Source organism: Pelophylax lessonae, assembly GCF_965119305.1.
Source record: "Pelophylax lessonae genome assembly, chromosome: 9".
Classification (NCBI taxonomy): domain Eukaryota; kingdom Metazoa; phylum Chordata; class Amphibia; order Anura; family Ranidae; genus Pelophylax; species Pelophylax lessonae.
The window spans coordinates 79,955,417-80,163,466 of record NC_138776.1 but is presented as its reverse complement, the minus strand read 5'-3'; the positions used below and the strand labels follow the sequence as shown (position 1 = coordinate 80,163,466).

The window sequence follows — 208,050 nt, the reverse complement described above, 5'->3', positions numbered from 1 at the left end:
TCTATAAAAATAACAAACGTGTTATACTTACCTCCTCTGTGCAGTTGGTTTTGCACAGGGCAGCCCCGATCCTCCTCTTCTCGGGTCCCTCGTTGCTTTTCCTGGCCTCTCCCTCCTGTCCAGTGCAAGCAGCTTGCTATGAGGGCTCCTGAGCCGAGCTGCAGCTCTATTTCAAGCAGGAGTTGAAATGCACAATAAAATAATACATTGAAATATATACTGTATACCCACAACTGCCAATCAGGAATATGTGAATGGGAGGCATCAAACAATCCAGGGATCCTAATATGAAGGACCTGATGGGAAACTGTGTACTACAAATTCCAGTTAATAAGAAATATTGTAATAGGAGTATGTAGAACATAATAAGACTTCCTAAGAAATTGTTGTTAAACAGAGTCACTTTAATTCTATGAAAATGTTTTACAAACTATGACATAAAAAGCCATCCCCAAAAAATCAGTATTCTGGCTGTGATGCTTTGAACTCTGGTAATAACAATTATCTGGCTGTAGGCAGGGGTTACTTAGTTGCCCTTTAAAATAAGGTTTCCCCTTTAAATTATTTCTGAAAAGGGTTCGATTTAACTTAATCCTTAATCTTATATAAGTTTGGTATGGAGATTAGTGGAGGGTTGATGCAGCTGGCCAGGGAAGAGAAGAACCAAGGGAGAGAGAGAGATGAAGTAAAACCAGCTATTAAAGAGGAAGTCAATTCTTAACTTTTTTTTTCTTTTTTTTTTCCCGGCAAAGTAAATGTGTAATGTGCTAGTATGCATCGCATACTAGCACATTATGTGACACTTACCTGCAACAAAGCCCGCGTTGTCCCCGCTGCCTGCCGCATCCATGTTCACCCGTCTTCCTTCAGGGTCTGTGGACTCCGCCTGTATTACTGGCCGAAGCCGCGTGACGTCACTCAGGAGCCACCAGTCATGGCACAGGGCTCTGAAGAAACAGCACGGGCGGCCGTTTCTTCAGAGCGCATGCACCAATGACATCATCGGCTGCATGCAATGTAAATATCTCCTAAACGGTGCAAGTTTAGGAGATATTTACAGCACCTATAGGTAAGCCTTAATTTAGGCTTACCTATAGGTAAAAATCATTAAAGTGGTTGTAGAGATTTTCTTTCCTGCACCCCCAGGTTATAATAGGCACTAGATATAAGCACTTGTAGAATCAGACAGGCTGGGTTCACCCAAGTTGATTGATCTATCAACTTGGGTACATTTAGCCTGCCCATACATGGTTAGAATCTTGTCCGGTCCTTGCAGAACCTGCAGAGGTTTGAACCGTCTATGGCTGGCTTAAGGACCAAGCTCTTTAATTGCTCACTCCGGGGGTGGACATCTCTACTACTGGACACAGAAGACACACCCTCATAAAGGAAAGAAATGCTCATGGCTGATTTGCAAAAAAAATACTATTTAACTGTTTTGTGTGCTACTTCAATAGTAGTGGGGTGGATTGGGGGGTAGTGTGGTGTACAGAGGTTAGTGGTTCTCAGTGAGGGATGAATATCGGTCTCATTCTGGGTGTTGTGTGGCTCTCCCTCTGCTGAGACCCCCTGTCCCCTCCATGTCTGGGCTTCTCCCAGATATTCATGTTTAGTTGCACTTGTTGCCATGACACACACATACACACAGTTGTCAGGGAGATCAGGGGTCCTTTAGCTGCTGACAGTCTGTCCAGAGAGGCGCCTGCTGTTTTTGGGCACTAACTTCCATTGAATGTAAACTCTTGGGGCACTATTCCTTCCACTGACACACTTACACCAATCTGCCCCCACTCCTTACACAGCAGGGCAGGAGCTGGGGAATGAAGCAAGTCTTTTCTTAAAGCTGGGGGGTGCCGCAAGCACATGTCATTGTTTCTCATAGCATTCAATCCACGATTATCTTCTGTCCTGTGTGCTATTCCAACCAAAAACTAAAAAATCACAAATATCAAATGGCCTCCACACATATAGGTGGTCACTGGCAATTAATTTTTTTTCCAAAATATTTATTAGCTTTTTTTTTTCCATAAACATTTTATTGAAGAAATAAGTAGGTTTTACAGGAATCGGTACAAATAACAGGCACCAAGAAAAAGTAAAACATAACAAAAAGAAAGACACATGAGCAAGGAAAATTAGCATATATGTCAACAATCATAGCTATGCTCCAATACAAGTATGAGGAGATCCAGTCAATGCAAAGAGGTTGTAACAATGGTCGAGTAACACTTATACAGATTAAAGAAAGGGCCGACAACCTGAGCAGTAAAAAAGAACCTAGAGGCAAACTCATCTCACATCTTGCCCCGACTTCCTGCCTGTATGGAGAGTGGACCAGATAATTTTCCCTGTAAAACGACCATGAAGCAGCAGGAGGAGGGGCACCTCTCCCACCGCCCATAAGGGTGATCCCACGGTGAATCCGCTGCTGGGACTACCCTTATGTGAAAGAGGATCGCCCGCAGTTTAAAAAAACTACTGAGGTTATGGCAGTTATCTGCTGCCATAACCCCCGTATTTAACATCAAAGTACCGACGTATAACTGTGGCGGGTGGTCTGGAAGTGGTTAACTTGTAAACAACAAAATGTCAGAAATAGACTTGATCCTTAAGTGGTTAAAAAAAGGTCAGTTATTCTTGGCTGAGTGCTAGGAGATTTAAAAAAATGGCAGTTATTTTTTTTGGCTAAGTGCCAGAAGATTTAAAAAAAATGGCAGTTATTTTTTTTGGCTGAGTGCCAGAAGATTTAAAAAAAATGGCAGTTATTTTTTTGGCTGAGTGCCAGAAGTGCCCCTATATAAGGGAGCTCTCGGCAGGATTCTGCCAGTCTCAGAGTGCTCACAACACAGTGCAGACGTGTTTTTTTGCTCTGACGATATTTTGCTTGAATTTTCATTCTTGCAGTTTCATTTGATTCAATTGTATTTTTCAATTTCATTCTCACACGCTTAAAGCGTACTTCAGAATGAATTTCTTTCAGTGTAAAAAATCTTTTTATCACATTAACACCAAAGATAAACAGACCACTGGAAGACCACAGATGAAAGGAGGTATTATTGAACAGCCTGCAAATACCCCAACCAAGAAGCCCACAAAAATGAAGAGGGCTCAAGCTTTTCTGCGCGGATGCTTTAGAGCAGCCGCTGGATGCTTTGGTGTCCGCTGTAAAGTCTATGGCTCACACCACAAGACACAAGACTGGACTGGTGAGTATTGTGGATATTGATAGATTCTCTACTTTTCTCTATAGATGAAGGGTGACTTTCCCATATGTATAGGGATGGCCATGGACAGGGCACAGTGACTGGCATTCATGATCCTGGATAGACATGCATTGGAACATGAGTAAATCACATGGATGGGATGAAGACAAACCTGATCCACATTAGAATTGCTGGGTTGTGTTTTGTAAAAACCAATCTGCAGATTTTTTTTTTTTTTTTTAACCACTTCAGTTCCCGGAAGGTTTTAACCCCTTAATGACCAGGCCATTTTTTGTGATTCGGCACTGTGTTACTTTAACAACCCAAATACAATTGATGCCTTTTTTTCCCACAAATAGAGCTTTCTTTTGGTGGTATTTTATCACCTCTGCGGTTTTTAGATTTTCCGCTCTAAACAAAAAAATAAAACAAATATAAATAAATAAGTGTATAAATACAATATTAAATGGCAATAAGAGTAAGTAATCAACAAGATAAATATAAATTGAATAGACTTAAATAGATCAATAAATAAATAAATCAATAAATATTATGAAAAAGTAATAGATGGTGCTAGGTGAATCCAAAATAGCAATAATAGAAAATAGTGCGGGAAATTATTAAGCAACTCAGGTAAATGTGCAAATATGCAGGAGAGTATTATACAAGGTGCGACATAAAGTGATATTGGTATTTAATATAAAAATATATAATAAGTATAAGTCCGTGAAAGGGATTGTGCAAAAAAGTGGATGTGCGGGAAACTTTTATATAAAGTGCAGCAATAAGTGGTAATCGATCAGTTCATATAATAAGATAAGTCCATAAATTGGTGAATGTGCCCAGTGGGATAGGTGAACAATATCTTAGGGTGACCCCCAAGGTGGGTGACTGGTGAGCTGCAGGATGACTTCTGATGAAAAACCTACTCACCAGATGTACCCACCCCACACAGGGGTATAGAGCGGGTACTGTGGATATGCCTCGCTGGTCCTTGCTCTGTGTGGTGGTTCCCTTCCTGGGGGGGATATGATGTGGGGTCCGCGGGGTTCACAGATATCCTAACTTGGGGTCCGATAGTAGGGTCCTGTTCCAATGTATCCAATGTTCCGCGGGGGGATCAAGTATGGCCACTCACGGGTATGTAGATGGGAGGGTCATAGGAAGTGAAAAAACTCGATAGTGTGATATCGTAAAGGATATTTTATTCAGCAGTAAAAAACAAATGGGTACTCACAATCAATAGTAAGGTAAACATCGTGGTAATGGCGTCCCGGAACGCAATGCGTTCCAACTGGAAACCGGAACCGGAAATGACGTGACTGCGCTGTCACGTCATTTCCGGTTCCGGTTTCCAGTTGGAACGCATTGCGTTCCATGACGCCATTACCACGCTTACCTGAGTTGCTTAATAATTTCCCGCACTATTTTCTATTATTGCTATTTTGGATTCACCTAGCACCATCTATTACTTTTTCATAATATTTATTGATTTATTTATTTATTGATCTATTTAAGTCTATTCAATTTATATTTATCTTGTTGATTACTTACTCTTATTGCCATTTAATATTGTATTTATACACTTATTTATTTATCCTTGTACTACGCCATCTTGTGGACATTTGCCATATTTTTATACATTTTTACATCTATTTCATCTGAAGCTACATGTTTATATATTTATTCTTTTATCTTATTTATATTACTTAGCACCTATTTGCACTTTATAGAATAAGCAGCACCATCACTCCTATTCTCTCATATATTTATATAGTCTTTTGGCTATAGTACAAGTGAGGCTGCAGCTTATCAGTGCACATCCATTCATCCTTAGATTCCTTAGCGCGGATTTTATTATCTATTTAAAAAAATAAAACACACACCATATTTACCTTCTGCTATAAAACATTCCCAATAATTTTTTTTTTTTTAATCAGTTTAGGCCAATTTGTATTCTGCTACATATTTTTGGTAAAAAAAATTCCAAAAAGCGTATTTTAATTGGTTTGCGCAAAAGTTATAGCGTTTACAAACTACGGGATAGATTTTTGGACTTTTTATTTTTTTATTTGTTTTTATTAGTAATGGCGGTAATCAGAAATTTTTAGTGGGACTGCGACATTGTGGCGGGCAGATCGGACACCTAACCCACATTTTTTACAGTTTTTGGGGACCAGTGACATTAACCACTTAAGCCCCCGGAGGATTTGGCTGCTAAAAGACCAGGGGGTATTTTGCGATTCGGCACTGCGTGACTTTAACGGACAATTGCGCGGTCATGCGACGCTGTACCCGAACAAATTTGACGTCCTTTCTTTCCCACAAATAGAGCTTTCTTTTGGTGGTATTTGATCACCTGTGCGATTTTTTGATCATGCGCTATAAACAAAAAAAGAGCGTCAATTTTGCAAAAATAACAATATTTTTCAAATTTTTTTTATGAAATTCCCCCCAAAAAAAATGTAAAAATCAAATTTTTTTAACATTTTTTGCCAATTTGTTTTATGCTACATATGTTTGGTAGAAAAAATTGCAAAAAGCATATTTTGATTGGTTTGTGCAAAAGTTATCGCATTTACTAACAAAGGGAAAGATTTTTGTCATTTTTGTTGGTTTTTTTTTTTAACGCATAATGGCGGCGGTCTGCGATTTTTTTTGCGGTACTGTGACATTGCGGCGGACAGATCGGACCCTTAACTGACATTTTTGACACTTTTGGGGTTACCAGTGACATTTCTACAGTAATCAGTGCTATATATATGCACTGTTACTGTAAAATTACACTGGCAGTGAAGGGGTTAACTTTTTTTGAGAGGGAGGGGCTATGTGTGTCCCTAGGGGCGTGATTCTAACTGTGATTGGCTGTGGCTTCAGATGTATGAACAGTGATCAACGGTTCTACATAGTAGAACCGTATGATCATAATTCATACACTGGGGAGAATGTATGTAGTACATATTTCTATCGCACACCTTCCTGGTTTGTAGGCTCTTATGTGTTGGGTGCTGAAGCGATCACCAGTTGGCAACTGGATTAGATACAGGTAAAAACATATTCGCCAGCACTCCAAGGCTCTTGCAAAAGCAGTCCAAAATTTATTGAAGTTACGATCACATCAAAAATGGTGCAACGTTTCGGAGCCGCACAGGACCCATTCGTCAGGCATGTGATACAGTGCAGGTTGTGAACAGGGAATATATAGAGACATACCACCAGTACTGGTGAAGGGGTCCTGTGCGGCTCCGAAACGTTGCACCATTTTTGATGTGATCGTAACTTCAATAAATTTTGGACTGCTTTTGCAAGAGCCTTGGTGTGATTAAATTAAAATTAAAATTAAGAAAGAAAAATTAGATTTTTTAAATTTTATGTTATATAGCATTAAGTGAAAAAAAAAAAAAATATATATATATATATATATATATATATTTTTTCAGAATTGTCGCTCTTTTGTTTGTTTATAGAGCAAAAAATAAAAATCCCAGAGGTGATCAAATACCACAAAAAGAAAGCTCTATTTGTGGGAAAAAAAAGGACATCAGTGTTATTTGAGTACAGTGTCGCACGACCGCGCTATTGTCTGTTAAAGTAACGCAGTGCTGAATCACAAAAAATGGCCTGGTCATTAAGGGGGTAAATCTTCCGGTCCAGAAGTGGTTAAGCAAATATTAAATCTTTTAAAACACAACCCAGCAGTCTGATAGATCCCTTTTTATTTGGACAGGTTGAGAACCGTTAGCAGCTCTGCAGTTCATTTCTAACAATGAAAGCCTCTTCCACAGATCATTGTCAGTGAGGGGGTGGGAGTATCAGTTAGCCACTAATTTGACTGCTCAAAGACCAGGCCCTATTGTGCGATTCGGCACTGCACGACTTTAACGGACAATTGCGTGGTCGTGCGACACTGTACCCAAATGAAATTGACATCTTTTTTTTTTCCCACAAACAGAGCTTTTTTTTTGGTGGCATTTGATCACTTGTGCGATTTTTATTTTTTGCTTTATAAACAAAAAAATAGCGACAATTTTGAAAAAATAACAATATTTTTCACATTTTTGTATATGAAATTATCAAAAAAAATGTAAAAATCTAAATTTTTTAACATTTTAGGCTAATTTGTTTTCTGCTACATATTTTTGGTAAAAAAAATCGCATTAAGCGTATTTTGATTGCTTTGCGCAAAAGTTATTGCGTTTACTAACTACGGGAAAGATTTATGTCATTTTTATTGTTTTTTTTTTTAACTAGTAATGGTGGCGATCTGCAAATTTTTTTTGCGGGACTGCGACATTGCGGCGGACAGATCGGACCCCTGACTGACATTTTTGACATTTTTGGGGGTACCAGTGTCATTACTACAGTAAACAGTGCTATAACTATGCACTGTTACTTTTAAAAATGACACTGGCAGGGAAGGGGTTAACTTTTTTGGTGATCAAGGGGTTAAGTGTGTCCCTAGGGGCGTGATTCTAACTGTTAGGGGGCGTGGATAATGAAGTAACCACAGAGACATGTAATCCTATATAGCAGGATCGCAAAGCCTCTGTGCCTGCTTCAGTGAGAATGACAGACAGCTGTGTTTACATCAGCCGTCTGTCTTTCTCCCTCTCCTGTGGGAGATCGCGAGTGGCCGGCGGCCATCGGAGCCAAAGGTCACATGCGCTGGCTAGGCAGGGAAGGAGCGGGGGCTGGAGTACGCCTCCAGTGGAACGCGCTCGCCCCCTACAGGCTCTTTGGCAAGCGATGTAGTACTACGTCACTTTGCCTGTAAGCGGCTGCGTGCCGCAGTAAATGTACAGGAGGCGGTCGGCAAGTGGTTAGGTGGCCAAGTAACTGGAATCTTATTGGTGGAGATTTGTATCCTCCATGATTTCTATATCCTCACCAATGATAGTCTGTGTGCAATATGGCGCTGAGAATTACACCCAATTCCTGACGTTGGGTGCCATTGGAACCCCGGGTATCATCGATCAGATATAGGGAGCCAAGTCTCATCCCTCCGCTCCCCCCCACCTCTCTGCAAGCTGACTTTATTTTTGAACAAGCTTTGCATGCCCCTTACTACAGGCTGGGCTGATGACCTCAGTGCCAACCAAAAACATGGCGGTGCCAACCAACCGCCAGAAACCAGGAACATGAAAATAAAAGAAGTCCCACATATAATACAATGTTTAAGAATAATTAAAGAGGTAATGAACCCAACCCAAAAATGTAATATATTGCAGCTTGCCAATCTTGCCAATCTTTAGATAGAATGGCTGTTTTAGGCTTTTTCCTTCTGTTTTCACCTGTTGATCTGGCCATGTCAGGACAAGTCAGATCTGTGGAGGAAAGCATACTGAGTTCCCAGCATAGCTAGAGAACTGACCAGGGTGTGCTCTTCTGCTCAGTGTGGTCAGTTTTAAAAGGAAAGCAAGGGGACTAGCAAAAACACCAGGGATTTTACATAAAGGTAGCAATACAAAGAGAACAGTACACCTTCCCATACAAGTACATGGTACAGCAGGTACATATCAGGAACCTGAAATGTTGGGGTAACAAACACTTTAACTTTTGTACTTTGATGTCCACAGTGCTTGTGTGTTATTTATACAGTAAATATATGTGTGTTCAGTTATTTGTATGAAACCTAAAGAATCTTTTAAAGCTTGAATCTCAAATAATATTCCTTTAGCCACACAAAAGCTATTGCCAACGTTTTAACTTCTGTGCTACTATCTATAACACATTTTTGCCATCTCTTGCATTATAATATTCTAATACACAAAAAAAACTTAATTTTTCTATACTTTTGTTCTGTGTTGTAGGTGACTCTGGCAATTCAAGATAAGGACAAAATTACACTCAAGTCACTAAATGAACAAAAATGTATAAAAATTCTCACTATTTTCATAAATAAGCCTTATGGCAACCATGAACCATGTGACAGAAAACCATGTGGCAAGCACTGCCTTTAGTATTTGGGAACTATGACGCTGCCTTTCACTGTAACGACGCTGTTAAAGCTCTTTAATTGCTCACTCCAGGGGTGGACATCTCTACTACTGGACACAGAAGACACACCCTCATAAAGGAAGGAAATGCTCATAGCTGATTTGCAAAAAAAATACAATTTAACTGTTTTGTGTGCTACTTCAATAGTAGTGGGATGGATTGGGGGGGGGGGGGGGTAGTGTGGTGTACAGAGGTTAGTGGTTCTCAGTGAGGGATGAATATCGGTCTCATTCTGGGTGTTGTGTGGCTCTCCCTCTGCTGAGACCCCCTGTCAACTCCATGTCTGGGCTTCTCCCAGATATTCATGTTTAGTTGCACTTGTTGCCATGACACACACATACACACAGTTGTCAGGGAGATCAGGGGTCCTTTAGCTGCTGACAGTCTATCCAGAGAGGCGCCTGCTGTTTTTGGGCACTAACTTCCATTGAATGTAAACTCTTGAGGCACTATTCCTTCCACTGACACACTTACACCAATCTGCCCCCACTCCTTACACAGCAGGGCAGGAGCTGGGGGATGGAGCAAGTCTTTTCTTAAAGCTGGGGGGTGCCGCAAGCACATGTCATTGTTTCTCATAGCAACCAAGGCTTGTTTCGGTGGAGAAGTTTAAGCCACACTCCACATTCAATCCATGATTATCTTCTGTCCTGTGTGCTATTCCAACCAAAAACTAAAAAATCACAAATATCAAATGGCCTCCACACATATAGGTGGTCACTGGCAGTGAATTTTTTTTCCAAAATGTTTATTAGCTTTTTTTTTCCATAAACATTTTATTGAAGAAATAAGTAGGTTTTACAGGAATCGGTACAAATAACAGGCAGCATGAAAAAGTAAAACATAACAAAAAGAAAGACATGACATGAGCAAGGAAAATTAGCATATATGTCAACAATCATAGCTATGCTCCAATACAAGTATGAGGAGATCCAGTCAATGCAAAGAGGTTGTAACAATGGTCGAGTAACACTTATACAGATTAAAGAAAGGGCCGACAACCTGAGCAGTAAAAAAGAACCTAGAGGCAAACTCATCTCACATCTTGCCCTGACTTCCTGCCTGTATGGAGAGTGGACCAGATAATTTTCCCTGTAAAACGACCATGAAGCAGCAGGAGGAGGGGCACCTCTCCCACCGCCCATAAGGGTGATCCCACGGTGAATCCGCTGCTGGGACTACCCTTATGTGAAAGAGGATCGCCCGCAGTTTAAAAAAAACTACTGAGGTTATGGCAGTTATCTGCTGCCATAGCCCCCGTATTTAACATCAAAGTACCGACGTATAACTGTGGCGGGTGGTCTGGAAGTGGTTAACTTGTAAACAACAAAATGTCAGAAATAGACTTGATCCTTAAGTGGTTAAAAAAAAGGTCAGTTATTCTTGGCTGAGTGCTAGGAGATTTAAAAAAAAATGGCAGTTATTTTTTTTGGCTGAGTGCCAGAAGATTTAAAAAAAATGGCAGTTATTTTTTTTGGCTGAGTGCCAGAAGATTTAAAAAAAATGGCAGTTATTTTTTTGGCTGAGTGCCAGAAGTGCCCCTATATAAGGGAGCTCTCGGCAGGATTCTGCCAGTCTCAGAGTGCTCACAACACAGTGCAGACGTGTTTTTTTGCTCTGACGATATTTTGCTTGAATTTTCATTCTTGCAGTTTCATTTGATTCAATTGTATTTTTCAATTTCATTCTCACACGCTTAAAGCGTACTTCAGAATGAATTTCTTTCAGTGTAAAAAATCTTTTTATCACATTAACACCAAAGATAAACAGACCACTGGAAGACCACAGATGAAAGGAGGTATTATTGAACAGCCTGCAAATACCCCAACCAAGAAGCCCACAAAAATGAAGAGGGCTCAAGCTTTTCTGCGCGGATGCTTTAGAGCAGCCGCTGGATGCTTTGGTGTCCGCTGTAAAGTCTATGGCTCACACCACAAGACAGAAGACTGGACTGGTGAGTATTGTGGATATTGATAGATTCTCTACTTTTCTCTATAGATGAAGGGTGACTTTCCCATATGTATAGGGATGGCCATGGACAGGGCACAGTGACTGGCATTCATGATCCTGGATAGACATGCATTGGAACATGAGTAAATCACATGGATGGGATGAAGACAAACCTGATCCACATTAGAATTGCTGGGTTGTGTTTTGTAAAAACCAATCTGCAGATTTTTTTTTTTTTTTTTTTTTTTTAACCACTTCAGTTCCGGAAGGTTTTAACCCCTTAATGACCAGGCCATTTTTTGTGATTCGGCACTGTGTTACTTTAACAACCCAAATACAATTGATGCCTTTTTTTCCCACAAATAGAGCCTTCTTTTGGTGGTATTTTATCACCTCTGCGGTTTTTAGATTTTCCTCTATAAACAAAAAAATAAAACAAATATAAATAAATAAGTGTATAAATACAATATTAAATGGCAATAAGAGTAAGTAATCAACAAGATAAATATAAATTGAATAGACTTAAATAGATCAATAAATAAATAAATCAATAAATATTATGAAAAAGTAATAGATGGTGCTAGGTGAATCCAAAATAGCAATAATAGAAAATAGTGCGGGAAATTATTAAGCAACTCAGGTAAATGTGCAAATATGCAGGAGAGTATTATACAAGGTGCGACATAAAGTGATATTGGTATTTAATATAAAAATATATAATAAGTATAAGTCCGTGAAAGGGATTGTGCAAAAAAGTGGATGTGCGGGAAACTTTTATATAAAGTGCAGCAATAAGTGGTAATCGATCAGTTCATATAATAAGATAAGTCCATAAATTGGTGAATGTGCCCAGTGGGATAGGTGAACAATATCTTAGGGTGACCCCCAAGGTGGGTGACTGGTGAGCTGCAGGATGACTTCTGATGAAAAACCTACTCACCAGATGTACCCACCCCACACAGGGGTATAGAGCGGGTACTGTGGATATGCCTCGCTGGTCCTTGCTCTGTGTGGTGGTTCCCTTCCTGGGGGGGATATGATGTGGGGTCTGCGGGGTTCACAGATATCCTAACTTGGGGTCCGATAGTAGGGTCCTGTTCCAATGTATCCAATGTTCCGTGGGGGGATCAAGTATGGCCACTCACGGGTATGTAGATGGGAGGGTCATAGGAAGTGAAAAAACTCGATAGTGTGATATCGTAAAGGATATTTTATTCAGCAGTAAAAAACAAATGGGTACTCACAATCAATAGTAAGGTAAACATCGTGGTAATGGCGTCCCGGAACGCAATGCGTTCCAACTGGAAACCGGAACCGGAAATGACGTGACGGCGCTGTCACGTCATTTCCGGTTCTGGTTTCCAGTTGGAACGCATTGCGTTCCAGGACGCCATTACCACGCTTACCTGAGTTGCTTAATAATTTCCCGCACTATTTTCTATTATTGCTATTTTGGATTCACCTAGCACCATCTATTACTTTAATAATATTTATTGATTTATTTATTTATTGATCTATTTAAGTCTATTCAATTTATATTTATCTTGTTGATTACTTACTCTTATTGCCATTTAATATTGTATTTATACACTTATTTATTTATCCTTGCACTACGCCATCTTGTGGACATTTGCCATATTTTTATACATTTTTACATCTATTTCATCTGAAGCTACATGTTTATATATTTATTCTTTTATCTTATTTATATTACTTAGCACCTATTTGCACTTTATAGAATAAGCAGCACCATCACTCCTATTCTCTCATATATTTATATAGTCTTTTGGCTATAGTACAAGTGAGGCTGCAGCTTATCAGTGCACATCCATTCATCCTTAGATTCCTTAGCGCGGATTTAATTATCTATTTAAAAAAATAAAACACACACCATATTTACCTTCTGCTATAAAACATTCCCAATAATTTTTTTTTTTTTAATCAGTTTAGGCCAATTTGTATTCTGCTACATATTTTTGGTAAAAAAAATTCCAAAAAGCGTATTTTAATTGGTTTGCGCAAAAGTTATAGCGTTTACAAACTACGGGATAGATTTTTGGACTTTTTATTTTTTTATTTGTTTTTATTAGTAATGGCGGTAATCAGAAATTTTTAGTGGGACTGCGACATTGTGGCGGGCAGATCGGACACCTAACCCACATTTTTTACAGTTTTTGGGGACCAGTGACATTAACCACTTAAGCCCCCGGAGGATTTGGCTGCTAAAAGACCAGGGGGTATTTTGCGATTCGGCACTGCGTGACTTTAACGGACAATTGCGCGGTCATGGGACGCTGTACCCAAACGAATTTGACGTCCTTTTTTTCCCACAAATAGAGCTTTCTTTTGGTGGTATTTGATCACCTGTGCGATTTTTTGATCATGCACTATAAACAAAAAAAGAGCGTCAATTTTGCAAAAATAACAATATTTTTCAAATTTTTTTTATGAAATTCCCCAAAAAAAAAAATGTAAAAATCAAAATTTTTTAACATTTTTTGCCAATTTGTTTTATGCTACATATATTTGGTAGAAAAAATTGCAAAAAGCGTATTTTGATTGGTTTGTGCAAACGTTATCGCATTTACTAACAAAGGGAAAGATTTTTGTAATTTTTGTTGTTTTTTTTTTAACCCATAATGGCGGCGATCTGCGATTTTTTTTGCGGTACTGTGACATTGCGGCGGACAGATCGGACCCTTAACTGACATTTTTGACACTTTTGGGGTTACCAGTGACATTTCTACAGTAATCAGTGCTATATATATATGCACTGTTACTGTAAAATTACACTGGCAGTGAAGGGGTTAACTTTTTTGAGAGGGAGGGGCTATGTGTGTCCCTAGGGGCGTGATTCTAACTGTGATTGGCTGTGGCTTCAGATGTATGAACAGTGATCAACGGTTCTACATAGTAGAACCGTATGATCATAATTCATACACTGGGGAGAATGTATGTAGTACATATTCCTATCGCACACCTTCCTGGTTTGTAGGCTCTTATGTGTTGGGTGCTGAAGCGATCACCAGTTGGCAACTGGATTAGATACAGGTAAATACATATTCGCCAGCACACCAAGGCTCTTGCAAAAGCAGTCCAAAATTTATTGAAGTTACGATCACATCAAAAACGGTGCAAGGTTTCGGAGCCGCACAGGACCCATTCGTCAGGCATGTGATACAGTGCAGGTTGTGAACAGGGAATATATAGAGACATACCACCAGTACTGGTGGTATGTCTCTATATATTCCCTGTTCACAACCTGCACTGTATCACATGCCTGACAAAGGGGTCCTGTGCGGCTCCAAAACGTTGCACCATTTTTGATGTGATCGTAACTTCAATAAATTTTGGACTGCTTTTGCAAGAGCCTTGGTGTGCTGGCGAATATGTATTCACACTGGAGAGAATGACAGGCGGCTTGTTTACATTAGCCGCCTGACTTTCTCCCTCTCCCCCGACGATCGCCGAGTGACCGGCGGACATCGGGTCCGCCGGTCACACGCGCGGGGGGGGTCCGTGACCACTCGGGAGTGGGAACGCGCCTCCGGGGGCGTGCGCTCGCTCCCTAGACCCTCAGAGGCTAGCGACGTAGACCTACGTCACTCTGCCTGTGAGGGGCTGACCACCGCAGTAAATAGTCGTGCGGCGGTCGGCAAGTGGTTAATACAGTAATCAGTGCTAAATAATATGCACTGTTACTGTATAAAAGACACTGGCAGGGAAGGGGTTAATACTGAGGGTGATCAAGAGGTTAATTGTTTGCCTACTTGTGTTTGCTAACTGTGGGGGGGGGGTGGGGAGCTCTGTGACAGGCACACAGAGATCAGGGTTTCAGCTTAGCTGAGACACGCGATCTCTATCTGCCTGTCTGACAGAAGAGCTGCCTGCTTTGTTTACATAGGCAGACGGCACTCCTGTCAGTGTCTCTGAAGATAGCAGGAGGCTGGCGGCCATCAAGCCTGCTCCTCCCATGGTCTGACTCCTGCTGTGTCTGATTGCACGCCCCTGGGTTAACCCTTTCCCTGCCAGTGTCATAATTACAGTAACAGTGCATATTTGTAGTACTGATTACTGTAGTAATGTCACTGGTCCCCCCAAAAGTGTCAAAAATGTCAGTTAGGGGTCCGACCTGTCCGGCGCAATGTCGCAGTCCCACTAAAAATCGCTGATCACCGCCTTTACTAGTAAAAATAAAAATAAAATAAATTACATAAATCTTTACCCTAGTTTGTAGACACGATAACTTTTGCGCAAACCAATCAAAAAACGTTTATTGGTATTTTTTAACGGAAATATGTAGCAGAATACAAATTGGCCTAAAATTATGAAAAAATTAGATTTTTTAAATTTTATGTTATATAGCATTAAGTGAAAAAAAAAAAAAAAATATATATATATATATATATATATATATATATATATTTTTTTTTTTTCAGAATTGTCGCTCTTTTGTTTGTTTATAGAGCAAAAAATAAAAATCCCAGAGGTGATCAAATACCACAAAAAGAAAGCTCTATTTGTGGGAAAAAAAAGGACATCAGTGTTATTTGAGTACAGTGTCGCACGACCGCGCTATTGTCTGTTAAAGTAACGCAGTGCTGAATCACAAAAAATGGCCTGGTCATTAAGGGGGTAAATCTTCCGGTCCAGAAGTGGTTAAGCAAATATTAAATCTTTTAAAACACAACCCAGCAGTCTGATAGATCCCTTTTTATTTGGACAGGTTGAGAACCGTTAGCAGCTCTGCAGTTCATTTCTAACAATGAAAGCCTCTTCCACAGATCATTGTCAGTGAGGGGGTGGGAGTATCAGTTAGCCACTAATTTGACTGCTCAAAGACCAGGCCCTATTGTGCGATTCGGCACTGCACGACTTTAACGGACAATTGCGTGGTCGTGCGACACTGTACCCAAATGAAATTGACATCTTTTTTTTTTCCCACAAACGGAGCTTTTTTTTTGGTGGCATTTGATCACTTGTGCGATTTTTATTTTTTGCTTTATAAACAAAAAAATAGCGACAATTTTGAAAAAATAACAATATTTTTCACATTTTTGTATATGAAATTATCAAAAAAAATGTAAAAATCTAAATTTTTTAACATTTTAGGCTAATTTGTTTTCTGCTACATATTTTTGGTAAAAAAAATCGCATTAAGCGTATTTTGATTGGTTTGCGCAAAAGTTATTGCGTTTACTAACTACGGGAAAGATTTATGTCATTTTTATTGTTTTTTTTTTTAACTAGTAATGGTGGCGATCTGCAAATTTTTTTTGCGGGACTGCGACATTGCGGCGGACAGATCGGACCCCTGACTGACATTTTTGACATTTTTGGGGGTACCAGTGTCATTACTACAGTAAACAGTGCTATAACTATGCACTGTTACTTTTAAAAATGACACTGGCAGGGAAGGGGTTAACTTTTTTGGTGATCAAGGGGTTAAGTGTGTCCCTAGGGGCGTGATTCTAACTGTTAGGGGGCGTGGATAATGAAGTAACCACAGAGACATGTAATCCTATATAGCAGGATCGCAAAGCCTCTGTGCCTGCTTCAGTGAGAATGACAGACAGCTGTGTTTACATCAGCCGTCTGTCTTTCTCCCTCTCCTGTGGGAGATCGCGAGTGGCCGGCGGCCATCGGAGCCAAAGGTCACATGCGCTGGCTAGGCAGGGAAGGAGCGGGGGCTGGAGTACGCCTCCAGTGGAACGCGCTCGCCCCCTACAGGCTCTTTGGCAAGCGATGTAGTACTATGTCACTTTGCCTGTAAGCGGCTGCGTGCCGCAGTAAATGTACAGGAGGCGGTCGGCAAGTGGTTTGGTGGCCAAGTAACTGGAATCTTATTGGTGGAGATTTGTATCCTCCATGATTTCTATATCCTCACCAATGATAGTCTGTGTGCAATATGGCGCTGAGAATTACACCCAATTCCTGACGTTGGGTGCCATTGGAACCCCCCGGGTATCATCGATCAGATATAGGGAGCCAAGTCTCATCCCTCCGCTCCCCCCCCACCTCTCTGCAAGCTGACTTTATTTTTGAACAAGCTTTGCATGCCCCTTACTACAGGCTGGGCTGATGACCTCAGTGCCAACCAAAAACATGGCGGTGCCAACCAACCGCCAGAAACCAGGAACATGAAAATAAAAGAAGTCCCACATATAATACAATGTTTAAGAATAATTAAAGAGGTAATGAACCCAACCCAAAAATGTAATATATTGCAGCTTGCCAATCTTGCCAATCTTTAGATAGAATGGCTGTTTTAGGCTTTTTCCTTCTGTTTTCACCTGTTGATCTGGCCAGTAACACACCTCCTGTGCTAGAGTGACCCCTCTCTGGATGAAGGAGCACAGGGGGAACAGCAGGTAGCAGCATTGTCAGTCTGGGGGGGAGAGGAGTGTTAGATACGTCAACAAATTTAAGCCAGACTCCAGATCATACTGCAGTTACACAAACAGTTACAGTCCCACTGTATACATAGTATTCAACCCCATACAGAGCATTCCACCCATGCACAGCATCTCACCCCATACACAGCATCTCACCTGCAACTACAGAGGAGGCATTGGGTATGAATGCGCACTGACAGTGCTCACAGTCAGTGCACATTGAAAACATTGGGGGGATATACATCTGCCACAATGTTGATCTGTGGCAGAACCTCTGGGGATTTCTTGCAGAACCCCGATTGAGAAACCCTGCTTTAACAGATACATTTGAAGTGACAGACTTTCTGGCAGGATCACCAGGTGAAAATAAAAGAAAGAAAGCCAAAACAAGAAAACTAATGTAGCCATCACATCAAAGAATTAGCAAGCTGCAATAAATAAGTGTTTACTATTGGGTTAAATAACGTTTTAACCCCTTCAGTCCTGGAAGGATTTGCCCCCTTAATGACCAGGCCCTATTTTGCGATTCGGCACTGCGTTACTTTAACGGACAATTGCGCGGTCGTGCGACGCTATACCCAAACAAAATTCATGTCCTTTTTTTCCCACAAATATAGCTTTCTTTTGGTGGTATTTGATCACCTGTGCGATTTTTTTTTTTACACTATAAAAAAAAAATATCGACGATGGTGAAAAAAAAACAAGATTTTTCACATTCTGCTATAGGACACTCCCAAAAAAAAAAAAATGTTTTTTTTTTTAACATTTTAGGTCAATTTGTTTTCTGCTACATATTTTTGGTAAAAAAATCGCAATAAGCGTATTTTGATTGGTTTGCGCAAAAGTTATCACGTCTACTAACTACTGGAAAGATTTATGTCATTTTTATTGTTTTTTTTTTTTACTAGTAATGGCAACGATCTGCGATTTTAAGCGGGACAGCGACATTGCGGCGGACAGATCGGACCCCTAACTGACATTTTTTGACACTTTTGGGGGTACCAGTGACATTACTACAGTAATCAGTGCTAAAAATATGCACTGATACTGTAATAATGACATTGGCAGTGAAGGGGTTAACCCTGGGGGTGATCAAAAGGGTTAATGAATGCCTTTAGGCTTACTAACTGTGTGTGGGGTGGGGGGGGGGGGGTTCTGTGACAGACACAGACAGATCGCAGTTTCAGCTTAGCTGAAACTTCAGATCTGTCCATGACTGTCTAACAGAAGATCCGCCTGCTTTGTTTACATAAGCAGGCGGATCTTCTCTCCGTTTACCAGACGATCGGGGGAGGAAGGCATCAATCGCCACCTCTCCTCCCGCGGCCATGCTCCCGCTGTGTCTAAACACAGCAGGAGCGCGCCTCCGGCTGCACGTGAGCGCCGCCGAAAACCCCTTCCTCTCCAGTCACGTAGTACTACGTGACTGGACCAAGGGGAGCCGCACTGCCGCAGTAATATTACTGCGGGCAGTCAGCAAGTGGTTAATATATATTATTAACCACTTCAGCCCCGGAAGGTTTTACCCCCTTAATGACCAGGCCATTTTTTTGCGATTCGGCACTGCGTTACTTTAACGGAAAATTGCGCGGTCGTGCGACAATGTACCCAAATACAATTGATGTCCTTTTTTCCCCACAAATAGAGCTTTCTTTTGGTGGTATTTGATCACCTCTGCTGTTTTTCGATTTTGCGCTATAAACAAAAAAAGAGCGGCAATTAAAAAAAAAAACACCATATTTTTTACTTTCTGCTATAAAACATTCCCAATAAATTTTTTTTTAAATTACATTTTTTTTTATCAGTTTAGGCCAATTTGCTACATATTTTTGGTAAAAAAAAAATCCCAAAAAGCGTATTTTAAAATTTTTTTAGCGTTTACAAACTACGGGATAGATTTTTGGACTTTTTTATTTATTTATTTTAATTAGTAATTGCGGCGATCTGCGATTTTTAGCGGGACTGCAACATTGCAGCGGACAGATCGGACCCCTAACTGACATTTTTGACACTTTTTGGGGACCAGTGACACTAATACAGTAATCAGTGCTAAATAATATGCACTGTTACTGTATAAATGACACTGGCAGGGAAGGGGTTAATACTGGGGGTGATAAAAGGGGTTAAATGTATGCCTAATATGCTTACTGATTGTGTGTGTGGGGGGGTTCTGTGACAGGCACAGACAGATCGCAGTTTCAGCTTAGCTGAAACTGCTGATCTCTCCCAGCCTGTCTGACAAAGCAGGCGGGCCTTCTCTCGGTTTCTCGGACGATCACTGGAGGGCAGCGGCAATCGCCGCCGCTCCTCCCCCGGCCCGCCTCCCGCTGTGTCTAAACAAAGCGTGAGCACGGCTCCGGCGGCACGTGCGTACCGCCGAAACCACATGCACTCCAGTCACATAGTACCACGTGACTGGACACAGCTGAGCCGCCCTGCCGCAGTAATATTACGGTGAGCGGTCGGCAAGTGGTTAAAAGAAACTATGAATATCTCTAAACCAATGATAGGAAAACCCTAAATAAATATTACTGCTATATTAGTCTCTTGTTTTCTCTCCCTGCCAAAACAAATATATCAGTGGAGTGTCAGGCTGGTGTAAGACTCTCCGTAGTGGGTGGCCTGTCCCCTGTCTGATCTTAGGGATACCATATGACACACTTTCTGAGCAATACTGTCAGTTAAGAAAGCCTTTCCTTTTCTTTTAAAATACATTTGTCATTTTTCTTAGCTGGTCTGATGATTTTACCACCCCTTGCCACAATGCACAGCCAGGCAGGTGACACAGCTGCTTCCTGTTGCAGCTTTGCAACTTCCTTTGGTTTTGCCCACCCATTTAACTATGAATCATTACACCACTGAAAATACTTGTTTCTGGCTTCTTGGCTCACTCACCTGTAGAAAGTACCACAGCCAGTGGGTTTGGATAAGTGCCAGACAACCAGCTTTTTTTATAAGAAGGCCACATAGGATTTATTTATTGTCACTGGAGTTTTACAGGTTCTCTCTATAATTTGATGTTCTACAACTGTATCAAATGTAAGTGAAGGTGCTAAATCTGATTCTTTTTTTATTGCAGATGTACATGATTTTTACCGCAGATGTAGCTCACACGGCAGGCCTGCCTCAGTGAGTGAGACCGAACGGGAAATCCACATCGAGACTCCACCAAGATGTGAAGTTCATATTGAGACAACACCAAAATGTGAAGTTCACATTGAGACAACACTAAAAAGTGATATTCCTACTGAGACTTCACCAACATGTGATGTTCACATTGAGTCTTTACCAAAATGTGACGTTCACATTGAGTCATTACCCACAGGTGACGTTCACACTGAAACTTCACAAACTTGTGACATTCACACTGAAACGCCACCATGTGATATTCAAACTGAGAATTCACCAAAAAGTGATGTTCACATTGAGACTTTACCAAAAGGTGAAGACCACATTGAAATGTCACCAAAGAGTGACTGTCGATCCCCCAGCACTAAGGAGATCATCCCAATGACATTGGATGGCTTCAGATTTCATCATCTTCTTGGACAGGGGAGTTATGGAAAGGTAAATATTCAGATCTTTTCTCTGATGTAAAATGTTTAGAGGATTAGAACCCCTGTATGGCCTTATCGCTATCCAGGGCTACAATAGAGAGATTTCTCCTCACTTCCGGTCTTGCTGACAATGGTTTCACCAGGCAAGATATGATGGAAAATCTGCAACAAGGACACAGACAGAAATCCCCTCCACCTACTCTACTAAAGAAAAGTATTTTTTTTTTCTTTCTGGGTGTCTGTTCCAGAGTTGTACATACACTTTAAACCCCAAATATCTTTACATCTTTTTTTATTTACATCCAATCCAGGTGCATTAACACAAAAAGGTGATCATAGTCAATTAATTTTTTAGCAGCTAATGCCAAAGTAGAAAAGCCTGGAGCCCTTGCTCTCTGTTGGGAAGCAGTGGTCTCTCTACAGTGATTCGACACACGCCTTGATGAGTTAGAGCAAGAGCTTTCCGATTAGCAAAGCTCATGTTCTATGCTGATTGGAGAGCACTGGGTTTTGATTCAGAAAGGGACGAGTCAAACCTCTGTAAAAAGACCACTGCTTTAGGGGGGCAGGAAACTGGCTTTTCAGTTCAGGTTGTTACTGCTTTTTAACCTCCCTGGTGGTCTGATTATGTCAGGATTTCTGTGCTAAAAGCAGTACATTGTTTTGCATAGAAAAAAGAAAAAAAAATTGACCAGGTGGGACTTTAGTTGAAGTGGACGCAATAGTCACTTGGGTAAGTAAATATTTTATTGGATATAATCAATATGCATTAAATACATAACCAATATTCCATACAGGCATCATAGCATTACATATAAAGCATGATGGCAAGATAACGATACCAGCAGGGCATACAAATGTCATAAATATTGTGTTTTCAACTCAACGCTTTTCGTGAGTCGGATGCCCCCTCATCAGTAGTAATGATGCATGGGCCTGTCTATAAAGTAAATATATATACAAGATATCAGTGTTGAAATAATTAATTATACATTGTTCTGACCAATAAATGTGGAAACTCAATAAAGTATGTAACCCATGTGGGGAGATCCACACTTACAAATAAATAGGTCAGACTGACGGGTGTTACGCTGCCATGAGGTGGAGGCACTTAAGTCTCACCCGGGAGCTAAAGGGGCCAGAATGTGCTGCAGCCAAACAGGAGCCAGGCGAGAACAAGTGTGAAAAAAGTGTGATCATATCTTGGTTTCCATATAGCCGGCTAAAATAAAATGTATGTATGTATATTAAAATATTATTGTATATACTGTATCACTGTAGTGATAACAGAAGAAAGTATAAATATATATATATGTATAGCAGCCCCAGTGTTTGGAGACCATTGAGAGAGGGGCGGTGCCAAAAGTTGTACATATATATGTGCATATATGTGGATGTGAATAGAAGGAATAGTGAGGGAAGTGAAAAGTTCCCTGAATGCTGAAAAAGCAAAAGAAGTGAAAATGCGAAAAGAAGCAATATATGAAAGGGAAGGGTCTCCTTCTCCTGCTGTCCCCTCCCACTCTTGGGTGGGGCCACCTATATATCGGCGCCATGTCCCCACTGATCACGTCCCCCCGTGCACACAGCGTTTACTAGTGGCAGCACTGAATACACGCTAGATGGATGTGCCCACCGGTGTCGGTGCTGGCCATCCACACGGCGGTTGCACACCTTTGGCAAGCATGCACCAGTTTACCATCCTACATGGTGTTAGGGACCAGTTTTTTGTGGTATCCAGATGGGCCCTCAGGTGAGAAAGAACTTTGGAAGCACTACAGGTGTCCTCCAACTTTCTATGGCACATGGCAGAGTAACCCCCGTCAGTCTGGCTTATTTATATGTAAGTGTGGATCTCCCCACATGGGTTATATACTTTATTGAGTTTCCACATTTATTGGTCAGCACAATGTATAATTAATTATTTCAACACTGATATCTTGTGTATATATATTTACTATATGGACAGGCTCGTGCATCATCATTATTCCTGATGAGTGGGCATCTGACTCACGAAATGCGTTGATTTCAAAACACAATATTTATGACATTTATATGCAATGCTGGTATTGTTGTCTTGCCATCGTGCTTTATATGTAATGTTATGATGCCTGTATGGAATTTTGGTTATGTATTTAATGCATGTTGATTATATCCAATAAAATATTTACTTACCCAAGTGACTATTGCTTCCACCTCAACTAAAGTCCCACCTGGGCAAATTTTTTTCTTTTTTTTATTCATTAGGGATGGAGGTGAGCGCAATGACAATGCCAGACCATTTTTATCAATATTGTTTTGCATAGAAATCTGTTGTATTATATTTTAAAACTCACCTTCCCCTTGCGATCCTCCGTCGTCCTCCCCCGCCGTCCTTCTGCTATCCTCCTGCTGTGTGCTTGGCAGATGCCGACACCTGCTTTCTGGTTCCCTTCCCTGCGAGCGTTGAAACGCAGGGGGGTGGAACCGACGGCAAATTCAAAAGTGTAAATACACTAAATGACATGATACCAAGCTGTGATCACACTGTATCATGCCATTTCACCACAGGATTGCACCTGGTGACTTTTCCAGTGCCCTGCCTGTGCTTTTCCAGTTCTTTGTGCCTGGAAAATAGAGAACAACCATGGTGTCCAAAAAGCGTTCTTTGTTCGCAAAAGTGCTTAGACGAACTGGAAAACAGCAACAGCAAAACTGAGGTACTTGAAGAACTGAGCGATAGTGATTCGTGGGAAAATTCGTCATCAGGTACGGAAATTGACAACAGCGATGAATCTGATGTCTCTTTCTGGCACATAGCTCAGTTGGAAATTCTGAAGAATAATTTGATATACTTCCCAAATTCCACAAGCTATGTGCCAGAAAGACACATCAGAATAGACGCTGTCATCACTTTCCATACCTGATGATGAATTTTCCCACAAATCGCTATTGCTCAGTTCTTCAAGTAACTCAGTTTCGCGGTCGCTGTTTTCCAGTTCGTGTAAAAGGGCCTTTACGCAAAAAAAAACTCTTTTTAGACGCCATGGTCGTTCAAAATTTCCCAGGCACAAAGCACTGGAAAAGCACAGGCAGCGCACTGGAAAAGTCACCAGGTGCAATCCTGTGGTGAAATGGCATGATACAGTGTAATCCGTTAGGATCACAGCTTGGTATCATGTCATTTGGTGTATTTACACTTTTGAATTTGCCGCCGGTTCCACCCCCCTGCATCGCAATGCTCGCAGGGAGTGAACCGGAAGGCAAGTGCCAGCAATCGGCCGTGCACAGAGCGTGGAGAGACTGTGAGGAGGATGGGGAGGACGGCGGGGATGACAGCGGGGGATCGCAAGGAAGGTAAGTAAAGTTCCAGGGGGAATCCCGAGTGTGGCTCAGGGTTGGGGCTTTTGGGGCTTTACTGGAAGTTAACCCCGAGCCACACTCGGGAATACCGCCAGGGAGCTTAATTAAAACAATCTGTAAGACTTATAATGTATTTAAATGAAAATGTATGTGTTTGAAATGTATTTACCTGATTTCAACTCAACGTACAATTGTACATTTAACGTTATATAACAAAGAAAGATTCAGGGTGGTAAACTTAGTTTCAAGAACAACAGCTTCTTCATCAAGGAAGGAGTTATTGAGCTTCTTGGTGGAATCTTTTTGACTCATTTTTAATGCACTAGGATAAGCGAGACTCCAGCCAGCAGTCAGACAAGGTCCCGGAATTTAAGTTGTTTCACCAATGTAGACCCTGTGATGACTAAAATGTCATTAGAGGTGCAATGACAATTTGGTATGTGGCGCTACCTGCTCAAGGGGAATATAAAATTGAAAATGATAAAGTGCACTTTGTGTATATATGTGTACCTAAGTCATATGGTTTTTCCAATCCTGAAGGTACATCCCTAGTGCATATATTGTATACCATCCAATTAGTGATCATGTATAATAAAAGATAAACATTTAAAGTGCACCGTGCTAAGTAAAAAACATTCTGGATGATTGATAATACCCTCCTGAAAAGTGCTAGGTGCTTGGTGCAAGTGCAGCTGTGCAATTAATAAAAGATTTATTTGTGCTCTGGAACTGTGCTGTTTAATACAATATTGTTATATTAATACACAAATTAAATAAAATAAATAAATACTCGTGCTCACTGTGATTTGAGGAATGCTATCTCACATCTATTTACTTCGTAACTATCCACCAGTACTGGGTGATACCCCCTTTATGCGGGGGTGTAGTGATTTGATTAGTGAGTGCTGTGGTGCTGACCAGTTAAAAACACATATAGGATGTGCTTGGTGTAAGGCTGTGGAGTATGCCAATTAGCCCGTAGTAACAAGCCAGGTGCCCGTGCTAAGGTGCTATTACCTGTGGCCCCCCACTAGGTATTGCACTCACCCCACAAATGTCCCCTTGCGACAGGGGTGCTAACTGTGTGTGCAAGGTTTTGGGTATGCTTGCTTCTACGGGGTCCTGGATGTCCGGACTATGGAGTTTACAGCATCACATGTCACTTCCGGTTAAGGGGACTCGGACCGTGGAACGCGGAAGCATCCCGGCGTCCCCTAACTGATTGGTGAACTACTAACTGTGAGTTTATCTGCACTCGTTTTGCAATATACACTATGGGGCAATGTCTGCTTGTATCTTGAGTCTGCCAGACCCAGTGGATTTTCGGAAGGGGACTCGCAGCGGCAGCAGCCACAGATAGTCCGGACATCCAGGACCCCATAGAAGCAAGCATACCCAAAACCTTGTATACACAGTTAGCACCCCTGTCGCAAGGGGACGTCTGTGGGGTGAGTTCAATACCTAGTGGGGGGCCACAGGTAATAGCACCTCAGCATGGGCACCTGGCTTGTTACTACGGACTAATTGGCATACTCCACAGCCTTATACCAAGCACATCCTATATGTGTTTTTAACTGGTCAGCACCACAGCACTCACTAATCAAATCACTACACCCCCGCATAAAGGGAGTATCACTCAGTACTGGTGCATAGTTACGAAGTAAATAGATGTGATATTCCTCAAATCACAGTGAGCACGAGTATTTATTTATTTTATTTAATTTGTGTATAAATATAACAATATTGTATTAAACAGCACAGTTCCAGAGCACAAAGAAATCTTTTATTATTTGCACAGCTGCACCAAGCACCTAGCACTTTTCAGGAGGGTATTATCAATCACCTTGAATATTTTTTAATTAGCATGGTGCACTTTAAATGTTTATCTTTTATTATATGTGATCACTAATTGGATGGTATACAATATATGCACTAGGGATGTACCTTCAGGATTGGAAAAACCATTTGATTTAGGTACACATATATACACATAGTGCACTTTATCATTTTCAATTTTATATTCCCCTTGAGCAGGTAGCGCCACATTCCAACTTCTCATTGCACCTATTTCCCATACCCCAAGTCTCTAGGGGTAGGTTGGTGGCAGCTTACACCTGACTCCTATACCTAGGCTCCCCATAGCGCTGCGCTGGTCATATCTGGTTAATAAAATGTCATTATGGTGATTCTACCATTGGTGTGGACCCATAAATAAAGTATTACTATTTATTATTAAATGTCATCTAAAAAATTTTCTCCCTCTATTCCCTCCAGGTGGTTTTGGCATCACACTCCTCTACCGATGAACCGCTGGCTATCAAAATCATGACCAAGAACAACAAAAACTACAAAGATGCCCTCAAGGAGAGCCAAATACTGAGGGAAGTTCGTAGCAGCCCATTCTGTACTCATGCATTTGGTACCTTCCAGACAGAAGTAAGTGACTCTACCATCTACTTAGTTTGTGGGAGAGGTTGGTGTTAAACAGCTATCCTCCCTGAGTACTGCTGTAAGTGACACCTACTTTTGTCACAACCTGCCCAAAGCTGAATAGGAGTTAACAGAGCAAATCGTTTCTATAACCTGTATCTTTCTTTCCTCTGCACAGGATCTAGTATTCTTCGCCATGGAATACCTGAGTGGTGGAGACCTGGTGGACTTCCTAAACGAAAGAGCGCCGGTAGATATTGCGACTACAAGGTAAGGCAGTGGTACCTTGATACTAGGGATGGGGGTAGAATATAGTACTGTACATAGATCAAATAGACATTTAGGCTTTTTCTAGATACAAGATAGGGAAGACAATAGGGTACCATGATAATAGGGATGGAGGTAGAACATAGTACTGTACAGAGATCACGTCAATGTGTAAGCTTGTCCTAGATATGAGATTGCGGCAGGAAGGTCTGACTTTCATTACATCTGTCCTAACAAATCTCTACCTATACGTACAGTCAGTGTGTCCATATATATATATATATATATATATATATATATATATATATATATATATATATATATATATATATATATATACTGTTATATTCCAATCCAACCATTATAGGCCAGTTCATCATCCAATGGAAGCCCTCAACCTTCCATCTGATTGGGCAGTCTCTTACCTATCTCCTCTCAAATGTACAAGCATTTATATCATATGGGGGCTCTAGCAAAAAAATCCATTTGATTTATATGTAACAGGTCCTTGTACAAAGATCAATTTAGTTTGTAGATGTAAAACCTTTTGTTGTGGTTCTGGATGGAGAGGGGAAGCTTTAGGAGAGATTGCACAATCACATTCAATCATATTGGGACACCTTTATGATCACAAAAAATAATTTGTGAGAATTTGCAAAGCGTATTTGCTACAAATGAATCATCGACTTCACATATCCATATAAAACACTTTAATGTATTGTGCTAAATTCTGCTGTTACTGATAATATTTTCTTTCAACATGATTTAGTTATTGCAAGCAAACATGACTATTCCTGATAATTAGAGTGATGGGATCAATGATTTGTTATTTTCTGGCTTAGATACTGTACAAACTGCTTTATAACAATTTTTTCTATCTCTCCATCAGATTCCACACTGCCCAGATCCTTTGCGGCCTGCAGTTCCTTCATGGCCGGGGGATTGTACACCGGGATCTCAAACCAGACAACCTTCTTTTGGATAGCATTGGAAATTTGAAAATTGCTGACTTTGGCATATCAGCAATGGGGGTGCATGCATCCCGAACCCTGACGTCCTATGCTGGCACTCCAGAATACATTGCACCAGAAGTGAGTATTGGATCATTTTGGTTTTTCGGTCTTTGTAAAAAAAAAAAAATTAGTATTAACCATTCTACTCTTTTTGTTATTTCTACAGATCTATTTGGAAAAGCCATATGGATTTGCTGCTGATTATTTCTCCCTGGGAATTATAGTCTATTTAATGGCAATTGGAGATCATCCATTCATCATCTCAAACAGTGACTCAGACTCTGACTCAGGCACTGTTTCAGACGTCGATCCAGGCACTGTTTCAGACACTGTTTCAGATGCTGTTTCAGACACTGTTTCAGACACTGTTTCAGACAGTGATTCAGACAGTGATTCAGACACTGACTCAGATACTGATTCAGATACCGAATCATACACAGACAAGATGCTCACAGACTCAATCTGCAACCATTGTCCAAGTTTCCCTGAGGATTTCGATACAGATCTCAAGGACCTCATAGGGGAAAAAGTAAGTAAACCCCACTTGTAGCAAAAAAGAAAATGTTTATTTTAATAATAAAAGTATACTAAAAGTAGAATTGTATAGTTATTACCTTTGTACCATTGATAACATAATTTTTTTGTATATTTTTACAGCTCCTATGCAAATGCCCAGATGCAAGAGAGATTCATGCTAAAAATCTGCAAAGCCATCCATTTTTCAACAGCATAGACTGGAAGAAATTGGTGGCTGGGGAAATAAGCCCGCCATTTGATATGAATGTAAGTATTTGAGCCACACATAGGTCCTTGGCAGTACATTGTTCTGCATTCTATATTCTCCCAGCACCTGAGTGTGTATAACCATTTCACATAGAAAGGCCAGCATTGTACATATTCTTTAGTAATAATATTTCTTCTCTTCACAGTTATCACCAAAGGACCTGATTACAGAGATGACAATAGCGGAAATCATAGATCCTGCTGAAGAAGAACTGAATTCTGAATTATCAGAAGAGGACCAAGAGCTTTACTGTGGGTTCTCTTTTACCAGCAGTAAATGGGGCAAAATACAAAGGCCATAGGTGCAATCTGCTCCCCATGCTAAAATTGCAGGACCGTAGGTATTTTTTTCTGCAATATGGAAGGCATGCCACCAGCCTGACACCAAGGACATCCTGGGGGTTTTGTTCCCCATACTCCCATTATCTACACCCCTAGTGTGTTGGAATAGCTATAGGGAGAGGTTAGAGGCTGGCACTTTTTTAGGCGTGTGTTGGGCCAGCTATAAGGGGAAGTTGGAGGACAGAAAAAAAAATTCTAAGAACACCTTTTTTTGTGCAGTGTGTAGTGATAGGGTAGTCAGTGTGCAGTGTGTACTGATAGGGTAATCAGTGTGCAGTGTGTAGTGATAGGGTAGTCAGTGTGCAGTGTGTAGTGATAGGGTAGTCAGTTTGCAGTGGGTAGTGATAAAGTAGTCAGTGTGCAGTGTGTAGTGATAGGGTAGTCAGTGTGCAGTGTGTAGTGTGTAGTGATAGGGTATTCAGTGTGCAGCGTGTAGTGATATAGTAGTCAGTGTGCAGTGTGTAGTCATAGGGTAGTTAGTGTGCAGTGTGTAGTCATAGGGTAGTCAGTGTGCAGTGTGTAGTGATCGGGTAGTCAGTGTGCAGTGAGTAGTGATACAGTAGTCAGTGTGCAGTGTGTAGTGATAGGGTAGTCAGTGTGCAGTGGGTAGTGATAAAGTAGTCAGTGTGCAGTGTGTAATGATAGGGTAGTCAGTGTGTAATATGTAGTGATAGGGTAGTCAGTGTACAGCGTGTAGTGATATAGTAGTCAGTGTGCAGTGTATAGTCATAGGGTAGTCAGTGTGCAGTGTGTAGTGATAGGGTAGTCAGTGTGCAGTGAGTAGTGATAGAGTAGTCAGTGTGCAGTGTGTAGTGATAGGGTAGCCAGTGTGCAGTGTGTAGTGATCGGGTAGTTAGTGTGCAGTGAGTAGTGATAGAGTAGTCAGTGTGTAGTGATAGGGTAGTCAGTGTGCAATGTGTAGTTATAGGGTAGTCAGTGTGCAGTGGGTAGTGATAAAGTAGTCAGTGTGCAGTGTGTAATGATAGGGTAGTCAGTGTTCAGTGTGTAGTGATAGGGTAGTCAGTGTGCAGCGTGTAGTGATATAGTAGTCAGTGTGCAGTGTATAGTCATAGGGTAGTCAGTGTTCAGTGAGTAGTGATAGAGTAGTCAGTGTGCAGTGTGTAGTGATAGGGTAGCCAGTGTGCAGTGTGAAGTGATAGGGTAGTCAGTGTGCAGTGGGTAGTGATGAAGTAGTAAGTGTGCAGTGTGTAGTGATAGGGTAGACAGTTTGCAGTGTATAGTGATAGGGTAGTCAGTGTGTAGTGATAGAGTAGTCAGTGTGTAGTGATAGGGTAGTCAGTGTGCAGTGATAGGGTAGTCAATGTGCAGTATTTTTTTTTGGGGGGGGGGGGTTGTTTTAGCTAAAAATGGAGGTTGGAAATTGGATCTTTTTTCAGATGTGTGTTAGATTAGCTAAAAGGGGAGGTTGTAGGATGTTTTTTCCTTTTTTTAGGCGTGTGTTGGACTGGCTGTGAGGGGAGGTTGGAGGCCAGTATTTTTTGTTTTTCAGACTTGTGTTGAATCAGCTAAATGGGGAGGTTGGAGGAAGGGAATTTTTTTTTAGGAGTGTGTTGGACCAGCTATAGTGGGTGAATAGATGATGGTAGTTGTGCTGCCACGCAGCTTTAACTGTCTAGCAGTTGTTATTACATGTTATGTTATGCTATGATATTGGTATCTTCCTAGCACCCCTGCTGTTTCTGGCTAGATGGTTTCTCCCATCTCCATTTTCCTGCTGTAACTGCCATTTTGTTTAGTTGTTATGAGGAGACTGCAGAGTGTGGAAGCTGTGTAACTTCATTGTAAATTTATCTATGGAAAAGCCTCTATGTTTATGTCTTTGCTAACTTGAAGCATAAAGAAGCATTGGAGAACACCTCTGGAGTCTTTATTCATTGAGTAAACTATCTGTTAAAGCCATCATTCAACCTGCTGCACACACTTACAGACTGGAGGTCTACAAGAGGGTCACAGGTACAATCGATGCTGAGACAGAACAGTAAATTTACAGGAGTACACAGCTTCAAAAAGTAAATTTACAGGAGTACACAGCTTCAGAGAGTAAATTTACAGGAGTACACAGCTTCAGAGAGTAAATTTACAGGAGTACACAGCTTCAGAGAGTAAATTTACAGGAATACACAGCTTCAGACAGTAAATTTACATGAAGAATTCATCACAGGTATCTCTGCAGCTTAAGAAAAGTAAATTTCCAAGACTCTGCAGCTTCAGAACAGTAAGTACCACACTTGTCTGTGAGTCACCAGAAGCATTACTCTGCATATGAAACCAGCCACCTACTGAATGCTTCATTACTGTTACAGCCTTCTGAGGTGATCCAGTTTGAACTAGTTCCAGCAATAGCTAGCTATTGTATCAAATACCCAGCACCTCAGCCAGCCTGCTTAATAACAGAAGTCACTACTTACAGAGCTGAGCTCTGGCAGATTTCTAACAAGACACCAGAAATACAGTACTTATTATGTCTGACAGAGATCTCACAGAATTACCTGCATTTAGTCAAGATAAAGCAGACTTCTTACTTCATTCTGCTCGTCCTGTCAGAGCCCCTCACCCATCCTTGAAGGCAAGGGAGGTTTATGAAGCAAGTAAGGAAGAAACATCTAGTAACCTGACTGCATTATGGGAAAAGACTTTAAGTTGTATAACAGCCACTAATGAAACTAGCAACAATTCTGAGCAATTGAACACTGCTCTCTCAAGGGTTAAGAAGGCATTTGAGAATTATAAAAGACTTTCTGAGAAGTACTATTCTCTATTGTCACATTCCAACATAGAGGAAGCTGCATTGGAATTAAAGGACTTTACTTCTACTGACCAGCAGAGGCATAGCACATATCTTGAAGCAAAGGCACAGATAGAAGGGAGATTGGCACAGATACATGAGACTATATCCTGTAACTCTGCTTCTTCCAGACACTCAGGAAAATCTTCTAGGTCTGCCCGCTCATATCATAAATCTTCTTCTAAGTCATTGCGGTCCTGCTCTATAAGGTCAATACTGAGCGACCAAATACTCAAAGCTCGCCAAAAGGTTGCAGTAGCCCAGGTTCAAGCCGCCTGCTCTAAAAAAGAAGCAGCCTTCAAAGCAGAAGTTAAACGCATTCAAGCAGAAACAGAGGCTCAGCTAGAAATTCTTCAGAAGAACAGAGAAAAGGAAGTAGCTTTAGCAGAGTTATCTGTCTTGGAACAAGCCCTATTGGAAGAAAAAGGAGCAGCTTGTACCAGCTTGCCTGCTTGTCAAGACCCTGTTGAAAGGACCCTACAGTTTGTCCTAACTCAGAACCACGACAATACAGTCCCACCTACAGTTGGATATTCTTCTCATAATCATCCAGCAAGTGGATCAGAAGGCAATGTGTCGCCAAAGCAAGCTGGTCAACTAGACACACCTACTAACAGAGACCCTCCACAACTACCGCACGTCACAAAATCAAGTGAATCAACCTACGCAGCTCATGTGCCACCACAACCCTATGTGCATAGAGATTACAAGGGCACAGCAGCAGACTACAGAATGAACTCTATACCCCCTTTGATACAGCTCTCTTTGACTTCAAATGCTCAGAGACCTTCAGTCGACAGACCCTTACCTAAATTAAACCCATCTGCAACACCTTTCTCTCTACCTACCAGCCAACATCAGATACCAACCATGGTCCAAGACGGCGCACCATCAGTAGACCCTGTGGCTATAAAAACTGAAAGCACTGACATTGCAGAGTTCAGCAAGTATATGATTCGACGAGAGTTGATTACAACTGGACTGTCTGGATTTGATGACCGCCCAGAGAACTACAGGAGTTGGAGATCTACATTTAAGGCGGTAACCAAGAACTTGGACATTGATCCTCAAGCAGAACTTGACTTACTAATAAAGTGGTTGGGGCATCAATCTTCAGAACAAGTAAAGAGACTTAAATCTGTCTACATTTATAACTTTAAAGCAGGCCTTGATGCTGCCTGGGAACGTCTAGAACAAGACTATGGGAGCCCCGAAGTCATTGAATCTGCCTTATTCCAGAGACTAAACGACTTTGCTAAAATCTCTGTTAAGGACAATCATAAGCTTAGAGAGTTAGGTGACCTCCTTCATGAACTTGAAATTGCTAAGTTAGATCCTAGTTTACCAGGTCTTAGCTATTTAGACACTGCTCAGGGCGTAAATCCTATTGTAGCAAAGTTGCCTAGTCATCTTCAGGGAAAGTGGACTAGTGTAGGATCAAAGTATAAGTATGAGCATTGTGTTTCCTTCCCTCCCTTTTCTTATTTTTCAGAGTTCGTGCGGAAGGTTGCAAGATCCAAGAATGACCCAAGCTTCTTCTATCCAGATACAACCACCATTCCTTTAAGTACTTCAAGGGGTATTGCCACCAACAGTAAATTCAAGGATTTAAGGCATCCTATTGCCGTGAGGAAGACTGCAATAGCATCCAACGTCTTAGCTACAGACATTAAAGCTAGCAATCTTAATCAACAGTGTCCTATTCATAATGCGCCACACTCTCTCTCCAAATGTCGTGCATTTAAGGACAAGCCTATTGAAGAACGCAAGTCATTTCTCAAAGAGCATAATATCTGTTTTAAGTGTTGTGCATCCTCCGATCATTTAGCAAGAGACTGTAAGATCGCCATCAGATGTTCTCTCTGCAACAGTGCCAAACATGTGGACGCTCTTCATTCAGACCTGTTCAAAAGGAAACCTTCACCCGGCAGCAACCCCAAGACTACATCAGATGATGGCGGGGAGAGAACTGAGCAATATGCCGACCCCGTAACCACAAGGTGTACAGAGGTATGTGGAGAAGGGCTTCATAGCAAGTCTTGTAGCAAGATATGTCTTGTAAGAGTTTTTCCTGAAGGATGTCCACAAAAATCCATAAAAATGTACGCCATACTCGATGATCAGAGCAATCGCTCATTGGTCAGTACAGAATTCTTTGACCTATTCAACATTCAAGGAGAGGCCTGGTCCTATACCTTGCAGACATGTGCAGGAAAGGTCAATACTTCTGGAAGAAGAGCCCATGGCTTCATAGTCGCATCAGAATATGAGGACACAGAGTTTTCTCTTCCAACGCTAATCGAATGTGATCAGCTACCGAACAACAGAGAAGAAATCCCCACACCAGAGGTTGCACGTCATCACCCTCATTTGAGCCACATTTCTAACTACATTCCACCACTTAACAAGGATGTTAAGATTTTGATTCTACTAGGGAGAGACATTCCTAGAGTTCATAAAATAAGAGAGTTATGTAACGGTCCAGATGATGCTCCTCAGGCCCAGAAACTCGATCTTGGATGGGTGATAATAGGAGAAGTCTGCTTAGACCAATCTCACAAGCTCTTGGATGTAGCTTCCTACAAAACGAATGTTACCTGTCAATTGATGAAATGTCCATCGCACTGTTATGTGAAGGAAAGACTTGATTTTAAAAACGAAGTTCCATATCAAGCACTCCAAAGCATTAACTGCAAGCTCACTTCTCAAAAGGACTTTGGTGATTCAGTGTACCAGACTACTTGTGATGACAACAAGATTGCCCCTTCAGTCGAAGACAAGGAGTTCATCAAGGTTTTGGATGAAGAGTTCTTCAAGGACAATTCCAACAGACCCAAGTTTTTAATGGACCAGTCTTCTACAAACTCAGAAGAAGACATCGATTTCCACCTGAAGGATCCAGATACTGATCCGGAAATCCGGCCTGAAGTTGTAGCATTGAGTTCCAACATCTGCTCAAGAAGAAATTTGGAGGATGAAGCTGACTCCACAGATATGGGGGATGGAGCTGATGAATGGATGCAGGCCAAGACTCTGGTTAAGCCTCCGGACCAGCTGGAACTCAGCGAGGCTGAACTTAAGGAGAAATTCGCTCGTATCCTGACTACAAACAACCCTCATGCCCCCCAGAACATTGTGAGGTACAGTTTTAAGGAACGGGCCTACAAACCCATTAGCATCGTGGACCAGCTGGCCGTACACTTCTCCCTGGAAGGAAACATGCCACGCGAAGACTCTTATGAAGCGCGGCGACAGATGGCGAAGTTGGGAGTCATTGAAGAGACTCAGACCAACGACTCCACAGAGCCGGGAGACAAAGATACAGATGGGAAGTCTGACGCTCAGGCTAGTGAAGAATGGACAGAAGGTGAGGAAATACCATCCAGGAACAAGAAGGAGAGAAAACTGACCAACCAGTTCAATTATAGCGAGAGAGCATCCCAGAGCATTAACAAACCCCTGCGGGAGCGAGCTTCTCAGACAGAGCCACCTCCAAGGGCCACCTTCTCCGCCACTGCAAACCAGTGGAAATTCAACCCACCACACGCTTCACACATGGGCGGAGCATGGGAACGTATGATTGGGATGGCAAGGCGCATACTGGATTCTATGTTGCTTGATGTGAGTTCTTCACGTCTTACCCATGAAGTACTTACTACATTCCTTGCTGAGGAATAATCAACTAAAGATCGCTGACAGCTGTATCCACAGACCCAGAATGTCCAACTGTTTTAACTCCAGCTGCATTATTGAGCCGGAAAATTGGACAGATCCCAGCGCCAAAGAGCATCTTTGATGAAAAGGACATATATAAACGTCAATGGAGATATGCTCAATACCTTGCAGATTGTTTCTGGGACAGATGGAGGAGGGAATACCTCACACTTCTTCAAGGACGTAAAAAGTGGCAAACCCAGAAGCCTAACTTAAAGGAAGGGGACCTGGTTCTTCTAAAAGAAAAGCAAACCAATCGGATCCAGTGGCCAGTTGGAGTTATTACAAAGGCCATTGCTAGTGATGATGGAAAGGTCCGAAGTGTGGAAGTCAGGATTGTAAAGGACAGGAGCCCAAAAACCTTCCTGAGACCAGTCACTGAGACAGTCCTAATTATGCCTGCTTCCAAAAATTCTGATTCAGTGTTATGTGAAGGAGTCACTTAGATCTCTAGCATAGTTAGCTTAGAGGAGAGGGCTACATAGCATTCTACTGTATGCAATGTTAATTGTATGTTTATGGAAAATAATTGTGTAGTGGTATCTCACGATACCAGGCGGGGAGTGTGCTGCCACGCAGCTTTAACTGTCTAGCAGTTGTTATTACATGTTATGTTATGCTATGATATTGGTATCTTCCTAGCACCCCTGCTGTTTCTGGCTAGATGGTTTCTCCCATCTCCATTTTCCTGCTGTAACTGCCATTTTGTTTAGTTGTTATGAGGAGACTGCAGAGTGTGGAAGCTGTGTAACTTCATTGTAAATTTATCTATGGAAAAGCCTCTATGTTTATGTCTTTGCTAACTTGAAGCATAAAGAAGCATTGGAGAACACCTCTGGAGTCTTTATTCATTGAGTAAACTATCTGTTGAAGCCATCATTCAACCTGCTGCACACACTTACAGACTGGAGGTCTACAAGAGGGTCACAGGTACAATCGATGCTGAGACAGAACAGTAGTATTTTTTGCGTGTTTGGACTGGCTATAGGGAAAGGTTGGAGGCCAGTATTTTTTTTTTCAGGTGTGTGTTGGATCAGCTAAAAGGGGAGGTTGGAGGCTGGTATTTCTTTTTTAGGCGTGTGTTGGACTGGCTGTGAGGGGAGGTTGGAGGCCAGTATTTTCTGTTTATCAGATGTGTGTTGAATCAGCTAAAAGGGGAGGTTGAAGGATGGGAATTTTTTTTATAGGAGTGTGTTGGACCCGCTATAGGGGTGACTGGATGCTGGTAGTATTTTTGGTTGGAGGCCAGTATTTTTTTTCCAGGTGTGTGTTGGATCAGCTAAACAGGGAGGTTGGAGGATGGTCATTTTTTCCAGGAGTGTGCTGCACCAGCTATAGGAGGAGGTTGAAGGCTGATACCTTTTCAGATATCTATTGGACCAGCTTTAGGAGTTTTTTTTATTTTTCAGGTATGTGTTGGATCAGCTAAAAGAAGAAGTTGTAGGATAGTAATTTTATTTCAGGAATGTGTTGGACCAGCTACAGGGGGAGCTTTGAGGCTGGTACTTTTTTCAAGCATGTGTCTGACTAAGTATAGGAGGAGGTATAGGGCTGGTAGTTTTTTTATGTGATTTTGGACTAGCTAAAGGGAAGGTTGGAGGCCAGTATTTATTTTTTATTTTTTCAGGCGTGTGTTGGACTAGCTTCAGGAGGAGGTTGGAGGCTGGTAATTTTTCTTCCCCACAGTTAAGAGAAGCGGGATTTAGCCTTCATTTTATGGATAGTGTAGGACCCACTGATAATAGTGGTGGGCTTAAGCACGATATGGCCATATGGTGTGACCAAATCCCCATTTTTGCTCATTAAGATCAGGTTTCAGTGGGGGGCGTGGCCGGGATGTGAGACTGAGCGGACGTGCGGCGCTGGAGCTCCGATCCTGATCTCATCCTTTTGCCTCATTGAGCTACCTGTTTATCCTCGGCACCCCCTTTCACCACCCTGGGTCCCCCCAAGAAGAAGAGCGGTAAGCAGCGGGCACCTCCGCTATCGCCTGGGCGGCTTAGATCCTCGGCTACGCCTGCTTCTTCTCCCTGTCCCCCGGGACGCTTGGCGGCCATCTTGGTCACGAGGCCTTCTCCCTCTAACATGTCGGCCAGTACTCAGACGGAGGCAGGCCCAAGCCAGCAACGGGATCCCTCTCCATCGGATATCCTGGAGGCGATACAGGCCTGCAAGGATACCCTTACGGTCAAAATAGACTACCTGGCCACGGATATTAGCCTGATCAGGCACGACCTGGACAAATTCCGCTTGCGGGTGTCTGAAGCGGAGGACCGCATCTCCCGCCTGGAGGACAACACCAGGGAGGACTCCAGGGACCTCCATGCACTGCAAATACAGGTTAAGGCTCTCCAGGACAGGGCGATTGACACCGAAAACCGCCTGCGAAGAAACAACATCCGTATCTTGGGGCTGCCGGAGCGTGCGGAGGGCCCCAGGCCTGCGGAATTTGCTGAGACCTTTCTGCCGCAGCTGCTGGACCTCCCCGCTATGCCACCGACCTTTGTGGTGGAGAGGGCCCACAGGGTCCCCGCGGTTCCTCCGATGCCCGGAGCACCCCCCAGGCCTTTCCTGCTACGTCTTCTCAACTACCGGGACCGAGACCGTCTCTTGGCAGCAGCACGAACCAAGAAGGAACTCCGCTATGAGGACGCCCGCATTATGCTGTTCCCGGATTATTCCCCTGAGGTGCGACAGAAACGCCGCCAGTTCACTGACATCCGCAAGCGTCTCCGCGATCTGGGTCTCAAGTACAGTCTCCTCTACCCCAGCAGACTCCGAGTGATCGACGGGGATCGCACCAGATTTTTTGATACTCCTGACCTGGCGGCCTCCTGGCTGGACGTTCGCTGATCTGGATCCCCCCCGCACCTGAGCTGCGCAAGTATACCCCCTTTCTACTATTGACCCCCCCCCCTACTTCATATGACTTTTCTGATATGGATTGCCCCCCTTTTGGTCATGCTCCCTACCATCCTGCCATTATTCTCCCCCCCCCCTTCTTATTTTTCTCTCCTGGACCCCTCCTGGACCCCCCTCCTCCCTGTATGTGCCATATGAACTGCCGCTGCTCATCTCTGTCTGTTCACTGTAGCTCACTGTATGGAGCTAAACCAGCTGCCGAGATGCACACTGCAATATAAAACCCCCCGCTGGTCTATTGGTTTTACTGTGGTGGGATTTTCCCCCCTTTTTTTTTTTTTTGCCTTTGTTGGACATTTCTTCTATGCTGCCCACCCCGGCTCCCCCCTTTTTGGTGGAGCGGGTGTGACCCCCCTACTGCTGAGGCTGATGCTTTTAGCCTAACAGCGGTTCTGGACTCTGTGTTGTTGTTTTTGGGTACAAGCTTTCCCTGGCTCCCCCCGGGGGGACTAGTTGGTCCGCCCTGTTTTTTCGGGGGGAATGCTGGGGCTTAGCAGGATAGGCACTCCGTGCCTGGGTGTTTTTGTTCTGTTTATATGTGTAACTGTGTTCCCTGTTCTGCAGTTGTGTTTACGGTGCTTGGGTTCGCCTGCTCTTGCTGCTCCTCAGATGCTGATAATGGTTCCCACGGGGTCCTCTCCCATTTCCTTCCAGTACAGTTGTCATGACCTCACGTGACCTGCAAACCTTCTCCGTCCTCTCCTGGAATGTTCGGGGCCTAAATTCAAAATTTAAACGTGCTCTCATGTTTCAATACTTAAATTCCCACAAACCGTCGATTGTAATTTTACAGGAAACGCATCTGATGGGCAGCAAACTGTTGTCCCTCAAGAAACCTTGGGTGCACAAGTCGTTCCATGCTTCCTACTCCAGTTACGCAAGGGGGGTCTCGATTTTGATTCGAAAGTCCCTTCCCTGTGAGGTGGAAGCGATCCATACGGACCCTCTGGGCCGTTTTGTTGTGCTAGTTCTCACTATGTGGCACCGTAGGTATGTGATAGTGGGCCTGTATGTACCCCCGCCCTTTAAGCCTGATGTGTTGTATTCTATCTTGGACAGGGTTTCCCCGTACTGCCCTGCCAGGTTGCTTTGGATGGGGGATTTCAACGCCATTCTCTCCCCGTCCCTGGACAGGCCGTCCGCCCATAAATCGGAGGATCTATTACGGTGGTCGGAGGCCGCAGGGTTGACGGAGGTCTGGCGTTGGAAACACCACGATCAGAGGGGTTACTCCTGCTTTTCGGCTTCTTACAAGACTTCCTCCAGAATTGACCTGGCTTTCGCCAATACGGCGGTGCTATCTGATGTGGTGTCGGCACGGTATTTGCCGGCGGGGCTGTCTGACCACTGCCCCTTGGAGCTTACCTTGCGTTCTACTGTGGCCCGGTGCGGCTCTATGTGGCGCTTGGGCTCTCAATGGGTGGACCACCCAGACGTCTCCTCTCAGATCCCACCGCTTCTGCAGGAGTATTGGAAGAATAACGCGGAGACGTCCACGCCCGGAGTGGTTTGGGACGCCTTCAAGGCTTACACCAGGGGCCACTATATGTCTACCATTAAGGCGGTCAAGGTCCAGCATTCAACTACGCTGACCCGCCTGGAGGAGGAGGTGGAGGGCGCCAATGCCCCGTACGGCCTGGACCCTTCGACCGCCAACTTCGAGACGTTGCAGGCGAAGAAAAGGGACTTGCATCTACATATGTCGGAGATTACGAGGTTGGCGATGTACCACTCCCGACAGTCCTTTTTCGAACAGGGGGACAGGAATGGCAGGTTTCTGGCGTTGATTTTTTCAACATGACTCACCCCAGACGGTGGTTCCGGAGCTCACCTCTCCCACGGGGGAGGCCCTTACCTCTCCCGAGGACATACTGGAAGCCTTTAGATCTTACTATAGCACACTCTACACCACCACCCTTCCCCCAGACTTTAGCCCGACTGATTTACATTCCCTCCTGGACCCAGTGGCCCTAGGCTGGCTCTCGGATCGAAAGAGAGATTGGCTGGTGCGCCCAGTCACGACTGACGAGGTTTTGGCCATAATTTCGTCCGTACCAGGTGGCAAGGCCCCGGGCCCGGACGGTCTGCCCATAGAATTTTATAAGACACACTCGGGACTTCTGGCCCCGCTGCTGGCCGTGACCTTTACCAGGTGCCTCGAGGAGGGGGCTTTGCCCCCCTCAATGGCGGAAGCACATATCATCCTCATTTACAAGCCCCCTAAGGACCCCAAGCTTTGCGCCTCTTACAGGCCTATCGCACTACTCAATAATGACCTGAAAATTCTGACCAAGTTGCTAGCTACTAGACTACAGCCCTTACTTCCCTCGATAGTGGATCAAGACCAAACAGGCTTTATGGCTCATAGGTCCACGGATGTTAACCTTCGCAGACTGTATACCAACCTACAAGCACAACATCTTAACGTAGGGACTAGAGTAGTGGCCTCACTTGACATAGAAAAGGCATTCGACTCGGTGGAGTGGCCTTTCCTGTGGGAGACTCTCCGGAGAATGGGGTTCCCCCTAATCTTCATCCGTTGGTTGCAAACCATTTACAGTGCACCGGTGGCGGCTATTCGCTTGGGTGGACAGTTGTCCTCTAGGTTCAACCTATCTAGGGGCACGCGACAGGGCTGCCCCCTCTCTCCGGCCTTGTTTGCCATTGCCATGGAGCCGGTGGCGGAAGCCCTCCGCATTTCCCCACAGATCAGGGGCCTGCGGATTGCCGGGTTGGAGGAGAGGGTAGCCCTGTATGCAGACGACCTCCTACTGTTCTTGAATGATGCTGACTCTTCCCTCTGGGGGGCGCTGCACGTTCTGGACACCTTCTCCAGAGTGACCGGGTTGAGGGTCAACTGGTCTAAGTCGCAACTGTTGGCGATTGTCCAGGGGGCCAGGCACTCGGCACCGCCGGATGTTCAGTTGCAATGGGTGGAGGACATGGTGTACCTGGGAGTACGGGTGTCTCGTGATGTTGACGCCTTTATTTCACTTAATCTGGACCTGGTGGTCAACGCAGTTAGGGCAAGATTGAAGGCATGGGAGAACCTACCCCTTTCCCTTTTAGGTCGCATTAATCGAGTGAAGATGAAGGTACTGCCTAAATTTACGTACCTCTTTCGCCACTCCCCGCAGTGGATACCCAAGTCCTTTTTCACTGCACTAAATAGACTCTTTTCTTCTTTCTTGTGGGGGTCGCGCCCGCCTAGGTACAAATTTTCCACACTTATGCGCCCCCTTTCCCAGGGGGGATTGGCATTTCCGGATTGCCACAAATACTTCCTAGCATCTCAACTGGTCACGGCCGTTTGGTGGCTAAATCCTGATCTATACAACTCGGCGGTTGCGGTGGAGGCGGCGGTGCTTGGATCTGTGGAGGCACTCACTCACTTGCTGTTTAGGGGCCCCAAGACCCCGCACGGGATCACTGCCTCCATGTCCGTGGTGCTGCGAGCCTGGAAACTCGGGCTGCGGCTCGAGGGTTATCCGGGCACGGCGGTCTCCCCCAACGCGCCTTTGTGGCACAATCCTGATCTGCCGCATCTCTATTCCCTTCCTGACCCGGTGGTGTGGACTAAATTCAACATCAAGAAACTCTCGGATGTGTCGCATGATCTCTCCTTCCCTCTATTGTCCCATTTTGTCAATACGTTTAATGTCCCGCCATCCCTAGTGTTCAGATACCTGCAGTTCTCTCATGCCTTCAAGGCCCAGTTCCCGCCCGGTGAGGCTCAGCTGGTGCAATCGGACCTGGAGCGGGTTCTGCGACATGACTGCTCGGAGCGAGCGGTGTCGGCTCTGTATGCCCACCTTCTCCGAGTCCACTCTCCGGAGCTCTCTGGCCTCCATGATCGCTGGGCCCGGGATGTCCCGGACTTGGACTCGGAGGATTGGATTAATGTGTGGGAGGTCCCCTTTAAGATGCTGGTCTCTCTCAGGGACAGACTCATCCAATTTAAGATAGTCCATAGAGCCTATCTCACCCCGTATCGTCTCCACAAGATGCATGCATCTCACTCCCCGGAGTGCTGGCGGTGTGGCCAGTCTCCGGGAGATTTCTTCCACATATTCTGGACCTGCCCCCATCTCTCTGACTTTTGGTCCGGGGTGCTTCAATTGATTGAAAAAGTTTCTCAGGTTAAACTTGATCCCAGCCCCAGAGTCTGCATTCTGGGTTTGCTTGATGACCTAGTGCCCCGGGTGGCTGATCGGACGCTGCTGGGTCTTTTGCTTTATTATGCTAGGAAATCTATTGTTTTGCACTGGCGGCGACGATCGCCACCCACGGTACTGCAATGGAAGATACTGGTGAACTCGGTACTTCCTCTTTACAAGGACACGTATACACATAGGGGCTGCCCGAAGAAGCATGACAGGGTGTGGAGGAAGTGGCTTGCCGATCCCTCTACGGCTGCGAGCGGCTGATGCGGGCCTCGTCCCGTCGCCCTAGGGCGGCCGGGGATGCCCGCGTCGGTCTTATTTGAGATATTACCCTCTTGTGCCTATGCCACATGTCTTGTCACGAGATAGCCCCCTGAGCAGCAGTCGGGTTTCATGGGAGGGATGTGTTTGCCTTTTATGATGTCTTTGCTGCTACGGTTTTTCCATTTGGACCCCTGCGTGGGTACCGTGCCTTAATGCCTGTACTGCCTAGTAGTTCGGGTCAGTGTGGACCCTGGCACCGTAGTTTGTTTTTTGTTGTTTTGTTTTATTTTCTCTGTTGAAAACTCAATAAAAAGATTTAAAAAAAAAAAAAAGATCAGGTTTCAGTAGCCTTGTAAGATTTGTAAGTTACTCCTTTTGTATGTATGCGCTATCCTCTGTGGTTTTTTTTATAGATATATACTGTATTTATGTGTACTGTAGTATCCAAATACTCCCAATAACAACAGAAAAGGTTATAATAAGGATCCTTTCACACGGGCTTTCAGATAGGTCCACCTGTCCGTGTTTCATTCGGACCTGATTGGACACTCCATGCACCTCAATGGAGCAGCAGATGTCAGTGGTGACATGTCCACTGAAACCCGCTGCTATCCGATCCAATACTGTCCGTGAAATCCAGACCGATGGAAACCCTATTTTCCATCCCTCTGCAGGATCAGATCAGAAAGGATCGGATGAAAACAGACAGGCGGTCTGTTTTCATCCGATCTCCCATAGAGGAGAGCGGGGCACTGACAGGTGAGCAGAGATGGACCTGTCATCCACCTGCTCAGCAGGGATCGGCGGATCGATCCCCGCTGAGCAAAACGGAGTCCACCGGGTGGAAAGCCTGCGTGACAGGACCCTTTAGCACAGAGTGAACGTGCATTTTCTATCTAATCAGTAGCAGCATGTGTTCTTACATTGTCATCTCTGGAGGAGTCCTGGTGGAAAAACCACACAGCTTTCTCCTCTGCATCCAGGTGGGAGAAAATGAGGAGACAATTATGGTAGACAGAGGCCAGCTGTATGCTGTCAGTACATTTTATTTGTTGTTTTTAAATAATGAAGGCCTCTTGGTCCCCTTTATTGAAAAAGAGCCTTGGCTGATGGATGCATGGCCAGAAGCTGGGAGTAAGCAGTATGTAAGTGGTCAAAAGAGGATTGGATAGAGTCACGGGGGTGGAGTTGGACCTGATCTCTGTAAAAGTATCTCCCCCAGGGAATTCAGGGCATTTTTGAAGAAAGTGTGGTTGGAATGAGCTGCTCACCCTCCCACACCTCTTCTGGGATGGTCTGTCACAACTTTAGCAGCGTTTTTTGTCCTTGCCAGCATTTAAAGTTCCTTTAATGGACTATCTCCTTGATTGGAAATTGGAAGTAGGCTGTCTGTCCAGCACTTATGGTAAGGACAGCCTCCCTTTTGGAATTGAACTAGTTAATGTAAAAGAGCACTCACAGTTCAACTGTGAGTGGCACTGGTTTAAAGTGTTTATACATGTTCTGGTGTTGGAAATTAAATAGAGCTGTGGCCTGGCCCTTAATAACTTAGGGCTCTTTCACATGGGCGGTCCGATCAGATCCGCCTGTCAGTTTTTTAGGCGGATCTGATCGGATCCTCCATGCAGCTCTATGGGGCAGCGGGTGTCAGCGGAGACACCTCCGCTGACACCCGCTGCCATCCGCATCCGATCCTGTGCTGAAATCTGGACGGATGGAAACCCTATTTTTCCATCCGTTCAGTTATCGGAGCGGAGCGGATCTGATGAGAGCGGACAAGCGGTCCGCTCTCATCCGATCCCCCATAGAGGGCAGCGGGTGCTGAGACACCTCCCTCTCCGCTCTGCAAGTGGAGACGGAGCTGTCATCCGCCGGCTCAGCGGGGATCGCAGATCGATCCCCGCTGAGCAACACGGATCCGCCTACGGAGGCGGACCGCGTGAAAGAGCCCTTAATGGTTGTAAGTGTGTTTTTTCTATACGGGGGTGAGCAAGGGGTTGTTCATTATGTTAATGTTGGTTTTACCTAGGTCTATGCGCCTCAGCAGTCAAGGAAGATAAGAACTAAATATTTATTATGAGTGAGTGTAATCTAGAGTTTTAACTTCCTTGCAATTGTGTGAAAAGCAGAAGATTTAGGGTATTGTCATTCCATTGTGGTAAAATAGTCCTAAAGAAACCAAACTAGCTGGTGTGCAGATCAAAAGAAAGTTTCTCTCGCTGACTGTTGATTGTAGTGCTACCAAGATGACAAGTCTTAAGCCAACAGGGTTCTGCAGCTCTCAAATACTCCACTGGGTGGCAGGAACATTATTATACAAAAACAAAAAAAGAGAGCACACATCTGCCCTAGTGTAATTCAGCTTTAACCACTTCTGGACTGGAAGGATTTACCCCCTTAATGACTAGGCCATTTTTTGCAATTTGGCACTGTGTGATTTTAACTGACAATCCTAAGTCATGCTATGCTGTACCCAAACAAAATTTACATCCTTTTTTTCCCCACAAATAGAGCTTTCTTTGGTGGTATTTGATAGCCTTTGCGTTTTTTTTTTTTGCGATATAAATGAAAAGAGAAAGAAAATTTTGAAATAAAATGGCATTTTCTGCTTTTTCTTATAAAAAAAATATCTAATAAACTAAATTTTTGTCATACATTTAGGCCAAAATGCATTTAGCTGCATGTCTTTGATAAATCTCAGTAAGTGTATATTTAATTATGCGCAAAAGTTATAGTGACTACAAACTCTGGTGTATATACTGGAATTTACGTAGCTTATACTTTCTGACTGCCCATCTCATGTCCTGAAGTGCTAAAATGGCAGGGCAGTACAACCCCCCCCCCCCTCCGCCCCAAATTACCCCTTTTTGGAAAGTAGACACCCTAAGGAATTTTCTGCAAGACATGTTGAACACATTGAATATTTAATATTTTAAGTCACAGGTGTTTGAAAAATTAAAAAAAAAATGTACACAAAGTTGTCACTTAAATGATATATTGCTCACACATGCCATGGGTATATGTGGAATTGCACCTCAAAATACATTCTGTTGCTTCTCCTGAGTACAGGGATACTACATGTGTGAGACTTTTTGGCAGTCTAGCAGCGTACAGGACCCTGAAAACCAATCACTGCCTTCATGCTTTCTAAGGGCGTAAATTGTTGATTTCACTCCTTACTACCTATCACAGTTTCGGGGACCATGAAATGCCAAGATAGCACAACCCCCCCAAATGGTCCCTTTTCGGGGGGGCGTGTCCGACTTCCGGGATGTGAGGAGCGTTTTTAGGCAGCTCCGCCGCCACTGAATCATCCGCCACATAATCCTGCACCATCCGCAGCTCTACTCACCTCGATTTGCCTCATCCATACTCCGGGAAGCCTCCTGAACTACACGGACATGGTAAAGTACGGTAGGGATGTCCCGCTGTCCCCGGCAGGCCGCGGCTCGGGTTCCCCTGAGCAGGCCCAAGATGGCGGCCGCCCTCAGTCCCCAGCCATGGAGGCCTCGAATAGTCCGCTCCTGCCGTGGCCGGATGATGGGGGGGATTGGCCGGCACTGCAGCCTTCAACTAGCCTTACAGGGGGGGGCTGGAAACAAACCGGGCGGATGGTGGAGCCTACCTTGTTCCAGATCATGGACGCCATTAAAGGGTGCCAGGCCTCTCTAACATCCCACATAGATGCCCTGCGAATGGATTTTTCCCTCCTTAAGGAAGATGTTAGTCTCGGCGGCAGAGCAGTGAATCAGTTCTGTGGAGGATGATGTCTTCCCTCTCCCTGCAACCATCCGGGACATACAGGCTGAACAGAGGGCGCAGGCTGCAAAGCTGGGCGATATGGAAGATCGCCTGCTCCGCAACAATCTCCGCTTTTTGGGGTTCCATGAGGGTGCTGAGGGGGGACAGGCAGGGGACTCCCTTATTGACTGGATGCGCAGGTCCCTGGGCCCGGATACTTGCGAGCAAGCTAGGCCCAGGCCTTTGCTTGCTCGCATTCTACACTTTAAAGACAGAGACGCAGCCCTGCGGAGGGCCAGGGAGCTACCTGACCTCAGCTTCAATAACAATATTATTACCATATTCCCTGACTTCTCTGCCTCTACGCAAAAACAGAGGGCTGCCTTCTTGAGTGTTAAAAAAAGGCTTAGGGACCGCCATCTCCCTTATAGCATGCTCTATCCTGCAAAACTTAGAGTGGTGCATAAAGGTAAAGTGCATTTCTTTCTGGATCCTGCTGATGCTGATCAATGGCTGGACTCGCTGGGCACAGCTTGATTTCCTGATGTCTAATGTGATGCTCCTGCACTGACCTGTCTTGTCTTATTATGGGATGGACTGCTGTTATGTCCTCTCCTCATTATGAGGGTTCCACCCTCCACAATTCTTTTTGCTACCCAGTTTATTTTTTGGTTGTTTCTGTTATCCTTTTCAGCGTTGAACCTGGAGGTCTTCTATACCTGAGGCTCATGTACTCCTGCAGCTCGGATGCTATATATCTGTGGAAAATGTTGTGACCCCGGAGGTCCACATGAACGATGCAACTTTGTGTACTTTCCCTACGGTTCTACACCTGGTTTGGTTTGGGGCATAGGTTCACAGCAGTTGGAGTTGCGAACAGGGTGGGGGGTTTGGGGCTTTTTTTTTGGGGACTGTTATCTGACCTATATATTTTCATGCCTTTTTTTTCTTGTTTTTTTATTTTTCTGAGTCCAGTGTTGCCTCTACTTCACGTGCTTGCCCTGGTGTCCGCTAGGGGCGCTACCTTCCCTGGCGGGGGCTGTCGTCGTCTCTTCTGTTATGATGGCTGAGGAAGCATTGACGCTCCTGTCTTGGAATGTCAGGGAGTTAAGAGGGCTCTTTTGTTCAACTATATCCAGAAGTACAAGCCGCATATTATTTTCTTACAGGAGACTCACCTGACTGGCTCCAGGACTATGGCTCTTAAACGGGCCTTTGTTGCGCATACTTTTCATGCCACATTTTCTAGCCATGCTAGGGGTGTCTCCATTTTGGTTGCACGCTCTTTAGGATGTACGGTTAAACAAGTGATTACTGATATATATGGTCGCTATGTAATCTTGCTCCTTCTCATTGATAATGTGGTATATACCTTTGTGTCTTTATATATCCCTCCCCCGTTCACCTTGGCTCTCTGGGATGCTATAATGTCCCAGCTTCTCCAGGTGGCGGAGGGACCGGTGTTGATTGCCGGGGACTTTAATTCTGTATTATCCCCTTGTACAGATAGATGCCCAGGTGAAGATGGGCCTTCTTCCTCGTTGGCGGCCTCCCTTGCCAGGCATACCCTGGTGGACTGCTGGCGATGGAAGAATCCGAATAGTAGGAAATATTCATGCTATTCTGCTACCCACAGAACTCTGTCTAGACTTGATATGCGTTTGGCGTCTCTGGATTTGTTTCCCAAAATGTTGGCTGTCTCATATTTGCCCAGGGCTATTTCGGACCATTCTCCCATGCTGATAAGGTTTGGCCTTTCCACAGCGAGGGGACTTAAAACCTGGCGGCTCAGCCCATTGTGACTGACTGAAGAAATCTTTTCAATGCCACGGTTAAGGAGATTGCCCAGGTTAATCCGGAGACGGCTTCTGGGGCTATTGTCTGGGACGCCTTTAAAGCCTCCATGAGAGGTACGGTTGCAGGGGTTAATCACCAGTTAAGGGAGGACAGGGCATGGCGGGTGGAGTCTTTACAGTCGGAGGCGACTGCGGCAGAGCTGGAGTATGTTAGAATCCCTTCCTCCAACTGTTCTTTGTGGCGAGACAGCGCCTGACAATTGGACTTGGTACTCTTGGAAAAAACACAGAAAAAATTGCTTTATCAAAAACAACGTCTATTTGAATATGGGGACAAAAATAGTAAAATTTTAGCTTTTCTTTCTCATTCTGAACACCCAGTTACGGCCATTTCGGCAGTTTATGAGGAGACCTCTCAATTATGCACCACTAGGGAGGATATCAAGGCAGCGTTTGTCTCCTTCTTTACAACCCTATACACCTCTCAGGTTTCCTATACCACTGCTGAGCTGGATGGCTATTTGCAACGCATACCGTTAGCTGTGCTGGAGGATGAGGATAGGTTGGCCTTGAAGGCACCTGTCTCTGTTGCAGAGATAGAGGCTGCTGTGGCTTCTTTTGCCGCCAATAAGACGGCTGGATGGCTTTCCGATCGAGTGTTATCTCGCTTATTCGGAACTCCTCACCCCGCGCCTGTTGGCCATGTACAAAGAGGCTTTTGATAGTGGGGAGCTCCCATCTTCTCTTCGGGAGGCCCTCATAGTTCTAATCCCCAAGCCGGGCAAGGACCCCAAACACTGTGAATCTTATCGTCCTATTTCTCTGATAAATGTGGACGTTAAGATTTTGGCTAAGGTCTTATCCCGTAGAGTGAATACCGACATATCTAAACTTATCCACCTGGATCAAACCGGCTTTATTCCCGAACGCTCTACGGCCATAAACCTGCATAGACTCTTCACAAGCCTTCAGAGGCTCCGGACGCCAGGGTGGTGGTGTCCTTGGATACTCATAAGGCATTCAATTCGGTGGAGTGGCCTTACCTGTTTGCGGTTCTCGCGAGGCTGTGTTTTGAACCTAAGTTTCTTGGATGAGTTAGACTACTATATAACGCCCCGGTGGCTAGGATTTGGGTTAATAACATTGTCACTGAACAGTTCTCTGTGAGTCGTGGTACCAGACAGGGGTGCCCCTTGTCGCCCCTGCTGTTTGCCATGGCCATAGAGCCCTTGGCGGCCCTACTTAGGGGGGATGAGCAGATACAGGGCTGTAGGATAGGGGATCTAGTTGAAAAAATGTCACTATATGCTGATGACATGCTTCTTTACCTGGCAGATTCTGATGAATCATTGACGGTGGCACTGAGGGTGATTGAAGACTTTGGGCGATACTCTGGGTTTAGGGTCAACTGGACTAAGTCGTGATCTTTCCTTTTGATCCTACCTTGGTGTCCAAGATGGTTATTGCTCACCCGCTTCAGGTGGTTTCCAAATTTAAATATCTGGGGGTGACGGTTCAACAACCGGTCCGGTCTTATGTTGATAATAATATTACTCCGCTGATTCAGAGACTTAAGTTGACACTGTCCACCTGGATCAAGTTGCCTTTGAACTTGATGGGGAGAATCAATATTTTTAAAATGATTTACCTACCTCGTTTTCTGTATCTCTTCTGGCAGGCCCCGGTGTATCTCCCCAAGTCTCTTTTTAAAGCTATCGAGTCTCTCCTCACGTCCTATATTTGGGGGGGGGGGGGAGCCGGCGAGGATCTCCCTTCAGACTTTGCAGCTCCCTGCTACTGCTGGGGGGCTGGCGGTCCCTGACCTCCAGGCATATTATCTAGCAGCCCAATTGACCCATGTGCATGCATGGTTCTTCCCTAACCTCCCGAACGTAGCGGTTACTACTGTAGCAGCAGTCATGGGCTCCTATGAAGCCCTCCTAAACTCTTTGTACAGGAACGGTCCTTATCCTTCCGGGGGGGCAGAGATTTTGAAGCTTTCTTATAAAATAACGCATGTCTGTAATAATCGTATGGGAGGATCCTCCTTCAATAACTCTCCTAATGCTCTGTTGTGGTATAATCCTGGGCTCCCTGAACTGTATAAACTGTCAAATCCCCGAAGGTGGGCAGGCTTTGATCTGAAGTATGGGCATCAACTGTTTGAAGATCATGCTATCAGAATAGAGGTACTCACCAAGGCCGAGATGCCGAGAGCGGTTCACTGTTGCGACTAAGCGCACTCCGCCCCTCTGGAGGTGATACAGAGGGTGGATGGCACAAAGAGGCACAAGCTTCCAGCAGGCAGGGTAGAGCTTGCGTGGAGGTCCTGTAGAACTGGAGCAGAGACTGATCAGGATCCAGCAGAAGAAGTCCGGAGCAGGCTGAGGGTCAAGCACAGGTAAACAGACAATCCAGGTCACAGGCTGAGGGTCAAGGCACCGGAGATAGGAGACAAGACTGGGTCACAAGCAGAAGGTCAAGGTACAGAAGACTGAAGGTAAATCCGGGTCGCAGGCAGAGGGTCAAACTGTAAGATTCCGGGAACCCTTAATCACCACTTTCCTCTGTAATGCGTCCCACCTTTCTCTTCAGGTGGTACGCATATACCTTTAAGAACGATGATGTCACTGCTGAGCGCCGCAGAGCGGCTATTTCAACCGCCGGCGGTCTCACTCACATTGTTCGTTCAACCTGCCTTGCTATCCACATGCTTTCAAGCCTGTCTCTCGATCGGAACCTCCAGCCATTCCCTTTACCTGGAGCAGACCGGAACCTCGCTACTGATCCCTGTATCTCGCTACCGGATCATTCCTTATCTACTGGACCTCTCTAACCTACTAACATTACAAGTGATAAGTACCCCGCAGGGGAACCCTCCATAACCTTATTGCACTATCTACCTATGCACATTAAGGACTGTTACTACCTATCTATACTATCCTATCATCTGCACTGTTACATAGATTGCTAGCTCTTCAGCCTACTACCATCTATCATCTGCACTGCTGCATAGATTGCTAGCTCTCCTGTCTACTACTATCTATCCTTGCACTGGGTTAGTCTATCCTGTATTTGTCATCTGCTGTCCTCACCACCTGTTAGCATACTCGATACTAACCTATCTGCATTCCTAAATACCATCTTGAACTCTCCTATACAAAACCTATCAAGTGATTACCATCCTTGTCACTGTTCACACCTGTCCCTTCAGCACATCACCTTCATACTATCATATACATCCTATCACTCCAGGAACATCTCATTGAGTGTGTATATATCTGTATGTTGAAGCTGACAGGCCCACGGTGATGAGTCCTGGAGAGTTGGATCTGGTATTCAACACATCTCTACATGACTACTGAGTGGAGATTTTGCAGCTGCAAATCCAGCCTATAAATAAAAACGCAGGAGCGTTACAGATTGAACGAACCTTAAAAATGGATTCAGCAGAATTACCCACTCAAGTGACACAATTAACACAACAAGTAAAAAGCTTAATACTTGCTCTGACTGACGTACAAGAAAAGAATCAGACTCTGACACAGCAGGTAACCCAGCTCTCACGGCTTACTGCTATTCAGCCTCCTGAACCTAAAATAAACCCTCCTCTAGTGTTTAAAGGTGATCGGAAAAAATTGTGTGAATTCAAAAACGCATGTCAATTGCTTTTTTTGTTAAAACCTCGTACATACCCCACTGATCAAATAAAAGTCTGTACCGTTATTTCATACCTGACGGGTGATCCACGGGCCTGGGTAGACTCTCTCTTTGAGAGTAATGATCAGATTCTCAACACCTATTCTTTATTTCTAGCGGAACTCGCTAGTTTATACGATGACCCCAATAGGCAGAGTACTGCTGATATTCAGTTGAGGGCCTTAAAACAAGGAAGGAGACCTGTAGAAGACTTTGTTTCTGAGTTCAAAAGATGGACCCTTGATTCAGGGTGGAATGACACATCTTTGCGAACTCAATTCAGATTCAGGTTATCGGAAGCTGTTAAAGACGAGCTCGCCCGAGCGGATTTACCTGGCACCTTGGAGGCCTTGATACAACTTAGTATCAACATCGACAGACGACTGCGAGAAAGAAGGGCTGAAAAGATGGGAATGCCATTGTCTAGTCCTTCTCAGATTTCGGCCGTTGACCCTACTCCCATGGATGTAGGAACCATACGCCCACCTTTAACGACTACTGAACGAGCTAGAAGAACATCCAGAAATCTCTGCATGTACTGCGCATCCTCGGATCATTTGATAAACACCTGTCCCCTTGTCCGCAAAAAAGAGGGTGAGTGTTCACATGTCTTGCTGGGAGGATTAACGACTTCCTTCTCTAACCCCTATCTTTTTGTTCATTTAAAATTACAGTGGGACCAAACTAGGATCACCACCAAGGCTATGGTCGACACTGGATCTTGTGGAAACTATATTGATACACGCTTTGTTACCTTAAATAAAATACCTATTATTTCAAAATCTAAGCCTGTTTCTGTTAGTTTCATTAATGGTATTCCACTGTCTTCTGGTCCAATCACCAACCAGACTCAGGCACTCCTTGCCACTACCAACGAATCACATGTGGAGACCATCACCTTTGACATACTATCCTCACCTCATTTTCCTATTATTTTGGGACTTCCCTGGTTACACACACACCAACCAATCATAGATTGGAAAAAACAGACTTTGGTTTTCCCTTCTCACTATTGTGAGAATACGTGTAACCTCCCATCTTATGGGAAGATTCTGTCTGTGGTGTCAGATGAAATTGCACCACTATGCTATCAGGATCTGTCCGAAGTGTTCCTTGAGAAAAATGCTCAAGTGTTGCCTCCCCATAGGGATTACGATTGCACTATCGATCTACTCCCTAACAGCAAATTGCCTTTCGGTCATGTTTATCCCCTTTCACAGGATGAACTTTCTCATCTCAAGGAATACTTGGATGAGAATTTGACAAAAGGGTTCATTAGACCCTCTACTTCTTCCACTGCTGCAGGACTTTTCTTTGTCCACAATAAGGATTCCAGTCTCAGGCCTATTATCGATTATAGGCAATTAAACACGATTACGATAAAGGATCGCTATCCTTTGCCGCTGTTTTGCGTGCGTTTCTAGTGCGGTTACTTTGCGGTACAACCAAGGAAACTTAGACCTTTGTGGTGTGTAAATGTGCTTTACTATGAAAAAACAATCTGTACATACAAAACTATTACAATATTTAGGAGCATAATACAAGACTAGCAGATACAGATAAAGATAAAGGAGATATACTTAACTAAAGAAGTTTGTAGCCATGGAGTCTCATTCCAAAGCACATGGCTCAGGGAAGTCAGGTTTAGCTTCTTGCTTCATAGATGTTTCGTTTGAGACTGCAAACTTGCAGCTTTGAGCAGTCATTTAGACTTGTGATTAAGGAATATACCATCCCCCCAAACCAACCATTTGTCCTGAGGACAAAAGAGCTGTTTATCCATTGTTTGCACAGTGACTTTGAAGGGAAGGGGGTTAGGCTTGGCCAAACTTCCTTCCAAATCTCATTAAAAGAAAAGGTATGATCATTTAGTGTGCCACTGTTAAATATGCAATTTCCACAACACTCCACCCCTTGGCTCACAAATGACATAATGTCTCCAACTTTACATAAAGACATCTAATAATTCTCCCACCCCCCGGTTTATCTTAAATAAAACACAATGGGGGAACTAAACTAAAATACAACCCTCCTATAACTATAACCTCCTATAACTATGAAGGTATTTCAGTCTTTGGCTAAAAGTTCATTAGAAAAGTCCAATCTAACGTTCTTTAGAAGACAAGTCCAGGCTTGTAATACATCAAAAGGCCTTGCTCTCCATAGCGCTTGCGGTCTTCCATCATTCTGTCCATCATGTAACCACTTTCTCTGGTCTTCCTATGGATCAAATCGGAGACAGCCTGTGGAGTGGAAAACAAAGCGGATTATCTGTTCCTTCTAATAATACATATACAGTAGATCCCGGCCCTTCAGCTACAATCTCTCCTCTAACTGACTTCTTGCCTGGATCTCTGACCAACACTTTTCCACCTGCCTGTATCCACTTCTGACCCTCCCAAGGAACATCAATAGGGAGGAGAGGAAATATACTGATATTTCCCAGAAGATCACTGCTGTTTATTTTGGAAGGATTGATATTATAGAGCCTCAGTTTCCACTCTTGCTGGGAAGTATCCACTAACCAATCAGAGTCCCAGCCACTGTCTTGAAGCTCATCTGCCAATGCAAATATAACTTCAAACCTTCCTGCCAGATTCCCTCTCATTCCTAGATAGGCTTCAGCTTCAGATACTTCACTCTTGGTTTCTATGTCATGGGAAGCAGTAACTTGGTACCTGTTAAACCCTGTTCTTTCAGGAACCTTGTGTAAATACTGAACTCTGCACTCTAGCTGTGGAATCTGCACCCCAGCCCCAACCATCCTTTCATATGGTGTGCTTTTGGCTAGAGGCCTAGAATTTAACAACATGACTGCCTGTGTGAGGACCCGTTCCCACCCCCTTAATGTACGTGTGGGTGTAAGTTTGCGTATCTGGTCCTTCAATAGCCCATTGTATCTTTCAATCAAACCAGCTGCCTGTGGATGGTATGGGATGTGACACAACCAGTACACTCCAGAATCTTTGGCCCATTGCTGTACAGTTGATCCGGTGAAGTGTGAGCCATTATCACTTTGGACTTGTTTGGGACAGCCATACGCAACAACAATTTTCTGTAGCAGTTGAAGTGTTGCGGCTTGATCTGCACGTTTGCAAGGATGAACAAACAAAAGTCCTGAATTGGTGTCCACTGCAGTGCAACAATACCTCAGTCCATTGTTTCCCCGGGGCAGGGGACCGATGAAGTCAATCTGCCAAATCTCTGCAGGCCTCTCTCCCCTTTTAATCGACCCGGTGGAGTACTTTTGCAATGGCCATTGTCGCACTTCTCCACACACTGTACAGTTGCCTATTACAGTCCTTATCATGTCCATTGATATGGGCAATCCTCTTTGCTGTGCCCATTCATATGTGGCTTTCTGCCCCAAATGTCCAGATTGCTTGTGGGCCCAGTTGGCCAAGTTCATCAAGACAGGATCAATTGGCACAACTGCATTCACCTTGGCAATTTCGTCTGCCACTCTGTTATAGTTCTCAAAGTCTGGGACCAGGGGCACATGTGCATCAACATGCCCCACTTTTATGGTGCGGGAGTGAGCTTCCTTCCAGATGAAGTCCCAGACTTCCTTGCCTCCCCACACCACCTTTCCATGAATCAACCATTCATTGGACTTCCACGTGGGCATCCAAGTTGTCAGTCCTTTAAAGACCGCCCAGCTGTCAGTGTAGATAGTGACATGGGAAGAAAGATCCTCCTGAAGAGTCATCACTACAGCTTTCAACTCTGCATACTGACTGGACCCTCCAATTCCGGTCTTCTGCAGGACTGTGTCTGTACTCGGGTTGTAGGCTGCTGCTGTCCATTTACGCCCAGACGAGGTGACTATGGCTGAACCATCAGTGAACCATGCTGACTCCTTCATCTTATCGGACAAAGACTCAAAGGGTGGAGCCTCATGAATGGGGGATGACTGCAGCACAGGAATTTCTTCTTCTGTATGGGTGCTGGTAAAAGTGACAAGCCCAGCCAACTGTTTTGAAATGTCTCTGACATCCCCAGCTGCAATACCCCCTCTTTCTTGAAGGTACCACTTCCATTTCATCAGTGTTTGGTTCTGGGCTACAGCTGCCCTAGTGGTCAGTCCATCATCTCTCACCCATCCTGCTATTGGCAATGCAGTATGGATGGTGACTGTGTCCTTTCCTGTAATGGTCTCTACGTGTTGAAGTGCTGTGTAGGCCCCAAACAGGTACTTCTCTAGGGGCGTATATCTCTTCTGTGCCCCTGTAAGTTGTTTGGACCAAAATCCAATGGGTATTGCTCTCAGTCCCTTCTTTTCATTTGGCTGCCACAGACTCCAAGATATTGTACCATCCTGCTCCACTACATCCAGCTGAAATGGTACTCCTTGTCTCACAGGTCCCAATCCTTGATGCTGCAAAATGGCTTCTTTAGCAGCCAGGAATGCGGTCCGCTGCTCTGAACCCCATGTGAACTCAGTCTTTTTCCTTGTGACATTGTATATAGGCCTCAGAATCAGTCCAAGATGTGGGATGAATGATCTCCAGAATCCCACAACTCCAATGAACTTCTGCGCCTCCTTTTTGGTAGTAGGTGGCAACAATGCCTGGATAGTTTGCACAACTGTCTCTGGAATTTTCCTCTGTGGCCCGGTCCACATCATTCCCAGGAATTTCACCTCTGTGGCAGGTCCTTGGACTTTGTCTCTGTTGATAGCCCACCCTCTGTTCTCCATGTGCTGTATCAGCAGGTGCAGTGCTTCAGTTACATCTTCCTTTGTTCCAGAGATCATGATGTCATCAATGTAGTGAAACACAGCAACTTTCAGATTTAGGGTGCTTAAATCTCGGGCAATCAGTCCATGACAAATCGTTGGAGAATGAAGGTATCCTTGAGGAAGAACAGTGAAAGTGTACTGGCGGCCATTCCACACAAAGGAAAACTGGTTCTGACACTCTGGGTCTATTGGAATCGAAAAGAAAGCATTAGCCAGGTCTATCACAGCATGATATTCTCCTGCCTCTTTAGCAATTTTCTCAATGATTGAGATCATATCAGGTACAGCTGACTTTAATGGAGGTGCCACTTTGTTTAGACCTCTGTAATCCACAGTCATTCTATATGTCCCATCAGGTTTCTTTACTGGGAACACCGGAGATGAGAATGGACTTACAGCAGGTCTAAGGATCCCTACTCTTAACAGTTCATGAATAGTCTCCCCAATTTCTTTGTGGCCTCCAGGAAGTCTGTATTGCTTGAGACAGACTGGCTTCTCTTGTGGAGGAATAAAGACAGGGGTCCATTTTGCATGACCTCTGACCACAGCCTTCACCGCCCTGACCAGATACGTTTTATCAGGATACCCGAATGTGAATGTACCTTGTTCAGTCTGAATAGACTGACCTTGAAGTACATCCATCCCAAGAATATTTTCAGGTAACTCTGATACCAAAACATTTGTCCAAAATCCTGGTCCCTTGCCAATAGCCAATTTCACCCGTGTCCTAACTGCTGGTGTGGTTTGCCCTCCCAAACCTTCTACATAAATCAATTCTCCTTTGTGATGGGAAGGATCTCCTTGCAAAAGTGTAACTTCAGCTCCAGTATCCACTAAAGCCATGACATGTGTAGGAGGAGACGACTTCCCCCACCATACAGTGACAGGTGCATATGGGCGTCGGTGTCCTGCTGTCACTGTTCTTATTGCTATTACAGGAGACCCACCTTCCCTTCATAAAGGATAAGGGACCTCCCAATCCCCTTTTCTAATTCTCTCTAACTCCTCCCCAGGATAAAGGGATTTGGCTTTGGGTTCATGTTCAGTTTTGGGAATGGGTTTGGGACTAAAAGGAGGGGTTTGTTCTGTTGTCTCTAAATCTAGGCTGATGTTATCTTCACTAGGAGTAGTGTTTCTAACCCTGACAGTTTTCCCCACTAAATGTTTCCACCGCTTCAAAATTTCTGCAGTAGAGATGCCATCTATCTCACTTTTAGGTACTCCTGCCTTTAATAGGTCCACCCACATTTGTTTCCTAGAGATAACTAGCCTGGTTTTCTCTTCACCTCCTGTCTTCTCTCCCACATTCCCTTTCTTCTCTTTAAAAGTCCTTTTCAGCCTGTTCTCTGCCTGTCTGACCTTATCTACTGCCCTGACAGGTTTTGTTTTAGTCTCCTCTAGCTCCCCCAACTGGCTTAAAAGGGTTGTTGCTTCATGAATTTTGTTGTTTAAACCCATGCCTCCCAGCAAAGACAATAAAGGAGCCCTGAGATTAAATGGTGCAGACTTCATTAGCTTAGAGCGCAGAGCAGACGTGAAGGGTTCCATATCTGGACCCATCCATTCTGGAAATGTATTTATACCGGTTATACAACCCATCTCACGTAACCTGGAAATACCTTCTCCTAATGTTCTCCACGAGTAGGTATTTTCCAGGTCACTAGGATTAGCGTATACTCGGACTATACCATCTCTCACGAGGTCTAAGAGTGAAAAATTCACACTAAACTCTTGGGCTTTTCGCATGGCCTGACGCAATTGTGGATCATGGGTTAACACTCCCAAAGCCACTGCTTCCTTGCCTGACAAAACAACACTGTCTGCCCCTTCATCCCACAAACGTAAGAGCCAACTCAATAGGGGTTCCCCGGACCTTTGTTTGTATTGTTTTGCCAGCTCATGGAGTTCAATTTGTGTAAACTCCCTGACTACTTCAAATTCAACATCTCTGGGGTTGCGATAATGCACCTCCCCATCTGCCATATCCTCTCTATCATGTTGCCTTTTCCTATGCTTAGTAATGAGAGGTCTGGCACACTTTTTCTTTCCCATTGGATGATCATCATCAGAAACATCAAATTCTATCTCCTCATCCTCACTATCATTGGAGGAGACATCCTCACAATCCCAGTTTTGGGATGTGACAATGGCACGTACCCTGACTTTACTAACAGGTTTACGTCCCTTTCTTTTCCTTAAGGCATTAATTGATTTGGTCATGAGGGCTGCACACCGCTCTTGCAAATCATCAGCCCTACTAGCAGTTGAACGCACACACTCTGAAGCAACTGCTATCTGGTCTTTCAATAACTTAACTTCTGCCTCTGCCTTCTCCCTTCTCTGTGATTCTGTATAGAGAGCATGAAGAAAATACCAGCCCACTGTGGAAACTGTCCTCTTCTCTGCTTTACTTAAATCCAACCCCTTAAGGCTAAAATCTACAAAATGATCTGAGATTTTACCACCCCAAGTCTTATTCAAAGGAGAAGCATACTTTGCAAATACTTTAGCAATAGACTCCCACTCATTGTCTCTGGCCCAGATAGGTAAACTGCACATTTCCTTCTGGACACCAGAAACCTCTGCAGCCTTGCTTTTCCTAAACAGCTTACGCTGCATTTTTTTTTTTTTTTACCTAGCACAAGCTACACAACACACCACAGAAAACAGGTCTGTTTCAGTTGAATTTATAGCGCAAATCGCGGACGAGCCCCCAAATGTTTTTCGTGCGTTTCTAGTGCGGTTACTTTGCGGTACAACCAAGGAAACTTAGACCTTTGTGGTGTGTAAATGTGCTTTACTATGAAAAAACAATCTGTACATACAAAACTATTACAATATTTAGGAGCATAATACAAGACTAGCAGATACAGATAAAGATAAAGGAGATATACTTAACTAAAGAAGTTTGTAGCCATGGAGTCTCATTCCAAAGCACATGGCTCAGGGAAGTCAGGTTTAGCTTCTTGCTTCATAGATGTTTCGTTTGAGACTGCAAACTTGCAGCTTTGAGCAGTCATTTAGACTTGTGATTAAGGAATATACCATCCCCCCAAACCAACCATTTGTCCTGAGGACAAAAGAGCTGTTTATCCATTGTTTGCACAGTGACTTTGAAGGGAAGGGGGTTAGGCTTGGCCAAACTTCCTTCCAAATCTCATTAAAAGAAAAGGTATGATCATTTAGTGTGCCACTGTTAAATATGCAATTTCCACAACAGCCGCTCATCCCTGAACTTATTGAACAGGTACGTGGGGCTACTTATTTCACCAAATTAGACCTGAAAGGGGCATACAACCTAATCCGAATCCGTGACGGGGATGAGTGGAAAACAGCATTCAGAACCAGATACGGACTATTCGAATACCTTGTGATGCCATTCGGGCTATGTAATGCTCCCGCAGCTTTCCAAAGATTCATAAACGACATCTTTAGAGACTTACTTGATGTCTGTGTTGTAGTATACCTAGACGATATACTTATTTATTCTCGATCTATGCCTGAACACATAAAACATGTAAGACTTGTGTTGTCCAGACTGCTCTCACACAGACTATATGTGAAATTAAAAAAATGTCTATTTCATAAAGAAGAAATATTATTTCTAGGATACTTCATATCCAAAACTGGAATTAAGATGGATATGAGTAAGATATCCTGTATTCTAGACTGGCCTATACCAACAACTCGTAAGGCCCTACAGCGATTCCTTGGATTCTCGAACTTCTATAGGAAGTTCATCAAGAACTTTTCCGCTATTGTGAGACCTCTCACACAACTGACAAGTATAAAAAAAACATTCAAATGGTCAGAAGAAGCAAATCAAGCTTTCTGCTTGTTAAAATCAAGCTTTACTTCTGCTCCCATACTACGCCATCCAGACCCATCCCTCCAATATATTCTAGAGGTAGATGCGTCAAATATGGCAGTAGGAGCAGTTCTCTCCCAACGACCAACAAACACTTCATCACTCCACCCAGTTGCTTTCTTTTCAAAATCACTAAGCAGCCCAGAGGTGAATTACCCAGTGGGTGAAAAGGAGTTGCTTGCCATAAAACTGGCACTGGAGAATTGGCGACATCTGCTCGAAGGTACCCAGTTACCAATACTCATATATACAGATCATAAAAACCTTCAATACCTCCAGACTAACAAGACTCTCTCCCACCGGCAGGTACGATGGTCATTATTCTTTTTAAGATTTAATTTCCTAGTGACCTACACGCCTGCAGACAAAAATAAAAAAGCGGATGCGCTATCACGATTAACCGAAGATAACTGCGCCGAAATCCCTTCCATTCCCATAATACCCTATGAACGCATTATTGGTGTTGTCCGTTCCTTGAAGGAAGAGATTTTGCACAGTATAAGAATGGATTCACCTCCACCACAACTAAGTACTGATGCAGAAGGCTTCCTCTATTACAATGACAAACTCTACATACCCCCCTACTATGCGCACCAAGATTTTGGAGTTATCGCATGATGTGCCCATGGCAGGACATATGGGTATAACGAAAACCTTTAATTTGCTCACCAGGCAGTTCTGGTGGCCTGATATGAAGACGTCTGTACAAAAATTTGTTTCTTCATGTGACATCTGTGCAAGGTCCAAAATTGACACTACAAAACCATCTGGACTACTTTGTAGTCTACCAATACCCCAGGTTCCATGGGAAGTTGTATCCTTAGATTTCATAGTAGAACTACCACCCTCTAAAGGATTTAATACCATCCTAGTGTCAGTGGACCACTTGACAAAGATGGCACATTTCATTGCTATCCGTAGACTACCTTCATCTAAACAAACAGCAGAACTACTGATGAAACATGTGTTTAAGTTGCATGGAATTCCAAAAACTCTTTTGTCCGACCGTGGTTCACAATTCATCTCTAAATTTTGGCAAGCACTTTGTCAAATTTTACGCATTGAGCGAAAGCTCACTTCTCCCTACCATCCTCAGACCAACGGACAGACGGAAAGAGTCAACCAGTGCATTGAGCAATATCTACGTTGCTACACATCATACTTGCAGGATGATTGGGTGGATCTCCTTCCTCTAGCAGAATTTGCTTACAACAACGCAACCCACAGTACCACGAAGCAAAGTCCGTTCTACTTGAACTATGGGTTTCATCCCACTCTTCTTCCACCATGCATCCTGCCATCGAGTAACCCAGTAGCCTCGGATTACCTTACCCAAATAAAAGACTCTTTGGGCTTACTCAATACCACTATATCACATGCTCACAGTCAACAAAAAAAGTACTACGACCTTCGTAGAAGACCTTCTCCTCAGTATGCTATCGGGGACCTTGTTTGGCTATCGACAAAGAACTTAAGATTAAAAATCCCTAGCAAGAAGCTTGGACCTTTATTTTTGGGACCCTTCCCAATTAAAAAACTTATCGGAAAAGCTGCAATACAGCTCACCCTACCAGCAGATCTCAAGATCCATCCCATCTTCCATGTGTCGCTACTGAAGCCCCATGTTCCTAACCAAGGAATAAGGCCTACCATCTTGCCTCCACCTCCAATACAAGTTGAAGGCGGAGAAGAGTATGAGATCAAGGAAATTTTGGATTCTCGCATCCATAGAGGAAGACTCCAGTATCTCATAAGATGGAAGAACTATGGACCCCAAGACGACACCTGGCTAGATACCTCTGATATTCATGCGCCTAGACTTATACTGAACTTTCACTCGAAACACCCAGAGAAACCTGTCCTATAGGCCTTAAGGGGGGGTACTGTAAGATTCCGGTACCTCCGGTACCCTTAATCACCACTTTCCTCTGTAATGCGTCCCACCTTTCTCTTCAGGTGGTACGCATATACCTTTAAGAACGATGATGTCACTGCTGAGCGCCGCAGAGCGGCTATTTCAACCGCCGGCGGTCTCACTCACATTGTTCGTTCAACCTGCCTTGCTATCCACATGCTTTCAAGCCTGTCTCTTGATCGGAACCTCCAGCCATTCCCTTTACCTGGAGCAGACCGGAACCTCGCTACTGATCCCTGTATCTCGCTACCGGATCATTCCTTATCTACTGGACCTCTCTAACCTACTAACATTACAAGTGATAAGTACCCCGCAGGGGAACCCTCCATAACCTTATTGCACTATCTACCTATGCACATTAAGGACTGTTACTACCTATCTATACTATCCTATCATCTGCACTGTTACATAGATTGCTAGCTCTTCAGCCTACTACCATCTATCATCTGCACTGCTGCATAGATTGCTAGCTCTCCTGTCTACTACTATCTATCCTTGCACTGGGTTAGTCTATCCTGTATTTGTCATCTGCTGTCCTCACCACCTGTTAGCATACTCGATACTAACCTATCTGCATTCCTAAATACCATCTTGAACTCTCCTATACAAAACCTATCAAGTGATTACCATCCTTGTCACTGTTCACACCTGTCCCTTCAGCACATCACCTTCATACTATCATATACATCCTATCACTCCAGGAACATCTCATTGAGTGTGTATATATCTGTATGTTGAAGCTGACAGGCCCACGGTGATGAGTCCTGGAGAGTTGGATCTGGTATTCAACACATCTCTACATGACTGTAGAAGAGTGGAGATTTTGCAGCTGCAAATCCAGCCTATAAATAAAAACGCAGGAGTGTTACACAAACACAGCTAAGCAAAAGTAAAGTCCGTAAAACAAGCCAAGGTCGGGTCCAGGAGAAGAGCAGAGTAAGTCAGGGTCAATCCGGGTAACAGCAGGTAAATGATCACACAGGAAAAAGGAACTCAGGTACAGGTAGCTGAAACACAAACCAGCAATTCCTCTGAGCACTTGCTCAGCTTTTATAGGCAGCCAGAAAGTCATGTGGTGCGTGTCATGTGACGACCAGTCTGCAGCTGAAGGTTTCTCTGACAGTGCCCCCCCCCCGAGGGGCGGCCTCTGGATGCCCAAACTGGACATCAACTCCGGGTGATTCACATGAAAAGTTTGGATGAAGCGAGGGGCGTGTATGTTTCTTGAGGGTTCCCAAGAGTTGTTTTCAGGTGGGTACCCCTTCCACTTGATTAGGTATTGGAGAAGTCTACCCCTCTTCCTGCAGTTCAGTATGGCTTCAACCTCAAATTCATTTTCTCCATCCACCTGGACCGGTGGAGGAGGCAGCTCCTCTCTTCCCGGGAAGGGGCTAGGAATCACTGGTTTTAGCAAGGATGCATGAAAAACAGAATGAATCCTGTAAGAGCTGGGTAAGGCCAATTCAAAGGCCACAGGGTTAACCATCCTCTTGATTTTGAACGGCCCTATGAACTTTGGGCCCAACTTCCGTGAGGGAAAAGGTAATCTGAGGTTAGCTGAAGATAACCAAACTTCCTCACCGACCTTGAAAACCGGGTTCTCCTTCCTTCCCCTGTTGTAGTACTTCTTATAGTCATCCTGGGCATTTTGCATGGTTTCCTGAATCCTTTGAAAGTTCTGTTGGATGGAGGCTATTCGATCTTGGACAGCAGGAACAGATAATTCAGGGGTAGCATTTGGAAGGAAAGAAGGGTGAAACCCAAAGTTAGACCAGAAGGGCATTTGGTTGGTGGCTGAATGAGTTGCAGAAATTGGTAGGCCTCATCGGGATGGGTGAAATATTTTTGCTCCCCGGTTAAGTCCGTGAGACGTAAAGTGGCTGGGTATGCCAGGGTGAATTTGATGGATTTGTGAAACAGGGCCTGGCAAATTGGTTGAAAGGCCTTTCTGCGTCGGGAAACTTCCTGGGAGTAGTTGGCGAACACCAAGAGTTTATGGCCATCAATTTGAAGAGATTTTGAATTGCGGAAAGACTTCAGGATATTTTGTCTGTCCATATAATTGAGATACCGCACTATAACTGAACGGGGGGGTGCGTCTCTCATTCGAGGGGGCCCCCAGGTTGTGAGCACGTTCCACAGTGCAAGCAGTCTGGATCCCCAGGGCCGCAGGAAGGCGTGTTGATGCTACCTCAAAAAGTGAATCAGCGCCAAACGATTCCAGAAGCCCAATGATCCGGAGGTTGTTCCTCCTGTATCTATTCTCTAGGTCATCCACCTTGTTTAATAGATACCTCTGAGTCTGCCTGGCCTGCTGATCCATGGAGAAGGATCCCTGCAGCTCATCTTCCAGGTCAGACATCCTGTGTTCAAGCTCTGTGAGTCTATGAGTGTGTTCCCCTATCTCCTTCTTTATCTGTGCAATCCCCATGGATATGGCCTTGTCTACGGCTTCTGTAATAGTAGGGGACAATAGTGTGGCCACTGCTTGAGCCAGGGAGGCTATTTGTGCGTCAGGTAAGGGGTTTGTAAACTGACCGTTTGCTGCAGTGCCAGGCTGGAGGGCGGCGTCCGCCATTTCAGCTTCAGAGGAGGCCGCAGATGAAGCCGCGGTCTTGATTTGCGGGTGCACCGCGGCCCTTCCGTGATGAAGGTAGCGATCCATGGCCGCCCGATCCCTGGGATGTTAGTGGGGGAGTCTTAGCATCCGAGGGCTCTCTGGGACTGTGTATGCTGGTGTGAATGCGGATTTAGCCTGGAGCCGCCGTCCCGCGCTGCTACCTACATGGGCGCTGGAACCGGAAGTAAGAAGAAATTTTAACAACAACTGTGTGTATGCCAAAGAAATGTGTCCCTTAGTAATCTCAGCCCGGGCAAGTATATCAAGCAAAGGCGTTGAGGCAAAGAAGGTGGATGGAATCAAGCCCTGTGCAAGAAATGCATGATGCCATTTTAAATATTGATAGAACCAATGCTGTTTCAAGTTACCACTCCAAACACAATTGTTGAAAAGATTTTAGGGTTCCATCAAAATAAAGCTGAGACAGAGCTGTGATTTCTGCTCTCTCCCACCTCAAAAAGCCTTCTAGCCGAGAAAGTTCCGCTAATCTATCATTGGACCAAAGTGGAGTATATCTGGTATATCCAACGATTTCTAAAAGAGTTTTAACTGTTTGTCACACATTGTACATCATTATGTACATCAAATTTATTGTAGGATGTGCAGATTGCCAGACCATTATTCTTGATCTTTAAGGATAGTTTACAGATGGGTATGGTGCCAGCTGATTGGAAAAAAGCCAACGTGGTACCAATATTTAAAAAGGGGCCGAGATATATCCCTGGTAACTATGATGTTAAGGGAACACATACAGGACGTTAGTAATGAAAACGGTATTATAAGTAGTAATCAGCATGGATTCATGAAAAATCATTAGTGCAAAACCAATCTATTAACCTTCTACGATGAAGTGAGCTGCCACCTAGATAAAGGAAAGCCTGTGGATGTGGTGTATCTGGACTTTGCAAAGGCCTTTGACACCGTTCCCCACAAACGCTTACTGTACAAATTTAGGAAGGTAGGTATGGACCATAAGGTGAGTACCTGGATAGAGAACTGGCTCCAGGGGAGAGTACAGAGGGTGGTGATTAATGGGGAGTACTCGGATTGGGCGGGTGTGGAAAGTGGGGTACCCCAGGGTTCTGTCCTGGGACCAATCCTGTTTAATTTATTCATAAATGATCTAGAGGAGGGGATATCTAGTACAATCTCAGTATTTGCAGATGATACTAAACTAGGCTTGCCAATATCTTCTATGCAGGATGTGGAAACCTTGCAAGCGGACCTGAACAAAATAACGGGGTGGGCAACTACATGGCAGATGAGATTTAATGTTGAAAAATGTAAAGTAATGCACTTGGGGGCCAGAAACCAGAAAGCAAGCTACTCACTATGGGGGAACCTCTGGGTGAGTCTAGGATGGAAAAGGACTTGGGGGTACTGGTAGACAACAAGCTTGGCAGTGGCATGCAATGCCAAGCCGCCGCAAGCAAAGCCAACAGAATACTGGGATGTATAAAAAAGGGGATTCACTCCAGAAATAAAGAGATTATTCTCCCACTCTACAAGACTCTGGTCCGGCCACATCTGGAGTATGCTGTCCAGTTCTGGGCACCGGTCCTCAGGAAGGATGTGCTGGAACTGGAGAAAGTCCAGAGAAGGGCAACAAAAATAATTAGGGGAATGGAGGACATCAGCTATGAGGAAAGACTACAAGCACTGAACCTATTCTCTCTGGAGAAGAGACGATTGAGGGGGGATATGATATCAATGTACAAATACTGTACTGGTGACCCGAGCATAAGGAACAAACTATTCAGAGAAAGGAGATACAATAAGACACGTGGCCACTCACTAAAACTAGAGGAAAGGCGGTTTAACCTTAAAGTGCGTAAGGGGTTCTTCACTGTAAGAGCGGTAAGGATGTGGAATTCTCTTCCACAAGCAGTCGTATCAGCAGGGAGCATTGATAGTTTCAAAAAACTATTAGATGGACACCTTAAAGACCACAACATACAGGGGTATACAATGTACGGTTAAAAGCAAACACACACACACATCATAGGTTGAACTGGATGGACTGATGTCTTTTTTCAACCTCACTAACTATGTAACTATGACTTTAAAAACAGTAGGAGTGTCTACCATCTGTAATGGATTTTTACCTTTAAGTACCTTTAAGGCATATTCTTTTAAAGCAACAACCATAAAAAACATTCTTGCACCAAGCAGAATTAAACTGAAATGAGAACACCAATCCCTACTCCAGAAAGACCTCCAAGAATACACCTTGATCGGCAGTTACAAATGTAATGGAATAAAAAATAGAGCAGGCACAATAACATCCATCAGTACAGAAGAGTAATATTCAATCATATCTCTCATAACTGACAGAGCTAGGAATGCACACTTTATGTAGATATGTGTGTATGCAGTATATGAGCAGAATGTACAATGCAAAGTCATATGAATGCTGACATGTTTTTGGCCATACTCCATACTCTGGGCTGTTTTTAGAGGGAGGCTTATTGTGAATGCATGTGTGTGTGTTTGTGTATGTGTGTATATGTATATATGTATGTCTATATATATATATATATATATATATATACATATTTATAAATATATATATATATATATAGACACTATATTGTCCACAGTATTGAGATACCTGCCTTTACACTCGCATGAACTTTAATGGCTTCTCAGTCTTAGTCCTTGGGGTTCAATATTGAGTTGGCTCACCTTTTGCAGCTATAAAAGCTTCAACTCTTCTGGGAAGGCTGTCCACAAGGTTTAGGAGTGTGTCTATGGGAATGTTTGACCATTCTTCCAGAAGCGTGTTTGTGAGTTCAGGCACTGATGTTGGACGAGAAGGCCTGGCTCACAGACTCTGCTCTAATTCATCCCAAAGGTGTTCTATCAGGTGGAGATCAGGACTCTGTGCAGGCTAATCAAGTTCCTCCACCCCAAACTCACTCATCCACGTCTTTATGGACCTTGCTTTGTGCACTGGTGCACAGTTATGTTGGAATAGGAAGGAGCCATCTCCAAACTGTTCCCACAAAGTTTGGAGCATGAAATTGTCCAAAATGTCTTGGTATGCTGGTGCCTTAAGAGTTCCCTTCACTGGAGCTAAGAGGCCAAGCCAAACCCCTAAAAAAGAAACCCACACCATAATCTCCCCTCCACCAAATGATTTGGATCAGTGCACAAAGACATGAATGAGCGAGTTTGGGGTGGAGGAACTTGACTGGCTTGCACAGAGTCCTGACCTCAGCCTGACAGAACACCTTTGGAATCAATTAGAGAAGAGACTGGGAGCCAGGCCTCCTTGTCTAACATCAGTGCCTGACCTCCACAAATGGTCAAACATTTCCATAGACACACTCCTAAACCTTGTGGACAGCCTTCCTAGAAGAGTTAAAGATGTTATAGCTGCAAAGGGTGGGCCAAATCAATATTGAACCCTACGAACTAAGACTGGGATGCCATTTAAGTTAATTTGCGTGTAAAGGCAGGTGTCCCAAAACATTTGACAATATAGTGTATATGTGTATGTATGTGTATGTGTACGGTATGTGTACATGCGTGTGTAAAGATGGTAGCCCCACTACTCTTGGACTAGGAATTATCACCATTAGAATCTGTATCACACCAAATTCTCATTTTTCCAATTACTGAGGTGCTTAATGTTAGATTATACCCATATAACCTCCACCACTAAATTTTACAGTACAAACTAAAATTTTATGCATAATTTTAAATACATATATACATTCTGTTTTTTAACATTTTTTATACGTTTTACACAGCTAAAGGGCCTTTTTATCACTTTTTAATTCATATATTTTTACTGTATATATCCTCCACACTTTGGATCCATATTGAAAATGTTTTTGTCATATTTTTATGTATTTCATCCAGTGTACTGTACACCTTTTTCCTAATGAAGTGGCCAATAAAGAGCACTGAAAATGCGTTGGTGTTTTAACTTGTTTTTATGATCAATAAATACCAACCTTCCAAGGTACTTGGAAGTACCTTTTTTTTGAATGGGCGCCTCTGCTGACCACATACTGGTTCCATGTTGGGGCCTTATTCTATCTACCACTTTTTCGTGAAGGTTGGCTTTAAGAAATACACTTGAATCTCAAATTTATCATGGTTTCATTGTTAAAAGGCAAGAGGGGTCTGAGAGCACACCTGATGCATAAAATATCTCAGCCTATTATGTCAAATCTTGGCTGCTATAGAAAAGGAGAGATCACAGGGTCTCATTATAGGCCCAGTTGATTTATTCATAGAAGCCATTACTACGGCTTCTATAAATGAAGCACAATATATGAATGGAGGGGGAACTATCAATCATCTGTCCATCCTCAATTCAGAGATCACTTTTCAATTGAATTGAGAAAATGGGCGGAAAGGGTGGGCATAGTTGGGCTCTCTTAATAAAAGCCTGTAACAGTGCTTCAGTTCTGTTAACTCTTGCTGCACCAGAAGATTACAGTGGCAGGGGTAGGGGGCATCAGAGGATGGAAGATTTGAGTGGCAGGGTAGGGGACATCAAAGGATGGAAGATTACAGTGGCAGGGGTAGGGGGCATCAGAGGATGGAAGATTACAGTGACAGGGGTAGGGGGCATTAGAGGATGGAAGATTACAGTGCCAGGGGTAGGGGGCATCAGAGGATGGAAGATTACAGTGGCAGGGGGCATCAGAGGATGGAAGAATACAGTGGCAGAGGGCATCAGAGGATGGAAGATTACAGTGGCAGGGGGCATCAGAGGATGGACACATCACACTAAGGGTAGGTAATGTTCCTTGTAATTCATTTGTATTTTTTTATTGTAGGTAAACTTGGGCTTTAACCTTAAAAAAAAAAAAAGAAAAATCTGAAATTTTGTAATGTTGTTGAAACTTCCCTCAGCACACAAAATATACAGCAAGCAATATGTTATAAAAATGTTCAAAACACAGACAGAGGTTTCACAAGTCAAAGATAGTATGAGTCATACTCCTATATTATTGGTAGTGTTAGTGTTATAGGGAAATATGACTGTTCCAATGAAGTCACAGTGGGGGAGATTTATCACCTTTTTGAAAAATAGCGAAAGCAAAATATTTAAAGTAATTATTTGCAAGTGCCCCTAACCCCCCCAAGACCTATGACACATTAGTGCTTAGTGAGTATTTGCTGTTCAGGGATGAATGCCCTCACAGTGAACCCTGCTTCCAACAGTGTAGGAGGGGGGTATGCCGGGAATACAAAACATACCAAGGCCGTGCCAAGCTTATACGCAGTCATTCTAAACCTTGCAGCCTTGCACAATGGTGTCCTGGGTGCTGTGTGCGGGTTTAGTCCTCCTTCACATCACCTGCTCAGTGGAAGCCAAACTGTGAGTAATTTTATTTGTTTTAGTATACAAGTGACAGCATTGATTATGTTACACAGGTTCTAGCTAAGTATCCCTTTATTCAGCTATCAAATGTGTACATTTAAGAAATTTGTGATACATAATATAACACTTTCAGTTTGTGTTGTTTGTATTTGGAAGAATGGGCATTGATTAGAACAGTGCAGTGTTGATTGTTCTTCCCGTTAGCTGGATGGAGGCTTTTGCTCTGATTCTTTGTGCGTAGAAACTCTATAATTAAAGGCAAAAAACACATCAAAGTCATAGCTCAGCCTCACAGGAGCTGCTGATAGCCAGTGCATTCCTCCTCTTAATTTCAGTGAATACACAGTCAGGAACACAGAATTTCCTACAGTTCAATAGCAGTTCCTCAATGTCTCAGTAACAGTCTAAGAAATGTGTATTTTATGCTTTTATTAAACTTGGATTGGGTGTGGAGAAGCATGGGATACCGCACAAAAACATTCTTTGACTGGGGATGCTTCTCTTCACACTGTTCTGACAGAGAGCTCCCACAAGATTTACTACTGGCTAAGAAATGTCTAGGACTTACTTTTGTAGAACTGAGAACTAAACATAGTCACTAAGGCACAAAATTTTGGTCAGGACCATCGGTTGTCTTCACCAGGCTCTATTCAGCGAGGGATACATAGACTCACAATACCACAGGACATCCAGACACTTTTTCCCCCAACTTCTACCGGGTACTCTTCAGTGAGCCAGGCCATCAGAAAAACCTAGAAATGGGTCCCTCAGCTTAAACGACAGCTTGGACCTCATCCTACCAGCAGTTTTCCAGCAGACTGCCCTAAGGGACAGAGCCCCTTAGACAAGGGACTCCTCTTATAGGACTGGCCTCATGACATACTGCTCTGCCACTCCAGGCCTCAGTCAATTTATGGGCTCTCCAGCCACCTATGGGCACACATCCAAAGGGATTGGCTGGGTCCCCATAAACATTAAAGCTGCCTTTCCATCTTTACTGCCACTGTTGTTATAGAATCCTCTAGAATGCAGAGGGGACTAATAAGACCAGCAACATGTGAAACATTGAGCAGACTAAAATAATTAACCACTGCTCCTCTGGCTGCAGAGGAGCTAAACTAAATTTGCTTAGCAACCTACACTAACTAGGAGGTTGCTACAAAAGTTCCTTGCATAGATCTTGTTAACACCTTTGTGTTCTATATTTGAATTCACAATAAATGATTATGAGTAGAAACTGTTTGCTATAATGATCATTATTTTTAAAAATAATAAATAGAAAATAACAAGTGTCATGACACATTACTCAGATACTGTAGTTTAGTGAACCTACAGTATAGCCTGAATCTGAAATGTAGCTGATCATCACTGATCCTTTGATAGCCGCAGGATACAAGCATCCATAATGCATACACACAAGTCTGAAAAAGCAACACATTTATTCAACAATGTTAAAAGAGCAGCGAGTAAACCAATAAGGCATTAAGCGCTGCGCAAACTGTTGGCGCTATATAAATCCTGTATAATAATAAATAATAATAATAAGGCATCAATTAATTGAAAATCATTTCCAGTGGGTTGCTACAGTTTGCCAGTTGATCTTTGTGCTGCTTAACCATTTAAAATTGAGAGCACATTTATATTTAGGCATTACAGTAACATGTAGTAACACATGCATGGCCAGAATGCATGGCAATACGCATACTGTGGTCCTGTGCAATGCTGTTTCTTTCATTTTGATCTGTGCTCAATGCACTAATGGAAAGTAGGCAGTGCACCCACATGCTGTGCATAGCAATGGACTGCATTAAAATGGGTCTTGCCTGATTGTGGGACAATGGGAAAAATGTAATAAAATTGGTACACTCATCTGGTGTAGTCGTGCATAGTAGCCAATCAGCTTCTAGTTTCAGCTTGTTCAATTAAGCTTTGGCAATAAAGCCTAGAAGCTGTTTGGATTCTATGCAGAGCTGCATCAGATTTTGCACTCTCCAGTTTTAGGAACTAACCCCCAATGTGTTGGCTACCCATTTATAATGAAGCAACATACCACACGATTAGGGATGATCGAACTTTTGAAAAGTTCGGTTCGACCAGAACACCCGAACTTCCCGAAAGTTCGGCCCGGATTTCAGAACCCCATTGAAATCAATGGGACCCGAACTTCGGTAATCAAAAAACACAATTTTGAAGCTCTAAAACCCAATAAATGCCCCTAAAAAGTACTTAGGGTTCTGGGTCATGCCCCAGGGACTATTAATCACACAAAAAAAAGTTCTTAAAAATTGTCGTTTTTGATAGAAAGCCAATTATTGAAAAAATTATTGAAAAAAAAATTAGATTTCTTTGGATGTCACACCTGGGCGTTTTTGTTGCAGGCGTTTTTTTTTGGGCATTTTTTGGGCGTCTTTGGAGGCAGGCATAACATCTGAACTTCTGTATAGGGGTATATATACACAAACACACATATAGGTGTGATAGGAGCGAAGCCCTATGGCTGCAAATAATTTCATTAGCGCAGCCATAGGGTTCTGCAACTTTCACACCTATATATGTGTATGTGTATATATACATACATGTATGTGTGTATATATACCCCTACACAGAAGTTCAGATGTCATGCCTGCCTCCAAAGACGCCCAAAAAATGCCCAAAAAAAACACCTGCAACAAAAACGCCCAGGTGTGTTGTTGCAGGCGTTTTCTTTGGGCATTTTTTGGGCGTCTTTGGAGGCAGGCATAACATAAGAACTTCTGTATAGGGGTATATATACACACACATATATGTATTTATACACATACACACATATAGTTGTGATAGGAGCGAAGCCCTATGGCTGCAAATAATTTCATTAGCGCAGCCATAGGGTTCTGCAACTTTCACACCTATATATGTGTATGTGTATATATACATACATGTATGTGTGTATATATATATACCCCTACACAGAAGTTCAGATGTCATGCCTGCCTCCAAAGACGCCCAAAAAATGCCCAAAAAAACGCCCAGGTGTGTTGTTGCAGGCGTTTTTTTGGGCATTTTTGGGACGTCTTTGGAGGCAGGCATAACATCTGAACTTCTGTATAGGGGTATATACACACACACACATATATGTATATATACGCCTACACACATATAGGTGTGATAGAAGCGAAGCCCTATGCCTGCAAATAATTTCATTAGCGCAGCCAAAGGGTTCTGCTACTTTCACACCTATATGTGTGTAGGTGTATATATACATATATGTGTGTGTGTGTATATATATACCCCTACACAGAAGTTCAGATGTCATGCCTGCCTCCAAAGACGTCCACAAAAAAGCCCAATAAACGCCTACATCAAAAACGGCCAGGTGTAAAAGTAGCGAAGCCACTATCCTGCTCTATTGCAATTCTAATACAAACAATCTTTTTTTCTATTGCAGTCACCCTGACATGGAAGGGTTTGGTCACCCTGGCATAGCAGTCAGAGTCAGTTCACCCTACACTACACTACGGTCACCCTGGCACTTAACACTTTTCCTACAGAAACTAGATTTTTGAATCTAACTATAGTGGAAAATAGTACCCTAACTACACTAGATGTCCCTTTCCTCACACTAATAATTGCTAAATGACACTTTTGAAGCAGGAGTAACAGAACTGCTTCCACTCTCTTCCACATCCCTGTATTACAATGCTAGCGATTTGGCGGGGCTATCTTATATACTGGGGGGCGTATTCACTACTGATTGGCCTTTGGACCCCCTAGTCACTCCAATCACATTCCTAGCATCCTCCTGCCCCCTCAATTGGCTTTTACTGATGGTTCTGGTCCAATCACAGGCTTTTAAAGCCCAGTTCCTGTCCCATTGCATTTTGGTCGGTTCTGGTTGCCGAATTCCGAACTTTTTCAGCAAAAAGTTCGAAATTCGGCCGAATTTCGAACAGTCAATGTTCGGGTCGAACCGATGGTCGACCCGAACCGTTCGATCATCCCTACACACGATAACATGTGTGTGTGAGTGTTGTGAATGGGCCCTAGTTTTATTGCTCTTAAAGGCACCAGAGAAAATGTACTACAGATTGTATTCATTTCATCTTTTAAAGTATCCATACCTGGAGTTAAATCGTCACTCAACCTAAATCATTTCAATGCAGTTCTTAACATTCAGAACCCGTGGGACAGCTAGAAAATTTGGCAAGGCCGAAAACAAGTTTATTTACTAAGAAATCTTAATTTTCCCACTGCTCCCAGTCCCCTACATACCTTACTTACAGTATCTCACAAAAGTGAGTACACACTTCACATTTTTGTAAATATTTTATTATATCCTTTCATGTGACAACACTGAAGAAATTGCACTTTGCTACAATGTAAAGTAGTGAGTGTACAGCTTGTATAACAGTGTGAATTTGCTGTCCCCTCAAAATAACTCAACACACAGCCATTAATGTCTAAACCACTGTAAAAAAAAGTGAGTACACCCCTAAGTGGAAATGTCCAAATTGGGCCCAGTTAGCTATTTTCCCTCCCTGGTATCATGTGACTCGTTAGTGTTAGAAGGTCTCTGGTGTGAATGGGGAGCAGGTGTGTTAAATTTGGTGTTATCGCTCTCACTCTCTCATTCTGGTCACTGGAAGTTCAACATGGCACCTCATGCAAAGAACTCTCTAAGGATCTGATGAAAAGAATCGTTGCTCTACCTAAAGATGGCCTAAGCTATAAGAAGATTGCCAAGACCCTGAAACTGCAGCATAGTGGCCAGGACCATACAGCAGTTTAACAGGACAGGTTCCACTGAGAACAGGCCTCACCATGGTCAACCAAAGAAGTTGCGTGCACATGCTCAGCATTGTCAAATCCAGAGGTTTTCTTTGGGAAATAGACATATGAGTGCTGCCAGCATTGCTGCGGAGGTTGAAGGGGTGGGGGGTCAGCCTGTCAGTGCTCAGACCATACACTGCACACTGCATCAAATTGGTCTGCATTGTTGTCATCCTAGAAGGAAGCCTCTTCTAAAGATGATGCACAAGAAAGACCGCAAACAATTTGCTGAAGACAAGCAGACTAAGGACATAGATTACTGGAACTATGTCCTGGGGTCTGATGAGACCAAGATAAACGTATTTGGTTCAGAGGATGTCAAGCGTATGTGGCGGCAACAAGGTGGGGAGTGCAAAGACAAGTGTGTCTTCCCTACAGTCAAGCATGGTGGTGGGAGTGTCATGGTCTAGGGCTGAATGAGTGCTGCTGGCACTGGGGAGCTACAGTTCATTGAGGGAAACATGAATGCCAACATGCCATGAATGCCAACATGTACTGTGACATACTGAAGCAGAGCATGATCCCCTCCCTTTGGAGAATGGGCGCAGGGCTTTATTCCAACATGATAATGACCCCAATCATACCTCCAAGACAACCACTGCCTTGCTAAAGAAGCTGAGGGTAAAGGTGATGGACTGGTCAAACACGATTCCAGACCTAAACCGTATTAAGCATCTGTGGGGCATGCTCAAATGGAAGGTGGAGGAGTGCAAGGCTTCTAACATCCACCAGTTTCATGATTTAGTCATGGAGGAGTGGAAGAGGACTCCAGTGGCAACCTGTGAAGCTCTGGTGAACTCCATTCCCAAGAGGGTTAAGGCAGTGCTGGAAAATAATGGTGGCCATACAAAATATTGATACTTTGGGCCCAATTTGGACATTTCCAATTAGGGGTGTACACACTTTTTTGCCAGCAGTTTAGATATTAATGGCTGTGTGTTGAGTTATTTTGAGGGGACAGCGAATTTGCACTGTTATACAAGCTGTGCACTCACTACTTTGCATTGTAGCAAAGTGTAATTTCTTCAGTGTTGTCACATGAAAAGATATAATAAAATATTTACAAAAATGTGAGGGGTGTACTCACTTTTGGAAGATACTGTATAAACAAAAGATGACAGCATTTAATTATATAAAATTCTTCAGTTGTGTATAGATATGTAGCACAGCGAATTCAGGGTTCCAGGTCCATTCATAAGGAGTAAAAAATAAAAATAAATAACAAATAAAAAGCAAAGGTCCCTCAAATGAAGTGTAGTCCCCCAATGCTTCTATTTGTCATTTTTAATTGTTTATTCATGTAGAAGAGGACTTGGGCTGTAAAACATGTTAGGTTCATACATTGTATTTTATTGAGTTCCTTCAGTCTCTTCCTTGGATCATTTGCCAATGCCAAGTGTTCAATGAAGACTTTTATTCTGTCTTGAACTTGAGTTTGCCCTTTGAGTACCATAGAAAGAAGATGGTTGTTGCTAAATCTAGCCAGTAATGTTTGGATCCAGAAACAGTTGCATGTTTATTGGCTATAACCGAGTCTTGGAAACAGTCCCATGGGGGCCATACTTGGGGAAAGAACCAATCACCTTTATATTCAGCACCCAGGTCCTATTGTGTACAAACAACACAGCATTTTTGTGGACTGCGTGATGTCAGTTTGCCCAGATTACATTTTTTTAAACGAATGAATCCTCTCCCTATCCGATATCCACAGAACTGTAAAGGGCTAATTAGGCTTCTAAGATAACACAGAAGTGTGCACAGGACAGCTCTAAATTTATGATCAGCTAATATTTTTACACATGTAGCACCCTCCTAATCAGGTGCTAGATAGCAGGTATAGTTTTTGGCTTTCACTGCTTAACAGGAAAGCAGTAGGTAACGCATTTGAGTTCTCTGCTTATCAGGGAGCTGGATCTACTAGTTAGGCCTGCTCCATGTGTTCAATGTGTGATTCATGTGGGCTGAGGGAGTGTCCCCACTGTATCCAATGGAGAGGTACATTGGACAGTGTAGGAAACCCAGCCAATGACACACAGGCTTTGATACCATCCCATGGGTTTGGCACAGAGAGTGGTGCATCATGGTATAGGGTATAAAAGCCAGGATCACATGAGGCAGGGGGTCTTTGGGCGGGAAGCCAGGTCCCGGAAGGAGGGTGACAGCTGTCTCCTCTTCTGTAGCTGTGGATGGTAGTCACAGGCAGTCGGCCTGGTGAACCAGAGTGTTTTGCTGATTCCAGAGGTCCAGGAGAATCTGACTGGTGGAGTTGGAGGCAATGGTGACTCTGGAAAAACAGTGTCCATGAGTACAGAGGAACTTGCCCGGGGGTATGCCCAGGGAGGGGACCACTCCAGAGAATAGAGTCAGTGGACGGGTGTCAGCAAACACAGTAAGAGAGAAAGGTGGTGCCGAGTTTAGAACCCTGAAGAGAATTGCAAGCAGGAACACTTAAAATATATTCACTTCAGTGGCAGAGTGAAGCAGTGGCCTTGCCGCATCCTAAAGTCAGTTGTCCTCAATACTGTGAATAGTTATCAGTTGGAGTATCCCACTCAACCCTTCTCTTATCTAAGTTCTAAATAAAACTACAAAACAACATCCCCTGCACTGATCATTGACTGAGCCAAGGACTTAAATTGCTAATGTTCTGTTACCAGTTGCTAAGGGTAACCCAGGGGAATCCAGAAAGTGTTACACTTAAAGTATTAAACATATAACAATACACTTATAACAGAAGAAAAAGGGGAAAATACAAGAAATTCATACATTTTTTATACCATTTAACTGGCAGATCCTGGTATTTTTCAGTCAGGCTGCCTAAGCCTAAATCTTCTGCACAATAATTCAGCTATAAAATGCAAGACATATTTTTCTTGGTAGCTGATGGTATTACAACAGAGAGAGCTTCTTACTTTTTAATTTATAACAAGTAATACCTCGTATATCATCCTGGACTGTAACACATACTGTAGGCATTAGGCAAGTTCAGGGCATGTAAATAATTTAACTTCAAACGTTAGAAAAAGGAAGATAAACAAAATAACTCAATTTAAAGTGTATATCTTGACAAAAGAAAACCAATACAATAATTGGTCAGTACATCTTTGCAGTACATGCACACCTGCCCATATTTTCTCTTCTTAAAAATGGAGTAAGTACAGAAAAACATCCATTGATCCTGCCAGAAATCCAATGAATATCAACTACCTGGTTTAGTTGAAATACCTGCTGCACTGAAATCCCAAGCAGTTCTAGTAGTCTTTTCTAAAGTTCTCTTCCCCAGGATAACGGCCCTCCACCCCCTTAGGTTATGGTTATGAGAAATTGGCAGCTCAAAAAAAAGCAAGAGCACACTGGATTTCTGCCAGATCAACAGGTATTTGTGGGTACTTTTTACCTTTTTTAAGGGAAATGTGCACTCATTGCAGTGATGTACTGAATACATATTTTTCTATTTTGCCCAAATACAGGAATTTGGGGCTAACAATGAAGTAAGCATTGTAAACTGAGGGATGCTTGTAGCTCTAGCTATTGACTATTATGTTAATGATTATGGTTAGTTGATTATTTACATTGTTGTTTCGTTATTTGCTGTTGCCTCAGTAAGAAGAGTGACTGTTTACTGAAAGGTTAGAGGTCTAATAAACATAGAGTAAAACATACACAGGCGCAGCTATGTCATCATTCTGAACATATTCAGGCAATGATTTATGACTTCACTTTCCTCTGCTCAGCTGTTTTACATAAGTAAAGACTGCAATTTAGTGACCTGGATGATGTCACATTAGAATAGCCTTTCTTATTCTTTTTTTGTACAGGAACCCCTAAAGTAGTTTTCAGGGTTCTGGGGAATCCTTACTAAAACAATTTCTTTGGGGGTCAATGGCAAAAAGCTGTAGCATTAGAGCTTGCGTAGATGGGAAAATACAGACTGAATTTTTATGCATTTAACTCAGATTTGGGATTGATTTGAGATACTGTATTTCTAGATGAGTCTTTCTCAACCTTTTTATCTAAAAAGGACCATTGAAAACATATTTAGGGTCCCAAGAACCTTTGCTAAAAGCCAACTCGTGTGGGTCAGTGGGAAAAACATCCCTTACATTGGTGGCCAGTTAAGAGAATGCCACCTTACAGTGATGGTTAGAAAGCCAATCTTACGTACAGATAAAAAGATAATTGGTGTCCTGATGTTGCCCTCAGAACTATGCAGGCACCATCAAATGGGAGGTCAACCAACTAGAGCTTAAGGAATCCTTGAAGCAACCCTGTTTGAGACTGGCTGTTCTAGATCCATTTGACATCCTCCTAAGCTGCATCTACCTGCTTCAGTCTGCTTTTTGCCTTTTTATTGACTTGTATGGAAGATAAGCAATGTTTTGAGCAAATAAGGTTCCATGTACACAGACCTTTACATTGCTCTGAAGGCTGAATTTTCACATCATACTGCCTTATACTAAGCCTGAATAACAGGGGCGTAACTACAGGGGTTGCAGGGGTTGCAATTGCAACCGGGCCCAATGCTCCAGGGGGCCTCTGCGGCTCCCCTGTACACCTGGATAGGAGGGTCAGCAGGGGTAGCATGTAGAGAAAATGCTGTCGTCCTTTTTCCTCCTGTAACTGCAGGAGGAAAATGGAGGAGATTGGTTCCTCTGTATGCTGCCACTCCTATCCAGTTCACTTGTGTTCTGCTGTCTCTGGGCCCCTGTGTGCTCCCCTGGCCTGCCCCCCCCCCACTGTGCTCCCTCCCCTCTGCTGCAGGGGATGTGTCACCATAGAGAACCAGGAAGGGGTTGGTAAATATGTAATTTACCAGCTCCTTCCTTTTCTGAATGGACAGAGTCATAGTCAGTGACATTGTAAAAAAATAAAATGATAAAAAATAATACAATTAAAAAAACAAAAAATAAAAACTAGTGGGTGAACTTCCAGGATCGCAAAGGTCACACTTGCGACCGGGCCCTGGCATTCCACCACCGTGGGGAGGCCCCGAGATGGCAGGAAGGGGGCCCACTGCAGAACTTGTGAAAGGGTCCCGCTGTGGGACCATAATAAAGGGCCCGGCAACGAGAGTAAAGGACCCCAGGATCAGTGGGAAGAGCCCCAAGCTTGAAGGGAAGGGCCCCAGCCAGGGGTCCGGGGGGCCCTTCATGCTTTCTTGCACTGGGGCCCTGAAGGTTCTAGTTATGCCTCTGCTGAATAATGCCCCCCGTGACCGCACTCTTAGCTAAAATTAAGCCCTCTTGAACAAGCTTCTCCCCCTTTGTTTTATGTGAATGTTTTAGTAAAATTGAAAGCTACATTTTGACTACTTCATATTTCACATTAGCTATACAAACCAAAATCAAGAGAGAGATGGTTTCACATTTCTTGAACTATAAAGCATCATCTCACTCCTCTAAACATCCCCATGTACATTATAGGGGTTGGTTTACTAAAATTAAATGGACTGTGTATTTTTCAAATGCAGTTGCATTCATTTTCTCTGGATCTTAGTGAATGTGGTGAAGTTTCACTTTCTAAAGAATACCCAAATAGGTAAAAGGAAAATAATAAAAATAAGAAAAATAACATTTTTGCTTGCACATGATTGGATGATAGAAATCAGCAGAGCTTCACCACATTCACTAAGTTCTGGGGAAATTAGTGCAACTGTCCTTGCAAAGTGCGCAGTCTATTCGCCTTTTATAAATCAACCCTATAAAATGTCCCTATATTTTACTTTCTGAATCTAACTATAAGGGTCCAGAGGTGGCAACATGAAAAAAATGTATTATGAAAAAAATATGTTAATATACTTTTTGGTTCTGCCCTCTTTAACCCTGCTGCCTGCCTTAGAGATCATCTCACAGGTTCCATTGTGGTAAATACAAGAAAAAAAAAAAAAATCTTAATGTCTGATGTAACTTCTCAGTCATGCAAGACTCATGCATGTGTAGTTATATCAGAGTGTTTTCACAGGCCATTGGAGGCAAAGATTTTCCACTCAGTTTTGAATCTATCCAAGGTGTTTCACAACAAATTCCTTGTATGGGAAGTTCCAAGGTAATTCACGAAAGGCTGTGCCAAGTTGATAGGGCAGCGTCAAACAGGAACTTATCCTGCCAGTGACCACAGAACATTTCTTTCTATATCTCGATATTTGCTGTGCGAAATAAGGTGCATTCTTAATTGCCTAAACGAGTATGCTCATTGTAAATTCCAGTGGCCTTTTTATTATTCGATAATAGGCTAAGAAAAATGAGTGGCTTCAGCACCCCCTACCTGCCACTTATCTCCACTTTCCTAAGTCAAGGGGAGCTGCCTGTAGTCTACTAGACCAGAAGGTCTGCAGATCTATAGACCAAAAAAAATAAAATAAAAGAAAATGACTGATTATTTGAGAACCTACTGACCTCAAGGGTCAATGTATGCACTACAAAAAAAGTATGAAAGTCTTTGCTGTTCTGACCCGTAAAATGGGATCCTTTGATCCACCTCTTTGTTTTCTTAAAGACAACCTCACTTAAGGGCTGCCATTAAAATGTAAGTTCACCTTCAGCAATACTTTCCAAAAATCCCTCTATGCAATACCATATATTCTGAATAGTACATACCAATGCTCCTCCTATTTCACATGCTGCACCTCCCTCCATTACATATGCAGCTGTGGAGGGCCTCTCTCTCCAAAAATGCCACTAGCCCTTTCACCCTTTCACCTTCAGCTGTTTGCAGGATGGGCTGGACACTACAACTGTAGTTCAAACTAAGCATGTGCAGCATTGTCACTCTTTGGACAGGAAGTGTTCTACTGCCTACTGGCAGGATCAGCAGGAGAAATATAACCCCTTGCCTATAAAAAGTCCTGGTATTCAAGGGGTTAAAACAAGCTACAGCTGCTGTTTCAGCCATGAGTTTGGTATTGGCTGACTCTTGACTTTCAGATAAAAATGATCAATTTTATGTTGATCCAAAGGTCCCTCCGCCAACACCCTTGGTAAACTACTGTAAAATTTTGAGCAGAATGAGTTCAGGGAACATTCATTCCCTAATCTTCCTCATAACTAATGAACTCAGAAGTTGCATGTATTGCATAACTTCCAGGTTCAGAGTGGTCCCAACTAACAATTGTAGTCTGAGAAGCAGCAAATCAAGCATAGTCTATGCTTGATTAGCTGCAGTGGAGGACAAGGTAGACTTTTAAAGGCCTAAAAGACTCACAATGCCTCCATTATAATGACCTGTCACTTGCCCATGCTATCACATAGTGGGCATGTTAGCTCCCTTGTGATAGCAATAAAGTTAAATGGAAAAAAAAAAATTAAAAAATAATAAAATAAATAAAAATAAATAAATAAAAAGCATCCTTTTACCATGGTACACATCCAATGAATGGAAACATAAATTGGGCCACGCATTTAAAGGGAAACTGCAGTCAAAAATGACATTTTTCCTATTAATAGTATGTTAAATATCTTTATCTTTGATATTATTCATTTTCTGCCTAGTAGCTTGTGTAGCATAGAAAGTCTTATCTAAGCTGGACAAACATCTTCCTCCTGTTCTTCACTGACAACTCCAATTCCTGTTATCTGATAATTGCTAAGCTGTATTTCACTTCCTGATAAGGTTGTCAAGCTTTCTTAGACAAACATGCCTAGACCTGCCCAGCCCCACTCCCATCCCTCCTATCCTTCGCCATTACCTCCTCCTGTCTTCATTGTCTTGTTTAGACTAACAGCTTCTCCTGAGAGAGAGAGAGAGGGGGGGGGGGGGGGGGTCACGTGACCGCTATATGGAAGAAATATGGTACAAAGGAACATCAGTGAAAGTTTAGAAGGATACAGATCCATCTCTATTGCTTATTACATGTGAGTAATGAATTTTAGGCTGCGTTTCCACTAGTGCGACTTGTCATGCAACTTTGGACACGTTAAGTCGCATGACAAGTCACAGCCCATTGATTTCAATAGCACCCGTTCCCATCTATGCCACTTTGAAAATCAGCGACTTTGAAATTGTCCCTGCGCTCCCTTGATGCGACTTTGATCCAGGGAGTGTAAATTGGATCAAAGCTGCACTCAAAGTCGCACTCTAAACTTAAAAGTCGCACTAGTGGAAACATAGCCACTAGGCTGGAGTGTGACTTTGGAGTGCAACTTTGATCCAACTTTACACTCTCTGGGTCAAAGTTGCATCAAAACTTGCATGAAAGTAGTGCAGGCACCTTTTCAAGGTCGCTGATTTTCAAAGTCGCATAGATGGGAACGGGTGCCATTGAAATCATGGGCTGTGACTCTTCGTGCAACTTTGTGTGTCCAAAGTCGCATGACAAGTCGTGCTAGTGGAAACTGAGCTTTAGTCTATGTTTCAGCTATTGCAATTTAGAGTGCGACTTTGATGCAACTTTGATCCAACTTTACACTCTCTGGATCAAAGTTGCATCAAAAATTGCATCAAAGTAGTGCAGATACCGTTTTAAGGTCACTGATTTTCTAAGTTACATAGATGGGAATGGGTGCCATTGAAATCGATGGGCTGTGACTTTTCATGTGACTTTATGTGTCCAAAGTCCCATGACAAGTCACACTAGTGGAAACAAAGCTTTAGTCTATGTTTCCACTATTGCGATTTAGAGTGCGACTTTGCTGCAACTTTGATCAAACTTTACACTCTCTGGATCAAAGTCGCATCAAGAGTTGCATCCAAGTAGTGCAAGCACCTTTTTAACCACTTGCCGACCGGTAACGTTGACCGTACTGCGGCAAAGTGGCACGTTATCGTCCAGCAAATGTAGACTCCTCCCCTTCCCTGCCAGTGTCATTTTTATAGTAACAGTGCATATTTATAGCACTGATTACTGTAGTAATGTCACTGGTACCCCCAAAAGTGTCAAAAATGTCAGTCAAGGGTCCGATCTTTCCGCTGCAATGTCGCAGTCCCGCAAAAAAAATCGCAGATCGCCGCCAGATCGTCGCCATTACTAGTTAAAAAAAAAAACAATAAAAATGACATAAATTTTCCGTAGTTAGTAGCTGCGATAACTTTTGCGCAAACCAATCAAAATACGCTTATTGCAATTTTTTTTACCAAAAATATGTAGCAGAAAACAAATTGGCCTAAAATGTTAAAACATTTTGATTTTTACATTTTTTTGGGGAGGAATTTCATATAAAAAATGTGAAAAATATTGTTATTTTTTCAAAATTGTCGCTCTTTTTTTGTTTATAGCGCAAAAAGTAAATATCACACAGGTGATCAAATACCACCAAAAGAAAGCTCTATTTGTGGGGAAAAAAAGGACATACATTTAATTTGGGTACCGCATTGCATGACCACGCAATTCTCCGTTAAAGTAACGCAGTGCCGAATCGCAAAATATGGCCTGGTTAGGAATGGGGTAAAATCTTCCGGTCTTAAAGCGGTTAAAAATACGCTCATTGAGAATTTTTTTGTCAAAGACATGTAGCTAAATACATTTTGGCCTAAATATATGACAAAAATTGAATGTATTGGATAATTTTTAACTGTCAAAGTAGAAAAATATTGTTATTTTTTCAAAATTGTCGCATTTTTTTATTAATATCTTAAAAAATAAAAAGCGCAGAGGTGATCAAATACCACCAAAAGAAAGCTCTGTTTGTGGGAAAAAAAAGGACGTAAATTTTGTTTGGATACGGCGTTGCATGACCGTGCAATTGTCAGTTAAGGTCGCACAGTGCCGAATCGCAAAAAGTGGCCTGGACGTAAGACAGCAAAATCCTCCGGTGGTAAAGTGGTTAAAGTCACATAGATGGGTACTGGTGCCATTGATTAGTCACACTAGTGGAAACTTTGACTTAGTGTGGTTGTCTGTACTATGATCATTGTAGAGTGTGAGCTTAGACCCCAGAGCACTTCCAGCTACACTAACAGTTCACCTCCCCCCCTAACAGTTCACCTCCCCAGCTTCCTTATCCTAGCCAAAGCCCAGCACAGCAATACTGTATATGTGCCCCTCCCCCCCAGTACAACTATACTGTATATGTGCACCTCCCCCCGTGTCCTGTGTGAATTATTTCTTCATTCTCTCATGAATTAGGATGTACAATGCATCCTTACTGATGAAAGAACACTGGGCGGGAACCTATGATCAGCTCCTCCAATTCTGTATACGCCCACTGGTTACACAGGAACAGTGCCCCTCCCTGGAAGTGATGTCACTAGCTTTCAGTAACCACGCCCACTTGCTGCTCTTGGACTCAGCAGGAAGTGGGATTGAAATCATGTGACAGCAATGAAAACTACAGAATTCAGGTAAAAAATAGGGATGATCGAACTTTTGAAAAGTTCGGTTCGACCAGAACACCCGAACTTCACGAAAGTTCGGTTCGGATTTCAGAACCCCATTGAAATCAATGGGACCCGAACTTCTGTAATCAAAAAACACCATTTTTAAGCCCTAAAACCCAATAAATGCCCCTAAAAAGTGCCTAGGGTTCTGGGTCATGCCCCAGGGACTATTAATCACACAAAAAAAAGTTCTTAAAAATTGTCGTTTTTGATAGATAGCCAATTATTGAAAAAATTAAAAAAAAAAAAAAGAGATTTCTTTGGATTCAGTGTCTGGGGGTTCTAAAAGGTGTACCTGTGAAGTTTCAGCTCTGTAGCATGTCCAGAACCAGAATTACAGCATACTAAACCTTCAAAAATGACTTTTTTGCTTAACCGCACCTTTCTTTTGCTCCTAATCAACGGCTCAGCCAATGTGTATGATGGGGACATAATGCAGTGCACTGGGAACAAGATTAGAGGTTTTTTTGGAAAAAGGTGCTGTCTCTTTAAATGTGCATATAATTAACGGGTGTATTTCCACAATGGGGCTATTATTACCAAATGTTTCAAGAAGTCCAAAGATGTATGTAGATGCACTTTATTTCATGTAAAATGGTGTTTGGTGCACTTTAACTTGAAATCTCACAAGAAACAGACATATATGTACGGATACATTGAGGGTTAGGGGTAGGGGCCACAATGTAGTGCAGAGTGAACAAGATTAGAGATGTTTTGGATGAATACTGTTGTCTCTTGACTTTGAATAGAAGTAAAGGATGCTTAAAAATTGGGCATTTGGTGGTGCGGACGATGCCTTGACACCATATCCCTATGAAAGTGCTGGTAATGAAAGCAATAATTGCCTTTGTAAGGAAAAAAATTACAATGATATGCATCTGTGTGACAGGTGCGCAAAAATTGTTGTTTGGGTGTTGGCGGAGCCATACCACTGTAAGCCCAAAGAGCTGGTGTTGAAGAAGGCGTAAAAATTATGAAGGTGTGCACATGTGGAACAGGTGCGCAAACATGGTAGTTTTTGTTTTAGCATAGCCTCCCCACCTTAACCCCAAAGAGCTGGCGTTGAAGGAGGCCCAAAAATTGTAAAGGTGTGCACCTGTGGAACAGGTGCGCAAACATTGTAGTTTTTGTTTTAGCATAGCCTCCCCACCCTAACCCCCAAAGAGCTGGTGTTGAAGGAGGCCCAAAAATTGTAAAGGTGTGCCCCTGTGGAACAGGTGCGCAAACATTGTCGTTTTTGTTTTAGCATAGCCTCCCCACCTTAACCCCAAAGAGCTGGTGTTGAAGGAGGCCCAAAAATTGTAAAGGTGTGCACCTGTGGAACAGGTGCGCAAACATTGTAGTTTTTGTTTTAGCATAGCCTCCCCACCTTAACCTCAAAGAGCTGGTGTTGAAGGAGGCCCAAAAATTGTAAAGGTGTGCACCTGTGGAACAGGTGCGCAAACATTGTCGTTTTTGTTTTAGCATAGCCTCCCCACCTTAACCCCAAAGAGCTGGTGTTGAAGGAGGCCCAAAAATTGTAAAGGTGTGCACCTGTGGAACAGGTGCGCAAACATTGTCGTTTTTGTTTTAGCATAGCCTCCCCACCTTAACCCCAAAGAGCTTGTGTTGAAGGAGGCCCAAAAATTGTAAAGGTGTGCACCTGTGGAACAGGTGCGCAAACATTGTCGTTTTTGTCATAACCAAAATGAGGTTCTGTGAACGTAAAGAGAATGAGAGGAGGGTTTGAGGGTGGCACCATGGTCCAGGCTTAAACTGAGGCTCAACTGCCACATCACAACGATAGCCTAGTCTACAAGGTCTGCATCAGGTGCATCAAAGCTTGATATCCACGACTGATTCATCTTAATGAATGTCAAACGGTCGACTGAGTCGGTGGAGAGTCTCGTTCGATGGTCTGTGACGAATCCTCCTGCTGCGCTGAATGCCCGTTCCGATAGGACACTGGAAGCAGGGCAGGCCAACAACTCCATGGCATACTGGGCCAGTTCTGGCCAGTGGTCTAATCCTAAGACCCAGTATGCCAGTGGATCGGATTCGTCACATGAAAAGCCCTCTGTGTCACTTTGTGCCCTCACGTAATCGTCCACCATGTGATGCAGACGGTGTCGATGCGATGTGGCAGCTGAGAGGCCTGGGCGGTGAGGACTAAAAAAGACCGAAAGACATCCGTCAACCGCACGCCTTCTCCAACGCTCCTCTCGTGACCACCAGTAGAATCCATGGTAGGTTGTCCCCGCCCCTGCACCCTACGGGAGTCGGGGAACATGTTCACCAGATTCCTCTTGAGACTGTCCTCAAGGGATTTGTTCCTTGGGACTCTCTGGGTGGATGGGAAAAGCTCCGAGACTTTACACTTGTACCGGGGGTGAAGTAGGGTGGCCAACCAATAGTGGTTAGTCTCTTTAATGGCCTTGATTCTGGGGTCCTTTCGCAGGCTCTGGAGCATGATGTTTCCCATGCGTCGCAAATTAGCGAAGGCCTGAGAAGCTGACTCCTCGGGGTCACTCATAACGACATTATCTTCAACGGGCTCCTCCTCCTCCCAGCCACGTACTACTCCAAAGTGTCCCGAGGGAGTCAAACTAGGCCTTGCAGATTGCCGCATGTCTTCCTCCTCGTCCTCCTCAAACCCTGCAAAAGTTCCCGCAGAATCGTCCTCCTCCTCCTCTTCCACCCCTGGATCCTGCTCGGGCCTCTGGGAGCTAGGCATAATGGGGTCAGGATTCTCAGGATAAAGGGGGCCTTGAGAGGCAAGGAAGTCCTCCTCTTCCTCCTGCTGCTCTGCCTCCAGTGCCCTGTCCATAATGCCACGCAGAGTGTGCTCCAACAAAAACAGTACCGGTAGGGTGTCACTGATGCATGCGCTGTCCCGGCTGACCATCCTTGTGGCCTCCTCAAATGGCGAGAGGACAGCGCATGCATCCTTAATCAAAAGCCACTGCCGTGGTGAAAAGAAGCCCAGGCGCGCAGAGCCAGTGCTGGTGCCGTACTCGCATAGGTATTCATTGAGGGCCCTCTGCTGCGTGTACAGGCGCTGCAGCATAGCCAAGGTGGAGTTCCAGCGGGTGGGCATGTCACAGATGAGGCGGTGTACCGGCAGGTGAAACTCGCGCTGCACTTCGGCCAAACGTGCAGTGGCACTGTACGACCGCCTGAAGTGACTGCACACCCTTCTTGCCATCCTTAGCACATCCTGCATTCCCGGGTACGAGTTCAAAAACCGCTGTACCACGAGATTCAGGAAATGCGCCAGGCATGGCACATGGGTTAACTTTCCCTGACGAAGGGCGGCTAGGAGGTTTGACCCATTATCAGTAACCACCATCCCTGGCTGCAGCTGGCGTGGTGTCAACCACCTCTGGGCCTGTGCCTGCAGAGCCCCAAGAATCTGAGGGGCAGTGTGCTGCCTGTCCCCTAGACACACAAGCTGCAGCACTGCGTGACACCTGTTGGCCTGAGAAATAGAATGGCCCTTTGAACGTTTACGTGGTACCTCATCATATTCAAAGGACCATTCTGCAGAGGAGGGCATGGAGGAGGTAGAGGAGGAGGAGCAGGAGGGGGTAGAAGTGATCGATCTACCCGGATCAGCGACACCACCAGCTGTTTGCAGACGTGGGGGCAACACTGGCTGCAGCACCGAGCCCTGGCTACAATCCCTTCCACTGGCAAGCAGTGTCACCCAGTGAGCAGTGACAGAAATGTACCGTCCCTGCCCATGTTTGCTTGACCAAGTGTCAGCCGTCAAGTGTATCTTACGGCTGACTGACTTGGCCAGGAACGACACTACATTGCCTTCCACATGTTGGTATAGGGATGGCAGGGCCTTACGGGAAAAGTAATGCCGTCTTGGCACCTGCCACTGTGGAACTGCACATTTTGCGAAGTCACGGAAGGGAGCAGACTCTACCAGGTTAAATGGTAATAGTTGCAGAGCCAGTAGTTTAGCCAAACTACTGTTTAGACGCTGGGCATGTGGGTGGCGGGGAGTATACATTTTTTTTCGTTCCAGCATGTGTGGAATCGAAATTTGGCGTCTAGATGTTACAGCTGGTGGTGTGCTGGAGGTAGATGCGACACTGCCTGCTATATCATCATCCCTGCCAGTGGAGGCTGCCAACAGGTGACGAGTGACTATAGCAGGGCCAGGAACAGACTGATGTGCAGGTGGAGCAGGTGGAGCATGAGGAGGAGCGCGAGGAGAACTAGGAGGCCGACTGACCGATCTTTGGCCCTTTTGTGGGTTCTTTAAATGCTCCTGCCAACGGGCCGAGTGGTGGGTTGTCAAATGCCTGTTTAGGCAGCTTGTACCCAGGTGGTTGACATTTTTGCCACGTTTTATACCCTTCTTACAAATCTTGCAGATCGCAACTGTTTTATCTGCATGGGATGTCTCAAAAAAGGCCCAGCAAGATGAGGTGTGTATAGTGGCCCGGGAGACAACAGGTGCGGCCTTAGATGGAGTAGGCCGTCTGCTCTCCCCTCTTGCTTGCTCTGCCTCCTCCTCAACCTCAGACCCAACATCTGACTCCATCAAAGACTGAGCATCAGGCCTGGCCTGGGAGACAACAGGTGCGGCCTTAGATGGAGCGGGCCGTCTGCTCTCCCCTCTTGTTTGCTCTGCCTCCTCCTCAAACTCAGACCCAACATCTGATTCTATCAAAGACTGAGCATCAGGCCTGGCCTGGGAGACAACAGGTGCGGCCTTAGATGGAGCGGGCCGTCTGCTCTCCCCTCTTGTTTGCTCTGCCTCCTCCTCAAACTCAGACCCAACATCAGACTCCATAAAGGACTGAGCATCAGGCTGGAGTAGATGGCCGACACTGTGGTCAAACAGCTCAGCTGACTCCTCTGCCATGTCTGAAGTTGGGTCTAAGGGAGGACATGAGGTGGACATGGACTCATCTGTATTTGTTCTGACAACTGCAGAAGACTGACCACTTTTCTCTGCCTGGGTCACTGTAGTTGCAGATGATGCCGATGATGAGGGTATGTCATATAGTCCACCACCTCCTGTACATACTGTGGACGTATAGCTTGGCCACTGCCGGAGAACAATCCAAATGGTGGCCTGGCTGAGGACTGACCACCACGTCCACCCCTGCCTCTAGACACCCTAGAAGCTGTGCCCCTTTCCGCAGCAGGGCCACGTATGCCTTTTCTTGGTCTACCAGGCATATTTCTCACTGATGCGTTGGCAACTGTGTGCGGTGAAAAACGCACACTGCTATGCGACCCACAGTTGTCGCTGGATACAGCACAGCAGATGTGTCACGCACAGTAGCAAAGCCTTTTGCACAGTGGACCTAACGCTTTGAACAACAGGCGTTAGGTTGTCACTGATGCGTTGGCAACTGTGTGCGGTGAAAAACGCACACTGCTATGCGACCCACAGTTGTCGCTGGATACAGCACAGCAGATGTGTCACGCACAGTAGCAAAGCCTTTTGCACAGTGGACCTAACGCTTTGAACAACAGGCGTTAGGTTGTCACTGATGCGTTGGCAACTGTGTGCGGTGAAAAACGCACACTGCTATGCGACCCACAGTTGTCGCTGGATACAGCACAGCAGATGTGTCACGCACAGTTGCAAAGGCTTTTGCACAGTGGACCTAACGCTTTGAACAACAGGCGTAGGTTGTCACTGATGCGTTGGCAACTGTGTGCGGTGAAAAACGCACACTGCTATGCGACCCACAGTTGTCGCTGGATACAGCACAGCAGATGTGTCACGCACAGTTGCAAAGGCTTTTGCACAGTGGACCTAACGCTTTGAACAACAGGCGTTAGGTTGTCACTGATGCGTTGGCAACTGTGTGCGGTGAAAAACGCACACTGCTATGCGACCCACAGTTGTCGCTTGATACAGCACAGCAGTTGCGTGTCACGCACAGTTGCAAAGGCTTTTGTACAGTGCACCTAACGCTTTGAACAACAGGCGTTAAGTTGTCACTGTATTTTGCTGCCTAGCAAGCACGTACACCTGCTGTGATAGAGCAGCACTGTGCCACGTGCTCACTAAACAGAACCCTCACACTTTCCCTACAGAAACTAAATTTTCAAATCTAACTAATGTAGTACAAAGTTCCCTAACTACACTAGATATCCCTTTCCACTAAATAGAAAGCTCCATACAGCAGAAGACTGACACTGTCCCTTAAGTTTTTTTTTTTTTTTTTTTTTTTTTTTTGTAACTCTAAGAACCAGCACAATCGCTGTATCTAACTACACTAGCTGTAAGCTAAATACAATTCTGCTATATGGAGCTTTAGAACCACTCGATATATAGGAAATGTAGTGTAGCAAGCAGGAGTCAGACAGAACTGCTTCAACTCTCTTCAACAGGCTCTGGATAACTGTGCTAGGGGTTAGGCGGGGCCATCTTATATAGTGTGGGGCGTATTCACTCCTTATTGGCCTCTGGTCCCCGTAGTCACTCCAATCACGTTCCTAGGAGACTCCTGCCCCCTCATTGGCTTTTGCAGACGTTTCTGGGCCAATCACGGGCTTTTAAAGCCCAGTTCCTGTCCCAGTGCATTTTGGACGGTTCTGGTGGCCGAATACCGAACTTTTGCCGCAAAAAGTTCGGTATTCGGCCGAATATCGAACATCCAATGTTCGGGTCGAACCGATGGTCGACCCGAACCGTTCGATCATCCCTAGTAAAAAACTGGGATTTTTTCATTTTGACACATAAGGCTGAACTCACATTAATGATTGCAGGGGAGAAATTATGGTACTTCCAATTTAATAACACACATTTGATAACCTGTACCAATTTTAAAGTGTTTTCTATGGAGAATTGTGCGTCCTTGATTTTAAGGGCTGTCATTTTATTCTACATTACCTCTGTTTTTAGAAAACATGCAATTTTGAGGGGTTTAAGGTAATTTCCAGCAACAAAAAAATCTGATTTTAATGTGTGTGAGTTATTTAAAACATTTCTGTTGTAGGCGAGTGGTTAAGGAAAAAAAAAAAAAAAAGGCTAAGCTATGGTAAACAGCAAAATAGTACTGTAATGGTTGTGCCTACTGGGCACATGACGACAGCCATTTTGTTCAAAATAGAGCCATTACATTTAACTTGTTACTGTCTTTTCTGTGTTGAACCAGAGACACAGCTGCAGTAACCTTCCCCTTCCCTTCTCCTCCAGTTTATGCAATACACATCCATTAGCCATACCAGAACTTTCTTATCAGATCCCTGAGAGGAAAAATACAGACCCTCTTGTGCCTATCTTCTGTCTAAAAAACCCTAATAAAAATGTCTGACTTGCCCAGCTTGATTGACTGGAGTTTTAACAGATATCTGCAACCTTCCCCCTTATCGTAAATTCCATAGCAACCTACATCACTGATAGACTGGTTAGTAACCAAGACTCGAAAAATTCAGTATATGTCACAACTCATGAAATAATAATAGGACAGCCAGAATAAAGTCATGTTCACCTTCATAAGTTATTGAGCAGCATTTTGAACCAAAACACCTCTAGGCTAGGAGGTACTAGAGTGAATTAGGTCTCTACATCCATCCTATGAGAAATAGATATCCAAGACCTGTCATTTCTATATCCATTGCAAAGCTAATTTCATGTTGGACAATAATATGCAGGGTAGCCAACTGTTGTTTTTAGGTTTAGCTATACTGATCTTTTTCACATGTAACTATATATCCAAAAGCATCTGAAATGATAAAGCTCCTTCATTTTCTAATTTTGAATGTAAAATGAAAAAAAAAATGTGTCACTTATGATCTTTGCCAACACGGCCTCAAGTGACTGGCCTCAGGTGATGCACAGATATGAAACAAATCCTCCTTGGTGCTCTTAATAGTTATATAATATAATTATACTTTGTTCATATTTCAAGTCTGAGGTTTACAACCACTTTTAAGAGTGTGATGGATGATGACCAATGGCAAGGTTACTGTCTTCCAAGATGGAGAACTTCTTCCACCAGTCAGATGAATTCCAAGTAAATTTAAAAAATTTACTCATTTGCTGTTCTGTGAATAATTTAAAAAAGCCATACCACATTAGGAAAGGAAGTACCTGAGGGTAGGAGCATGATCATGGCGCCAGCACTGAGCTTATGCTAGAAACGCTGATGGGAACTGTCCATAGGACAAAAGTAAATCAGAATTCTTACCTTGCCATCTGAAACACTAAGAGACCCATTACTGATCACTGAGCCCGGGGAAAGGAAGGAGGAGGAGGTTGGACGTTGCGAAAGGAAAGCATGGAGCAGCACAGCACTGTTGGGTAGAGCCGCCTAAGGAGCAGAGACGGAAGACGCTGACTCTTGCCAAAGTAGTGTGAGAGGGCGGGACCCTGATTGGAGGCTCAGCTGAACAGCCCGAGAGCTCGAGAGCCCAAGAGCGAGAAACAGGCCAGCCAAAAACTCACAGCTGACGGGCAAAGTTAACAGGCAGAGGAGCCAAGAATCCAGCAGAGCTTCTATGTTGGTTCCCAGGTTAAGGAAGGGAATACCGTTAGTCTAGAGAGAGGGGGCAAGAAACGGACAAGAAATGTACAAGAAACTAGCAGTCATGTTCCCCCAGCTGCAGCATACTGCCAAGTTTGTTCCAGTGACGAGGAGAGAAGGGATAATGAGGGATAATGAGGTCACTGACTGTATTTGGGTGCCTGAGAGAATAGATGAAGAAAGTGAGCAGGAGGAGGAGGCACAACTCCGATGAGGCAGAATGTCCTCCAGGGGCTGGCTTAAGGGCAACCACCCTATTGCATCACTCCACAGAACTCCACAGGTTCAGGTTGCTGCTAACTCCCTGCTGACTTCCAAAAGTTCATTGGTGGGGGCTTTTTTCTACACATATGCAGCAGACTTCAGCGGATCAAGCGTGGCCAGAACACCAGCCGCTTGGGCACCACATGCTTAACAAAACATATGACGACTTGCCATGGAGTCCATTGGCAACTGCACCTGAAAGACCCACATCATAAAAACATTCAGACTTCTCCTTGCTCCTCATCTGGGATTTCTACCACTACAATACCTCAAGTCTTCTCAAAAACCTGCACTGAGAGGGATTATGGTATATTAACGGGTGCCACAGGTACTTGCACCCAATCTGCTAGCAGTACACCACCTGTTGATTTCACCACCAGGTAAATTTAGCTACCCCAATTGCTGAACCGAAAAAAAAAAAAAAATACTGCCCCAACCATCAACATGCTCAGAGTCTAAATGCTAGCTTGGCCAAATTGCTAGCACTACAACTGCTGAATTTTCATCTGGTAGACTCTGCCCCTTTCCTGAATTTGTGGAATGGGCTGTACCACAATGGTAGGTTACAAAAATAAATTTCTTTTCACTTAAGGCCATTCCAGCTCTGCACCATCACTTGGAAGGTAATGTTTTTGCCTTGTTGGACAGAGCGGCCAACAACAAGGTTCACATTACTGCTGACTCATGGTCCAGCAGGCATGGTCGGGGACATTACATTTCCTTCACGGTGCACTGAGTAACTCTTCTTGCAGCTAGGAAGGATGCAGGAGAGGGTTCAGTGCTGGAGCTTGTTCCACCACTACGCCTCCAAAAAGGATGGTAGCGATATTTCCATATCTGTCTGCTCCACCCCCTCCTCTTCTTCTTCCTCTATGGCCTCTTCTACTGAATGGGTGGGTGGTGTGATTGACGATGGGTTTTCATCGGTGGACACAATTTTTTTATTTTTAAATAAAGGACTTGTGTGTTAATTTTTTCGTACACTTTTTTGGTGAATGAGTAGGGGTACAATGTACTTGATACCCTGATACCCATTCACATAGGGGGGCTGAGAGCTTGTTCCCCCCCTTACCTTGCCTACTAGGCTGTATGCTCTGATAAGGGTTTGGCATGGATTTTAAGGGGGGCCCCACTCCATTTTTTTTTTTTACATTTTGGCGTGGAGTTCCCCTTAAAATCTATACCAAACGCAAAGGACCTACAGATTTTGGGGGTGACTCCATGCCATTTTTTTATTAATTCTGTCATGTGGTTACCCCTCACAGTTACTCTTGCTGGGAGCAGGAATGTGCCCTGCTGTTAAAAATTGGTTAGAAAATTTGAAATTACATGCACCTGTCAAACAGGTGCAGAAAATTGGGTGTTGGTGGTGCCTGAACACTGTAACCCCTCACGGTTACTCTTGCTATGTGCAGGAATGGGCCCTGCTGTTAAAAATTAGGAGAAAACATTTTAAATTACATGCATGTGTCATACAGGTACAGAAAAAATGGGCCTTGGGTGTTGCCTGAACACTGTAACTCCTCACAGTTACTCTTCCCTCATCCTCTGAACCAGCAATGCTCCCTAAGAGTTCAAGGGGCTATGCAAGAAGTCAGGCTAAAAGATGCCATGCAGTGCTTCAGTTGGTCTGTCTAGGGGACAGGAGCCACACCAGGGCAGAGATTCTGTCAGCTCTGCAGGGGCAGGCTCAGAGGTGGTTGACGCCACGGCAGCTTGGGCCAGGAATGGTTGTATGCGACAATGGCACCAAACCTTCTCTCTTGACACATGTTCCATGCTTGGCACATGTCCTGAATCTGGTGGTGTAGCTTTTCTTGAACAGATACCCGGGCTAACAAGATCTCCTGAGGCAGGCCAAAAAAGTCTGGGGCCATTTCCAATGATCATACAATGCCAGTGCTTTTCAATGGGAATTCAACCTGCCCAGCAACCACCTCATTTGTGACATGCCCACCAGCTGGAACTCAAGATTGGCAATGCTACAGCGGCTGCACACGAAGCAGAGGGCCAAAATTGAGTACCCGTGTGAGTATGGCACAAGGACAGGCTCAAGGGAGCTTGGCTTCTTTTCGCCATGCCAGTGGCTGCTGATAAAGGACATTTATCAAAATGAATCAGTCCTGGATCAATGGCGGCTGTCAAGCCCCTGATGCTGATGTAACTGATTGAATTTGCTAGGGATCTGGGATCCCTTGAAGACTGTCTATGCTGCCTATCCTATTCCTGAATCTTGATGTTTTTGGTTTAGGGCACCACCAACACCCAAGGTCCAATTTTTCTGCACCTGTTTGACAGGTGCATGTACTTTAAGTTATTTTTTTCTAATTTTTAACAGCAGGGCCCATTCCTGCGCCCAGCAAGTGTAACTGTGAGGGGTTACAGTACTCAGGCACCACCAACACCCAAGGCCCAATTTTTCAGCGCCTGTTTGACATGTGCATGATTTTCAATTTTCTTTTCTAATTTTTAACAGTTCCTGCGCCCAGCAAGAGTAACTGTGAGGGGTTATAGTGTTTAGGCAACACCCAAGGCCCAATTTTTCTGCACCTTTATGACACATGCATGTCATTTAAAAATGTTTCTGCATGTAATTTAACATTTTTTAACCAATTTGTAATAGCAGGGCACATTCCTGCTCCCCACATCTCCAGCACTGGTCGGAGCAGGAAGGGAACATCCTATGAAATTTAGAACAGATGGAGGTCTTATACATAAAGAACACAAGTCTTTCCACCTGGCGATCTGAGAGGGTTAGGCCCAGGTAACGTTCCCACTATGCAATAAACGGGGGACGGAACCCGGCTCGGGAGTCGTCAGCATGCGGTAAAGCAACGAGATGGTATGGCGTAATGGGGATGTTTTAGCGCAAAGTTCCTCAAACGGTGAGAGGCGTCTAGTCATAGTAGTCGCCTGTGGGAGAGAACTCAGAAAATGGGCAAGTTGGACCTTCTGCCAGTTGGACAGGGAGTCGAAAGTGTGGTCGGAGGTAAGTCGTTGTCTTGAAATCCATTGACCCCGGCGGATAAAGTGCCTAGCCTGGAAGAGACCCCGATCCTTCAGCACCCGGAATCCTGGATCTCCTACACCCGGCATGAACTCCGGGTTTTCCACCACCGGCAATAGAGGGGATGGCCACGGGGCGAGACCCCAAGTGTGGCACACCCTCCGACATGTCTGCAGAGTGGCCCCAATGGTTGGATTAGAAGCAAGGTTTCTCGGCAAGGGATCCACAGAAATGCCTCCAGAGAGGACTCACAAATTGATTTCTCAATCCGCACCCATTGTTTAAGGGAGCCATGTCTATACCAGTCCAGAACTCGTGCCAAGTGGCAGGCAGAGTGGTAAAAGGCCGCATCAGGCAGGGCCATCCCACCAGAGAGCTTAGGCAGACGTAGGATCTTCAACGACAATGGGGGGGGGGCCTAATCCAGAGGAATTCACAAAAGGTTTTGTTCACCCATCTGAGGAATGCGGGTGGAACCGCAATAGGCAGAGCCTGAAGCACGTAGAGTAATCGGGGCATTATGTTCATCTTGGTAATTTTGCATCTACCAAACCATGAGAACATACCCCGTTGCCACTCCTCCAAGTCCTTCCGTATCTGGGCGAGGAGAGGAGGGAAGTTGCAATCGAATACACAATCAGGAGCAGCTGGAAGGGATATACAAAGATTAGAAATGCACGAAGAGTTCCATTTAAAAGGAAAATTAGCCCAAAGCAAGGATGCCATGCTCCCTGGCATCGCAATAGCAAGAGCTTCCTATTTCTGGGGATTAATCTTATAAGAAGACAAGGCTTCATAGGTATGAAACTCCTTGAGGAGGTTAGGAAGCGAGATCAACAGTTGTGTGAGAAAAAACAGAAGGTCGTCGTCGGCATACGCCGCCACTTTGGGCGAAAATGTTGCAGAGACCGAGACATCCCTGATGTCGGCGTTAGCCCAGATTGTCCGCAAGAAAGGCTCAAGGGACAGAACAAAAATCAAGGGGGACAAGGGGTATCCCTGACGGGTGCCGTTCGAAATATCCAACGATTGAGAGAGAATGCCATTGACCTTGACACTTGCCGAGGGCCGGGAGTAGATCGCTTGGATCCATGACATCATGTGGTGTCCCAATCCCACATGGGTCAAGGTTTCGGATAGAAATGACCAGTTCACCCGGTCAAAGGCCTTTTCGGCATCCGTCGAGAGGAGCATCATGGGTACCTTTTGGGTGTGCACCATTTGTATCAAATTGATAGCTTTGGTGGTATTGTCTCTCACTTCCCGGGACAATATAAAGCCTACATGATCATCATGTATCAGTGACGGGATCAAAGGGGCCAAGCATGATGCTAAGATCTTGGTAAAGAGCTTCAGATCTATATTCATAAGAGAAATAGGGTGATAGTTTTGACACAAGAGAGGATCCTTACCTTCCTTGGCTATCACCGTAATATGAGCTCGGAGCGAGTCCAGTGGAAACTGGGCCCCCGTGCCTGCCGAGTTATAGGCGGAGAGGAAGTGTGGGGATAAGACATCCTCAAAGAGCTTGCAATATAAAAGGGAGAACCCGTCGGGGCCCGGGGCCTTGCCATTCTGTGAGCCTGCAATGGCCGCCGAAAGCTCCCAAGACTGGATAGGGTCCTCCAGCTGTTCAATCTCCACGTCAGATAATTTCGGGAGACCTGATCGCAGAAGGTATTCCCGAATGCGGGAATAGGCAGCTTCGGAAGTGCCCACAGAGGACAGATTGTAAAGAGAAGCATAGTATTGTCGAAAAACCTCCGTGATCTCCTCCGTCGTCTGCACCTTTCAGCTAGAGGCCGTAAGGATCTCCGGGATGAACTTGCCAGAATCTTACCACACTTATCCCCATGTTTGTAAAAGGATCTTTTGCACCTGGCCAGAGCAGATTTTTCCCTGAACAGCGTCAAAGCGCAAAGCTGTTCACGGAGACCAGTAAGCTCCAATAAGGTATCCCTCGCTTGTGAGCGCTTATGAACCGCTTCCAGATTCCCAATGCCTGCCATCAGGTCGTTCATCTGTTGCGTCCTCTCCTTCTTCTTTTGAGCGCCAATCTTAATCAGGACCCCCCTGAGATAGCTCTTGTGAGCTTCCCAGACAATCAATGGAGAGCTCTCCAGGATGGCATTAAGTTCAAAAAATGTACGCAGTTCCGCACTAACCTCCTCCAGGATCTTCCAGTCCTGGAGAAGGGCGTCATTCAGCCTCCACTGCCATTTTTTCACCTCAGGATGCTGCAGGTCAAGCTCCAGCACCACTGGAGCATGGTCCGAAATGGTGATGGAGCCAACGGAAGCTGAAACGACGCAAGATAATAAGAACTGGGGAAGCAAGAAAAAATTAATGCGTGTGTAAGAGTCATGTGGTGGAGAGTAAAAAGTGTAATCGTAAGTACTCAGATGGAGAATGCGCCACCCGTCCACCAGGTGGAGTGCTTGGAGACTCTTTTTGATGCATTTCAAGGCGCATAGGAAATGTGGGAGGCACCCCTAGAGGCATCCAGTACCGGATCTAGCACCAAATTGAAATCGCCGCCCATAAGGATAACTCCCTCGGCAAAATCCGCCAGGTGTGATAACATCAATTCAAGGAACGTAACCTGGTTAGAATTGGGGAAGTAGAAATTAACTAGGGTGACCGTTACCGACCCCAGGCGGCCCTTGACAAAAAGGGCATGACCAGAATAATCGTACCACGAATCAGAGAAAGTCAAGGGAGACCCCCTACGAATCAAGAGGCTCTCTCCCCTAGATCTGGAATCAGAAGGACAACCATGGTGTACCGTCAGGAAGCGTTTGTTTCCCAGTTTGGGAACCTTGTCTAGTCTGAAATGAGTTTCCTGTAGAAAGCAAACATGGGCACGATGGCGATGCATGTCAGCCAATACAATAGAACATTTTTCCGATGTATCGAGCCCCTTGACATTAAGGGATACAAAACGGATGGGTTCAACGTGTGCGGTGGCCATCTTTGCCTAGAGGGGGAAGAAAGAAAAAAAAAAGGGGGGGGGGGAAGCAAGAGAGAAGACGCAGGAGGAGAGGGGAGAAATATAAGAGGGAGAGGAAAAGGCAACGGAGGAAGGAAGGAAGGGAGCAAAGAAAGAAGGAGAGAGAGGGGGAGATGGATGAGAGGGGATAAAGGGAAGAGGAGAGAGGAGAAGGCAAGCAGGAGGCGGAAAGGAGGAAAGAATGAGTGGGGAAGACCCAGAAAGTAACAGGCAAAAGTCAGGGGGAGAGAGTAGCAGAGAGGGGTGAGCCCACAACTAGTGTGAGCCCAGAAAACCACTCTAAAGCATCAACAACGCTGTTGAGACTTCGTCTCTAGACACCCAAGGGTCCCGTCCCAGCCCCCCTAAAGTGGGGTGGCACGGAGTGAACCCTAGGGAGTCGGCCTAAGTGGGGAAAGCGGAAGGGCACAAAAGGAGGAAGAGAGCTCCCGCCCTCAGCCAAACCCCAACCGGCAGTAAGCAATAGTACAGAAGGCCTGGAAGACATATTAGAAGCATTTATGAAGGGTAAAGAAACATTCAATGAAAGACATACAGTATACTGTAGACTGTTAAATAGGACCAAGGAAAAAATCAGCATGGAACTTGAACATGTAATAGGAGGCAAGAGGCTCTGAGAAAACCAGTAACAATGATCTAATAAAAGGAGACCAAATTATCTTTAAAAAATGAAAGGGCCTGATCCATAAGCCATACCCCCCCAATCCCGCTCCAAATCGCGCCCAGTCCCCTATGACCAAGGAGAGTGGTATAGGAGCACAAATAAGGGGTACACGGCACAGTGCAGCGCCAGTGGAGGACGCCAGGAAGTGCATACAGTGCCCCCCCGCCTCTGCCATTCCGGACAGCCAGCCGAGAGGACTACCAGTCAGTGGACTGCAGAAATCCAAAATGACCGGCTATCTATCAAAGTCTGCGGCTACTGGCAGAGGGCGACAGATGCACTCCAGGAGACCAAGCGAGTTCTAGGAACCCCGAGGGATCTATAGCAATATAGGCAGAACAGGGGCACTGCCAACTGAGAATATATGACCCCCCACACCCCGGGAGCCAGCCTCATGAGGGAAAGCAGAATAGGGGAGGAGGGAGAGCAGTCATCCCGTAAACAGTAAGAGCAGCAGCTCTGCTTGAGACAACGGTCTCAGAGGGCAGAGGGGGGAGGATGGGAGCGGGAGAAGTACAGAGAACAAGGGAGGGAGGGGGAGGGAGGGGGAGGAAGGGTGGGAAACGAGGGAAGGGTGGAACGGGAGGAATTTGACAGGGATGACACATCAGGGTAGGGCGATAACACAGGGGAGGGGGGGGTTGACGAGGGAACGAGGAAAGGAGGGGGGAGCGGAGAACGGTCGGGGACACAAGAAATGAAGGAAGGAACAGACTGGATGATAGGAGAGCAGGCAAGGAGGAGGGCTTGTCCCTAAGTGTAGCAGGAAATGCGGGGCGGGAAAGAACCCGCCAGGTAGACCCCAAAGCAAGGGCAGGTGACCTGATGTGACCACAACAGCGGCTTCCACTTTTCCCCCAACCCATCACAGAGCCCCGAATCCCCGTGTTAAAAAAAAACAATGCAGAAAAAAAGGGATAATAACAGTAACATAAAACACCCTTCCTCCAGACCCATTGGACCCCAACCCCCCCCCCCCCAGTACCAGGATCAAACAGTGGCCCACCAATGTCCCCATCAGCCTAATAAGCAATTACTGACAAACTAATAATGAGGAGGCACAGGGGATTCCAGATGAGCACTACCAGTAGAAGAGCAGCATAGCACATATGAGTAGTCCGGCGGCCAGGGACATGCACCGCAGTCATTCAGCAAACTCAGCGGCGGGGTACAGATGGGGCGAAGGCGGCCCAGTCCGACCACTGGTGGGCTCAATGTCCTGGTTAGGACAGTCCTGTAATATAACGGGCACAGGAGGGTGCACCTCAAAAACGCAGAGGGCCAGCGGGAGGATGGGAAGGCATAACACGGCCGATAGTAGGACAAATGGGGGCAGAAAAAAAGGAAGGGGGGACAAAAGAGCGCGGTGAGGGCAGTACCTACAAATCAGGTCCAGATGATTATTACGTTTACGGGGCCATCACGGCCGGTCCCCGAGCACAAGAGCCGGAACCTCTTCTTCCCAACCGATGGCATCTCGGAGGAGGCTGGCCGGAGCGACTATGCTGCTGCTGAGGGTCTCGGTCAGGGAGGCGAGCCATCCGGTCAGAGACCTCCACAGGTTCAATGGCCAGAAAGCTGAACAGTTCTGGAAGGTCAGCGCGCTTGCGTAGGAGGAAGAAGACTCCATTCTTTTGGATTGTTAACTGCATGGGGAACCCCCATCGGTAAGTGAACTCCGGCGATCTGATCCATTCCAAAAGAGGTTTCAGCATAGATCGTCGTTGGAGTCTCCCCCTGGCAACGTCAGGATAGATAGTCACCACAGCTCCGTCTAAGTCAATTGGTCCCATCGCCCACACCTCTCGAAGGAACCCGTCTTTCACGCCATAGCGGTGGAGCCAACAGATGAAATCCCGAGGTCTAGCAGGATCCATTGGCTTCGCTCCCAGGGCCCTATGCACCCCATCAAAGTTAAATGAGACAGGCGGGTCAGTAGTCACGACGCGGGATAGGATCGCCTTCACATATTTCACCAAGTTCTCTGAGGCGGTCGCCTCTGGGATGCCTCGGAGCCTCAAATTATTGCGGAGGCTCCGGTTTTCTAAGTCTTCTAATTGGAGCTGGGTCTCCGCCAGAAGGTCACTATGCGATGCCTGCGCCTGTTCTAGTTGGGCAACCCGATCCTGGAGCTACCGTGGAAGGCTGGGAGAAGGATAACGGTCCAGCGGCAGATACATCGGCCACAACAGGCTGGGAGAGGGAGCTCCGAGCTGGAGATTCCATGGCTGCAGGACCTAGGCCGCCACGCTGGCTCAGTTGAAACAGTCTCTGTAAAGTTCCCTATGAACCCGGAAAAAAATTACGGATGGGGGCTGTAGGTGTTCCCCTAGATGAGTTCCTTGTCCTCCACTTCTTCTGTACGCTCATGATATATCTATAAAATCATCGAAATATGCCGATAGGGAAGGCCAAGGAGCGGGAGCAACAGCTAGGCACTTATTCACGCTGCCATGACCAAGCCACACCCCCCAGTTAATAGATTTTTAAGGCTTCCCTGCTGAGAGCTGAATTTAAAAAATAATTGTAAAAATAAAATGTAAATTAAAATAAAATGGGGGTAAAAACAGCTTGGCAGCTTGGCGTGGGGTCCCCCTCAAAATGGTCCAGTACATTCGAGGCCGCCGTGTGCACGCGGCCCTGGTCAGTCTTGACCAGGAAAAGGCCTTTGACCGTGTCTCCCATGAGTTTATGTGCAGAGCTCTGCACAGGTTTGGTCTTGGGGACATGTTTTGTTCATATGTGAATGTGATGTACCATGACATTTGTAGTACGGTGTTGGTGAATGGCTGGAAAACTGCCCCTTTCCCTATTCTCTCTGGGGTCAGACAAGGCTGCCCTCTCTCACCTCTGCTTTTTGTTTGCTGTATAGAGCTCTTTGCCGAATGCATCCGACAGAACCCAGAGATCAGAGGGATCACCACACCGGGACCAGACAGAAGGGTTGTCAAGTGCTCACTCTACATGGATGAAGTAACGGTGTTCTGTGCTGACCAGCTCTCCATCGACTCGCTCGTCCAGACCTGTGAGGACTTCAGCAAAGCTTCAGGGGCAAAAGTCAACTGCGGGAAGTCAGAGATCATGCTCTTCGGAAAGTGGTTCATGCCTTCTTCTGCATCCACCCTTTCAGCATCAAGGCAGACTTCATCAAAATTCTCGGAGTTTGGTTTGGAGCTGAGGGCACAGCTCTGAAGTCTTGGGAGGAGAGACTGTCCAAGATGAGACAAAAGTTTGGACTATGGAGCCTCAGAGAACTCCCCATCGAAGGGAAAACACTGGTTCTCCGCAGCGAGATTCTCCCTGTGTTGCAGTACCTCGCCCAGGCCTGGCCCCCGCGGGTCAACACCTGTAAGGCCATAACCAGGGCGGTGTTCCACTTCATCTGGGGCTCCAAGATGGACAGAGTGAAGTGGGCAGTCATGTTCAAGGAACCCCTCAAGGGCGGTAAGGGAGTGCCTGACATCGCAACGCTACTGGGGGTGTTCTTTGCCTGCAACTGCATCCGCAGAACTTTAGAAGACAGAACTTCGGACTCTGGAGGCAACTCCATGTCCCGTTTTTTCCTCCTGCCTCTCTGGAGGTCTCTTGGATGGGACAAATGGGACAGCTCCATCCCCTACAACTGGGACACTCCTTGGTACTACTTGGATACTTTCAAGTTCATCAAGGAGCAGGTGCTGCATGGAGTCAAGCCCGACTTGTGGAAGCCAAAAACTATCTACAAGTTGATCAGAGCATCGGACATTGCTGAGACTGTTCCAGGCCTCCCTTCAGCCACTTGCAAAGTGGTCTGGAGGAATGTTTCTTCAAAGGGACTCACCAACAGGCATAAAGATCTGGCATGGATGGCAATCCAGGGGGGACTGCCTCTCAGGACATTCATGCATGCCAGAAACTTGTGCAGATACAGGCACTGCCCCTTTTGTATCATCCACGAGGAAACGTCTTTTCATGTTTTCTGGGAGTGCTCATTTGCACAGAGCCTGTTGAGGGCCTTGGAACCTGAACTTAGAGACTTTGTTCCACAGACTGCCATCACACATTTCGCTGTGCTGAATGGACTTTTTCACTGAACATTTTCACAGGAGGACATTGACAACGCCTGGCGGTTGTTGTGTTGCTTTAAGGACGCTTTATGGTGCGCCAGAAAGCGCCTTATCCACCAGCGGGAGAGGATGTCCATTGAGGACTGTTGCAGACTGGTCCACAGTCTGCTCAGAGACTATAACCTGATGGATCTCGTGGAGGGAGAGGAGGTCTGAAGATTTCCCCTTCCCCCTCTCTCCCTTGTGTGTCTCTGTCCATTCAATAAAGCTTCGGGCTTGTGATTTCATTCCCCTCCCCTTACCCCACTCTCCCACCCCCCCCCCCATCACACCTGTTGCTTTTTTGAAATGTTATATTATATTGATATTGTTTGAGTAAAGCATCGTATAGACAACGTTTTTTAGTTTCATGTTTTAGGGGTATTGCGGCGTCATGCATGATGTGATGGCACGGGGTATCCTTACTCCGCACAACACATCAGGCATCATACCGCAGAATGAATGTATTTGATTGAATGTATTTATTTGTATGACCGGAAATGTATTGTAATGTAGTGTATTTATGCGCTGCGTCGCAGTACAGGGGAGAATGTACCCCGACAAAGTATTGTTTTTTGTATATCTTTTATGCAAATAAAGATTACATTTTCAACCAAAAGAAATATATAGGGGAGATAGCGGAAATGAAGATCCCAGATGACTCGTGGCTTTGTCTATTTCGTAACACACATAGCTCAATAAAACAATACAAGAATTTTTTGGTACAAAATTTAATGAATGCAGCAAAAGGGGCAATCTCAAAAAAATGATTGGACCCTGAGAGTCCTACGATGAAGGAATTGTTTAAACGTATGAAGTACATGTATAAAGTGGAATATTTGAGCAGTAGTAGAGAGGACCAAATAGAGATATTTTCCACTATTTGGAATAGATGGGAAGAGTTTAGGAAAAAGAGGAAATACACAGAGATATGGGAAGTATAGAGGAGGAGGGAGGTGTGGGGAGAGAAGAAGACTTAGTAAAGGTGAGGGAGGAGAAAGGAGAAAGTGGCAAAATAGAAGGGGAGGGGGGAATCGGGGGATTTTATGTATATGAATGATTATTTGATTGATGTGATTTTTTTCTTTATTTAAATGTTTGTCTATGGAAAACCAGATAAAGGTAAAAAAAATAATTAAAAAAAGCATGTGAATGGTTTGGATACATTACATGTACAAATATTCTGATTGACTATTAAAGAGAAACAAATGTTGCATAATTTATGGTTTCTAAAATGTGCTCTCATCTTCTTAGGCACTATGTGGTCATCTTCCCCTCCGAGATTCGCTCCAAGCATTCTGAAACCATATGTATACACCTGGAGGGGGCTCAGGGCAAGAGCAGAGTACAGATCTCCTTAAATCTGGAAGAAGAGAACACAACTCTTGTAGAGAAGAGCTTCAAGCAGGACTCCATATTCACCTGTGTTCCAATCAGGGTAACAAATATGCATAAAGTTTGACCGGCAGAAGAAAAATAAACAGAGGGTCTACATGACTAAGGGGATGATTAAAACAGGAGATGGTTAAGATGTGAGATCCAACCTGACTGGGGTTTGAGAGTCAGGTGAATAGGTAGGAGCCAAAAGGTTAGGTAGGTCCTGTGGAGAATACTGTGACTTCATCCCAAAAAGGGCAATCGATGATGGTCATTTTCCCTGTCTGCCCACTCCTCAATTAAGGTTTGAGTGAAAGCCGAAAGTGGAGGAGATGGTAAGATAATTGTCACCACTTGGCTTGAGGGGATTTAGGGGATCAGTATAACAGATTTTTTCAGGGCTGGAATAACCATTAAGCAAAATAAGCACATGCTTAGGGCATCAAGGGAAGGGTGAACTGCATAGTTTTCTGCATAGCTATCATGCCCTTAGAGAATAAGTAAAGTTTAAAACAAAATAGCCTTATAAGTTTTGCCCCTTTGACCTAAGCTAACAGATTCCACCATCCACAGATCTATCCTTATAATGATCCGATGGCCACGGCCTACATTGTCTATATCTTGCTCTGCAAGCCCCCGCCCTCCTGGCAATGCATGATCATTAAATCTTCATAGACTTCAATGGTATAAGTAATATTAATAAAATCATTTTCTTACAGGGTTTTAGGTTCAAAGTGAAAAAATTATTTATAACTGAAGGATTTTGAGTATATATTTTTTTAATTTCAATGTGTGAATATCAAAGGAAGAATTGTGAAAACAAATATAAAGTAAATATATATATATTTTTAGTTTGCATTCATCAAATAAATACTTTCCCTCATTATTTCAGATAGAAAACCTAGGTCACTTGCTTGATTTTGATCCATGGCCCATTTGATAAAAAAATAATATGAAAACATGATGATTTATCAATTTTCAAACTTTAATTTCACTTTCAGCACCTATTGTGAAATAATGTCTGATCAGTTAAGCAATGGAGGGGCCAAGGGGGCACCATTGTGCTAAGGGCACCAGTTGCCCTTCATCTGACCCTGAATGGTATTGTTATCTATATAACACACACAGGGCCCATCTAGTGATTTGCTGATTCCCCTTGGTGGTTGGTTGGTGGTGCTTTTCCCTGGTCCCCTGAGGGAATTTAAAGTGCCTGATTTGGTACTGTGCTTGAGCTAGTGTGGTGTTGCTTGGCTGATCTATTCCCCTGACAGGATCAACTAGAGAACAATGGGACTCCAAGGCAGGCACACTATTATTCTCTGATCTAACCATATGTGGGCAAAATGAGAAAACCTTGTCTTATGTTTGTGGACATTATAATCAGATTCTTTTTAAAAGAGAACAGTGAACAGAACAATGATGGTAAGTTTGAATCCATAGTCCTAGCACACAATCCAAGCTTATTTTAATCTGTTGAACGTTAATTTATTAGGAGAAATAAAGATGAGTGCTGAATGGTTACTATTGATAACTGATATTAAAAGTTGTTCTCTTAGTAAAGGAAATTTATAATGTTTTGGGCTCGATAATTGTATTTTTTTCAAGTGGGAGGGACACCCATGACACTATGACTTTTCTAAAGAAAAACCCCAAGAGAAGTGGTTTTCATTCAGGCTCTCTATAATAGTAATAAAAAGTATAAATGTTAGCCTTCCAAACAGGGAGATGGAGCAGGAGGGTCACTGCTCTGCCACGTGCGTGCGTGTTAGTATAAATGTCATGAGGACATGGATGGTATGTCAAATACATAATAAAGAGCTTAGATCTCCACCTGCTGGGTGTATACTAAAATACAAAAACTGTATTTTTTAACCCTGACCACAGGGCTCATGCACATGGCCAGTTAGTGCCACACATTGCCAGGTCAGCATATTTCTATCATGGACACAGTGTTTTCAATCGGCAATGGAAATAAAACCCATATACTTATATACTTTAATTACAGGTTGACACTCTCCATGGCTGTCTGCAGCTGTTCACATGTAATTGCACATGGAATGATTACCTGCAGTTAGGGACAGATGTGTGCTCCTAGACCCAGACATTTCACATGCTGAGGTGCACATCTGTCCCTAATTGACAGCCAGCTGTGGATAGATGTGGACAGTGTCACCTTGTCATTGATTTGTGCAGGCTTCCTGTTTGCAGCTGGTGGAAACCCCTGTCCTCGACAGTGTACAACCCTAATCAGCCATGTGCCAGATTCCTAATAAATGAATAAAGAGAAAATAAACAAAAACACTATACACACTCTTTTCAATAAAGGTTCATAAAAGCAAGAGGTGAAAGTGATCTGTACATTGAGTGGTCTAGGTCAGCTTCAGTTAGTAACATGTTTAGTTGGCTCTCTTATATACAGGGACTTTAGTGTCTTAAAGCTCAATTCTAACCTATTCATTTTTTTTCTCACTAAGGTTAACAAGTCTGTAGAGTCAGAGGTGGTTGGCATATTGAAGATCTCCATAGAGAATGCAGGGGAAACAATAGTGAAGAGCAGTAAAGTTCTGGTGAAGAAGAGGAGATCCAGCCTTCTAGTTCAGACAGACAAAGCTGTGTACAAACCAGGACAAACGGGTAACTGATGCTTTAAAATAGAGATTTACAGGCATGTTCCATTCCAGCAAATAGATAAACCAGTGAGATGCACGTGCCATGTGCAAAAAAGTCCACACAAGGGACAATGCTAGACCCCAATGCCAAGGGCACATGCAATACACAGAGTATGGTCATGAAAATGGCATGACAATCCTTATATTTTTTTCAACAAAAGAGTATTAAAAAAATGCATTTATTAATATTTTTTCTGCTACTGACATAAATTATAGGGGGGTACGGAACCATTTTCAGCTTGCAAGGTCAGTAAGCCTTATATTGGCTGCATCCTCCCTTCTGCTATAACTTCATGGTTACTTCGCTGACCATTAAGTTATAGCAGAACTGTCCCCCGGACTGCTATTTAAAAAAAATGTTAACAACCCCTTCCTTTCCTGAATGAACACATTGAGGTTGATTTACTAAAGGCAAATATACTGTGCACTTGCTAGATCTAATGGGAAGCTCTGAAATGAGGGAAAGCTCTGATGATTTCTATTATCCAATCATGTGCAAGCAAAAATGCTGTTTTTCTTGCATGTTACCCTCAGATCTAGAGCAACTGCACTTGCAGTGCACAGACTATTTGCCTTTAGTAAATCAACCACAGTGAGTAATCGGTACCAATCACTCCTGTGTTCATTCATTACTTAAGCATTGTAAACTGGCAGCATAACATTCTCCACAGCTTTCCAGACCCTTTCACGTCTGTCACATGTGCTCAGGGTAAACCTGCTCTCATCTGTGAAAAGCACAATGTGCCAGTGGAGAACCTGCCAACTCTGGTGTTCAAATGCCAATCGAGCTCCACGTTGCCGGGCAATGAGCACAGGGCCACTAGAAAACATTGAATGTCGGGAACGTCTGGCCATCTCATGAATATGGATGATTGAACGGTTCGGGTCGACCATCGGTTCGACCCGAACATTGACTGTTCGAGGTTCGGCCGAATTCTGAACTTTTTGATGAAAAAGTTCGGAATTCGGCAACCAGAACCGACCAAAATGCAATGGGACAGGAAATGGACTTTAAAAGCCCGTGATTGGACCAGAACCATCAGTAAAAGCCAATTGAGGGGGCAGGAGAATGCTAGGAATGTGATTGGACTGACTAGGGGGTCCAGAGGCCAATCATTAGTGAATACGCCCCCCAGTATATAAGATAGCCCCGCCAAATCTACACCATTTTAATACAGGGCTGTGGGAGAGAGTGGAAGCAGTTCTGTTACTTCTGCTCTCAAAGTGTCATTTAGCAATTATTAGTGTGAGTAAAGGGATATCTAGTGTAGTTAGGGTGCTATTTTCCACTTTAGTTAGATTCAAAAATCTAGTTTCTGTAGGGAAAGTGTTAAGTGCCAGGGTGACCGTAGTGTAGTGTAGGGTGAACTGACTCTGACTGCTATGGCAGGGTGACAAAACCCTTCCATGTCAGGGTGACCGCTATAGAGAAAAGATTGTTTCTCTTAGAACACTTATAGAACAGAGATATGGCTTCGCCCCTGTCACCCTGCTTTTTGCTGCAGGCGTTTATAGGGCTTTTTTGAGGACATGTTTGGACATCTGAACTTCTGTGTAGGGGTATATATACACACACACATGTATGTATATATACACCTACACATATATAGGTGTGAAAGTAGCAGAAACCTATGCTTGCGCTAATTAAATAATTAACAGGCATATGGCTCCGCTCCTATCACACCTATATATGTGTAACTGTATAAATACATATAAGTGTGTGTGTATATATACCCCTATACACAAGTTCAGATGTTATGCCTGCCTCCAAAGACCCAAAAAAATGCCCAAAAAAACGCTTGCGCCAAAAAAAAAGCCCAGGTGTGTTGTTGCAGGCATTTTTTTGGGGCATTTTTTGGGGGTCTTTGGAGGCAGGCATAACATCTGAACTTGTGTGTAGGGGTATATATACACACATACTTATATGTATTTATACACATACACATATATAGGTGTGATAGGAGAGAAGCCATATGCCTGTTAATTATTTTATTAGCGCAAGCATAGGTTTCTGCTACTTTCACACCTATATATGTGTATGTGTATATATACATACATGTGTGTGTGTGTATATACCCCTATACAGAAGTACAGATGTTATGCCTGCCTCCAAAGACGCCCAAAAAATGCCCAAAAAAACGCCAGCTACAAAAACGCCCAGGTGTGTTTTTGCAGCAGGCATTTTTTTTGGGGGGCATTTTTTGGGGGTCTTTGGAGGCAGGCAAAACATCTGAACTTCTGTATAGGGGTATATATACACACACACACTTATATGTATTTATATACATACATACACACATATGGGTGTGATAGGAGCGGAGCCATATGCCTGTTAATTATTTAATTAGCGCAAGCATAGGTTTCTGCTACTTTCACACCTATATATGTGTATGTGTATATATACATACATGTGTGTGTGTATATATACCCCTACACAGAAGTTCTGATGTTATGCCTGCCTCCAAAGACCCCCAAAAAATGCCCAAAAAAACGCTTGCTACAAAACCGGCAAGGTGTGAAAATAGCGGAGCCATATCCCTGTTCTATATTAATTCTAATACAAACAAACTTTTTTTTCTGGTTATGGACATGCTACATAGCTGGAACTTCACAGGTACACTTTTTTAGACCCCCCAGACACTAAATCCAAAGAAATCTCATTTTTTTTTTTTTTCAATAATTGGCTCTCTATCAAAAATGACAATTTTTAAGAACTTTTTTTGTATGATTAATAGTCCCTGGGGCATGACCCAGAACCCTAGGCACTTTTTAGGGGCATTTATTGGGTTTTAGGGCTTCAAAATGGTGTTTTTTGATTACCGAAGTTCGGGTTCCATTGATTTCAATGGGGTTCTGAAATCCGGGTCGAACTTTCGGGAAGTTCGGATGTTCTGGTCGAACCAAACTTTTGAAAAGTTCGATCATCCCTACTCATGAAGTCAGACCCTCAGGCCACCCTCATGAAGTCTGTTTCTGATTGTTTGCTCAGAGACATTCACACCAGTGGCCTGCTGGAGGTCATTTTGTAGTCCTCTGTCAGTGCTCATCCTGCTCCTCCTTGCACAAATGAGCAGATACCGGTCCTGCTGATGGCTTAATGACCTTCTATGGCCCTGTCCAGCTCTCCTAGAGTAACTGCTGGCACGTATTGATGGGCCATCATGGAGGAGTTGGACTGCCTGTGCAACCTTTATAGGGTCCAGGTATCACCTCATGTTACCAGTAGTGACACTGACACTAGCCAAATGAAAAACTAGTGAAAAACTGAAAAGATGACTACTGTAGGTAAAATAATGTCAGTGGCTATTACCTATAAAACCATTCCTGTTTTGGAGTTTGTCTCAATGTTGCCCATCTAGTGCATCTGTTGTTTTTTAACACCAAAGCAGCTGAAACTGAATAACAACCCCTCTGCTACTTAACTGACCAACAGATAAATATCCCAGAACTTTATTTGACTTGATGCTATACTCTGATTAAAACGTGTTTCTTTAATTTTGTTTTGAGCAGTGTATATATATTGTTTTTTATTATTTTTAACCCACTGGTGCTGATATATAGGAAGAAAGATGTCTTCTTCCTCTATTCGCACCAGCTTCTCTCCCAGATTCACCACCTCTGTGCTGGAGAATCCGGAAGGGAGATATTCCAGGGTAACATGTCAACTACATAAACCGATACATATGAGAGATCAGCTGTGATCTTGAGAATGACGGCTTCTCTTATTCATAAACGGACACCAGAGTACTTCCTTATTGTTCATTAATCCATTCAGTATAGCTGTGACTGCAGACAAAGATATTATTCTCTATCTCAAAAGTGAAATATCAGGAGTCATTTTGGACTCATGACATTTCAACAAAGCACCCCCCCCCCCCCCTTCCTAACAGGGCTGTAAAAAATGTGAATAACAAATTGTAAAAAAATAATTAAACAAAAAAAATATAAATCACAATTTAGGACTCATTTACACAGGTGCTGTAGCCTGTACAGCATGAATGAACAGTTGCTTCTGTGACTGGAGCCGTCTGGAGCTCCCCCACACACAAATAGCATACTACAAACATAGTGGCAATACGCTTTAGTGTCTAAGTGCACTGCAGAGTACTAACACACTAAATGCCCATTTACATCAGTGGGCATACACTAAGGTCTGCATAACCAGCCTGCACTTGTATGTGTTGTGCACAAGTGATGCAGTGCATTCTTACAGTGCATTGTAGTGCTTAATTATGTCCCATTTTAAATTAGTTTTTCAATGTAATTTAATTTTGATTGAATTAATTTGTTTTATTCACATTCATTAAAATATATGTGTAGCAGTGTTTTGCGACACGTTGCTGCACATTACAGCACACTGCTTTGCAATAAAATGTATGCCTCTATCATATCACAACATACATCAATGCTTTACACATGTGGCACTCTGATTAGGTGTTGGCACAAATCATACTGTACGTGTGAAGCCAACCTCCAGATTGGTTCATTACAATTTTTCATAGCTTCAATTTTCACCTTTTCGCAAATGAAAGTGAAAATATAATTTTTTTCTAAAAAAAAAAAAAACTCCAATGCCATTTTAGCTTTTATATTTAGTAGGAATTTAGTAGAAATTTTGTAAGTTATGTTTGTCTGTGAGCACTAAATTTTTTTTTATTTTTTTTATGATAGTTTTTGATAAACATATGCCCAAATATTATGGGACCTACAAAACCACTCTGTGAATCACCTCATTTAAATGAAAAAAATAAATAAATATAATTTGCAATCACTTTAAAGTGTTTCTAAAGGTAAAATACTAGGTTACCTTAATGCATTCCTTGCATTATATTAAAAATATATTCCGCTATCTCTTCTCCCTCCTTCTGCCACTAATTACTTACCTGGCACCATTCATGATCCATCACAATCCATGTCGGCAGCACCGCTCCACTAATCTTCTGGTCGCACAGGAAGCAGTAGGAGTCATAGGCTCCTGCTGTTCTCAGTCAAATCCTGTAAGGAGAGAGTAGGGGGGTGTGGCAGAGAAGCCCTATGGACACACACTGCCCAGCTTGGGAGCATGCCTACATGGGTACCACCATAGTATACATTTGCTCTGGGGGCACCGACGGAAAAAAGGAAAAAGGAGCAGACAATGCCAGTAAGGGACAGCTCTGTGCAATATCATTTCACAGAGCAGTAAACCTTCTTTTATATATAAAGAAAAAACTTTTGCCTTCAGAATTACTTTAGGCCTCATACAAAGCCCAGTTGTGTTTCACTGGACCAGAAATTCCACGGCTTAGATGATGGAACCCCTGAACTAAAACCCTGGAAATACTTTTTAAATGATTAGGCGAGAACCAAACAAATTAAAACATTTTATAATTGTCTTTTACAGTAAAATTCAGAATTCTCTCCCTTGATGAAGATCTTCAACCCAAAAATACTGTGGTAAGTAAATGTCTCTGGAAGAAATGTGGGGGGGGGGGGGGGGGGGATATATTAGCAACGTTTTGGATAAGGGACTTTACTAACCACTATCTTTATGTTTCAATCTTTTTATTGAGAAAGGTTAATATCAAGGTATACAAATATAGTAATATCTGAAGAGTAAGCGTGTCATATCAAGGAGCCATTCCAGCAAAACATAAACAAAATGGGTGGAAGAATATACCAATATGAAGAAAGCATAGGTGTTATGATCACCTCTCTAAGCATTTAAAGCTCCTAAGATAACTACATAACATTACAAAGAACAAAGTATCAAATGTCAAAAAAATTGAGCCCTTAGGATCCCTAAAAAAAGGTATAGGGTTCCACAGTATTATAGGTGCCCTGCTGACGTATCTTCACACAAAAACTCAGGTTTGAAAAAAATGTTTTTTTTTTAAACATTCAGGAACCTGAGTTATACGTGAAGATTGTCCATAAGGGTGTAGACATGACATTGAGAGCCCTCAAATAAACAATAAAATACTATTCAGATAGGTAGCAATTAAATATCACATATAGACCTTGGGAGAGGTTATCTTACTAGAATTCTGTAATGGGAGATATTGTCCCGGGAGGCTAAGGAAACAAATCAACACAGAAGAGGACCTATGGGCCCACCTAGGAACCTATCCCACTCAAAAGGTCAAGTCAGACTACAGGACTGGAATTTCAGAAAATGGGGGCTGATTAGGCCAAAGTAATAAGAAAGGGAGAGGAAAGAACCCGTGAAAAGTAGAGGGCCAGGTCTGGAGAAGGACAGAAAAAAGTGAAAGTGGGGAAGGATAGGAAGGGAATGCCTTTGCAGAGAACCAACTCTCTGCCAGTGCAAATAAGAGAGATTTATTAACATGGTAAAGGGGAACTCCAATGTATAGGATCCCAGATCATTTCAAAATGTTTGCTAATGTTCAGGAGTATGCTAATAATCTTTTCCTGAGACATGATCCAGGATATTTTTTATGCTTGGCCAAATGAAAAGAAACCAAGGGTTTCTTTCAGGTTTGAGCAATCATTAGTTTGGCCCCAGCAGCATGTAGAAAATTAGGGCCTAAGAGCATTTAGAAATCTTAGGGGTGCGTTGATTGAGAGGGGTAATTAGTAGGTTCTGGATCAAAGAAATCCCAGTAATTTTATGTATCAAGTGAAAAATTTGATTCCAGAACCCCCTAAATCTGGGGCATTGCCAGAAAGTGTGGAGCAACGAGCCCTCATGCCTGCAGCCTCGGAAGCATAGAGGAGTGACTTCTGGGCATATTTGGCAAGGCGAGTAGAAATCAGGTACCAGCAAGACATGATCTTCAGGTTAGCTTGATTTAAATAGACCTTGTTAACCCCCTTAAATGAATGTGAAAAGCACTAGTGGCAGGTATCCAGATCCCAGTTCATCTCAAAGTGCCGCTCCCAGCCTAACATGTAGGCCATTTCTCAGAAGGTTCAGCTAAGCCAGAGTAGATTAAGGAGATTCCTCCCCTCATGTCCATGACTTTGGAACATCACTTTTCATACGGTGTGACAGATGAGGATTAGGCTTATCAGTCCAGATAGAATGTAAAAAAAGGGGAAATTTGGGTAAAGCGGTATCTCTCTGTGAGGGGCATTTCCAGTTTACTAACACAGTAGCCTTAATGAGAGGGGTCAGATGATGATTTTTTAAAAAGAGGGGAGTAGCTAATTTTGTAAAGGTGGTCTATTGAAGGGACTAAGTTAATAACCAGGTAAGGGATGAAGGAGTGGTTCCAGGAGAAGGATCAATTAACCTGTAAGCGTTCAACTAAGGCCGGGGGAGTCGACACAGTGAGGGCCATAGATTTGGACATATTGACATAAAGGCCCTGAGACTTGGCTAGATTTATGCAGTAGTTGGAAAATAATAGGAGTTGAGATAATGGGTGATGTTAGGAAGAGAAGTATGTCATCGGCAAAAAGAGCACACTTCTGGACAGACAGTCCACAGCTAACTCTGTGAATGTCAGGCTGATGTCTAATAGCAATGGCCAGGGTTTCTATAGCTACTGCAAAAATGAGTGGAGAGAGGGGACATCCCTGTCCCATTCCTTTAGCTATAGGGAAAGATTCTGAATAATGACCCTAATAACTTGTGACTTGTAACTTGTGAATGTGCGCACCCCCAGTCGGTCAGGCAGGTGACACGTTTCTCCCCCCCCCCGCTCCCCCCAATGGTTTGCCTCCTTACCTCCTCCTTCCTCCTGTCCGAGCCGGGGAGTGCTGGATGGCTGAGCCGCTGTCCTTCTCCTCCAGCCATGTCTCTTTTGCCTCTTCCTGGCCACTGGCCAGTAAGATCCCTTCTCCTTTTGGCCAATCAGGAAAGGGGTCTCACAACCCTCTTCCTGATTGGCTGGGAGGAGAGTCAGTGTGACAATAGCGAATATTCATTTGCTATTGTCACACAACTGGGTGGGCTCAGAGCGCAGTGCTCTGTGCCCCGAGCCCACCCTTTTTTGAAGCCAATTAGAGCCTCTGGCTCCAATCACGTGTTTCATAAAAAAAAAAAATTCCTATTGGAATCCATGTATGGGCCACCCCTAAAAGAAAGGCAGTACAGTGTTAGCACTTTAGACACACAGCTTGATCTATGAAAACCCCTCCTTTTTCTCTCTTTATCTTAGTAAGAGCTGCTATGCACAAGTGCAAAAGATTGATGGGCCTCTGCAAAGCGATCCATGCTTGGATTGCTTTTCAGAAGCATTTGACAGGTGTTGGGAAGGCGAAATGCTTGCAGTTGTGCATTGGTTGCAACGTGACCCCATTCACATGAATAGGTCTCGTTCGTGAGTAGTAGTGCCCACTTAGCACTGCAGCCAGTTTAATTCCTGCCGCAGATGCTGCCTTTGCAGCTTAAGGGGGGAACAGTTGGGGGTGGTAAGAACATGGCTCATCTGTGTGTTTATACTGCCCTCCAAATACATGTGTAAAAAGCCCTAAAAGCAATCCCAGAGATATTAACTCGATATCAGACTGTAAAGCCAATAATGACAGTGGCTGTCTAGTGTTGAGCGAACACGGACTGTATTATTCGTGTTCGTACCGAATAATTGGATTTTTGTTACCCGAACACGGACCCAAAAACTTTACTGTATGTTCGGGTTTAAAATCCGTGTTCGGTCATTTTTATTTCCTGTTTTGTATGTAATGGCGCGCTTTTAATGGCGGGCTTTCAAAAGCCAATCAACAAGCGTTTAACTGGTGTGCCTTAAGCCATCCCAGCCATGCCTACTAATGTATTAGTAGCTGTGATTGGCCATCTGAAGCATGTGACCATGTCTTTATAAGTTCGAGAGCCCCAGCGCGCTGCGTCATTCTGCTGTAGTTTAGGGAGAGAGCACACATCATACGTGCTGGCTGCTGATTAGGGACAGACAGTGAAAAATTGTATTGTGTCCGAAAAGAATGCAGGGACAGGTCGGAGTGTAGGCAGGGAAAGTTATTTGAGCATATTAGGGACAGGCTGGAGCGATTAGGCAGGGACAGTCTACCTCGATTTTGCTATGTGGGGGGGGGGGTGGTGCAGTGAATGATCTTTTTGGCCTCACTTGAGCCCACTGAGGAGGAGGAGGAGGAGGGAGAAAAAAATCTATTTTTATCAGTCAGTTGTGTGCACCATTCATCAGCTATATTTTACTACAAGTTAAAGGGGAATTCCCCCCCCTCCTTCATAGCCTGCTTGCTGCTGACTCTCTCTGAGCTGACCATGACATAAGACACTGCTGTGTTGTTCACATGTGCTATTGAGTGATTTTCAATTTTATACATTTTTTGCTATTCCGCTATTCAATATACACGCTTTTGGGTTAAAAAAAATAAAATTGTGGCATAGTCTGTACTAATCTATTTAAAAATTACAAACTTAAAGGGGAATTTTCTTTTTTTCCCCTTCATAGCCTGCTGCAGAACTGACCGTGACATAAAACATAAGACACTGCTGTGTTCACATGTGCTATTGAAAACTCATCAATTTTACATCATATTTTCTATTCCCCTATTCAATCTACACCCTTTGGGGTAAAAATAATTAAATTGCGGCATAGTCTGTTTCGGTACGTGTGAGATACACCTTCCAAATTTTTGGGGCGCATCTTCCATCGCCGAGGATTGCAGGGTGCTTCAGTTTGCCTCCTGCCTGTTCCGAACTCCTCCTACTCATCTTCCTCATCCACATCCTCCCTTTAGGGTACAAAAAATTGTAATCGGGGCCTAGTCTGTGTTTGTACGTGTGAGATACACCGTTTTATAAAGTTTTTCTATTCCGCTATTCAATATACACCCTTTTGGGGTGAAAAAAATTAAATTACGGCATAGTCTGTATCGGTACGTGTGAGATACACCTTTTAAATTTGTTTGGCGCATCTCCTTCCACCGCCAAGGATTGCAGGGCGCTTCAGTTTGCCTCCTGTTCCGAACTCCTCCTACTCCTCTTCCTCATCCTCCCTTTACGGTACAAAAAATTGTAATCGGGGCCTAGTCTGTGTTTGTACGTGTGAGATGCACCGTTTTATATCCTTTTTTCTATTCTGCTATTCAATATGCACCCTTTTGGGGTGAAAAAAATTAAATTTGCAGCATACTTTGCATATTTGACTGTGAGATACACCCGTTGTATTTGTATACTGTTTTTCTATTCCGCTATTTAATAAACACCCTTTTGGGGTAAAAAAAAATTAAATTGCGGCATAGTTTGCATATTTGACTGTGAGATACACCCGTGCGATACTGTTGTTGTTTTGTTCCGCTATTCAATAAACACCTTTCTAGGGCAAGATCATAAATTACAGAAATATGAGGAGACCGTCAAATATGGGCCGTGGCCTGGGTCGTGGTGCTGCTGGTAGAGCTCCTGTTGCAAGGAGAGGATGTGGTCGATCTGTGCCAGCTACACGCACAAGTGAAACACCTTCCTCAAGTGTGAGTAGGCGACAGAACCTGCAGCAGTATTTGGTAGGGCATCATGCGCCTCTAGAAGTGATGAGGCCAGAACAAGTAGAGGTGATAGTAGATTGGTTTGCTGCTGACAGTGCCTCCAGTTCCTTCACATTGTCTCCCATCCAGTCTACTGCTGAAAGGTCAGAGTTGGCACCTGCAGCCAATGTCCAACCGTCTTTCACTTCACCCCCTTGCAAATCAGGCAAGCAGTCTGAGCCCCAAGTCATGCAGCAGTCTCTTCTTCTTTTTGATGACTCTGTCAGCAGGGTTTCCCAGGGCCATCCACCTAGCCCTGCCCCAGAAGTGGAAGAGATTGAGTGCAGCGATGCCCAACCACTTATTTCTCAAGATGAGTACATGGAAGGACCATCGCAGCACGTCTCCGATGATGACGAAACGCAGGTGCCAACTGCTGCGGCACTCAGAATTGTGGAGACCGACAAGGAGGACAGGGGTGAAGACTGGGTGGAAGATGATGTGGAGGACAATGAGGTCCTCGACCCCACATGGAATGAAGGTCATGCAGGTGACCTGAGTAGTTTGGAGGAAGAGGCGGTGGTCGCACAGAGCCACCAGCACAGCAGAAGAGGGAGCAGGGTGCAGAAGCGGAGCGGCCGTGCCCTAGACACTACGCCTGCTACTGCCCAATGCAGCAAGGGACCGAGCGCACCAAAGCCAGCTCAAAGGAGTTCTCTAGCGTGGAAGTTCTTCAGAAAATGTGCTGATGACAGGACACGAGTGGTTTGCACCCTGTGCAATCAGAGCCTGAAGCGAGGCATAAACCTTCTCAACCTGAGCACAACCTGCATGATCAGGCATCTAAGTGCAAAGCACAAGCTGCAGTGGAGTAGACACCTTCAAAACCAAGAAAGGTCTCTGGCTCCTCCTGCTTCCTCTTCTGCTGCAGTCTCGGCCTCTTCATCCACCTCTGTAGTGATACCGGCACCTGCCACCCCACAAACAGATGATCTGTCAGCAACACCACCACCTGGGTCACCAACAACCATCTCCACAATGTCCCGTGGAAGTGTTCAGCTTTCCATCTCCCAAACACTTCAGAGGAAGAGGAAGTACCCCCCTACCCACCCGCGATCCCTGGCCCTGAATGCCAGCATTTCAAAATTCTTGGCCTTTGAAATGCTGTCATTCCGTCTGGTGGAGACGCACAGTTTTAAAAGCCTTATGTCGGTGGCTGTCCCACAGTACGTCGTGCCCAGCCGCCACTACTTTTCCTGGCAAGCCATCCCTTCCCTGCACAACCAAGCGGGGGAAAAAATCAGGTGTGCACTGCGCAACGCCATCTGTGGCAAGGTCCACCTAACTACCGATACGTGGACCAGTAAGCACGGTCAGGGGTGTTATATCTCCCTAAGGGCACACTGGGTAAATGCAGTGGCGGATGGGCCTGAGGCGGATAGCAATTTGGCGCATGTCTTCCCACCACCGAGGATTGCAGGGCGCTTCAGTTTGCCTCCTGTTCCTAACTCCTCCTACTCTGCTTCCTCATCCTCTACCTCCTCCTCATCCGGTCAGCGTAACACCTTCACCACCAACTTCAGCACAGCCAGGGGTAAACGACAGCAGGCAGTTTTAAAACTTGCCTGTTTGGGGGAAAAAACCACACACCGCTCAGGAGTTGTGGAGGAGCATAGAACAGCAGACAAATGAGTGGTTGCTGCCAGCGAGCCTCAAGCCCGGCCTGGTGGTGTGCGATAACGGGCGAAATCTCATAGCAGCTCTGGGCCTAGCCGGTTTGATGCACATCCCTTGCCTGGCGCATGTGCTGAATTTGGTGGTGCAGAGGTTCCTTAAAAATTACCCCGATATGTCAGAGCTGCTGCAGAAAGTGCGGGCCGTCTGTGCGCACTTTCGGCGTTCTCACCCTGCTGCTGCTCGCCTGTCAGCGCTGCAGCGTAACTTCGGCCTTCCCGCTCACCGCCTCATATGTGACGTGCCCACAAGGTGGAACTCCACCTTGCACATGCTGGAAAGACTGTGCGAGCAGCAGCAGGCCATAGTGGAGTTTCAGCTGCAGCACGCACGCGTGAGTCGCTCTGCGGAACAGCACCACTTCACCACCAATAACTGGGCCTCCATGCGAGACCTGTGTGCCTTGTTGCGCTGTTTTGAGTACTTCACCAACATGGCCAGTGCCGATGACGCCGTTGTCAGCTTAACTATCCCACTTCTATGCCTCCTTCAAAAAACGATTCGGGCAATGATGGAAGAGGATGTGGCACAGGATGAGGAGGAGGAGGAGGAGGATGAAGAGGTAACATTTCCAAGGCTTTCAGGGCAGTCATTCGCAAGGGGCTCCGAGGGTGGGTTCCTGCACACACAAACGCCAGGGACACAATTGTCCAGCAGGGGCACAGTTCTGGAGGATGAGGAGGATGAGGAGTAGGAGATGGAGGAGGAGATGGAACCATGTTCACAGCAGGGTGGCACCCAGGCCAGCTCATGGCCATCACTGGTGCGTGGCTGGGGGGATACAGAGGACACAGACAATACACCTCCCACAGAGGACAGCCTTTCGTTGCCTCTGGGCAGCCTGGCACACATGAGCGATTACATGCTGCAGTGTCTCCACAACGACTGCCGAGTTGCCCACATTCTAACTTGTGCTGATTACTGGGTGGCCACGCTGCTGGATCCCCGTTACAAGGACAACGTACCGTCCTTAATTCACTCACTGGAGCGTGATCGCAAGATGCGCGAGTACAAGCACACGCTGGTAGACGCGATGCTGCTGGCATTCCCACCTGACAGCGGGGCCACAGTGGAAGCACAAGGCCAAGGCAGAGGAGGAAGAAGAGGTCGCCAACGCAGCCAGGGCACCGCCAGCACCTCAGAAGGCAGGGTTAGCATGGCCGAAATGTGGAAAAGCTTTGTCAGCACGCCACAACAAACAGCAGCACCAGCAGCTCATATGGAACGTCTTAGCAGGAGGCAGCATTTCACCAACATGGTGGAGCAGTATGTGTGCACACGCCTACATGTAGTGAATGACGGGTCTGCCCCCTTCAACTTCTGGGTCTCCAAATTGGGCACATGGCCTGAGCTTGCCCTTTATGCCTTGGAGGTGCTGGCGTGCCCTGCAGCCAGTGTATTATCTGAACGTGTATTTAGCACGGCTGGGGGCGTTATCACAGATAAGCGCAGCCGCCTGTCCAGAGACAATGTGGACAAGCTCACGTTCATTAAAATGAACCAGGCATGGATCCCACAGGACTTTTCCGTACCTTGTGCATAATAGAGATGGTTACCGACCTTACCCAGCCATTGTTATATTTTTGATCTTTCTCACTCTTTTGGGGTGTACCCTAATTTAAAATGACTGAAAAAAAGCAGTGTTGGCTACCTCGTCCCCCTCCACCGCCGCTTCCACCTACACCGCCACATCCACCGCCACCTCAACCTCCCTCCTACTCCATATGGGCCTCGTCCTTCACAGATGAAGAAAATAGTTTTATGTTTCTGTTTTTTTTTTGTTGTTTTAAGTTATTTCCCTATCCACATTTGTTTGCAGAGCACTTGCCATGCTCTTAACTACGTTTTGCTGCCATTTGCAGCACTCTAGCCCTTTCCATTGGTGTTTTAGAGCCATTTTAGTGCCTGAAAGTTGGGGTCCCCATTGACTTCAATGGGGTTCGGTGTCCGGGTAAAGTTCGGAAAAAGTCTGGGACACGGACCCGGACTTTTTTTTCAAGTTCGGCCGAACCCGCCGAACATGGACATCCAGGTGTCCGCTCAACTCTATGGCTGTCTAATCTCTTCCCGCAGTGCAATGCTTAAACAGAAAATAACTATGCTAAGTAGAGAGATGACCGCAATAAATCCTTCACAGCAGAGCTGCTGCTGATGGCTGCTGCAATACTGCCCCATGTGTACTGTACACTTGGCCATGGATGATCATTGGCTCTGGTACTACAACCGATGCCGAGGCATCCTATGATCCTCAATCACCATTTTGTCAGTTTAACCTAAGTGTATTTTAGGAAGTATATTGTGATAAATAGCTTAGGTTATTAATAAAAGGTCTACTAAATATATTTCTTGGTCTATCCTACAGGCTAACTGCATTTGTAGTGAAGTCCTTTAGCAAAGGGCGGCCCTACATATTTATAGATGAGAGTCACTTAAAGCAATCTTTTGCCGGGCTTCAGAATATTCGTAAAGAGACTGGCTGCTTCCGTAATGTAGGAAGACTACTGAATACTGCTATGCAGGTAATTTTAAAATCATTCCTATAAAATGACATATGCAAATTGTGATATAATGTTTATCATAGACATGGTTATATTATAAAGACATAGGGGTTGACTTACTAAAGTAAAATAGATTGTGCACTTTGCAAATTGCAGTTGCACTCTGCAAGTGCAGTTGCTCCAGAGCGTAGTAAATGAGCAGAAGCTCTGCTGATTTCCATCAGCCAATCACATGCAAACAAACATTCAGTTTTTTTTTTCTTGCACATGAGTGGGTATTCTTTGCCAAATGAAGCTTTACCTCATTTACTAAGCTCTGGAGCAACTGCACAGTCTATTTGCCTTTAGTAAATCAACCACTTAGTACCCTCTATGTCCAGATTTTTATGTTTTATTGGCTTGGATCATAATTTTTTTTCCTGCAATCACATTTCATAACATCAGTTTCCATATATTCTATCCTTATCAGCAGTGTAAGAAAATGTCTTTGTATAAGTTAAACAGTTTATTAAAGTATACAGGTGCATCTCATAAAATTAAAACAGCCTCAAAAAGTTAATTTATTTCAGCAATTCAAATCAAAAAGTGAAACTCATATATTTTATATAGATGTGTTACACACAGAGTGATATATTTCCAGCATTTCTTTCTTTTAATTTTGATGTTTATGGTGATTATGATTATTAGATTACGTAAGACCAATAAAAAAAAAGGATTTTTAATACAGAAATGTTGGCTTACTGCTGAGGTGTTATGGAAGCCCAGGTTGCTTTGATAGCAGCCTTCAGCTCGTCTGCATTGTTGGGTCTGGTGTCTCTCATCTTCCTCTTGACACTACCTCACAGATTCTCTGTGGGGTTACTATCAAATCAACCTTGTTTTCCATAACACCTTAGCAGTGCCACAGGCTGATCGCCTCAATGCCACTCCGCATTGATGCAGTAATTCATGCAAAAGGAGCCCCGACCAAGTATTGAGTGCATACTGTACTGTACATGGACATACTTTTCAGTAAGCCAACATTTCTGTATTAAGAATCTTCTTTTTATATTGCTCCTATGTAATATTCTAACTTTCTGAGACATTGAATTTTGGGTTTTTACTAGCTGTAAGTAGAGATGGGTCAAACACCCACCTGTTCGGTTCACAGCTGAACTTCTCAACAGGGGAAATGTTCTAACCCGAACAGCCAACCCCACTGAAGGGAGCTAAACAGGAGAAATCAAAAGTTCCCATTTTGAAGGCTTATATGCAAGTATTTGGCCATAAAAGTGGTATGGGGGTCTGGGTACTGCCCTGGGGGACATGGATCAATAATAAAAAAAAAAAAAAAAAAAGCTCTTGTTAAATGCTTCCCGTGGTCTGCCTATTCACGGTTTGACAGTTCTTATATAAGAAATGGGCAGGTCCGCGCCGATGACATCACCTGGTGGCCCCAACCCTCATGACGTCACCGACCCAGCATGCACCAGTCTGTGACATCACGAGGGGATGGGATCACCCGGTGATGTCACCGGTGTGGCCTCTCCCATTCCCTGTATAAGAATTGTCAAACCGCAAATAGGCAGACCGCAGGAAGCGTTCAACTACAGCAGAGATTTTTTTTGGGGGGTTAGCAGGTGCACCAGGCGGTGTGATTGACGATGGCTTTACATCAGGGGACACTATTTTTTTATTTTTATTTTTGAATAAAGGACTTGTCAAAAACTGTCTTGTGTGTTTCTTTTTTTATAGATGAAGCACCCTACAAAGGTAGGTGCTAGGTAAAAGCATAATGGGCTTTGGCTGCCTAACAGCAGGGCCATGATTTTCAGCTGGACTGTCATGTCTGTCAGGTGCGGCTACTGAGAGGGGAGTCTCCCCACTGGCTCCATGAGAGGATTCTCATTGGGCAGTGGAGGAAACCCAATCAGTGGCCCATTCAGGCCTGTATCTACCCCAGAAGGCAGATTCTGCCGCAGAGGATTCTGGGAGTGGGTATAAGTTTAAAGGGAATGCATGCCGCAGCGTCTTTGGCGGGAAGCAGAGTCCCAGGAGAGAGAGTACGGCTGTCTCTCCTCCTGTCAAAAGGATCGGGTGTCTTGGATGGCTGCCTGAGAATATAGAAGGGAGAGCTGAGCTGAGCTGCAGAGAGGATCCAGTGTGCCAAGGACCAGTGGAGAAAGAGGGGTTCAGTTCCAGGAAAGCCTTCCAAGGTTGTGAGTACTGTGAACTGCCCCTGGGGTCTGCCTAGTGTAGAGGGGACCACTCCGGGGAAGGTCCCAGGGATCCTGGAGCCTGCAAGTGTCAAGGGGGTTGCCTAGTGAAAGGACCCTGAAGTGTTAAGAGGGCTGCCTAGTGAGAGGACCCTGGAAGTGTAGAGGGGGCGCCAGCGGTTGGGCCCTGAAGAGTCAAGTGTGCAGTGTTAAGAGTTGCAGCAGTACTAGCAGTTAAAAGGAGCTACCTCAGTCAGTGAAGGGCTGGAGGGAGTCATACACAGGACTTTGGGGCTTTGTCAAGAGTCAAGAGTCAAGGATCATTACAGTCCTGGATCTTCTGAGTTAACCAAGGAGTTAAAATCGAAGTTTCAGCACTTTCAGCAGAACAGTATTTAAAGCGCCAGGAAGCATTGGTCGGAATTCAGCTGGCGTCAAGACAGCGCTAATAGGCATTTTTCTACAAAGTGTCCCAGTTAAACCTAGTTGAGCCAGAGGAGTATCCCACTCATTCCCTTCTCCCATCCCCATTATAAAATAAACAACTCAAACCAAAGATGTCGGAATGGTCATTGTTTCAATTCTCACACTTGGGTTTTCAACTTAAATGTGTTGGAAGTGTTTCCAGTAACAATGGCAGACCCACATCAGGCTCAATGCCTGGAAATATTGCTACATACATTTTTTTGGTGAATAGGTAGGGGTAGGATCTACCCGATACCAATTCACATATGGGGGGGGGGGCGGATCTATGGGCCCCCTTGTTAAAGGGGGCTTCCAGATTCCGATAAGAGCCCCAAACTGCAGACTCGACAACCACAGCCCAGGGAAGAGGCCCTTGTGCCCATCAACATGGAGACAAGGTTCTCTGGGGTGGGTGGGGCACATCCTCCCTTTCCCAGAGTACCCGCCCCATGTTGAGGGCATGTGGCCTGGTATTGTTCAGGAGGGGGGGCTCGCTCGTCGCCTCCCATGACCTGCCAGGCTGCATGCCCGGATAAGGGCCTGGTATGCATTATGGGGTGGACCCCACATTCAACTGACATCAGAAGGGGGCAGTGCCATCGGGTAAGGTTGCCCCGCCCCTTGCCTATAAAAGAACTGTCAATGCTGAAGAGCGGGCATACAGCGAGTAGCCTCTTAGGAGGCAAAGCTTTTTTTTTGCAATTTTTCTATTTTTTAGTTTGGTGGGAGTCGTGATTGACTTGTGAAAAACAGTTTCCTGTGGTTTTTATGTTTTTACACTTTTTTGTTGAATGGGTAGGGGTACGATGTAACCAAAACCCGTTCACATAGGGGAGGGCCGGGAACTGGGGGCCCCTTGTTAAAGGGGGCTTCCAGATTCCGATAAGGCCCTCACCCACAGACCCCGACAACCACAGACCGGGGTTGTCAGGAAGAGGTCCTTATCCCTTGTCCCCCCCTACCCCAAAGTACCTACCCCCCCATGTTGAGGGCATGTGGCCGGACTCTAGTCGGGCCACATCTGGAGTATTCCATCCAGTTCTGGGCACCGGTCCTCAGAAAGGATGTGCTGGAACTGGAGAGAGTCCAGAGAAGGGCAACAAAAATAATTAGGGGAATGGAGGACATCAGCTATGAGGAAAGATTACAGGCATTGAACTTATTCTCTCTGGAGAAGAGATGCTTGAGAAGGGATATGATATCAATGTACAAATATTGTACTTGTGACTAGGGTTGAGCGGACACCTAGATGTCCATGTTCGACGGGTTCGGCCGAACTTTAAAAAAAAGTCCGGGTCCGTGTCCCGGACTTTTACCGAACTTTTCCCGGACACCGAACCCCATTGAAGTCAATGGGGACCCGAACTTTAAGGCACTAAAATGGCTCTAAAACACCAAAGGAAAGGGCTAGAGTGCTGCAAATGGCAGCAAAACGTAATTAAGAGCATGGCAAGTGCTCTGCAAACAAATGTGGATAGGGAAATAACTTAAAACAACAAAAAAAAACAGAAAAATAAAACAATGTTCTTCTTCATCTCTGAAGGACGAGGCCCATATGGAGTAGGAGGGAGGTTGAGGTGGTGGTGGATGTGGCGGTGACATAGGCGTGCGCACAGGGTGTGCTGGGTGTGCCTGGGCACACCCTAATCACCTAGGGCACATAGCATTGCCAGTGAGGAGATGGGAAAGATCTCCCTGGGACCTGCTCTGCTCTATTTCTCCTTGCCTACAGGTACATGGCCCCGATACATTACTCTCCCTGCTGGCAAACACATGCATGTGTATTTCAACTTTGGGGTGCACACCTTAATGCAATAGGCTGCGCACACCTATGGGCGGTGTAGGTGGAAGCGGCGGTGGAGGAGGACCAGGGCCGGATTAACAGCATCATGGGCTTGGTGCTGAGGATTTTGAAGGGCCTTAAGGGCCGTGCCTTGCCATGCACCCAGAGGAGGAAGGGTGCAGCCATGCATGCCTAATTCAACATGGGATGCTGTCTCTGAAGCCCATAAACACATCCATGCATCGCCAACTGTCCCTCCTTGTCCGGCCTTCACGCTGTGTGGGGAGGTTCTGAGGGTGCTGCCTGGGGAAGCGAGCATAGAAGCCAGACTTCTGTGTTTACAAGTGACAGAAGAGCGGTAACAGTGAATATGGCCAACCCGGGGCCTATATAAAAGGTAGGGGCCTGGAGCTGCAGCTCCAATAGACCCTACATTAATCTGGCCCTGAGGAGGAGGACGAGGTAGCCAACACTGCTTCTTTTCACAAATTTTAAATGAGGGTACACCCCAAAAGAGTGAGAAAGAGCAAAAATGGAACAATGGGTGGGTAAGGTCGGTATCCATTGCTATTCTGCATAAGGTACGGAAAAGTCCCGTGGGATCCATGCCTGGTTCATTTTAATGAACGTGAGCTTGTCCACATTGTCTCTGGACAGGCGGCTGCGCTTGTCTGTTATAACGCCCCCAGCCGTGCTAAATACCCGTTCAGATAATACACTGGCTGCAGGGCACGCCAGCACCTCCAAGGCGTAAAGGGCAAGCTCAGGCCATGTGCCCAATTTGGAGACCCAGAAGTTGAAGGGGGCAGACCCGTCATTCACTACATGTAGGCGTGTGCACACATACTGCTCCACCATGTTGGTAAAATGCTGCCTCCTGCTAAGACGTTCCATCTGAGCTGCTGGTGCTGCTGTTTGTTGTGGCGTGCTGACAAAGCTTTTCCACATTTCGGCCATGCTAACCCTGCCTTCTGAGGTGCTGGCGGTGCCCTGGTTGCGTTGGCGACCTCCTCCTCCTCCTCCTCTGCCTTGTGCTTCCACTGTGGCCCCGCTGTCAGATGGGAATGCCAGCAGCATGGCGTCTACCAGCGTGCGCTTGTACTCGCGCATCTTGCGATCGCGCTCCAGTGAGTGAATTAAGGACGGTACGTTGTCCTTGTAACGGGGATCCAGCAGCGTGGCCACCCAGTAATCAGCACAAGTTAGAATGTGGGCAACTCGGCGGTCGTTGTGGAGACACTGCAGCATGTAATCGCTCATGTGTGCCAGGCTGCCCAGAGGCAACGAAAGGCTGTCCTCTGTGGGAGGTGTATGGTCCGTGTCCTCTGTATCCCCCCAGCCACGCACCAGTGATGGCCATGAGCTGGCCTGGGTGCCACCCTGCTGTGAACATGGTTCCATCTCCTCCTCCAGCTCCTCCTCCTCCTCATCCTCCTCATCCTCCAGAACTGTGCCCCTGCTGGACAATTGCGTCCCTGGCGTTTGCGTGTGCAGGAACCCACCCTCGGAGCCCCTTGCGAATGACTGCCCTGAAAGCCTTGGAAATGTTACCTCTTCATCCTCCTCCTCCTCCTCATCCTGTGCCACATCCTCTTCCATCATCGCCCGAATTGTTTTTTCAAGGAGGCATAGAAGTGGGATAGTTAAGCTGAGAACGGCGTCATTGCCACTGGCCATGTTGGTGGAGTACTCAAAACAGCGCAACAAGGCACACAGGTCTCGCATGGAGGCCCAGTTATTGGTGGTGAAGTGGTGCTGTTCCGCAGAGCGACTCACGCGTGCGTGCTGCAGCTGAAACTCCACTATGGCCTGCTGCTGCTCGCACAGTCTTTCCAGCATGTGCAAGGTGGAGTTCCACCTTGTGGGCACGTCACATATGAGGCGGTGAGCGGGAAGGCCGAAGTTACAATGCAGCGCTGCCAGGCGAGCAGCAGCAGGGTGAGAACGCCGAAAGTGCGCACAAACGGCCCGCACTTTCTGCAGCAGCTCTGACATATCGGGGTAGTTTTTAAGGAACCTCTGCACCACCAAATTCAGCACATGCGCCAGGCAAGGGATGTGCGTCAAACCGGCTAGGCCCAGAGCTGCTATGAGATTTCGCCCGTTATCGCACACCACCAGGCCGGGCTTGAGGCTCGCTGGCAGCAACCACTCATTTGTCTGCTGTTCCATGCTCCTCCACAACTCCTGCGCGGTGTGTGGTTTGTCCCCCAAACAGGCAAGTTGTAAAACTGCCTGCTGTCGTTTACCCCTGGCCGTGCTGAAGTTGGTGGTGAAGGTGTTACGCTGTCCGGATGAGGAGGCGGTAGAGGATGAGGAAGCGGAGTAGGAGGAGTTAGGAACAGGAGGCAAACTGAAGCGCCCTGCAATCCTCGGTGGTGGAAGGACATGCGCCAAATTGCTATCCGCCTCAGGCCCATCCGCCACTGCATTTACCCAGTGTGCCGTTAGGGAGATATAACGCCCCTGACCGTGCTTACTGGTCCACGTATCCGTAGTTAGGTGGACCTTGGCACAGATGGCGTTGCGCAGTGCACACCTGATTTTTTCCCCCACTTGGTTGTGCAGGGAAGGGATGGCTTGCCTGGAAAAGTAGTGGCGGCTGGGCACGACGTACTGTGGGACAGCCACCGACATAAGGTTTTTAAAACTGTGCGTCTCCACCAGACGGAATGACAGCATTTCAAAGGCCAATAATTTTGAAATGCTGGCATTCAGGGCCAGGGATCGCGGGTGGGTAGGGGGGTACTTCCTCTTCCTCTCAAGTGTTTGGGAGATGGAAAGCTGAACGCTTCCACGGGACATTGTGGAGATGGTTGTTGGTGACCCAGGTGGTGGTGTTGCTGACAGATCGTCTGTTTGCGGGGTGGCAGGTGCCGGTATCACTACAGATGTGGCTGGAGCGGCCGAGACTGCAGCAGAAGAGGAAGCAGGATGAGCCAGAGACGTTTCTTGGTTTTGAAGGTGTGTACTCCACTGCAGCTCGTGCTTTGCACTTAGATGCCTGATCATGCAGGTTGTGCTCAGGTTGAGAAGGTTCATGCCTCGCTTCAAGCTCTGATTGCACAGGGTGCAAACCACTCGTGTCCTGTCATCAGCACATTTTCTAAAGAACTTCCACGCTAGAGAACTCCTTTGAGCTGACTTTGGTGCGCTCGTTCCCTTGCTGCGTTGGGCAGTAGCGGGCGTAGTGTCTAGGGCACGGCCGCTCCGCTTCTGCACCCTGCTCCCTCTTCTGCTGTGCTGGTGGCTCTGTGCGACCACCGCCTCTTCCTCCAAACTACTCAGTTCACCTGCATGACGTTCATTCCATGTGGGGTCGAGGACCTCATCGTCCTCCACATCATCTTCCACCCAGTCTTCACCCCTGCCCTCCTTGTCGGTCTCCACAATGCTGAACGCCGCAGCAGTTGGCACCTGCGTTTCGTCATCATCGGAGACGTGCTGCGATGATCCTTGCATGTACTCATCTTGAGGAATAAGTGGTTGGGCATCGCTGCACTCAATCTCTTCCACTTCTGGGGCAGGGCTAGGTGGATGGCCCTGGGAAACCCTGCTGACAGAGTCCTCAAAAAGAATAAGAGACTGCTGTATGGCTTGGGGCTCAGACTGCTGGCCTGATTTGCAAGGGGGTGAGGTGAAAGACGGTTGGACATTGGCTGCAGGTGCCAACTCTGACCTTTCTGCAGTAGACTGGGTGGGAGACAATGTGAAGGAACTGGAGGCACTGTCAGCAGCAAACCAATCTACTATCGCCTCAACTTGTTCTGGCCTCATCACTTCTAGGGGCGTTTGATGCCCTACCAAATACTGATGCAGGTTCTGTCGCCTACTCACACTTGAGGAAGGTGTTTCACTTGTGCGTGTAGCTGGCACAGATCGACCATGTCCTCTCCTTGCAACAGGAGCTCTACCAGCAGCACCACGACCCAGGCCACGGCCCTTATTTGACGGTCTCCTCATATTTCTGTAATTTAAGATCTTGCCCTAGAAAGGTTTTTATTGAATAGCGGAATAGAAAATATGATCCAAAAAAAGTGTATGTATATCACACGTACACAACCACACTAGGCCCCAATTACTATTGTTTGTACCCCTAAAAGGCTAGATGAGGAGTAGGGGGAGTATGGAACAGGCAGCACCCTCAAACCTTCAGAAGTATGAGATGAACCCCAACAACTTGGAAAGGTGGATCTCTCTCACACGTACCGACACAGACTATCCCGCAATTCAATTGATCCTCAAAGGTTTTTATTGAATAGCGGAATAGGAAATATGATCAAAAAAAGTGTATGTATCTCGCACGTACACAACCACACTAGGCCCCAATTACTATTGTTTGTACCCCTAAAAGGCTAGATGAGGAGTAGGGGGGGTATGGAACAGGCAGCACCCTCAAACCTTCAGAAGTATGAGATGAACCCCAACAACTTGGAAAGGTGGATCTCTCTCACACGTACCGACACAGACTATCCCGCAATTCAATTGATCCCCAAAGGTTTTTATTGAATAGCGGAATAGGAAATATGATCAAAAAAAGTGTATGTATCTCACACGTACAGAAACACACTAGGCCCCAATTACTATTGTTTGTACACCTAAAAGGATGGATGAGGAGGAGGAGGAGTATGGAACAGGCAGCACCCTCAAAGCTTCAGAAGTATGAGATGAACCCCAAAAACTTGGAAAGGTGGATCTCACACGTACCGACACAGACTATCCCGCAATTTAATTGATCCCCAAAGGTTTTTATTGAATAGCGGAATAGGAAATATGATCAAAAAATGTGTATGTATCTCACACGTACAGAAGCACACTAGGCCCCAATTACTATTGTTTGTACACCTAAAAGGATGGATGAGGAGGAGGAGGAGTATGGAACAGGCAGCACCCTCAAAGCTTCAGAAGTATGAGATGAACCCCAAAAACTTGGAAAGGTGGATCTCACACGTACCGACACAGACTATCCCGCAATTTAATTGATCCCCAAAGGTTTTTATTGAATAGCGGAATAGGAAATATGATCAAAAAAAGTGTATGTATCTCGCACGTACACAACCACACTAGGCCCCAATTACTATTGTTTGTACCCCTAAAAGGCTAGATGAGGAGTAGGGGGGGTATGGAACAGGCAGCACCCTCAAACCTTCAGAAGTATGAGATGAACCCCAACAACTTGGAAAGGTGGATCTCTCTCACACGTACCGACACAGACTATCCCGCAATTCAATTGATCCCCAAAGGTTTTTATTGAATAGCGGAATAGGAAATATGATCAAAAAAAGTGTATGTATCTCACACGTACAGAAACACACTAGGCCCCAATTACTATTGTTTGTACACCTAAAAGGATGGATGAGGAGGAGGAGGAGTATGGAACAGGCAGCACCCTCAAAGCTTCAGAAGTATGAGATGAACCCCAAAAACTTGGAAAGGTGGATCTCACACGTACCGACACAGACTATCCCGCAATTTAATTGATCCCCAAAGGTTTTTATTGAATAGCGGAATAGGAAATATGATCAAAAAATGTGTATGTATCTCACACGTACAGAAGCACACTAGGCCCCAATTACTATTGTTTGTACACCTAAAAGGATGGATGAGGAGGAGGAGGAGTATGGAACAGGCAGCACCCTCAAAGCTTCAGAAGTATGAGATGAACCCCAAAAACTTGGAAAGGTGGATCTCACACGTACCGACACAGACTATTCCGCAATTTAATTGATCCCCAAAGGTTTTTATTGAATAGCGGAATAGGAAATATGATCAAAAAATGTGTATGTATCTCACACGTACAGAAGCACACTAGGCCCCAATTACTATTGTTTGTACACCTAAAAGGATGGATGAGGAGGAGGAGGAGTATGGAACAGGCAGCACCCTCAAAGCTTCAGAAGTATGAGATGAACCCCAAAAACTTGGAAAGGTGGATCTCACACGTACCGACACAGACTATCCCGCAATTTAATTGATCCCCAAAGGTTTTTATTGAATAGCGGAATAGGAAATATGATCAAAAAATGTGTATGTATCTCACACGTACAGAAGCACACTAGGCCCCAATTACTATTGTTTGTACACCTAAAAGGATGGATGAGGAGGAGGAGGAGTATGGAACAGGCAGCACCCTCAAAGCTTCAGAAGTATGAGATGAACCCCAAAAACTTGGAAAGGTGGATCTCACACGTACCGACACAGACTATTCCGCAATTTAATTGATCCCCAAAGGTTTTTATTGAATAGCGGAATAGGAAATATGATCAAAAAATGTGTATGTATCTCACACGTACAGAAGCACACTAGGCCCCAATTACTATTGTTTGTACACCTAAAAGGATGGATGAGGAGGAGGAGGAGTATGGAACAGGCAGCACCCTCAAAGCTTCAGAAGTATGAGATGAACCCCAAAAACTTGGAAAGGTGGATCTCACACGTACCGACACAGACTATCCCGCAATTTAATTGATCCCCAAAGGTTTTTATTGAATAGCGGAATAGGAAATATGATCAAAAAAAGTGTATGTATCTCGCACGTACAGAAACACACTAGGCCCCAATTACTATTGTTTGTACACCTAAAAGGATGGATGAGGAGGAGGAGGAGTATGGAACAGGCAGCACCCTCAAAGCTTCAGAAGTATGAGATGAACCCCAAAAACTTGGAAAGGTGGATCTCACACGTACCGACACAGACTATTCCGCAATTTAATTGATCCCCAAAGGTTTTTATTGAATAGCGGAATAGGAAATATGATCAAAAAATGTGTATGTATCTCACACGTACAGAAGCACACTAGGCCCCAATTACTATTGTTTGTACACCTAAAAGGATGGATGAGGAGGAGGAGGAGTATGGAACAGGCAGCACCCTCAAAGCTTCAGAAGTATGAGATGAACCCCAAAAACTTGGAAAGGTGGATCTCACACGTACCGACACAGACTATTCCGCAATTTAATTGATCCCCAAAGGTTATTATTGAATAGCGGAATAGGAAATATGATCAAAAAATGTGTATGTATCTCACACGTACAGAAGCACACTAGGCCCCAATTACTATTGTTTGTACACCTAAAAGGATGGATGAGGAGGAGGAGGAGTATGGAACAGGCAGCACCCTCAAAGCTTCAGAAGTATGAGATGAACCCCAAAAACTTGGAAAGGTGGATCTCACACGTACCGACACAGACTATCCCGCAATTTAATTGATCCCCAAAGGTTTTTATTGAATAGCGGAATAGGAAATATGATCAAAAAAAGTGTATGTATCTCGCACGTACACAACCACACTAGGCCCCAATTACTATTGTTTGTACCCCTAAAAGGCTAGATGAGGAGTAGGGGGGGTATGGAACAGGCAGCACCCTCAAACCTTCAGAAGTATGAGATGAACCCCAACAACTTGGAAAGGTGGATCTCTCTCACACGTACCGACACAGACTATCCCGCAATTCAATTGATCCTCAAAGGTTTTTATTGAATAGCGGAATAGGAAATATGATCAAAAAAAGTGTATGTATCTCGCACGTACACAACCACACTAGGCCCCAATTACTATTGTTTGTACCCCTAAAAGGCTAGATGAGGAGTAGGGGGGGTATGGAACAGGCAGCACCCTCAAACCTTCAGAAGTATGAGATGAACCCCAACAACTTGGAAAGGTGGATCTCTCTCACACGTACCAACACAGACTATCCCCCAATTTAACTGATCCCCAAAGGTTTTTGATTAAATAGCGGAATAGAAAATATGATCCCAAAAAAGTGTATGTATATCACACGTACACAACCACACTAGGCCCCAATTACTATTGTTTGTACCCCTAAAAGGCTAGGAGTAGGGGGGAGTATGGAACAGGCAGCACCCTCAAACCTTCAGAAGTATGAGATGAACCCCAACAACTTGGAAAGGTGGATCTCTCTCACACGTACCAACACAGACTATCCCCCAATTTAACTGATCCCCAGAGGTTTTTGATTAAATAGCGGAATAGAAAATATGATCCCAAAAAAGTGTATGTATATCACACGTACACAACCACACTAGGCCCCAATTACTATTGTTTGTACCCCTAAAAGGCTAGGAGTAGGGGGAGTATGGAACAGGCAGCACCCTCAAACCTTCAGAAGTATGAGATGAACCCCAACAACTTGGAAAGGTGGATCTCTCTCACACGTACCAACACAGACTATCCCCCAATTTAACTGATCCCCAAAGGTTTTTGATTAAATAGCGGAATAGAAAATATGATCCCAAAAAAGTGTATGTATATCACACGTACACAACCACACTAGGCCCCAATTACTATTGTTTGTACCCCTAAAAGGCTAGGAGTAGGGGGAGTATGGAACAGGCAGCACCCTCAAACCTTCAGAAGTATGAGATGAACCCCAACAACTTGGAAAGGTGGATCTCTCTCACACGTACCAACACAGACTATCCCCCAATTTAACTGATCCCCAAAGGTTTTTGATTAAATAGCGGAATAGAAAATATGATCCCAAAAAAGTGTATGTATATCACACGTACACAACCACACTAGGCCCCAATTACTATTGTTTGTACCCCTAAAAGGCTAGGAGTAGGGGGGAGTATGGAACAGGCAGCACCCTCAAACCTTCAGAAGTATGAGATGAACCCCAACAACTTGGAAAGGTGGATCTCTCTCACACGTACCAACACAGACTATCCCCCAATTTAACTGATCCCCAAAGGTTTTTGATTAAATAGCGGAATAGAAAATATGATCCCAAAAAAGTGTATGTATATCACACGTACACAACCACACTAGGCCCCAATTACTATTGTTTGTACCCCTAAAAGGCTAGGAGTAGGGGGGAGTATGGAACAGGCAGCACCCTCAAACCTTCAGAAGTATGAGATGAACCCCAACAACTTGGAAAGGTGGATCTCTCTCACACGTACCAACACAGACTATCCCCCAATTTAACTGATCCCCAAAGGTTTTTGATTAAATAGCGGAATAGAAAATATGATCCCAAAAAAGTGTATGTATATCACACGTACACAACCACACTAGGCCCCAATTACTATTGTTTGTACCCCTAAAAGGCTAGGAGTAGGGGGAGTATGGAACAGGCAGCACCCTCAAACCTTCAGAAGTATGAGATGAACCCCAACAACTTGGAAAGGTGGATCTCTCTCACACGTACCAACACAGACTATCCCCCAATTTAACTGATCCCCAGAGGTTTTTGATTAAATAGCGGAATAGAAAATATGATCCCAAAAAAGTGTATGTATATCACACGTACACAACCACACTAGGCCCCAATTACTATTGTTTGTACCCCTAAAAGGCTAGGAGTAGGGGGAGTATGGAACAGGCAGCACCCTCAAACCTTCAGAAGTATGAGATGAACCCCAACAACTTGGAAAGGTGGATCTCTCTCACACGTACCAACACAGACTATCCCCCAATTTAACTGATCCCCAAAGGTTTTTGATTAAATAGCGGAATAGAAAATATGATCCCAAAAAAGTGTATGTATATCACACGTACACAACCACACTAGGCCCCAATTACTATTGTTTGTACCCCTAAAAGGCTAGGAGTAGGGGGAGTATGGAACAGGCAGCACCCTCAAACCTTCAGAAGTATGAGATGAACCCCAACAACTTGGAAAGGTGGATCTCTCTCACACGTACCAACACAGACTATCCCCCAATTTAACTGATCCCCAGAGGTTTTTGATTAAATAGCGGAATAGAAAATATGATCCCAAAAAAGTGTATGTATATCACACGTACACAACCACACTAGGCCCCAATTACTATTGTTTGTACCCCTAAAAGGCTAGGAGTAGGGGGAGTATGGAACAGGCAGCACCCTCAAACCTTCAGAAGTATGAGATGAACCCCAACAACTTGGAAAGGTGGATCTCTCTCACACGTACCAACACAGACTATCCCCCAATTTAACTGATCCCCAAAGGTTTTTGATTAAATAGCGGAATAGAAAATATGATCCCAAAAAAGTGTATGTATATCACACGTACACAACCACACTAGGCCCCAATTACTATTGTTTGTACCCCTAAAAGGCTAGGAGTAGGGGGAGTATGGAACAGGCAGCACCCTCAAACCTTCAGAAGTATGAGATGAACCCCAACAACTTGGAAAGGTGGATCTCTCTCACACGTACCAACACAGACTATCCCCCAATTTAACTGATCCCCAGAGGTTTTTGATTAAATAGCGGAATAGAAAATATGATCCCAAAAAAGTGTATGTATATCACACGTACACAACCACACTAGGCCCCAATTACTATTGTTTGTACCCCTAAAAGGCTAGGAGTAGGGGGAGTATGGAACAGGCAGCACCCTCAAACCTTCAGAAGTATGAGATGAACCCCAACAACTTGGAAAGGTGGATCTCTCTCACACGTACCAACACAGACTATCCCCCAATTTAACTGATCCCCAGAGGTTTTTGATTAAATAGCGGAATAGAAAATATGATCCCAAAAAAGTGTATGTATATCACACGTACACAACCACACTAGGCCCCAATTACTATTGTTTGTACCCCTAAAAGGCTAGGAGTAGGGGGGAGTATGGAACAGGCAGCACCCTCAAACCTTCAGAAGTATGAGATGAACCCCAACAACTTGGAAAGGTGGATCTCTCTCACACGTACCAACACAGACTATCCCCCAATTTAACTGATCCCCAAAGGTTTTTGATTAAATAGCGGAATAGAAAATATGATCCCAAAAAAGTGTATGTATATCACACGTACACAACCACACTAGGCCCCAATTACTATTGTTTGTACCCCTAAAAGGCTAGATGAGGAGTAGGGGGAGTATGGAACAGGCAGCACCCTCAAACCTTCAGTATGAGATTGTGTTCACTGTACCCCACAAAGATTGAGTTCACTGCACCCCACAATGATTGTGTTCACTGCACCCCACAAAGATTGTGTTCACTGCACCTCACAAAGATTGTGTTCACTGTACCCCCCAAAGATTTTGTTCACTGCACCCCACAAAGATTCTGTTCACTGTACCCCACAAAGATTGTGTTCACTGCACCCCAAAAAGATTGTGTTCACTGCACCCCAAAAAGGATGTTGTTCACTGCACCCCAAAAAGGATGTTGTTCACTCCACCCCAAAAAGATTGTGTTCACTGCACCCCACAAAGATTGTGTTCACTGCACCCCAAAAAGATTGTGTTCACTGCACCCCAAAAATGATTTTGTTCACTGCACCCCAAAAAGGATGTTGTTCACTCCACCCCAAAAAGATTGTGTTCACTGCACCCCAAAAAGATTGTGTTCACTGCACCCCACAAAGGATTTTGTTCACTGCACCCCAAAAAGATTGTGTTCACTGCACCCCAAAAAGGATGTTGTTCACTGCACCCCAAAAAGGATTTTGTTCACTGCACCCCAAAAAGATTGTGTTCACTGCACCCCACAAAGGATTTTGTTCACTGCACCCCACAAAGATTGTGTTCACTGCACACCAAAAAGGATTGTGTTCACTGCACCCCAAAAAGATTTTGTTCACTGCACCCCAAAAAGATTGTGTTCACTGCAGCCCAAAAAGATTGTGTTCACTGCAGCCCAAAAAGATTGTGTTCACTGCAGCCCAAAAAGATTGTGTTCACTGCAGCCCAAAAAGATTGTGTTCACTGCAGCTCACACACAGAAAAATGGATGTGGATCACTGACACCTGCCTATCTCCAATCCCACACCACACAGCAATATTGATTGTAGTTTGTAGAACACAGTTTCCCTAAAATTCAGCAGACTCTGTCCCTAACAGGATTGAGAAGAGATCGTAGATCAGGATTGAGTGCAGATTCACCCCACCCCCCACACAGCAATATCGATTGTAGTTTGTAGAACACAGTTTCCCTAAAATTCAGCAGACTCTGTCCCTAACAGGATTGAGAAGAGATCGTAGATCAGGATTGAGTGCAGATTCACCCCACCCCCCACACAGCAATATCGATTGTAGTTTGTAGAACACAGTTTCCCTAAAATTCAGCAGACTCTGTCCCTAACAGGATTGAGAAGAGATCGTAGATCAGGATTGAGTGCAGATTCACCCCACCCCCCACACAGCAATATCGATTGTAGTTTGTAGAAGACACTGACCCTATATAATTCAGCAGACTCTATCCCTAAAATGCCTACAACTCGCCCTGCCTAAACACTCCGACCTGTCCCTCAATTCTATCCGGACACAAATGGTTTTTTCCTGCCTATCTTTCCCTAATCAGCAGCCAGCACGTTGATGTGTGCTCTCTGTCCCTGAATCTAAGCAGCATAATGACGCCGCTGCGGCTGCCTCGAACTTATAAAGACTTGGTCACATGCTTCAGACGGCCAATCACAGCTACTGAGACATTTGCAGGCATGGCTGGGATGGCTTAAGGCACACCAGTTAAACGATTGTTGATTGGCTGTTGAAAGCCCGCCATGAAAAGAGCGCCAAAGCATGCAAAACCCGGAAATAAAACGACCGAACACGGATTTTTACCCGAACATACAGTAAAGTGTCCGTGTCCGTGTTCGGGTACAAAAAATCCAATTATTCGGTACGAACACGAATAATACAGTCCGTGTTCGCTCAACACTACTTGTGACCCTAGCATAAGGAACAAACTTTTCAGAGAAAGGGAATACAATAAGACACACGTGGCCACTCACTAAAACTAGAGGGAAAACGGTTTAACCTTAAAATACGTAATCTTCCCCAAGCAGTACTATCGGCAGGGAGCATCGATAGTTTCAAAGAACTATTAGATGGGCACCTTAAAGACCACAACATAAAGGGATATACAATGTACGGTTAACAGCAAACACACACACACATCATAGGTTGAACTGGATGGATTGATGTCTTTTTTTAACCTCACAAACTATGTAACTATGTGGCCTGGTATGGTTCAGGAGGGGGGGGGGGCGCTTGCTTGTCTCCTCCTTTCCTGACCTGCAAGGCTGCATGCTCGGATAAGGCTCTGGTATGGATTGTAAGGGGAAACCCTGGGCCGTTTTTTCATTTTTTTTATCTGTATTGCACTACATTTTTTCCTTTAGAATTGTCAGTATTGCTGCAGCAGGCTCCATACAGTGTACAGGAATTTTTCACTTTTATGGTTTCATTTAAGCGTCATTAAAATCACTGCTCCTTTAAAAACAATTGTTTTAGAAAAATAAAAATTAGCATTGATACATGTCCCCCAGGGCACTACCCAGCCCCCCATACACTTTTTATGGCAATAACTTGCATATAAGCCTTTTTCAATAATGACTTTTGATTTTATATGTTCCTGTCCCATAGACTTTAATAGAGTTTGCATGTTCACTAGAACTTTTTCCCTGTTCAAGATGTTCTGGTGCGAACCGAACAGGGGGGTATTCGGCCCATCCCTACAATCAACTAAAAAAATAATTTATAAGGATACAAACTCAGTGTTATGATTGAAACAAAGACTGTACAACTTCTTGGGAGTGTGTTCATTCCTAAATAAAATAAAAAGTATTTCTTCTTCATTGTTCTTTTCCTTAAACCTGTTCAGCAAAGTTTCAGTCCATACATGTTAGACATAACCATTGGTCTTTTTTACAGGGAGGAGCAAAAGATGATGTCTCCCTTTCTGCCTATGTGACAATGGCTCTGATAGAGGCCGGTGTATCTCTGGAAGTAAGTGATCATCAACATTTAAAAATATTAGTACATTCCAGTATATGTTGTACCTATCCAAGAGAAAAAGGGATCATGCTAAATTATTTCCAAGCATAACACCTTTTTTTCAACCAATTGTTTAATAGTAGGTGTTGTTAGAATGTGTGTATAGTTGGCCACTGGTGTTTCATTGCAGTTATTGTTAGATTGTAACATGTCACCGTCGAGGCATGAGTGACTGGGCTTGTAGCAGCTCCCATCTATGTTGTTTTATATAATCGATTTATGCCTAAGCAGGATATCTGATATGACTTTTAGTGGGGTAGAGTAGAAAGTACTATACATATTGACAAAATATGTGGATGGAAATTAGGGATGATCTCCAATTTTTGTCGACTATGAGTTCAACGCAATCCGTTTACCAAATGGGTAAACTAAATAGCCAGTTTCGGCCAGTTCCCCCACCTGCTAAACTTTCAGCTGCTGAACCTGGAAGTCATTCTTTTAGTAGTGGTATTTCTACCGCCACTAAATAACTTCCCGCTGGTTAATTGCTAGGGTGCTGGGCTTCACAGCTCCACTGGATGACAGGAGACAGGCTTGTCAACAACAACATGGTCACATTTTAACAACATGAACAAATTTCCCATATGATTTATATAACTCCTCCTTCTATATTGAGGGCCAATAAGCCAAAAACAAGAAGTCCCTGAATGATGGTCAATGATCCCCCCTAAGTGGTATTCAGCCAGATCTCTTTTTTTTGGTTTTGTATAGAAAGGGGAATAGTTAGCACCTCTTTCAGATTTTTATTATTGTCTGTATCACTATCCCCTCACTATGTGTCCCTTAAAAATCCAGGTTTGTGAGCTGAATTATTCCTAGCCCCTCTCTGGATTGCCTTCTACACACATTTTGAAGCAGATTTCAATAGGGAATGAATGCCACCATTACAGTCACCATTGGTCTGTATGGAAAATCATTTCAGGGAGGGTAAACAAGAAGGTCAATTCATAGTATTGCCTTGGGTGTCAAAGGGAGTAAGTTATAGGAAGGTTTCCCAAGAAGAGACACAGATGACATTATTTTTAAACTGAGAAAAACGTTTTGGCTGCAGTTCTATTTAAAATGTATTTACCAAATTGCAGATTTTAGTCATATCCATCACATCATCATGCATCTTTATCCTCTTGATTACTCTTCCCAATTTTAAATGAGGAAATGCTTAGTCAATGTATTTATTTCTAGGATCCTCTGGTCAAAGATGCAGTGTCCTGTCTGCGGAAGGCTGGTGTGGATGTGACCAATGTATACACTCTGGCCCTGCTGGCCTACACCTTTACGCTATGCAAAGAGACAGAACTCAGGGAAGCTATATTGGACAAACTGGAAGAAAAAGTTATACGAGAAGGTGAGGAAAAGATTTACTAAAATTATTCTAGGCAGAAGTCAATGTATACTTTAACTGAACATTTTTAAGATCATTTTTAAAATGTAATATATTCAATTGAAATCCTTCTTTGCACCCCTCTTCTGTTGGGACTAAAACAGTGAGTGCACTGATTAATAAAAGGGGGAAAGGATCAGATAAAAAATAAATTACCCTGTAAGTGGAAAGCCTATTAAAAGTTGGGTTTAAGCCGATTATATATTATTTATGTTTATACGCTTCAAAAAATTTAAAATACTATAGGTACTGGTGAAACCAAACATTTATTATATGATATATGGTTAAATGTATGTGGACATCCCTCCAAATTACTGGAGTTTAGGCAATTCCAGTAATGATTACTGTCAAAGCTAAACCATACAGTATAAAGATATTTTAAACAACTGTGCACTTTCAAACCTATGGCAACAGTTTTTGGAAGGCTCTTTTCTGTTCCAACATGGCTGTTCCCCAGTATACACAACTAGGTCCTTTAAGACATGGCTTAATAATTTTAGTGGAGGCACTCAAGTGACCTGCACAGAGCACTGACCTCAGCCATACTGAACACCTTTGGGAGGGATTGCAAATCTGATAGAATGCCAGGTTTCCTTGTCCAGCATCAATATTTGACTTCAGCAATGCTCTTTTGGCTGAATAGGAACAAATTCCCACAGAAATTCTCCATAACCTGTGTTCTTCCCACTATTCCTAAAGGATTTCTCCTATTGTGCATTTTAGGTTACACTTCAAAATATCACAGAGGAACAAAGGATGATATAGCCACAAAGAGGCTGCTCACCCCTATTAATACTCATAGTTGTGTCATGGGATGTACAATAAACTCATATACTATAAATGTGATGGTCAAGTGTCACCAAAATGTTGACCATATAGTGTTTGACAAATAATTAGCAGTGAATTTTGGTTTGAGAGAATTGATGTCTATTTTCAGACCTTCTCTCACTAAAACCTTGGACTGAGCCATATGAGTGGGTAAGGGGGGGGGGGGGGTTGGAGAATTGCCTAATTAATTAGGTATACTTGTCAAACCCAGCTCTAGCTTTGATGTTGCAGAATTTTCATTAAATGCCAGTTGTAGTGTCTCCTTTTGTCCTGGCTGATGCCAAACTAAATTCTCAGAGATACTGCACCACTTATAGTAAGGTGCTAAGTTCAGTTGTTAGAGAAAGACAAGATCATAGTGTACTTATGTGGTGTCTTTGTATTTACAGATGGACAGCTCCACTGGGCACGGGATACTGCTCCTCCCGTTCAAGATTCATACTGGTACAGAGCCCCCTCTGCTGAGGTGGAAATGAATGCCTATGTACTCCTGGCTCTACTTTCTGGTCCTAAACCTGACCTGGGCAAAGCTACGGAGATTGTGAACTGGCTGAGCAAACAGCAGAATCCCTATGGAGGCTTCTCATCTACACAGGTGACTGATAGCATTCCAGTGCATTACATATCTCATTACCATTTTCACTTAATATCAAGTCCACCAAAACATAACTACACCATTATGGCTGAACTCTTGTAGATTAAATCACTGACATAACTAGTTAAATGTCTCAGTGACTGCAAGAAAATACATTTTAACACCCAGATGGCCCATCTTTACAACCCCAGCAAAGCCATGGTCAGAGCCAGATTTGAAATGTGCCCCTGCTTGGTTAAAACCGACCTTAGCAGATCACATATATGACTACCTCACTTTCATGTTCAAAAGGAGTAAAAGGAAAGTCCTACATGGCTACAAGTCATGGTGTCTTAGCTACCGCAGTGGGTGAGTCACATACTTCTTCATACCCTGAAGTGCAAAGTATATCCTTCTGTTCCTGGCTTTGAACAGAGCATTAAGAAAGCAAGGAACAGATGAATATCCATGGCAACCTATGTTCCTTTAGTACATTTTTTTGCTGCCCCTTGCATCAGAACGTATGCATATTAAAGCCTGTACTACTGTATGCACCGAAAACCTAAGATAAAAATGTAAACGGAAATAGGTAAAACTTAAAACTTCTGACATCCTAAAAAATTACTGGTGGGGCTTTGTATCCAGATAAACACATCTACAAGTGTGAAAATTGATCTTTCATAGGAATATACAGTATTAAGAACCCATCAGTGGTCTGGCAGCACCATTGTTTGCCATAAAGCTGAGTGAACAATAAGAAAGCCTGGGAAAATGGAGATGGGATTTCATGGTGGTGTCAGGATTAGTGGGGGAGTTTCTATACGGTATGTTGTTCATTGTATTATTTTTACAGTCACTTTGTCCATTTAGGGTTAGGGAAAAATTCTCTTGATAGGTCACTTTTACCCACTCCCCACTAATACTCTCTATCTATGCTCACCCCTGTTTTTTTTTTTTTTTTTTTCATCTGTTCATCTGTTCATAGCCCTAAGTCTAATCCTTGTGTAAACTATATGTCAGTCAAAGGCTTTGTCAGATAAACAAAATGGTAGGGGATCACTGTGAAGGTGAGTATCAGTGGGTGGGTAGGCTTTCAAGTGAACCCATAACTTTGCTCTAAATGTCCAAAGTGATGGATTTTTCTTAAAGACCAAATGTTAAAAAAAGGGTGGCCTTTGTTTAGAAACAATATGTTAGTTGCAGAAACGGAACACAATCCAAAATCTGGAACCTCATTAGAAGAAGGCATTGATTAGTAGATGAAGGCCTTTACAAACATTTTCTTGTTCTATATAGGACACAGTTGTGGCTCTACAAGCTCTGGCCAAGTATTCAGAACTGACATTTAGTGATAAGGGCGATGTGACTGTGACTGTCAGTGAAAGTACAGGATTTCTGGAGAAGTTCCATGTAGACAAAAACAACCGCCTCCTCCTTCAGAGAGCATCGCTACCGGCTGTTACTGGAGATTACACAGTGTCTGCCACAGGAAACGGCTGTGTTTTTGTACAGGTAAGAGGAAATCAACCATCTGAAATTTTTTATCTTGTTTGTAGTCATTCTCAAACTCAATTTTCTCTGCTTACCTCACAGGCAGTCCTGAGATACAATGTTCCTCCACCCAAAAGGGACACCAGCTTTTCATTAAAGGTGACACCACATTCAAAAATAGAGTGTCGGGGGGATCCAGTGAAAAATTTTGAGATTAACATCAATGCTGCGTGAGTTTTATAACCGTTTTCAATTATTCATCGGGGACTCATTTAAAACTTGGGGGTATAACATGATCCTAATTTGTTGATGAATGGTACAATAAAAAAGCATTCCTAAAATGTCTAACTCTTACTTACTCAACTGAAGCTGTATTTGTTTCTGTGTTACTGTTGGAAAGATTTTGTCTCACTACTTATACTGACGGGAACTCACAGACTTTTTAGTGAGATCCCTGAACCTGGGGGGGGGGGGCTCTATAAAAAGGAAACCAGTGTGTAAAGTTCAACCTGGTATTTTTCTATAAATGGTTCCTCTCCAGGTTATCAGATCACTTCACACACTTCACACTGCTGTTGGAAAATTCTTACCTATAAATTATCCTAAAGTATTAAGAGGCATGACAGATTATTTCACTCTAGCCCCCCCCTTTTTTTACTTTCATAGCTACACTGGAACCAGAGAAATAACTAATATGGTTGTTATAGAGGTGAAGATGCTGTCTGGATACATTCCAATCAAGAGTACTGTGAGGAAGGTAAGGATGGCTACCAAAAAATATTCTATTAGTATACGTAAAAAAAAAGTTAGTGTTTCTGCCCACTGTATGATAGCAAATTATAATAATGTGGGGCATGGTGGTGGCTCATTGGTTACCATCACTACATTCCTTCTCCTGTTCTTAGGATAATTTTTTTATCTGAGAATCTGCCTACAAGGAATATGTATGGCCTATCCATGCATTTATGTATTTCCTCTGGGTTGTACAATTTTCTTACACACCTCCATAAAGGATTTACTAAAATGTACAAAATAATGAAATATTGATTGCTTAGTTGAGAATACCTATTATTCTTGGAAGTGCAGGGTGTGCCTGTGCTACAATTTAATCAGCAGTCTTAAGAATTAAGTGTGGATTTCAGTAACCCATAGTACCTGGAAATGATCAAAAGAAGCCCTTGTCTGTGGGAAAAGTCATGTGGATTAGCTACCATGACTTACTGTAATTTGATCATTTCTTTTTCATTTAGAGAAATTGGGCACAAGAGGTAAACCTAAAAACCTAATTTCAGCTCCAAGTTAGGTGGTTTCCTGTGCTCTCTTCCTATTGCAGTCATTCTTTCACTAGTACCAGCGAGACCTGGTCGTCATTTTGACACACTGTGCTCCAGAGACAGTAGCCCCTGTTTAAACAATTGATAAGTCATTGACAAATATGTAAAATAAGATTGTTACTAGTTTTTTGATGTACAGAGCAAAGGATATTTTTATGATTAATTAATACATAACAGAAAAAAGGAGTCTGCAATGGGCCAACGTGTTTTGTGCATGAATAGGGCCCCTCTGATTCCCACTGTATTAAAGCGGAGTTCCGGGCACAAAAACAATTTTTTTTTTTGTGCCCCTCTGCTAGGTAGACCTCACCTGAAAAGGAATTGGATAGTTATTTTTATTTTTTTTGTTTACTCACCTTTTTATTGAAGATCGTAAATACTCACCTCTGACTGCTTCCTCCCTCGGAGCCGCGGCTCACCCCATCACTTCCTGCCTCGCGATGATTCCTGGTAGCTAAACATCATAGCTCCCAGGAATCAATGCGACGGCACCGGCCCCGCTCGTCATTTCCGGGCGCCGCACCGGAAGTGACGAGAGGGGCTGGTGCAGTGCATTCTGGGACAAGAAGACGCGGAAGAAGACAGAGAAGAGGACCGCGCCGGCTTCAGCTGCCCACAACAGAGATGGAAACGCTGTGGAAGAAATTTTATAAGTAAGTATTTCTTCTAAAAGGTAAGTGCGAACCGGGACAGATCAGAGGCTAGCCATTGTGGAATGTGCTAGCCCTGACTGTCCCGGGGGTATGTTCAGTAAAAAATCATTTCTGTGCCCGGAACTCCACTTTAAAGTGTATTGTATTTGTACTGTCTACCCTCAAGTTGTAAAGCTCTGCGTAAACTGTCGGCGCTATATAAATCCTATGTAATGATAAAAGATTTGAAGTACTAAACATACACTTCTCTCAGCAATGGGTGGAGATCGACACTCGAGGCAGGAAAGGAAGATATAATACCCTCCCCACCCACCCTGGTCCTCAGGCCAAATGTTCTTGACTATGGTAAAACATACTACACTTGGAAAACTTTGGTCATAAACAATTGTGAAATGTGCTTTTTAACCACTCCTGGACCAGAAGATTTCCCCCCTTAATGAACAGGCACTGTGTTACTTTAATGGATAATTGCACGGTTGTGCGACGCTATACCCGAATAAAATTGATGTCCTTTTTTCCCCACAAATAGAGCTTTCTTTTGGTGGTATATACAAAAAAAGAGCGACAATTCTAAAAAAAAAAAAAAAAAAAAAAAAAACAATACAATATTTTTCACTTTCCGTTATATAACATTCTCAAAAAAAAAATTAAAAATCAAAATTTTTTAACATTTTTTGGGCAATTTGGTTTCTACTACATATTTTTGGTAAAAAAAAAAAAAAATCTCAATAAGTGTATTTTGATTGGTTTGCGTAAACGTTATCGCTTCTACTAACTATGGGAAAGATTTATGTCATGGCGGTGATCTGCGATTTTTTGCAGGACTGCGACATTGCGGCGGACAGATCGGACGCCTAACTGATGCGTTGCTTGTGAAATGATCACAGAGACCTGTGATCCTCTATAGCAGGATCACAGGAGCTCTGTGATCATTCCAGGGAGAAGAATGGTCTGCTGTGTTTACAACAGCTACCCGTCCTTCTCTCTCAGCGGGGAACGATCGCGGGTGTCAGGCGGCAATCAGAGCCGCCTGCCCCATGCATTGGAGTCCCCGCTGCCGAGTGGGGGCGGGAGCGCACCGCTGGTGGTGTGCGCTCGCCCCCTAGTTGCAGGCGCGCGACCGACGTAGGTCTACGTCGGTTTGAGCAGGAGAGCCGCAGTAAATCGGCGACAGGCGGTCGAGAACCAGTTAATGACCAACTTACTTTCCATACTATGTCTGGTTATGGTGACTGGAGTAAGTAGGCATAATATATAGAATAGTCTCCAATACATAATTCAAAAATATTATTACAAAAATAATCTTTATTTAAAGAATATTCCTACTCAGAGATCTGATTTGTTTGAGATATAATAAGCCAGGGGTTGAGTGACATGACAACAGCCACCAAAAAGGAGAAAAGCAAAAAGAAAAAGGAAATCTACCCCATATTTTATTTTTATATAGATTGACAATTTAAATTCTGTATGAGCTAAACCTTGTCTTTATATTGTTGGCAGTATGGTGATTAACCACTCTGCAAGGTTTTACCCCCTAATGACCAGGCCATTTTTTGGAAAACGACACTGCGTTGCTTTACCTGACAATTGCCCGGTCATGCGATGTTTTACCCAAATAAAATTGATGTCTTTATTTTCCCACAAATAGAACTTTATTTTGGTGGTATTTGATCATCTCTGAAGTTTTTATTTTTTGCGCTATAAACAAAAAGAGACCGACAATTTTGAGAAAAAAAATAAAAAAAACAATATTTTTTACTTTCTGCTATAAAACACATCCAGTAAAACAATTTAAAAAATCTAATTTCTTTATCAGTTTAGGCTAATTTTTATTCTGCTACATATTTTTGGTAAATAAATTCTGGTACACAGCATATGCAAGAAGAGGAATATGATGTCATTGGTGGCTCAGTGGAGAAGGAATAGGCTGGCCGTCAATGACGTCATGCACCTCATTTACCACAATACCCTGCTGGAAAAAAAATACTTTTCCCTGATATCTTAGGGCAAATTTTTTTTTTCTTTCAAGCAGATAATTGTAAGGTCATACGAGAGGTGCAAAGGTTGTGCAGCACTGCATGCTGATGGACATTTTTGTGAAGGGGGGAAAGTTTGAAAGTTAACTTTGCTAAGCTCATTAGGCTGACACGTAAGTTTAGGATTCATTTCAAAGTTTTGATCCAGCCACCAGGGCAAATACTAACCCAACACATCACCATCACCAAATAGTGGCAGGAAACTGTAACCTTTTTATAATAATATAATATGAATATTAAGATATGTTATTTATTTATTTTTTTTCACAGTTGCAGGACAGACTGATACAGAGAAGTGAAATACAGACGGACATGGTCACCTTATATCTGAATGAGGTTTGAATGCCTTTTTTCATGTACATATTGACTTGAGATGGCAGCTATACGATCCATCCTCTCTGCAGCATAATTGTGATATACAGTACATGTAGACAGGTGCAGTTTACTTTCTCAACTGCAGATGGTGATCTTCCGCAGCGGCACTGCAGTTTGAAAGAAAGTCAAGAGAAACATGGTTCCTCTATGGTTTCTTAGGGAAGCTATTATATTGGATGCTGCAGCCCCATGTGACTCTAGCATTCCAGCAGCCATCTCGGGTCAGGCAGATCCTTTTTAAGGCACGCATTTTGTGCACTGGTAGATTAGGGACAGAACTAATGGCAGGGAAAGGTTCCTAATGAGGAGGAAAAATGTAGGGCTTTCAACTTCTCTGGACATCTACCTGCTTGAGGACAAGACGGTCAGGTTGCATTCTGCCCCTTTCTAAAGGCTCAGTCAGTTCGGCTGAATCCTGCTCTGTACTCGCTGTTGGAACCGTGAGTGTTCCCAGTTGGCCTGACTTCCCACCGGATTATTTGTGAACTGTCTTTGCATTATTTCAATACAAGTTATTTCATCACACTGGGACTGTGTGTGTGTTGCACCCCACCTGCATACAAATGCAGCTATTTTGAATCACTTATTACACTCGCATGGCCGGTCTCGCTTTAAAGAGGAAGTAAACCCTCCTCTGACACTTTTACCTATAGGTAAGCCTATGATAAGGCTTATCTATAGGTACTGTAAATATCTCCTAAACATGTACCGTTTAGGAGATATTTACCTTACATGCAGCCAGTGACGTCACTGGCGCATGCGCTCTGAAGGAACGGCTGCTGGTGCCGTTCCTTCAGAGTCCCGTGCTGTGACTGTCGGCTCCCACGCGCGTGCGCGGGAGTGACGTCATCGCGGCTCCGGCCAATCAGATGGCCGGATGCCGGGATTCCAGAAGACGGGCGACTGGACATTCAAAGTAAAAAAAATCAGCGCTAAACTCTAAATGAGGGGGACCACTCTATCAACCTTCAATATCCAATACCCAATGGTCTCAAAAAGCTGTAGATCACAATGATCAGATAATAAATGAATGTGTTAGTGGATGACTAAAGAAAAATGTGAGAATGAGGAAAATCAAAGTGATAGTAGAAAAGTCAAATGAAATATTCTCAAATGGTCATCCAATGGTGAACGATCTGCTGAATCCAGATCTAAGCGCTACTATACAAACACAAGTGATTAGCAGTAAAAAACAAATAACTAAATAATATGTGAATCGTTTTTCCTCATACAGATGATGAACGACAATAAACAATATAAAAATGTGCAAATAACAGCATGAGGTGATAATGTTGATGTAAACAGTTATGGAGTGTCACAAAACCGGACTCAAAAAGTGCAGCAGTGCCAAACTAAAGGTGCATAAATTGTCCAAAAAATAGCTCTTAAGTAGGGTTGAGCGAACACCTAGATGTCCGTGTTCGACGGGTTCGGCCGAACTTTAAAAAAAAGTCCGGGTCCGTGTCCCGGACTTTTACCGAACTTTTCCCGGACACCGAACCCCATTGAAGTCAATGGGGACCCGAACTTTAAGGCACTAAAATGGCTCTGAAACACCAAAGGAAAGGGCTAGAGTGCTGCAAATGGCAGCAAAACGTAATTAAGAGCATGGCAAGTGCTCTGCAAACAAATGTGGATAGGGAAATAACTTAAAACAACAAAAAAAAAACAGAAAAATAAAACAATGTTCTTCTTCATCTCTGAAGGACGAGGCCCATATGGAGTAGGAGGGAGGTTGAGGTGGTGGTGGATGTGGCGGTGACATAGGCGTGCGCACAGGGTGTGCTGGGTGTGCCTGGGCACACCCTAATCACCTAGGGCACATAGCATTGCCAGTGAGGAGATGGGAAAGATCTCCCTGGGACCTGCTCTGCTCTATTTCTCCTTGCCTACAGGTACATGGCCCCGATACATTACTCTCCCTGCTGGCAAACACATGCATGTGTATTTCAACTTTGGGGTGCACACCTTAATGCAATAGGCTGCGCACACCTATGGGCGGTGTAGGTGGAAGCGGCGGTGGAGGAGGACCAGGGCCGGATTAACAGCATCATGGGCTTGGTGCTGAGGATTTTGAAGGGCCTTAAGGGCCGTGCCTTGCCATGCACCCAGAGGAGGAAGGGTGCAGCCATGCATGCCTAATTCAACATGGGATGCTGTCTCTGAAGCCCATAAACACATCCATGCATCGCCAACTGTCCCTCCTTGTCCGGCCTTCACGCTGTGTGGGGAGGTTCTGAGGGTGCTGCCTGGGGAAGCGAGCATAGAAGCCAGACTTCTGTGTTTACAAGTGACAGAAGAGCGGTAACAGTGAATATGGCCAACCCGGGGCCTATATAAAAGGTAGGGGCCTGGAGCTGCAGCTCCAATAGCCCCTACATTAATCTGGCCCTGAGGAGGAGGACGAGGTAGCCAACACTGCTTCTTTTCAAAAATTTTAAATGAGGGTACACCCCAAAAGAGTGAGAAAGAGCAAAAATGGAACAATGGGTGGGTAAGGTCGGTATCCATTGCTATTCTGCATAAGGTACGGAAAAGTCCCGTGGGATCCATGCCTGGTTCATTTTAATGAACGTGAGCTTGTCCACATTGTCTCTGGACAGGCGGCTACGCTTGTCTGTTATAACGCCCCCAGCCGTGCTAAATACCCGTTCAGATAATACACTGGCTGCAGGGCACGCCAGCACCTCCAAGGCGTAAAGGGCAAGCTCAGGCCATGTGCCCAATTTGGAGACCCAGAAGTTGAAGGGGGCAGACCCGTCATTCACTACATGTAGGCGTGTGCACACATACTGCTCCACCATGTTGGTAAAATGCTGCCTCCTGCTAAGACGTTCCATCTGAGCTGCTGGTGCTGCTGTTTGTTGTGGCGTGCTGACAAAGCTTTTCCACATTTCGGCCATGCTAACCCTGCCTTCTGAGGTGCTGGCGGTGCCCTGGTTGCGTTGGCGACCTCCTCCTCCTCCTCCTCTGCCTTGTGCTTCCACTGTGGCCTCGCTGTCAGATGGGAATGCCAGCAGCATGGCGTCTACCAGCGTGCGCTTGTACTCGCGCATCTTGCGATCGCGCTCCAGTGAGTGAATTAAGGACGGTACGTTGTCCTTGTAACGGGGATCCAGCAGCGTGGCCACCCAGTAATCAGCACAAGTTAGAATGTGGGCAACTCGGCGGTCGTTGTGGAGACACTGCAGCATGTAATCGCTCATGTGTGCCAGGCTGCCCAGAGGCGACGAAAGGCTGTCCTCTGTGGGAGGTGTATCGTCCGTGTCCTCTGTATCCCCCCAGCCACGCACCAGTGATGGCCATGAGCTGGCCTGGGTGCCACCCTGCTGTGAACATGGTTCCATCTCCTCCTCCAGCTCCTCCTCCTCCTCATCCTCCTCATCCTCCAGAACTGTGCCCCTGCTGGACAATTGCGTCCCTGGCGTTTGCGTGTGCAGGAACCCACCCTCGGAGCCCCTTGCGAATGACTGCCCTGAAAGCCTTGGAAATGTTACCTCTTCATCCTCCTCCTCCTCCTCATCCTGTGCCACATCCTCTTCCATCATCGCCCGAATTGTTTTTTCAAGGAGGCATAGAAGTGGGATAGTTAAGCTGAGAACGGCGTCATTGCCACTGGCCATGTTGGTGGAGTACTCAAAACAGCGCAACAAGGCACACAGGTCTCGCATGGAGGCCCAGTTAAATTAAATAGCGGAATAGAAAATATGATCCAAAAAAAGTGTATGTATATCACACGTACACAACCACACTGGGCCCCAATTACTATTGTTTGTACCCCTAAAAGGCTAGATGAGGAGTAGGGGGAGTATGGAACAGGCAGCACCCTCAAACCTTCAGAAGTATGAGATGAACCCCAACAACTTGGAAAGGTGGATCTCTCTCACACGTACCGACACAGACTATCCCGCAATTCAATTGATCCTCAAAGGTTTTTATTGAATAGCGGAATAGGAAATATGATCAAAAAAAGTGTATGTATCTCGCACGTACACAACCACACTAGGCCCCAATTACTATTGTTTGTACCCCTAAAAGGCTAGATGAGGAGTAGGGGGGGTATGGAACAGGCAGCACCCTCAAACCTTCAGAAGTATGAGATGAACCCCAACAACTTGGAAAGGTGGATCTCTCTCACACGTACCGACACAGACTATCCCGCAATTCAATTGATCCTCAAAGGTTTTTATTGAATAGCGGAATAGGAAATATGATCAAAAAAAGTGTATGTATCTCGCACGTACACAACCACACTAGGCCCCAATTACTATTGTTTGTACCCCTAAAAGGCTAGATGAGGAGTAGGGGGAGTATGGAACAGGCAGCACCCTCAAACCTTCAGAAGTATGAGATGAACCCCAACAACTTGGAAAGGTGGATCTCTCTCACACGTACCAACACAGACTATCCCCCAATTTAACTGATCCCCAAAGGTTTTTGATTAAATAGCGGAATAGAAAATATGATCCCAAAAAAGTGTATGTATATCACACGTACACAACCACACTAGGCCCCAATTACTATTGTTTGTACCCCTAAAAGGCTAGGAGTAGGGGGAGTATGGAACAGGCAGCACCCTCAAACCTTCAGAAGTATGAGATGAACCCCAACAACTTGGAAAGGTGGATCTCTCTCACACGTACCAACACAGACTATCCCCCAATTTAACTGATCCCCAGAGGTTTTTGATTAAATAGCGGAATAGAAAATATGATCCCAAAAAAGTGTATGTATATCACACGTACACAACCACACTAGGCCCCAATTACTATTGTTTGTACCCCTAAAAGGCTAGGAGTAGGGGGAGTATGGAACAGGCAGCACCCTCAAACCTTCAGAAGTATGAGATGAACCCCAACAACTTGGAAAGGTGGATCTCTCTCACACGTACCAACACAGACTATCCCCCAATTTAACTGATCCCCAAAGGTTTTTGATTAAATAGCGGAATAGAAAATATGATCCCAAAAAAGTGTATGTATATCACACGTACACAACCACACTAGGCCCCAATTACTATTGTTTGTACCCCTAAAAGGCTAGGAGTAGGGGGAGTATGAAACAGGCAGCACCCTCAAACCTTCAGAAGTATGAGATGAACCCCAACAACTTGGAAAGGTGGATCTCTCTCACACGTACCAACACAGACTATCCCCCAATTTAACTGATCCCCAAAGGTTTTTGATTAAATAGCGGAATAGAAAATATGATCCCAAAAAAGTGTATGTATATCACACGTACACAACCACACTAGGCCCCAATTACTATTGTTTGTACCCCTAAAAGGCTAGGAGTAGGGGGAGTATGGAACAGGCAGCACCCTCAAACCTTCAGAAGTATGAGATGAACCCCAACAACTTGGAAAGGTGGATCTCTCTCACACGTACCAACACAGACTATCCCCCAATTTAACTGATCCCCAAAGGTTTTTGATTAAATAGCGGAATAGAAAATATGATCCCAAAAAAGTGTATGTATATCACACGTACACAACCACACTAGGCCCCAATTACTATTGTTTGTACCCCTAAAAGTCTAGATGAGGAGTAGGGGGAGTATGGAACAGGCAGCACCCTCAAACCTTCAGAAGTATGAGATTGTGTTCACTGTACCCCACAAAGATTGAGTTCACTGCACCCCACAATGATTGTGTTCACTGCACCCCACAAAGATTGTGTTCACTGCACCTCACAAAGATTGTGTTCACTGTACCCCCCAAAGATTGTGTTCACTGCACCCCACAAAGATTCTGTTCACTGTACCCCACAAAGATTGTGTTCACTGCACCCCAAAAAGATTGTGTTCACTGCACCCCAAAAAGGATGTTGTTCACTGCACCCCAAAAAGGATGTTGTTCACTCCACCCCAAAAAGATTGTGTTCACTGCACCCCACAAAGATTGTGTTCACTGCACCCCAAAAAGATTGTGTTCACTGCACCCCAAAAATGATTTTGTTCACTGCACCCCAAAAAGGATTTTGTTCACTGCACCCCAAAAAGGATGTTGTTCACTCCACCCCAAAAAGATTGTGTTCACTGCACCCCAAAAAGATTGTGTTCACTGCACCCCACAAAGGATTTTGTTCACTGCACCCCAAAAAGATTGTGTTCACTGCACCCCAAAAAGGATGTTGTTCACTGCACCCCAAAAAGGATTTTGTTCACTGCACCCCAAAAAGATTGTGTTCACTGCACCCCACAAAGGATTTTGTTCACTGCACCCCACAAAGATTGTGTTCACTGCACACCAAAAAGGATTGTGTTCACTGCACCCCAAAAAGATTTTGTTCACTGCACCCCAAAAAGATTGTGTTCACTGCAGCCCAAAAAGATTGTGTTCACTGCAGCCCAAAAAGATTGTGTTCACTGCAGCTCACACACAGAAAAATGGATGTGGATCACTGACACCTGCCTATCTCCAATCCCACACCACACAGCAATATCGATTGTAGTTTGTAGAACACAGTTTCCCTAAAATTCAGCAGACTCTGTCCCTAACAGGATTGAGAAGAGATCGTAGATCAGGATTGAGTGCAGACCCCACCCCCCACACAGCAATATCGATTGTAGTTTGTAGAAGACACTGACCCTATAATTCAGCAGACTCTATCCCTAAAATGCCTACAACTCGCCCTGCCTAAACACTCCGACCTGTCCCTCAATTCTATCCGGACACAAATGGTTTTTTCCTGCCTATCTTTCCCTAATCAGCAGCCAGCACGTTGATGTGTGCTCTGTCCCTGAATCTAAGCAGCATAATGACGCCGCTGCGGCTGCCTCGAACTTATAAAGACTTGGTCACATGCTTCAGACGGCCAATCACAGCTACTGAGACATTTGCAGGCATGGCTGGGATGGCTTAAGGCACACCAGTTAAACGATTGTTGATTGGCTGTTGAAAGCCCGCCATGAAAAGAGCGCCAAAGCATGCAAAACCCGGAAATAAAACGACCGAACACGGATTTTTACCCGAACATACAGTAAAGTGTCCGTGTCCGTGTTCGGGTACAAAAAATCCAATTATTCGGTACGAACACGAATAATACAGTCCGTGTTCGCTCAACACTACTCTTAAGCTAATATCAGTCCAATGCAGTGATTAAAGTGCAGGGTGCCACAAAATTAAGTGATATCTTCCAGTGCAATCTACAGGTGAGGTTTACACTTTCAAACACAGCAAAGTGAGTGTGTCCCGGTGAGCTCGCAATCCAACACTGAGTGCAGTGGCCGCTCACCTCCACAACACTCAAAAAGAGCATTAGGTATAGTTATCCAAGCTCCTCTCAATCTTCCGACATATGCTTATTGTCCTCCAGCTGTTATGGGTTAAGTGGTTTAGAGTCGGTCCACGCAGGTATCTCTTAATCCCACTGTCTAGTACCTGTAATGGTTTGTATTGATGGTGACTACAGTGAAGTTTTTCCTTCCCTCCAGGAACTCCGCTCTAACAGAGGGGGGCTGCACTTTCCTGCCTCCCCCACAATGCACTGCTCTGCCAGGTTGCTGTAGGACTTTCCCCCTTGAGGACAAGTGAACCCTGGTCTTACATTCTACATTCTAATAAAGTATTAGAAGCTACACACCTCACTGAAACATGTGCAAATTCCCTGATATCAGATCCGTACACAGCTTGCCATACTAGTAGCAGAACATCATTTTCTCAAACTAAAATTTGCTGCCAGAGCCTATAAAGCTATAAGGACTGCAGAACCCCTCCGTCCCTCATAGTCTATGGCTCGGTTACAGAAAAGTAAGCTAACCTACTCAGCATGTTGCCCGTCATAGAGGTAAGTGGGCGGCACGGCGGGGGCTCGTTCTGAGGTAAGTATTTCATAATGAGCTAGTGTGCGATGCACACTAGCTCATTATGTGTTTCTCTTGCAGGTTGTAAAAAAAAAAAAAATGTGGGGTTTACAACCTCTTTAAGTACAAAATAATTGAATGGTGGCACGGGATCTATCTGAATGGTTCAAATAATGTTATAAGAGCCTCTAAATTTACCATCAGGAAACACAGGACTTCTCCGAATCTGTCCTTCCTTCAGTCAGCTCCGCTTTTGCAATTTCTTTTCAGCCCTGATGAAGGGGGCATTTTAGACACACAAAATACATTGGTGCTTGTTACAACATAAATAAAGTGGAAACTGTTATTCAAAAGATACCTTAATTTTTTAATGTGGCACTCTATGTATTTCTACTAATATGGCCTTATTGTAAGGGAGTAGTAGAGATCTGCAAAGGCTCATTTTGGATGAGATTCAGCTGACCAGATGGTGCTCACAGGCTCATGTTTATCACATTGCTCACAAACAATGGTTTTCCAATTGTTATGTATATGTAATGTGTGTGTGTGTGTGTGTGTGTGTGTATATATATATATATATATATATATATATATATATACATACACACACACACACTATATTTTCAAAAGTATTGGGACTTTACATGCACATGAACTTGAATGGCATCCCAGTCTTAGTCTGTAGGGTTCAACATTGAGAGGGCCCATTCCTTTGCAGCTATACCAGCTTCAAAGCTTCTGGGAAGGCTGTCCACAAGGTTTAGGAGTGTGTCTATGGGAATGTTTGACCATTCTTCCAGAAGCGCATTTGCAAAGTCAGGCACTGATGTTGGATGAGAATGCCTGGCTTGCAGTCTCCACTCAAATACATCCCAAAGGTGTTCTATCGGGTTACGGACTCTATGCAGGCCAGTAAAGTTCCTCTACCCCCAAACTCGCTCATCCATGCCTTTAAGGACCTTGGTTTGTTCACTGGTCCAAATCAGTTGGTGGAGGGGGGATTGTGATGTGGGGTTGTTTTTCAGGAGTTGGGATTGGCCCCTTAATTCCAGCTCTTAAGAAATCAGCATTCCAAGACATTTTGGACAATTCCATGCTCCAAACTTAGTGGGAACAGTTTGGGGGTGGCCCCTTCCTGTTCAAACCTGATTGCTCACCAGTGCACAAAGCAAGATCCATAAAGACAAAGATGAGCGAGATTGGGGTAGAGGAACTTGATTTGCCTGCACAAAGTCCTGACCTTAACCAGATAGAACACCTTTGAGATGAATTAGAGCAGAAACTGGGAGCTGGGCCTTCTCTCCAACATCAGTGCCTGATGTCACAAATCCCTTTCTGGAAGAATGGTCAAACATTCCCATAGACACACTCCTAAAGCCTGTGGACAGCCTTCCCAGAAGAGTTGAAGCTTTTTTTTAGCTGCAAAGGGTGGGCCAACTCAATACTGAACCCTACGGACTAAGATGTTGGATGGGATGGTTGGGATGCCATTAAAGTTCATGTGCGTGTAAAGGCAGGTGCCCCAATACTTTTGACAACATAGTGTGCGTGTATATATGTATGTGTATATATATATATATATATATATATATATATATATATATATATATATATATATATATATACATACCTACATACATACAGTGCCTTGCAAAAGTATTCAGCCCCCTTGACCTTTGCGACCTTTTGCCACATTTCAGGCTTTAAACATAAAGATATAAAACTGTAATTTTTTGTGAAGAATCAACAACAAGTGGAACAACATTTATTGGATATATCAAACTTTTTTAACAAATAAAAAACTGAAAAATTGGGCGTGCAAAATTATTCAGCCCCTTTACTTTCAGTGCAGCAAACTCTCTCCAGAAGTTCAGTGAGGATCTCTGAATGATCCAATGTTCACCTAAATGACCAATGATGATAAATAGAATCCACCTGTGTGTAATCAAGTCTCCGTATAAATGCACCTGCACTGTGATAGTCTCAGAGGTCCGTTTAAAGCGCAGAGAGCATCATGAAGAACAAGGAACACACCAGGCAGGTCCGAGATACTGTTGTGGAGAAGTTTAAAGCCGGATTTGGATACAAAAAGATTTCCCAAGCTTTAAACATCCCAAGGAGCACTGCGCAAGCGTTAATATTGAAATGGAAGGAGTATCAGACCACTGCAAATCTACGAAGACCTGGCCGTCCCTCTAAACTTTCAGCTCATACAAGGAGAAGACTGATCAGAGATGCAGCCAAGAGTCCCATGATCACTCTGGATGAACTGCAGAGATCTACAGCTGAGGTGGGAGATTCTGTCCATAGGACAACAAGCAATCATATAATGCACAAATCTGGCCTTTATGGAAGAGTGGCAAGAAGAAAGCCATTTCTTAAAGATATCCATAAAAAGTGTTGTTTAAAGTTTGCCACAAGCCACCTGGGAGACACACCAAACATGTGGAAGAAGGTGCTCTGGTCAGATGAAACCACAATTGAACTTTTTGGCAACAATGCAAAACGTTATGTTTGGCGTAAAAGCAACACAGCTCATCACCCTAAACACACCATCCCCACTGTCAAACATGGTGGTGGCAGCATCATGGTTTGGGCCTGCTTTTCTTCAGCAGGGACAGGGAAGATGGTTAAAATTGATAGGAAGATGGATGGAGCCAAATACAGGACCATTCTGGAAGAAAACCTGATGGAGTCTGCAAAAGACCTGAGACTGGGACAGAGATTTGCCTTCCAACAAGACAATGATCCAAAACATAAAGCAATATCCACAATGGAATGGTTCATAAATAAACATATCCAGGTTTTAGAATGGCCAAGTCAAAGTCCAGACCTGAATCCAATCGAGAATTTGTGGAAAGAACTGAAAATGCTGTTCACAAACGCTCTCCATCCAACCTCACTGAGCTCGAGCTGTTTTGCAAGGAGGAATGGGCAAAAATTTCAGTCTCTCGATGTGCAAAACTGATAGAGACATACCCCAAGCGACTTACAGCTGTAATCGCAGCAAAAGGTATTAACTTAAGGGGGCTGAATAATTTTGCATGCCCAATTTTTCAGTTTTTTATTTGTTAAAATAGTTTGAAATATCCAATAAATTTTGTTCCACTTCATGATTGTGTCCCGCTTGTTGATTCTTCAAAAAAAATTACAGTTTTATATCTTTATGTTTGAAGCCTAAAATGTGGCAAAAGGTTGCAAAGTTCAAGGGGGCCGAATACTTTCGCAAGGCACTGTACATACGTACGTACGTACATACATACAGTATAAAAGGTATACATAGTTTTACTGATTTGGTTGTCTACTGCACTTCTCTTCCTGAGACAAAAGTTGAAAGTCCAAAGGTGATCAGCACATCTCATGCCAATACTGAGGTTGATGGGACTTTTGGTTTGATTTGAATTTGCATATCAACAGACATTTTAATACAGGATGCCATGTATGCAGACAGATAAAGCATGAATAAACTAGTTTACAAAGCCATAAACTGTTTAGAAGTCAATGCAAATTAAAACTTCATGCCAATGAAAATGCTGCATATGCTCAATCAAAACACTTCTTAATATAACTCTTATTAGATATAAGAGTTATAGATCTGCCTAATGGCACATGTGTTTTGAATAAATATACCCTTTACTAGGTACTTTACATAAGGTGTCCCCTGATAAAGCGAGCGTGGTCCTTGACCAGGCTGTATTGCTTGCTTTAAATACATAAATGAGATAACTACCTGAGCAAAATGACAACATTAATGTCATTAAAGGCACTTTTCATTTACATATTTCAACTCCTAATAGTTTCTTTTTAGGGCAATAGTTTATTTTTTGATAACTTTTGTACAGTTTTGATTAGAAAAAAAAATGAAACACAACTAGAAGTTAAAAAAAATCTCCATATTTGGGCAAAACCCCTTAAGGGGAACACATGTCCACATTAGTTTAGTTTCTAAATCTTGCAATCACCCTAAAACATGTTGGCTACTCAGCACTATGAACTCTAAATGTATCTGTGATCAAGGTTAAGCTGCCTGACTTGTGTCATTGATGTTCATCTTTCTAACAGAGTTGTGTGCTTGTTATATTACCCACTTCTGGACCGGAAGGTTTTGCCTCCTTAATGACCATTTTATGTGATTCAGCACTGTGTTATTTTAACTGACAATTGCACTGTACCCAAATAAAATTGATGTCCTTTTTTCCCACAAATAGAGCTTCTTTTGGTGGTATTTGATCACCTCTGCAATTTTTATTTTTTTGCGCTATAAACCAAAAACAAGAGAGCGACAATTCTGAAATAGAAACAACATTTTTTACTTTCTGCTATATAACATTCCCAATAAAAAAAAAAAAATAAAAATCACATTTTTTCATCATTTTAGGCCAATTTGTATTCTGCTACATATTTTTGGTAAAAAAAATCCCAATAAGCGTATATTGATTGGTTTGCGCAAAAGTTATTCCGTCTATAAATCAGGGGAAATATTTATGTCATTTTTATTTATTTATTAGTTTTTACTAGTAATGGTAGCGATCAGTGATTTTTAGTGGGACTGCGACACTGCGGCGGACAGATCGGACCCCTAACTGACATTTTTGAAACTTTTCGGGGGACCAGTGACATTATTACAGTAATCAGTGCTAAAGATATTGACTGTTACTGTACTAATGACACTGGCAGGGAAGGGGTTAACACCAGGGGCGATCAAAGTGTTAAATGTGTCCCTAGGAGGTGTTTTCTAACTGTGGGGGATGGGCTTGCTGCATGAACACAGAGACCTATGTCACTAAATAAGAAGAACACAGGATCCCTGTGTTCATCACTGACAGAACAGCGGTCTGCTGTGTTTACAATGGCAGACCGCCGTTCTGTCTCCACGGGGAGCGATCGCGGCTGCCCAGTGACCATCGCAGCCGCTGGACCTGCTGATTGGCTCCCCCTGTAGCCAAGTGGCGCATGCACACCCCCACTTGCGGTCCGAGACAGAGCAGACCTGCTGCAGTATATGTACTGCTGGCAGTCGGCAATGGTTAAAGTAATAATAAACCCGGAAACCAAAAATGTAATATATTGTAGTTTACCATTCATTAGATGTGGTGGCTCCATCACTTTTCTTTTCTTAGGCTTTTTCCCTCTTTTGTTCTCACCGGGTGATCTGGTCAGTAAGACATCTGAGACACAACTCTAGAGGAATGAGAATACAAAGAATGAGAATACACTAATTAAAGCCAAACTCCAGATAACACTAAATTATAAGCAGTTTCAGCAAAACATGATTTTTTTCCTTTTGGGATAAAGGTTTTACACAAATAAATAAAAGCTGATAATTTTAACCACCCATTCCAATGGTTTGTCCCGTCCATGTAAACTGATAGAGTCTGCTAGAGAGCTTGAGATTTTCAAAAACAGACTAGCTGGCTGAATCACCAGATAAAAACAGAAGAAAGAAAGCCTAAAAACAGAAAACAAATGCAGCTATTACATCTAAGAATCTGTAAGCTGAAATATGATAAATGTTTGCTTTTGAGTTTAATACTGCTTTAACGTTTAAATTCAACAATGGAAACTGGCAAGATTTTCAAACCCTACCCAAAAGCATGAGATATCCAGATAAATACAGCTTAAAATTACTTTTTATTGTATTCATTAACTTATTTATTAATAAGTCTTCATCCTTTAGTACATCTGTCATACATTTGTATCATCTGTCACACCTGATCTTCTGCAACTGGTGGCAACCAAACTGTTACCAACCTTTCCTTTGTATTTTTTTTATCTGCCATTTTGTCTTGTTCTTCGCTGTTATCAAGCACTGTAATGATTTTTTGCTTCTAGGTGGGACGTGATCCTATAAATCTTTCTTTTGTGGTGGAACAGGACATTGAAGTCAAGGACCTGAAACCAGCCACAGTAAAAGTTTATGACTATTATGAGACGGGTAAGAGCATTCCCAAGTTACGTCACCATTATCATTCTCATGACAGCTTTTTTTTAAAAAAATAATAAGCCAATAAGCAAAACCAGGAAGACATTTTCCTACATCTCTTGAAGTTCGTTTTTAGCTGGAGGGTGGTGGAATAATCCTGGTGTGAAATCACTCCTTCTGTATATCACATCTTCATTACTGATTGGATTATGTTATGTATCATGTGTATGCCTTTGATGGCAGTTTAATGTTCTTCTTTTACTCATTTTACCCTCCAGATGAACAAGCAGTGGCAGAATACAACCATCCCTGCAACACGGGTAAGGATGTCAAATTTGTTTATTTTAAATTAGATGGGTAAAAATTTTTAAAGGTAATTAATGAGAGATGACTTGAATCCTTGTCTTGTCTGCTAATCAATATCTATGGTGAATACAGACTCATGCTTATCATCCTGCTTAGCGTTAGATTCCAGCTCCAGCCCAAACCTTCTTTTTATTTTTTTCAGTTTCTAATAGACAGTGACCGTTTTTATAAAGTTTTGTGATTGTACTACTGAGAATTTGCCTTGGCTAATCGCCATATGACATCCAGATTAGAAATGAACAGGACACAGACAGTCTAAGGCTGGATACACACTATCCAACTTTTGTGGTTAGATTTCCTTCAGATTTACCTTTTCTATGTAGTACAAGGGCCAGATTGCATACAAATTGAAAGTGTTTAGGTTTGACCTCATATTATATGGTTTTTGGTAAGTCTAAAGGAAAAAGTCTTCAGAAAATCTTATAGTGTGTATGGCCCTTTAGGCTGGGCTCGACAAACCCCAGGCGCCAGTTCGCCATGGTGACCAGAAACCACCGCTAGCCCACTCACTGCAACTCCCTATGCCCCCAACATGCAGCTCAGGGCACCGACAGCCAATCCCTCTCTCCCCCCCCCCACCTAAAGTCTGTGGTTTCCCCCGGAGGCATGCAGTAGTCTGAAGTCCAGCTGTGAGTGACAGGGGAGCAGGGGGAGCCGGTCTCCTTTTCTCAGGCAGCTGCTGTCCCATCCTCCTCCCCAATGCCCGCACAAGGTTCAAGGATGAATGGATTCTCTCTTCTGCTGCCCGTGATCAGACGTCGGTGAAGGGTGAGGTGGAGGGGGACCCGGCACCCTGTGTAGCCTCCACCTGATAGAATGGGTGGACTGCGAGTACTCCTAGCGGGAGCGGGAGGTATTCTGGTGGAGGATGGAGCAGGGGAGCTTCCTTGGCTGTGTGTTCCTGTGTCAATGCTGTGACACACCGGGCCGGCACTCCTTGGAAAGTTTACGGTGTGCTGTGAGGTGGAGTAGGGGAGATAAGGCAGGAGGATATGCTTTAGAAGAATCCTTCTATGTCCCCTGATAAAGCTCTCTGTACCATAAACAATTACCACTCCTAATGTAAAGCTGGGCTCCATTATTTCATGGTGACCAGAAACCCACAAGAGCAATGAATAGAGTCATCCCAGGGGACACACATGTAGGCAGAAAGTGGCTGCAAAGAGACAACAGAAGATCAGAAATGCTGAGATAAATCTTTCATCCTTTTTTGTATTTTATTTAAAGTGTCACTAAGGCTTAATTTAAATGTGCAGTTGGGTGGTAAAAATGTGCAGTAGAGAAATGTTTTTGCCACCCACTAACGGCCACCCTTAAGATTCAATAGGCAGAAGATGAGGGTGTTTTACATGCCACAGTCACAATGCAATCGGCATAATAAGGAGTTTTTAATGTCATTATTTCTGGCCAGCCTATAACCCTAGAGATAATGGCGTTACATTTGAGTGATTGACTGAATGCTCTGCTGTAAGTAAGTTAGGGGGCGCAGATTACTTGTCTTGCCCCAGGTGCTGGCAGCACACCCTATGCTAGAAAAAAAATGGTTCCTATATTTTTTAGCTGGCTCATAGATTCAAAGCAAATTTGTCAAGTCCTGGACTAAGGGCTTCTCAAGACTTGTGGTTGGGGGCATTAAAATGTATTGCTGAGCCCCTCAACTCTAAAGGCATAGAATGGGGGTTGTACAGCAGTTGCAATGCTTTGCTTCGTGCCCACACTAAAAACTATCACTCTTCCAGGGTTCTTTCATAGGTGTTCATCATCCATCTCCTGTATGCCCCCACCCCCTTCCCCTTTTTTTTCCCTCCTCTTTTTCTGTTTTTTCTTCTCAAAATTTTCATGATTCTCCTTCTTTTGTGCTGCCTCTTACAATGTTCTTTCTTCTGGTTGGTACCTCATTGGGTTTTAGAGGGGATCTTCTTAGTTGACATCTGATTGTAGCTACAGAAAGCCCTCTATGGTACTTCCGAGATCCGTGCTGTTCTCACTTTATCTAGTTCGTACTAACATACAGTATCTAGCATGTAATTTGCTAAGCTATGGATAAGTGATTTTTATATATTTTTGGCTAGTTTGATATTGCTTTCCATGGCCTCACTATGTATTACTTTAACTTTCAGTAATGGAGGTACTTGTTCTTCTCTGATGTATTTGTACTTATTGTTTTGCTATGATTTCTGTTTTTTTTGGGGGTTTTCCTGAGGTACAGCAGTTTGGATGCAAGTTTAAACGTAGCCTAATAATAACTGGACAGGGAATCTAACCCTTTCTCGTGTTGTTAGAAAAAAAAGTGTTTTGCTGCAGTCTGTGTCCTTTCCCATCCATCATTTCCTGTCCTAATGGGGACAGAGATTGAAGAAAAAAAGAAAATGAAAAAGTTTCTAGCCCCTTTTTTTAGTATTTCCAAAATTTTAAGTTGCAACAGGGAAAATCCAAAACTACCCTTGTCTAGGGTACCATTAAAAAGCAGAAATGCTTAATTTATCCCTCACGCCACTTGTCTTCAATGGTCTGTCAGTTCTGCTGTTGAAATTTTCCCCCTTATTAGCAAAAATTATGCTTCTGAATTCCATTTTGGTTATTTGTTTTAATTTTTTACATCTATGTTCTGAATATGCACTGTAGAATGCCCCTATGGGCTACAAGAGCTGGAGATGTTTTTATATACCATCCAGAGATAAGTGTCTGGCTTAATTTATATTTAATCTGCTTTATTGAGTTTTCAAAGTTTTTACAGGAAAACAGAACAATAGAGAAAGTGTATATCACAAAGGATTCCCATTCCACCATTGGTACATTACCAGAAATACAAAGAAAGTAATGGTGCACTTAGTAAAAAAAAAAGAAAAAAATCACACATTCCAGAACAAATAGGGAATGTATACAAAACTCTCTCAACCACTCAATAGAGCGGGCACACAGGTGCTATTACAATACTTCAAAAGCCATAGAAATGCAACATAGAAACTGTATGAAACCAAATAAATAAACAGCAGCTACCAATATCATGGGCGGCGCAAGTAACAACATCAACATCTATGTAGCTATTGCTATGCGGTGAATAGTAGATTGGCAGATGATATCAACTAAGCCAGTACGTAGAGGTCCTATCTGGCTTAATGTAAGACTTTCTGTTGGGCCCTTTCACACAGACTGTCCTAACAGGTCTCCTTTTCAGTTTTTCAGGTGGACTTGTTCGGACCTTTCAGTCTCCTCTATGTAGGGGCGAGTGTTAGCTGACACAATCCACCAAAAACAGACGGACGGTGGTCCTATTTTCCATTTGTCCGGCGCATTGAATAGAAATGGACAGGTGGTCCATTTCCATCTGATTTCTCAATAGAGGAGAGTGGGACCGTATCCACTCTGCACAGTGAATGGACACAGACCTGTCATCTACCTGCTTAGCGGGAATCAGCAGGGAGCACAAAGCAAGGTCCATAAAGACATGGATGAGCGAGTTTGGGGTGGAGGAACTTGACTGACCTGCACAGTCCTGACTTCAACCCAATAGAACACCTTTGGGATGAATTAGAGTGGAGACTGCAACTCAGGACTTCTCGTTCAACCTCAGTGCCTTACCTCACAAATGCGCTTCTGAAAGAATGGTCAAACATTCCCATAGACACACTCCTAAACCTTATGGATGGCCTTTCCAGAAGAGTTGAAGCTGTTATAGCTGCAAAGGGTGGGCCAACTCAATATTGAACCCTACAACTAAGGTTGGGATGCTATTAAAGTTCATGTACTTGTAAAGGCTGGTGTCCCAATACTTTTAGCAATATAGTGTATATTTCAAGGCACGAGCTTTTAAATATAAATCAGTTTATTTTTTAGACTTATTCAGATACACACAAGTACATCAAATAACATGAAGTGAACGACAAATTTGGGGCAAGAACAGAGCCAGATCATCCACAAGGCAACCTGAGCAGGAGCCTGAGGCCTGGGGTTTGCCCAAATAGATGCCAAGGGGTCCAATTACAACTTTCATGCTTCTACAGAAGATAAGCCTGACCGGTCACAGCTGTACACCTGTCTACCACTTTAAAAGAGAGGATGCACTTGTTAGTGTCTCAAGAGGAGGGCCATGCCACTACAGACGTTGCAAATGGGGCAGCGTCGCTATGCCTGATGCAATCCCTATCAAAGTCAATCTGAGGCTGGATTCACACTGAGTGCAGAGCGGGGCACAGCAGGGGGTCCGGTGTGTCCCTGTTCACTGTTTCAGGTCAAGATCAAGTCCGAATATTTGCCTGAATTTGGACCTGAAACTGAGCCAAAGTTGCACAGGACCCTTCTGCTGTGCACTCCATTGAGAGTCGGTCACACTCTTCTGTCATGTGAATTGGATGCAGGGAGGTACCAACCCTGCCTAAAGGATTAGTGGGGGGAAAACTGCCACCTAGCTTTTGTTAATGGCAGCATTTCTGTATGGGATACATGTAAAGTCACATAGTGACTTTACAAACACTGTTAGGCCCTATTTTGCCTTAAACCGTCTCTGGACAAGGAAGTCTTTAGCCACTAAAGCCAAGCTTCAGCTGCTTCTAACACCAAACTTTTTTGAGGTGTCCTTAGTCCAGTAATGTTACAGTGGATGGATCTTGAAAGTTGCACAGAGCATTCTTCTGCATGGCATGATATGCATCTGAGAGGCAGGTTCTTGGCACCCTGGCCTCCATTGGTGTTATTCAGCCCTGAATAGGACTAGTATTAGATGGTAGTTTAAATAAATACTAGAGTTTGGCTCAGGGCCGGCGCTACATGTAAGGCAACCTAGGCAGCCGCCTAGGGCGCAACTTAGCAGGGGGCACCAGCATCCTGCACCTGGCCAGTGTGGCACTCCTCATGCTGTGTGCCGCCTGAGTGCTACAGCAAGCCTCAGGTGGCACAGCACTGCTGTATGGAGGGCAGCCGCAGAGAGTTGTGACAAGACCACAAGTTGTAGAGTAGCATACCTTGAGTCCCAACAGTCCCAAGCCAGCTGCAATGAGAGCGTGTGTGAGTCCATGAGTGGAGCTGTCAAATTGAAACCGATGTCGGGAAGGGCGGGGCCGATATATGTGGCTCTGCCCCTTTGTTCCGTCTATAGAGAAAACAGCCAGCGTTTACACATTGGTGGGCGGGGAAGAAGGTGGCAGGGGGAGGAACCAACTACTGCATGTGCACCTACAGCTCTGTATAATTCAGGTTGATTACCTTCCTCCCCGCCCACCAGTGTATAAATGCAGATTGGTTTGTCTATGCAGGGGACAAAGTGGAGCCCCACACTTTGGCCACGCCCTTCCCAATATCACAGCTTCAATTTGACAGCTCCTCTCATGGACTCACACTGACTCTAGTTGGCCGTACGCCCTGCTGGCTTGCCCACCAATCCCTGGCTGTGCTGGATAGAGGTTCATACTGCTGAATGTCCTGCTATAGGCTATCTGATGCCTGCATTCTTCCATCGGCTCCTGTATGCTGCTAATCAAGATTTTAGGATGTAAGTGTGCTATGTTTAATTCATTGATGTCTTTGCAGTTCAACAAATTCCTGAACCTGCACTCTGTACAATGCATTCCTAAACCTGCACTCTGTACAATGCATTCCTGAACCTGCACTCTGTACAATGCATTCCTAAACCTGCACTCTGTATAATGCATTCCTAAACCTGCACTCTGTACAATGCATTCCTGAACCTGCACTCTGTACAATGCATTCCTGAACCTGCACTCTCTTCTGCACCTTGCACTCTGTATGAAATGCACTCCTGAACCTTGCACCCTGTACGAAACGCACTTCTAAACCTTGCACCCTGAACCTTGCACCCTGTACGTAACGCACTCCTGAACCTTGCACCCTGTACAAAATGCACTCCTGAACCTTGCACCCTGTACGAAAAGCACTCCTGAACCTTGCACCCTGTACAACACATTTCTGAACCTTGCACCCTGTATGAATGCACCCCTGAACCTTGCACTATGTATGAAACACACTCTTGAATCCTTCCCCAATAAGCATACCGCACTAATGGGTGGAGCCGGAGGGGGCGCAAAATCAGGTTTTGCCTAGGGTGTCAAAAATCCCTGCACCAGCCCTGGTTGGGCTTTAGGTTGAAATGCAAAATGACAGTCCATCCTTTTATCTGTTATCCATAAAAAACAGGTATAAGAACGAATATGTCCAAGCAGGCTTGTTTTATTTTATTGCCTAGACTCATCTGCAAAAAACTTTTTCTTGCCCCAGAAATCTATCTTTTTTGTATAAATATAAAAAAGCATTATAGACACCTTTTTTCCCTTCTTTGTAAGTGATCACATTCCCTCTGTTCTTAGTTGCATAAGAGCTGAGGGAGGGGAAGCAGCAGCACACTGATCTTGCCAGTGAATGGCTGTGCAGCTGGGGCGCGTCAGGACAACTCTGATCATTGGAGGAAAGCATACTGAGTTCCCAGCATAGCTAGAGAACTGACCAGAGTGTGCTCTTCTGCTTAGTGTGGTCGGTTTTTAAAAAGAAAGCAGAGAGACTGGCAAGAACACCAGGGATTTTACATAAAGGTAGCAATACAAAGAGAACAGTACACCTTCCCATACAAGTACATGGTACAGCAGGTACATATCAGGAACCTGAAATGTTGGGGTAACAAACACTTTAACCACTTTACCACCAGAGGATTTTCCTGCTAAAAGACCAGGGGTTTTTTTGCGATTTTTTACTGCGTGACTTTAACGGACAATCGCGCGGTCGTGCGACGCTGTACCTAAACGAATTTCACGTCCTTTTTTTCCCACAAACAGAGCTTTCTTTTGGTGGTATTTGATCACCTGTGCGATTTTTTGATCACGCGCTATAAACAAAAAAAGAGCGTAATTTTTGCAAAAACAACAATATTTTTCACTTTTTTTTATATGAAATTCCCCCAAAAAAAAATGTAAAAATCAAAATTTTTTAAAATTTTCGGCCAATTTGTTTTACGCTACCTATGTTTGGTAAAAAAAATCGCAAAAAGCGTATTTTGATTGGTTTGCGCAAAAGTTATCGCGTTTACTAACAAAGGGAAAGATTTTTGTCATTTTTGGTGTTTTTTTTTTTAACGAGTAATGGCGGCGATCTGCGATTTTTTTTTGCGGTACTGCGACATTGCAGCGGACAGATCGGACCCTTGACTGACATTTTTGGGGGTACCAGTGACATTACTGCAGTAATCAGTGCTATATATATGCACTGTTACTGCAAAAATGACACTGGCAGGGAAGGGGTTAACAGTATTGGACAGGGAGGGGTTAAGTGTGTCCTAGGGGCGTGTTTCTAACTGTGCAGGGACAGGTCTACTAGTGTAAAAACAAAGATCAACAGTTCTACATAGTAGAACTGTCTGATCTTCACTTTTACACAGGGAGAACTGACAGGCGGCTTGTTTACATAAGCCGCTCTGTCTTTCTCCCGCTGTACCGGCGATCGTAGTGTGACCGGCGGACATCGGGTCCGCCAGTCACACTCCCGCACTCCTCCGTGAACGAGCCGAGGCGGGCGCGCGCCTCAGCGGGCGCGCGCCCGCCCGCCCGCTATTGGCTCTGGAAGGAGTGACAGGCGAGCGACGTAGACCTACGTCACTCTGCCTGGCCGGGGCCGACTGCCGCAGTAAATATACTGTGCGCAGTCGGCAAGCGGTTAACTTTTGTACTTTGATGTCCACAGTGCTTGTGTGTATATATACAGTAAATATATGTGTGTTCAGTTATTTGTATGAAACCTAAAGAATCTTTTAAAGCTTGAATCTCCAAAAAATATTCCTTTAGCCACACAAAAGGTATTGCCAATGTTTTAACTTTTGTGCTACTATCTATAACACATTTTTGCCATCTCTTGCATTATAATATTCTAACACACAAAAAAACTTAATTTTTCTATACTTTTGTTCTGTGTTGTAGGTGACTCTGGCAATTCAAGATAAGGACAAAGTTACACTCAAGTCACTAAATGAACAAAAATGTATAAAAATTCTCACTATTTTCATAAATAAGCCTTATGGCAACCATGAACCATGTGACAGAAAACCATGTGGCAAGCACTGCCTTTAGTATTTGGGAACTATGACGCTGCCTTTCACTGTAATGACGCTGTTAAACTGAAATTATATTGTATACCAATAAAATCTGAGTAATTAAAGTGATTGTAAAGTCTCCTTTTTTTTCTATAAAAATAACAAACGTGTTATACTTACCTCCTCTGTGCAGTTGGTTTTGCACAGGGCAGCCCCGATCCTCCTCTTCTCGGGTCCCTCGTTGCTTTTCCTGGCCTCTCCCTCCTGTCCAGTGCAAGCAGCTTGCTATGAGGGCTCCTGAGCCGAGCTGCAGCTCTATTTCAAGCAGGAGTTGAAATGCACAATAAAATAATACATTGAAATATATACTGTATACCCACAACTGCCAATCAGGAATATGTGAATGGGAGGCATCAAACAATCCAGGGATCCTAATATGAAGGACCTGATGGGAAACTGTGTACTACAAATTCCAGTTAATAAGAAATATTGTAATAGGAGTATGTAGAACATAATAAGACTTCCTAAGAAATTGTTGTTAAACAGAGTCACTTTAATTCTATGAAAATGTTTTACAAACTATGACATAAAAAGCCATCCCCAAAAAATCAGTATTCTGGCTGTGATGCTTTGAACTCTGGTAATAACAATTATCTGGCTGTAGGCAGGGGTTACTTAGTTGCCCTTTAAAATAAGGTTTCCCCTTTAAATTATTTCTGAAAAGGGTTCGATTTAACTTAATCCTTAATCTTATATAAGTTTGGTATGGAGATTAGTGGAGGGTTGATGCAGCTGGCCAGGGAAGAGAAGAACCAAGGGAGAGAGAGAGATGAAGTAAAACCAGCTATTAAAGAGGAAGTCAATTCTTAACTTTTTTTTTCTTTTTTTTTTCCCGGCAAAGTAAATGTGTAATGTGCTAGTATGCATCGCATACTAGCACATTATGTGACACTTACCTGCAACAAAGCCCGCGTTGTCCCCGCTGCCTGCCGCATCCATGTTCACCCGTCTTCCTTCAGGGTCTGTGGACTCCGCCTGTATTACTGGCCGAAGCCGCGTGACGTCACTCAGGAGCCACCAGTCATGGCACAGGGCTCTGAAGAAACAGCACGGGCGGCCGTTTCTTCAGAGCGCATGCACCAATGACATCATCGGCTGCATGCAATGTAAATATCTCCTAAACGGTGCAAGTTTAGGAGATATTTACAGCACCTATAGGTAAGCCTTAATTTAGGCTTACCTATAGGTAAAAATCATTAAAGTGGTTGTAGAGATTTTCTTTCCTGCACCCCCAGGATATAATAGGCACTAGATATAAGCACTTGTAGAATCAGACAGGCTGGGTTCACCCAAGTTGATTGATCTATCAACTTGGGTACATTTAGCCTGCCCATACATGGTTAGAATCTTGTCCGGTCCTTACAGAACCTGCAGAGGTTTGAACCGTCTATGGCTGGCTTAAGGACCAAGCTCTTTAATTGCTCACTCCGGGGGTGGACATCTCTACTACTGGACACAGAAGACACACCCTCATAAAGGAAAGAAATGCTCATGGCTGATTTGCAAAAAAAATACTATTTAACTGTTTTGTGTGCTACTTCAATAGTAGTGGGGTGGATTGGGGGGTAGTGTGGTGTACAGAGGTTAGTGGTTCTCAGTGAGGGATGAATATCGGTCTCATTCTGGGTGTTGTGTGGCTCTCCCTCTGCTGAGACCCCCTGTCCCCTCCATGTCTGGGCTTCTCCCAGATATTCATGTTTAGTTGCACTTGTTGCCATGACACACACATACACACAGTTGTCAGGGAGATCAGGGGTCCTTTAGCTGCTGACAGTCTGTCCAGAGAGGCGCCTGCTGTTTTTGGGCACTAACTTCCATTGAATGTAAACTCTTGGGGCACTATTCCTTCCACTGACACACTTACACCAATCTGCCCCCACTCCTTACACAGCAGGGCAGGAGCTGGGGAATGAAGCAAGTCTTTTCTTAAAGCTGGGGGGTGCCGCAAGCACATGTCATTGTTTCTCATAGCATTCAATCCACGATTATCTTCTGTCCTGTGTGCTATTCCAACCAAAAACTAAAAAATCACAAATATCAAATGGCCTCCACACATATAGGTGGTCACTGGCAATTAATTTTTTTTCCAAAATATTTATTAGCTTTTTTTTTTCCATAAACATTTTATTGAAGAAATAAGTAGGTTTTACAGGAATCGGTACAAATAACAGGCACCAAGAAAAAGTAAAACATAACAAAAAGAAAGACACATGAGCAAGGAAAATTAGCATATATGTCAACAATCATAGCTATGCTCCAATACAAGTATGAGGAGATCCAGTCAATGCAAAGAGGTTGTAACAATGGTCGAGTAACACTTATACAGATTAAAGAAAGGGCCGACAACCTGAGCAGTAAAAAAGAACCTAGAGGCAAACTCATCTCACATCTTGCCCCGACTTCCTGCCTGTATGGAGAGTGGACCAGATAATTTTCCCTGTAAAACGACCATGAAGCAGCAGGAGGAGGGGCACCTCTCCCACCGCCCATAAGGGTGATCCCACGGTGAATCCGCTGCTGGGACTACCCTTATGTGAAAGAGGATCGCCCGCAGTTTAAAAAAACTACTGAGGTTATGGCAGTTATCTGCTGCCATAACCCCCGTATTTAACATCAAAGTACCGACGTATAACTGTGGCGGGTGGTCTGGAAGTGGTTAACTTGTAAACAACAAAATGTCAGAAATAGACTTGATCCTTAAGTGGTTAAAAAAAGGTCAGTTATTCTTGGCTGAGTGCTAGGAGATTTAAAAAAAATGGCAGTTATTTTTTTTGGCTAAGTGCCAGAAGATTTAAAAAAAATGGCAGTTATTTTTTTTGGCTGAGTGCCAGAAGATTTAAAAAAAATGGCAGTTATTTTTTTGGCTGAGTGCCAGAAGTGCCCCTATATAAGGGAGCTCTCGGCAGGATTCTGCCAGTCTCAGAGTGCTCACAACACAGTGCAGACGTGTTTTTTTGCTCTGACGATATTTTGCTTGAATTTTCATTCTTGCAGTTTCATTTGATTCAATTGTATTTTTCAATTTCATTCTCACACGCTTAAAGCGTACTTCAGAATGAATTTCTTTCAGTGTAAAAAATCTTTTTATCACATTAACACCAAAGATAAACAGACCACTGGAAGACCACAGATGAAAGGAGGTATTATTGAACAGCCTGCAAATACCCCAACCAAGAAGCCCACAAAAATGAAGAGGGCTCAAGCTTTTCTGCGCGGATGCTTTAGAGCAGCCGCTGGATGCTTTGGTGTCCGCTGTAAAGTCTATGGCTCACACCACAAGACACAAGACTGGACTGGTGAGTATTGTGGATATTGATAGATTCTCTACTTTTCTCTATAGATGAAGGGTGACTTTCCCATATGTATAGGGATGGCCATGGACAGGGCACAGTGACTGGCATTCATGATCCTGGATAGACATGCATTGGAACATGAGTAAATCACATGGATGGGATGAAGACAAACCTGATCCACATTAGAATTGCTGGGTTGTGTTTTGTAAAAACCAATCTGCAGATTTTTTTTTTTTTTTTTAACCACTTCAGTTCCGGAAGGTTTTAACCCCTTAATGACCAGGCCATTTTTTGTGATTCGGCACTGTGTTACTTTAACAACCCAAATACAATTGATGCCTTTTTTTCCCACAAATAGAGCTTTCTTTTGGTGGTATTTTATCACCTCTGCGGTTTTTAGATTTTCCGCTCTAAACAAAAAAATAAAACAAATATAAATAAATAAGTGTATAAATACAATATTAAATGGCAATAAGAGTAAGTAATCAACAAGATAAATATAAATTGAATAGACTTAAATAGATCAATAAATAAATAAATCAATAAATATTATGAAAAAGTAATAGATGGTGCTAGGTGAATCCAAAATAGCAATAATAGAAAATAGTGCGGGAAATTATTAAGCAACTCAGGTAAATGTGCAAATATGCAGGAGAGTATTATACAAGGTGCGACATAAAGTGATATTGGTATTTAATATAAAAATATATAATAAGTATAAGTCCGTGAAAGGGATTGTGCAAAAAAGTGGATGTGCGGGAAACTTTTATATAAAGTGCAGCAATAAGTGGTAATCGATCAGTTCATATAATAAGATAAGTCCATAAATTGGTGAATGTGCCCAGTGGGATAGGTGAACAATATCTTAGGGTGACCCCCAAGGTGGGTGACTGGTGAGCTGCAGGATGACTTCTGATGAAAAACCTACTCACCAGATGTACCCACCCCACACAGGGGTATAGAGCGGGTACTGTGGATATGCCTCGCTGGTCCTTGCTCTGTGTGGTGGTTCCCTTCCTGGGGGGGATATGATGTGGGGTCCGCGGGGTTCACAGATATCCTAACTTGGGGTCCGATAGTAGGGTCCTGTTCCAATGTATCCAATGTTCCGCGGGGGGATCAAGTATGGCCACTCACGGGTATGTAGATGGGAGGGTCATAGGAAGTGAAAAAACTCGATAGTGTGATATCGTAAAGGATATTTTATTCAGCAGTAAAAAACAAATGGGTACTCACAATCAATAGTAAGGTAAACATCGTGGTAATGGCGTCCCGGAACGCAATGCGTTCCAACTGGAAACCGGAACCGGAAATGACGTGACGGCGCTGTCACGTCATTTCCGGTTCCGGTTTCCAGTTGGAACGCATTGCGTTCCATGACGCCATTACCACGCTTACCTGAGTTGCTTAATAATTTCCCGCACTATTTTCTATTATTGCTATTTTGGATTCACCTAGCACCATCTATTACTTTTTCATAATATTTATTGATTTATTTATTTATTGATCTATTTAAGTCTATTCAATTTATATTTATCTTGTTGATTACTTACTATTATTGCCATTTAATATTGTATTTATACACTTATTTATTTATCCTTGTACTACGCCATCTTGTGGACATTTGCCATATTTTTATACATTTTTACATCTATTTCATCTGAAGCTACATGTTTATATATTTATTCTTTTATCTTATTTATATTACTTAGCACCTATTTGCACTTTATAGAATAAGCAGCACCATCACTCCTATTCTCTCATATATTTATATAGTCTTTTGGCTATAGTACAAGTGAGGCTGCAGCTTATCAGTGCACATCCATTCATCCTTAGATTCCTTAGCGCGGATTTTATTATCTATTTAAAAAAAATAAAACACACACCATATTTACCTTCTGCTATAAAACATTCCCAATAATTTTTTTTTTTTTAATCAGTTTAGGCCAATTTGTATTCTGCTACATATTTTTGGTAAAAAAAATTCCAAAAAGCGTATTTTAATTGGTTTGCGCAAAAGTTATAGCGTTTACAAACTACGGGATAGATTTTTGGACTTTTTATTTTTTTATTTGTTTTTATTAGTAATGGCGGTAATCAGAAATTTTTAGTGGGACTGCGACATTGTGGCGGGCAGATCGGACACCTAACCCACATTTTTTACAGTTTTTGGGGACCAGTGACATTAACCACTTAAGCCCCCGGAGGATTTGGCTGCTAAAAGACCAGGGGGTATTTTGCGATTCGGCACTGCGTGACTTTAACGGACAATTGCGCGGTCATGGGACACTGTACCCAAACGAATTTGACGTCCTTTTTTCCCCACAAATAGAGCTTTCTTTTGGTGGTATTTGATCACCTGTGCGATTTTTTGATCATGCGCTATAAACAAAAAAAGAGCGTCAATTTTGCAAAAATAACAATATTTTTCAATTTTTTTTTATGAAATTCCCCCCCAAAAAAAAAATGTAAAAATCAAAATTTTTTAACATTTTTTGCCAATTTGTTTTATGCTACATATGTTTGGTAGAAAAAATTGCAAAAAGCGTATTTTGATTGGTTTGTGCAAACGTTATCGCATTTACTAACAAAGGGAAAGATTTTTGTAATTTTTGTTGTTTTTTTTTTTAACCCATAATGGTGGCGATCTGCGATTTTTTTTGCGGTACTGTGACATTGCGGCGGACAGATCGGACCCTTAACTGACATTTTTGACACTTTTGGGGTTACCAGTGACATTTCTACAGTAATCAGTGCTATATATATGCACTGTTACTGTAAAATTACACTGGCAGTGAAGGGGTTAACTTTTTTGAGAGGGAGGGGCTATGTGTGTCCCTAGGGGCGTGATTCTAACTGTGATTGGCTGTGGCTTCAGATGTATGAACAGTGATCAACGGTTCTACATAGTAGAACCGTATGATCATAATTCATACACTGGGGAGAATGTATGTAGTACATATTCCTATCGCACACCTTCCTGGTTTGTAGGCTCTTATGTGTTGGGTGCTGAAGCGATCACCAGTTGGCAACTGGATTAGATACAGGTAAATACATATTCGCCAGCACACCAAGGCTCTTGCAAAAGCAGTCCAAAATTTATTGAAGTTACGATCACATCAAAAACGGTGCAAGGTTTCGGAGCCGCACAGGACCCATTCGTCAGGCATGTGATACAGTGCAGGTTGTGAACAGGGAATATATAGAGACATACCACCAGTACTGGTGGTATGTCTCTATATATTCCCTGTTCACAACCTGCACTGTATCACATGCCTGACAAAGGGGTCCTGTGCGGCTCCAAAACGTTGCACCATTTTTGATGTGATCGTAACTTCAATAAATTTTGGACTGCTTTTGCAAGAGCCTTGGTGTGCTGGCGAATATGTATTCACACTGGAGAGAATGACAGGCGGCTTGTTTACATTAGCCGCCTGACTTTCTCCCTCTCCCCCGACGATCGCCGAGTGACCGGCGGACATCGGGTCCGCCGGTCACACGCGCGGGGGGGTCCGTGACCACTCGGGAGTGGGAACGCGCCTCCGGGGGCGTGCGCTCGCTCCCTAGACCCTCAGAGGCTAGCGACGTAGACCTACGTCACTCTGCCTGTGAGGGGCTGACCACCGCAGTAAATAGTCGTGCGGCGGTCGGCAAGTGGTTAATACAGTAATCAGTGCTAAATAATATGCACTGTTACTGTATAAAAGACACTGGCAGGGAAGGGGTTAATACTGAGGGTGATCAAGAGGTTAATTGTTTGCCTACTTGTGTTTGCTAACTGTGGGGGGGGGGGGGGGAGCTCTGTGACAGGCACACAGAGATCAGGGTTTCAGCTTAGCTGAGACACGCGATCTCTATCTGCCTGTCTGACAGAAGAGCTGCCTGCTTTGTTTACATAGGCAGACGGCACTCCTGTCAGTGTCTCTGAAGATAGCAGGAGGCTGGCGGCCATCAAGCCTGCTCCTCGAATGGTCTGACTCCTGCTGTGTCTGATTGCACGCCCCTGGGTTAAGCCTTTCCCTGCCAGTGTCATAATTACAGTAACAGTGCATATTTGTAGTACTGATTACTGTAGTAATGTCACTGGTCCCCCCAAAAGTGTCAAAAATGTCAGTTAGGGGTCCGACCTGTCCGGCGCAATGTCGCAGTCCCACTAAAAATCGCTGATCACCGCCTTTACTAGTAAAAATAAAAATAAAATAAATTACATAAATCTTTACCCTAGTTTGTAGACACGATAACTTTTGCGCAAACCAATCAAAAAACGTTTATTGGGATTTTTTTACCGAAAATATGTAGCAGAATACAAATTGGCCTAAAATTATGAAAAAATTAGATTTTTTAAATTTTATGTTATATAGCATTAAGTGAAAAAAAAAAAAATATATATATATATATATATATATATATATATATATATATATATATATATTTTTTTTTTTTTTCAGAATTGTCGCTCTTTTGTTTGTTTATAGAGCAAAAAATAAAAATCCCAGAGGTGATCAAATACCACAAAAAGAAAGCTCTATTTGTGGGAAAAAAAGGACATCAGTGTTATTTGAGTACAGTGTCGCACGACCGCACTATTGTCTGTTAAAGTAACGCAGTGCTGAATCACAAAAAATGGCCTGGTCATTAAGGGGGTAAATCTTCCGGTCCAGAAGTGGTTAAGCAAATATTAAATCTTTTAAAACACAACCCAGCAGTCTGATAGATCCCTTTTTATTTGGACAGGTTGAGAACCGTTAGCAGCTCTGCAGTTCATTTCTAACAATGAAAGCCTCTTCCACAGATCATTGTCAGTGAGGGGGTGGGAGTATCAGTTAGCCACTAATTTGACTGCTCAAAGACCAGGCCCTATTGTGCGATTCGGCACTGCACGACTTTAACGGACAATTGCGTGGTCGTGCGACACTGTACCCAAATGAAATTGACATCTTTTTTTTTTCCCACAAACAGAGCTTTTTTTTTGGTGGCATTTGATCACTTGTGCGATTTTTATTTTTTGCTTTATAAACAAAAAAATAGCGACAATTTTGAAAAAATAACAATATTTTTCACATTTTTGTATATGAAATTATCAAAAAAAATGTAAAAATCTAAATTTTTTAACATTTTAGGCTAATTTGTTTTCTGCTACATATTTTTGGTAAAAAAAATCGCATTAAGCGTATTTTGATTGGTTTGCGCAAAAGTTATTGCGTTTACTAACTACGGGAAAGATTTATGTCATTTTTATTGTTTTTTTTTTTAACTAGTAATGGTGGCGATCTGCAAATTTTTTTTGCGGGACTGCGACATTGCGGCGGACAGATCGGACCCCTGACTGACATTTTTGACATTTTTGGGGGTACCAGTGTCATTACTACAGTAAACAGTGCTATAACTATGCACTGTTACTTTTAAAAATGACACTGGCAGGGAAGGGGTTAACTTTTTTGGTGATCAAGGGGTTAAGTGTGTCCCTAGGGGCGTGATTCTAACTGTTAGGGGGCGTGGATAATGAAGTAACCACAGAGACATGTAATCCTATATAGCAGGATCGCAAAGCCTCTGTGCCTGCTTCAGTGAGAATGACAGACAGCTGTGTTTACATCAGCCGTCTGTCTTTCTCCCTCTCCTGTGGGAGATCGCGAGTGGCCGGCGGCCATCGGAGCCAAAGGTCACATGCGCTGGCTAGGCAGGGAAGGAGCGGGGGCTGGAGTACGCCTCCAGTGGAACGCGCTCGCCCCCTACAGGCTCTTTGGCAAGCGATGTAGTACTACGTCACTTTGCCTGTAAGCGGCTGCGTGCCGCAGTAAATGTACAGGAGGCGGTCGGCAAGTGGTTAGGTGGCCAAGTAACTGGAATCTTATTGGTGGAGATTTGTATCCTCCATGATTTCTATATCCTCACCAATGATAGTCTGTGTGCAATATGGCGCTGAGAATTACACCCAATTCCTGACGTTGGGTGCCATTGGAACCCCGGGTATCATCGATCAGATATAGGGAGCCAAGTCTCATCCCTCCGCTCCCCCCCACCTCTCTGCAAGCTGACTTTATTTTTGAACAAGCTTTGCATGCCCCTTACTACAGGCTGGGCTGATGACCTCAGTGCCAACCAAAAACATGGCGGTGCCAACCAACCGCCAGAAACCAGGAACATGAAAATAAAAGAAGTCCCACATATAATACAATGTTTAAGAATAATTAAAGAGGTAATGAACCCAACCCAAAAATGTAATATATTGCAGCTTGCCAATCTTGCCAATCTTTAGATAGAATGGCTGTTTTAGGCTTTTTCCTTCTGTTTTCACCTGTTGATCTGGCCAGTAACACACCTCCTGTGCTAGAGTGACCCCTCTCTGGATGAAGGAGCACAGGGGGAACAGCAGGTAGCAGCATTGTCAGTCTGGGGGGGAGAGGAGTGTTAGATACGTCAACAAATTTAAGCCAGACTCCAGATCATACTGCAGTTACACAAACAGTTACAGTCCCACCCTATACATAGTATTCAACCCCATACAGAGCATTCCACCCATGCACAGCATCTCACCCCATACACAGCATCTCACCTGCAACTACAGAGGAGGCGCTGGGTATGAATGCGCACTGACAGTGCTCACAGTCAGTGCACATTGAAAACATTGGGGGGATATACATCTGCCACAATGTTGATCTGTGGCAGAACCCCTGGGGATTTCTCGCAGAACCCCGATTGAGAAACCCTGCTTTAACAGATACATTTGAAGTGACAGACTTTCTGGCAGGATCACCAGGTGAAAATAAAAGAAAGAAAGCCAAAACAAGAAAACTAATGTAGCCATCACATCAAAGAGTTAGCAAGCTGCAATAAATAAGTGTTTACTATTGGGTTAAATAACGTTTTAACCCCTTCAGTCCTGGAAGGATTTGCCCCCTTAATGACCAGGCCCTATTTTGCGATTCGGCACTGCGTTACTTTAACGGACAATTGCGCGGTCGTGCGACGCTATACCCAAACAAAATTCATGTCCTTTTTTTCCCACAAATATAGCTTTCTTTTGGTGGTATTTGATCACCTGTGCGATTTTTTTTTTTACACTATAAAAAAAAAATATCGACGATGGTGAAAAAAAAACAAGATTTTTCACATTCTGCTATAGGACACTCCCAAAAAAAAAAAAATGTTTTTTTTTTTAACATTTTAGGTCAATTTGTTTTCTGCTACATATTTTTGGTAAAAAAATCGCAATAAGCGTATTTTGATTGGTTTGCGCAAAAGTTATCACGTCTACTAACTACTGGAAAGATTTATGTCATTTTTATTGTTTTTTTTTTTTACTAGTAATGGCAACGATCTGCGATTTTAAGCGGGACAGCGACATTGCGGCGGACAGATCGGACCCCTAACTGACATTTTTTGACACTTTTGGGGGTAACAGTGACATTACTACAGTAATCAGTGCTAAAAATATGCACTGATACTGTAATAATGACATTGGCAGTGAAGGGGTTAACCCTGGGGGTGATCAAAAGGGTTAATGAATGCCTTTAGGCTTACTAACTGTGTGTGGGGTGGGGGGGGGGGGGGGTTCTGTGACAGACACAGACAGATCGCAGTTTCAGCTTAGCTGAAACTTCAGATCTGTCCATGACTGTCTAACAGAAGATCCGCCTGCTTTGTTTACATAAGCAGGCGGATCTTCTCTCCGTTTACCAGACGATCGGGGGAGGAAGGCATCAATCGCCACCTCTCCTCCCGCGGCCATGCTCCCGCTGTGTCTAAACACAGCAGGAGCGCGCCTCCGGCTGCACGTGAGCGCCGCCGAAAACCCCTTCCTCTCCAGTCACGTAGTACTACGTGACTGGACCAAGGGGAGCCGCACTGCCGCAGTAATATTACTGCGGGCAGTCAGCAAGTGGTTAATATATATTATTAACCACTTCAGCCCCGGAAGGTTTTACCCCCTTAATGACCAGGCCATTTTTTTGCGATTCGGCACTGCGTTACTTTAACGGAAAATTGCGCGGTCGTGCGACAATGTACCCAAATACAATTGATGTCCTTTTTTCCCCACAAATAGAGCTTTCTTTTGGTGGTATTTGATCACCTCTGCTGTTTTTCGATTTTGCGCTATAAACAAAAAAAGAGCGGCAATTAAAAAAAAAAACACCATATTTTTTACTTTCTGCTATAAAACATTCCCAATAAATTTTTTTTTAAATTACATTTTTTTTTATCAGTTTAGGCCAATTTGCTACATATTTTTGGTAAAAAAAAAATCCCAAAAAGCGTATTTTAAAATTTTTTTAGCGTTTACAAACTACGGGATAGATTTTTGGACTTTTTTATTTATTTATTTTAATTAGTAATTGCGGCGATCTGCGATTTTTAGCGGGACTGCAACATTGCAGCGGACAGATCGGACCCCTAACTGACATTTTTGACACTTTTTGGGGACCAGTGACACTAATACAGTAATCAGTGCTAAATAATATGCACTGTTACTGTATAAATGACACTGGCAGGGAAGGGGTTAATACTGGGGGTGATAAAAGGGGTTAAATGTATGCCTAATATGCTTACTGATTGTGTGTGTGGGGGGGTTCTGTGACAGGCACAGACAGATCGCAGTTTCAGCTTAGCTGAAACTGCTGATCTCTCCCAGCCTGTCTGACAAAGCAGGCGGGTCTTCTCTCGGTTTCTCGGACGATCGCTGGAGGGCAGCGGCAATCGCCGCCGCTCCTCCCCCGGCCCGCCTCCCGCTGTGTCTAAACAAAGCGTGAGCACGGCTCCGGCGGCACGTGCGTACCGCCGAAACCACATGCACTCCAGTCACATAGTACCACGTGACTGGACACAGCTGAGCCGCCCTGCCGCAGTAATATTACGGTGAGCGGTCGGCAAGTGGTTAAAAGAAACTATGAATATCTCTAAACCAATGATAGGAAAACCCTAAATAAATATTACTGCTATATTAGTCTCTTGTTTTCTCTCCCTGCCAAAACAAATATATCAGTGGAGTGTCAGGCTGGTGTAAGACTCTCCGTAGTGGGTGGCCTGTCCCCTGTCTGATCTTAGGGATACCATATGACACACTTTCTGAGCAATACTGTCAGTTAAGAAAGCCTTTCCTTTTCTTTTAAAATACATTTGTCATTTTTCTTAGCTGGTCTGATGATTTTACCACCCCTTGCCACAATGCACAGCCAGGCAGGTGACACAGCTGCTTCCTGTTGCAGCTTTGCAACTTCCTTTGGTTTTGCCCACCCATTTAACTATGAATCATTACACCACTGAAAATACTTGTTTCTGGCTTCTTGGCTCACTGACCTGTAGAAAGTACCACAGCCAGTGGGTTTGGATAAGTGCCAGACAACCAGCTTTTTTTATAAGAAGGCCACATAGGATTTATTTATTGTCACTGGAGTTTTACAGGTTCTCTCTATAATTTGATGTTCTACAACTGTATCAAATGTAAGTGAAGGTGCTAAATCTGATTCTTTTTTTATTGCAGATGTACACGATTTTTACCGCAGATGTAGCTCACACGGCAGGCCTGCCTCAGTGAGTGAGACCGAACGGGAAATCCACATCGAGACTCCACCAAGATGTGAAGTTCATATTGAGACAACACCAAAATGTGAAGTTCACATTGAGACAACACTAAAAAGTGATATTCCTACTGAGACTTCACCAACATGTGATGTTCACATTGAGTCTTTACCAAAATGTGACGTTCACATTGAGTCATTACCCACAGGTGACGTTCACACTGAAACTTCACAAACTTGTGACATTCACACTGAAACGCCACCATGTGATATTCAAACTGAGAATTCACCAAAAAGTGATGTTCACATTGAGACTTTACCAAAAGGTGAAGACCACATTGAAATGTCACCAAAGAGTGACTGTCGATCCCCCAGCACTAAGGAGATCATCCCAATGACATTGGATGGCTTCAGATTTCATCATCTTCTTGGACAGGGGAGTTATGGAAAGGTAAATATTCAGATCTTTTCTCTGATGTAAAATGTTTAGAGGATTAGAACCCCTGTATGGCCTTATCGCTATCCAGGGCTACAATAGAGAGATTTCTCCTCACTTCCGGTCTTGCTGACAATGGTTTCACCAGGCAAGATATGATGGAAAATCTGCAACAAGGACACAGACAGAAATCCCCTCCACCTACTCTACTAAAGAAAAGTATTTTTTTTTTCTTTCTGGGTGTCTGTTCCAGAGTTGTACATACACTTTAAACCCCAAATATCTTTACATCTTTTTTTATTTACATCCAATCCAGGTGCATTAACACAAAAAGGTGATCATAGTCAATTAATTTTTTAGCAGCTAATGCCAAAGTAGAAAAGCCTGGAGCCCTTGCTCTCTGTTGGGAAGCAGTGGTCTCTCTACAGTGATTCGACAAACGCCTTGATGAGTTAGAGCAAGAGCTTTCCGATTAGCAAAGCTCATGTTCTATGCTGATTGGAGAGCACTGGGTTTTGATTCAGAAAGGGACGAGTCAAACCTCTGTAAAAAGACCACTGCTTTAGGGGGGCAGGAAACTGGCTTTTCAGTTCAGGTTGTTACTGCTTTTTAACCTCCCTGGTGGTCTGATTATGTCAGGATTTCTGTGCTAAAAGCAGTACATTGTTTTGCATAGAAAAAAGAAAAAAAAATTGACCAGGTGGGACTTTAGTTGAAGTGGACGCAATAGTCACTTGGGTAAGTAAATATTTTATTGGATATAATCAATATGCATTAAATACATAACCAATATTCCATACAGGCATCATAGCATTACATATAAAGCATGATGGCAAGATAACGATACCAGCAGGGCATACAAATGTCATAAATATTGTGTTTTCAACTCAACGCTTTTCGTGAGTCGGATGCCCCCTCATCAGTAGTAATGATGCATGGGCCTGTCTATAAAGTAAATATATATACAAGATATCAGTGTTGAAATAATTAATTATACATTGTTCTGACCAATAAATGTGGAAACTCAATAAAGTATGTAACCCATGTGGGGAGATCCACACTTACAAATAAATAGGTCAGACTGACGGGTGTTACGCTGCCATGAGGTGGAGGCACTTAAGTCTCACCCGGGAGCTAAAGGGGCCAGAATGTGCTGCAGCCAAACAGGAGCCAGGCGAGAACAAGTGTGAAAAAAGTGTGATCATATCTTGGTTTCCATATAGCCGGCTAAAATAAAATGTATGTATGTATATTAAAATATTATTGTATATACTGTATCACTGTAGTGATAACAGAAGAAAGTATAAATATATATATATGTATAGCAGCCCCAGTGTTTGGAGACCATTGAGAGAGGGGCGGTGCCAAAAGTTGTACATATATATGTGCATATATGTGGATGTGAATAGAAGGAATAGTGAGGGAAGTGAAAAGTTCCCTGAATGCTGAAAAAGCAAAAGAAGTGAAAATGCGAAAAGATGCAATATATGAAAGGGAAGGGTCTCCTTCTCCTGCTGTCCCCTCCCACTCTTGGGTGGGGCCACCTATATATCGGCGCCATGTCCCCACTGATCACGTCCCCCCGTGCACACAGCGTTTACTAGTGGCAGCACTGAATACACGCTAGATGGATGTGCCCACCGGTGTCGGTGCTGGCCATCCACACGGCGGTTGCACACCTTTGGCAAGCATGCACCAGTTTACCATCCTACATGGTGTTAGGGACCAGTTTTTTGTGGTATCCAGATGGGCCCTCAGGTGAGAAAGAACTTTGGAAGCACTACAGGTGTCCTCCAACTTTCTATGGCACATGGCAGAGTAACCCCCGTCAGTCTGGCTTATTTATATGTAAGTGTGGATCTCCCCACATGGGTTATATACTTTATTGAGTTTCCACATTTATTGGTCAGCACAATGTATAATTAATTATTTCAACACTGATATCTTGTGTATATATATTTACTTTATGGACAGGCTCGTGCATCATCATTATTCCTGATGAGTGGGCATCTGACTCACGAAATGCGTTGATTTCAAAACACAATATTTATGACATTTATATGCAATGCTGGTATTGTTGTCTTGCCATCGTGCTTTATATGTAATGTTATGATGCCTGTATGGAATTTTGGTTATGTATTTAATGCATGTTGATTATATCCAATAAAATATTTACTTACCCAAGTGACTATTGCTTCCACCTCAACTAAAGTCCCACCTGGGCAAATTTTTTTCTTTTTTTTATTCATTAGGGATGGAGGTGAGCGCAATGACAATGCCAGACCATTTTTATCAATATTGTTTTGCATAGAAATCTGTTGTATTATATTTTAAAACTCACCTTCCCCTTGCGATCCTCCGTCGTCCTCCCCCGCCGTCCTTCTGCTATCCTCCTGCTGTGTGCTTGGCAGATGCCGACACCTGCTTTCTGGTTCCCTTCCCTGCGAGCGTTGAAACGCAGGGGGGTGGAACCGACGGCAAATTCAAAAGTGTAAATACACTAAATGACATGATACCAAGCTGTGATCACACTGTATCATGCCATTTCACCACAGGATTGCACCTGGTGACTTTTCCAGTGCCCTGCCTGTGCTTTTCCAGTTCTCTGTGCCTGGAAAATAGAGAACAACCATGGTGTCCAAAAAGCGTTCTTTGTTCGCAAAAGTGCTTAGACGAACTGGAAAACAGCAACAGCAAAACTGAGGTACTTGAAGAACTGAGCGATAGTGATTCGTGGGAAAATTCGTCATCAGGTACGGAAAGTGACAACAGCGATGAATCTGATGTCTCTTTCTGGCACATAGCTCAGTTGGAAATTCTGAAGAATAATTTGATATACTTCCCAAATTCCACAAGCTATGTGCCAGAAAGACACATCAGAATAGACGCTGTCATCACTTTCCATACCTGATGATGAATTTTCCCACAAATCGCTATTGCTCAGTTCTTCAAGTAACTCCGTTTCGCGGTCGCTGTTTTCCAGTTCGTGTAAAAGGGCCTTTACGCAAAAAAAAACTCTTTTTAGACGCCATGGTCGTTCAAAATTTCCCAGGCACAAAGCACTGGAAAAGCACAGGCAGCGCACTGGAAAAGTCACCAGGTGCAATCCTGTGGTGAAATGGCATGATACAGTGTAATCCGTTAGGATCACAGCTTGGTATCATGTCATTTGGTGTATTTACACTTTTGAATTTGCCGCCGGTTCCACCCCCCTGCATCGCAATGCTCGCAGGGAGTGAACCGGAAGGCAAGTGCCAGCAATCGGCCGTGCACAGAGCGTGGAGAGACTGTGAGGAGGATGGGGAGGACGGCGGGGATGACAGCGGGGGATCGCAAGGAAGGTAAGTAAAGTTCCAGGGGTAATCCCGAGTGTGGCTCAGGGTTGGGGCTTTTGGGGCTTTACTGGAAGTTAACCCCGAGCCACACTCGGGAATACCGCCAGGGAGCTTAATTAAAACAATCTGTAAGACTTATAATGTATTTAAATGAAAATGTATGTGTTTGAAATGTATTTACCTGATTTCAACTCAACGTACAATTGTACATTTAACGTTATATAACAAAGAAAGATTCAGGGTGGTAAACTTAGTTTCAAGAACAACAGCTTCTTCATCAAGGAAGGAGTTATTGAGCTTCTTGGTGGAATCTTTTTGACTCATTTTTAATGCACTAGGATAAGCGAGACTCCAGCCAGCAGTCAGACAAGGTCCCGGAATTTAAGTTGTTTCACCAATGTAGACCCTGTGATGACTAAAATGTCATTAGAGGTGCAATGACAATTTGGTATGTGGCGCTACCTGCTCAAGGGGAATATAAAATTGAAAATGATAAAGTGCACTTTGTGTATATATGTGTACCTAAGTCATATGGTTTTTCCAATCCTGAAGGTACATCCCTAGTGCATATATTGTATACCATCCAATTAGTGATCATGTATAATAAAAGATAAACATTTAAAGTGCACCGTGCTAAGTAAAAAACATTCTGGATGATTGATAATACCCTCCTGAAAAGTGCTAGGTGCTTGGTGCAAGTGCAGCTGTGCAATTAATAAAAGATTTATTTGTGCTCTGGAACTGTGCTGTTTAATACAATATTGTTATATTAATACACAAATTAAATAAAATAAATAAATACTCGTGCTCACTGTGATTTGAGGAATGCTATCTCACATCTATTTACTTCGTAACTATCCACCAGTACTGGGTGATACCCCCTTTATGCGGGGGTGTAGTGATTTGATTAGTGAGTGCTGTGGTGCTGACCAGTTAAAAACACATATAGGATGTGCTTGGTGTAAGGCTGTGGAGTATGCCAATAAGTCCGTAGTAACAAGCCAGGTGCCCATGCTGAGGTGCTATTACCTGTGGCCCCCCACTAGGTATTGAACTCACCCCACAGACGTCCCCTTGCGACAGGGGTGCTAACTGTGTATACAAGGTTTTGGGTATGTACCCATAAATAAAGTATTACTATTTATTATTAAATGTCATCTAAAAAATTTTCTCCCTCTATTCCCTCCAGGTGGTTTTGGCATCACACTCCTCTACCGATGAACCGCTGGCTATCAAAATCATGACCAAGAACAACAAAAACTACAAAGATGCCCTCAAGGAGAGCCAAATACTGAGGGAAGTTCGTAGCAGCCCATTCTGTACTCATGCATTTGGTACCTTCCAGACAGAAGTAAGTGACTCTACCATCTACTTAGTTTGTGGGAGAGGTTGGTGTTAAACAGCTATCCTCCCTGAGTACTGCTGTAAGTGACACCTACTTTTGTCACAACCTGCCCAAAGCTGAATAGGAGTTAACAGAGCAAATCGTTTCTATAACCTGTATCTTTCTTTCCTCTGCACAGGATCTTGTATTCTTCGCCATGGAATACCTGAGTGGTGGAGACCTGGTGGACTTCCTAAACGAAAGAGCGCCGGTAGATATTGCGACTACAAGGTAAGGCAGTGGTACCTTGATACTAGGGATGGGGGTAGAATATAGTACTGTACATAGATCAAATAGACATTTAGGCTTTTCCTAGATACAAGATAGGGAAGACAATAGGGTACCATGATAATAGGGATGGAGGTAGAACATAGTACTGTACAGAGATCACGTCAATGTGTAAGCTTGTCCTAGATATGAGATTGCGGCAGGAAGGTCTGACTTTCATTACATCTGTCCTAACAAATCTCTACCTATACGTACAGTCAGTGTGTCCATATATATATATATATATATATATATATATATATATATATATATATATATATATGTATATATATATATATATATATATATATACTGTTATATTCCAATCCAACCATTATAGGCCAGTTCATCATCCAATGGAAGCCCTCAACCTTCCATCTGATTGGGCAGTCTCTTACCTATCTCCTCTCAAATGTACAAGCATTTATATCATATGGGGGCTCTAGCAAAAAAATCCATTTGATTTATATGTAACAGGTCCTTGTACAAAGATCAATTTAGTTTGTAGATGTAAAACCTTTTGTTGTGGTTCTGGATGGAGAGGGGAAGCTTTAGGAGAGATTGCACAATCACATTCAATCATATTGGGACACCTTTATGATCACAAAAAATAATTTGTGAGAATTTGCAAAGCGTATTTGCTACAAATGAATCATCGACTTCACATATCCATATAAAACACTTTAATGTATTGTGCTAAATTCTGCTGTTACTGATAATATTTTCTTTCAACATGATTTAGTTATTGCAAGCAAACATGACTATTCCTGATAATTAGAGTGATGGGATCAATGATTTGTTATTTTCTGGCTTAGATACTGTACAAACTGCTTTATAACAATTTTTTCTATCTCTCCATCAGATTCCACACTGCCCAGATCCTTTGCGGCCTGCAGTTCCTTCATGGCCGGGGGATTGTACACCGGGATCTCAAACCAGACAACCTTCTTTTGGATAGCATTGGAAATTTGAAAATTGCTGACTTTGGCATATCAGCAATGGGGGTGCATGCATCCCGAACCCTGACGTCCTATGCTGGCACTCCAGAATACATTGCACCAGAAGTGAGTATTGGATCATTTTGGTTTTTCGGTCTTTGTAAAAAAAAAAAAATTAGTATTAACCATTCTACTCTTTTTGTTATTTCTACAGATCTATTTGGAAAAGCCATATGGATTTGCTGCTGATTATTTCTCCCTGGGAATTATAGTCTATTTAATGGCAATTGGAGATCATCCATTCATCATCTCAAACAGTGACTCAGACTCTGACTCAGGCACTGTTTCAGACGTCGATCCAGGCACTGTTTCAGACACTGTTTCAGATGCTGTTTCAGACACTGTTTCAGACACTGTTTCAGACAGTGATTCAGACAGTGATTCAGACACTGACTCAGATACTGATTCAGATACCGAATCATACACAGACAAGATGCTCACAGACTCAATCTGCAACCATTGTCCAAGTTTCCCTGAGGATTTCGATACAGATCTCAAGGACCTCATAGGGGAAAAAGTAAGTAAACCCCACTTGTAGCAAAAAAAAAATGTTTATTTTAATAATAAAAGTATACTAAAAGTAGAATTGTATAGTTATTACCTTTGTACCATTGATAACATAATTTTTTTGTATTTTTTTACAGCTCCTATGCAAATGCCCAGATGCAAGAGAGATTCATGCTAAAAATCTGCAAAGCCATCCATTTTTCAACAGCATAGACTGGAAGAAATTGGTGGCTGGGGAAATAAGCCCGCCATTTGATATGAATGTAAGTATTTGAGCCACACATAGGTCCTTGGCAGTACATTGTTCTGCATTCTATATTCTCCCAGCACCTGAGTGTGTATAACCATTTCACATAGAAAGGCCAGCATTGTACATATTCTTTAGTAATAATATTTCTTCTCTTCACAGTTATCACCAAAGGACCTGATTACAGAGATGACAATAGCGGAAATCATAGATCCTGCTGAAGAAGAACTGAATTCTGAATTATCAGAAGAGGACCAAGAGCTTTACTGTGGGTTCTCTTTTACCAGCAGTAAATGGGGCAAAATACAAAGGCCATAGGTGCAATCTGCTCCCCATGCTAAAATTGCAGGACCGTAGGTATTTTTTTCTGCAATATGGAAGGCATGCCACCAGCCTGACACCAAGGACATGGTCAGTGTGTAGTGATCGGGTAGTCAGTGTGCAGTGAGTAGTGATAGAGTAGTCAGTGTGTAGTGATAGGGTAGTCAGTGTGCAATGTGTAGTTATAGGGTAGTCAGTGTGCAGTGGGTAGTGATAAAGTAGTCAGTGTGCAGTGTGTAATGATAGGGTAGTCAGTGTTCAGTGTGTAGTGATAGGGTAGTCAGTGTGCAGCGTGTAGTGATATAGTAGTCAGTGTGCAGTGTATAGTCATAGGGTAGTCAGTGTTCAGTGAGTAGTGATAGAGTAGTCAGTGTGCAGTGTGTAGTGATAGGGTAGCCAGTGTGCAGTGTGCAGTGTGAAGTGATAGGGTAGTCAGTGTGCAGTGGGTAGTGATGAAGTAGTAAGTGTGCAGTGTGTAGTGATAGGGTAGACAGTTTGCACTATACACAGTTTGCAGTGTATAGTGATAGGGTAGTCAGTGTGTAGTGATAGAGTAGTCAGTGTGTAGTGATAGGGTAGTCAGTGTGCAGTGATAGGGTAGTCAATGTGCAGTATTTTTTTGGGGGGGGTTGTTTTAGCTAAAAATGGAGGTTGGAAATTGGATCTTTTTTCAGATGTGTGTTAGATTAGCTAAAAGGGGAGGTTGTAGGATGTTTTTTCCTTTTTTTAGGCGTGTGTTGGACTGGCTGTGAGGGGAGGTTGGAGGCCAGTATTTTTTGTTTTTCAGACTTGTGTTGAATCAGCTAAATGGGGAGGTTGGAGGAAGGGAATTTTTTTTTAGGAGTGTGTTGGACCAGCTATAGTGGGTGAATAGATGATGGTAGTTGTGCTGCCACGCAGCTTTAACTGTCTAGCAGTTGTTATTACATGTTATGTTATGCTATGATATTGGTATCTTCCTAGCACCCCTGCTGTTTCTGGCTAGATGGTTTCTCCCATCTCCATTTTCCTGCTGTAACTGCCATTTTGTTTAGTTGTTATGAGGAGACTGCAGAGTGTGGAAGCTGTGTAACTTCATTGTAAATTTATCTATGGAAAAGCCTCTATGTTTATGTCTTTGCTAACTTGAAGCATAAAGAAGCATTGGAGAACACCTCTGGAGTCTTTATTCATTGAGTAAACTATCTGTTAAAGCCATCATTCAACCTGCTGCACACACTTACAGACTGGAGGTCTACAAGAGGGTCACAGGTACAATCGATGCTGAGACAGAACAGTAAATTTACAGGAGTACACAGCTTCAAAAAGTAAATTTACAGGAGTACACAGCTTCAGAGAGTAAATTTACAGGAGTACACAGCTTCAGAGAGTAAATTTACAGGAGTACACAGCTTCAGAGAGTAAATTTACAGGAGTACACAGCTTCAGAGAGTAAATTTACAGGAGTACACAGCTTCAGAGAGTAAATTTACAGGAATACACAGCTTCAGACAGTAAATTTACATGAAGAATTCATCACAGGTATCTCTGCAGCTTAAGAAAAGTAAATTTCCAAGACTCTGCAGCTTCAGAACAGTAAGTACCACACTTGTCTGTGAGTCACCAGAAGCATTACTCTGCATATGAAACCAGCCACCTACTGAATGCTTCATTACTGTTACAGCCTTCTGAGGTGATCCAGTTTGAACTAGTTCCAGCAATAGCTAGCTATTGTATCAAATACCCAGCACCTCAGCCAGCCTGCTTAATAACAGAAGTCACTACTTACAGAGCTGAGCTCTGGCAGATTTCTAACAAGACACCAGAAATACAGTACTTATTATGTCTGACAGAGATCTCACAGAATTACCTGCATTTAGTCAAGATAAAGCAGACTTCTTACTTCATTCTGCTCGTCCTGTCAGAGCCCCTCACCCATCCTTGAAGGCAAGGGAGGTTTATGAAGCAAGTAAGGAAGAAACATCTAGTAACCTGACTGCATTATGGGAAAAGACTTTAAGTTGTATAACAGCCACTAATGAAACTAGCAACAATTCTGAGCAATTGAACACTGCTCTCTCAAGGGTTAAGAAGGCATTTGAGAATTATAAAAGACTTTCTGAGAAGTACTATTCTCTATTGTCACATTCCAACATAGAGGAAGCTGCATTGGAATTAAAGGACTTTACTTCTACTGACCAGCAGAGGCATAGCACATATCTTGAAGCAAAGGCACAGATAGAAGGGAGATTGGCACAGATACATGAGACTATATCCTGTAACTCTGCTTCTTCCAGACACTCAGGAAAATCTTCTAGGTCTGCCCGCTCATATCATAAATCTTCTTCTAAGTCATTGCGGTCCTGCTCTATAAGGTCAATACTGAGCGACCAAATACTCAAAGCTCGCCAAAAGGTTGCAGTAGCCCAGGTTCAAGCCGCCTGCTCTGAAAAAGAAGCAGCCTTCAAAGCAGAAGTTAAACGCATTCAAGCAGAAACAGAGGGTCAGCTAGAAATTCTTCAGAAGAACAGAGAAAAGGAAGTAGCTTTAGCAGAGTTATCTGTCTTGGAACAAGCCCTATTGGAAGAAGAAGGAGCAGCTTGTACCAGCTTGCCTGCTTGTCAAGACCCTGTTGAAAGGACCCTACAGTTTGTCCTAACTCAGAACCACGACAATACAGTCCCACCTACAGTTGGATATTCTTCTCATAATCATCCAGCAAGTGGATCAGAAGGCAATGTGTCGCCAAAGCAAGCTGGTCAACTAGACACACCTACTAACAGAGACCCTCCACAACTACCGCACGTCACAAAATCAAGTGAATCAACCTACGCAGCTCATGTGCCACCACAACCCTATGTGCATAGAGATTACAAGGGCACAGCAGCAGACTACAGAATGAACTCTATACCCCCTTTGATACAGCTCTCTTTGACTTCAAATGCTCAGAGACCTTCAGTCGACAGACCCTTACCTAAATTAAACCCATCTGCAACACCTTTCTCTCTACCTACCAGCCAACATCAGATACCAACCATGGTCCAAGACGGCGCACCATCAGTAGACCCTGTGGCTATAAAAACTGAAAGCACTGACATTGCAGAGTTCAGCAAGTATATGATTCGACGAGAGTTGATTACAACTGGACTGTCTGGATTTGATGACCGCCCAGAGAACTACAGGAGTTGGAGATCTACATTTAAGGCGGTAACCAAGAACTTGGACATTGATCCTCAAGCAGAACTTGACTTAATAATAAAGTGGTTGGGGCATCAATCTTCAGAACAAGTAAAGAGACTTAAATCTGTCTACATTTATAACTTTAAAGCAGGCCTTGATGCTGCCTGGGAACGTCTAGAACAAGACTATGGGAGCCCCGAAGTCATTGAATCTGCCTTATTCCAGAGACTAAACGACTTTGCTAAAATCTCTGTTAAGGACAATCATAAGCTTAGAGAGTTAGGTGACCTCCTTCATGAACTTGAAATTGCTAAGTTAGATCCTAGTTTACCAGGTCTTAGCTATTTAGACACTGCTCAGGGCGTAAATCCTATTGTAGCAAAGTTGCCTAGTCATCTTCAGGGAAAGTGGACTAGTGTAGGATCAAAGTATAAGTATGAGCATTGTGTTTCCTTCCCTCCCTTTTCTTATTTTTCAGAGTTCGTGCGGAAGGTTGCAAGATCCAAGAATGACCCAAGCTTCTTCTATCCAGATACAACCACCATTCCTTTAAGTACTTCAAGGGGTATTGCCACCAACAGTAAATTCAAGGATTTAAGGCATCCTATTGCAGTGAGGAAGACTGCAATAGCATCCAACGTCTTAGCTACAGACATTAAAGCTAGCAATCTTAATCAACAGTGTCCTATTCATAATGCGCCACACTCTCTCTCCAAATGTCGTGCATTTAAGGACAAGCCTATTGAAGAACGCAAGTCATTTCTCAAAGAGCATAATATCTGTTTTAAGTGTTGTGCATCCTCCGATCATTTAGCAAGAGACTGTAAGATCGCCATCAGATGTTCTCTCTGCAACAGTGCCAAACATGTGGACGCTCTTCATTCAGACCTGTTCAAAAGGAAACCTTCACCCGGCAGCAACCCCAAGACTACATCAGATGATGGCGGGGAGAGAACTGAGCAATATGCCGACCCCGTAACCACAAGGTGTACAGAGGTATGTGGAGAAGGGCTTCATAGCAAGTCTTGTAGCAAGATATGTCTTGTAAGAGTTTTTCCTGAAGGATGTCCACAAAAATCCATAAAAATGTATGCCATACTCGATGATCAGAGCAATCGCTCATTGGCCAGTACAGAATTCTTTGACCTATTCAACATTCAAGGAGAGGCCTGGTCCTATACCTTGCAGACATGTGCAGGAAAGGTCAATACTTCTGGAAGAAGAGCCCATGGCTTCATAGTCGCATCAGAATATGAGGACACAGAGTTTTCTCTTCCAACGCTAATCGAATGTGATCAGCTACCGAACAACAGAGAAGAAATCCCCACACCAGAGGTTGCACGTCATCACCCTCATTTGAGCCACATTTCTAACTACATTCCACCACTTAACAAGGATGTTAAGATTTTGATTCTACTAGGGAGAGACATTCCTAGAGTTCATAAAATAAGAGAGTTATGTAACGGTCCAGATGATGCTCCTCAGGCCCAGAAACTCGATCTTGGATGGGTGATAATAGGAGAAGTCTGCTTAGACCAATCTCACAAGCTCTTGGATGTAGCTTCCTACAAAACGAATGTTACCTGTCAATTGATGAAATGTCCATCGCACTATTATGTGAAGGAAAGACTTGATTTTAAAAACGAAGTTCCATATCAAGCACTCCAAAGCATTAACTGCAAGCTCACTTCTCAAAAGGACTTTGGTGATTCAGTGTACCAGACTACTTGTGATGACAACAAGATTGCCCCTTCAGTCGAAGACAAGGAGTTCATCAAGGTTTTGGATGAAGAGTTCTTCAAGGACAATATCAACAGACCCAAGTTTTTAATGGACCAGTCTTCTACAAACTCAGAAGAAGACATCGATTTCCACCTGAAGGATCCAGATACTGATCCGGAAATCCGGCCTGAAGTTGTAGCATTGAGTTCCAACATCTGCTCAAGAAGAAATTTGGAGGATGAAGATGACTCCACAGATATGGGGGATGGAGCTGATGAATGGATGCAGGCCAAGACTCTGGTTAAGCCTCCGGACCAGCTGGAACTCAGCGAGGCTGAACTTAAGGAGAAATTCGCTCGTATCCTGACTACAAACAACCCTCATGCCCCCCAGAACATTGTGAGGTACAGTTTTAAGGAACGGGCCTACAAACCCATTAGCATCGTGGACCAGCTGGCCGTACACTTCTCCCTGGAAGGAAACATGCCACGCGAAGACTCTTATGAAGCGCGGCGACAGATGGCGAAGTTGGGAGTCATTGAAGAGACTCAGACCAACGACTCCACAGAGCCGGGAGACAAAGATACAGATGGGAAGTCTGACGCTCAGGCTAGTGAAGAATGGACAGAAGGTGAGGAAATACCATCCAGGAACAAGAAGGAGAGAAAACTGACCAACCAGTTCAATTATAGCGAGAGAGCGTCCCAGAGCATTAACAAACCCCTGCGGGAGCGAGCTTCTCAGACAGAGCCACCTCCAAGGGCCACCTTCTCCGCCACTGCAAACCAGTGGAAATTCAACCCACCACACGCTTCACACATGGGCGGAGCATGGGAACGTATGATTGGGATGGCAAGGCGCCTACTGGATTCTATGTTGCTTGATGTGAGTTCTTCACGTCTTACCCATGAAGTACTTACTACATTCCTTGCTGAGGAATAATCAACTAAAGATCGCTGACAGCTGTATCCACAGACCCAGAATGTCCAACTGTTTTAACTCCAGCTGCATTATTGAGCCAGAAAATTGGACAGATCCCAGCGCCAAAGAGCATCTTTGATGAAAAGGACATATATAAACGTCAATGGAGATATGCTCAATACCTTGCAGATTGTTTCTGGGACAGATGGAGGAGGGAATACCTCACACTTCTTCAAGGACGTAAAAAGTGGCAAACCCAAAAGCCTAACTTAAAGGAAGGGGACCTGGTTCTTCTAAAAGAAAAGCAAACCAATCGGATCCAGTGGCCAGTTGGAGTTATTACAAAGGCCATTGCTAGTGATGATGGAAAGGTCCGAAGTGTGGAAGTCAGGATTGTAAAGGACAGGAGCCCAAAAACCTTCCTGAGACCAGTCACTGAGACAGTCCTAATTATGCCTGCTTCCAAAAATTCTGATTCAGTGTTATGTGAAGGAGTCACTTAGATCTCTAGCATAGTTAGCTTAGAGGAGAGGGCTACATAGCATTCTACTGTATGCAATGTTAATTGTATGTTTATGGAAAATAATTGTGTAGTGGTATCTCACGATACCAGGCGGGGAGTGTGCTGCCACGCAGCTTTAACTGTCTAGCAGTTGTTATTACATGTTATGTTATGCTATGATATTGGTATCTTCCTAGCACCCCTGCTGTTTCTGGCTAGATGGTTTCTCCCATCTCCATTTTCCTGCTGTAACTGCCATTTTGTTTAGTTGTTATGAGGAGACTGCAGAGTGTGGAAGCTGTGTAACTTCATTGTAAATTTATCTATGGAAAAGCCTCTATGTTTATGTCTTTGCTAACTTGAAGCATAAAGAAGCATTGGAGAACACCTCTGGAGTCTTTATTCATTGAGTAAACTATCTGTTGAAGCCATCATTCAACCTGCTGCACACACTTACAGACTGGAGGTCTACAAGAGGGTCACAGGTACAATCGATGCTGAGACAGAACAGTAGTATTTTTTGCGCGTTTGGACTGGCTATAGGGAAAGGTTGGAGGCCAGTATTTTTTTTTCAGGTGTGTGTTGGATCAGCTAAAAGGGGAGGTTGGAGGCTGGTATTTCTTTTTTAGGCGTGTGTTGGACTGGCTGTGAGGGGAGGTTGGAGGCCAGTATTTTCTGTTTATCAGATGTGTGTTGAATCAGCTAAAAGGGGAGGTTGAAGGATGGAAATTTTTTTTATAGGAGTGTGTTGGACCCGCTATAGGGGTGACTGGATGCTGGTAGTATTTTTGGTTGGAGGCCAGTATTTTTTTTCCAGGTGTGTGTTGGATCAGCTAAACAGGGAGGTTGGAGGATGGTCATTTTTTCCAGGAGTGTGCTGCACCAGCTATAGGAGGAGGTTGAAGGCTGATACCTTTTCAGATATCTATTGGACCAGCTTTAGGAGTTTTTTTTATTTTTCAGGTATGTGTTGGATCAGCTAAAAGAAGAAGTTGTAGGATAGTAATTTTATTTCAGGAATGTGTTGGACCAGCTACAGGGGGAGCTTTGAGGCTGGTACTTTTTTCAAGCATGTGTCTGACTAAGTATAGGAGGAGGTATAGGGCTGGCAGTTTTTTTATGTGATTTTGGACTAGCTAAAGGGAAGGTTGGAGGCCAGTATTTATTTTTTATTTTTTCAGGCGTGTGTTGGACTAGCTTCAGGAGGAGGTTGGAGGCTGGTAATTTTTCTTCCCCACAGTTAAGAGAAGCGGGATTTAGCCTTCATTTTATGGATAGTGTAGGACCCACTGATAATAGTGGTGGGCTTAAGCACGATATGGCCATATGGTGTGACCAAATCCCCATTTTTGCTCATTAAGATCAGGTTTCAGTGGGGGGCGTGGCCGGGATGTGAGACTGAGCGGACGTGCGGCGCTGGAGCTCCGATCCTGATCTCATCCTTTTGCCTCATTGAGCTACCTGTTTATCCTCGGCACCCCCTTTCACCACCCTGGGTCCCCCCAAGAAGAAAAGCGGTAAGCAGCGGGCACCTCCGCTATCGCCTGGGCGGCTTAGATCCTCGGCTACGCCTGCTTCTTCTCCCTGTCCCCCGGGACGCTCGGCGGCCATCTTGGTCACGAGGCCTTCTCCCTCTAACATGTCGGCCAGTACTCAGACGGAGGCAGGCCCAAGCCAGCAACGGGATCCCTCTCCATCGGATATCCTGGAGGCGATACAGGCCTGCAAGGATACCCTTACGGTCAAAATAGACTACCTGGCCACGGATATTAGCCTGATCAGGCACGACCTGGACAAATTCCGCTTGCGGGTGTCTGAAGCGGAGGACCGCATCTCCCGCCTGGAGGACAACACCAGGGAGGACTCCAGGGACCTCCATGCCCTGCAAATACAGGTTAAGGCTCTCCAGGACAGGGCGATTGACACCGAAAACCGCCTGCGAAGAAACAACATCCGTATCTTGGGGCTGCCGGAGCGTGCGGAGGGCCCCAGGCCTGCGGAATTTGCTGAGACCTTTCTGCCGCAGCTGCTGGACCTCCCCGCTATGCCACCGACCTTTGTGGTGGAGAGGGCCCACAGGGTCCCCGCGGTTCCTCCGATGCCCGGAGCACCCCCCAGGCCTTTCCTGCTACGTCTTCTCAACTACCGGGACCGAGACCGTCTCTTGGCAGCAGCACGAACCAAGAAGGAACTCCGCTATGAGGACGCCCGCATTATGCTGTTCCCGGATTATTCCCCTGAGGTGCAACAGAAACGCCGCCAGTTCACTGACATCCGCAAGCGTCTCCGCGATCTGGGTCTCAAGTACAGTCTCCTCTACCCCAGCAGACTCCGAGTGATCGACGGGGATCGCACCAGATTTTTTGATACTCCTGACCTGGCGGCCTCCTGGCTGGACGTTCGCTGATCTGGATCCCCCCCGCACCTGAGCTGCGCAAGTATACCCCCTTTCTACTATTGACCCCCCCCCCTACTTCATATGACTTTTCTGATATGGATTGCCCCCCTTTTGGTCATGCTCCCTACCATCCTGCCATTATTCTCCCCCCCCCTTCTTATTTTTCTCTCCTGGACCCCTCCTGGACCCCCCTCCTCCCTGTATGTGCCATATGAACTGCCGCTGCTCATCTCTGTCTGTTCACTGTAGCTCACTGTATGGAGCTAAACCAGCTGCCGAGATGCACACTGCAATATAAAACCCCCCGCTGGTCTATTGGTTTTACTGTGGTGGGATTTTCCCCCCTTTTTTTTTTTTTTTTGCCTTTGCTGGACATTTCTTCTATGCTACCCCCCTACTGCTGAGGCTGATGCTTTTAGCCTAACAGCGGTTCTGGACTCTGTGTTGTTGTTTTTGGGTACAAGCTTTCCCTGGCTCCCCCCGGGGGGACTAGTTGGTCCGCCCTGTTTTTTCGGGGGGAATGCTGGGGCTTAGCAGGATAGGCACTCCGTGCCTGGGTGTTTTTGTTCTGTTTATATGTGTAACTGTGTTCCCTGTTCTGCAGTTGTGTTTACGGTGCTTGGGTTCGCCTGCTCTTGCCGCTCCTCAGATGCTGATAATGGTTCCCACGGGGTCCTCTCCCATTTCCTTCCAGTACAGTTGTCATGACCTCACGTGACCTGCAAACCTTCTCCGTCCTCTCCTGGAATGTTCGGGGCCTAAATTCAAAATTTAAACGTGCTCTCATGTTTCAATACTTAAATTCCCACAAACCGTTGATTGTAATTTTACAGGAAACGCATCTGATGGGCAGCAAACTGTTGTCCCTCAAGAAACCTTGGGTGCACAAGTCGTTCCATGCTTCCTACTCCAGTTACGCAAGGGGGGTCTCGATTTTGATTCGAAAGTCCCTTCCCTGTGAGGTGGAAGCGGTCCATACGGACCCTCTGGGCCGTTTTGTTGTGCTAGTTCTCACTATGTGGCACCGTAGGTATGTGATAGTGGGCCTGTATGTACCCCGCCCTTTAAGCCTGATGTGTTGTATTCTATCTTGGACAGGGTTTCCCCGTACTGCCCTGCCAGGTTGCTTTGGATGGGGGATTTCAACGCCATTCTCTCCCCGTCCCTGGACAGGCCGTCCGCCCATAAATCCTTTTCGGAGGATCTATTACGGTGGTCGGAGGCCGCAGGGTTGACAGAGGTCTGGCGTTGGAAACACCACGATCAGAGGGGTTACTCCTGCTTTTCGGCTTCTTACAAGACTTCCTCCAGAATTGACCTGGCTTTCGCCAATACGGCGGTGCTATCTGATGTGGTGTCGGCACGGTATTTGCCGGCGGGGCTGTCTGACCACTGCCCCTTGGAGCTTACCTTGCATTCTACTGTGGCCCGGTGCGGCTCTATGTGGCGCTTGGGCTCTCAATGGGTGGACCACCCAGACGTCTCCTCTCAGATCCCACCGCTTCTGCAGGAGTATTGGAAGAATAACGCGGAGACGTCCACGCCCGGAGTGGTTTGGGACGCCTTCAAGGCTTACACCAGGGGCCACTATATGTCTACCATTAAGGCGGTCAAGGTCCAGCATTCAACTACGCTGACCCGCCTGGAGGAGGAGGTGGAGGGCGCCAATGCCACGTACGGCCTGGACCCTTCGACCGCCAACTTCGAGACGTTGCAGGCGAAGAAAAGGGACTTGCATCTACATATGTCGGAGATTACGAGGTTGGCGATGTACCACTCCCGACAGTCCTTTTTCGAACAGGAGGACAGGAATGGCAGGTTTCTGGCGTTGATTTCTCAACATGACTCACCCCAGACGGTGGTTCCGGAGCTCACCTCTCCCACGGGGGAGGCCCTTACCTCTCCCGAGGACATACTGGAAGCCTTTAGATCTTACTATAGCACACTCTACACCACCACCCTTCCCCCAGACTTTAGCCCGACTGATTTACATTCCCTCCTGGACCCAGTGGCCCTAGGCTGGCTCTCGGATCGGGAGAGAGATTGGCTGGTGCGCCCAGTCACGACTGACGAGGTTTTGGCCATAATTTCGTCCGTACCAGGTGGCAAGGCCCCGGGCCCGGACGGTCTGCCCATAGAATTTTATAAGACACACTCGGGACTTCTGGCCCCGCTGCTGGCCGTGACCTTTACCAGGTGCCTCGAGGAGGGGGCTTTGCCCCCCTCGATGGCGGAAGCACATATCATCCTCATTTACAAGCCCCCTAAGGACCCCAAGCTTTGCGCCTCTTACAGGCCTATCGCACTACTCAATAATGACCTGAAAATTCTGACCAAGTTGCTAGCTACTAGACTACAGCCCTTACTTCCCTCGATAGTGGATCAAGACCAAACAGGCTTTATGGCTCATAGGTCCACGGATGTTAACCTTCGCAGACTGTATACCAACCTACAAGCACAACATCTTAACGTAGGGACTAGAGTAGTGGCCTCACTTGACATAGAAAAGGCATTCGACTCGGTGGAGTGGCCTTTCCTGTGGGAGACTCTCCGGAGAATGGGGTTCCCCCTAATCTTCATCCGTTGGTTGCAAACCATTTACAGTGCACCGGTGGCGGCTATTCGCTTGGGTGGACAGTTGTCCTCTAGGTTCAACCTATCTAGGGGCACGCGACAGGGCTGCCCCCTCTCTCCGGCCTTGTTTGCCATTGCCATGGAGCCGGTGGCGGAAGCCCTCCGCATTTCCCCGCAGATCAGGGGCCTGCGGATTGCCGGGTTGGAGGAGAGGGTAGCCCTGTATGCAGACGACCTCCTACTGTTCTTGAATGATGCTGACTCTTCCCTCTGGGGGGCACTGCACGTTCTGGACACCTTCTCCAGAGTGACCGGGTTGAGGGTCAACTGGTCTAAGTCGCAACTGTTGGCGATTGTCCAGGGGGCCAGGCACTCGGCACCGCCGGATGTTCAGTTGCAATGGGTGGAGGACATGGTGTACCTGGGAGTACGGGTGTCTCGTGATGTTGACGCCTTTATTTCACTTAATCTGGACCCGGTGGTCAACGCAGTTAGGGCAAGATTGAAGGCATGGGAGAACCTACCCCTTTCCCTTTTAGGTCGCATTAATCTAGTGAAGATGAAGGTACTGCCTAAATTTACGTACCTCTTTCGCCACTCCCCGCAGTGGATACCCAAGTCCTTTTTCACTGCACTAAATAGACTCTTTTCTTCTTTCTTGTGGGGGTCGCGCCCGCCTAGGTACAAATTTTCCACACTTATGCGCCCCCTTTCCCAGGGGGGATTGGCATTTCCGGATTGCCACAAATACTTCCTAGCATCTCAACTGGTCACGGCCGTTTGGTGGCTAAATCCTGATCTATACAACTCGGCGGTTGCGGTGGAGGCGGCGGTGCTTGGATCTGTGGAGGCACTCACTCACTTGCTGTTTAGGGGCCCCAAGACCCCGCACGGGATCACTGCCTCCATGTCCGTGGTGCTGCCAGCCTGGAAACTCGGGCTGCGGCTCGAGGGTTATCCGGGCACGGCGGTCTCCCCCAACGCGCCTTTGTGGCACAATCCTGATCTGCCGCATCTCTATTCCCTTCCTGACCCGGTGGTGTGGACTAAATTCAACATCAAGAAACTCTCGGATGTGTCGCATGATCTCTCCTTCCCTCTATTGTCCCATTTTGTCAATACGTTTAATGCCCCGCCATCCCTAGTGTTCAGATACCTGCAGTTCTCTCATGCCTTCAAGGCCCAGTTCCCGCCCGGTGAGGCTCAGCTGGTGCAATCGGACCTGGAGCGGGTTCTGCGACATGACTGCTCGGAGCGAGCGGTGTCGGCTCTGTATGCCCACCTTCTCCGAGTCCACTCTCCGGAGCTCTCTGGCCTCCATGATCGCTGGGCCCGGGATGTCCCGGACTTGGACTCGGAGGATTGGATTAATGTGTGGGAGGTCCCCTTTAAGATGCTGGTCTCTCTCAGGGACAGACTCATCCAATTTAAGATAGTCCATAGAGCCTATCTCACCCCGTATCGTCTCCACAAGATGCATGCATCTCACTCCCCGGAGTGCTGGCGGTGTGGCCAGTCTCCGGGAGATTTCTTCCACATATTCTGGACCTGCCCCCATCTCTCTGACTTTTGGTCCGGGGTGCTTCAATTGATTGAAAAAGTTTCTCAGGTTAAACTTGATCCCAGCCCCAGAGTCTGCATTCTGGGTTTGCTTGATGACCTAGTGCCCCGGGTGGCTGATCGGACGCTGCTGGGTCTTTTGCTTTATTATGCTAGGAAATCTATTGTTTTGCACTGGCGGCGACGATAGCCACCCACGGTACTGCAATGGAAGATACTGGTGAACTCGGTACTTCCTCTTTACAAGGACACGTATACACATAGGGGCTGCCCGAAGAAGCATGACAGGGTGTGGAGGAAGTGGCTTGCCGATCCCTCTACGGCTGCGAGCGGCTGATGCGGGCCTCGTCCCGTCGCCCTAGGGCGGCCGGGGATGCCCGCGTCGGTCTTATTTGAGATATTACCCTCTTGTGCCTATGCCACATGTCTTGTCACGAGATAGCCCCCTGAGCAGCAGTCGGGTTTCATGGGAGGGATGTGTTTGCCTTTTATGATGTCTTTGCTGCTACGGTTTTTCCATTTGGACCCCTGCGTGGGTACCGTGCCTTAATGCCTGTACTGCCTAGTAGTTCGGGTCAGTGTGGACCCTGGCACCGTAGTTTGTTTTTTGTTGTTTTGTTTTATTTTCTCTGTTGAAAACTCAATAAAAAGATTTAAAAAAAAAAAAAAAAAGATCAGGTTTCAGTAGCCTTGTAAGATTTGTAAGTTACTCCTTTTGTATGTATGCGCTATCCTCTGTGTTTTTTTTTATAGATATATACTGTATTTATGTGTACTGTAGTATCCAAATACTCCCAATAACAACAGAAAAGGTTATAATAAGGATCCTTTCACACGGGCTTTCAGATAGGTCCACCTGTCCGTGTTTCATTCGGACCTGATTGGACACTCCATGCACCTCAATGGAGCAGCAGATGTCAGTGGTGACATGTCCACTGAAACCCGCTGCTATCCGATCCAATACTGTCCGTGAAATCCAGACCGATGGAAACCCTATTTTCCATCCCTCTGCAGGATCAGATCAGAAAGGATCGGATGAAAACAGACAGGCGGTCTGTTTTCATCCGATCTCCCATAGAGGAGAGCGGGGCACTGACAGGTGAGCAGAGATGGACCTGTCATCCACCTGCTCAGCAGGGATCGGCGGATCGATCCCCGCTGAGCAAAACGGAGTCCACCGGGTGGAAAGCCTGCGTGACAGGACCCTTTAGTACAGAGTGAACGTGCATTTTCTATCTAATCAGTAGCAGCATGTGTTCTTACATTGTCATCTCTGGAGGAGTCCTGGTGGAAAAACCACACAGCTTTCTCCTCTGCATCCAGGTGGGAGAAAATGAGGAGACAATTATGGTAGACAGAGGCCAGCTGTATGCTGTCAGTACATTTTATTTGTTGTTTTTAAATAATGAAGGCCTCTTGGTCCCCTTTATTGAAAAAGAGCCTTGGCTGATGGATGCATGGCCAGAAGCTGGGAGTAAGCAGTATGTAAGTGGTCAAAAGAGGATTGGATAGAGTCACGGGGGTGGAGTTGGACCTGATCTCTGTAAAAGTATCTCCCCCAGGGAATTCAGGGCATTTTTGAAGAAAGTGTGGTTGGAATGAGCTGCTCACCCTCCCACACCTCTTCTGGGATGGTCTGTCACAACTTTAGCAGCGTTTTTTGTCCTTGCCAGCATTTAAAGTTCCTTTAATGGACTATCTCCT

At 44.2% G+C, this 208,050-nt stretch overlaps 1 protein-coding gene and 1 pseudogene across 2 annotated transcripts; both read left to right on the top strand.

Annotated features, from left to right (window-relative positions):
* Nucleotides 1-70,745: 70,745 nt before the first annotated feature.
* LOC309564229 (alpha-1-inhibitor 3-like) lies at nucleotides 70,746-173,082 on the top strand. The gene is made up of 14 exons (XM_082268856.1): nucleotides 70,746-70,869; nucleotides 106,760-106,943; nucleotides 109,357-109,516; nucleotides 114,935-114,991; nucleotides 142,179-142,303; nucleotides 143,534-143,696; nucleotides 144,950-145,155; nucleotides 146,431-146,646; nucleotides 146,728-146,855; nucleotides 147,292-147,382; nucleotides 150,919-150,984; nucleotides 164,659-164,761; nucleotides 165,028-165,069; nucleotides 173,032-173,082. The coding sequence occupies exons 1-14, from the start codon at nucleotides 70,802-70,804 to the stop codon at nucleotides 173,052-173,054; spliced, it is 1,632 nt and encodes a 543-aa protein (XP_082124982.1). The 5' UTR covers nucleotides 70,746-70,801; the 3' UTR covers nucleotides 173,055-173,082.
* Nucleotides 104,502-105,682, top strand: LOC309563303 (annotated as a pseudogene). Its single transcript has one exon. The product of its transcript is annotated as an uncharacterized misc_RNA (transcript).
* Nucleotides 173,083-208,050: the final 34,968 nt, after the last annotated feature.

Bases quoted from the DNA above. Each gene is read 5' to 3' on its own strand.
- LOC309564229 (XM_082268856.1), top strand. From the start codon at position 70,802: ATGGTGTCCTGGGTGCTGTGTGCGGGTTTAGTCCTCCTTCACATCACC. The intron at 150,985-164,658 runs GTTTGAATGCCT...TTTTGCTTCTAG, and splicing joins TCACCTTATATCTGAATGAG to GTGGGACGTGATCCTATAAA. The intron at 165,070-173,031 runs GTAAGGATGTCA...TCTGTGTTGTAG, and splicing joins CAACCATCCCTGCAACACGG to GTGACTCTGGCAATTCAAGA.